The 276,896-nt window shown below is 44.2% G+C and overlaps 15 protein-coding genes, 1 long non-coding RNA gene and 4 other non-coding genes across 38 annotated transcripts; 12 read left to right on the top strand and 8 right to left on the bottom strand.

Moving 5' to 3' along the window:
* Nucleotides 1–6,924: 6,924 nt before the first annotated feature.
* LOC136753683 (butyrophilin subfamily 1 member A1) lies at nt 6,925–33,138 on the top strand. 3 transcript variants are annotated; one of them, XM_066709989.1, is made up of 10 exons: nt 6,925–6,997; nt 7,907–8,016; nt 18,784–18,864; nt 26,592–26,673; nt 27,224–27,562; nt 28,728–29,012; nt 29,366–29,479; nt 29,742–29,768; nt 30,793–30,819; nt 30,913–33,138. In XM_066709989.1, exons 4-10 carry the CDS (start codon nt 26,604–26,606, stop codon nt 31,416–31,418), a joined length of 1,368 nt encoding a protein of 455 aa, XP_066566086.1. In that variant the 5' UTR covers nt 6,925–6,997; nt 7,907–8,016; nt 18,784–18,864; nt 26,592–26,603; the 3' UTR covers nt 31,419–33,138. The 3 variants fall into 3 exon arrangements, with proteins under 3 accessions (XP_066566086.1, XP_066566088.1, XP_066566087.1); XM_066709991.1 differs by lacking the exons at nt 6,925–6,997; nt 7,907–8,016 and adding an exon at nt 18,624–18,710; XM_066709990.1 differs by lacking the exons at nt 6,925–6,997; nt 7,907–8,016 and having other exon boundaries at nt 18,638–18,864.
* A 1,538-nt stretch (nt 33,139–34,676) lies between these two features.
* Nucleotides 34,677–46,217, top strand: LOC136753684 (uncharacterized). Of its 4 annotated transcripts, none has more exons than XR_010817457.1 (4): nt 34,677–35,841; nt 36,118–36,527; nt 40,445–43,052; nt 43,435–46,217. It is a non-coding gene; the product is annotated as an uncharacterized LOC136753684 (long non-coding RNA). The 4 variants fall into 4 exon arrangements; XR_010817458.1 differs by having other exon boundaries at nt 36,118–40,896; nt 41,311–43,052; XR_010817459.1 differs by having other exon boundaries at nt 36,118–41,421; nt 41,798–43,052.
* A 751-nt stretch (nt 46,218–46,968) lies between these two features.
* Nucleotides 46,969–53,530, top strand: LOC136753682 (butyrophilin subfamily 1 member A1). 2 transcript variants are annotated; one of them, XM_066709987.1, is made up of 8 exons: nt 46,969–47,273; nt 48,293–48,416; nt 49,309–49,647; nt 50,238–50,522; nt 51,451–51,558; nt 51,923–51,949; nt 52,215–52,241; nt 52,358–53,530. In XM_066709987.1, the coding sequence occupies exons 2-8, from the start codon at nt 48,347–48,349 to the stop codon at nt 52,864–52,866; spliced, it is 1,365 nt and encodes a 454-aa protein (XP_066566084.1). In that variant the 5' UTR covers nt 46,969–47,273; nt 48,293–48,346; the 3' UTR covers nt 52,867–53,530. The 2 variants fall into 2 exon arrangements, with proteins under 2 accessions (XP_066566084.1, XP_066566085.1); XM_066709988.1 differs by lacking the exon at nt 48,293–48,416 and having other exon boundaries at nt 46,970–47,273.
* Nucleotides 53,531–54,032: 502 nt separating this feature from the next.
* ndufb11 (NADH:ubiquinone oxidoreductase subunit B11) lies at nt 54,033–56,193 on the top strand. The gene is made up of 3 exons (XM_066709986.1): nt 54,033–54,428; nt 55,591–55,721; nt 55,959–56,193. The coding sequence occupies exons 1-3, from the start codon at nt 54,243–54,245 to the stop codon at nt 56,089–56,091; spliced, it is 450 nt and encodes a 149-aa protein (XP_066566083.1). The 5' UTR covers nt 54,033–54,242; the 3' UTR covers nt 56,092–56,193.
* A 2,907-nt stretch (nt 56,194–59,100) lies between these two features.
* On the top strand, nt 59,101–68,226 carry rhoac (ras homolog gene family, member Ac). Its single transcript, XM_066709985.1, has 5 exons — nt 59,101–59,198; nt 63,561–63,716; nt 63,910–64,030; nt 64,414–64,544; nt 64,806–68,226. Exons 2-5 carry the CDS (start codon nt 63,561–63,563, stop codon nt 64,977–64,979), a joined length of 582 nt encoding a protein of 193 aa, XP_066566082.1. The 5' UTR covers nt 59,101–59,198; the 3' UTR covers nt 64,980–68,226.
* Nucleotides 68,227–70,922: 2,696 nt separating this feature from the next.
* rbm10 (RNA binding motif protein 10) lies at nt 70,923–87,477 on the top strand. Of its 6 annotated transcripts, none has more exons than XM_066709979.1 (23): nt 70,923–71,040; nt 71,861–71,960; nt 72,497–73,082; nt 73,462–73,656; nt 73,941–74,010; nt 75,932–76,005; nt 80,444–80,530; nt 80,762–80,822; nt 81,135–81,293; nt 81,382–81,542; nt 81,778–81,875; nt 82,185–82,272; nt 82,391–82,565; nt 82,781–82,902; nt 83,197–83,314; nt 83,505–83,596; nt 83,782–83,961; nt 84,600–84,749; nt 85,113–85,175; nt 85,456–85,644; nt 85,810–85,875; nt 85,979–86,067; nt 86,631–87,477. In XM_066709979.1, the coding sequence occupies exons 2-23, from the start codon at nt 71,944–71,946 to the stop codon at nt 86,719–86,721; spliced, it is 2,931 nt and encodes a 976-aa protein (XP_066566076.1). In that variant the 5' UTR covers nt 70,923–71,040; nt 71,861–71,943; the 3' UTR covers nt 86,722–87,477. The 6 variants fall into 6 exon arrangements, with proteins under 6 accessions (XP_066566076.1, XP_066566074.1, XP_066566072.1 ...); XM_066709977.1 differs by having other exon boundaries at nt 81,132–81,293; nt 85,453–85,644; XM_066709975.1 differs by having other exon boundaries at nt 72,431–73,082; nt 85,453–85,644.
* On the bottom strand, nt 87,463–92,093 carry tpk2 (thiamin pyrophosphokinase 2). Of its 3 annotated transcripts, none has more exons than XM_066709984.1 (8): nt 91,970–92,093; nt 90,898–91,136; nt 90,278–90,341; nt 89,432–89,562; nt 88,811–88,929; nt 88,467–88,599; nt 88,079–88,175; nt 87,463–87,889 (listed from the first exon to the last, which is right to left on the bottom strand). In XM_066709984.1, exons 2-8 carry the CDS (start codon nt 91,105–91,107, stop codon nt 87,843–87,845), a joined length of 801 nt encoding a protein of 266 aa, XP_066566081.1. In that variant the 5' UTR covers nt 91,108–91,136; nt 91,970–92,093; the 3' UTR covers nt 87,463–87,842. The 3 variants fall into 3 exon arrangements, with proteins under 3 accessions (XP_066566081.1, XP_066566079.1, XP_066566080.1); XM_066709982.1 differs by lacking the exon at nt 91,970–92,093 and adding an exon at nt 91,688–91,899; XM_066709983.1 differs by lacking the exon at nt 91,970–92,093 and adding an exon at nt 91,439–91,641.
* A 779-nt stretch (nt 92,094–92,872) lies between these two features.
* LOC136753678 (properdin-like) lies at nt 92,873–97,974 on the top strand. Its single transcript, XM_066709981.1, has 9 exons — nt 92,873–93,461; nt 94,125–94,272; nt 94,585–94,745; nt 95,044–95,214; nt 95,414–95,611; nt 95,780–95,953; nt 96,235–96,423; nt 96,856–96,970; nt 97,180–97,974. The coding sequence occupies exons 1-9, from the start codon at nt 93,413–93,415 to the stop codon at nt 97,310–97,312; spliced, it is 1,338 nt and encodes a 445-aa protein (XP_066566078.1). The 5' UTR covers nt 92,873–93,412; the 3' UTR covers nt 97,313–97,974.
* Nucleotides 97,975–97,996: 22 nt separating this feature from the next.
* Nucleotides 97,997–111,330, bottom strand: arhgef3l (Rho guanine nucleotide exchange factor (GEF) 3, like). The gene is made up of 13 exons (XM_066709980.1): nt 111,026–111,330; nt 109,656–109,713; nt 109,113–109,178; nt 104,352–104,399; nt 103,870–103,977; nt 103,446–103,610; nt 103,167–103,229; nt 102,538–102,634; nt 101,974–102,050; nt 100,906–101,163; nt 100,459–100,629; nt 99,930–100,119; nt 97,997–99,544 (listed from the first exon to the last, which is right to left on the bottom strand). Exons 1-13 carry the CDS (start codon nt 111,067–111,069, stop codon nt 99,288–99,290), a joined length of 1,602 nt encoding a protein of 533 aa, XP_066566077.1. The 5' UTR covers nt 111,070–111,330; the 3' UTR covers nt 97,997–99,287.
* Nucleotides 111,331–114,622: 3,292 nt separating this feature from the next.
* On the bottom strand, nt 114,623–135,205 carry uba1 (ubiquitin-like modifier activating enzyme 1). Of its 3 annotated transcripts, none has more exons than XM_066709972.1 (26): nt 135,005–135,205; nt 126,523–126,639; nt 126,009–126,067; nt 125,482–125,650; nt 125,023–125,157; nt 124,807–124,913; nt 124,431–124,521; nt 123,994–124,126; nt 123,491–123,588; nt 123,217–123,363; nt 122,901–123,077; nt 122,634–122,741; nt 122,407–122,487; nt 121,144–121,299; nt 120,808–120,973; nt 120,528–120,724; nt 120,323–120,387; nt 119,974–120,169; nt 119,492–119,566; nt 119,141–119,342; nt 118,797–118,885; nt 118,439–118,531; nt 118,136–118,327; nt 117,812–117,913; nt 116,294–116,394; nt 114,623–116,181 (listed from the first exon to the last, which is right to left on the bottom strand). In XM_066709972.1, the coding sequence occupies exons 2-26, from the start codon at nt 126,637–126,639 to the stop codon at nt 116,046–116,048; spliced, it is 3,192 nt and encodes a 1,063-aa protein (XP_066566069.1). In that variant the 5' UTR covers nt 135,005–135,205; the 3' UTR covers nt 114,623–116,045. The 3 variants fall into 3 exon arrangements, with proteins under 3 accessions (XP_066566069.1, XP_066566068.1, XP_066566070.1); XM_066709971.1 differs by lacking the exon at nt 135,005–135,205 and adding an exon at nt 130,418–130,624; XM_066709973.1 differs by lacking the exon at nt 135,005–135,205 and adding an exon at nt 130,418–130,623 and having other exon boundaries at nt 119,153–119,342.
* Nucleotides 135,206–136,739: 1,534 nt separating this feature from the next.
* On the bottom strand, nt 136,740–189,320 carry camkvl (CaM kinase-like vesicle-associated, like). Of its 2 annotated transcripts, none has more exons than XM_066709969.1 (11): nt 188,938–189,320; nt 152,798–152,903; nt 150,472–150,603; nt 149,306–149,380; nt 148,575–148,713; nt 146,903–147,023; nt 146,236–146,311; nt 145,919–146,055; nt 145,152–145,230; nt 144,592–144,679; nt 136,740–138,432 (listed from the first exon to the last, which is right to left on the bottom strand). In XM_066709969.1, exons 2-11 carry the CDS (start codon nt 152,890–152,892, stop codon nt 137,167–137,169), a joined length of 2,208 nt encoding a protein of 735 aa, XP_066566066.1. In that variant the 5' UTR covers nt 152,893–152,903; nt 188,938–189,320; the 3' UTR covers nt 136,740–137,166. The 2 variants fall into 2 exon arrangements, with proteins under 2 accessions (XP_066566066.1, XP_066566067.1); XM_066709970.1 differs by lacking the exon at nt 188,938–189,320 and adding an exon at nt 181,561–183,885.
* A 35,360-nt stretch (nt 189,321–224,680) lies between these two features.
* On the top strand, nt 224,681–224,753 carry trnav-aac (transfer RNA valine (anticodon AAC)). The gene has a single exon. It is a non-coding gene; the product is annotated as a tRNA-Val (tRNA).
* Nucleotides 224,754–225,417: 664 nt separating this feature from the next.
* trnav-cac (transfer RNA valine (anticodon CAC)) lies at nt 225,418–225,490 on the top strand. Its single transcript has one exon. It is a non-coding gene; the product is annotated as a tRNA-Val (tRNA).
* An 874-nt stretch (nt 225,491–226,364) lies between these two features.
* trnav-aac (transfer RNA valine (anticodon AAC)) lies at nt 226,365–226,437 on the bottom strand. The gene has a single exon. It is a non-coding gene; the product is annotated as a tRNA-Val (tRNA).
* A 339-nt stretch (nt 226,438–226,776) lies between these two features.
* On the top strand, nt 226,777–226,849 carry trnaf-gaa (transfer RNA phenylalanine (anticodon GAA)). Its single transcript has one exon. It is a non-coding gene; the product is annotated as a tRNA-Phe (tRNA).
* A 125-nt stretch (nt 226,850–226,974) lies between these two features.
* On the bottom strand, nt 226,975–237,513 carry tbc1d25 (TBC1 domain family, member 25). Of its 2 annotated transcripts, XR_010817451.1 has the most exons (8): nt 237,313–237,513; nt 235,276–235,385; nt 234,298–234,452; nt 233,424–233,548; nt 232,734–232,922; nt 232,236–232,511; nt 227,417–231,725; nt 226,975–227,250 (listed from the first exon to the last, which is right to left on the bottom strand). XR_010817451.1 is itself a non-coding variant. In XM_066709968.1 (7 exons), exons 1-7 carry the CDS (start codon nt 237,355–237,357, stop codon nt 229,950–229,952), a joined length of 2,676 nt encoding a protein of 891 aa, XP_066566065.1. In that variant the 5' UTR covers nt 237,358–237,513; the 3' UTR covers nt 226,975–229,949. The 2 variants fall into 2 exon arrangements, 1 of the variants encoding a protein (XP_066566065.1); XM_066709968.1 differs by having other exon boundaries at nt 226,975–231,725.
* A 1,274-nt stretch (nt 237,514–238,787) lies between these two features.
* fkbpl (FKBP prolyl isomerase like) lies at nt 238,788–242,854 on the bottom strand. Of its 2 annotated transcripts, none has more exons than XM_066709967.1 (3): nt 242,777–242,854; nt 241,734–242,149; nt 238,788–240,316 (listed from the first exon to the last, which is right to left on the bottom strand). In XM_066709967.1, exons 2-3 carry the CDS (start codon nt 242,127–242,129, stop codon nt 239,513–239,515), a joined length of 1,200 nt encoding a protein of 399 aa, XP_066566064.1. In that variant the 5' UTR covers nt 242,130–242,149; nt 242,777–242,854; the 3' UTR covers nt 238,788–239,512. The 2 variants fall into 2 exon arrangements, with proteins under 2 accessions (XP_066566064.1, XP_066566063.1); XM_066709966.1 differs by having other exon boundaries at nt 241,734–242,186; nt 242,777–242,848.
* A 3,461-nt stretch (nt 242,855–246,315) lies between these two features.
* ebp (EBP cholestenol delta-isomerase) lies at nt 246,316–249,862 on the bottom strand. The gene is made up of 5 exons (XM_066709965.1): nt 249,602–249,862; nt 248,608–248,909; nt 248,069–248,105; nt 247,421–247,551; nt 246,316–246,855 (listed from the first exon to the last, which is right to left on the bottom strand). The coding sequence occupies exons 2-5, from the start codon at nt 248,897–248,899 to the stop codon at nt 246,629–246,631; spliced, it is 687 nt and encodes a 228-aa protein (XP_066566062.1). The 5' UTR covers nt 248,900–248,909; nt 249,602–249,862; the 3' UTR covers nt 246,316–246,628.
* Nucleotides 249,863–255,979: 6,117 nt separating this feature from the next.
* LOC136753979 (NXPE family member 2-like) lies at nt 255,980–258,708 on the top strand. The gene is made up of 4 exons (XM_066710358.1): nt 255,980–256,600; nt 256,765–256,826; nt 258,156–258,374; nt 258,677–258,708. The coding sequence occupies exons 1-4, from the start codon at nt 255,993–255,995 to the stop codon at nt 258,706–258,708; spliced, it is 921 nt and encodes a 306-aa protein (XP_066566455.1). The 5' UTR covers nt 255,980–255,992.
* Nucleotides 258,707–259,368, top strand: LOC136754163 (NXPE family member 1-like). The gene has a single exon (XM_066710493.1). The coding sequence runs from the start codon at nt 258,719–258,721 to the stop codon at nt 259,295–259,297; it is 579 nt and encodes a 192-aa protein (XP_066566590.1). The 5' UTR covers nt 258,707–258,718; the 3' UTR covers nt 259,298–259,368.
* The last annotated feature ends 17,528 nt before the right edge of the window (nt 259,369–276,896 follow it).

Here is a 276,896-nt window from a genome sequence, read left to right as displayed (position 1 = left end):
ACTTTCCATTTCTTTCAAAGGCAGTGTTTCCATCTCTAAGCTCCAATTCCACCTCATAAGCAAAGGTGAGCACAGGAAAAGTACCTGGTGGCCATCTACTAAGTCACTCTGGAGAGGACACATCTGACAGCAACTCTGTGTTTGTAGTTGAAATAGAACTGGTTTCTACTTCTGCCATGAAATGTTTCAGTGTAGCTTTCTGTGGCAACTCATCAATGTCCAATAGGGAGATAAGTTCTCCATCAAAATCAGGGTCTTCATACTGCAAGCTGAAGGCTGCATCCCACTTGGGCTTGTCCTTCAATATGCTTTTCAGGGCATCAACAGATTCAAGGTGGGTGTTGAGTGTAATCTTCCATATATTGTCAGCTTCGACAATAACACAAAGTTTCAGGGCTTGCGAAGATATGGGTGCCATAATTCTGTGGAAGGATAAACAGTTTCAACAGTTTGCATGCTCAATATCAAAACATGAGGCAATAGTAGTTACAAAAACCAAACCAAAATAATTGTACAACTATGCTCATTTGTAAAAGACTGTCAGCTAAAAGTACAAGAGCAAATCTGTCACTTTAGAAACAACTGATCTAGGCACAAGTTTCACCTTATGGGGGGGCAGACAGGTGGACAGACACCTTGTGTAGGTGACAACTAACAGGAACACGGATGTTCAACAAACCATGACTCAAAGTGACAACAGAGAAAGCAAACATTGTAATTCACAAGCTAGATGAGTTTAGGAAGACAGACATTCACTGCAACAGATACAAACATTCCTGTAGCATAGTGAGTGCCATCAACAGTGACTTTAGATGTACTGTAGATTGTGTTATTAGTTGTCTGTCCTTCATGTACACTTTTGCTAGTTGAAACCAGTACTGAGGTGACAATAAATGTTTGTGTATGTGGTGTGAAATATGCTGGTGCACTAAGATGATATGTTCCTGACCCTGACCTAGGGCTGGCCGGTATACCATAAAAAAACGATATACCGGTATTAATTTACGGACCGGTTTGGACTTTTACTATACCTTCATATTGGTATTTTAAAGTTTTGAATAATTTACTATTTACAGTGTCATTGAGTCATAGCATTCAGCTACCAGTAAACTGGATCGTGTTCGTGTATCCCACAACTTACTGCGCGGCTGCTTGAGACGCATCTGATCAAAAAACGCCGATAGTGTTCGTGAAACGCAAAAATCGACAGATCTGCGCAGATCTTCACAGCTCCACCAATGGGATAGGTTGGATCCTGCAGATCTGCGCAGAACTTCGCTACAAGAACGCGACCACTTTCTTCACAAACCCTGCAGAAACTGATGTAATTAGATTATATATTATTTTTATATTTTAGTTATTTTAAAAAATAGTATTCCCAATCATTTAAGTAGCAACTTAATTATTGTGCATCATAGATTTACATTCAATTTTTAATAAGAATGTATGTAATTATTTAATAAAGCATTGACAACTGTCAATCTAGAATTCCATATAATTGGTTTTGACAGTGCTGTTCACAGCTTCATTGTGTAATGAAAGTTGACATTCGCCCTAACAAGGGGCCGTAGTAGTTTTCATTCGTTAACACGTCCCTCTTGATTTCTGCATAATCTTTTGTCTGACAGCCACAGCTCGCCTCCCACAGCAGATTCTCAGAGCTGCGCTTCTCTGTGCGATTCTGCGCAGATTTCTGTGGTTGGGTCTTAGTGACGTCACGCAGAAACTGCAGTAACGCGCATCTCTGAGTCTCTGCGCAGATCTGCGCTTCTCGAACTCGACCCTTGTTCTGGAATGAATGCGCCTCAGCCAGATATCGAAAATAAATTCCGTGTGTATTGCGTGTTGACATAAACAAACAAACGTGATCAATGCACAATGAATGAAGACGAGATGGGGGAGAGGAGTGCCGCTGAAACTTCACAGCAAAGTGACCCTAGTGAAACTGTCTCGATTAAAGGTGCGTTGTCGATAGTGTGGACATTATTTGGTTTCCAGACAACTGACACAGAACAGGAAACGTAATTCAATGTCAGTTGTGTCCTATTATTTTTGCTTTATGAACAGTATAAAATGGCCATTCAAAAATACCGTCATCCCATCAAAAAAATTGAAAAATACCGCAATATTGTATTTTGGCCATATCGCCCGCCCTACCCAGACTTGCACCATTTTAGCTTGCATAGTGTTGTATCGTGATAGATGAGTTTTGAGTCCACCGAATGAATGAATGAATGAATGAATGAATGAATGAATGAATGAAATGTACAAACACAATCTTATTAGCTAGATGAACACCAGCATCCTTCCGTCAAATCAACGTGGATTACGTATGTGACGTCAGACGTTAATAAACTCAAACTAAAAAGATTTGTGTCAGCAAATCAAATACCAGAAGCTCTCTTTACGTAAAATCCCACACACGGTTCATCTAAATTAAAAACACAATTGCTTCAAAATCAAAACCGAGTTGCAAGTTAAGGGAACCCAAAACGTTTGTTTCAGTACTACTATTTTATACATTTTGAGCTTCCAGTACTTCATTTATTCAGTTTAGGTTTACAGTGGAGAGAAGCGCTTGGGATAACCCCCGGTGGACAAAGTGGTGTATTACACCAGACACGATGTACATTATACATCATTTAAATGGTTATTTAATTTGTAATTTATTATAAGCAGGGGTGGAGTGGAGTCTTTTCCAATCCCATGTTTCCAAATTCTATATATTTTGAATTATTAATACATGTTTTTTAAATATTTCCTTGGTCGTTTATTTCTGCAATACTATGATGTGAATAGGTAATACAGACCGCTTATTAACAACAACTAACATACAAACAGCATCTACGCAATGAAACTCACAATATCACAATATCTGAGAGATTGTGTCACATTGTGTCGGAAACTGATCATCTCCCTCCACAATCTCTTCTCGGTAATGATTGGATTATTCCATATCGAGTCATGGCCAATCATTTCTTGATAGTTTCAAACAAAAAGACACATTAATGTGAAGTGATAATTACAAATAAATACATACAAATAACTTGCAGGTCCAAAATATGAAGGAGTCGTGGGAAACGTGCTCACAGGGCCATAGGTCCAATATCTCTGCTGCGATATTTCATAAACGGCATTAACAAGAAAATAAAACATCAGTAACATACAAATACAACGGCAGCTTTTATTATGGCGGAACCGCCACTAAGGCCGGCAGTGAGGAGAGAAACTGCAGCTGATCTCACAGTCTGGAGTCACAGTACGCAAAGAAAAGAAGAAACTTCACACATCCCTCCATGTGCAGATAAGCCGGTGTGTCACCTGTTTCTACTTTGTCAGTTTTAAAAAGTCTGCAAATACAGATTATTCAATTATTTTTCATAACAAAGCGCTCTATAATATTTTCTACATAGCTGATAAAATGGTGTGAAATAAAAGAGGGCAGTACTGTATGTTCTTTAACTACGCTGACTGACAGTGACGTGACCCCCCCACCCCTCCCAATGCCTTTTTTATCAACCACCTACACCTCTGATTATCAGTCATTTTTCTGGAAATTATCTGGGAATTTAGTTTGCTATTGTAGTTTAATTTGTGCCATTTCACTTTTTGTTTTCTCTGTTGACGTGGGATCCCATAGTTTCAATGGGAAGGAGGATTCCAGTGCTTAAATTGTATAAAATAAGTGGATAATAAGTTAGTTGCATCAAACACAAATAATTGTATTGAGTTACAATAATACTGAGGAAATATATCCCGAAACAACTGCAAGACGTTTGTTAAAAATGTATTAATAACATTTATATATTTATTACTTAATATTATTATAATGCATTATTCCACATCCACTGTTCTGTTCAGTTCTGCTTTTTTCTTTTGCTGTAATGATTGTAATTCCTGTTCAGGTTCAACTTATTTTAACAGTCCATGGGTTGAGGATATTTTGAATATGGGCTCTTGTTCAGTTTTGACATCTGACAGCACTTCGAAACATTACTTTGATGAAAGGTGCTATATTCAATTAAGAATGATTTACTGATTGATTGCTTGATCGATGTTTTGCAGCACCAGAAAGGTTCCCAGTTTTAAATGGGCCTGATTAACTTTTAACACTGGGCTTTATCTCATTGTATTAAGTATTTTTAGACTTATTATATTGCACTCGTGTATTTGATCGTTCAATCATTTCATAGGTTTATGTGAGGGTTTAATTAAATTATAAGCAAACAGCATAAGAACTAAAAAACTTTGGTGGGGGGTCCAATCATTAATTTATTAATATATTCTAAGTGTTCTTCATATATTTCAACAGGTAAAGTGCCATGGTAGGATATCCCCCAGCAGCAGGGCTCCTTGTTGAGGTTATAAGTAAGCACACAATGGAGAAGGGGTGTGTGAACGGGGTTTCAGGGGAAGATTAATTAAGCTAAGGTTACCTCTTCTTTGAGTCTAACTAAACATTATAGTCACGGGTGTCTCTCTAAACAAAAAAAGAGCAAACAGAGATAAACACACAGCAGCCAAGCCACATCTCGTTGCCTAAATCCTACTACTATTCATAAATGTACTACTCTGTTGCCAAATGCTAGCTTTATCAAAAAATGATCTGTAGATGAATTAAATTATTTAAACAATACACTTAGCACTGCTTTAGATACAGTAGCTCCATTAAGGACACGACAAATTAAACCAACGCAACACTCACCACGGTTTAACGAACACACTCGCTCACTTAAAACAGAATGCCATAGATACAAACGTAACATGATTTATGACTATGCCACCCTCTGTTTAACGAGGGAGGGAACTCGTGCCAACAACCACACCCGAGACCAGAGGGCTAAACTACGAAGCGAGTTTAACCTACTCAGATTTAACTCAGGGTTATCAAGGAAAGTCAGGGTTGACAAACTCTGATTGCCTAAACAGGGTGTTTGAGAAGCAGCCAGAGCAGCAGTTTGCAGCTCAAGAGTGAGAGGACAGTGTAGCAGCTTTGGTCTGAAATCTCCTACAGGAGCCATACATACAGAGGGACAAGGCTACCCGGACATATTACTCTTCACAGAGACAGAAATAATTGCCTTCAAAGTGTCAGTTTCTTTACTACAATTATTACACAAAGGCTTCCCCTCCTACTTCAAAAGCCTTCGGTGCTAACATGACCATTCATTGTTTTTACACAAAACCATGGTGTTATATCACTTAACGTTCTATGTATATCATGTTTTATCATCATGCCCTGTTATGGTTCTTTGTTAGGTGTACATGTGCTAGAAGAATACCTGTGCCAGTCATATATCTCTCTGTGGATAAACCAGTATAAACATGTTTACCTTGACATGTTTTAAATAAAGATTTCAACTTGTTTACATTGTTTTAAAACAAAATTGTCATCTGAAGATTTCATAACTGAATAACTGTTTTGTTTGAGTAGGGTGAAATACTGTACACCCCAAACTGCAATACAGACTAAGATTACAAGAGAGCATAGTAAGTGTAGCATGGTAAAATAATAAAGTACAAAACACTCATTTCATTTAGACAGACAGACAGTAAGATATACATATATTTAAAGGTAATCCATATATACACAATTTAGATGAATAGTTCATGTTTAAGAATGAGATTGTTTAAATGATCAGGACTGAACATTTCTAAGCAGATATAATCCGTAGAAAAGAAGTGAAATGCTCATGCAATACCACAACATCAAAGTGTGTTTATTTTTTTTACTTAATGTACATGTATCAATATAGAGTGAGAAAGTATAGGACTGTTTTAAATAATTTAAAAAAACACTCTGAGTACTGGGTTCGTAGGCCGGCTATATAAACGAGATCTCTGTGGCTCTGTCGTTGGGGTGTTATGGCCATGCCTGGTTGTAGGGCCTTATCTAGAACATAGCCATCGCTTGCTACTGATAACTGCATTCAGGGCTCTGCTGTTTCCCACCCAATCTGATAAGTATGTGCTGTCCTTCTCCAGGACACTAATCCAGAGAGGAAACTAAGAATAACAATAAAAGAAGGAATATGTAATCAGACCGGGTTTCATGGCTTTGTGTGCCATATTCAGTTTACTTATTTTAATAGCACAAATGAGTTGTTTCTATACAGTTCCCTTTAAGAGACCAATATTGACACATTTCTTTCTTTTTATTATTATCACTTTTAAGCCTTCACCAGTCTCATAAGAAAACACATTTCTGTGTAAATATTTCTGTTATGTGCACATTTTAGATCTTCAATATATTGAAATTGGCAACTGAAAATGGTCAAAACTGTGGACTTTTATTGAATGTTAAATTTGACAGGGTCCTCTCTTAAGTACCTGCTGTCTGGGGGTGTTGCTGCTTTGGGTGTGTCCAGTGCCATTTCAGATAAGAGAGGCTCTGCAGGACAAGCAGGACAGAGACCCGTCTCACAGACACTCTGCCTGCCTGCATCTCCCTTTCCCCTCTCCGCCGCTCACAGCTGAACGATACTCTGAATCTTACACAGAGCGCTCAGCTTCTGACGCTGATGGCAACACGGGGCCGGCTCCGAGCCTGAGGAAGACCATGAGGTAATTCAAACTGATTTAATTTCTATACTGTGAAATGTCAGATTGAAAGTGGTTTCTGTTCTTAATGTTTGTATTGTTTATGTATTTCTGTACAGTTTTGTGTTGACGAGTCCTACATCAACATGAATGTGAATTTCAATGTGAAATGCACATGTCATGCTCTGTAATGCAAGGGAGCAATGAGGGGCTGTAGAGACACTCATAAGAGACGCAGATTTAACACTTTTTTATGAATTACTCATGTGTTCTATTTTAATAGAATATGAAATGTAGTAGAAAGTTATATCAGATCAGACCACTGGACAGAAATACCCCACCAAGACTGAGTTTTCATGTTTCTGCCCTTGTGTTACAAGTCACCTACAAACTGTTGACAGAGTGGATGAGGGTCGACAGCAGAGGTTCCCCATCCTGCGGTTGTGACAAAGTCAGGGTGAGTTTTGTTTAATATGTTTTAAAATTATTAATATTATTATTATTAAATTATTATATTGTTATTTTATATATATTATTTTGTAAGTAAAAATATGATTTCTTAATATGTTTTTGCATTATTATTACTATTATTATATAGTATTTGTTATTTATATATATGAATTTGTAATTAAAAATATGATACAATTATGTCAGATTAAATCAAAAGTATAAACCACATTAATGTACATAGTAATACAACATGATACATGTGATATAAAAAACATGTCTTAGTATTTTAGGGGTTGGAGGCTAATTTGACCATGTTAAAATGGGGTAAGGTTTTGAAGCCCTGGCCTACAGAGTCATTTTAAACCCCAGCGCACAGCATTGTCTAAGCCCTGCTACTCGCTCTCAATGCAGTTGTTAGCTCTGTATTAGACAAGTGTCTAACAGTTGCATGAATAGATTAATAATACCCCTGTACTACTGGTAAACCTTTAAGTTTACAAGTGTTGGAATATGTTGAGGGTGAGCCTATTTGTTTCTGTGTCTGTGAAATAAGCCATTTTACAAAACATAGAGTTTGTAGTGATTTTTCAGAGTTTCAGGGTTTAGTAGAATGCAGTTTTGGGTCATATAAATATGACATTGTGCTTATTTCTGTCTGCTGTGTGTGTTTCCTGAAGACTGATTGCATTTTCACTATGTAGTTTGCAGATTACTTAGTTATATAAATAATTTTACAAAACTTAAAATTTGCAGTAAAATACCATTTGTGCTTATTATATCCTTGCAATGTGGTCCCTATTTTTGTGTTTTGTATGTGTTTCATGCTTGCAGTTGTCACCATGTATTTTTAGGTTTGAAAAATAAGGTATTTCCAAAGGAATAGGAACTTAAGTGTTTCTCACTTTATTTCCAATAGATACCTGATGTACTTTGTTGCCAGAATCGGGTATAACTTTGACAAAGAAGCCAACAGTGAAAGACTTATATATATATGGAATATGCTGGAAATGACATTACTCCGTACAGGTTAGTGTTTCTTTCTGTCCAATGTTGGTGTTGTGAACCAGAAATTAATGATTACAAGTATCTGTACAACATTTTTTGGAGTATCTTTTTCTACTTCTATGTTCCATGTTGTAAAATACTTGTTTGTCACAATAAAAGTCACCATTGTGACTATACATTTGAGCACAGACAAATGATATTATATATACATATATTATATATTATTTTATACATATGAGTACTCACAAATAGTGCTTCACTGTGTCTCTCTAAGAAAAGTGGTGTACATGTCTTTAGTGTCTATTGATAAATAAAACATAACAAGATATATATATATGTGTGTGTAATGAAATGAAATGCAGTATATTCTTAAATATGATGTTAAGGCTACATTTGAGCATTCACTAATGTAACAAATATAATAAGTACAGGACTGGTCAAAATGTACAGATATAATTCTATACATTTCACTGTTGTTCTCTAAGAAAAGTGCTGTATTGTCTTATAGTGTCTATTGATAAATATAAACTAAAGAGATATAGGTATGTGTGTTTATCTGTGTTTGCTTAAATATATATGTAATGACATGCAATATACACTCACCTAAAGGATTATTAGGAACACCATACTAATACTGTGTTTGACCCCCTTTCGCCTTCAGAACTGCCTTAATTCTACGTGGCATTGATTCAACAAGGCGGTGAAAGCATTCTTTAGAAATGTTGGCCCATATTGATAGGATAGCATCTTGCAGTTGATGGAGATTTGTGGGATGCACATCCAGGGCACGAAGCTCCCGTTCCACCACATCCCAAAGATGCTCTATTGGGTTGAGATCTGGTGACTGTGGGGGCCAGTTTAGTACAGTGAACTCATTGTCATGTTCAAGAAACCAATTTGAAATGATTCGACCTTTGTGACATGGTGCATTATCCTGCTGGAAGTAGCCATCAGAGGATGGGTACATGGTGGTCATAAAGGGATGGACATGGTCAGAAACAATGCTCAGGTAGGCCGTGGCATTTAAACAATGCCCAATTGGCACTAAGGGGCCTAAAGTGTGCCAAGAAAACATCCCCCACACCATTACACCACCACCACCAGCCTGCACAGTGGTAACAAGGCATGATGGATCCATGTTCTCATTCTGTTTACGCCAAATTCTGACTCTGTACCATCTGAATGTCTCAACAGAAATCGAGACTCATCAGACCAGGCAACATTTTTCCAGTCTTCAACTGTCCAATTTTGGTGAGCTTGTGCAAATTGTAGCCTCTTTTTCCTATTTGTAGTGGAGATGAGTGGTACCCGGTGGGGTCTTCTGCTGTTGTAGCCCATCCGCCTCAAGGTTGTACGTGTTGTGGCTTCACAAATGCTTTGCTGCATACCTCGGTTGTAACGAGTGGTTATTTCAGTCAAAGTTGCTCTTCTATCAGCTTGAATCAGTCGGCCCATTCTCCTCTGACCTCTAGCATCAACAAGGCATTTTCGCCCACAGGACTGCCGCATACTGGATGTTTTTCCCTTTTCACACCATTCTTTGTAAACCCTAGAAATGGTTGTGCGTGAAAATCCCAGTAACTGAGCAGACTGAGAAATACTCAGACCGGCACGTCTGGCACCAACAACCATGCCACGCTCAAAATTGCTTAAATCACCTTTCTTTCCCATTCAGACATTCAGTTTGGAGTTCAGGAGATTGTCTTGTCCAGGACCACACCCCTAAATGCATTGAAGCAACTGCCATGTGATTGGTTGGTTAGATAACTGCATTAATGAGAAATTGAACAGGTGTTCCTAATAATCATTTAGGTGAGTGTATGTAAGTCTAAACATTTCTTTATTGATTTTTTCTTACCTTTTTATTTTGCCAACACAGTATCATCCTAAGCCTAATCATAAAACATATAAACTAAAAACACAAGGACATATGTCCATGTGGGTTCAAATCCCACTCTGGGTAAATATTAATTTTTCTTTTTTAATTTACTAAAACAGTATCATAAAACACTATAACCTTAAATATATATAAAACATTTATTTTTCTTATTTTTTAATTTACTAAAACAGTATAATCAAACATTATCATCTAAAATAAAATATATATGTGTATTTACAACTTTTATTTTTCTCAAATGTATACAATATAAACTAATATATATATATATATACAGTGAGGGAAAAAAGTATTTGATCCCCTGCTGATTTTGTACGTTTGCCCACTGACAAATAAATTATCGTCTATAATTTTAATGGTAGGTGTATTTTAACAGTAAGAGACAGAATAAAAACAAAAAAATCCTGAAAAACGCATTTCAAAAAAGTTATGAATTGATTTGCATGTTAATGAGGGAAATAAGTATTTGATCCCCTATCAACCAGCAACATTTCTGGCTCCCAGGTGTCTTTTATACAGGTAACGAGCTGAGATTAAGAGCACTCTCTTAAAGGGACTCTCCTAATCTCAGCTCGTTACCTGTATAAAAGACACCTGTCCACAAAAGCAATCAATCAATCAGATTCCAAACTCTCCACCATGGCCAAGACCAAAGAGCTGTCCAAGGATGTCAGGGACAAGATTGTAGACCTACACAAGGTTGAAATGGGCTACAAGACCATCGCCAAGCAGCTTGGTGAGAAGGTGACAACAGTTGGTGCGATTATTCGCAAATGGAAGAAACACAAAATAACTGTCAGTCTCCCTCGGTCTGGGGCTCCATGCAAGATCTCACCTCTTGGAGTTTCAATGATCATGAGAACGGTGAGGAATCAGCCCAGAACTACATGGGAGGATCTTGTTAATGATCTCAAGGCAGCTGGGACCATAGTCACCAAGAAAACAATTGGTAACACACTACGCCGTGAAGGACTGAAATCCTGCAGCGCCCGCAAGGTCCCCCTGCTCAAGACAGCACATGTACAGGCCCGTCTGAAGTTTGTCAATGAACATCTGAATGATTCAGAGGAGAACTGGGTGAAAGTGTTGTGGTCAGATGAGACCAAAATCGAGCTCTTTGGCATCAACTCAACTCACCGTGTTTGGAGGAGGAGGAATGACCCCAAGAACACCATCCCCACCGCCAAACATGGAGGTGGAAACATTATGCTTTGGAGGTGTTTTCTGCTAAGGGGACAGGACAACTGCACCGCATCAAAGGGACGTCAAATCTTTGGGAGAACCTCCTTCCCTCAGCCAGGGCATCGAAAATGGGTCGTGGATACGTATTCCAGCATGACAATGACCCAAAACACACAGCCAAGGCAACAAAGGAGTGGCTCAAGAAGAAGCACATTAAGGTCCTGGAGTGGCCTAGCCAGTCTCCAGACCTTAATCCCATAGAAAATCTGTGGAGGGGGCTGAAGGTTCGAGTTGCCAAACGTCAGCCTCGCAACCTTCATGACTTGGAGAGGATCTGCAAAAAGGAGTGGGACAAAATCCCTCCTGAGATGTGTGCAAACCTGGTGGCCAACTACAAGAAATGTCTGACCTCTGTGATTGCCAACAAGGGTTTTGCCACCAAGTACTAAGTCGAAGGGGTCAAATACTTATTTCCCTCATTAATATGCATATCAATTTATCTCTCACTGTTAAAATACACCTACCATTAAAATTATAGACTGATCATTTCTTTGTCAGTAGGGCAAACGTACAAAATCAGCAGGGGATCAAATACTTTTTTCCCCTCACTGTATATATATATATATATATATATATATATATATATATATATATATATATATATATACAGTGGCAAGAAACAGTATGTGAACCCTTTGGAATTACCTGGATTTCTGCATAAATTGGTCATAAAATGTGATCACAACAATAGACAAACACAGTCTGCTTAAACTAATACCACACAAACAATTATGTTTTCATGTTTTTATTGAACACACCGTGTAAACATTCACAGTGCAAGGTGGAATAAGTATGTGAACCCTTAGGCTAATGACTTCTCCAAAAGCTAATTGGAGTCAGGAGTCAGCTAACCTGGAGTCCAATCAATGAGACGAGATAAAAAACACTCACAAATTTTGAATTTGCTATTCTCAAGAAGCATTGCCTGATGTGAACCATGCCTTGAACAAAAGAGCTCTCAGAAGACCTAAGATTAAGAATTGTTGACTTGCATAAAGCTGGAAAGGGTTACAAAAGTATCTCTAAAAGCCTTGATGTTCATCAGTCCATGGTATGACAAATGCCCACTCCCCCCCAGAACAGGGAGGTAGTTATAGTAGGAGACTCAATTCTTAGAGGTGTGTTCTAGTGACAAGGAGACCCACATGGTATCTTGCCTGCCTGGTGCTCAGGTTGCAGATCTCCCTAAATTAGGAACCAGGGGGGCAGGGAGCTCTGACAATGTGAGATGTTCCACTAAGGAAAGAAAACCAAGGGAAACGGCTAGTAGGAAAGTCCTGAAATGTTTGTACCTCAATGCCAGGAGTATAAGGAACAAGATGTTAGACTTGGAAGCCACAGTGCTAGCATGTGACTATGATGTTGTAGGAGTGACAGAAACATGGCTTACAGAAAATGATGGGGATGAATACAAGTTGGAAGGATACACACAGTTTAGGAGAGACAGGCAAAATGGAAGAGGGGGTGGGGTAGAATTATATGTGAAAAATGACATTGAGGTAGAAAAACTTGTATTAGATCCCAGTAATGGAACAGAATCTTTGTGGGTGAAACTTTTGAACAAGAGATCTGGAGGATTAGCGGTAGGAGTGTGTTACAGACCACCAAACTCAGATATTCAGAAAGATGCTGCATTGTACAGTGTAATCAGGACTGCATGTAGCAAGGATGTGCTGTTATAATGGGGGATTTCAATTTCCCAAACTTAGACTGGGAAAGCCCAGTGGGGACTACAGAAGCAGAAATCGAAATGGTTGAGATGGTAAATGACTGCTTTCTAACTCAATTTGTCAGGGAACCAACCAGAGAGAGCGTATGTATTGACTTGATCTTTTCAAATGACCAAGATAGAGTCAGGGGGACAGTAGTTAGAGAACCAATGGCAAATTGTGATCACAATATGGTTAGCTTTGAGGCATTCTTTAAAAAAACAAGGTCCAAGTCTAAAACAATGGTCTACAATTTTAGAAAAGCAAGCCTTGAAGGTATGAGACGGCACTTAGAAGAGGTAGACTGGAGCACATTGGATACAGTCAGTTGAAAATGGATGGGTATATTTTAAGAATATACTACTTGAGGCTCAGGAGCAATTTGTACTAAAACTTAGCAAATTGAGGACCAAAAAACACTGGCCAAAATGCTTTAATAGAGGTATGCAAAAAAATATAAAGAGAAAGAAAATGTTGTATAGCGCATATAAAAGGGATGGTGACGAAACAAAATACATAGAATATGTTGAGCTGCAAAGAGATCTTAAGAAAGGGATCAGGAAAGCAAAGAGCGAAATAGAAAGAAACATAGCTCTTGGAGCTAAAACCAATGCAAAGAGCTTTTCTCAATATTACAACAGCAAGCGGTCAATAAAGGAGGAAGTGAAACAGATAAAGGGCAAAAATTGAGGTATCTTGGAAAACGAACAAGATGTGGCAAATGTTCTAAATGAGTATTTCACAGAGGTTTTTTTCAAAAGAAAAAACAGATAACATGCCACAGGTTGACTATCAGTCCAGTCAAACCCTAAGAGAGATCAGGATAAATGAGGAGGAGGTACTAAAGGGACTAGCAGAATTAAAAACAAACAAATCACCTGGGCCAGATGGGATATTTCCAACAGTACTTAAAGAAATGAGGGAAATTATTTATAGGCCGCTAACTGAAATATTCCAAATGACACTTAGAACAGGGGATGAGCCAACTGACTGGAAGACGGCAAATGTCATACCAATCCACAAGACAGGGGACAAAACTGAGCCAGGAAATTACAGACCAATCAGTCTCACCTGCATCACCTGTAAAATGTTGGAAAAAATGATTAGACAGAAAATAGAGGAGCCTCTTAATGAAAACCATATTCTTGGAGATAGTCAACATAGGTTTAGTTGAGGCAGATCATGTCTTACTAATTTATTAGAATTTTTTGAACATGCAACTGCAGCTGTAGATCATGTGAAAGCATATGATATGACATACTTAGATTTCCAAAAAGCTTTTGATAAGGTTCCACACCAAAGACTGATCCTCAAATTGGAAGCTGTAGGCATTCAGGGTAATGTAAGTAGATGGATTATGAACTGGTTGATGTCTAGGAAGCAGAGGGTGTCGATTAGAGGAGTTGCTTCTAACTGGAGTGAGGTTGTTAGTGGAGTTCCACAGGGATCAGTACTAGGGCCTGTGCTTTTTCTAATCTATATTAATGATCTGGACTCTGGGATAGTTAGCAAACTTGTCAAATTTGCAGATGATACAAAATAGGTGGCTCAGCAGATACAATCTTGGCAGCACAGGCTATTCAAAGGGACTTAGATAATATTCAGTTGTGGGCCGACACCTGGCAAATGAAATTCAATGTGGACAAGTGCAAGGTAATACATGCAGGTAACAAAAATGTCCACTATAATTACACTATGGGAGGAATAGATCTAAATGAAGTAATGCATGAGAAAGACCTAGGAGTCTATGTGGACCCCTCACTTTCTCCATCCAAACAATGTGGGGAAGCAATAAAAAAGGCAAACACAATGCTAGGGTATATTGTCAAAAGTGTAGAATTGAGAACAAGGGCAGTGATGTTCAGACTATACAATGCGCTAGTTAGAGCTCATCTGGATACTGTGTGCAGTTCTGGGCTCCACACTTCAAGAAGGATATCACTGCTCTAGGGGCAGTTCAGAGGAGAGCAACCAGACTTATTCCAGGTCTGAAGGGAAAGTCCTACTCGGAGAGACTGAGGAACTGAACCTTTTCACCCTGGAACAGAGGAGACTACGTGGGGACTTGATCCAAGTCTTCAAAATCATGAAAGGCATCGACCACATCAAACCAGAGGAGCTTTTCCAGATCAGCAGGGACACATGGACCCGGGGACATAAATGGAAATTGGGCTTCAAGGCATTCAAAATGGAAAACAGGAGACACTTCTTTACACAGAGAGTAGTCACAATCTGGAATAAACTACCCAGCGATGTGGTAGAAGCTGAAAATTTGGGAACATTTAAAAATAGACTGGATAGGATCCTTGGATCACTTAGATATTAATGGACACCAAACAAGCACGATGGGTCGAGTGGCCTCCTCTCGTTTGTAAACTTTCTTATGTTCTTATGTTCTTAATTCCAGGGGGGGCTGAGCTGCGCTTTGTTATGTTCGGGGGTGGGGGGGGTGCTGAAGCCCTTGAGCTCCTGCGTAGTCGGCACCTATGGGTCCAAAGTGTCTTCACAAAACCAGGAAAAAAAAACACCTTTCAAAATACAAATCTGCAGGTTGCTTCTCCTATCTCTCTCCAAAAAAAAATCTAAAACTCCTCTAAAATGGTGTATCTGGGGAAGAAAACGTATTACATTGGCTGCAGGCGCTGTCTTATCCCCTCAACCCCCCCCCCCCCGGGTCATTCACACCTGTAATCATAGAGTTCTCTCTTAATTAAGGGAGACTGATGCCAGGGCTGGTGAATATCCCTCCCACGGTGTGTGCTGGGTCTGGTCTCTTATTTGGCTTGTAAAAGGCCTGTGTGTATTTGTGATGCGCTCATCACAAACGGTGTTTTAATCACCCTGAATGTAAATAATTTTATGAGGAAGATCTGCAAGAGGCATAGCGAGACAGAAAATGTAACTGTTTGTTGTTTATTTATTTGTTTATATCTGTCGAAGTCAGGGGCCATCTTTAATCGATGCATAGTGGGGTTTTTTTCAGTATAATTATGATGGTTAGGGCAGCTAGCTTTAGAGTTACCCTTAGAAATAAGAATATTAGCTTAGTATTACAAACAGTAACTAATGGAGAAATAACAAATTATACATAACAATAAGTGTATAAATATATATATATATATATATATATATATATATATATATATATATATATATATACAATAATCCATACCCCAGCCGCACTGTACAAAACTTCAAGCTGCCCCTTTAAAACAGCTGAATATGCCTGTTTCTGTGCTGGGTGGTAAAAAGTTTGATAAACGTGTCTATGTCAAGTGCCTTGGCTCTTCCAGCCTCAATGCTGAGACACCCGGGTGTTCTTTTAAAGGCATAGGGAGGAAGCATTACCCAAATAACTTTAGACTGAGGGCTGGATTAAATTAAAACGTTGACCTACCCGCTAATAGCAAACTACTAAGCTGTACATCATAGCGGTTACATTTCTATTTAGAAGAAAGTGGCATCTAATTAAAAATGAAGTCGCAACTGAGTACAAATCTGTAGTTTTCTATTAGCGGGTGGGTGAAAGTTTTCATTTAATCCCAGCCTAAGGGCTTTCCTTTGTTTTAAATATGTATCAAGATATATGGTGATTTATAACAAATATGGAATTTTGGGAACTTCATTTTAATAACGTGATTCAAAGTGTTTGTTTGTATGTTTATTTCTTGCCAGAACATGCATTTGTGTTTGTTTTATATTTTGAATACCCCCTTTTGATCTGAGTAATGGTGAACCCAGCACCAGCTCTATAAAGCTGGGTCTGAATAGAGGAGGGTAGTCTAGTTTTATGTCTGTCCCTGAGACAGTGGCTGCCTCTAGCTGGAATGGTTTGTTTTTATGTCTGCTGAAATCTCTACCTAAGGTTTAAAACCTGACGAGGAGAAAGATACATAAGGACACATTATATATTTGGATATTGATAGAAACTGCATCTTTTTGACAAATCTATTTTTTCGATTGCATTGGCTGTGTTCACCAACCTGTGTGGAGTGCTGCACTGTTTATAATCACAGACTTTCAGCACACTTTATCTACTGATCTCCTCAACTGCTTGTATTCCATCCACCTTGAGCCTGAATCACACAAACCTTTCTTCACCTCATTTGCCTTTCTTTCTGTAACTTCAGAAGTTTTTAGCAGACAGAGAACTATGTTTCCATAACATTTTAAGTTCCCTGTCTTGCCACTGTCAGGGGATGAGGTAGACATAGTTAAACTGATAACAAACCTGCCTGTTGTTTCTGAGAGTCGTCCACAAGGTCACAGAAGTGGTGATTCTATGTTCAGGCTTGAGGTCTTAACCTGTAAAGTAACCTCTCAGAGCTGCATTTGGATTAAGGCCTAAATGCTTTATTAAACACATTGTTCATAAAAACCTATTTGATATTAAATTGTACTTCTGCACTTTTGTAATGCTTGTGTTAACGAAGCCACCCTGGATAAGAACATCTTCCAATAAATACATCATATTAATGAGCACACATGGCATAATGTACTTTAAAATGATTAATATGGGGATTACCACAATTATAGTGTAGAAAAAAATACACAAAAGAAAGAACAGAGTGAAATTAGGTGATTGAAATATCTACCGACACTAGGGAAACACACGACCCTGGATCGGTAACTATCGATATGCTGCTGACACCAGCCTGGTGGCTGAAACACTCCCAGCATGCATCAGTCCCAATAATACAAATAATTCAAAACAAGAAACAAGAGACTTCATACCCTCTCTATCTACAGTACATAGAGATGGGCTTTACTCCATTCTTTATTTTCTGTAGCACAGTGTTTATGTCACGGATGACAGTGGCACAAAATCCCCCTAATCGACCGACTGCGCCACCACACGTCTGTTGTTGAGCATGGGGCCCCTCGCTGTCACCCTTAGGCCTACATCTCATCGCTCTGGGGCAGGCTCTTTGATCTCAGACACGCACAGAAGATGGACCTGAGGAATAAAAACAAATGGCATTTATTAAATACAAACAAGTACACAGAGCAAAAAATCAATGTAAATCTGCATCCTCCTGGAGAAGGACTTCCTTCACTCATTCCTGCACAATGTCTCCCACATTTACAAATATTACAACACTTTAAAGAAACTTACATAATTGCTCTATTTACATGCATGTCCATTTTGAAAAATTAAAATATTTGCCATTTGAGAAGTATTTCATTAAATCCAAAATATGGGCTTTGCAAACTACACATTTAAAATTGAATTCTGATTCACAAAATAGATGTTTGGTTTGAATCTAAATGTCAAATTTGCTAACTTGCAAATGAGTCCTGCCCATCTGGTGTGGGTTCGCCAGCAGTGGGTGTGTGGTATTTGTGGTATTCAGCCACCTGCCTTCAAACCCAGCTCCATCAAGTGAGATGAAGAACAGATGCACATCACCAGCGATGGACTGATAGACACAACGTGCAGGGGGTAGACAAAGTAACAAATCCAAGAGGAAAAAACAAAACATACCAGAAAGAAATTACAAGGATTGGAAAATGTTTTTAATCTTTAACTACACAGGCTACAATTATTCTTACAAATGACTTTTCTGTACTCACAATGTATGATAATTTGACAATTGTCCTACCTTGTCTTTTATTTAATGAGAATTGTTTGGAATGTATAGCTGCTTCTGGAATGTCTTTATTAATATTATGGGCTGTAGGCCTGGAGCCACTTTAGCTGATAACCCTGGCTGAGAACATTTTCATATTTACTAACCCTCCCCCCCCACAGCCGCACAGCTCCACACCTCCACACACCCACAGCATGTGAAACTGTCCGGGAGCGGAGGTGAAAGCATTGTCTTGTAGTGTAGTGGATGTAAAATTATGAATTATAAAAAAATACGGTAATATTATATTTTACATCTGGCAAGGGTGTCTCCATTAGACTGTCATTATATTCATGATATTTTTTTCCAGGGAGTCATTGTTCAGAGTCGCTTCCAGAGGCTTTACACTCCAGAACTTCAACTTCACAATCGGAGAAGGACAGAGGCAGCTGTAAGTGCATGTATTTGTTTGTGTTTGAGGATCTTAACGATGGAGGACTTAGCATGCCACAATTAAAAAGAAATACACAGAAAATAATAAATAAATAAATAAATGTCCATGTATGTTTGTATTTATTTCAATATTTATTTATTTTCTCTGTGTATTTATTTTTAAATTTGGCATGGATAGCCCTCCATTCTTATTTTAGGGGGTCAGGAGGAGCTGATTAACGTTTTTAATACAGTGACTTTTATTTTCAAGTTGATACATGAGCTGGAGCCTAGTGATGATCCATGTTTAAGATATATATTTGTAGTTTAGGATTAGCGTATTAAATATCTTTCTGATTCTTTCCAACCTGGGCATGTTTTTTTTTTTGAGCTGATTGCGTAGCTTGAGGAGAAAGAAGAACATTTTAAAAGTGTTTTTAATTTTGTGATCTGCCACTCCAGTCCCCGTGCAGTGCGCTGTTTAATTGAATAATTGAATAATCCCGTATTTGAGGCCCCTGTGTCGCCAGTTACGGGGGGCGCTCCCGGGACAGAGAGGACGAGAGAGCGGCAAAGGGAGAGGCTTTGGCTTTAGAGTCCCCGCTGCTGATGCTCTCCTCTCCTCTCCTCTCCTCTCCTCTGCACTGGTTGCTTGGGCTTTTTGTATTTTAAAACATTTTAAACCGTGTATTTGAATTGATTTTAAATAACAAAGATCCGTTTATTTTAAATTCAATCATGTAGTTTGAAAACCGTATGGCTGCTCTCTGCCACAGCGCCGCTACATTCAGCAGCATAAAAACCTGCTGTAAGTCATATATCATTTGACAACCTATTGTGTGGTTGAAACTTGTTGATTCTCCTTTTTATGTTTATCATGCAGTTTCGGAAAGCAGTCATATCGGATAAACTCAAATAATTTCGGATATGCTTCCTGAAAACAAACACGTATAGTTCCCTTATAAATTGACTTGATTTTATTTTTATTATTATATTTGTAATAGATTACTATTCTATATTATTGAGAAAATGACGAATAAAATACATTTATTCAGCTACAACCTACAATAAATTCTGCTGGTCCTGGTTAGATGAAGTTGAAGTTCAATTATCAAACAGTGGAGACAAGGCATTGCAATTAAATTGGTGACAGTAGACCTATAAAACAAAATCAACAGCCCCGTTTAAACAGTTGCGAGTGGTGTACCGACTGGCAGGTTACTGATCGGTTACCCTGAAGTCTATGTCTGTGGTTTCACTTATTATATTTGGTCATTATTGTGTATGATTTTAAAGATGTATGTTTAGGTCTATGCTTAGATCTAATGTTAAACTTATTAATGGGATCAAAATGTGGTCCAACATTCGCTACAATTTGATTCGCTTAAGCCCTGTTTATATATTGTATGTACACTGCAAATTTGCAAGTGTACATTTAACTCTGAAAATTTACACTTTACACTGAATGAGTGTACATCAGTTTATTCAAGACTTTTCCAATAATAAGTGTTTAAATCAACTTTATGGCAGTGCCCAAATACTTCCAATGTAGAGTTAAAATGAACTCTGCAGTGTCGTCATTCTGACTCCTTCCAATGGATTTAACACTATGGGGTATTTAACACCTACAGTGTTAACTTTACTCTAATATTTAACTCTTCTCAGTGTGAAAACATTTTCATTGTTTTACTCCATTAAAGTGTTTAAAACCTGGATTCCTCTACTTTTATCAATCAAACAATGTCCTTTTCAGTAACAAAATACCCAGATCCAGTCAGTCTCACATACTGATCATGAATATACAGGTAATGCTTATAATCACAACCACAAGCAGATACATAGATTTAGGTTGGGGGTTGACTCAAAGACATGAGTTCCCACTTGGGGTAGAACAAGTGGACAACACACATATACATATATTAGTGGGTGAAGACACATTTTACCCTCCTTGACAATAATTAACATTTATATAATTATAAAGAATAAATAAAACAATAAAACAACAATTATTCAGGAAACACAATGTATTGTGGGCATGGTATGTTCTTTGGTTTTACACCAGTACAGTGTTAAATCAAGAGTCTTTATTTTGACACCAAGTATTAACAGTATTGATGGTTTTACTCGTAGTGTGTCAATATAACCCAATTAGTGTTGAAACAACACTGCTTTAACACTATATTAATAACACTGGGATTTCAACACTACAGATTTTGCTGTGTATTAATATGAAACAAATATTTAATGTACCGGTCAAATGCACATATTTAGATTGTTGTTGATGTCTGGTTTGTTTGTTCTGTAAAAAATATATACTACTTTTAATGTAGGCCTACTACTACTACTACTCTCCAATGCCCACTTTCCTCTTTTGAGGCTTTGTCATTTCCTCTGTCATTTGTAATACATTTTAAACTGGCTCTTGAAATCAGTGTCATGTGTGGATGTGATGTGTTTTATTCTTGTAATTATGGTAGTTTTAGGGTGATGATATTTGACATTGTTCATGGTATATTTTGTCATAGTAATGACAGATGCACCCTTCAAATCTGCAGAAGGTCTCTCAGGTGCCTTGCTGCTGCACCACAATGCCCCCCGACCACCCCGACCTATATATGAGCCACCTATATGTCTGTTGTTTTTCATAACATGTTTGCTATGTAATCATTTCTTAATATGAGCTGATTTCAAGAAAAAAAATCCACAACAACAATAATTTTTCTTCCCTTCTGGAATGTTCTTGTAATCCTAAACAAGTCTTGAATCCATTGTCTGCTTTTTTAGACATTTCTATAGAAGGTGTGCAACAATTAAGTTTTATTATTTTACATAACTACCTTGAATTCTGTCAGTCTTTCAAGGTTTTAATATTTTGCTTTGTATGTTATTGTAGATGCATAGACTTAGAGCCTGAATCTTGTAAAACAAGAAATGCATCAAACTGCTAGCTATGAACTTAACTTCGTGAAACATGAGAGCAATGATAAATAATTTTCCAATTATTATACATAATTTAAATGTAAATTGATGTCATGTTTTTGTGATGAGTTAATATTTGCTATTTGGACAGAGAAAATTAAGTCAACCAAATGAATATTGTAGAATTAATATTACAGAATATCATCTAGTAAGGGTATAAATAATCACACAGCACATCACTACTCATAATAAACCAATAGGAAACAAACATTGTGCTGGTTTTAACACGGGGAGTGTGTTGGAACATTAGGAGAAATAGACACCATGTTCTGTCCTAGAATATTTAGCAGGCCATACAAAAAGCTACATGAAATTACAGTATCATTAATGTATATTTTGTGTGGAAATTTCAACACATTATTGAAGTGTTGGAATGTTGAATAGCTGAGTGTTTGAATAGTTCTGAGGGAGTAGACACAGCATAGCTTACTGGCACATAAACCATAACCTCCTTCCATGCATTTATTATGATTATTAGTAATTATTAGTAATTGTAATAGTTAACTCTTATTTATATTTTACCTTTTTTCATGTTAGTGCAGGACTGTCAGGTAAACTACCAACTAGGGGGGTTGTTTTGCTAGGCCTCAACTGGAAACAAAACTTCAGTTTAACTGCTTCTTTGTTTGGTCATCAATCATTAACATGAACTGCACTGTACCGGGGGGTTTCTATGGAAAGTTAATGAGATATAGAGTCGGCACTGAGGAGGGTGTGTAATCTAACACAAACAGAGAGTGGTGCAAAAAGGCGCAAGTTGTACTTTTGTTTTCATGGTGCATAGAAATAGACCGAGGCACAATCACCAACTGGAGAAAACATCAAGATCTACCAAAGTGAAAGAAGGAAAATATCAATTTTGTTTAGTCCCTACAGAAACAGGGCACTTAAATACATCATTGTAATGAGCATTGATAGTTCTTTCCTGTCTGAAACATTCTCATTCATACACTGAACACAAATATAAACACATCAAAGATTTTACTGAGTTACAATTCATGTAAGGAAATCAGTCAATTGAAATATATTCATTAGACCCTAATCTATGTATTTCAAGTCCCAAGTGTTGAGGGACGTGCGATTGGCCTGCTGACTGCAGGAATGTCCACCAGAGCTGCAGTCGGGTCAAAACCCTGGTGAGGACAACGAGCCGCAGATGAGCTTCCCTGCAGTGTTTCTGAAAGTTTGTGCAGAAATACTTTGGTTTTGCAAACCTACAGTTTCATGAGCTGTCCAGATGGCTGGTTTCAGATGATCCTGCAGGTGAAGAAGCCAGATGTGGGGGTCCTGGGCTATCCTGGTTATACATGGTCTCCAGTTATGAGGCAGTTGGACATACTTCCAAATTCTCTTAAATGACTTGGTAGAGAAATTAACATTACATTCTCTGGCAAACAGCTCTGGTGCACATTACTGCAGTCCGCATGGCACTTGCACACTCCGTTAAAATTGGGAAATCTGTGGCATTGTGTTGTGTGACTGTAGCGTTATGATGGGTTATTTTGATAAGAGCATTTTAGCTCTGAGCTGAAGCACTGATCCAAAGGAGACCTCTCCCCCCAAAGTTATCAGATTTCCTTAAAGCGTGGGACTGGTTTGCATCAAAGTGACAGTCTGGGAGGATGGCACCGAGAATAGGCCAAATAGTTTGGAATCCTGCTGTGAGATGTCTGGAGAAAGGGGCCTGTAGGTAATAAAAGCTCTTTGAAATGGACGAGAGCCGAAATCCCAACACAGAGCTACGAACCCGGGCCAACCGGCATTTCCAAAAGATGGCATGGATTGACATCAGTCATAAATCAAGCCCCCCTCCAATAGGACACTGGGGGCTGAAACTGAAATCCAATCTCACAAACTCAAGAACCAATCACCTATTGATCTGACAGGCGTATAAAGAACAGCGCACGCTCTCTCTCTCTCTCTCTCACCTGAACCAGAAACTCGCTGCCACAGCTCAACCTGTAACTCTGTTGCCAGAACCAGAATCAGAAACCAACCAAGTCTTTGCCGGCAACAGAAGAGTTAAACTGGGAGAAGGAGATTGAGCCGTACGAAGAATTCTTTTAAAGGACTTTATTAAATAAAGAACTTTACAGACTGCGCTGCCCGCCTGTGCCCACCTGATCAGTGGAGTTTTACAGCTGGACAATTGACTAAGTCGACTGAACACGAAAGTGTCAGTCATTTAAATAGCTATTTGAGTCTTAAGAAACTTGACCCTTGGAACGAACAGGGCCCTGCTTTCCTCAAAGACTTTGTCTTCAAGTAACTACGGTGGAACCCTGCTTACAAAGAAGATTTTGTGCACAACCTTGGAGCCTTCAAACCAGTGGAAAATCTGTTGGGAAAAGACTCTACATTCGCGAAACCCCAACTTCCAGGTGCATCGACTGAGTGGAAGTTCTTAGACAAAGCCGAACCGGACTGCCTTTGTTCCAAACCAAACGGACCTCGTGCCGTGTGCTGCTATCTGAGCCCGAAGCCAGAGAGGCCTCTCTGCGACGAAGTTCAGATAAGTTTAACAGTTTGGAGTTTGTGATTCATGACATTTGAGAAATCAATTAGAAATGTTAATCTGTGATTCAGAACTCTAGAATGTGTAATATCATTTAGTTTTCTTAAATATAAATGTGTGTTGCATTAAACTGTTTTGTTGTTAATTTTAGAAATAAAATCTGTCAACACCGAGAAATATCTTCTCATTCCTGTTTAACTGTTTAGTCTGAAATTGACACAAGTTAATAGACGTTAGATTATTGGTGGCCCTGCCTATCCTTAATCATTGAATAATAATCAGTTAAGGGAAATTGTGGTAACAAGTAATGATAGGATCTTTCTCGGCACCTAAACGTGAATGAGACTGATATATACACTCACCTAAAGGATTATTAGGAACACCATACTAATACTGTGTTTGACCCCCTTTCGCCTTCAGAACTGTCTTAATTCTTCGTGGCATTGATTCAACAAGGTGCTGAAAGCATTCTTTAGAAATGTTGGCCCATATTGATAGGAGAGCATCTTGCAGTTGATGGAGATTTGTGGGATGCACATCCAGGGCACGAAGCTCCCGTTCCACCACATCCCAAAGATGCTCTATTGGGTTGAGATCTGGTGACTGTGGGGGCCAGTTTAGTACAGTGAACTCATTGTCATGTTCAAGAAACCAATTTGAAATGATTCGACCTTTGTGACATGGTGCATTATCCTGCTGGAAGTAGCCATCAGAGGATGGGTACATGGTGGTCATAAAGGGATGGACATGGTCAGAAACAATGCTCAGGTAGGCCGTGGCATTTAAACGATGCCCAATTGGCACTAAGGGGCCTAAAGTGTGCCAAGAAAACATCCCCCACACCATTACACCACCACCACCAGCCTGCACAGTGGTAACAAGGCATGATGGATCCATGTTCTCATTCTGTTTACGCCAAATTCTGACTCTACCATCTGAATGTCTCAACAGAAATCGAGACTCATCAGACCAGGCAACATTTTTCCAGTCTTCAACTGTCCAATTTTGGTGAGCTTGTGCAAATTGTAGCCTCTTTTTCCTATTTGTAGTGGAGATGAGTGGTACCCGGTGGGGTCTTCTGCTGTTGTAGCCCATCCGCCTTAAGGTTGTACGTGTTGTGGCTTCACAAATGCTTTGCTGCATACCTCGGTTGTAACGAGTGGTTATTTCAGTCAAAGTTGCTCTTCTATCAGCTTGAATCAGTCGGCCCATTCTCCTCTGACCTCTAGCATCAACAAGGCATTTTCGCCCACAGGACTGCCGCATACTGGATGTTTTTCCCTTTTCACACCATTCTTTGTAAACCCTAGAAATAGTTGTGCGTGAAAATCCCAGTAACTGAGCAGATTGTGAAATACTCAGACCGGCCCGTCTGGCACCAACAACCATGCCACGCTCAAAATTGCTGAAATCACCTTTCTTTCCCATTCAGACATTCAGTTTGGAGTTCAGGAGATTGTCTTGACCAGGACCACACCCCTAAATGCATTGAAGCAACTGCCATGTGATTGGTTGGTTAGATAATTGCATTAATGAGAAATTGAACAGGTGTTCCTAATAATCCTTTAGGTGAGTGTATATAACGAGAAGTTACCTGACATAAATACTAACCTGCGTAGTTATTTAATGTCTGACTAACAATACTAATGAGAGACTCACCTTCGTCTTACTAACCGGTATTGTAGTCAATGTGTTTATAACCTTTTTTGTTTAACGATTTGTGTGTTATCATATGTGATCCCATGGTCTTTGATTTGGTCACGGAAGTGATTTGTCTTTGATTTGTTGATCTAGAGTTGAATTTTAATTAGTTTTTCCCTGTTGTATAATTAGTGTAGTGCTACATTTAGTCTTTGTTTTTGAATAAATTTGACAATTTATATCTTTGGAATTGGTGTCTGCGTCCAATTATTACAGAAATTGAGTTCTACAAGATTCCAGGATTCGTGATAAGGTGATACTATAAATTCACTTCTTTAATTGAAATTTATAAGTGTACCTTACGCTACATGACAAAACTGCACATTATAGAGTGACCTTTCGTTTACCCCAGCACCTGTAATGATCATGTTTAATCAGCTTCTTGATCTACCACACCTGTCAGGGGGATGGATTATCTTGGCAAAGGAGAAATGTTCACTAACAGTGATGTAAACACATTTGTGCACAACATTTGAGAGAAAGAAGCTTCATTTCAGCTCATGAAACATGGGACCAACACTTGACATGATGCATTTATATTTTTGTTCAAGGGAACAGAAGGGATGCTGTGCAGCCGGGAAAAGGACTACGCTGTGCTTGTGTCTCTGATGCAGCTGTGGGTGGTGATGGCAGGTAAGTGGAAAAACCTAGAGAGAAGTTTTAGATCAGCTCACCTTCTCTTCTCTCATCTTTGAAGAAGACTAATCAAGATCATAGGCATCCTAAAGCTATGACTCTCTATTCAGGAGGGGTGGGCTTCTTGTAAAACTCTGATAACAGTGGGAGCTGTGACTGGCATCATGTTTAATCTTTCCAATCTTTTCTCCCTTTTGTAATCCCTTTTTTGGTCTGTCTGGCCACATTAAATTGCTGATGCTGTTTATAAAGATCCTTGTGCAAGGGTCTCAAACACAAGCAGGAAATGGTGGGGTGTGGCTGAGCAACCTGATACTGGACCCCAGTTCAGAGCTGTAACAGCAGGACAATAGGGGCCTGGAGGCCTAAGGCCAACTACATTAATCATGGGCAATTCTGAGAAACTATAGTATTAAACACAGATGCTTTTCCCTTAAGTAAGTACAGCAAGCAACACAAGTTACAGAGAACTCCACTTCAGACTCTTGTCTCAGAGGATGTATTCTATGAGCAGTCACCTCCTGTCTGACGTCTCTCCTCCCTCCAGAATCTTTCACAGTGTCAGTTCCCGTCGCTCCCCTGGTGGCTCGGCTGGGAGATGACCTCACGGTGCCCTGTCACATCTCCCCTGAGGTCAGCGCTGTGGCCATGGAGGTGCGCTGGAGCCGAGATGGGCACACACATCCTGTGCTTCTGTACAGACATCAGCAGGAAACTCAGGGCCAGGATTTTGTAGGCCGGCTGGCACTGAGCAGAGCAGGACTGGAGAAGGGCAACGTGTCTCTGGTGATCCGGGAGTTTCGATTGAGGGATGAAGGACGGTACATCTGCTTTGTGGATTCCGGCTTGCAGTATCACAGAGCAGCGGTGGAAGTGAAAGTCTCCAGTGAGTTCCCTTGTGGTGTGCAATTGTAATGGCCAATAAAAACAATTCACTAAAATGCAAATACAAATAATAAACAAAACACTGAAACACAAATACAGATAATTCGCAATACACTGGAACTCAAATTAAAATAATGCACTAAAACGCTATAATAATAAACAATGAACAGTAATTATCAGCTAAAACTCAACCTCTATCAAAACCTGTGCCATCAGCGGCTTGCTCTGTGCAATGTATTGAAATGTTCAATACAACAAGCTTGGAAGACAGCGCTACAGATGCACTACAGGGCTCTGCTCAGCATTGTGGCGGATCTGGCTGCCGCAAACGCTACTTCATTGCCTTGTATTCAGCACTGTTTTCTGAACGTATCACAGCACTGTATATTTTTTTCTAAAAACAACATAAACTACAACTAAACAAGTATAACTAACATTAAAAATAACAATAATAATATATAACTATTTATATACTTGTAAAAGGTTAATTGGATTGTCACAATATACATGAGACTTCTAGATGCACACAGGTAGGCTACATTGGCTCTAAATGACATGTGATTGTATAAACATGTTGCATGATCGCCCTCCCTGCTTTCAATACACATTGTATAGTACGAGCACTGACTTTGAGAGCGAATGCTGAAATGCTGGACTGAGAAGTCGTTAACATAATAAGAAACTTGACTTACGCAGAAATGGCATGGTACTGTGTGAGGGTTTTCATTTGAGGTTTCATGGTGTACAAGTGGTTAAGAACCCAGTGTGACATATATGGGTCAATGGATGCCAACTCAACCAGGAATGGGGCATTTTGGTGTCTAACAGATTCTACAAGAAAGATTCAGCTGGGGGTTTTCAGATGTGCTGAGTTCAGAAATGCTAATCGTACTGTTTCCCTTTGACCTGAAACCTAGCAAAGGGCAGCCTAAATCCATAAAGAGACCTTAACCTGAGATCAATTTAGACACTACCATCATGTTTAGCACCTCATTCAATTTGTAAGGAATAGGGCTTTTGAGAGAGAAAGCAGCTGGAGGGGTAAGTGACCAGCTGTTTTGGAACTTCAGTCCAAGCCTTTACTCTTTAGGAGATGCAGGTCCTAAACTATTACATTTCCTGTTTAATATCCTATCCATGATAAATAACACTCTTTCTGTCCCCAGTGACTGGCAGTGCCCCCCTGGTCTCTCTGGATGGGCACCAGAATGGAGGCATCGCCTTGTCCTGCAACTCTCAGGGCTGGTACCCCCAACCAGAGGTCCAGTGGATAGACCAAGCAGGCAGCCCTTTCACAGTCTCCAGCAGATCCCAGTTCACTCAAACCCCAAACGGGCTGTACTCTGTCAGAAGTCAAATTCTGCTGTCTGGGCAAGAGCAGGGAGCAGTGTCCTGTGTTGTGAGACACGGGCGAGACGGGACACAGGTCCAGTCCAGAGTCTACATCAGCGGTCAGTAATCAGAGCTTAGAGCTTTCTCAATAAATATTACTGAACGACCAAGTTAGCTTGTGAGTTAAAGGGATGATAGGTCAATACAGAGAGACTATAAGATTGTTGTGTTGTTCATTGCTCGGTGGATCTTCTATGTTCTGTTCTTCTCTCTCTCAAAATATCTGTGTAGATAGTAATACTGACCAGGTCAACATGAGCATTTCATAAAAAACAAAAAAACAATAGTAGGAAAAAAAAGTGATATGGATTGTAGGAACCTTATAGGTAAAACAGGCCAGATCTGTTTGGGTGTTTTTTGTTTACACAAAATGCAATTCTTGTAATGATGATGATTATTATTACTTTTGCAGAGGGATTCTTCAAGTCAGTCCAACCCTGGATAATTTATACAGTTTCTATAGTTTTTATTGTGTTAAATGTCAGTTTTGTAATCACTATGATATATCTCTACAAGAAGAAAAAAGGTGAATTCTTATATAAATGTTATATTGTTTTGTTATTGTTTTGTGCATGTGTGTCTGTGTATGGGGGTGGGGGGGGGTGGACTCGTACGTTCATGAAACCACAAATTAATTTATGGACTATGTTATATCCTTGTGAATGATTAAAAATTGAGCCTTGTGTCAGAATCTGAGACTTCAAAATCACAATCTGTACATTTTCCAAGATATGTATTTAGAGGATACCATGTTTATATTTATCTATATTTTTCCTCTTTTTTTCCAGACAGAAGAAAGCTACGTAAATTATATAGTAAGTTTTCTATTGATATTCAATCAAATCTGTCATTAAACAGAAGGAGCTGTTATCTATTATGTCACAAAAATTATTATCAGGGAAAACATTATTTTCTTTCTTGCATTTAAGTGATGTTGCATGTTTATTATGTCAAGTTCTGGAGGTATAAGTTTAATCTTTGTCGGTAGCACTTTAGCAAGGAAGAGACAGATTTGTTTGTTACATCTGTGCTCCACACTTCCCCTGTTCACCACCAGAGGTCATCATCACCTGAATTTGAACCCTGTCTCTCACATTCAGCACCAGGAGAATCATCCAATTAACATTCCTCAGCACCATGTGCACTTGCACAGTCAACCCTCTATTCCCATTGGACCAGCACTACACATCCCTGTCCCCTGCTTCCCTCTGCTCTGCATATAAACCCCCTGTTACTGTAATTCAGTGTTCAGTCTTATTTGCTTACAGCATCATTTCTAAGTGTTAGTCAGTTCCTACAAGTGCCTGCTTCCTCTTGGCCCTCTGGATTGTCCTCTGACTTCTTGTTTGCCCAATCGACCGACCCTTTGGCTGCTATCCCAACTACACCTATTGCCTTTCATCCATTGCTTTGATTTCCGGCTCTTTGACCTGGATTGTTACTTACCTGCTTCTTCCAGCACTTGGGTTTTCCACTTCCCTGGCTGTTTATGAAGATAGTCATTGTAGTTTGGTTATTTATCATTAAAATTAGAGCTCCAGGATTCCATTCAACAAACAACCTCTACACACTTCAAACATCACTCAAAATCTATATGTGTGTGTGTATATATATATATATATATATATATATACACTCTCACAGATCCCACGGGCCACTAATGTGCCAATAATAACAAAATATAACAAAACATTTTAAGTAATCACTTTACTTCAGAGACATAGAAAAACATACTATATATTATGTATAACTAGGGGATATCCTTTGGCAGAGTTCCTAAATACTGCAGGATGTAGAGAACAGGATCAAGTCCTAATCTGGTCTAATTTCTTTCCACAGACACGGACAGAACTGATATTTACAAAGGTATGTTGGAAGAAGTTATTAATTTACAAGAGCCCTTCTTTGTAAACTATTGTAATTATTGTTGTATTCTTTATTTGTATTGATTTTAAGCAGATATTACAATGGATCCAGAAACCAGCCACCCAAAACTGAAAGTCTCTGAAGATGGTAAATCTGTACGGTTCGACAAGCAGCTCCAAGGTGTCCCAGACAACCCAAAGAGATACAAATACTGGCCGGGTGTTCTGGGATGTGAGGCATTCTCCAGTGGGAAGCATTACTGGGAGGTGAAGGTTGATGGTTTGGACCACTGGGATCTCGGGGTGGCCAAGGAGTCGGTGTCCAGAGAGCAGGTCGGTGACATTCAGCCCAGTGACGGCTACTGGAGCATCTGGTTTGTCTACAATGAGTACCGAGCTCTGGACAAGAAGAGGACAATAATAAAACCCAAACAGACAGTTCAGACAGTGGGCATCTATTTAGATTATGATAGAGGAAGACTTTCTTTCTATGATGTAGAAGAGCAGCTTCACCTGTACACTTTCCACAGCAAGTTCACTGAGAAACTGTATCCTGTCTTCAACCCGTGGGAAAGCACCAACCCACTGGTTTTGATATAACATGACCAGAAGCCCTTAGCACTACCAGCTTTGTGTGTGCAATGAAGGTGTGATGTACTGTACTCAAGGAGATTGTAAAAAGGTTTATGCAATGTCTCACATGCTGTTAATATCTAACACCTCATTGCTGGGGGGTTTTCGCCACATTTGGTTTTATTACAAAAAATAAATGTCTAGTATTGCTGTCTCAGCCTTTAAATTGGAATAAGTCCAGACCCACTTAATTGTTGGAATTTATCTCTCAATAAGGAAAGGGAAATAAAAGAGAATGGGGAAATTAGCCTATGGCTCTGGGTTCTCTTACTGTCTCCGCAAGTCTGAGTTTTGTGGAAGAGATAAACAACACACAGTGCAAAGACAGGTACAGGGCATGGATTTAAGGCAGTGGTGGGCAACCTAAATTATTCACAGGGTGCAAGTCTGGTTGTCAAATAAATACAAAATAAGCAGTTATATAAATATAATAGTATACTACAGACATGCTGAGTTACTACTTTATTTTTTTTTGGGGGGTGGTCGTGGGCCGAAAATGGATGCACAGGCTACAGGTTGCCCACCACTGATTTAAGGTCACACAGAGCACTAATATTGTTTGAGAACTCTTGGGCACCAAAGCAGTTCTAGGGAGCAAAGAGAGAAACTGTAGAATCTAAATATCCAGAGTAAGGACTGACAGTGTCTGCTGTAAGTGGAATTTCACCAAGAACCCTGGGTTCTTACAGACAGTACATTGGCAATTGCATAAATACCTGTCCATCAACAAGCTTCAATATATAAAACAGCAGTAGCATCTCCAAGGCCGACATCTGTCCTGGATACAGAATTACTTCTTAACCTGATGACAAACTCAAACGCAGAAGTATGTGATCATTGTTTTTGTTAAAATCTGCCTTGTCTGCATGTTCCTTATATGGAGTTGTTGTTACTAAAGTATGTGTATAAATGTATGTCAAATGATGATTTGAATAAGACATAGTGACATATCGGGGGACTGTACCCTGTACCCCCATGCTTTAATCAGTAAAATCTAATTAAAAAATAATCATCTTTAATTGTTTACAAACATTTAAACAAGTTTAATTGATATATTACTCTGAACACTTGATATCACAATTAGTACCACTTTCATGAAAGCACACATTTTATTAAATGTAGTGCTCCAATCGATCCACATAATAAAATGTGGTAATAAAATTCTAAATCTATGACAGTGGTTCCCAACCCTGGTTCTAGGGACCCACTGTCCTTGATGTGTTTTAGTCCAACTGCACTCTCAGTTAATTAATTAAAACCTTAATTTAACAAGATTTTTTGCTTAATTCAACTTATAATTATAAGAATAAGTGCCTTTGTGACAGAGTGGCCAGTCTATTGCACTGCAGAATCTCCAATGATTAGAAAGACAGTTATAGTTTAATGTAAAGAAGAAGAGAATGAACCTTGTTTGAGTTACTGTGTGAGTTTATAAAAGGTTTTGTTAAGAGTTATAGTTGATTATGTTAAATTTAAATAGATAATATAACAATTAATTCAAATAATTAATTTGAATGGGTTTCATTCATTTGTAGGGTTGTGCATCTTCCTGATGATACGTGTGCAGCTCCTATAGTCTCCATTATACACTCACTTGGGAGGGTATTGGTCAGAAACGGACTGGCAATCGGGAAGTGCGGGATTGGTGAACCGATTTCGTCATTCGTTTGAATAGCGCGAACGTGTGATGTCATGAATACCTGCCTGGTGGTGGAGCGGTTGGGGGAGGTGGTGTACAGGGTTCGCCTCCACCAGGACCGCCTCGCTCCCTTTCGTGACTGGGTACGCCCCAGCTTCCTGGACTCTCCACCTGTTGCCCCTTGCCCCACACCCGTCCCCCTTGACTCGCCATCTGCTGCCACTTGCCCCTCATCTGTTGCCCCTTCTTCCTCACCTATTGTGCAGATCATGAAGTCCTTCCTGTCCTCTCTGAGGCTCGGCTGTGGGGAGGGAGGGCTCGTCTGTTCTCCCAGCAGGTTCAGGTAAACGTCTGTGGGAATAATGTAATCTCTGTGTCCTGGAATAAATAAATGTTAGGTTTTCTCATCTAAATATACATTACAGTGCTGAAAATCAAACAGGAATGAATACAACGGCCATGATGCCCTCTGGTGGCCAGAGGTTCCCATTACAGCAGACAGGTTAACGGTTAGGGGTTTGTCAGGGTAAAACATTAGTATCAGAGAAGCGCTTGGGATAACCCCCGGTGGACAGAGTGGTGTACTGCACCACACACCATGTACATGACATACATTGTTTAAATGGTTATTTATTTGTAATTTATTATAAGAAGGGTTGGAGTGGAGTCGGAGCGTCTTTTTCAACCCCATGTTTCCCAATTCTATATATTTTCAATTATTAATACATGTTTTTTAAATATTTCCTTGGTCGTTTATTTCTGCAATACTATGATGTGAATAGGTAATACAGACCGCTTATTAACAACAACTAACATACAAACAGCATCTACGCAATGAAACTCACAATCTCACAATATCTGAGAGATTGTGTCACATTGTGTCGGAAACCGATCATCTCCCTCCACAATCCACAATCGAGTCTTATGACTGGATTATTCCTTATCTAGTCATGGCCAATCTTGAAGAAAAGAAAAAAGACACATTAATGTGAAGTGATAATTACCGCAAAATAAATACATACAAATAACTTGCAGGTCCAAAATGTTGTGGGAAACAAGCTCAACAGGGCCATAGCGCCAATATGTCTGCTGTGATATTTTACAAACCCCATTTACACTGAACAATTGCCGGCATATTATTGCCGGCAAGGTCTGTGTGAGTGGGTCATTGTTAGCAAATAGTTGCCGGCAAGGGTTCTAGTAAAATTGCCGCAATTTGCCGGCAACGTGTTTGTGTGAATGTAGTCGGAATTTGATTGCCAGCAAATTCAGCGTCAAGGCCTTGCGTGTCAACGCAATGCATCAGATATCTGCCCTAACCAGTCAGAATAGGGTGCATTTGTGCGGCCACCTTTAAGCCACCTTTGAACAAGAATGGACCATGAGGAGAAACGCACCGGGTTGTTAGAAATAGTGGAGGTTGAAACTAATATAGTCACAGCAATTGTGTTATTGATGAACCAACAGGTTGGCATTTGTAAGGTTAAATATTTTCACACGTCAGAAGGTATGTACTAATAAATCATACAAAATATATTCTCTCTATACAAGCAAACGTGTTACCCCCCCCCCCCACCACTGTATTCGTTTCAATTGAAATCTGTCTGGTTGCTCTGAAACAATGCATCAGACAGCGCTGCTGTTCACCGTCTTGTGTGCAAATGTGAGAAATCTGTCCCCTATCTGGCTTTCAGAACTACTAAAAATGCAAGACTACGCCACCTAGTTTTAATTGAGCAATAGGACTCAAACCTCCAGTACTAAGAAAAAATAAATAAAAAGGGAAATCACAGGTTCTTTTACCTGGGGTCCACAGCATAAGTCTGCAACACAGAATCAAGTGGGGACACTATTTTATTCAGTACATACTTGGTTTAAAACAATTTAAAAACTATCCAAAAAATAAAAAGCCAAGGCAATCCAAAAGTTAAAATCCACAACACTGTACAAAAGGAATACGGTCTCTGCAGCAGAAATAAAAACTCCAAGAAGACGGTCCAGTCCACTGCTAGAGCGAGGTCTGTAGAGGTGGCTTGTATCCAGATATCAATGCGGTCTCCAATCTGACCAGCAAAGCGATTCATTTTCATAATCCTATGACAACCGTCTGAATAGTGACGCATCCAGCTGTCTATTAAACTCACTGTGTGCAGTTATATGCTATCTGCTATATTTGTGAATATTACAATCAGCGCTGCGCTGCCGAATGGTGACTGTTTTACCTATAAAAATATAGCTCGTCATCGAAAATATAGTTCCGACAAACGGAGCCAGAATGAGCTGCCTAGCGAAAGTACGCGTGCGCAGTGAACACGCCCAACAATCTGTTGGTAATAATTATGTACATTTAAAATGAGTTTGACCGTGTTATGTCATAATGACCAATTTGCTATTTACGCATAGATGACAGGATGAGCTACATAGCGTTTGAAAGCTTCTAATACAGTAATAGTGCTGAAAAACAGAGGGAAGCCCATTCTGACAGGTCCCTTCTGTCCGACAGGATGAGCTGCCTCGGATTTCAAGTGTTAAAATACAGTAATAGTGCTGAAAAACAGCTGGTAGCGCATTCAGACGGTGCTTTATGTCTGACAGGACGAGTCTGGGCAGCTCATTCCAGCCAGCAGCGCATTGTTTTCATCCTGAACACCGGCAGTGAGGAGAGAAACTGCAGCTGATCTCACAGTCTGGAGTCACAGTACGCAAAGAAAAGAAGAAACTTCACACATCCCTCCATGTGCAGATAAGCCGGTGTGTCACCTGTTTCTACTTTGTCAGTTTTAAAAAGTCTGCAAATATAGATTATTCAATTATTTTTCATAACAAAGCGCTCTATAATATTTTCTACATAAGTGATACAATGGTGTGAAGTGAAAGAGGGCTGTATAATAATACTGTATATTATTTTTATTTGTATTTCTTGGCAGACGCCCTAATCCAGGGTGACTTACAACATAAGTGTAAAACAAAAACATAAAACATAGCAATTCAAAATATAATACATTTTACAACTTCCAATTTACACAGGCAAGTACAGTAAGTGACTTCCTACATCCTGGACGGTGAAAGCTAAGTGCTGTCAAGATGTCGGGTCACAGTCAAGGGCTACGGGGAAGGGAGCAAGAGGAGAACAATCAAGAACGCAAGAAGCATAATAAAACTGAAGTGCTATCTAACGGGGATTCAAAGGACTGATATTACACGTGCTGTGGGAAGAGATGCGTCTTGATAAGCGCCGGAAGGAGGTCCAGGACTCTGTGGTTTTGACTTCGGTGGGCTTAGGGTCCAGGGATGAGAAGGAGCGGCTCTGGAGGAGGGAGAGTGGAGAGGAGGCACAGTTAGTCTTCTGGCGCTGGAGGAGCGCAGTGGTCTGGAGGGGATGTATGGAGAGATGAGGGTCTGAAGGTGCATCTCGGTGCCGTGTGGTCCAGACAGCGGTAGGTGAGGGTCAGTGTCTTGAACTGAATGCGTGCCGCTATCGGGAGCCAGTGGAGTAGCGTGTGAATCATGTGTGTGTGAGACACCAGACGAGCCGCAGAGTCCTGATGCGCTGGAGCGGCGGGTAGTGGATGCAGGCAGGCCGGCCAGGAGGGAGTTGCAGTAGTCGAATAATACTAAGGGGGTGCTTTATATCTTGAACAATTTATAGAAAGTTTGTTAAAACTGTGTTAATAGCATTGAGATAAATATATGTACTATGTACTATATGTAGAGTCACTATAATGGATTATTCCACGTTCACTGTTCAAGTCTGGATACATATCAGTGCAATTCCTTAGAGAACACATAGATCTGAGATCACACTGACAATATGTAGCATAGAGAGCTTTAATTCTCACTATCTGGGGTCACAGTGACTCATTAAGTTCTCAGTCACTGGTGTGCAGTTTACATTAACTTAACCTTCACTGGGACTGTTACATAGAATTGACATATTGGCCAGGAATGCATAATTTCTGTGGAAATTGCCATTGAAACTGATCCTTTCCTGTTCAGGTTCAACTTGCTTTAATAGCCGACGGGTTGATGATATTTTTCATACGGCAGTGGTCAGACGAAATATTGATTTGATGTAGATTTTTCTTCTATTCATTCACTTTGCATTTTGTTAATTGATTAATATAGTATATTAACGTCTATTTTTGAATGCTTTACTTGAATACTATACTTTACAGCATTTGTTCACACCTGCCTAAAACTTTTGCACATTACTGTACATACATATATTTAAATTAGCAGAGGGGGCAGGGGTGGATAAGATTAAGAGAAATTGGGAGATCTATCTAATACTAGAGTTTTTACGAGTTTTTCGAGGCACAAAACATGTCAAATAACAAAATAATAGTATTACACTAACAATTCCTACAATTTAGAGCCCATATACAACTGTTTTATGTAATTGTGATTTACCTAATCCTTGAATATTACACAAAATCAGGGACGTGCAGAGGGGGAGGTGGGGTGATGCGAGCCACGGCCCCTTTTCATTCCCCTGCCCTTTTTTCCATGAAGTGTCCTATTTGTCCCGATCACCCCTCCCTCGTTCCATGCCGTGATCCGGACCACACTTCGCCAGCAAGGGTTTGTCGCCCTGGTTTATGGAATATGTAAAGTACCTTGAATTTTTGTGTTTTACAGTGCTGACTCGATTGGAATTTGGTGCTAGAGTATCTGTGGAGTTGGGGCATTGCATCCATCGGCCTGATCCCTGCTGTGTGCCCATTTGTCAGTGAGAGGTTATCATCAAAGTGTTAACTTGTGCTATGACTACGACAGGCTTCTGAATTCTCGCTAAGGGCCTGAGCCTTTCAGTGTTGCAGTAAGGTCACTGCACTGTGGTGTGGACGAACAGGGTATGAGTCTCACTGTGGCAAAAACTCCAGTACACAGCTATTCTTTGTCTGTATTTTCTTAATAAAAAATCAGCAAATGTTGAATAGTGGAATGTCTTGGATTATAATCCATAGTTCTAAAATGAATACCTCAAGTGGACGATGTTGATTTATTATTATAATTATTACATAACTTAACATTTCTGTGGAGTAAAATGAAAGAAAGATTGTAGAAAGAGAAGCAGCACCCGATTTACTAGAAAAAAACAGATCTCAGATGAAAAGGAATAAAAAGGAACAGGTTTTTGGTGTAGGAAGGGAAATGCCAAGTGAGAGTTCAAGTGAGTTAGTCCCATGTGGGGGATACTGCTGTACACTTGATTAACGTACACTGTATGTAGGTTGCTCCAGTAAAAACCCAACTGTATAAGAGGGTAATTGTATGTAGAAAATAATGTGATGTCTTTAGCTTTAACTTCTCGTTAAAACTGAAAGTGCAACTCCTATTAAACTGAAGGTGTTTCAGCCTGGAAAGGCATTGAGGGTGTGCCTTTGGTTCTTGTCAACAGACTGCATTCATTTTCACGGTACAGCATTTATAATAATAGCCTGCAGTTCAACATGCTCTTATGCACTTTATAAAGAATTTAACCAAGCTAAATAAGAATAAGGTATTCAGATGAAGGTAATAACTTTCTTCTAGTTACTTTTATGTGGTTTAGAGCACATTAAAACATATTTAGTTACATTTAACATTTAATAATATAACTAAAGGGTTGGAGTTCGGCTGTCGCTTGGCCTTCAGTTGAGCCAGTAAGCTACGAATGCAATACAAGTGAAGTCTTTCCTTTCAGCATTGAAATCCATGATCACAGTTCAGAATTAGGATCCTGAATGTCATTAAGATGTTAGTCTAATCAATTACTATTTTGTAACGAAATTATGATTTTGATATTTCAGTTCACAGTTGAAAGACTTTTGAAAACCCAAATTTATAGAATCGAACCAAGATGAGTATAAGCAGGGATACATTTGGATATGGGAATGGTCTTGAGGTTACCTTTAGGTTGTTTTGAGAGCAATTTTTCCAATTTCTTAAAATTGAGTGTTAAAATTAGAGTGGCATTTTGTTCCGGTTGGGGTAGATTTGGTGAACTTAGGTTTTCGTTACAGTTGTGGTTGTGTTTGTACTGACTTTACTTTATTGGATGTACATTTGTTTAGACCTAGCTTGACATTTTGGTGTTGTCAGGGGTTGGGATTTAGGCTGTTGTGCAAGACTAAAATGACATAGATAGACTATTGATATTGCATCAAGTCTCAAAATTCAGAACAACAGTTTGGAACTGGAATCATCTCTTCACTGTATGTAGTCAGTTTAATTTCTTCAGACAAATTTGAATTAATTTTCAATACATTGGCAATACATTAGCTTGAGCTCCCCATCTCGAGTTTACAGCTGTTCAACGTTGATTTACAGCTGTACTTTTCAGTCTTTTCCAAGGTTGTCTTCACTCTCCATGATTTCAGTGAAAAGCTTGCTTCCACTGTCCAAGTCTTCGTCTAGCTGTTTCACTGTCTGTATTTTCCCCATTTTGCACATCCTTGCAAAATATTTTTCTTTTTACAGTTCAAGCATTCTTTTCCCATTTCCCATTTCTCACATTTTCATCACTACACCTTCTGTATCTGATCTGTTTTTTCCCCTTTATAACTCTTTCTAAGATCCTGGATTTGGGGTCCAGTTGAGGACTTAGGTTCTTTACTTCAGTATTTGAGTCTTACTTCTTATTTTTGTAAGCTCAGCTACTTTGCAAGTGTCTACTGCCTCTCTGAAATCGCTCTTTTAAAACTGCATCACTTATAATGCATGGAATTAGATCTCTATTTAAAGATTCAGGTAGATTTCACAAGTTTTACTTTTATTTTCCAGTTCTGTCACATATTGGTCTCTTGTCTGGCCTTGCTGCTGTATGCATGTGAAGAAGACACATGGGTTTTCTTGTAGGTATTATTCTTTCAGGGTGTGCAGTATTCCTCCAACTACTGCAGATAAATGTCCTGGGCGGTGCTACCCAACACATGAAACAGGTGTTCTGCTTCTCCATCTCGATGGTGGGCTCAGTTTTTCCTTCTTTTTTTTAGTTAAAAACTTTTAGATTTTCTCTTAAACACCGTGTAATATTTAGAATTTGCAGTAACACCATAACCATATGTAGCACACAAGAACCACTGACCTGTTTCTCTAATCTCATCTCATGTTCTCAAGCCTACATCAAATACTGACAGTAGATATGTATGTACTGTCTTCCCAAAAACAAAACAAAAACACGGCTCACCACGTTACCAAGCTTAATGTCAAAGTTGGAGCTCTAACATTTCTCAAGCTGACATTCTCAAAATTATGTTAAACAATATGAATGCATAATTGACATGCCCATTCTGAGTAACAACAACCACTTACTCATGCTGTGTTGAACACTGAGAGGTCTATGTGTCAGACAGCAGGGTTTGTCTTCCAGGAGTGATGCTGTAATGCCCGGTGTGGGGACCATGCTGAGATTGAGTGTTGCTGGGATTGTGACTCTGCTGCAGGTGTGCAGGGTGACAGCAGGTGAGAAGCCAACACTGAGAGGAGGAGGATGGCATTCAGAGTAGGCAACTTACATACCTTTCAAATATCTAACTGTGACTGGCAGTGCCCCCCTGGTCTCTCTGGATGGGCACCAGAGTGGAGGCATCGCTCTGTCCTGTGAGTCTGTGGGCTGGTACCCCCAGCCAGAGGTCCAGTGGAAAACCAAACCCGGAACCACTTTGTCAGCTGCCCCCAGGTCCCACATCACCCGAACCCCAGACGGGCTGTACTCTGTCAGGAGTGACCTTCTGCTGCCGGGGCGGGCGGTGGGAGCAGTGTCCTGTGTTGTGACACACGGGGGAGACAGGACACAGGTCCAGTCCAGGGTCTACAACAGCGGTCAGTAATTAGAGCTATACATGTAAAGCCTTCTCACTTCCTCAGGATAGGAAGTCTGTATAGGTTAATTGATAGTTGTGCTGCATTTACCTAAAATCCATGAGTTCGGAGTCCTCTTCCTTGGGAGCTGTCTCTTTTCAGGTTCTCTTTCCAGCCCAAATATTTTTACAATCATAAGGTCTGTAATTATACAAGCTGGTCCTGCATATCATAATACAATAAAAATAAAAACACACCCAGCATGTAATAAGGTGTTAAAAAATATGTTGCCACTGTTGTAACTCCATAGAATGGATAATTGTTTTCTTTGAGCCTTATATTATTTTTTCTTAGTCTGTAACTACTGAACCTTAATAAGAAAATTGTACTTTTATTTTTACTTAAAGTTTTAATGGATGTTGTTTTATTTTTCAGATGTTTTTTTCATTCCAGGTCAACCCTGGCAGATTTCTGCTATATTCCTCATTATTGTCTTAGGAATTCCCCTCATAATCAGTCTTGTTTACATCTATAGATTTAAAAAAGGTAAAAGATGACAAGATATGTACAAACTTTCTTTTTTGTCGTGTGATTAACTAATGAGAATGGCTATTTTAGTTTGTGTATGTACATTTTTTGTTGAAGAAAACTAAATTGAAAAAAAAAAAATTGTCCTCTGTGATATTTTTTTAAGTGCATGACCCCAAATACAGAAGTCGTATATAAACAGTATATATATATATATATATATATATATATATATATATATATATATATATATATATATATATATATATATATAATTTCTACAGACGTGTTATGTTATGGACTTATTTGAAAGTTTCAGGGTTCTGCCTATGTAATGAAATGAAATTGGCCAAACTGCTCAATTTTTATATCTTCTGTGTTTTGTGTGTTTTAGTGAAGTTGAATCAAAATGACATACTAGGTAAGTTATTTTTCTCCTTTTTTTTCCAGTACATTATGATGACCCAAAATGTCCATGTTAATTTCTTGTCATGTGAAAAACAATATGAAAGTAGTTATTTTACCAGTGGGGGACCACAGTGCTGGGTGTGTTAAATAGGTGGTGTCTAGGAAAACAGACATACATGGTGGGAAAATGGTGCAAAGAAGTTAATTTATTATGTATAGTGGTGGTGGTGGGGGGGTGGTAATAAATACCAAATGAGAACAAATCCAAACCATAGCTCCTTCTTGAAGTAAACATTTTACAGGTCCTTCTCTACACATAAAACATATTAAACAGACAAACACCAAAAGCCAAAGTTAATTATTGACTTTGTGTTTCTTTTCTTTGGAGTTTCTTAGCACTTCTCCTCAGTGGTGCACACAAACATAAAAACAAACACACCATATATATATATATATATATATATAAAAAATATATAAATAGTCAAACAATGAAAAGCGGTAATATTATTGCACAACCCTGTAATTTATAATGTTTAATCTCCTTATTACTTAGTTCAATTCTTTGATAGCGCTTGGAAAAAAACTGTTCAGGAATCTGGAGGTGCGTATCTTAAGAGACCGATAGCGCCTTCCAGATGGCAACAGAGTAAAGAGGTGGTTGCCGGGGTGGAAAGAGTCCTTTTTTATGTTTCTGGCCCGACATAAACCTCTGGTTTTGTTAATGTTCTTAAGTGAAGGCAACTGTGAGCCGGTGATTTTCTGTGCTGAATTGATGACTCCCTGCAGAGCTTTTCTTCAACACTTTATTTATACACTTATTTACAGTGCAACCAGCATACCACACCAGGATGCCGTAAGTTAGTATGCTTTCGAGAGAGCAGTTGTAAAATTTCACAAGCAGCTGCTGGGACAGATTGATTTTCCTCAGGAATGTCCTCAGGAAGTACAGCCGCTGTTGTGGCTTCTTCACCAAGGATGTTGTGTTTACAGTCCATGTGAGGTTCCAGGAGATATGTGTAACAAGAACTGTAAAGGTGGTCACCCTCTCCACCATTTCTCCCCCAAAATACAGTTTTCTGAAATTAATAATGAGCTCCTTTGTCTTGGAGGTGTTTAGTGCCAGATTGTTATTGATGCACCATTTAAAAAATTATTAAGTGATTTGAAATTATTCTACATGTATTTGAACATGTATTTCTTTGTTTCTTCTACAGAGATAAAGGAAGTTCTGAAGTATAAAGGTAAGTTACAAGACAACATCATAGGGGTTACTGACTGCTTGAAACAGTAAATGAAACTTTGACTAAGGCTTGGCCATGAGGTAGAGAAATTACTGGTTTTAAATCTTATATCCATCTGTAAGTTGAGTTCCTCAAGGGACTGCACACAACTGACAGGGTTGGATGTGCTCAAGAGCAGTTAGTGTTTCTTAGGCTGAACACTACAGTGGAGTCATATCAGTGTGAGCCACATTAGTGCCCCTGTAATGATGTAGCTCTGCAGAGGAGATGTAGAAGAGTCGCCCTGAGCTCTCTGACACTTTATTTACTGCATCTGGATTGATTTAAAAAAATGGCATCAGTTTTCAAATAAATGTTTTGTATTTTGTTTTCTCTTTGGAAGAAAACATAACATTGGATCCTGAAACAAGCCACCCATCATTGAGAATATCTCAAGACTGAAAACGGGTGTCTTGTGATAGAGATCAAAAAGGCATCCAGGACAATGACAGAAGATACAAACACTAGCCTGGTGTGCTGGGAGAGCAGGGATTCTCCAGTGGGAAGCATTACTGGGAGGTGATGGTTGATGGTCTGGACCACTGGGATCTCGGGGTGGCCCGCGAGTCTGTAGACAAATATTTCAGGGGAAACATCAAGAACTATCTTGGCTACTGGACCATCTGGTTTAATGGCAATGAGTACTTGGCTCTGGATAGAAACAGTGTGCTTATTGAGACTAAACGAAGGGTCCACAGTGGGTGTCTATCTAGACTACAATGGAGGGAAGGTCTCTTATTATGACGTGAAAAATATGCTTCACTTGTACACTTTCCACAGTGAATTCAAAGAGAAACTGTGTCCAGTATTCAACCCATGGGACAATGATAAGGAACTGGTAATACTCTGAGGATACCCAAGATCTATCAGGTGACTACAGATATTGATCAGCATCTATATAATAAATTTGACTCATACAGGGCCTGTGTGAAAAGTCTGTAGCAGACAGAGACACTCAGTTCCCATAAAATCTAAAGTTCTTTGCCTTGCCACTGTCAGGGGATGAGGTAGACATGGTTAAACTGTCCACAAGGTCACAGAAGTGGTGACGTGGAATTGTGCCAAATGGGCCGGACAGAGGGCCATCACATTCGTACTCATTATCTATATTGTTGATCGTTCAATAGCCAATATAATCTGTAAGATTTGCATATTAATCAGCATTTCATGAATAGTAATTTATTCTTCCAATTTATCAAATATATGGGCTTTTTCTTTGTTCAGTCTCGAGTCTTATCCTGCAAATGACTGCACCTCTCAGAGCTGCATTTGGATCAAAGGCTCAATGGTTTATTAAACACATTGTTCATAAAAACCTTTTTCATTGTTGTTTTGAAATAGGATATGTTTGTATTACTTGTATTTTATATTTGCAATATAACAGTGTGTTGTAATGGCTTTTTGTGTTGCTGCTGTGAATGTCATATTTCTGAAATCTTGCTGTTCCTTTGTATTATGTTGAGAACAGAGACAGGTAAAGTTTTTCTCTGTACAGTTAGATAAATCTGTTAATCCTGAGGACATTCCTGTCCTCTCTGATGCTCTGCTGTGGGCATGGAGGGCTCGTCTGTTTCTCCCAGTAGGTTATGGAAATTGTTGTTATACATGTAATCTCCATGTCCTGGAATCAATGAATGTCACGATTCCTCATATCTGAATATACATTACATGACTGATAACTGAAAAGTGACCAATATTGTAAAAATCTATTTCGTTAGTTTCCCAGATGAAAGTGATTGAGGCAGACTGAGACATTTCAGCAGAGAGGAAATATTCACAGCTCTACTCTCAATCTCCTCTATGTTAATAGTTATATTGACTTTGATAGGAAGAAATGTACTCCCTCAATAGATAGGCAGGCAAGAACTCTCAGGGCCCAATTTAATCAGATTAATCAAAAATATCAAATTTACAAAGAAGAGTATACTATTATATAGAAGACTACTCCCTTTGGTTGCCAGGCAACTACATGACTCCGGTTGGCCCGCTGGCATCTGTTTGGGCAAGGATTGTTGATGACCTGATGCTGAAACCACTGCCTTGTGTCTGTGATGTTAAAGGACTGATGTATGCTTCTGTGGATTTATTGTTAGAAAGAAAGTGATAAAAGCTGCTCATAAACTAAAGTATTTATCTGCATCTTTGCCATCGGTTATTTCCAAGACCTGTACTGTACCTCACCGATGAGGGTTTCCTATGCAAAGTAAATTAGTGTACACTGAGGAGAGCATTTAAAACGGCCTTGGGGCCAGTGTGGAGCGCCGTTCGTGTCAGGGCCGGGGGGCGGACAGACGAGAGGCCGCCCTTCTCCTGAGATGCACCGCATGTTCGTGGGGAACCTGGTGCTAAATCATTCGCAGACGACCTGGTTCTGGGTCAGGGTGTTGTACGTAGCAGAGCAGCCACCCTCGCTGCAATCTATTGAATCTCAGCCTAAAAAAAGTTGGGGAAGCAATAAAAAAAGGCAAACAGGATGTTAGGGTATATTGTCAAAAGTGTAGAATTGAGCACAAGGGCAGTGATGTTCAGACTGTACAATGCACTAGTTAGAGCTCATCTGGATACTGTGGACAGTTCTGGGCTCCACACTTCAAGAAAGATATCGCTGCTCTAGAGGCAGTTCAGAGGAGAGCAACCAGACTTATTCCAGGTCTGAAGGGAATGTCCTACTGAGAGACTGAGGAACTGAACCTTCTCACCCTGGAACAGAGGAGACTACGTGGGGACTTGATCCAAGTCTTCAAAATCATGAAAGGCATCGACCACATCAAACCAGAGGAGCTTTTCCAGATCAGCAGGGACACACGGACCTGGGGACACAAATGCAAATTGGGTGTGATGACAACGGATTTGTTCACTCCCGAAATTAATTTATAAATTCCACTTCTTATGTTCTTATGTTCTTAATTGCAACAAAATTAGTACGGTACTATCTCGGGATCATCCCCAGTTAGTACGCTGAGTTCGTTGCAATTGATTCAGAGGATTTTATTTTAACATTAATTCTTACTAATTACTTTTGTATTTACTAATACTTAATCACCATTATATTCAGTGCAAAGTAAAAAAGATGTAATGTATGCCTTGAAGTGAAGCTAAAACATAAATAAAGCAATCTGTAATAAAGCTGATGCGTTTTCATTATTATGGAGGGTTGGCAATGTCGTTAATAACATGTGGATACTTGCATTGCAGAAACCTTTTCAGACGAGTGTCTTTGGACGGGCTGTGTAACAACCCGACTCGCCCGAGGAGCACCAGCAGCATTGATACACCTGACTAACAATCCCGAAACTACCGAGCAGCCGTGTGCCGAACTCGGCTTTACTTTATTATTACCCATTTTCATTCTTTCATTGCAGTAGTTTTGGGGTTCAAAACTGTTCATCCAGAATTGACGGTGTATTAATGTATTCCCTCTCCGAGCCCACTGTGTAGGATCACTGTTGAAATATTTGTGATTTTGTTTATTTATTCGTTATTTTGTTAGTCACTCTATATTTGGTTTGCACACTTTTATTATCCATTAGTATAATTTATAACTGTGGTTAACATCACTTTATCTGGTAGCACGATCCCTATTGCTCTGTACTGGAAGGGGAGCTGGAATACCACAGCCTTCTCTTACGTGTATTCAAATATTATTGCAAACTGGGAAATTAAAATGCAAACCCACAGTGTAACTCAGTCTGTAGGGGTCCTAGGCATGTTTTCTCCGTTAAGACGGGGGACGTTGGCGTTGTTGCCCCTCGGGGCCCCAGGCAGCTGAGCCTCCGACTCCAGGCGCGGCTGTCAGTCACGAAAGCTTCAGAGACTCGCTTACACTGGGAGTGACGTTTACTTTCATGTACATACATGAGCTGCTTATATGTAACGCAACTCGAGAGAGAACAGCACGTCCTCTGTACATGTAGGTGTGTCGGTTTGAACGCGTTGAAATTTGCGACTGAAACTGGCGCTGATCTCGTTGATTGTGTGTTTTATGTGTATTGTGTAGTGATTTTTTAATTTTTTTATTTTTACTTTCGGGTAGCAGTCACATTGGATTAACTCAAATACAGCAAATAATCTCGAAAAAGCATGCACGTATAGTGCTCTTGTAAATTGACATTATTATCATTATTAGTGTAGGCTACTATAAATAGTACTATTTCATATTGAAATCAACATTCTTCAACAACGGTGAGTCATTATTTGACTGTTATCATACTTTTACTATCTGTAAACTGTGTAATTTATCTTTACACGTGTTATAAACGGTTTGTAACTTTTAAACTTCTACCTTGATCACATCACAGAGACCCTTTGTGTACAGATATTTAATGTGCATACATAACAGAAGCGAAAACCTTAATGAAAGGCCATTTTGAAAAGGTGTTTTGAGTCTAGACTTACGGAGTCTCTGACACTTTGGGATTGTGTGGCACTGAGGGCTGTGTGGCACCGACCCTCTCCAAGAATAGCTTTAGCCACTCTCTGCATACCTCTCGCCATTTCGCAAGTGGCAAATGATCTGACAACATTTGCTTATAATGAATTAATTTATTTATTACACGAATTATATATAAGGATAATTACTAAAAACTTTTTCGTTTCCTACACTAGTTCATTATTTCTCTCTCACTGGCTTGCATTGGAACCCATCCTCTTGTATTCCTATGGAGATATGATTTTACAAATCTTATTATTTTTTAAATTAAACTTATAATGGTATTTATTTTCTTCAATCGCTGGTGCATTGGCATCTGTTTGGGCAGGGATTGTTGATGACCTGATGCTGAAACCACTGCCTTGTGTCTGTGATGTTAAAGGACTGATGTATGCTTCTGTGGATTTATTGTTAGAAAGAAAGTGATAAAAGCTGCTCATAAACTAAAGTATTTATCTGCATCTTTGCCATCAGTTATTTCCAAGACCTGTACTGTACCTCACCGATGAGGGTTTCCTATGCAAAGTAAATTAGTGTACACTGAGGAGAGCATTTAAAACAAATAGAAAATAATGCAATACAGGCACATGTGGGACTTCATTTTTCATGGTATATAGAAATGGACTGAAGCACAACTGAAGAAAACATCGAAATCTACCATGAGGAAGGAAAATATCACATTTTTTTAAAATAGGAAAATCTGTATAGAAACAAACAGGGCACTTAAATACATAATTGTAAAGAACACTGATAGTTCTTTCCTGTCTGAAAGACTCCAGAAGTGATTCTTTGCAATTGATACAATTGATAGAAGGCAACAGAAGGGATGCCGTGCAGCCGGGAGCAGGACTGCACTGTGCTTGTGGCTCTGATGCAGCTGTGGGTGGTGATGGCAGGTACGTGGAAAAACCTGGAGAGAAGTTTTAAACCAGCTCTGTAGAGCAGTCACCTTCTCTCTTCTTTAAACAAGACTAATCAAGATCATAGTCCTCCTAAAGCTCTATGACTCTTCATGAGGTGTAGGCTTATTGGTATACTCTGAGAACTGTGACTGGGATCATGTTGATTTATTTTTCCTTTTGTAAAACCTTCTTTGCTCTGTCTTCTTTATCCACATTAAAACTATTGCTGTTTATAAAGATAACAAACAAACAATCAATTAAAAAGCACAAAATTCACTATAAGGATTAATCTCATACATGGTCTTATAAGTCAGACCTCCCACCTCCTCTGTTACCAACATACAGACCCTTTAGTAGCTGAGGATGTGTCCAACTCCTCCCCAGCTAAACCACTAGTCAAGAAGACCCAGGTATATAGTGTTGCATAAGTATTCATACATACAGAGAACTACTTGTTGGAGTATTCATCTTATGAGCACATCATCAAATAACTTTGTAAACTCCTTATCAAATAACCTTATAAAATAACCTAGAGCAGCACATACAAAATACCAAGACAGGTTTAACATCTCCCGCCACCAGAATGCACTCTTCCCAACACATGCTCTTTGGGAACTGCAAGTGTGCTGCCACAATATAGTACAGGAAACTTGTGAAGCTGCTTGTATCAGGGGTTTCCTGGCGAAGTAAGTTTCTATATGTTAAAGCATGAAGCTTTATTTTAATTAATGAACGGTGGAATTTAAACATTAAACCATTGTTCTTTTGTATGCAAGTTTCATATAAGGGGTGCACTCCTTCATTATATCTGAGAGGATCTGTACTATGAGTAGTCACCAGTGGATGGTAAATTCCACTTCCTGTCTGACGTCTCTCCTCCCTCCAGAATCTTTCACAGTGTCAGTTCCCGTCGCTCCCCTGGTGGCTCGGCTGGGAGATGACCTCACGGTGCCCTGTCACATCTCCCCTGAGGACAGCGCTGTGGCCATGGAGGTGCGCTGGAGCCGAGAGGGGCACACACATCCTGTGCTTCTGTACAGACATCAGCAGGAAACTCAGGGCCAGGATTTTGTAGGCCGGCTGGCACTGAGCAGAGCAGGACTGGAGAAGGGCAACGTGTCTCTGGTGATCCGGGAGTTTAGATTGAGGGATGAAGGGCGGTACATCTGCTTTGTGGATTCCGGCTTGCAGTATCACAGAGCAGCGGTGGAAGTGAAAGTCTCCAGTGAGTTCCCTTGTGGTGTGCAATTGTAACGGCCATTCCCCTGCTGTGAATCAACCCAATACATCGTGTTTTATAGCACATTGGAGGATGTCAGGATTTACTAGGGCAGTCAAAGGGTGTAATATAGGGTGTGCAAATGAGCAGTAATTACAATGTATAATATTACCCAATTTTAACCAGTGTGACATATATGGGTCAACGGATGCCAACTCAACCAGGAATGGGGCATTTTGGTGCCTAACGGATTCTGCAAGTCAGCTGGGGGTTTTAGACATGCTGAGTTCAGAAATGCTGATCGTTCTGTTCCCCTTTGACCTGAGACCTAGCAAAGGGCAGCCTAAATCCATAAAGAGATCTTAACCAAAAGAATCACTCTGAGATCAATTCAGATGCTACCTTCATGTGTAGCACCTCATTCGACTTGTAAGGAATAGGGCTTATGAGAAGAATACCAGCAGCTCCTGGAGGGATGACCAGCTGTTTTGGAACTTCAGTCCAAGCCTTTACTCTTTAGGAGATGCAGGTCCTAAACTGTTACATTTCTTGTTTAATATCCTATCCATGATAAATAACACTCTTTCTGTCCCCAGTGACTGGCAGTGCCCCCCTGGTCTCTCTAGATGGGCACCAGAGTGGAGGCATCGCCTTGTCCTGCGACTCTCAGGGCTGGTACCCCAAACCAGAGGTCCAGTGGATAGACCAAGCAGGCAGCCCTTTCACAGTCTCCAGCAGATCCCAGTTCACTCAAACCCCAAACGGGCTGTACTCTGTCAGAAGTCAAATTCTGCTGTCTGGGCAAGAGCAGGGAGCAGTGTCCTGTGTTGTGAGACACGGGCGAGATGGGACACAGGTCCAGTCCAGAGTCTACATCAGCGGTCAGTAATCAGAGCTCGAGTTTAGAGCTTTCTCAATAAATATGACCAAGTTAGCTTGTGAGTTAAAGGGATGATAGGTCAATACAGAGAGACCATAAGATTGTTGTGTTGTTCATTGCTCAGTGGATCGTCTATGTTCTATTCTTTAATCTCTCACTGTTCTATTTGGTCTGTGCCATGATGTCTTAAAACATTTGTAAAAATGGCCGTCTGTGTTGATTGTAATATTGATCAGGTTAACACAGTGTTTCCCAAACTGTGGGACACGCCCCCTTGGGGGGGCAAGACCCTCTATGGCATATACCATATCCAGTAATGGCCAATCAGAAGGATCATAGCGCACCATCTGTGGGCCCCTTGTATCAGACACATAGCAGTTTATGTGAAGTGATAATTACAATTAAATAAATACAAACAAATAACTTGCAGTTTCAAAATGTCAGAGATCTCAATTTTGGAAACGCTTTAACATCAGAATAAAACGGCAATATCAAAATGATAAAATCAATGACTTTGCGTAATTCCACATTAACTGAGGCAGACAGTGAAAAGACGACACTGCAGTCAGAGATAAAAAATCTGTAGTTCAGAGGTAGGGGAAGAAAAGAAACAATGTTACACTGCCCTTGATTGTGCAGATGGTAATCTGGGGTGTGTAACATTGTTTCTTTTCTTCCCCTACCTCTTTTGTTTCTACACAGGGAGCTGTGACTCAAATGTACAGAGCCAGCCAAAACGTTTGGGAAATGCTGAGTTAACATGAGCACTTCAGAAAAGACAAAACACTAAAAGTGAAATTGATTGTAGGAAGCTTACAGTTTTTTTTTTTTTTTTACGATTATGTTAATAAAAAATGCATTTATTTTAATTATTATTATTATTATTATTATTATTATTATTATTATTATTATTATTATTATTATTACAGAGGGATTCTTCAAGCCAGCCCAACCCTGGATCATCTCTACTGTGTGTTTTGTTCTGTTCAGTGTAGTTTGTCTAATCTTTATCATATATGTCTTCAAGATGAGAGAAGGTGATTTCTTATATAAATACATGTTTGTTTTTTATTGATTTTGTGTGTCTGTGTATGGGGGGATTGTTTTATGTTAATGAAAAAACAAATTAATTAATGGATTATGTTATATCCTTGTGAAAGTATCACACATTTCTCTCCTATACCATTGAGTGCTATACATTGAGCTCTTGTGTCAGTATCTGAAAGACTTTGAAGTCACAATATGTTAATTTTCTAAAATATGTATATACAGCATATCATGTTTATATTTCTTATTTTTCATTTTTGGCATGGTTTTGAGAATTACAATATAACAGCTATACCTGTTATTTACCATGTGGAAAGCAACTGATTTAAATTTATTTTTCTCTTTTTTTTTCAGGCAGACGAAAGCTACATCAATTATATTGTAAGTTTTCTATTGATTATTCAAACGATCAAATCTGTTATATTAAACGGAAGGAGCTGTTGTCTATTATATCACAAAAAGAATATGATCATTATTTTTGACTTGCATTTAAATGATGTTGCTTGTTTGTTATGTCAAGTTCTCGCATAGATCCTGCAAGCCACTAATTTGCCAACAATAACATAAAACATGCTAAATAATCACTTTATTACTTCAGAGACATGGTAAAACACAAGTCTTAATCTGGTCTCATTTCGTTCCACAGACACGGACAAAAGTGATATTTACAAAGGTATGTTGAAGGATGTTATTAATTTACAAGAGCCCGTCATTGTAAACTAGTTAGTGTCAAGATCAGTGCATATTACCAGGTAATTTATTTTATTATTTATTTGTCTTTTTTTAAAGCCAACATTACAATGGATCCTGAAACCAGCCACTCAAAACTGAAAGTCTCTGAAGATGGAAAATGTGTGCAATTCAACAAGGACCAAAAAGGTGTCCCAGACAACCCAAAGAGATACAAATACTGGCCGGGTGTTCTGGGATGTGAGGCATTCTCCAGTGGGAAGCATTACTGGGAGGTGAAGGTTGATGGTTTGGACCACTGGGATCTCGGGGTGGCCAAGGAGTCGGTGTCCAGAGAGCAGTTCGGTGACATTCAGCCCAGTGACGGCTACTGGAGCATCTGGTTTGTCTACAATGAGTACCGAGCTCTGGACAAGAAGAGGACAATAATAAAACCCAAACAGACAGTTCAGACAGTGGGCATCTATTTAGATTATGATAGAGGAAGACTTTCTTTCTATGATGTAGAAGAGCAGCTTCACCTGTACACTTTCCACAACAAGTTCACTGAGAAACTGTATCCTGTCTTCAACCCGTGGGAAAGCACCAACCCACTGGTTTTGATATAACATGACCAGAAGCCCTTAGCACTACCAGCTTTGTGTGTGCAATGAAGGTGTGATATTGGAATAAAGTCCAGACCCACTCCATTGATGGAATCTGTCTCTCAGTAAGGAAAGAGGTAAAGAGGAATACAAGGGAATGGGAAATAAGCCTTTGAGTAGTGCATCCCACTGGCTCTGTGTTCAGAAAGGAAGAAGAGTTTTGCAGAAGAGACAAACCACACACAGTGCATAGACAGGTACAGGGCATGGATTTATGGTCACATGAGCAATAATATTGTATGAAAACTGCAAACTGTAGAATCAAAATCCAAACTTATAAGTTTAATCATGCCTTGTCTGCATGTTCTTTTTATGGAGTTGTTCTTAATAAACTGTGTATAATTGTATGTCAAACGATGCTCTGAATCAGAGTGAGGGATGGGGGACGGCCCCGTGTGCACGCTGGTGCTCTGAAGGCCTTCATAATAAATAACCCGTTCATTCCTGCCTCCGGACATTTGTGGACGAAAACAGTTCAACAATTTAAAAAATAATATTATATAATAAATACTTTTTTCACAATATGGTGTATATCTTATTATAAAATAATCTTTCAAAGTGTTATTACTCTGAAGACTTGCTATATCAAAATTTGAAAAAGTGAAAAATAAACTACTACAAACTGTTACTATTAGGTTTCCTCTTCAATGAGTTTGTGTGTGTGTATTTATGCATTTATGCATTACTAATCTGTATCTTTAAATTCCAATATTGGACCATTGTTCCACTTAATACAATTTGGTAATAAAATTCTAAGTCAGTAACAGTGGTTCCCAACCCTGGTCCTGGGGACCCAGTGTCCTGCTGGTTTTTGATCCAACTGCACTGTCAATGAATTACTTAAAACCTGATTGAACTTATCATTTCCTTGTTGCACTTATACAATGTTTTAACTTACCAAAGGTTGGACACTACGGGTGCTTTATATACTTTCATATTTAAATTGACATGCCCAATGATTTAAAATGATTCATAAGCTCTGGTAGGCCAATTATCAGTCCAGTTAGAGGATTGAGACTCAGTCGGACCTGGTCCCGGGACAGGTTGTGCAGCCGCTCAATAGAGACGCTGTCCCGTGTTTCCTCTAGAGGGCAGCAGCCGGTTCTGAAACATTGGGAACGGAGTGGAAAGACGGGACTCATTTCAGCGGCCATGTGTGCTGTAATTGTGATTTACCATCTTTTCTAGGTCAGTACAGAGCACCGTGCTGACCCTACCGCCCCATCGCCAGCTTTTCACAAAACTGCAATCGACCATTTCATACCCGCTTTATTGACCTCCGACAGTAAAGCGCAGCGCCGGTTTCCGTATCCGGGTCGGAGGCTGTGTGTGCGGGAGACATGGCCGCTCGGTTGATGCGGGTTTGGCCCGCTTGGGCTCGGGCTCGGCTCGCCCAGCTGTCCGCGGCTCGGCTGGTGTCGCAGAGCCGCTCTCCCGGCGCGGCGGGGTCGGCTACGGTGTCGGACCTGCAGCCGGCCGGACACGGGGACCGCCACGGACACGCAGAGGTCAGCCCGTACGAGAAGGTGAGTCTGCGGAGCCGCCGTGTCCCGGTGCGAGAGGTGGCTTTACACACCGCGGCGACCACTGCCCATCAGCAGCGTAACCCAGACAGACAGCGCGTAGGGCCGGGGCAAACAGTGCGTGTGTCAAAATCTACAATAATCCGTTTGTTTTAAGTCACACTTTCAAGGACGTGAGTTTCTATGTAGAAGTATAATAGGACTCCGGTTTTACTTCGTGTAGTGACCCTGAAAATGGACTGAATCCTTACATTCACGATCAGTTTAATGCCTATTATTTGATTTGGGAGAATAATAATAATAATAATTAAACGCATGACTGTCATGCTGATTGCTCTTCAGTGTGCTGGTGTGTTTCCCCCTGTTCTCATGACCCTGTATCCATACTGTTTTACAGATTTCTATATTGCACGGTGTATTATTACGCTTGAGATTAAGCTTCTCAAACCACTGCTAGATCAAGGCCTTCCAAAGACACCTCCAATCCATCCATCCATGCATCTGTCTAGTTCAGGGGTCTCAAACGCAGTCCCCGGAGGGCCCTGTGTATGATGCTGGTTTTCATCCCAACAGACTCCTCAATTACAAAATTGGTCTAATTGTTCAATTAGCTAGATACATTTAAACACCTATCCAGGCCCCGGGATGTTTTATAAGCAACTATCTTGAATCAACTCACCATCAACTGAAAAATTGGACAAATTAAATAATTGAGGACTCGGTTGCAACGAAAACCAGCATACGCACAGCCCTCCATGAATTGAGTTTGAGACCACTGATCTAGATAGAGAGAGGGATCATATAGTAGGTTTCTGGAGCACTGGAGATGAGTCACGTAATTGTCTGGGCTATGAGAATACAAAGCCTGGTGGTTTGCTTTTTACTGGATTGTGTAAGAGCAGGCAAACCCACCATTGCAAGGAGCAATGTGTCTCTTAAGAAGGGAAGCTGTCTGTGTGCCACATGTGCCCATACAGGTCAGAGCACCTGGGGTTTCAGTTCTTAATTGGTTCATTCACCTAATTCTTAGGTCTAATTCAGATAATGATGTAAAGAAAGCTATATACCTATATATGTAGCCCTCCAGCACAGTGGATGTGAAGAACACAGATGTACAATAACACTCAGACACACTATAACGGTCTCTCTCTCCCTCTCTGGACAGAACCGAGATTACCATGGCTTCCACGAGGACCCTCACGTTGACGAGTGGAATATGAAGACAGTGTTCTTCTTTGGCATCTCTGTGGCTATTGTGCTCGGGGGCACCTTTATTCACTACCTCCCTGACCATGGGTAAGTTGTTTACCAGTAGTGGGTCAACTGCGATGATTTGACACTTGGTGTGAGACCTATGGGACACGTTCTTGAAAGACTCCTGATCCCTGACAGACTGGACACCTGATTCCCTGTGGATCTGATTTTTAAAACACTGTTGTGAAGAATCCCACACCCTATCCGAGAGAACCCTGTGTGTATACAGCTCCAGTCTGAATCCCTCTCTCTCTCTCTCTCTCTCTCTCTCTCTCTCAGGATGAGGCAGTGGGCTCGGCAGGAGGCAGAGCGGGTGATCAAGCAAAGAGAGGCACAAGGGCTCCCCCTCATAGAGGAGAACTACTATGACCCCAGCAAGATCGTACTGCCCCCTGTGAGCAGGGAGGAGTGACTGCAGCTCTGGAGTGTCACAGCTGTTGCAATGGACAATGCACGCCAAGAGAATCTGTTTATTTCTTTGATTAGATGCCCTTAATAAAAAACACATCCTCTATCAACTACCCTGCTTTCCATTTCTTTACGTCGAGGACTGTCACCTGCTGAATTCAGAAAGGGTGTTCTTGCTGTGCCCGATTAGCTGATGCCTAAACCCTACTGGCAGTGCGTTGTATGTTCGGTCATGAGCGCTGGTCTCCTCTGGTGCGATAGCTGCTGCCACCCAGATTCACCTCTTCCCATTGCACACCCTGGTCCTAATTTAAGTCCTCTTTAATGTGTGCTCAGAGATTATTTGGATTGAGGATAAATAAAAAAATATTAATGATAAAATAACAATGTGTGGTTCTCTTGATGTCTATGCTAGTGTGCGTTTGGAAAGTCTCCTATACAGAATAATGTTAGATGAAATGTGGAGGTGCCGGGGTGGGGGGTTATAAACTTAAGCAATTGCTAGGGATTTATGGTTCAAAAGAAAATACTTCTGACGCTTGATTGTTTTTTCGTGAATGCACAATGTGTTTTACAACTGAAGTGGGACGGGGGTACATGGCTCTGTGTCAGATTCTCTCTGAATCGTCAGCACCTGAACAACGGAGACACATCCTTGAAAGTAATGCACTTAAGACCGGCACCTTGGGCTCCATAATGTTGTTGTTTATATTTCGATCCTTCAATTGATAATATGATGTATGATAATATGATAATAGTAAGAGTGCACAGGAGTAACAGCTCAGGAGAAAAAGCTGTTGTATTACAGGTACAGTCTGAAGAGATGTGTCTTGAGTGATCGCCCGCAGGAGGTCAGGGACTCTGCTGTTTTGACTTCAGTGGGAAGGTAAATTGTAATTTGGAATTTGTAAAATGTATTATTTTGAATTGCTATGTTTTAGTTAAATTGAATTTGTAATGATTGATGCCTTGTACTTACTGTATTTTTGCACTTATGTTGTCGCCCTGGATAAGGGTGTCTGCCAAGAAATAAAATAAAAAATAATAATAAGGTCGTTCCACCACTTAGGGGCCAACGATGAATAGGAGTGGCTCTGGAGGAAGGGGAGTGGAGAGGAGGCAGCGTTAGTCTTCTGGTGCAGGAAGACCAGAGAGGTCTGGAGGGGATGTAAGCAAGGATGATAGTTGTAGCAGTGGCAGGTGAGATACAAAGTCTTCAACTGGATACGAGCTGAGATCGGGAGCCAGTGAAGGGTGTGGAGCAGTGGAGTAGCGTGTGAGAATCGAGGCAGAGAGAACACCAGATAGGCAAACGAGTTCTGGGTGAGCTGCAGTGGGTGTGTAGTAGTTGCAGGCAGGCAGGCTGGCCAGGAGGCAGTTGCAGTAGTCCAGGTGAGAGAGAACCAGGGTCTGGACGAGCAGTTTGATTTGAGCAGTCCGTGAGGAAGGGACAGATTCTGTGTATGTTGCTCAGGAAGAATAAGCAGGTGTGTGTCAGAGAAGTGTCGGAGATTCATAGCACAGGAAGGGGGGGGAATGGGGTAGACTCCATGGAAATGAGATGATCAGTAGAAGGTGAAGAGGAGGAGGGAAAGAACAGATCAGATTTAGAAAGCTTGAGAAGGTGTGCAGCCAGGAGGGGGTAGCAGACAGACAGGAAGAGATGTGAGAGGGGATAAAGAGATCAGAGGAAGGAAAAGACAGGAAGATCTCAGCATCATCTGCATAGAAGTGGTGGGAGGACCCATGGGATGCGATGAGGGGCCCAGGACGGAGCCCTTGGGTTTACTATTCAATAATATGGATGCATTTGGTTGTCCCTATGACTTTCTTGTCCCCTACAACATTTTATATGTGCAAATAGGATTATTTGGGCCTTTTATGATTGTATTTTGGTTGAATAGGATTTATGATCGTCTATGACATTATTTCGTCCTGTATTACACTTTAAAGTTCCTGTATGATATTTATGGTCACATATGACACATCTTGCTTCTCCTTTTTGTCGGTCTTTTCCTTATTGTGGTCGTATTTGCATAGCAAAGAACAATAATGTAAAAACAAAAAGGATCAGTAGGTAAATATTATTATGTTCGAACAATCACTCCCTCATCTCATTCGTTTCCATCTACATATCGTACCATACAACCTATTTATGTACGAACAGTTCCGTATTTAAAACAAGACACAAAAAAACGAGGAAAATACAGGTCTTAATAAAGCACGATCAATTATAGTTCTTAATTAATTATATATATATATATATATATATATATTTTTTTTTTTTTTTAAGCTGTAGGTAAACTATGACAAATGTGTGATAAAAAGATGCATCCTTTTTTACATAATGCATATTTCATTAAAGAATACACATACCAATCCCTTTTTCTTAACTTTATTTTGTGTATTACCACTTTGAAGGATCTCTTATGATCTTTAGAACACGCTAGTCTTTCATCTTTCACGTTTTATTGAATAGATCATGCAGCAAACCGGCATTCAGATCCTGGCGGACCAGTAATTAGCAAACGATCGGGCACATCTATTACGTCACGTCTAGGACATTAGCTGGCACTGCAGTGCACCTGTGCTGGAAACACGAGAGAGCTGTACTGATGCATCACATAATAAGGATGAGCATGTTAGTATTAGTGTTTGTTATCAAAGGGAATGCTGTGCTCCTCCAATCTCTGTAACACTTTCAAATATCTTTTAGCAAGGGAAACACCCTCGCCCCTCAATCCGAGCACTGATACAGTTTAACCTCAAACCTGGGTTGCATGACTTTCCGTGCGGTTACTGTGGCTGTTGCCCGTCTTCCCCGTCTCCGATTGGGCGAAACGGCTGCCCATCACAACCACGCCCGTCTCCGATTGGACCCCTCGCTTGGAAAGACGTCACACTTCTCCCTGTCACGAACAAGAGGAAGGTGACCTGCCGGCCGTGCCAGCGAACCTCCGTGCGTCACTCACGCCATCCGGGCGTCCCTATTGGCCGCAGCCGCGCCAGGGGGCGGGGAGTATCGGCGTGGCAGCAACGAAGGGGCGGGGCCTCGGAGTCGGACAGGAAAAGAAAAAGGAAAAAGGAGAGACGGAGGCAGACAAACAAACGGTAAAGTGTCTTTATTTTCAGCTCTTCACACGCCGGGGACATTAACGCCGCCGACCGGGGCGCCTCGGGCTGCCGCCACACAGACACCCTCCATTAATAATCATTAAAGCGACAAAGAGCGGCCGCTTGAGGGTGGATCCGCCAGCGAGAGACCCGACAGCAGCGCGACTCGCTCCGCGGCCGGGGGGAGACGCGGAAAAGTTGGCGGCGCCTCCATACACGCCCGGGCGCCGGCATCTCCCCAGTAAAGACGCGTGTGTGTCGGTGTCAGTGCCGCTGCCTCACCGTCACACAACCGTGCGAAACAGGCGATGATAACACCGGGCGGCCGGGCGGGGTGTTCGTGCGTCTCTGACTGCGCTGGGGCGGATTTGGGGGAGTTTGGTTCACCTGTTGTGCCCGTCTCTCTCCCTCTCCCTCCTCGCAGGAGAACCGTAATCCTCCGGGCAGTGACGCTCATAACACACGCACACAAAGTTAAGGAGGGTCCCGCTTTTTCATACGTGGCGTATGACACTGCACTGAAACCCAGTGCGGCCTCGGCGCTGCGGGGCGCTGCGTGTTTGTGCGGGCGGTGCGGGGTTTGCGTGCTCGGCGGTTTGGGCGCGGCGGGGCGGCGCATGGGCCCGCTCTGGCTCGGCGGCTGGCGCGGCTCGGGGCGGGAGGGCGGCCGCACGGAGAAGCCCCTCTGGAGATCCGATCAGGGCAGACGTGCGGGGGGTGAGAGCTCCCGGCGCTGCGCTTCAGTCGGGGATATTCGGGAGTTTGTTGTTTTTTCAAAGCGCGGAAGGATCCACCTTCCGGTCAGGCCTCACTTCCGCGTCGCTACTTCCGGGTGGCAGCTGAGGAGCGGCGGCTGTTTGTTGTTCCCACAGTCGGCCCGCTGGGAGTTTTCACCTTTTTATCTTATTTTAACAGCATCCATGCTTTCTTAGTTAGCGGCTTCAATGTCAAGTAGTTCACCCTGAGCAAGTTCAAATTCTCCACCGGGGCTGGGGAAATTCATCACATTGCATAGTAAATCACATTGGGGGTCGTTAAAGGGCTTGTCTTGTCTCTAATGCAGCCCTTCTCTCATTGTGCTAGCAGTGGCACATATCTAAACGTGTGACGTTTCATAAGGAAACCTCAAGGCTGACCATTGGGTTGTTTTTAATGTCATTATGCATGAAAGTCTGCACAGGTGATGGGGTGACACGTATGGTTATACTAGTCCACGATTTCATCTCTTGAAGAACAACACATTAAAAGTTTATTATTATTATTCCCAATGGTGGCTGTATGTCTCTTAACCTTTCCCATTTAAAATGAAATTGTGTGGTTGGCCATTACAGGAAATTCTCTTTTGTCTTTTGGCCATTTGCAGTGTTGTAGTGGTTCCCTTTCAAAGGCATCAGTTGGGATTGCCTTTGAAGTGGACTAGAGGAAAAACAAACTAAACAAAATGAGGAAGAAAAAAAACAACAACAATGGGCGCACACAAAAACATTTGAAGCCAATGACGAAGTTACACGAGTTACAAATGAACAGTGAAACTTCAGGTTGGCCACGATGGCAATTTTGACGGTGTATATTCAGTCACGTGGGTTGTGATCTGCCCATGGGTGCATTCACACTGAAGCATAACTCAGGCCCCTCTCAGAGTGCTCTGTTAGGAAACTGTCTGATGCCTTTTGCCTGTAATTGGGTTTCCCAGCTGAACTCCATCAGACGAGTGTGATTTCTGTAGTTTTGCTATTGTTCGTTTGGCTACATTTTTACTGGCTAAATTGATGTTACCTGGTTTACATTGCATGTTAATGATGTCAGACAATGAAAGCCATCTTGGAGAAGGGCGTCTGCTGAGTTACATAATCATCATCTTGAATTTGGTCTCCTACATCTATTGTTGTTTCAGTATTTCCTCTCCTCTCATGTGTTATGTCTGTGATTCTCTGGCATCATTTCTGCTTAGCTTATTTGCAGTGATGCTGGCTGAAGATTAGAGCAGCAAGAACACACATACACACAATATTCCAAAGAATGTCTGGAAGCCAAGAGAGCGGAAATAAGTGGGGAAGTGTGTCTGTACATTGCCTTGGGACTGATCTAAGAACAGCATCAGTCTCGTTTTGCCCAAGTTGTTGTTTTTGTTAAAGAGGGAAAACAAACAAGGGGATTGACAACAATGTAGAAATAACGTGATAACATTTTACAAATAATATAAATACACACAAAAAAAAGAGCGAAAAAAGTAAATCTTGTCACAGCTATGTCTCCCAAGTTTTTTTAAGACCTTGGTGCTGTTATTCCCCCTGCAATGATCCCTGATTTGTGAATAATTATGTTGACTGTAATCTGCATTGAACAATTGACCCACTGACAGGAAATGACAAAACACCCACGACTACATGGACTTGTTGTCCGCTTGGAGGCTTGAGTTGTAATCTAAAGTGGCTTTAACGCTGTGGGTCACTTGCTTGTGGTTTTGTAGAAGTGTAATGTGTACGGCGGGGCCAGGCCGGTCATTTGGAAACGCACGTTTCATGTGCAGATTGGTAATCATTTCAATTTAGATGGGCACACAAATGGCAGATGAGAGCATCAACAAACTAAAAATCTACAGCTTATATTTCAGAATGCACTGTTCTTTGTTATTGAGGAGAAAAAAACAGCACTAAATAATCATGCTAGAAAGCATTGCCAGCGTCATATTGAATTTGAGAGTAAATGAGATGTGACTGAAGTCTGTCCTGATAAGTTGATTCAGCTAATTGATATTTCAGCATGCAACACCAGTTTTGAACTCCTTGACTCTTTTAGCATTTGTTTGCTTTTGCTTTTTGAGCTGCTTGAAAGCTCAGATCCTGCTGGTTAAGCGAATGGTGTCTCATGTGTGAGTAGCCTTTATTCATAAGGGGTCCATCCAGTTCCTCTGCTACTAAGTACTTGAGGGTTATTTACAAGGGAAGGCCGCCACAACTGTGGGTAGGCTTCGTATTCTTTGCCTATCCCTGATCATAAAAGATGATGATGATGGATATTCATAGCATTAAGTCATTTAGAAGCCTTGCCTTTATCCAACTTGACAGTTTTAACATGAAATGGTAAAGGGAAGTATTAAGTACTTCTCAACTGCCTGATTTCGCTTGTATTTCCTTCTGCTAGATTTGCTGTTCCCATGTATTTCAACAGCACCTTGCTTAACGTGTAGGCAGTGCACGTGAAGAATAGAAGTGACAGAATTAAGAATAGGCCTTGATGTTAAGAACAGAATTCACACATGCTGATGTGTGGTTTACCTTGTTGCTTAATTTTGCCTTCCCTCTTGATGCATGTGATGATTTTATTTTATTTTTAATCACCCTCGTGATTGCAGGCAAACATCTGGCTAAATGGCTGGCTTTAGGCAGCAGCAGTACCAGAATTTGGAGTTTCATGCAGTGGTTTCTGATCATCATCTAGTGGCCTCTTTTCATCAAGTCCTCATACTTCATATATATAGGCCTTGACATTGTAAAAAATGAATTGAATTGAAATGATATCTGGAGAGCCATTACAGCAGATCCTTCGCATAAGCAGTCAAGAGGGAACAGTCAGTGCAAGTAAAACTGACAATTGAGTGAGAGTGTTTGTTCGGGTTTGCATATAGTGATGCTAATTTTTCACACAAATCCACCCTCATGCAGTTCTTCTTATCGGCTTCATTACATATCATGTGTGGCAATGTCGGTTGGGCAATAATCAGCTGTGTACATTTATTAACATTTTTTATAATCTTGTTTGTTGTTATTTTTACCCTCTAAGAAAAATGAATGTTTGATTTGCAACAGACATACAGATGCATTTTACACAGTGATACCAAAATATGTTGAAGGAGGCGAGAAGATGGAGAAAAACAAAACATAGCAAATGTAAACTGGATTCGATTGGGATGCTATTGGGTAAACAAGACTGCATTGGTCACAGAGTTAGTGGGTGTGATTGGTTAATGCAGAGAGAAGTATGCGTAAGGATTCAGAAAGATGGTGCTACAGCCAGCATATCTGCAGTCCTACCAAGTCCAGGTGATGTGTGTGTGTGTGTGTGTGTTATTTCTGCTCTGGACTCTGTGCAAATGGATTCCCATCTCCCACAATATGTTGGGAGTCACTCCGACAGAACAGGAACCAAATCAGTGTGAGGCAATCAAGGACAGAACTTTGGGAATAAGGGAGTGAAAGTCCCCCCGTCCCCTTTTTATTTTCTTACAGTAATTATTGGAATTATTAATAATTTCTTAGCAGACATCATCCGTTTATGACATGTAACTAGTGTGACTTCAGTCTGCAAGGGTGCAAGACCAGGCCCATCTCTAAGGTGCCTGTTTGTCTGTTCTCTCAGATGGCTGCGATACGTAAGAAGCTGGTGATCGTGGGCGATGGAGCCTGTGGAAAGACCTGTCTGCTCATTGTCTTCAGCAAGGACCAGTTCCCCGAGGTCTATGTGCCCACTGTCTTCGAGAACTACGTGGCTGACATCGAGGTGGACGGCAAGCAGGTAAGCCCTGCACCTCTCCCGGGCGCCACTGTCGTCTGTGATCTTGACCACCAGACCACGGCAACTGGTGGACCCTCTTAATGGGGGGAGAGCGGAGGAGGCAGTTTTATTTCCAAATGAGGGGACTGAGAAGGGAGGCTTTAATGATGTATTTGTTTTAATTGTATTTAACTGGTGCCGCTCCTCCTGACAGGTTGAACTGGCCCTGTGGGACACAGCTGGACAAGAAGACTATGACCGGCTGCGGCCCCTGTCCTACCCCGACACTGATGTCATCCTCATGTGCTTCTCCATCGACAGCCCCGACAGTCTGGGTGAGCAGCCTTATTGGTTAAGAGATGCGGGTAAATGAGACGTGGCACACGGTGGCTGCAGGTTCTCAATGCCCACAAGGACAACGGAGTGGTCGATGTCTATACCTCCGCTCAGATAGGTCATGTGGTCTTGACTCCGGCTGCTGTTTTTGTTCTTTCTGTGCTTGAAAGATTGGGATTTTGCAAAACAGGTGTCTTGTACAGCAAGACAACAAGTGTATTTGTTCGACCTGGTCTGGACCTTTAAGAAGCTTATTACAAAGCGGTCGAGTTGGCTCATTTTATACTCTAATGTTATTTGATTTAAATTGTGTAACGTACTCTGGAGGGTGTCCCTGCTTGTGTGTCTGCCTGACTCTCCTGCTGTGCTGCCCCTCTGACAGAAAACATCCCTGAGAAGTGGACTCCCGAGGTGAAGCACTTCTGCCCCAATGTGCCCATCATCCTGGTGGGCAACAAGAAGGACCTTCGCAATGACGACCACACACGCCGTGAGCTGGCCAAGATGAAACAGGTACACACACACACAGCCAATACACAGAGGGAGAGGGGGAAGAGGCCAAGATGAAACAGATACACACACTGCTAATGCACAGGGGGGAAGGGGAAGGCGATTTCTAGCCAAGATGAAACTGGTACACACACACGCTGCCAATACACACAAATAGAGCAAGAGAGTAACTACAAAGCAATTCCGCCTTGATCTCTGCACTGCGACTCTTGTTGTGTCTCTGACATCATAGCCCCCTCACCCTCCTCCTCTCCCTTGTTCCAGGAGCCCGTGAAGCCAGAGGAAGGTAGAGACATGGCAAACCGCATCAACGCCTTTGGATACCTGGAGTGCTCGGCCAAGACGAAGGACGGGGTGCGGGAGGTGTTCGAGATGGCCACCAGGGCGGCGCTGCAGGCCAAGAAACGAGGAAAGAAGAACGCCTGCCTCTTGTTATAGAGGAGCGCGCGAGAGAGAGAAAGCGAAAAAGAAAAAAAGAGAGAGAGAAAACCAGGCCAAGGAAAATGTACCAACAAGTTCCCCACCCCCCGACTCCATCCCGCTCCCTCTCCCAGAAACCCCTTCTCACGCCAAAACAACGGGAATCCCTCTCCTGAGAACCGCCTGCCTCACACCGACTCTGACCCTCGCCCCCCGCTCGCCCCCCCATGCCCCTTTAATTGACATTGACCTACAGGCAGGCAGGAAACGGGAGGAGGAGCGGCTTGGTCTTCTGCAGGGGTGGGGGGTCTTCCTCTATTGAACGCTTGCTGCGAAAACATCTCAATCTGCAGTATTGCGTTGTAAGCAAGGAAAAGAAGAAAAAAAAAAAAAAAGGTCAGACAGCTGGAATTCTTGTGGTGGGTGGGTGGGTGGGGGGCATCACATTTTCTTTTCTTCTCCTTATTGTCACTTTTATTTTTATCCTTCTCTTGTCAGCAGAATCCTGGGCTGGTTTTTCCAAGTTTGTTTGTGTTTTTCACCACAGAAAACACCAACAGACAATCTAACATGAGACATATAGACATGCAATCCAAACGACAGGGCTAATGTCATGAAACTTTCACCTGCCCTTCCTGATGAAGGAGGAGGTGGAAAAAACCTTGTGTGCAATTTGGTCCAATCGGCTGTATGTGCTTAGTCTTTCAAAACGAAAGAAGTTTTATGAATCGGGGACTCAGACGCTCCCTTCACTGCACACAGGAACATGGTTTGGTCTTCCTGTCTTTCTGTGCTGTGTTTGTTCCAGAGGTGGTTGTAAGTTGGACTGCAGGTACATTTTAGGATCTCCACTGAACGTTTTCACATGGGTCCTCAGGGGATCTCTTCAGATTGGAGGTCCGAAGTGTTGGACAGGTTGGCGGACAGACCAGGGCTCAGCTCTGTAGTCCACTCTCGTTTGGGTCGTGTCTCTTGGCGGCCAATGTTTATTCTCAAAGTGACGTGTCCTGCCAGTCTGCCTTAATGCACAGAGCTGAGGCGGGTTTTTCCGTGGTCAAGCCCAGATCGGATATTGCTCCCCCACCTTTAGCTTTTAAACGGGTATTTTGGTTCATCTGTCACAATTGCGAGGCTGCAAACAAGAGGAGGCTGTCTACTCCATCTTCATCTAGTTTTTTTGTGCGTGTAGCTTGTCCATCCCATTTTGTTGAAAGGAACCCAGGGAGTCCCATGAGTTATATGGAGTTTTGCAAATTGTGCACGGGGTGTGTGTGGTTGAGACTGGGGATATACGGTCCTCACCACCTACCTAAAGACCCTCTTACCTACCTGTTGCTTGCCCTCCCACCTGGGCAGTGCCCTCAGGTCCCGGCTGCCCCCTACCTCCTCCTCAATACACAGTGCCAATTTTGTCCTCCCTGGTATTAAAAAAACCTGCCTGTTCTTTCTATGTTTTATTTGATGATAAAAGGACTCTTTGTGAACATTCCTGACCGCCCCCCCTTTCCTTCATCGCCGGTGAGACGATGCGACGAGTCGATCTGTCCAGCACTCGCACTGCATACACTAGGGCCCGGGAGAGAGTCCACTCTCCTGTTCCCTTTCTTGCCCTCTTGCAGCTTAGCCCCCCCATGTCCACTGGAGCAAGGGGAACCCATCCCGGCGTGTTAGCATTTTAGGAACGGAGGCGTTGGAGTGGAAACGTATTTGGCATGTTTGGATCCCGGACACGGATCGACTGGTTTAATATTTCGAGTCCTGTAACTGTAGAACAGACCATCTGCTGATCAGCGTGGGTGGTGTTGGCGGTGGCAGGGAGGTTAAGACTTGAGGTCTTGAGTTCGTAATTAAAGCTGCTGCGCGAGAGTGCGCTGCATTGGAGTTAGCCCTGGTAATTCTGGGGTATTTACAGCAGGAGAGAGGGCCACGGGGTGTGATCCACTGCCCCAGCAGTGAAACAAATTGGGTTATTTGATGTGAACAGATCTGGTCCTGACATCATTGTGTGCAGTCCACGCTTTTGGTGCTACTAAGCATGACCGTTATCAGGCCCAAGTCAGAGCTGGCGTGATGCTAACAGTGACTTTGGTCTCCATTACTGAGTCTTCATGACTGAAACAACGTGGCACAACTTGAATCAGAATTCAGTTCTGCATCCTCCTCTGTCTCTGATTTTATAGGAAGCTAATTAATACTAGGGAATCTGTGGACATGTTCATTGACTGAAGTCACACGTTGCAAAATTTTGTGGGATAAGGGGATTTTTCCTATTGTCCTTTTAAATATATATATATATATATATAATTTAGCTCCTTCTCTTGGGGGTGGATATCTAGTTGCTCTTGGTTTTCTAGTTTGTTTTGCTCAGCCTACTTTCCACTAAGACCTTTTAAAGTTAGGCTGACAAAAAAAAAAAAAGTAATAAAGTACTGAGAAATTGATTAGAGGAATAAACACCACAAGATTTGTCCAGACCAGTAGGTTTGCATTTATAAAGGTTAAGCACATGGTCTTTTCCAGCAATTTCGAACAGGTTATAAACCATGTCAGAATTTTCCGAAGGGGGATTTAAAACCACATTAATACCGAAATATACAAAGATCCTGTGTCTTGCTTGATGCAGTTCACGTTAAGGGAAAGTAAGGCGATCAAAACACAGTGCAGAAACCAGAAGCATCCTGATGGTATAGTACAGAAACTTTCACTGTGCTTCTTTGGGAATGTGTCTTGAATTGTTACCGAATTTATATAAAGGTTTGAAGTAGGTTGATGGTTATTTTTTAAAATATTTTAAGTCCTGGTCATTTTCCCTGTACGTATGTTGGCCCAGGGTTAGTGAAAGGGGTCAGTGTTGCCCTCACTGCCATCTCGCTCCCTGCACCTCTGTAACGTACCAAACAACCTGCGCCTCCCTCCTTTTTTCTTTTCTTTTTTCTCCTGCTCTTGTACTGTATTTAACCCTGTGTGGAATTCTACTGGCTTGTACTGTATCAGTAATACCCTCTTGCAATTCTAGAATCTTACCTTAAAAAAAAAAACAAGAAAATGTAAAAAAAAAAAAAAAAAAAACCATCTAAAAAATAAATAAATATAATATTAAAACAAGATAACGTCTTTTTAAAATAGTCATGTGAGAGAGAGAGAGAGAGAGAGAGGACAAAAAGAATCTGCAGCAAAATAACTACCTTTTGTACAAATGCATCTTGGAATTTCCTTAGTCTGCTTTTAAAAGTACTTTAAATAAAAATAAATTGTTTTTAGGGTACACTGGTTGTGTCATACTGTTTTTTTATGTGGACTGGGGTCGGGGGAGGCCAGCTGAACAACTGAAATGCAGCGATACTGGACCTGACACCTTCTGCTCTGTGGTGTAGGTCATATCTTGGGCTCTAACACAGGGCTCTAATCACAACCAGTGCTGTGTGGACATCCCTTCATAAACTGGAACACCACCATGTGACATCCTTAGCCAGTGGATCTTCAACTCTGGGTCATGGATTGCAAATGGCATCTTTTGGCTTTCCTTCCAACTAAGTTGATACTGAATTACTGGAGGATTTTCAACTCTTCAATCTCCCTACATTTTATCTATCTCTGGCTACATGTTGTAAATAAGCAGGCATCAATCTCGGCTTGTTTACAGGGACATTGCGCAGAATGACTAAAGTGAATGACTAAAGCCACAGCTCTCAAGTTTTCAAAAACTCAATGTGTGAGATTTATCCCTTGAAAAAACGACAGAAACCGGTCAGCCTGAGCCAAATGCTAGATCCTGAAACAAAACAAAAATAGCCCACACTGATGAAAAATAGATGATTATAATAGGAAAAAATACCCTCATGTATTTACTGGTGTTATAGGCACTAGCTCATGCATCTCCCACGCCACTGCAGCAACATCACCGAATCAACAAACAGAGGCTTCAGAATCGATACATTTACAAAAAAAAAAGGCCAGTATTGGCGATAAATTATTTTTCACCGCGGTGAGGGGGTGTACTGTTTACCCCAAAATCATATACAAACTGATCACAATGAGGATGCAAGATTACTTGCTTTCCCTTAAGAGTAAGTAACTGATTTATTGCCACGTAGGACAGACTGGAAGTTAGGCTACCTGTAGATAAGGATGACAGCTGCAGTTATTGTGGCTTCTGTTCCGTCTCCAGCTTGATCTCCCTTATTCAGTTTACATATCAATTTCATTCAGTATTCATAAGAACATAAGAAAGTTTACAAATGAGAGGAGGCCATTCGACCCATCGTGCTTGTTTGGTGTCCATTAATATCTAAGTGATCCAAGGATTCTATCCAGTCTATTCTTAAATGTTCCCAAACTTTCAGCTTCTACCACATCGCTGGGTAGTTTATTCCAGATTTTGACTACTCTCTGTGTAAAGAAGTGTCTCCTGTTTCCGTTATTCATGTTATTTTTCTTTTCAGAGCTCAAATAAGAGCTGTTTTTGTATGTCCTCAGGTTTTTTATAAAAAAATGGTGTAAATATATGTATGTCTCCATCGTCATCATCAGCCTATATCAATGCACTGCTGGATGAAGGCCTCCCCAAGATGTGTGCACTTGCTTCAATCTATAGCTTCCTTTTCCCACGTCACATCTGCAAAGTTTATTATTTCATCTTCCCATCTTTCATGTGGTCGTCCTCTAGGTCTTTTGATCTCCCAACATCCATTCGATAGCTTCCTTTCTCCATAATTTTCACTATTTCAATGATATCTCACATTACTCCATTTATCTCTTCCTGTTATTCCAAGCATACATGTTTCTATGTGAGTTAGGGCTATTAAAGGGAAGCTGAGAAACATGTCTGCTGGATTGGGATCTTTATTGATGCCAATCAACCCCTAAGCATAAAAGGTAATATCTGTTGTTTAACTGCTATTATTGTATATTAATGTGCGTGTATACAAACTACTGGTCAAGAGTTAAATGACTTTTTTTTTTCCAGTTTTAATTGAAATGTACGCAGTTTCATGTCTCAATGTACTCTGAAATTAAAGCATAGAACAAATGGAGATAAAAAATAAATCATGGACTCGTTTTGTTTAATACAATGCAACCCCCTCTGGTAGCCAAATCCGTGTGCCTCTCTTTAATCCCATGTTTGTACACTTCACTGTTGTGCTTGGTGTCCCACGAAAGCCGAGACTCTCAGCTTTCTAACGATGAACGCTTAAGAGGGTGCAGTAACACATTATAACTCTGAAATGTACATTATTTTTCAGTTTTTGGTAACGTACATTTTATTTACCTCTGGCAGTTTACCGCTTACCTTTGTACCATTTCAGGTTATTGCTTTCATTTCAATTAAAACTGGAAAATGTGGGTGTTCTAAAACTTTTGACCCGTAGTGTATAATATATTTTATGAATAAAGACCTAGAAAAGGTGTTTGATATGTTTAGATAAATGCTAAAAATGCAAGTGCTCAGAATTTAAGATGGAGCAAAATAAAGTACACTTACACCCTTTGACCCCTGGGTTTGAGTGTGACCTACAGGAACAATTGTTCATCGCACTAGAAAACACATACTAGTAAGGATTTCATGCTAATTTTGCTTCGCTGTCAAGAAAGACGATATCGCGATTATCACGATGACTTCCGCTCTTCCACCTTCCTATCGCAAAGTCGCCGACACTTAGGGCGACCAATCAGCAGATCGGAACCTGGCGCAGAGCCAATCACCGTACAGGAAGAGGACCAATCAGCAGATCGGAACCTGGCGCAGAGCCAATCACCGTACAGGAAGAGGAGGATCCTCCGCCCGACCTTCTCGCCACACGCTTATTAAAGGGGATGATTTGCGCCAATAGGCAGACAGGGGAGGTGGCTCACGGGGGTGATTGATGTAAATGCTGCCCAATCGCCTGTTAAAAGAGACCGAGTCCAAAACATTTCTCCCAATCAGCTAACGGAGTGCAACGAACAAGCTCCGCCCCGGTAGTTAGCCATTTTGTCTCGGATCCCAAACGAGACGGTTGAGTTGTATTTAATTTTTTCAAAGATGTTTTGTTGACATTGTTAGTGTGTTATTTTAACCCTTCTCCTGCACAGCTCGTCGGTAGGTGATTTTCTCTTGCACGTTTACACCAGTTTTAGGTTAACCCGTTCAAAATAAATTAAAATGTCTGTATAAACAACAGTGTTGATAATACATGGGGGGAAATCCAAATATGCCATCGTAATCGTGCCGATCTATAAGCAGATCATGCGTTAACTGGCTGTTATAATGTACACAGCCCAGTCACGACGTCCTACTCGGTGTTTTTATCGGCAGAAGCTTTAGGAGTGTCCGCTAAGTGGGACGTGATGTATAATATATGCATGCCCATATCTATCGCACGTCTATACGTTTCGTATGCAGTGACCAGAATTGGTAAATATTGTTATAATCATCGATCGATATGTACGACTTCAGCCCGTGGTTCTGGTAACGATCCAGTACACAGTCGTATTTCGGGACAGTGACATTATTGCCGGACTGATAGTGACCGCATTGCACACTGTAGCGCCAATGAGTCTCTGAAGTGACGCCTGGTGTGGGAAGGGCGACTTCACTTAATATTGAATGTTGTACATTGAAATTGAGGATACAGTTCAATAAGGCTTTCAAATGGATCAGGAAAAAACTAACATACAATGCTGTAGCGTTGTTTATTTACCAGTTTTACTGCTTTCTATATTACCTTTCATGTCATTGTAATTCTGTAATTGAACACGGTGGCAATGGGACTCCAGACTCAGAGGAACTGCTCTTATTGTTACTGTAATCTTGTTTTTTTTAAGTTGTAATGTAGTCAGACTAATGGCCAACACTGAACTGTTCTGAGACCCTTAGTGAAGATGCAGTTTCTCTGCTTGACTTCCCTTGTCTCCCTCAGGGTGAGTGAGTTCTTGTGAATGGTGCCCCTTGACTAGTGCCCCCCTCACCCAGCTGCCAGACGTACACGGTCGGGGAGAAGTCATGGAGTATGAGAGACGGTACGTACCATACAGCACATCGCACATTGTCCAAAAAGCAAGGGGGGCCACTGGCCAGTTGTTATAATTCCCTAATGCATTGATGGTTTATGTTAGTTTAGTTGGGAGTTGCCAGATTTCAAGCTCTATTGGTTTTTATTCCTCTTGGGCCTGAGCATCCTCCATTTGGCAGCAGGTGTGGTGTAAGGAAAAAACAAACTGATTTTCATGCTTTATTTCCTGATACTCAATGAATGAATGAATTATATCTTTGTCTGTATTGTTTAATTCGCAAAGAATGTTCGTGCTGCCCTACAGACATCATAAACTTATAAATCATTGTAATAATCTCGCAATCTGAGTTTGTCTGAATGGTGTGAACTGTGATTCCCATGGTGAAGGTGTGGACACCGACAACTTTGGCTTCGCAGTAGCTTTTGATGGATCAAATGAGATGTTAAAGAATTTGCTGATGTTTTTTACTTGGATAGTGGTAAGCGAGAGCAGATAATGCAGTTCCAGATGGAGTTGACCCCCAGGTGTGGTGGTGTCCGCAGGGGTGGTCGTGGAGACCGGATGGGCCGCTATGGCAGCGACCTCCAGGACCACGACTATAGGGATATGGACTACCGAGGCTACGGCCGGGAGGAAGTGGGCAGCGCCGTGTTCGAGGAGCCCGAGAGGGACGATCGGCCGTTCCGCAGGGGCGAGGAGCGAGGCCGTGACTATCCCCCGCCCCCAGCCTCTGCCGGTGCCGCGGCCGCCGCCCCCCATCCCTTCCCCCGGGACGAGCGTGGCTTCCGCCGGGGCCCTGACGAGCGGCCCAAAGACTTCCCTCGCTTCCGCCGCGAGGACAGAGCCCGCGACTATGAGCCTTTCGACCGGGAGGACAGGGGTCGCGACTACGAGCCGTTCGACAGAGACTACGAGCCGTTTGACCGGGAGGAGCGGCTGAGGGGCTACGAGGATCGCAGGAGGGACTTCCGATCCTATCCCAGAGCGGATGAACCCGCTGACTACATTGACTCTGAGCGGGGGCTGGGTGACCTGGAGGAGGACAGCTATAGCGCCCCCTCTGCCCAGGAGGACTACGACGCGGATGGTGGAGATGACCAGGAGTTCAGGCCATCCATCAAGCGACAGGTAACGGATGTGATTGGTCGGTATCAGCCAGTCATTAAGCGAACTGTGATCTCCTCTCTGGGACACAGCTCAGTTAGGATACTCCCCTAATCATCTGTCCAGCGGTGGCTTGTAAACATCCTTTCTGTTTCTCTGGTTTTAAGACGATTTTAAATCTGTTTCTTTCAGCACAAATCATACAGTCATTTAATATAAATGCATATTGTTAGAAATAAGCCTTAGGGCTTCCTTATTAGTTTTGAAGCAGAAGCAAAATCTGAACCAATGGTGGCATCTGCCATCGCTGTCCCCTGATGTACAGTAACTCCTCCAGATTGGGTTGGTCATGGTCTGTGTGTGTGTGTGTGTGTGTGTGTGCACTACCCTCCGTCCTGGGCAGGAGTTCCCGGAGCTTGGCATCACGGGCACGCCTGGGCTCCGGGGATCAGAGGGGTTTCGAGACCCCCAGGAAGACTCCGGCTTCCCCTCTGACCCCGACTTCCGGGACCAGGACTACAGGGCGGAGCCGGGCGAGCAGAAGGCCAGTAACATCATCATGCTGAGGATGCTGCCGCCCAATGCCACGGTCAATGAGGTAGGTGACCCCCCCGCTCTTCTGTCTGTTTATTCACTTTGAGCATCTTATCTCCTCACTCTGCATAACGACAGCCCAGTCTAGCTTGTCTACTGATGCTTCCCATTAAAGCATGCTTCGTGTATCCTGCCATCAGGGGGTCTCGGCAGTCCCACACAGGTGGGTGAGTGGACAATTCGGATGTATTCTGGGGCCCAAGAACAACGTAAACTTGCCGAGCTTGGCCAGATCCACCACTAAGCCCCCCACCTGCCTAACCCCACTTTCTCCTGCTGTCGCTTCAGATCCGCACCCAGCTGCAGGAGCAGGGCATCCAGCCCAGGGAGGTCCGCCTCATGAGGAACAAGTCGTCAGGTGAGTGCACTGTCCCTGCGGCCTGTCCTTCTCCCTCCCCCGCCCCCCCACCCCCTCTGTCTCCCATTGCGAGGCTGGGCTGCCTCTGTCTGAACTCTGAAGCTCACAGGATCTCCCCTGCCCTCCCCAATACAAGAAAACAAATAGTCTTAATCTGTAGGCCAGAGCCACATGCCCTTCAGGCGGAGAACTCGCTCTCCCTCAGCTGCACAGAGCACCATTGTAAGTATGCCCAGTCCTGCTAATTACAGTAGTTGAGGCGTGGTCTCCAGGGCATAGTTTGCAGCCTTTTTTGGGGGGTTTGGAGGGGGGTGGGGGTGGGTTAACAGCTGAAACATAGCCAGCGGTGATGTGTTTTTGTTTTCTTTCTTTTGAGGGGGGGTAATGGAATGTTTTTCCATTATGGGTCATGCAGAGGAGGGGACTAAAAGAAAAAAATGAAAAAAAATGGCTAATTTCTTCTTTAAACCGCTGGGTATAGATGACCTGGTTTGTGTCTTAGAGACCCTATCTGGCTGCCGGTGATCTGTTCGTGAGGCCGAACATCCCTCCAGTCTAGTGAGAAACAATGCTGGCCTCCTCTCGTCTCATGTCCGGTGCTCCCATCAGGTGCACAGTCCCTGGGGGCAGCTGTGTACAATCACTCGAGCCCCTTTCCGCTAAGACGAACACTAGGCTGGTCTAACACTTAACTGAAGTCGAGATGCCAGTCACATTAAAGACTTGAAGGTGAGAGGTTTATACCAGCCTGTCTGTCTGTCTCCAGCCAGACACATTGATCACTGGTCAGTCTTAGAGGAAGGAAGGAAGGAATTTTTGCTGGAAGCTCAGTATAGGGGATTGCATCTCTTTTGGCCTTTCTGGGCAGTTAAGTCACAAGTATCACGCTACACGGTGAATAAAAGACCCGTTACAACGCAGGCCGATACCTGGGGCAGCAGTTCAGAGTAAATGTAAAGAGATTAAATGATTAAATTTAAAGGGCTGCACTGCCCGGCCTGTTGCAAACTTGTCCTGCCAATGCAAGACAGACCAGGTGGTGTGAAGAATGAAATTGGTCCCAATCTGATTAAGGGCCGGGTGGTGTTAGTCCCTTCCTTCTGTGCCAAGGCCACCCGCAGAAGCTGACTCCCCCCCGCCCCCCCCCCCCCCCACCAGCGCTGGGAGCGGCCAGCGTTCGGAGGGATGGTGGTAGAAATGGCTAGGGACAACCGGTGTGGGGGCACCTGCCTCCAGTCTTTCTTAAGTGTGTGTGTGTGTCTGTAGGCATGTGCGTGTTTGTCCGGGTCTGTGTGTGTGTGTGTGTGTGCGTGTGTGTGTGTGTGCGTGTGTCCAGTTTAATGGCTCCATACAGCCAGAATAAGGAGATCAGTAATTAAACAATCAGTCAAGGTATCTAAACAATCCTTGTTTTTTGTATTGAAGTCCCAGGATACAAGCAGCCCTTCAATGAGAGATACTTACTGCACTTTGTATTGCTCTTATTTTGTAAGTCGCCCTGGACAAGGGCGTCTGCTAAGAAATAAATAATAATAATAATAATACTGCTTCCACTTAAAGCAGGAGCGCTCAGCACTGGGCAGAGTGTCTCACAGTCCAGCAGGGTTTAACCAAGAACTCGGATGCAGTAAGCCCAGAAAGCAAACGGGTTCTCTTTCAAATAAGCAGGCCCAAAGTTTTGATAGAGATTTAGTTTGTCAAGCATATGTAATGTCTGCGTAAATGAGCGTGTTTGTTACTGAGTGTGTGTGTGTGCGCGTTACTGTGTGTGTGCGTGTGTGTGTGTGGGTGCGTGCGTGCGTGCGTGCGTGCGTGCGTGCGTGCGTGCGTGCCTGAGTGTGTGGGCACGCGTGCAGGGCAGGGCTGGGTTGGCTCTGACACTAACACACTGCGTATCTGTATCTGAATGCTGTATCTCCAGGTCAGAGCCGAGGATTCGCCTTCGTCGAGTTTAATCACTTGCAGGACGCTGCGCGATGGATGGAGACCAATCAGGTCGCTTCTCGCTGCTCACTACAAGTACCCCTCCTGCTCACGCTGAGCGCAGACAAATATAACAGAGACTAGGGGGTGCTGCCAGGCAGGGCAATGCCTGGGCCACACACGCAAACACGCACACAAGCACGCGCATTGTGCATTGTCTTAATGGGACGAAATGTTCTGTAATTGAGCACAGCGCTATGCAGTCCTTCACCGCTTTCCACTATTCAATGCACCAATTTTTACTCACTGTAAACAGAGGCCAGAATGCTGTTGGAAAGTTGCACTCGGCTTCAGCTAAAAAAAACTGAAAACAACACTTTAAATCTTCTCTAAGCTTTCTTTGCCTGAGAAAGATCTGCCTGAGATTGGAGCACAAGATAAACAAAATGGCCGACTGTTCTACATGACAGCTGAGGCACTTTGTAGTGTAGCTGCACTGTGCTTTCTCCAATTCTCCAACTGTAAGTGTTACCAATGCAGAAAAAGTCTTATTGGAGATATTGTACAAGTACTGTATGACTATAATAACAAAAACTATATTCACATTTGTACCGAGTTAATTTTAAAAATGTGTGCTGGCTTACTGGTTGCCAACACTGACAGAAGATGCTGTATCTAGAGTTCTGTTTGCATCAGCACACACAACACCCCCACACCACCTCTCCCTCTACAACACGGACCTGCACTACAGCACGGACACACTCTGTCACTCTGTGTGGATCAGGCATTGTCCTTCTCAAAGAAAGCGGATTGGCGCACCCGTCTCTAGAAAAGCTCATGTTACTGTAATAAATGCAGACAAACAAAAACCAATTAAAAAAAACTAAAAAAAACAAAAAAAACTACAATTTGATTATTTCCATTTTGATCACTGATCATTGTTACCATTACTGCTGTTTTGATGATGTTGAGAGAGGAGAAAAAAGAAAAAAAAAAAAAGACATGTACCCATTGTGAATGCCACTGGGCTGAATGTTTTTCAGGAGAACAGACTCCCCCCCACCCACCCCCTGTTCATGCTGTTTTTGTATTTTTTATTGTCGATGGGACGTCATCTGGGTTTGCAGGGCTTGTCTAAGTATAGACTCCCCACACCCCCCGCCCCACATTGCAATTTTCCCGAGAAGGTGGGGGGTGGGGGGGTGGGGGGCTGGCGGTCGATGCCATGTCGGAGTTTGGGAATGGGCCGAGTCGCCATTGCCCTGCGCTGTTCTTTGGTCCAGTAGACCGCAGTGTGAGAAGGATGGTCATCTCAGCCACTACAGCATCTTTCAAAACTTAGGCCCGTCCGCATCTGTGGGCTCCTCCACCTGTGATCTGTGCGTCTGTCAGACCCATCAATCACCCTCGAGCTGCATGGTCCGTTTACCTGGCCGGATGCCTGGGGTGTTTATTGTTTGACTGATCTACCTGCCTCTGGAGGTGTGATTTATAGTGGCGGATTTTAAGCTTTGTCTTTACCGGGTCCTTTTTGATTTATTAGTATTGATTTTAAACTACAGTTGAAATGGGATGTTGTTGCACTTGCTTTGATGTACACTATTACAGATTCTCTTAAGATTGCTGATTGATCAGGAAATGGAGACTAGTCAGTTTTCCCTGTAGCATTGATTTGTACAGGATCGGGCACAAGAACTGGGCACCGGTGAAGTTCCTTTGTTCTTCATATGCATTATTTCCGAGCAAAGTGATTGGTTTAATTGCGGAGCCAGTGGTGATTGAACTACGCCTCGCCTTTTAATGGGGTTTTGTCCCAAACCAACTCCAACTCCCCTTTAAAAGAAAGAGGGGAACAAATAAAGGCAGGTAGAGCAATCAAAAATAAATGGCAGCTTAGCACTGAATGTTTAAATTGCAGCGATTCGTTTCCAAGAATAATATTTGGGCTTGGGTTTGGAGTAGTACAGAGGCTCAGCTGCGGCAAGCCCCTTAAGGAGGTTTGAGCCTCTGTGTGATGAAGCTGCAACAGCTCTGGAACTGGCGATCCATTGATACCTCTTTATTTCGTGAAATGTAAACATCCGAATGTATAAATGGGCTGAGTTATGACTTCATCCCACTGAATGGGAGACACTGATGAAACAGCCTGGCAGTTCACAGGCTTTCTCTGTTCTCCAGTTGTAAGCCACCCGAGCCAGGGCTAGGTCATCTTAGATGCCTTACTTTAGATAATCAAATTGTCCTCCGCCTCTGCAGACTGTCTTGTTTGAGCCGGGTGTCATCTCTTAATTGAATTCTGTATTTAATTAAAGTTTGCAAAGGCTTTTTGTTGGCAGCAAGGCTATAGATTTTGACTGTAGCAGTTCTGAGTCAGTCTCTGCTTAGCACAGGGTTTTTCTGTTGCCAGTTGAAGGTTGGCTTTAGTTTGGCAGCCCAGCATGTACAAAAATGCAACCACCTACACCGAGCAGAGACGGGAGCTGGCAAAGGCCATGGGGTTTCAGCCTTGGGTAGCACACCTGAGACACCCCGGGCATCATTGTGAAGTTGCATGCGGTCCGTGTAGTTCATGTCAAGTGGTCTGAAGTAGTTTACTGTATGTGTGCCTCGATTAGCACTGCCTTGCTGCCCGGACTGTGGATCAAAACTCATCTCAGAGCATCCAGTGCTACTGTCTGTGCTGTGGGGGGGTCACTATCACAATGCAGTCTCTGAAAAAGGGGGGATACTTGGTACGCCGGATCTCACTGCAAAATTCCCACCTGGCACCGTTCCTCTTCCATCTCCCCCCATTGCTGATAGCCTCCCGCACTGTCGACTGTAACTGGTCTTGGTTGATTCCTCAAGACTGGATCCAATTCGTACTCGGACCCGACCACCGAATGAGGGCGGAGGGGGGATAGAAGTCGCAGGTTTCTGTTTATGGGAATGTAAGTTGGTGTCAGTTAAGGCCTTGATTTCGTTCTAGCGTTCTCAGCTTGTTTTGTTTCGGTGGCGATTCTCCCAAAAGCACAATTCTGCCCGTATTTGAACTGATGATGTAGATGTTTTGGGGGCTAGGGCAGCCGTTGAGTCTTTATTGTTGACTTCAGGTCCAAGGATCCTCGGGTTCCCTGCTATATCTGGGGGAAAATGTAGGGACATCCGGAAACTTGGAAACGGTATAGATCAACAAAAGCAACAGGAAGTGGTGTTTTTCTTCTTTTCTTTTTTTTTTACGCATGCTTCAAAGAATTCAGCTTCCATAGACAAATACAGCCAGTCCACTAATCGGTGTGTTACCACTGTGAGGGGAGACAGTCAGGAATAGGAGGCCAGAGGTCCAGGGACTATGCAGCAAGTGGGGATTTTGTGGGGGGCCTTGTCAAGTATCCCTGTTAAGTTTTGAAAGGGGGTCCGTGGCTGGGGATGGGGTGGGGCTCTGATTGGTAGAGAAGTTGTCTTATTCCTCTGATCTAGCATTGGACCAGTGCTTAATAGTGTTTGGTTAGTTGAAGACTGCTTGTGTATGGAGCCCAGTTCGTTAGCCTTTTTACATTTATGAAATGTAACTGACGGGATCCCAGAGAGGATGTTACCCAGCTTCTCCTGGGCTGCGAAAGGGCCCACAGAGTAATCGCGGTGTAGCCTTTTCCCTTCGAGCTTCTCAAGAGTGTCAAGGGTTTCATTGCTACTTTTAGCCTTGTTAAGGTGGGGAACATACTCCAAAAAATCCTTAAATGTAGTTGGTTTGTATCATCTGTGTTTATTTATTTATTACATGTATGGTTGATTATTTGGGCTATTCAGCGCAACAGTGAACAGCCGGCCTTAGTGAGGGAAGTGTTCCTACTATATCCACTGCAGTCTCCGAGGCTTTGGTTTGGGCGTCTGTGGGAAGGATCAGCCGGTGGCTGGTTTCAGTGGTAGGGTTGGCCTCGGGGAGGACTAGGAGTATATGGGGTCCACAACAGTGTAAATGCCAAGCACGGGTACTCCCTAGGCTTGTTGTTGAGGGCCCTCAGTATGGCATCGGAGCCCAGGTGCTCTCTGTGGAATGAAAAAAAGGCACACGGCTACGGGGGCAGTTCCTTTCCACCTGATTTAGATATTCGCAAGTGGAATAAATGGGGAAGGGGGAGTGTGGTGGTGGTGGTGGTGGTGGTGGTGGTTGTAGTTTTGAGATTTGAAAGCTGGGGGGGTGGGTGGTGTTGGGAGTTGGGGATGGGGTGGGTGGGGGTGGCGTGGGGGGCTTAGTCTTCTCCAGATTTTCCCCTAGAAGGGGGGGGTTGAGGTCCCGGGTTGCAGATCAAAGCAAAATCTCATGTTTTCCAAAGGCAAACAGGCCGTTGTGCTTCCCGTCCCTTAAGCTGAAGGTTACATCTCTCTCTCTCTCTCTACCCCTCTTGCTCTTGATCTCTCACTTTCTCTTTCTCTTTCTCTATCTCTCTCTCTCTTTGTTTGTGAGTGAGCCCCGGCTGGCTTACCCTTACCCCTGTCCTGATTGCCTCTCTGTGTTTGACTATTGCAGAGGGTGCTGACAATCCTGGGTCAGAGAGTCTCTATGCACTACAGCGACCCCAAGCCCCGGGCTAACGAAGACTGGCTCTGCAACAAGGTAAAGCTCGGCCCGGCACAGCCTGGTCTCTTCGCGCATGTAAAACTCTCAAACTTGAACTCGCCTCTCGGCCACTGCAGTAAAGTAGTCAGTTGAGCACGTAGACATGGACGTTTGTTGGAATTCTGCTCCGGTTCTCCCCAGCTCAGCTAAAGCTAATCCACAGCCGAAGATGTGGGCTGCGATGCCCAACTCCACCTGACTGTGCCTTTTACCCCTTTCCCTCCACAGTGTGGTGTGCAGAACTTCAAGCGGAGAGAGAAGTGTTTCAAGTGTGGCGTTCCCAAAGCAGGTACACCCGGAGACGGGAGTGGCTGTGTCCGAAACTGTAACTGTGACCAGATTCGGCTTAAATGGGTAGCAAAAAAGATGACGTAGCTGGCCGGGCAGCTGGCAGACTCGCGTCTTTCCACTGCTGTGCGCTGAAATTAAAGCGGTTGTAATGATCTAATAATTCAGAGACGAGCGTGAAAAGCAACATGAAGCATCAAGGCTGGTTGTTCTGTCCGTACCTTATTAGAAATATCAAGATTCGTTGTGTAAGAGCCAAGGCAAAAGACAACCCTCCTTTCAGGCTTCTAATGATCCTTGTGTTTGTCAGCAGAAGCCGAGCTGAAACTGCCCCTCATCCGCAAAGAGCTGCCCCTGGGGCACCTGAAGGAGTCAGTCCAGGGCTTACTGCCCCTGCCCACCCTGTACGCCCCCGCCGCCCCGGTCCTTCCAATTGGAGTGCCCGCTCAGACCGGGGAGGTAGCCAATGACAGTGAGTATCTCAACCTGCTTCCCTCTGCACCAATCATGCGCAGTGTCTAGAAAACCCCCCCGAAAACCTTCCTCTGCTTTCTGTGCAGCTCTGATCCTGCGCAACCTGGGCCCCCACACCTCCCTGGAGTCCATCCTAGCGGCCCTGGCCCCCTTCGCCACCCTCTCGCCCTCCAACGTGCGCCTCATCAAGGACAAGCAGACGCAGCTCAACCGGGGCTTCGCCTTCCTGCAGCTGGCTACCATCGTGGTGAGACCATGGTGTCGAACACTTGTGTTGATTACAGGAGGTTAACACATACACACGCACACAGACACTGAGTAAGACGTAGCCTCTGTGTGTGTGTGTGTGTATTGACTGCATTGTACTGTCCTGGTGAGCATGTGGACTTGTCGCAGTGTGTGCTGAGTGCTAGGCTGTGTGTATTGACTGTGCAGGAGTCTACACCCCCACTGACCGTACAGGTGCCTGTTGTCTCTCTCAGGAAGCGTCCCAACTGCTCCAGATCCTCCAGGCCCTCCAGCCGCCCCTCAACATCGATGGGAAGAGCATTGCTGTGGAGTTCGCCAAGGGCTCCAAACGGTACTGTCTGCCCCTCCAGGGATTTCCCACTGTCATCATGGGCCTCACACTTATATAGGACAGCTTATGACCAGCAGCACGTCCCACTGTACCTGTGAGGTCCTCAAATGGCAGGCTGGGGTTGCCAAGAGACGGGGGCATCTCTCAATCATTAGTTACCAAATTCCCAGCTCCAGTCCTCAAAGGCCACCAGGTTTTCATTGAGAGCTTAGTTCCTTCTTCCTGTGATTTGCTCAGTTTGACATTAACCCCACCATATTGCTGGAATTAGTGTAACACTCCCTCCCTCTGTCTCTCTCCCTCTCCCAGTGATGTGTTTCTCACAGACGGCAGCCGGGTCAGCGCAGCCACTGTGGCCAGTACAGCCATCGCAGCCGCCCAGTGGGCTGTCACTCAGGTACGCACAGCACTGACCTGTCCTCTAGGGGGTGGGCGAGATGCTTTCAAACCAATTACCCAGTATAACCCTGTACTCTTCCCGTTGTGACTGGGGCTCTGTGCTCTTTCCATTACAGACGGCCCAGAGTGCGGTGGCTGTCTCCCAGACCGCCGATTACAGCCTCTACCAGCAGGGGGTGCTGTACGGGGACGCCCAGGATTACCCCCAGGGCTACGATGCCCAGAGCAACACTCCGGGGGCCACCGCTACCTCGGGGCCGGGGCTGATGGGGGCTTACGTGGCCGCCCCAGGTTTGTACAGCAGCTTTGATTTCACATGCAGAAGAGATCGTGGTCTCTCAATGGTGTTCAAACCCAGGTTTTCACCTTGCCATCTTAAGGATAATGATGTCTAATAATTAAATAAATAAATGTGTTTATACAGAGGGAAGGGAAGCCGAGTGCAATAAAGGAATGAAAGGTAGTGAATTAAAGTGAACTTGGATTCTCCCTCCCTCCCTGTGCAGCTACAGTAATCTCTTCAGAGCCCGATGTCCCTGGAGTGGATCCGGTGCCGCTCCCTCAGCCCACCACCGCCTCTCAGACGCAGCAGGTGACCACGGCGGCCAGCAGCACCCAGTCTGCGCAGGTACCCACTCACAACCGCTGTGTCTGTAACCCAGTGTTTTGTCTCCCGGGTAGTACAAACTGTATACTGGTTGCTAAAATCGTGGGTTTGTGAGGAGAGGGGGAGAGGGAGAGAGAGGGAGAGAGAGGGAGAGAGAGAGAGAGAGAGAGAGAGAGAGAGAGAGAGAGAGAGAGAGAGGGAGAGGGAGAGGGAGAGGGAGAGGGAGAGGGAGAGGGAGGGAGAGGGAGAGGGAGAGGGAGAGAGAGAGAGAGATCCCTTCCTTCCTCCCAGCATTAAAGCCCCCGTCTTCCCCAGGCGGTGCACTACTCCCAGACCCCCAGCACTAACAAGACCGAGATCATTGGCAAACCGCAGCCGGCCTCGGTGAACCAGCCCGCCACCCCCGGCACGGCCCTGGAGCACCAGCAGTACCGTGAGTGACCCGCTTAACCGCTGTGTCACGTGACTGTGTTGGGCACCTTCACAGATGCGGACGAAGTGTTTTGCATTCTTGCAACTCCCTGTTCTCTGTTCTTGGAACATAGCAAAACAAACAACAACATTCATTAAAGTCAAGGTGCTTGGATGCATTTAAGTTGTGTTTTTCTCTCTCTACACTCCAGCTGTTCCAGATGTATCCACATACCAGTATGACGAGAGCTCCGGCTATTACTACGACCCCCTGACTGGGCTCTACTACGACCCCAACTCGCAGGTACAACACCGTCCTTCTGTCCTGTGTAGCTGCCATTGTGCTGTGTGTATCATTCTCCTCTTCTCACTCTGGGATATCCTGCTGGATTACAGTCGGTTACAGTCCTCACTGTTGTGATTCATAGTCCAAAGACTGCACTGGTCCTACAGCAGACCCGTTTACCGAGCTCACTCTTGTGCCTGCAGTATTACTTCAACTCACACACCCAGCAGTACATGTACTGGGATGGGGAGCGACGCACCTATGTCCCTGCCGCCCAGCAGGGCTCCGACGGCCAGGCCGGTGCCAACTCTGCGCCCACGGGGACGGCCCCCGGCGCGAGCAAGGAGAAGAAGGACAAGCCCAAGACCAAGACGGCCCAGCAGGTAGGCCATGCCCCGTCCATATTGACACCGGGACCGGCTCGTTGAGTCCGAAGAGCAACCAAGCTTGTGCTCGTGAGACTGTCGGTTAAAACAGAGATGGAAGTACGGTTCTGAGATGTGAGGTCACTGTAGGGTTAATCAGGCTGGTCCTTCCAGTAACTGTAACCCCCTTCCAATCCCCCTTCCCCATCTCCAGGGAACAGAAACAGATGGGCTTCAGTCTGAGTCTGGGTTTTCCGAGTGCTGGTCGGAAGTAGATTCAGCCACGATTAGGGTTGTTGTCCTGGGGAGGAAACGCTGGGTTTGTCGCTTGGTCACGCAATAAATTCATTTTGCCTGAGGTTTCCCTTTTTTGTTTTGTTTTTAAATATTATTATTATTTTATTTTTATTTTTTTTCTTGGCAGATGCCCTTATACAGGGCGACTTACAACATAAGTGCAATACAAATAATTGTACAAAATAATTTTTTAAGGGATTTCAACATTTCAACGTTTAGAAAATGGATCCAGGAGGGTTGGGAGCTGCCGGCAATGCATTTAGGTTTGATGGAATTTTTCGAGTTGTTAAGGTCATTTAAAAAAAAAAAAAAAAAAAAAAAGAAACAAGCATGATGTCTCCCTCCGTCTCTCCTGTCAGATCGCCAAGGATATGGAGCGCTGGGCCAAGAGCCTGAACAAGCAGAAGGAGAACTTCCGCTCCACGCTGACCCCCCTGAGCTCCTCCCGCGAGGACGAGAGGAGGGAGTCGGCCAGCGCGGACGCTGGATACGCCATCCTGGAGAAGAAGGTACCGCTGAGGGGGAGAGCTGCAGGGCAGGGGAAATCCATGGCAGCGTGGGGTTGTGGTCCAGGGTCCAGAGACTGATGGCTGGTGCTTAGAGGAGAGAGGGAGAGGGAAAGGAGGGAGGGAAAGACTGAAAGAACACTTCCCACTTCTTTTGAAATGGTCAGGAACACTCGAATCCATAAGCGATGAAAACTTTGAACACTCGAGGGTGTCTGTCAGGGGAGTAGAAAGCCTATGGATGAGGGGCAAGAGCTAAATGAGTGTGTGAAGTGAAGCATGGAGAGTGGGTGGTGAGAGCTGGAACCGCAGACCTGACCTGGACATGTCGTCTTGCTGTATTTTACCCCATGTCCTTCCTTCCAGGGGGCGCTGTCCGAAAGACCGCAGACGCTGATGGACCAGCTGAAGCGCAGCGAGGAGAGAGGGGTGAGTTCTCGGCCGTCTTGGTGGACTCTCCGCTCTGAGCCCTGGCAATCTTTCACCAGTGTCTCCAAGGGCACCGAGCTTGAGAGTCGTGCTTTGAGTGAAGGCCCGACCTTTGTTCCTGTGGGTTTTATAGGTATAAATAGTATAGAAAGTGCTCTTGGTGCTTAAAAAAGCGGTGGACGAATGTGTTATTTTGACAGCTGTAATCACCCTGGGTAGTGTGTGTGGTTCAGCTTGCTCCTCGGGGTGTTAACTGCCCTGGGCGTCTCCCCCACAGAAGAGCAGTCCCCCGCAGGGCCTGGTAGCGGCCTACAGCGGCGAGAGCGACAGCGAAGAGGAGGGGGACAAGGCGACCGACCGCGAGGAGAAGCTGGTGGACTGGACCAAGTTGGCCTGCCTGCTGTGTAGGAGACAGTTCCCCAGTAAGGAGGCCCTGATCCGCCACCAGCAGCTGTCCGAGCTGCACAAGGTGAGTCTGGACACGGTGCTCGGAGTCCTTCCTGTATGGCTCAGCATCTTCGTTTTTACCATCACCTTGTAGAAAGAGATTAAAGAAACTATATTCCCCACACACACGCACAGCCAATACAAGCTACAGCTGCAGTAACTCACAGACTGACTTTTCCTCTTGCAGCAAAATCTGGAACAGAGGAAGTTTCGAATGGCGGAGCAGGAAGGCGGGGACAGAGTGGAGGGGGAGGTCAGCGTCTCGACTTGTTTTTCTATTTGGAAACTGATTTTCTTCCGTGGATCCAGTGATCTCCGAGGTCAGGTTCTAATGTGTTTCCTTGTTTATTCTACAGCTGAGGTACAGAGATCGAGCAGCAGAAAGGAGGGAGAAGGTCAGCCTCCCAGAACAGTCTGATGCCAAGAAGAGAAAGTACAGCGCCATGTAAGTTCCTCCAGGTCTCCGTTCCACACTGGGAACATGGACCCAGTTCACTGCACGTTCACAGGGACACAGTGTCCACTAGCTTATGCACCTGGTAGAATAAATCAAAATCCTCAATTCACACAGAGATGGCAATTTATTAACATCGAGTCATAACCCTTGTTCTGAACGGTGAACACGCTGGGTGGTGCAGAAAGGAGAGACTTCTCACTGTAGTGGTACCTCACCTGCTGCATTGAAGGTCCAGCCAGGCCCACACAACCCGCACACACAACCCACTTATGGCAGGAGAACAACCTTAACGAAAGTCCTGGGGTGTCTGGCTGCATCAACATGTATCCCTCGTGATTTCTGGATTGAATGGTGCACAAGATGCTAAGTAGGTGTGACATTCTCATAATTGATGTATTTATTCATTAGCAGATGCGTTTATCTTCTGAAACCATCAGATAATAGTCAAATAGATATCCGTGACACAAGTCCTAGCAAGCGCTGGCCTGCCTGTCTGTGCACCGTTCCTGTCGTGGTCCGATTCCCACACGTGCTCTCCCTCTCTCCCGCAGCGACGGGGTGTCAGGGACCAGCCTGGGTGCCCGCATGCTGCAGGGCGGAGTGAAGAGGGGCTTGCTGACGCGCAACATCCAGGTGGAGTGATGGGGGAGGGACGGGAGAGGGAGAACAGGAGGAGGAAGACTGAGGATTGCCACCAAACACGGGACCAGGATTTGGGTTTCCCTACTCTCGTGACTCTTGATTATTTTGTTTGTTGTATGTTTATTTTGTTTTATTAATAATAATATCATGTGTTGTACAGAACTGACCCTCAAAAGCCACCGATGGAGAACCTGGTTTTTGTTGTGTGACAGTTGAGCGAATCCACAAACCCCCCCTTCCCAAGTATGGGTCAGCACAGACTGGACTACTCCCCTCATCCCCACCCCCCCACCCCCCCACACAGACATTTGGCACCTGTGGTCTCGGCCACACGGACACCCCTGTGCAAGGTGCCACCGGGGACACTGACACTCCGGAGAGGATGAATCTGCCCTGCTGCTCGACTCGGGCTGGAGCTACACGGGCCGGTCAGGCCTGTTTTGTGGAGGATGAGGTCCCGCCCACGACCCACAGTAAAGGTGCTGGAGTGCTCTGTGATCTCGCCCGCTATGGTTGCTCTTCAGTCTTCAAGCACAGCGCTCTCCGTGCTCATGTGTTGTACAAACTCTGTGGTTGATCAGAAGTCGAGGAGGAGGGTCCTCTCTGAAGTCACGAGTGTGGCCTCTTTGTGCCGAGGAACAACGTGGTGGCATCGCAATAACTGTGCCCAACTGTGTGTGTGGTTTGTGAGCCTGGCTAATAACATTTGTAAGGAAATGTATTTGCCTGGAGTATCAAATAAACAATCTCACAGCTTTTTATTTTTATTTTTTTATGTACCCGTTATCGCAGTGAGGGGGCAAGGGGAATCGTATCCTCTTGGTACTGTCTGGCCAAAGGAGGCTGAGCCCCAGATGGGTGTTGTGCAGTTCAGAACCCATTGTACAGAAGCCGGTCCTTGTCCTCAGTGTGGAGAAAGTATTCATCTGCGCTTCCTAAAACACAGACCCACACCGTGAAGCACAGGGGCGCAGGTGTGTGGAGCACCAGGAGTGTCCCTTTTAGAATTGAAAGGGAGGTGTGTGGAAGCTCCATTTTTCCTGGAGCACCGAGAAGCAGCCGTGTCTGAGGTGGGGCTGGTGGCAGAGGCCAGGCGTGCCGAGTGGGGGCTTCTGTAAGGGTTACAGCGACCGGTGCAGTCCAGCCACAAACTGCTGGTAGTGTGGCTCTGAAACAGATAGGGGGGGGGGGGGGGGTTGTCAATAGGATGCTTCCCACTGCCGTACGATGTTATCAGCCAGCACTATACTTTGTAATTCCTGATGCATAAGGCGCCACACACTCACACTCACTCCATTCTGTAACATCACACATAGTCTGTTCAGTGTCCCACTGCCCCCACCCACCCCACACTCACCAGTGTCAGGATCCAGGTAGGAGTGTCGTATCAAGAAGTCCAACACGACCAGAGCGCAGTTGGGTTTGAACTCTGCTGTGACCAGTGCTTCTTTCACCTGCAGACAGGGGGTGACAGTGGTCAGAAAACTGAACCGAACAGCTTGACAAGGTCCGGCAAGGTCTGCTGCTGCTCCTCTATCCCCCTCCGTAATGCAACGCCCAACATAAAATATATATAATTATTCAGGGTAAAGAATTGTGCTTAATAAAGGCATGCTTTTAAGTGAGGGCGAGGGCTGAAGATGGGCTGTGTATGTAAATACTAATACTAGATCACTGGTTTGATTTCAGGGCTGTACAGATGTGTATATATTAACTTTAAGTTTGGTAACAGCGGTTGTGGTGACCTTGTCCATTGGCCAGAGGTAGAACTCCAGCACCTCCCCATCTCCAATCTGGGGTGTAAACCCCTGTGGCACCTCCAGGTCAAACACAAACTGGCACTCTGGGAAAACACCCTCGTCATCCTCGTAGGTGTAGCTGAGGAGACAAAGGGGTGGACCACTCACTCACTCTTGCTCGTACGAAAGCAAAGGCACACAGTTCTCCCTCCATTGACCACAAGGAACCGCTGTGTTTTGATGCCGTGGTGAACAGAAGGCACGCTCTCCTAATGAAGGTAAGCTTTGTTTCCTCCTGCATCGTTTGTTTTGCTCCCCCGAGTTGTATGGAAGGGCTGCGGGCGACTCACCTGACAGTGCTGACGGGATGCGCACACTTCGCGATGCATTCTGGGATGCAGGCCTCCTCGGCACACTCCTTCACCAGGGTCTGGGTGATGCTGGTCTGAGCAGCCAGCCCCCCCGCCACCTGGAGACACACGGGACAACCCAGTCAGCTACCCTTCCTACCCCCCCCACATCTCTTCTGTGACCTTAGTTAAGACCTGCCTCTTCCTTGAAGTCAGGGAGTGTTTCTGACACTCTGCCAATTAGGGCAAAAGCTATGATGAAATCACCTGCCAGCTTCGTGAACGTACTCAAATATTCAACGGCTTTAAGCTGTGTTAGATCTAGAAGCCTATTGACTTCACTGTGTTGAGATGCTTTGGGCAACACCTGTAAACTTAAGAAAGGAAAAACTCTTCAATATGCAGCTGACTACAGGGTCCCACCTACACACTAGGTACGATCTTGCCTCCCTTGCAAGTTACAATATCCTCAGAAACATGATTTTACACGGGATCTCTTAAGTGTGTCTAGTTGTTTTTGAGCGTCTACGGTCATATTTTTGTCTCCAGGTCAGCATTGTTGCTCTGATGGTCTGAACCATTCTGTCTATTCAAATGTATAACCCCTGAAATTGCCAGTACCATGTTGTCCAGCAGTCCAGGATACGTTGGCTTGCCGAGGGCCCTGCGCGCCACCCACATGCTCACACCCCCATCGGGCTGCCGGGTGAAGCCGTTGATGTGAACTCCATAGCGCTTCACCCCAAACAAGCCTGCGGGGAGACGGGGAGAGAGAGAGAGAGAACAGATCGGCAAGGCCGGCGCAGACGCTACACGTGAGTAAAGCTGTGTATTGGTGCGACTAGAGGAGGAACAATTCCTGCTGTGCACTTTTAACTCCTCTATGGCACAATTTCACTCGCAAACTATTTATTTTCCTTTTTTGTCACTAAATAACCTGTAGGGCACATCTGAAATGTTTTGCAGCTTGACATCCTCGTCTCGCATGTCTTTTTTTCTTTTCAATGTCTGGAGTTGTTTTGACCTGCTGTGACCTCTTCTAGTGCTGAACAAAATGACTATTAAATCATCCGGATGTTACTCTGATTGATGTGATAGATATTTAAGATTGAAGGACCTGACAGAGAGAGAGGATGCTTACATCCTGAAAATTATCTGTGAAGGATTCCTCTCCTCTCTCACCAGGTCAATCATTTGTCTTCATTTTTTTAGAGACACACACACACACACACACACAGCCGATGGATCCATACAAACCCTTGTTTCTGTGCGTCGTGAACTTTATTCATATTTCCTCGCCCCTCTAAGAGCCACAGAATCATTATTGTGCTCTGTGCTACTCTTTCACTGGCCAGGAAGACTAGTTTGACAACATACAGTGAAGGATCACTGCAGATGGACGGGTGTGGGGCGGCAGATAAATGAGAATAAATAAGAGGAGAATTAGACCCCAATCCAAACACTTACAGGTGGCCGATCTCTCCATACACAGCATGGGGGGGTCACAGAACTGGGGCATCACTTCATATTTCTGTGGGATAGAAAATAATGTCAGGAAAAAAATAAAATAAACAACAGGTCCAGTTTCTGTGGCTTCTAAAGAAATAAGACCATTGCCCAGCCTTACTAACTGTAAGATTAAAGCATTGGTCTTGTAGGCTGTGGGACTGAAGGTGTAGAGCAGTTAAATATAAAATGTAAAATGCTTGACTGTGCTGGGACACTGGTTTAATACAGTATCGGTTGGCTGGATTAGTGAGTCGTCATGGGAGAGTTTTGGCAGGTGACATGTTTGGGGGGGTGAAATAACTTTTAAAAGGCCATGGGGTGTTTGTGAATGCTCCCTTGTGTGTCCTAACTGTACCACTATATATTCATATAACAGGACTGTGTAGCAGTACTTGTCCATTTGGAACAGTGTGGAGCCATAACCACTGGCAGGGGGGTTGATCTGAATGACTTTTGATGCCGATTTATAAACAGGCCCGGGGAGTTCAGTGTATTTAATGGTTCCAGAACATTTTTGGCGGTGGGTGGGTGTCAGTCAGACGCTTCATGGATACGGGGTGGGGCATTGTGGCTCTCACCTCGTCCCTCCAGCCTCTGAGACACCGGAACGTGTTCTCCTCCCGCAGGCAGTGCAGCACCGTGTCCACTGCGGCAGAGCGCTGCGTGTAGGATTCGAGGCCGGGGCTGAGCTCCACAGTGCCCCTCTGCAACTGGAACACCTCTGGGAACCTGCCCAGCTCAGTCACCACCCGCGGGGGCACCCAGCCCACCTGATGCCCCGACACCATGAACGGGCAGCACTTAGCCTGACTGGAGCCTGGAGAGAGAGAGAGGGAGAAATAGCACAGTTGTAGTGGAAACCTCATCAAAACATGCATAATAAGAAAGCATATTTATATATCAACATATTGATAACTAAAAAATAAATGGTACAGGCACATAGTCTAGTTCGTTTAACGTTAGCAGTTTGTGTCCCTGACTTGTGCGCAATTGGCCACTGCTGTCTGATCCACTTTTACTCCACTAAGATGGCTGTCTTTCTGAGCTGCAGTATTGAATGTGCAATAGCTGTATAGTTCCTCAGTAGTAACTCCACTGGTAGTAGTAGGCTACACTAACCTACAGACATGCATTTGATTGCAGTACTAAACAATCAATGTAGGGTGCACTGCAATACAATTCAGCAACGAGAGCACAATCGCTTATTGGCATCTGAAACGCAAACACGTTTTCTGTCTGGTTTTAAAATCCTGCAGGAGCAGACTGCACCGTGCACCAGTCCACTGTCCTCGGGTTACTGTGTGCAGGACGTGACGTCAGCAGCTCTGCGGCGTGAACGCAAGGACGAGAGGAAGCGCTGCGTCTCACCGGGCCGGTGGAAGTTATTCAGTCCCCGCAGAAGCCGGAGAGCTTTATCCGACCAGGACACGGCACTGGCGGCCATGTCGACTGCAGAAAGGCCCTCCTCGCTCATTTAATTTTGAAGTAAATTAACAATCAGATACATATAAGTACAACCATTGTTTTCTGTAGAGAGAGAGAGTTTTGCACCCGGATTAAAACTACTTGTTCCGCGCATGCTCAATAGCTGCACTAGCGCTCCCTTAAAGCGGTAGCAACACATTAAACAAGTTGGGATGTTTTACTTGCCTGGCGGCAGCTGCGCGTCGACCACACGTTCATTAAACCCGCAGATCTGAAAAGCGCTGCTTTGTGGGGTGCATTACACACTGAAAGTGCTTCAAACACATTAGTTTCATGTCGGGACGCCTTAAAGTGAGTCAACGTTTTGATTGACATGCGAGGAAGGCCTCTTATTCAATCACTCCCGATCAAAGTGCCCGCCCTTCCGAGCAGCAGCACCAATCAAAACCATCTTATACATCCGGATGGTTTTCAGAGGTGGCTACGACGATGTAGCAAGTAGTTTGTTTTTATAGCTGAAAGCGATGTAAATTTAGTTTTTGAATCTTAGCCACGTTTATTTATAAGCAGTTGTTTTTTGGCAATACGTTTAGCCCTTAGAATATTTCACAAGAACCAAACATTCCCAGAACCCATGTGTCTGTCTTACTCTGGGATTTCTCTCTGGAGACACACTGCCTCACATCAGCCTGCCAAAAACAAAATAATGAAGTGTGTGAGAGTCATCTGGAATCATAATCATATACACACAGACACACACTCCCCCCTCCGTCTCTCACACTTTCCCTCTCTCTCTCTCTCTCTCTCTGATAAAAGCCAGATGTCAACCTGAGAAACTGGAGTGTTTAAAAACAATATTCAAAACATATGCCTGGGAAAAGAGTTCAAAGAGTCAGAATGGTTCCTGGCCTGTAAGGAGTTGTGTGACTCGCTGTAGCAGCCTGTGTACAAATATCCCTGAGTTGAGTTTCAAAGAGGAAGTGGATTCCAGTCATCTGCTCAAAACAGATAAGCAAAACAAATAAACAGACCGCAAACCACCAATTCACAGTAACTCCGCTATCAACTAAAGACCAGACCAGTTGAAATTGATAATATTGTGTAGTGGCAGTTGTTCCTTGGATTCCTTTAAGAAACAGCTGGAAGGGATTTAGTCCTCAATTAATGAAAAGATAACGAATGGATGTCATAAGGTCTCATCCTTGACCTCAGACTTTGACAGCGGCGTTCCAGGGGACACTGCTCTGTGGATAGGAGACCTCTGACTGTGTGCTGCCTTCACTCCAGCTGACAGGCTGTCTATCGTTTCCAAAGTACTTTAAGAGATGAGGAGCTGGGGAACTTTTTACCCCAATGTGAGGGCAGCCTTTCTCGGAAGAAATGAGGGGGTGTGGAATTTCCAAGGTTTTGTTTTCCCTGGAATTACCCAAATTGTAAATGTCTGTCAAGATTGAGGAGTTGAGGGTGGAGTCATATATATCCAGTTAACAAGGAGAAGAGTGTTAGTCTCCCTCCTTGAAACTCAGAGAGAGAGAGTGAGAGGGAGTTTTGCAACAGATGCTTTTCTTCACCAGCAATCGCTGAGAGCAAGCACTCAAGCAGCGAGTTGGAGACCGACACACACAGAGAGAGAAGATTATTGCCTGGGAGTTTGCAGACCGCTGAGCCATGCTTTTCTTGGCAGTGTGGAGTATCCTACTAGCGGCTCAACAATCATGTATGTAGCCAAGGGTTGGAGAAATCTGAAGGGTTCCCTTTTCACTCTCGTTGCTCTGATCTGTTTCTGTGCATTGCATCTTACACGTTTGTCCAGCCGGTGCATTACTGGACTCTTGTGATCGTTCCTGTGTGATAGCTTGACTTCAGCTTTTCTTGGAGCCCCTTCCTAATTCTCTGGTCCATTAGCCCCTCGTGCTAACCTTGTATGTTATTTGTGTGTTTTAAGTTTTATTTATTTATATGTTTATCTATTTGCTTGATTTATTTTTAAATAGTGAATCTCCTTCCAAATGTAATAGTGGAAGTTACATATTCTCAAGTGGCTTAAAGGGGAAAATATTGCCTTTGCTGCAGCTTTATGCAAAATAATGTATTCTGTGGATTCTGTTTTTTTGTGTTTATCTGATTCTTGTTTATGTCTGCGTATTCCCCCCCAGCTTATTCAGGTTCTGTGGCATGCTCTCTAGAAATACAATCCATCTGCCTTAATACAATTATTACAAAGTATTATGATTTATATTTATTGTATGCATATTCATTTCAGTTAAACCGTTTTCACTGCAAATTCAATCAATTCAATTCAGTCTACCTTGATTTAGTCAATCCACATTATTCTGATCATTATTGTCGGTGCTCAGTGGTGCTCTGGTCCGTGTTGCAGGGGCGCAGATCGTGACTTGTTACAGCAGCTTTGACAAGCGCACGGGCGAGTGCTCGGGCCTCCTGGGCGACGGTGTGGATCAGGACGACTGCTGCCTCAACCAGGCCTACGGCTTCATCAATGACAGCGGTGCATGCCAGTCTTGTGGGTGAGATCCCATCCGTCTCTTATCCTGCTTCTGAACGGTTCGGTTACGACAGGGCCTGTGTTGGTCGGGGTGAGCAGGGGAACGGAAACTCTAGTCTAGACTAGACAAAAGCATGCCATGCCATGATGTCCTATCAGGGGCTCCTCATTGAGCACACGACCCCACTCCCGTGATGCCCGTCCCCAGCACTGGGACAGCGTTCGAGCCGCCCAGGCCATGCTGTGCAGGTGACCCAAGGTCTGTGGAAGAGGTTAAGAGCTGGAGTAAGAGTGGGGTTGTGGGCTGACTCTTGTATCCCTCTCTTTCCCACAGTCCGGCCACCTGGAGCGAGTGGAGCAGCTGGGGTGCCTGCACCGTCACCTGTCTGGAGGGGGTGAAGCAGCGGCGGCGGCGCTGCGATGGTGTCGGCGAGTGTCCCGGCAACAGCGCGGTGTTGGAGACGAAGTCCTGCTCGGACCAAGACTGCTGCCCAGGTACCCCGCCCCGGTACTGCTGTGCGGATACAGGTGCCACTCGGAAGGGGAGTGGGGGGTGATTCAGTCACTCTTCGTATTCGGTCTTGGGCCATTTGGTTATGGCAAATACAGAGAATAATAATATGACTGCTGGGAACAGAGCTTCTTCAAAGTAGAATAAAATAAATTAATGGCTGTGAAAGCATCTGGATGCAATTTGAAGTCATCTTAATTTTACATTTAAGTTATAATCAAATGCATGTTCTCTCTCTCTGGATGTGGACCCTTCTGAACTGTCTTGTCTCTTCCTTGTCAGGGTCGGGCGGGTGGACGGATTGGGGGTCCTGGCAGCCGTGCTCGGTGACGTGCAAGTCTGGGACGAAAGTGAGACGCAGGAGTTGCACAGCGCCGCCTCCTTCCTGTGGGGGGAGCTGCTATGGCACAGACACTGAGACTGCTTCATGCGACACTTTTCAGGAATGTCCAAGTATGTCAGTTTAAAATTTAAAACGTCAGCAGGATCCTAAAATGCATCTTCTTGTTTAGATCAGAGTATTAACTTCTCATATCTTGATTATCCCGCTCTTGGCCTTTTAAGGGGATTGTACAATTATTTTGATCTCACCCCCACCCTCTCTCTTTCTCTCTATCTATCTGTCTCTCACCCCTCCCTCTCTGTCCCACAGTCCATGGCGGCTGGTCGGCCTGGGGTGCGTGGGGCAAGTGCTCCGGCAGCTGTATCTGGGAGCAGCCCCGGTTCGTCCCCACCCGCACTCGCATTCGAACCTGCACCAACCCCGCCCCCTCCTTGAGCCCCCCTGGCCGCCCCTGTGGGGGTCAGACGGAGGAGCAAGAAGACTGCTCCAGTCTGCCCTTCTGCCCCGGTGAGTGCCAGGCCCGATTACCACACCTCACCCTAACCTCTGTATCCTTTCCTTTCCCCGGTGCATCTCTTGCTGTGCGGAGGCGGTGCGTGCGAGTGTTGATCGGGGCATCCTACAGCCTGCGCCTCTCTTGACCCTCTCCCTCTCTCTGTCTCCCTCCCTCTGCAGTGGATGGTGGCTGGAGCCAGTGGAGCCCGTCCGGCTCGTGTTCGGTAACCTGCGGACTGGGGCTCCGGCAAATGACCCGGCAGTGCAACAGCCCGGCGCCCAAACACAATGGCCGACCTTGTGTAGGCAGCACCACGAGCAATGCCCTGTGCAACACTGCCACGCACTGTCCAGGTAAGCAGCTGCAGCCCTGTGCTGATGAACGACCAATTTTCCCAGATGGCCACCGTGCACCAAGCCCGGGCCCGTCTCAAGAGCCTATTGTGTGCCAAAGAGAGCAACATTTCAGCAAAAAAAGTATCTTTCTGTCTGCCTGTCTCTTGTATTCATATGTCTTCCTATCTCTGTCAACAGGGATCTTGGATATTGTTAACATCACCTGGCCTTTTGCCTCTCCCTCCCTCCCACTCCCTTCCTCTCCCTGTCTCTCCCCCGCTCTCACTTTCCTCTCCCAGCGGATGGCCAGTGGAGCGAGTGGACAGAGTGGACCCTGTGCTCGCGCGCAGGAAGGAAAATCGATTGCAAGCGTACCGGTGGCACACAAAGACGCACACGGGTGTGCAAGGGGCAAGCTTTTGGTGGGAATCCATGCCCCGAAGATTATTCTGAGTCTCGCGCCTGCTACTACCTGAAAGACTGCATTAGTGAGTACTGCACTGCTTTCTCCCGATGAGTTTCTTTTGTGGAGTGTTGTTTTTTTAGTTTTTGTGTGTATATATATATATACACACACACACACAAAAACTAAAAAAAAAAAACTAATATACTTTATATATATATATATATATATATGTGTGTGTGTGTGTGTGTGTGTGTGTAAACTATGTAAAGTCAGAACTAAATCTTATGCTTGTTGGATGTGTAGATCTCAGCTGAAAGACACCAAATCATTTTCCTTGGGGATGGAAAGGGTGAAATGAAAAAGGTGGACTAATGAAACTACACATGGAAATGTTCGTTGGTGTCGACCTGTGGCATATAGACACATAAGGACCTGTGAAGTGTCTTACTATGTCTTCTTTGTCACTGCACGCCTGCGATGGTCACGGGTACACGTGTGTTGTCTGTGTTTTCAGTGAAGGGCAAAGAGTGGTCCGAGTGGAGTGATTGGGGGTTGTGTGAGCCCAGCTGTGGACCGGACTCTCAGAAAGCCCGATCTAGAAACTGTAAACCGGACCTCACAGAGTACAGGTAAGTTTGGGGGGGGGGTCAGTGTGGAGAATTGTTGCTCATACATCCCTCTCTCTCTTTTATTTTTATATCATTATCATTATATTTGCAATTATTATAATGCAAAATTTTACGTCATGTTTTTCTGTTTTTCTTCTGCCGCTTTGCCATTAAGTGGCCTTTTAAAGCCGAGCCCCAGTCTCACTGCCTCTTCCTCTCTCTCTATACAGTACGGAAGTGGGGATACATGACGCTGAGGCGTTTTTCTGGGGCACCCCTCGCGTGAACTGTCCGGAGTTGGAGGGCCAGAGACGAAAGCTGGAGCAGAAGGAGCCCTGTTTAAACGTCCCAGAATGCACCTAGCCCGAGAGCCTAGAGCCTGCCTCACTCGACCCCTCCACAGCTTTCACGTGCCACCATTTCTATTGTCACCAGCATTGCCGCCATTAAGTAGAAGAAACCCTTTCACCAGTCTCTTCAAAAAGATAACATCTGCTAATAAATAAGTAATAATAATAATGGCAACATCATATTACTTCCCTGCACAAGTTGCTGTCGTCCCCTCTTTTATTCGAAGGAAACAAGTGGCGCAGATGCCTTGAGTTGACCCATACATTCGAGGCGATTGAGGATTTTGGAGAGATGTTAAAACCTGTGGGAATGTGGCTCTCGAAGAACTTTAAAAACCCACTGCACTGATATTGAAAGCTAATCTAATCTAATCTGTGTACTGTGTTATGATGTAAAATTTTGGCTTTTCACTTCTCTGATAACTTATGTCAACCTAATCCATAAACAAATAATGATGTTTTTAAAAATCCTGTGCTTTGTTAAGAGAGTGCAGTAGTGCATATATAGTGTCTTTAAGCATGCGTTGTACTGTCACGCGCGTGCACAAATTAATCATCTTCACATCTCTTTTGACACTCAATCGTTTCAAATTTGGAAAGAGGGAACAGTTCTTATACAATTAATGTAATTGTGATACATCGTTGTGAAATGATTAAAAAAATATTTTAAATGTTTACCTGAAGTAATCAACTTGCACAATGTACTCAATTTTCATTTAATAAAGATTAGGGGGCAACTTTAAAAGTCAGTGCTGTTTGTCAGGGATTGTGGGTCTGTATGGTACCACAACTGCAGGGGATTTTGTTCCAGCCCAGCTCTGAGCTTTAAATGGTTGATTGAAAAAGTACATTCGTTGAATTCTCCAACAAGTTATGTGGTGACTGTGTCTTGAGTCAACACTGTTTTAAGCTCACTGTATTGACCTACATTAAAACGAACAAGTACAAACCTGAAATAAGTAAGTTGTGAAAAATAAGGAAAAACAGTTTTTTACCCCCATGGAAACTATTTTCACCCCCCAGGTTGTATTCCCTTTTGTATTACATTCATTTTTCAAAATTCTTTTCTTAAGAGGTGCATAATCTTTTTACTGATATCAACTATATAATTTTTGTTTACAATAATTTTATTTATAAGTAGTACAAAGGGATATCCGGCAATATAATAAGCCACGACTGGCTTGTTAATTCTAAAAAGTTTGAACCAGTTCATTCCTGGGGAGGGTCAAAGTTTGCTTGGCGAAACTTGTGATGGTGCACCCCCAAATAATCGTAGGGCCAACGCCCCACAGGGGTTAACCACAGTGACAATATCACACCACTGTTTGTCTAGGACTTGATGTGTGTATGACACACTTGTAAAAACCCTTCTGCAACAAAGGGAGCATGTACTGAGGCAAATACCCCCCCCATGCCCTCCTGTGGTGCCGCTACTGTTCAGACGCTTGCTGTATCTCTCGGGTCACAGGTGTGTGTCTGTGTCTGGGTCTGGGTCTGAGTGCCAGCATATTCCTTGCCCCCTCCCTCAGACATGAATCCCTCCCTGGGGTAAATTGCCGATAGTGAGCGTTATTCTCATTGCAGCACACTAGCGACCAGCCACCCTTCTTTTCTCTGCCAAGAAAAACAAATCCCAACCAAAACATTCAAGCGCTACAGGACGACACCAACAACAGGAAGAAAGAAAGAAAGAAAGAAAGGAATAAAGACAGTAGGTTTGAGAAAGTTTGCAGCCCGTCAGCTTATCAGTCTTGTACCGCATACATTCAACGAGGTTAGGAAATCCTCCAGTTCTGTCCGGTTGTGCTGAAGATTTTGGTCCTGGGATTTGGGTTCATCTTCAAGATCACCATCTGTGTATCCATATGTGCCCTCCTTCCACAGGCAGGAGTCACATCCAGAGCCTTTGCTTTGTGCTCCTGTGGCGAAACTCCCAGTCTGGGCAAGCGATCCCAGTGCCTTGGGGCCCCGGGGCCCCGGGGCCTCCTTTATGTGTTACTCATCTCCACGTCCATGCCCCCCTTGTCGTCGCAGTCCAGGCTGAGGTCGGCGATGTCCTCCAGAGAGCTGTTGGGAGATTGGCTGAGCAGAGACGGGTGGGAGGAGTCTTGCTGGTCCCGGTAAGACACGATGGCTTGGCGAATGCAGGTCACCCACTGCTGCTTGTTAAAGGAGTCGTTGGCCTGGAGACTGTGGGCCTGGCCCTTCAGTCGGCCCTTGGAACTGACCCGGAAGAAGTTCTTAGCTAAGGGAAGAAAAAAGGAGAAGAAATCAGCTTAAGTGATCTTAAAAAAAGGGTCGCCCTCAGTTACACTGAGCGTGATCAGAACTAGAACTCAGGTTTTTGCAAAAACGTCACAGTCTATGAAAAGAGTTGAAGCTGGGTCATAATGTTGTTGTTGTTCATTTGGTTCAATTCCAGTTTCACTTGAATTCAGTCCAGTCGATTCCATTTCTGATTGCGTAACTCTGGTGTTATTTCAATTCAGTTCCACAATTAAACCGGAACTGAGTTGAAGTTTTAAAAGAACAGACATGAGAATCTTGATGGTTTTCTTGATCTGATCGTTTGGTAATTGCATTATGAGGATCCACGAGCGCTGCCGTGCGTCCCCGGCTCTCAGACGTACCTTTCTCGTTGCCGGAGGTGAAGGCCCCCCTGAAGGAGCCGCCCATCCCCACCTCGCCGTCGGGCAGGTCCTCCAGGACCAGGTCGCCGATGGGGATGGGTTGCCTGTACACCTGGAATTGAAGGCTGTCGTTGTGGCTGACCGGCCGTGTCACCACCAGCACCAACTCAAACAAGAACACGTGCAGCTTCTGAACAGAGGGACAGAGAGAGAGTGGAGGGGGAGGGAGAGTAGAGAGGTTAAGTATAAGTTATACGTTTTTGCATTCTGTGTCTTGGTCTCCTACATGTTCTCTTCTTCCATTTCATACTGTATTATCTATGGGGAATTTGGGAACCCCGCTCCCTCCAAGGGTGGCTGGTCAATTCAGTTTCTATTTGTCTGCAGTTCCAGCTAGTAAACGTGTCACACCCTCAGCAGTGTAGTTTGTACAATACACTTGCTATACTGCAGCTGAAGACCCCACCCAAGTTTTGGCAACCGCAGTGCCACAGTGCCACAGCCGGGCCTCCCTCCCGACCGCTCTGACCTGGCCCTTGTTGTTCTTGAGGTCTCCGTGGCAGTAGAGGTAGCGGGAGAGCTGGATCTCGGCCACCCTCTGGCTGTCCTCCAGGTAGTAGAGCCCGCAGCGGTAGAACTGGCACTCGGCCTCGCCCGTCTTGCCGTTCACCTGAGACACGACGCGCTGGATCAGCTCCAGCTGCCGCAGAGAGGGAGGGTTAGTGTCACGAGGAGTGAAGGTCCAGGGCTCGTACACACGCTTGTGGCTACAAAAGTTACTGGCTGTGTAAAATGATTATGATGTTGATGATGATGATGATGATGATGAAGTCTAAATAATGCCTGGATCATGTCTTCTGCAGTCAGCGTAAACTCCATTGCTAATAGTTTGAGAGAGTGTGCAGCAAAGTGTGTGTGTATGTGTGGGAACATGCGTTGCGTATCTGTGTGTGTGAGATGACAGGCGGTCACTCACGGCCTCCTGCAGGGGCTCGTGGTCAGGGTGGTCGGCTGCTGTGTTCTTCAGGATCTCCTTCAGCAGCAGGGGGTACTTGACCAACCGACTCCGGGGCAGGTCCAGGAAGTTCCAGAGGTCCAAGCGGCGGCTGAAGGACGACTCCTGGCACAGCCGCAGGAACTCGTCCACCCGCCGCTCCTGCTTCTTCAGATCCAGCAGGGCCTTGGCCGCCACCTGGTTACAGCAGTATGTGATGTAGGCCTCCAGGCAGGGGAACTGCGGGCCGAGAGAGCGAGCGAGAGATCCAGTGAAGCAGCAGCAGCAGCAGGAGGGGGCCCAGGAGATCAGACGCTAAGGTGCATGTTTGCAATTTAATTTTAAAAAGTCCTGTTCAGAATCTTACAGGTAAGTTTGTGTTCCAAACCATTTTTCAGGTACAGGTATTGGAATTGGGTTGTTATTCACATGATCTACAGGCACTCTCAAGATCTCTCTTCCTCGAGACTATTCCCCGCTCTGCTCATAGACATCTCTGCTCCTCCCCCCGGCCGGGATCAGCTCGACCTCTGCCCAGCTGAGCCCTTCAAAGAGGGAGAACAGGTGGGTTTGATTTGGATTTCACAGACAAGGGGGTCTGGCCTTGAAACGCAGAGGGCTGATGCAATCTTAGGCCAAGCATTTCCGAATGAGTCCAAGTCTATGGTGAGAAGGGAGCAGGACAGGATGGTCGGCACTGTAGTCCGTGATACTAACATCAGAAAATGATCACACTGTATCAGATATCTGACAGGCTAAAAGATACAGGAAACAATAGCGATCTATAGTGGGCATAAACTACTAAAGGTGTTGGGGGGTGTAGATATTTCAGGATATCCTGTCACCATACAGAGCATCACATTGTGAAATAGGTCACAATACTTCAGTAAAGGAGATTTTTCTTTATTCTTTGCAGCGCTGAATGTAATTTCAGCCTGGAAATGAAAAACTTTGACAGACTTAAGTTTCCCTGCAGGTATGAACCCAACCAGAGGAGCAGTAAGAGAGTCTACAAACATCAACAAAAATAACAAGGGAAAACACTCTTACCCAATCCAACAGAGTTGGACCCACTTCCTCCACATAGTTCTTTGTCCCACGCAGGTTCTGTAACTTGAGCTGCAGTTCTGGAAACAACGAGAAACCCTGGGACTTGGTTACTGAGCCAGACTGCTACAGACTGGAGACAGTTGCTCTTCCCTACCCCAGGGTCACAATGACACCACCCTAAATCGCCCCCAATAAGTTGCTCGATGCCCTAAATAAGTGATAATTCAAGAAGAAGATAAATACTTCCAATAAAGTTTTAATTTTATTATTTTTAACTTATTTAAGTTTTGAAATGCATCGGTCAGCAAATTGTACTATCCCTCCACCGCAATGTAACAGTGCAGAACAGAAATGCTCTTGAATAGATGAGCTTCTCTCTCTGTTCCACTACTTAAAACAGTAAAACAGTGGCTGCCGGGCAGTTTGATGGCGCAGATTATTTTAAGCAGCATTAAATGCAGATTTTTTTAATGCTGATTCTGCTTGCTTGTACATTGATGAAAAACATTCATGGATTTATTTTGGGCTACAGGCAAGGGCTCTTCGAGGTGTGCTCTCTCTCACCTTCGTGTAGGGGGATGAGGGAGTCCAGCGTCCCGAAGATCTGTCCCAGCTCGCTCTCTGTCATGATGTCCAGCTTTAGCATGGGCTCATAGTAGGCCTGCAGGGTGACGGGAACACACAGGGAAGATACAGCGCCATTCAGGACAGGCATCAGCGAGGCTTTTCTTGTATTGGAAGAAGTTTCACCATGCAAGCCAAGCAGCATCACACCCCAATGCCAGACAGTCGCCCTCACAATATATCTTTCCTACAGTTGGCAATTTGATGTTCTTGCCTGGTTCTGCCACTGGTTCTGCCCTATTGAAATCTGACATTGCTTGTAGTCTTCGGTGCTTAGGGGAAATGAGGAATGGATCCAACCCGACAGGAGATGAAAGGGGAATACCCTGCCCTTGGACCACCTAGACCAACTTAACGCAGAGAGTATTATCACCGGGTCTAACCCTTTATCAAAAGCAGCTCGGTTCAAGTCTGCAGAGCTGGTACCGTGTGTATGGCCCACATAGGTCGGTCTCATGGGCTCTTTGCGTACGTAAACAGCTGCAAACAAAGTGCTTTTTTAGAAGCAGAATTGGCAAAGTTTTTAAGTTTGTTGTTTTGCAGCTGAAGGCAAATACATATGGACACACCTTTTTGGCCAAGTTGAGGTCTTCAATGAGCTGCCTCTCTCCTTGTGCCAGTTCGTATATTACCTAAGAGAGGACAAGAGAACATGGGAATTACAGTGGACACAGGGCAGTGCTCGGATTTGTGCCCATTTCTCAGTCGGTGGCCTGAGCAGAACATCTCCTCACAGTCTCACAAGTGTGGTTTCTTTGGCCACTTAAATGAAATACAAAGACTGAAGCAGCTCGGTGAAATGCATGCAATTGTAAACCAGCACTCCAGAGATTGCCAGAAGAAAGTACCTCCTGCCGTTTGATCTCCTTGGCACTGAGCTCCTCGCCGATGCTCTCCACCGTGTCACTCCACAGCTGGCTGTTCCTCCGCTTAGGGAGGGAAGAGTTCTTGGGCCGATGTCTGGTCAGGGCCGGGGGCATCGACCGCGCCTCTGTCTTAAAGCTGATTGACCTCTGATGGGTGACAGGTCATGTGAGGTGTTAGTTTCTTTTGTTTATAGTTTTCCTGGGGTTCACATGATCCGCTCTGTAGTGGCTCAGCTCTGGAGAATTGTTTGTGCCGGGCAATAAACAAGGCTGAATTCTAAGAGTAAGCGATCCCAAGCTTTTGAGGGACTCTCGGTCACTTATCTGAACCCTGCTCTTATTACATGAACATCGATTGAATGACTTAGTGTTCGATTGATTGATGGTTTCCGGGGGCAGCCCTTACCTGGATTGACTGTCCGATGCGCTTGAGAGAGGTGCCCTTTACCGGACCCATAAAGCCGGCCAGACCCGCACCTTTAGACACGGGTTTGACCCTCTTGGTGCTGGGTTCCTGCAGGGAGGAAACAGCAGAACATCACTGGCGGTCTGTGCCACTCGCTCACACTAATCTGGTTTGAGAGAGTACGTTGGAATTATGTAGTTTTGAATGAATCTATGTGGCCCCAGATTTGTGAGTCAGTGTTTGTTGAATGAAATGAAGACAAAGCTATTAATTTAATAAAGTTAAAGCTGGCAATACTGCAATGTGTTACTGTAGAAATGTCACGGCTTCATGTCTTTAAAATGCTAGTGTTACATTTGTTCAGTTATTTATTTTGTTAACGAGGAATTTATGTTCCATCACTGGGATCCTAAGGTTCTACAAGGAGAAAACGGACAGATAGACAGGGTGAAGGACAATCAGACAGGTACAGATCTGCTAACCTCTCCATCTTTGAGGGCCCCTGTGTTGACATTGGCTTCTTCCTCATCCTGGAACAGAAGAGATCAGTTGCAAAATCAGTGCGTGGGCAGTCAGCTGCTTATCGTGTGTGTTCATTTGCACAGTCTGGCCCCTCAAGACGTGGTTTGCCCCGTCCCCCTGCCACCCACCAGTCTCTCACAGGCATGAGCACAGTCTAGTAGTATCATTAGTGTGGTGCCCGGAACTGAGCGTGGCATTCTGAAATTCTGTTTTGCTTAATAGTCCACAAAGTCGTTGTCTCGAAAAGAGCTTGTGTCCTTTTGACCCGTGCATGTGGTGACACACCTCTCCTCCTGTCCCAGTTGTTCGTCGATGATCATCTTTGTAGGGCAGAAATTTCTTTCACATCTATTTATATCAATGGAAGTGGGTTTGAGTGTTGCTCGAAACAGAAAGTGAAAGCATATTCATTATTCTTCATATGTTGGATAATTTAGACCATTGAAAAAACTGCACAGCCTTCGACCACATTACTCTACAGTCCTGAACCACCTGACTTGGTGTATCACGCCCTATTGGTCACAATTATTTTCTTTAGATATTGTTAAGATCTAAAGCACTGCACTGTGCATTTGGTTTTACTAGTGATATGTATATCGAGAGAGAGAGAATGCATGGTGACCAAAACGGAATGCAGTGTTCTAAACCTGGTCACACAGCATCAGCACAACATCTCTTCATCAGCTGTGTGAACCGGTACAAATGTGTCAAGAACACCCTGTCCCAGCTGAGGTTACTGCCTGTTATGGCTCACATCCTGCGCTGCAGGTTCACGGCTCATTGCGGGCGGTTGCTGCTGCTGCTGCTGCTGCTCTTGTGCAAGCCGACCAGTGCTGGAAGTGGGGGAGGAGGGGGAGTGAGCACTAGTCGTGTCTCTGTTGCTAATTATTAAAATGCTGTTTGGAAATAATGTAAAAAGGAGAAACAGCAGGACTATTTGGTTTAGCAACCAGCTGTGAGGGGCCGCGTTTCTATCCAGCTGACGTCTGTGGTAGAATTGATGCCATTAGAGGTCAAGGTGTTGTACTGTGGGTTTAAAGGAGAAGAAGCGGTCAGTGTCTCACACATGCTAATGAGGAGTAAAACAAAGTCCCAAGACATTTAAACATGGGTGACATTCAACGCACTGCAAGCAAACTGTGTGTGTCTACACGAGTCCAGCTTGACTTGGTGTATCGCAGCTCTGTCGCTGGCATTCAAGGGTTTTCTTGAATTGATCGCACTTCTGGTGGCTCGTGCATCTGTGTTAGCTCCAGAGCGGTTAGAACCGGGGAGCACGAGACGCAAGCGTGGTTCAGAATGGTTCCTTCGGCTCACTGTACAGACATTTCTTTAAGGGACCCAGAGAGATAGCTGGTTGGGTGGTTTAAACAAAATGACGTCCTATTTTCAGTCCCAAACACTCCTCTTCATCTCACCGCTGTCCTTGTTGATATTTTGTTACGCATCCTGAATTAAGAATTCAATCTCCTGACATATTATCATATTTTTTAAGAAAAGTCCCAAATTAAAAAATAAAAATGGACATCTAGGTATCTGTGGTTGTGTACACGTTGTGAAGGCTTATTATTAATTTTAATTGGAGCACCATTGTTTAAACAAGCCTGGGACACTTTTCAGATTTACAATCCAGAAATAGACAGACCAGCCTTGTGACTGTGTGTGACTGAGGAAGTGAGAGAGAGAGATTTTGTGTGTGTGTGTGTGTGTGTGTGTGTGTGTGTGTGTTTTCTATTCTTGGGGCGTTGGGCATTCAGCTTTATTCAGCTTTAACTGCAGCTGTCAGCAGTTTGAAAGTGGGTTACGAAAAGAAAAGTTATATCGCAGATTCTAAATTTGAAACTTTTCGTACATTTGCACGGGTGATGCGTTAATCAAAGGCAGAGATGTGTGACCCATTTCCCCGGCTCAGTTAAATATAGCAGTGTTAAAATAGCAACACGCCTAGGCATTGGCATCGTGTGTATTTTGGGCCCTGCTGAGACGGGAATAGTTTTCAATGGGGGCATATAATTTGGTAAAAGCATCTTGTGAAGCAACTCTAAATGACTCCTCCAGGGGATGGCTGGGGAGGCTGTGTGGGGAATTGTGTTAGCTGCGTTCCCTGATCCCTCAGGTCAACAACAAAAAAAAAAGAGACAGGGATATTGTAGATGGTGGCACATAAGCAGATATAACAAGCAAACACGAATGTAAATGCACGTTCTGGTATATAATTAGTGATTTAGAGATCAGCGGCCAAGTCCAGGCAATGCCACTTTCAACTCCTGCAACACGTAACAATTACCCGACGTGATGCCGTCCTTTTCAATGGGTTTGAGATCCGTGGATTAGTATTAGGGCATCCACTGTATTAAATCTCATGGTAACTGAATGACTACGGAGCTGGGAACGTGGGGATGAGCTGCAGGCACTGATGTGACAATGTCTCTTGGGTGTCATCATGCCCAACTTCAGGCAGGGACTGTAGATTTTAACAAAACGCTGACTTGACCTAACTTAGCTCTCTAACTGGAAGGAAATCTCAGGGGGAGAAAAAACTAAAAACTGAAATGCTTTAGCTTCCGGACATGGTGGTTGGTGTGTGTGTGTGTGGGGGATGGGTTATGTGTCCCCCTGAGACTGAACCAGCTTAAGTCTTGCCCTCTCCAATTCCTGCTGGTGTCTTGTCCCTTTGGGGAGACGTGTTCAGTGGGTGCCACAGCAGTAGCAGGAAAGTGTATATTGTCAGCAATCATCCCCAAACGGAGAGATCCAGGATGTGTGTCCTCAGTCACGTCTCTCTGTGAGTGCGTTTGTGTCGCTGCTGTTTTGGTCGACTTCCTGTCTCTCTCTGGGTGTCAGGTAGGCTTCCTGTGTCACCCCCGCTCCCTTCGCACCATATTTGGCAATTGTTGAACCGTGCAGCTGGGGGTTGGCTGGTGAAGCAGCGCAGTGTGGTCGAGACGGCTTCCTGCAAGACCTGAGCGCTCAGCAGGGCAGAATTTTCAAGAGTCAGTGAAAGAGAGAGAGAGAAGAGAGAGGGAGAAAGAGAGACAGAGAAACAGAGAGAGAGAATGTCGTTTCATCTGTCACCCTAAGCAGCAGAGCATCATATTCGTCCTGCAAACTCTCTCCTGTCATGTTGCTCAGAACTGGAGTTGGGGAAGCTTGCTTGGAAGAGGCGTCTCCAATCCCTCGATCCCAAATAGCTCCAGTCAGGCGGGTTTAATAGGCCTCCTTTAAAGCATCAGTTTACAAGTCTTCCTGCACTTCTGGTCAGTGAGAAGTTTTGAAAGAATTCAGCGATTTCAAACACACATCCAAACACCCTGTGGTCACTCGAGTACCAGAGTCCGTCTGTACTGAATGACTGGCTTGCTAATTGATCTAGACTAGCACATATTTGCCACATCATTAGAAAACGACAATTTTGCCATAAATAATTACCATCGGTTACAATTTTGGAACATGAGGGGGAAGTAGATCGGTGTTGCTCAGTCTCAGGTTGCAGCTTTTTTTGGCCGATCATCGTGATTTCCAGGTAACAGGAAATAGCCTGGCAGCCTCCTGTTGATTGATTCTGTGTTTTGCTTTTGCTGGGATATATTATCCTGGGTGTAATTTGAGAGAGAGTACAGTGGGGTTGATGCCTATTTCCCGAGTGCGCTTCCTCTGACCCCATCGGGAGGGGAAACAATCTGGCCTATTATATATTTGGCAGGGAATGGTAGATTAAATCTTTAAAAAATACAAATGAAATTGATTGGATACATATTCATCCTTAAAGAGTTGTGTACACTTTCCATGTGATGCGATTAATCTTTCTACAGTTTTGCAAGTCAACAGACACATCTTCCCTGGGCTAGAAAAAGTTTTTCAGATCTCCTTCTGCTGTAGACATCTCTCTCTCTGGGTCTTCCTGTGGGCACTTCTGTTATTTGTTGTCCTTACAGTTGGTGCTGGAAGATGTTATCTGCAGCATTCCCAGCACCGGGCGCTATCGTTTGGTAAGCCACTGTACGTCCCCTCGGCTCAACCAGTTCCGGCACCTTTATTTTGCTCCATGATTGGCATGTCCCCAGCTTTCTGATTGGTCAGTAGGCTGAACCTGTTATCTGTAGGGACTAGAGAGCACACATGAGCAGGCGTACCAGAGCATGTTTTGAAACTGTCCTCACAGGAGAGAAAGTAAAACAATGAATAAATAATCAGCGGCTCCACAAGAAACCAGCGCAGTCCTGCCCTCGGTGTTCAGTGTTGCTCATGATACCAGGGTCTTCGTTGTGTACAGAATATTTTACATGAAGGATCTTTTGCGATTATAGTTCTTTATAGTTCTTTAACTCATCAATATAGTTTGCTCTTGCAGTCAGTCAGTCTGTAGAGTATTTCCTGTAGCCTAGTTGCAATGTTCTTACGCCCACCCCCACTAACCTCGAACATGAGCCAGTGTTCTCCCCCATCCTCCTAGTGTTTGCATTGCCTTACAAATGCAACCATTTGCATATAAACAGCAGTTTTTTTTTTAATATTCTCAAACATTGAAGCAGTTGTATTTCACTTTTTATGCTAGTGGAATACGTGGGTTTGATAGTTTCATTGAAAGAAATATGTTTTGAGATTGGAGGCAGTATTATGATCCACATTAGAGGCCAAAGTCCTGAATGAGACACCTGGCCTCATTAGTTACTACAGATGGGGAAAACCTCCGTGACTTTTTTTTTTAAGCTCAATGTCACCTTGTCCTCAGTGGCTCCGCTGACCATCTGGGTCTCGTTCACCGTCCCCTGCTGCTTCCGCTTCTTCTACAGGGATACAAAATGGCACCTTTAACTGACAAACCAGCCGTCCTTTACAAACAGGTCTGTGGTAGTTGAATTCAATATACTCCGTTCAATTAATTTTAATTCAGTTTGGACGTCCTCATTAAAACATAACTACACCTATAGGAAACGTCCAGTTTTCCCACAATCCTGAGCGCTTTCAATATCAGCCTTCTCTGTGCGCTTCAAAGCTGTGCTTTGCTAGGGGTTTGGGAATGATCCTTTGTGTGCTTGGTGTTGGGCCCGCACACGTACAAGTTCTTTATAGCACGGCAGGGCTCTGTGCATGTACGCTATCTTGGAAAGCACACAGACTTCTGCCAAGTGGGGTGCAGACGTTGTGTCGCACCTGTCTCTTACAGAAGCAGTATTTGTATGTTGGATTGCAGATTGTTTGGTGATGTTTGTCTCATTAATGACGTTTGGATTTGTTTTGAATTGCCGCTGTGGTGGTCTTACCCCAGAGATGTCAGAGATGGTTCCACAGGTGTACAGACGATCCCTTTGAACTGGAGACCTGGAAGAGGCAGTCATGTGATCAGGCAGTGCAACCCCACAACCCAGACCAGCAGAGCGTACAGTAGATTACCCCACAGTGCAATCAAATACAGTGCAAATAAACCGTATCCTGAAAATGCCCCAGTGTCCTGAGTCCTGTATGTGGACTGTCCCAGGCTGCCTCGGGACTTATCTCTGGTATTTCTCTGTAAGCCGGCCTTAGACCTTCTCACGCATGCCCAACGCTACTCATTGATTGGTTAGAACAACACAGAACTGTTAAACCACAGATAGGAACGCAGCAAAGAGTGCTTTTTACTCTGTAGATCAAAAGAGTGCGGGGGAGACATGGTACCATCTTTCCTGTATCATATATATATATATATATATATATATATATATATATATATATATTGACTGTCATTTGTAATACACATTGGTGATTATTGTGCCAGTTGCCTAGGGGAAGCTGAACTAATATACATACTATATAAACCTTAAAGGGAATGTTTAGAATACAAACAATACATCTAAATCAATCGAATCAAAGGCTTTTTTCTTAATGACTTCCTGCCTTTTTTCTTTCTCAGAAAGAGCAGTTATTTTGTATAAATGTTATATAGGAGTCCAGCATGACCTATACATCACATACAGAGGCCTCTTAAATTGAGATTCAATGTATTTTTTGCCAAATCTGTTAAATTTGTGGGACATATATGTCTCATCGGCTTGGTAAAGGGTGAATGAAACAAAAACTCTTCCAGACAGACAAGGCTTCAGCACGCTCCCCTGCCCTGGAGTGCTGGAGGCATCACTGACCTCTTCAAAACCCATCTGTGGTTTTGTAGCCATCCGAAATTAGTAACAGGAATGGCACTGGTGGCTACAGCCCAGCATACGCCATGGTGAATTGACTCAGGCCCCCGATGAGAAAACTGAACTGTGCCTTTGGTCTAAATGGTGAAAGATGAGCAACAATAACAAATGCAGTGTCTACAATGAGACCTAGTCCTTGCAAAACAATTACACACAAAGCAAGCAGCAATATTACAAAACCAGGAACTCAATGAATTCAATCAGATTTAGATTCTTATTTTAATGAATTTAGTTTTTTGGTACCTAGAATACATCGCACAGGCCTGCAGGACCCATGAGTAATGAGCAACCAGCCACTCTGACTCCAGGCCCCACACTGGTTAAACCAACAGGACCCACCATGTCAACTCCTTGCTCTTGCACTGGGAAGGAAATTGACCAGATGTGTCTTTCATCCTGGTCCAGCCGCGGCCTCAGGGAAAACTGCCTCAAAAAGGGATGTGAAATCGACTTACCAGGAAGACGCCGTCTCCGTCTCGCTCTGCTCTCTCTCCATCATCACCGCATCCTGAGCATCACTGTGTGCTATGGCCACCAGCCTCCTAGAGCCCTCAGTCCTATCCAGCCCCGACCCCCCGCCCTGCCTCTTTCCTCGACCTGGTCCAGATGAGAAGCACCCTTTTTCCTTCCCTCCTAATCCTCCCTCCCGTTCTTCTCACCTCTTTCTTTCCGAAATCGTAGTGAAAGAGGGAGAGAGAGAGAAGCAAATCCAGACACAGCTCTCCTCTACTCTACACCTTTCGTAACACCCCTTCCCCTCTCTCTCGCTCGCTCTCTCTCTCTCTCTCTCTCTCTCTAAATTACACGTTCCAACCACATCCTCTACAGCAAGTGCAGACCTTCGGCTTCTGAGATGAGCGCCGTGCGTTTCCTGTTATTCATTCAGCCCAAAGCGGAAGACGGGGAAAAAAAATAGACATTTGAACCGATAGCATCCATTATCTTGTTTCTGTTCTTATCGGAAATTAATCTAATCTTTAGCTGATTTGGCCGTATGAGGAGTAATTGCTCAATCACACTGATTTTGATTTTGGGGCTCCTTGGAGGTGTCCACTCAAGAGTGTAGGCAGTATTGGGCCCCTGCTCTCCTGAAATCAATGTTTCCTCTCTGTAATATGATTGGGATTGGCCAAGGGGAGCTTGACTGTAGCAGGGATTGGTGTGGCCTTAAAACTCAGCCATCGCTTCCACCTCTTGCCCAGTGTCAGTCTGGCTGAACTGCTGCCATGTTCTCAGTCCCCCCCGCAGGGCTCTATGTGCTGTGAGGCGGGGGGTGTGAACAGAGGGAATACGGCCTCACAGTGCATGCTTAATGGGACTTGTGTGTTGTCATCGTCTCTCCTGGCCACATTTCCAATAATGGAAAGACTTGTGCTTGGTTTCCGTTTCCCCGTGATGGCAGGAAGAAATCTCTTTTGAACCAAACTGCCACCTACTGGAGGAATTGCACAGTGCAGTGGGCAGGTGCCATTTTTTAGACCTTATATATTTAGACCTAAATTGTGCTGTTAAGACATTTAGAAGATAACTTTAGAATGTGTTGTATGTGTCTCATCTTGTTTATTTAGCCTTCACTAAATTACTTTTGTTTATGTTTCAACAAGTGTATTTATTTATTGCCTTTCATATTGAATTGTCTGTTTTATGGTATTTTTGTATTTTATTCTATTTACTAAATTACGTTTTTAGATTTGGTATAGAATTTAATTTGATGTAACCTTTGTACTTGTGTAGCTCGTTAAACTCGGATGTATATTTGCCCTTTGTCTACATCTGTGTTTTATTTTGTTTTGTTTGAGGGGTGGATCTGTGATGATTCTTGCTATTCGTGTTTCATTGAGCAGGTCTTCAAAGCTGGGTTAGAGGATGTGTGGGTGGCTCACTGTGTGCTTTGCTGGTTTTGTTGCTTGAAGGTCCTGGGTTCAAAGCCTGCTCTTGAAACTGATTCTTAAAAGTGTTTTTCACCCTATTGTGTTACTCCCTCGGGGTGCAGTGTGAGGTTCATAGAGCAGACCCCCAGAGCTGCCTTGGTAAAGTCAATGGCTCACTGTGTGGAGTGGGACATTTGTAGTGAGTGGGATCTGTGTTCAAGTCCATGCTGGGTAGTGATCTTCTGATTTTGTATTGTTGCTTGTTTGAACTGCTTGAGGGGATGTTCAAATAGTGGATCTTTAGAGCTGTATTAGTAGTCTCCCTGGTGGCTCACAGCATAGTGGATTAGTTTTCAGTAGAGGAGGGCCAGGGTTGAAATCTGGATATGTGAGTAGATCAGGAGGGTGTGGAAGAGAAAGGGTATGGGGTGTTAAATAATAATAGGTAACATTATTTTTCTATAGGTAACATTCACAAATTTAAAACACTTAGCTTAGCTTATCTGGCTGCCCATCCCATGGTTTGAACCCAGGCACTGTTGACTTTGGGGCTGGTGGGCCTTGTGGTAAGCCACAGGGGGGGGTCCCCCTCTTAGAAGCTGCAAGATCTACTACATGATCTTAAAGTGATACTACAGGGAGTTAAAACAAAGGACATTGAGACACAAACTACCCAGCCTGGCTCTGAGCCCCAGTCCTAGTGTCTCCAAAGACCCCACGCTACACACCCAGCCACTGCAGACTCTTCCCTGAGCTGCCTGGGGTTCTGCTCTATGAACCTCACATGACACTTAAAGGCAAAACACAAGGCTGAGCTAAAAACAGATATTTCATCAGGTCTTGAACCCAGGACCTTCTAGTAAAGAATCCAACACATGCCACAGTGAGCCACTTAGGGACCCCACCTGCCTCTCAGATACCTACTCCATAAACCTCATGCTACTCCCCCAGGTAGTGAAACAGCAACACAAATACAAGCACCAAAAATTTTAGGGCCTTAGGTTTTGAATTCACAGGTTTTGTACCCAGGTTCTACTAGCTTGATGATCTGCTGACGAAGCAGAGCTTATGAAACTCACACTGGCCCCTCAGGCAGTAAAACACAATACCAGTAGTGCATGACCAAGAAAGTTTAAGGAGCTCATTCTCTCTGGGAATAAAACCCAACCCCTGCAAACTGCACTGAGCTCAAAATGCTCAAAGGTCTGGTACATGGATCTCACACTACAAAACACAAACAAAACAAGAGGTGTGTAGTCAGGCTTGTGCAGTTTCAAGGCCAGCTATGGCAAGCCATGTGGGACTGGCTGCTGAACATACAGACCTCATCTCACCGCCAGGCTTCAAACACAGGCCATCACCACTGTGAGAGAGAGCAGCACCACACAACAAGCCACAAAGGACTTCCCACGCCCCTCCCCCACAACAACAATACTGTATTGAAGGATTGATCTGCTCAGCCAGATCACATACATGTGTATGTAAGCATTTCCCAGATCAATTCAAACCCATAATTGCAAATGTATTCCTAAATAAGTTCTAGAAACACCAGACATAGACCAAGACAGACACAAACTCACTTTAACAATGCATTTATTTTTATTTAGATTAAAGTTATACATATTTCTGGCCACCAGAAGGTATCCTGGGTGTTTTGTGACCAGGTCTTTGATTCTAATGATTCGTTGACAAAACACTGGCAGCTTTGAGTGAAATCTCAACTCTCCATCCCTTCCACAGCCTGCTGTAAGTAACATTACTGGTGACCAGTGGGTGTAATGGTCATGTATGAATTGTAATCCTTCAACATTTGGCCCCCCTCTTCTCATTGTGGAAATCTAGGGAATTTGAGTGTTTGCTTGTGACCTCTCAGTGAAGAGATCAGCATCATCTATACCGTGTAAAAGGCTAAATATGGTGTCAAGTTACTCTAACTTAAGTGTTTTGGACTCTGAGCTCTCAATTTAAAGAAACTAAAGGTAAGGGATTAAATCAAATTTTATAAAAATGTTAGAAGGCTGGTGGTAATGGGAGCGGCTGTCTGAATGTTTGAGACCTGGAGGTTGAGCATCGTGCTCCGACTGACGAGCTGTAATTCCAACCACGGCTCATCACAGATGAAGGGAAGTCGTGTTTGGACACAACATGCATCGCAGCAGTAAGAAAACACAAAAGCCCACGTGTCTTTTACAGCTTTATTCACTGTCACACTAAGTGCTCCTATTACAGAATACTCTCGTCTTAGTATTAATTTGTTTTACTGTAACGTATCTGGAGTTTAACAAAGTAGAAAGAATAAGAGGTCAAGTCTACAAGGTGTGCCAGAGTTCTGACCAAAAAATAAAATACAAAATAAACAAAAAACCCTTTATCGTGCGAGCCCCTGTCCCTTCACCAAAAACAACCAATCACAGGAAAGGAATATTCACAAACCAAACCGCAGCTCCAATCAGGTTGGGGTTGGGGAGGGGCTTGCGGACAGGTGAGCTTGCTCCGCAGTTTAAAACTCCCCAGTTACCAATCACACTTTAGTGAAGCTCTGCGTTAATAAATTAAAGTGTAATTTGTTCGAGGATGTGGGAACTGGTTCTTTAATAAAATCTTGGGAGGGAATCAGACTGCAGCTTTGCTTTGCTGAAGGAAAAAAAAATTATATGAAAGCCGACATCTAAGCAAAGATACAAATTAAGCTTTTTAGGGAAATAAAAACACCCCTAGGACAATCGTTTGATTTTCAGAAAACTGCCTGCATCGATTCTTGCAGATTCCCAAGTAGTGCAACTAGAGTACGAAGCATTTGGTGAATGTGAAAGCGTGGGGCTGCAATGGGTCTGATCAGAGCGAGCTGCTGTGTGGGGCGGGGCAGGGTGGGGATGTCCCGGAAGGCACAGAGCTGAAGAGCGGGGGCAGCGGGGAAGTCGGCCTCCACAGCCGTGAACGAGGACTTCCCGAAGACCTGAGCGTCCGAGACGAGTCGGACAGGGAGGTTTTCGCAGGAGGTAGAAAGTGAAGGCATGCAGAATTAGTCACATTCCCCTCCTCCCTGAACCGGTGAATCCAAGAGAAACGGTAGGGAACCGTAGAGCGAAGCAGCAGAGAGAACTATGGGTAGACGGGCTGCAGCGCTGAGACCAGACAAACAAGACCAAAAGGGCATTAGGGTGTGGTAGCAGTGTTGGGAGGGGGGGGGGGTTTAATTGCCTAAGACGGAAGCATCTCTGGATTGTGAAGACGGGCGCCTGCGTCAGGTGTGGCCCCAGCTCGTCCCCGGCCCAGGCAGTGCATCAGCCCGGCCCCGGGAGCGCAGGTCGTAGTCTAGGACTCTGCTGGCATGCTACTCTTTTCCTACGAGTCCTGCTGCAGATGTGGCTCCACACGGATATATAGAGAAAAACCTGTGTTTGAGCACCCCCCACCCCACATCAGAAAAAGGTCCTGTGGCTCGCCCACCCCACCTCCTGTCTCGAGTGATTGGTGTCATTCCGCCTCCCGTGTCGCTGTGAATGGTGTTTTTTTTTTTGTTTGTTTTTTTTTTTACCCCACCCCCCCAGTGACTATCTCGGCCCCGTCCCCTCCCCAGCCTCAACCCCTCCCGGGGATACCATCAGCGGATGGTGTAGCGGACATAGGGCACTTCCACGTCCTCGTCCGTGTCGTCGTTGCAGCACAGCTCGAACACCAGCGCCTTCACGTGCTTCCCCAGCTTCTTCTTGGACACCTTGGTTACGATCTCCGTCATCCTGCCACACAAGAGAGACAGTGAGGAGACCGAGACGGAGGGGCGAGCAGCCTGGACAGGCTCTGTAAACCCCCAACACTGTGACCGCAGGACAGAGGAGAGGAAATACTCACGGGAGGTCCAGACGCTCCTTGAGCTTGGCCTGGGGCATGAAGAAGGAGTAGAGCATGGAGACGCCCTGGGACAGCATGGTGATCTCCAGCTTGTGTTCGTTCTGCAGGGAGACGAGACAAGGGACAGACAGGTCTTACTGTGAGGGAGACGCCAACTTCTGGCACCTAACGAGGCCCGTTTACTTTGTGCTCGACAAACGCAGCCGAGAGACTCTACTCTCTTCCCACAGGAGACCAATCCAGAAGCATAAACAACTAACCCTCGGAGGACTAGCGGCTGAAAATCGTCCCGCCCAGGGGTGTAGCTAGAAGACTAGGGAGCTGATTTTCGGCCCAAAATTCCACCCCCATTTTAGCATTAAAATGTTGCTATGCAGATATGTCCAATAAACAAATCGTTTTAACCAATAGCAGAGATGTTCATTGAGGGAGTGAACCACTCAAAAAGCTTTTAAAACAGAGGTTTTGTATGGGTTAAAATAAATACCTGTCTCTTAGAGAAGACGGGAAAAGATGGCGGCGCGCTGAAAATGCATACGAGATGAGAGCGCTTTTAAAGGAGTCAAATGGGGATGTTTTGAACATTTTACTACTTCTGAGACCGGTAAAACTAAATTAAACTTTTTAGTATTGTAAACTTTAATTTGGCACATTGATTAGTATTGTTATGACAGCAATTTGGGAGAATGCTAGGCGGTGACGGTGCAGATTAAACGTTTCTAGTTTATTTCCGCTGGTCAACCTATATGTCAGAATCACGTTTGACAAATAACATAACTGATAAATTGACAAAAAAGAAAGCTGGCAAGATTAATAAATAAGTAGTAATAGTCCCAGATGTATTTCCACACGGCAACCCTGTCCAGACGATTTATCCGCAAAGGAGAAAGATCACATCTGCCCCGAGCCGAACACACACATTTATCTTTTATTTATCTTTATTTATTTATTTATATTTTTATTTATATTTTTTATTTATTTATCTTATTTTAAGTATTTGTAAACATCTGGATTTTTTGCATTTTAAAAAACATTCATATGAATGATTTTTTAAGTGTTTATAACCCAGGTTAATTCTGAAAACAGGGTTGTTTTGAAAATAAAAATGGTGTCTGTATAAAAGTTCTTTGCTAATGCACATTCCTGTATTCATTAAAAAAAAAACGAATCATAGAAGAATGAAAAACGTCAGTCTTGTTTCTTGTGATATATAGGTTTCATATTATGCTTATATGTATTTATGTAAAATTAAGCGCTGTGATTTTTGATGCGTAGAGCACCCCCTATGGGCCTAGTGCTCTGAGGGTTAATACAGATCAATCACCACTAACAAAAATAAACCCTCCTGAGACCTGAGTGATCTGAGGCAAAGCAGTTCAAGACTAGAGCTCGTAAGGTCTGTGAAACCCAGCAGCATAAATTGATATTTCAATTCTTAGAGAGTCTGCTATTCAGTGCAGGTGAGGATGGTGGGGGGCAGGTTTGGGGGAATGTCTCCACACTGTCCAGAGTCCATACCTTGAAGTAGTCCAAGAACTGTTTGAGAGTCATCTCCTCTCCGCTGGACTGCAGCCCCTTGACCTCGAAGCGGTCCCATAGCGTCCACTCTTTCTCGTAGTACTGCGGAGGAACAACACTTAATTAGAGCTGGCCTTCACCGCTCCCCTGTAGATCCACATGAACCCAGTGTCAATGCTGTGCTGCGTTAGACCGCACAACTTGTGAATGGGGGGGGGGGGGGGTGGTGGATCTAGCCTGGGGAAGGATGGGCACAGCAGAACTTCTATGCGGGACCCTGGCCACGGCCGCTCTTGCTCACTGCGTCACCCTGCTAGCGCTGACCTTGTGCTTGGGTGCGGCGATGGGCTCGGAGAAGGCGAAGAAGGGCAGCGCCAGGTTCATGAAGCCGTTCTTGAAGGACTCCAGCTTCGTGTGGCCCTGAACGATCTTGAACAGCTCCAGACACACCAGGCCCACCACCGCCGCCGTGGTGGTGGCGATGGCCGGGATGATCTTTCCTGCGATCAGCTTGCTCTGCAGGGAGAAGGGGTTGATTTAGTCTTCCTCCGATGCACAGAAGTGTCGTCGTTTACCCCTCTGAACAGCAGCGTCTACATCGGCACAGTAAACACGACACTGCTTTACCTTGTGCCGGTCCGCGGGGGGAATGTCATAGTTCTCTGCTCTCAGGTTGGAAGCGGCTACGATGAAGTCCATGTGGAAATTGCTGTCGTCGTCCTGCGAACACAAGATTAATAAATAAAACCTCTGAGGACTGTGGAGTCCAACCACCACCTACCCGGAAACATCAAACCCACAGAAAACCACCACCCCCCCAAGTCTGCACTGATTCCACTCGCACTGCCATCTCAGATCACTGGAAGTGATGGGAAGTCTTAAATGTGGTCCTGCAGGCTGTGAGGATCACACTAAGGGCACAGTGACCCGGCTGGGGGAGCCTGTACCTAAACCCGTCACTCCCCGGCGTTTCGCAATGACGTACCTTCTCAAACTCGATGGCGCACAGTTTAAACCTGGACAGGTTGTCCGAGCTGGGCAGCAGGGTCTTCAGCTCCTCCAGTCTGGAGTCGTCTGAGAGATAAACGCCAGCAGGAGAAAAAACAACAAAGATATAAACATTCAAAAATAACAGATCAGGTAAACATATGCAGTTTATCCCTGGGATCTCTAGATCAGTCCCGATCCTGGACGTCCCGAGTCGCAGGGGAACTGCGACCAATTACTGCAGACCTGTGTGTCAAGACTGGACCCCCTCCCCGATTAAGACACCCCTTTCTCCACAAAGCTTTTACTGGATGTTGAGGGAATGGGTCGGGTGGCACTCACAGGCTCTCTCACCTACGGAGGAGTTGGCGCTCTGGAGTTCCTGGTCGGACACGTGGATCTTCACACCGGATTTGGGAGTGAACACTGGCACCTTGACTGACTCCAGGATGCGGACCACGCCCGCCCGGTCTGTGGAGCCCTCCAGGCCGTAAGTCTGGGCGTAGAGATTGGCGGCCGCCACCACGTAGTCCATGTGCAGCTCCTGCCAGAGACGTGGGGGAATTATGAATACAGTCAGTCACTAAGAGTTAAAGACAAAGAACTAAAAAAAAAAGGGAGAGAGGGAAAGAGCCAGCGAGATGGAAAGAATGTGGAGCAGCTCAAGGGCAGAGCAGGCAGGGAGGAACTCACATTGTTGGTGTCAAACTCTAAGGCGTGAGGGCACCTCTTGGGACCTGACCAGAATGGTGCTCCAGAGCTGGTGAGCTGAGAGAGAGCGCACAGGAGGGTGAGAAGGAGGGCTTGGAAATTAAGTTAATTTAGGACTCACATTTTGCAATGTAACAGATAATGAACAAACCTACATTAACAACTAGCAGCATAAGAAACCAAAAAAAAACTGGCCGGATATACAAGACAAGTTTTACTCCAGGTTAACATTTCAAACGTTTCCTCCAATGACGTGAAGCCGGCTGTGGGTTTTTAATAATTCAATACCCCTCAACCACTCACTCGCCTTCTCTTATTGATCTAACATCTCTCCTTTACTTTCTCTCTCGATTAGTCTCTTCTTTCATTACGTCTTCACTTTTTCATTTTTATTGTAGGTGACTTTCTAGCAAAGCCCTTATCCAGTTTGTAACAACCCCCCCCTCCCCACCAGCGAGGCACACCTGCTCAGGGGGGAAGTTGTGTAGCAGCTGGCGGATGTTGTTGCTGTACTGGCACTGCCAGTGGTTGCGTGCCCAGGCCACGCAGTCCTCCCAGCTCTTGGGGCAGTCGGTCACCAGGCTCTTGTACACGGCCTCCAGCACCTCCAGCGGCTGCGCCCCGGGCAGCTTCAGGGTGCGCTCCATGAATTTGGGGTCTCTGTGTCGGAGAACAAGACGTCACCAGTTAGAGGAGGGATTATGGGATTTCGGTATCCACATCCCCCTCCCCCCAGTCCTTCATAATTGTTCCTCCCACTTGGACTTGTGGTCTCAGTCTCGAGTCAGGGTATGGAAGGGCAGGGAGACTCACGTGAGGTACTGCATGCCGTTCTCCGCAGGCTGCTTGAAGAGACCCTCGAACTCGTCACGAGCCCACTGGGAAACAGAGCGGGAGGCAAATCAGAGCACTGGACAGAGAACAGTTTCATGCCAAGGCCAGCATCTCTAATCTTGGCAGCAAACAGCCACTGTTTTTACGGCCAAGCTCAAGTCTTCTGGAGTAAAAAAAACCTCACCTGCAGTGTGTGCTCGATGGCGTTGGGGAAGTTCTTCAGGGTGCAGATGGGGATGGACTTCTCTGGGGGGTCCTGGCTGGAGCTGTAGGACTCTGTGAGGAAGGGGATGACCACCTGGACGTTGCCCTTGGTGCCCAGCGTGCCCGACTCCAGCAGGGGCTTCCTGTAGTACACACAGCGCCGGTCCATGTACATGCCTGCAGGGACACAGCGCGTTAAAACATCTGTTGTTAATATCAAGCCATAAAGAACATGATCCCTCCGTCTCTGTGGGACTCACGTGCGTCCACGTTGTCCAGGGCGTTGGCCACCCCGTGCAGCCCCTCGAAGAAGTCGTCGTCGTAGATCCTCTCGGTGTCCGGCCCCACGCGGTTCTGGTGGCCCGTGATCCGCACTGCCGGGTTCATCTGTTTCACCGCCGCCGCTGCCGTCTCAGACTTCATTTTCTGTGCCCAACGAACAGCAATTGATCAGTAAGTGAAGCCCCCTCTCAGTCCCTTTACTATCACCCTTCACGTCGGTTTGTTAAGTGTGAATAAAACCCCACTCTGCTGTGTTTTGGCATGCAGTACGGCTCTGTGCCTGCAGTCTGCAGTGCCAGTGTAAAGAGTCTCACCGTGACGTCACAGGGCCGGAAGAGGAACTGTCTGTTGAGATTGGACTTCTCGATGGTGTCCATGTCCGTCACGATGATCTCCCCACCCTCAGCGCTCGCCAGGCCAATCATGGCGAAGTTCTTCAGCAGCTCGCAGCCAATCGCACCGGCTCCCACCTGCGCAGAGAGGAGAAATCACCACCTAGACACCTTCTCAGCGACAGTGATCGACCTAGTATCTGTTCCTCAACAGCAGGAAGGTAGAAAAGGAAGTACTTCACAGTGAAAAGCTTCTCTACCAGAGTGGAAATGGAACGATGTGGCTTTCCTGAGCTGGATTTCACTCTACTTAACTAGGCCTGTGGAGGGGAGGTTTTAACCAGACCTGGAGAGTCTAGCTTCGGGGCCGGTTGCATAAACATAGACTAAGTCTTTGTCTTAGTATGGTAAGTCCTAGTAACAACAGACACTCAGTTAAGACCATTGGATAGAACAGTCTTTCCTTAGGCTGGTCTGTCTTAGTCAACCACACACTGCATTCTGGGAATTTAAAGACCCCTGACAAAAAAACCCAAAAAAAAACAGCGATGAACTGAAAAACTATGCTAGTTACTGAAATATAAATGTTGCAAAATGTATAAATTGGGCGCCATTTTCAGAAACTTTCATTAACTCATTCAAACAAAGTGTGGGATAAAATGAAGAAAAGTTAAGTCAAACTGGTGTGTGTGTGGTCTGTAAAAGACGGGAGAAATTATTAAATATGCTATTAAAGAGGAAACGTCTAAGTACTAAATGCAGCACAGAGTTTAGTATTATGTATTCCTTTGCCAGGTGTCCTTATCCAGGGCGACTTAAGATACAATAGCAAAACAAAAGTGCTAAATACAGCACACAATTACTAAAATCAGTCATAATACAAATTAAAGTTTCAAAATGACAGAAGTGCAGGTATAATATAGAGTTGGTTACTGAAGTGTGTGGGGAGGAGTCCCCGTTTGTGGGGATCGCAGTGTGCGGGGACAGCGGGTGGGACTCAGCAGGGGCTCCGGCTGCCTTTCAGCAGCAGTGACTGTCTGTAGACTGAGGCCAGCAGTTTCAATGGAAAGATAGACTTAAGTTCCAAGTTAGCCTGGTGGTGAGGAGGCTACCTTTTCAGGCTTAATCAGTCTTAATTTCTATGCAACTGACTAACTTGCATAGACTAGTCTGTCAAATTAAGACCAGTCTAATAGTTTTATGCAACCGGCCCCAGATCTGTAGAGGAAAAATGCTTCTGTTTACCAGAAAGTATCTCTGCTTGCCCAGCAGCTCCTGCATCTTGGACCCAAAGACTGCGATCTGTCCGTCATACCGGCAGTTCCTCTGAGGAAGAGAAGGAAAGATGAGGAATTAGGATGCCTTGTCGGATAACATCACATTTGAACCCTCATGATTTGTCCCCCCCCAAGGTGGCATTAAGAGGACTTCAATCTTTAACAAGACCAGAAGAACCAGAGAACAACACTCACAGGCGCACACTCCTCCTCGGTCAGCGTGACTCCCTCGTCCTCCGACAGACACTCCAGCGCGTCGTAGTACAGCCACTGCATGATGGGCATGAACTTCCCTGTGCAGGCCTGCGGGGAGAGGGACAGTCAGGAAACAGGCCGTCTCTCCACCGAGTGTGACCCGTGCCCACCCCACCCAAAGCAAGCTGCCTCACTCTGGAACCATAAACTATAGACATGGCAACCCATTAACCCAGACAGGCTCCCTGCTCCGACTCCTAAACTGACCTTCATGACCTCCTGCGCGGCAACGCCCCCAATTAAGGCATTGACGGGTGCCAGGTCCCCCGCTGACAGGAAGGACAGCTTCTTCAGAAGCCCCTCGTCTAGCTGCTCCAGCTTGGCCGAGCCCGAGAGCCCGTCATTCACGGTGCGCGTCAGGGCCAGCACCTCGTCCGCATCTGCCTGCAGACCGCAGAGGAGAGAGGGAGCTAGGGATGAGTGATGCTCTGTGGGACACAGGCAGGCAAGACCCTCGGCAATCTAAGCCCCACGACAGCAGGGGGACGGCATCAGCCCTGCAGCAGTGCATCCCCACAGTTACCTGGCTCCAGGGCTTGGGCAGCCGGCTGTGTTTCTTCTCGAAGTTGTGCAATGCCTGGAAGCCCACATGCAACTGACCCGGGCGATCGAACTTGGCGAAGTCCGTCACCAGGAATTCAGGATCAGCCATGGACCCCGACAGGTTTTTCTAGAACAGATGTGAGACACGGACATGAGAGTAAGGCCGATAGACATGAATCAGACAAGACACTGACACACACAGAGCAAGCAGACTAGACCAAAGAAACAAAAAGTGGGGGAACTGGGACACTCACAAAGCTGATCCTCTTGGGCATCTTGACCTGGGAGACTATTCCGCCTCTGACGTAGTCTGTGAAGGAGCTGGTGTCGCAGATACTGAAGGTGTAGGGACCTGCCCAAAACAAGAGACTCTTAAAACAGTCACTTCAGCGTGTGGCCATAAAGCACAGCAAGGCATCCAGGAAAGTACTGGGTTTGCAGAGACCAAAACTGGACAAGAGTGTGAATAGAGAAAGCTCATCTATTAAACCTGCTTATTAACACCAACTTTTTCATTTTTCAACTTTTTCAAGCCAGGTAAGAACTGGGTTTTGCAGAGCAATGATTGTTTCCCGATTTCAGACCCATTTCTTAAAAGCACATTAGGAAAAACAGCTATCCTGGATTGAGCTTTTTAAGCTTTTCCCTTTCCAGGTGTGAAGAGTCTTCTGATTCACTGTGGCACAGGGGGGCAGCTGGCAGTTGAACGTAACCATTTCTGCCCTCAGTGGTGTCGGTGTCAGCCATGCGATCTTACCCAGCACTTTGATCTCCAGGGGCTGACAGCCGTTGAGCTCCGTCATGCCCTGCACCTCTGTGAAGGTGACGTAGTCTCCGCTCTCGAACCCGTGCCGCGCTTCGTCCAGGCATGTCACCACCCCCGCGCTGTCCTGCAGAGCGCCAGCGAGAGAGAGAGAGAGAGAGAGCTGCGTTAACAGAGCAATAAAAGCCTGGCACCAACCCCAAAATTTCTTGTCTCCCTTCTTGTACACTCGACTTCTTGTCCATTTTCTGCGCATAGCGAATGAAACGCACTAATCCTGATGTGCAACGATGCTCTGTTCATCAATGCAAATATCATCAAGAATGGCTTGGTTTCGGAAGAGTTGAGACCGGTGGATCAGGCACAGATACACCCCCCCCGCCCCCTTCCGTGTGCTTTCTGTGCATCAGCACCAGCATGACAGGACTGACCTTGGTAATCATGGAGATCATGGCACTGAGTGGCTGCTCCCCATTGCTGTCGAACACCAGCATCTCCTCCCCAAAGTCACAGAACAGCTGGCTGAAGGACAGAAAGCAGGAGATGCAAGAGATTGAGCTTCTTCAAAGCAGAGATCAGCTCACGTTTTTCTTCAATTCTTCCAAAACACCACAGAAGTAAAACATGGAAACTTAGGTGTGAATGAGCTTGGACAGCCCCCTAGGGAGGTGAGTGGCGGCAGCAGTAGGCTGGCTGAGAAGGGCTGTTGAAGCCCTGCCCCAGGGTGGATGGAGCCAATGAGCTCTTTGCATGAGACTCGTTTTGCATGAAGTTGCGAGTCAGTGGGAGTGGAGGGGCACCACTCACCCGAAGAGGCCGCGCGTCTCTGCGATGATCAGTTTGATGCCCTTGCTGTGACACAGATCCCCGATCCTCAGCTGCTCCTCCAGGCTGGAGTTGGTCAGCACCACCACCTACAGCACAGACACGGCACAGGTCAGTCCACAGACTTGGACAAGCCAGTGTGGCCTATAGCTGCCGTGAGAGCCAAGAAAAGTCAACGGGCACTGCGCTTCCTCTGACCTGGAACTGAGCGAGGTAGTCCTCAGAGAGCACTCCGGTGTAGGCGGCCACGGGGACGTAGCTGTTGAGCTCGGCCAGGCGGGGCTGGGTCGTCTCGGCGCGGTTCTTGCCAAGGTCCTCCTCACGCAGGTAGAACTGGAGTCGGGGAAAGAGAGAGACAGAGGTGAGGACTCACTCCATGCACAGGGTTAAAACAAGTGAGGAGACAGCCAAGAAACAGGCCTTGTTATATTTTAGAAATTTATTCTTGATTAACTCTATCGGGAGTCTCGATGGGGTGACGGCCTTCAGTGAGGTCCTGTTTAAGGCAGGCTCCATTATGAGGGCAAATCATTCTTCCCAAGCGTAGGCCATCTCTCGTAAGGTTTTTATTGCTTTTAATTATTCACGGGACATCTTTTAAGAGGCACAATGTCACAGTTTCCAGCTCACACACGACACAGCGTCACATAGGCTGACCTGCGAGGAGAGATCCCTCCACTCGGCGTTGCCAGAGTCGTGCACAGTGACGCTCTTCACCCCCCCGAGGATGACATTCTTGGCGATCTCCACACCCAGCCCCCGCATGCCCGAGATCAGCACATTGGAGCACTGCATGCGTTTCATTGCCTCATGACCCAGCACGTACCTGCGGAGGAGAAACAAGATCAACCAGGCGATCAGAGATGCAAGCTTTTACTGTACATGGGTTTGGCGACAGGAAGACATATGCATTTTATAGACTGAAAATGATTGTATTTAAATGACTCCCTTTTCAAGTCATTCCCACCCCAATTAAACCAAAAACCCATGGCAAACAAGCTTTAGAAGCCACCAGTCGATCTCTGTGCTCAGACAGGGCAGTGCAGGGGACAGAAACTGCCTCCTGGGAAACCCAAGAGGGTTGGCTGAGTCCTGGAACCATCAAGCACTAGCCACCAAAACTGTTTTTCTCTCGAGCGTTTGTGTGTGACAGACTGGGACTATGAAGAGGAAGAGGGACTTACAGCTGCCTGGAGTACAGCCCTTCATCAATCTCGGCCTCATTGCCATTCTTAGCCATGCCCTGCGGAAAAAAAAAAAGAGAAAGATGGTTAAAATCCAACAGCCCAAAAAAATCCCACCAAATCTGCCATTATCTTGGAATACATCAATTCAACAGCGTATCTACGATTGGCAGTTTATGCCAGTTTAGTTTACCCGATTTAACACAGCTGTATAGTGTCAAACTGCCAGACTACTTCACACATGAGTGATTCTGTATTCCAGCTGTACTAAACAGGCACAGGACTACAACGAACAGTAAGGAGAGGAACAGTTTCACAAAGGCACTCTACAGAGGGAGGCTGGTCTCCTGGGATCTGCAGTTTGCCATCTGCCCCCTGCAGTCTCCGTGAAGGTGGTGTGAGCAGAACAAGTGGACGAGGCTGAGCCGTTTGCTTTGGCACTGTAGACAGTGGGTTAAAGTCCGTATGGTCTGCAGTATGGCGAAGGTATCGGCGTGTCACCGTGTGCACTCACGTTGGCGGGAGTGTGGGACAGTTCAGTTCTCACGGAGTTGGCGGAGGAGCAGTGGGATCCCGTGTTCGTCTCTGATCCTGACACGCGACGCTTCTTGGACAGCGGCGAGCTGGACATCTGTCCCCCACACAGAGACAGAAGGGAGGGAGAGAGCATGAGAGGGGGGGAAGAAAGAGGGAGAGAACATTAAATAAAATCAAAACAAACAAATCACACTGCATGGCAGGTATTAAAACTGTACTAATCTCGCACACTTCATTACAAGTATCAAGATCTCCCAGAGACAGACAGACGGGTATGTTTGAATGTTGAAGATTAAAAACGTATCTGACAGATCCAGGCTGTGGTGCAGAAGACCGTTCTAGAAGAGTGCACGTTTGCGTCAGATTTCAACAACTTGAATACTGCAAATCTGCAAATGCCTGGATTTACAACGCTCAATCCTTCCGTTAGACGTTGCATGACAGCGTGTGTGTACTGCCCGATAGTGAACAAGAGGTGGGAGGAGTGGATTTCAGTGTTACTATTAAATTCGTTCTGCTAATTGTGTCCAATTCTAGAGGGATTACAGTAGGTTCTGGCTCTGCTTACTTAATCAATGCTGACTTGACAAATTCACTAAGGAGATTTTACTGACGCAAATGAATGAATTCGTATATCACATTAGACAAGAAAGCCTCAGTTTGTAGGTTCAGAACCATTGATGTAAACAGGATCGTAAGGCTAAGAGCAACCTAGAACACAGACCCAAAAACGTATCCCTCGGTTGTGTGCAAGAACTGTAGATTTCAACAAGGCAACAATACATTGCTCTTCTGTGGATCAAGTGCATTGCATGTGAATTTGTATTTGCTCACTCTCTCCATCTTCCGTTTCTCTCCCTCAGCTGGGGGTTCACATACAAACTGTTTTAAACTACAACTGAGCTGCATCACAAAGAGGTTGATGCAGATGCACAGGAAGGTTAAAGATGGACAATGTAAGGACACTGGAGTGCATTAATAGTGCAGATGGAAAGGGAGAGGAGAGAGAAGCGCTCAGACGCCCAATCCTACAGTAAACAAATGAGACCAAAGCCCAGCAGACACAAACTTCACATTATTTCATGGTACAACCTGATGGAATTTGTGAAAAGCAGCTTTTAAAACCAAATGAGTGGATTTAACAATGCAGGATGGATTGGGACCTGCCTCTCGTGCATCTGAAATACAGTGGATTAGTGTTGACAGTCTGGGTACACACATCTCTGAAGAGGCGATGCCAGAGATGCACCACACCCCGCTGTGATTTACATCCCTGACTGAACAGCCAATTGATTCCACTCCTGGTTCCTGGGGATTCAGGTTTGGTAGGCACCGTCTTAAGGATATTAAGCAACTGAGGATACTGATTCAGATGTTGCCAAGAGCTCGACTGGAACCAAAACAAAACCATATACAACTCCAGGACCAGGGCTGTAGTACCCTACATTCAGTCATTACCGCAGGTCTTGCAAATCAATGTACCGTTCAATCATTACCAGTACAAATATACTGAATGACTAGCCTTTTAAAGCCAATAATCCTTTAACAAATGCAAAAGCCATTATAATTGTATTGTAATATAAGCAAGTGATCAATAAAATCAGCTTGTTTCACAAGCTGTATGTAATTAATACCTTCAGCCTGTCACAGTATTAACACTTGAGTTTATGCACCATCCTTATTATTATTACCCCCACATGAGGTGCTCTACTAAGTTATTAAATACAATTAAAAAAAAATAATAATACACATGCTGGGAATATGACAAACTATTTCCCTGTTGGCCTTGAAGTGGCCAATCCAGTCATAAACACTGAGAAACATCATCCCCTTTTCCTGAGCTGGGTGAATGGAGACTCTCCCAGCCATCTCTGGCACTCTCCAGCCCAGGTCCCAGAGAGGGCAGGGAGCTTGTGGTTCAGTCTGGTCAAACCCTCCCTATTACTTAGCTGAACCATGTTATTGGCTTAGCCCAGATTACCATCTTGAGGAGCTGTAGCCACTGATGCCAGACGCATGGGAAATCCACAGGCCTGGGCCTTCTCAGGCAATAGGTCAACAGTGTCCAGGGGTGACGTGCTGCGAGACAATCAGCTCTGACTACACTACAATAATGATCATATTAGCGATAATGTGGCGATAATCACAATAGTAATCAGGAATGACTTGCATTAAAAGCTATTTTGATGGTAATGGTCTAAACGTTCTCAAAACAGACCTACACCCGGGCAGGCTTTGGTCCCAACCACCTCCTTGATGAATGTAACCAAATTAACCTCACACTCGTGCTGCAATGGGATGGGAAGGGTAGGGCTGGCATTTAAACATCCCCGAGATAAATTGAAACCGCAAGCAGCACACTGCAGTCTAACGCAATGTTAAGTGACTGTCCATGTGGAAGGGCATTTGCACGAGATCCTGCCACTGGGGGCCGGCTGTATGGAGAAGTGCACAGCCCACAAGCCTCCTGCGAGGACAAAAACGATCCCACAGACGGCTTTAATAACACTTTCCGCAGCATCTGCACTCTTCCGCAGAGATATACAGGGATGGTCTGCAGTGGAGTGTGTCACCTGGAAAACCCATTCAGCCATTAAGTATAGCATAATCTTTAAATACATATAAACTAAAATAAACTTGGCAATGGCTGAAAAACAGACTGATGGAGAGAACTAGTCTGAGGCAACCTATTGAGAATCCACTACAAATGTCAACAAAAGGAGTGCTGGAGAGCCAAACCTCTTTCTGTATCTGGTGACCTAAATAACTATTATACTAATGACTAATCTAAAAGAAGGCTGCCGGGAGTTGTTTAGGTCACGGTTATACATTGTGTTGTGTGTGGGGGGGTAAAAAGTGCTGAATCATTAATTTAAAGGCATTGATTGAGGTATTTTCTGAATTGTTAAATATTATTAATACTACTAGTATTTTATACAAAAAAAAAAAAAACTAAAAGGTGTTGGAGGAATAGACCATATAAAAGTCTTTAAATAGTCTACAATAAAGCAGAAACCAGATTGACTATTTTTGTGTAATACAAACGAGGCTCCAGTACAGTACCGACACAGATTCACATCAATAGTCCTTTATCACAGAATAAGTTTTAACGGCCGGAAAAATCAGATAAGACACTATTATGACGTTGGCGTATGGCATAAACTGCACTATGGTCAATTAAACAACGAGACATATGGCGCTGTCCATCTCAGATCCAGGATTTAAATACCCCCTCCGCCGACACCATGGCCGGAGTATGAATGGGAGCAGGCCGCAAAACACAAGCCCGTACATTGCGTGAACACGGGCTGGTTTCCCATCACATCTCTCCCACCCGTGGACAAAGACACGGATAAAACACGGGCTACGGCCCGGGAGCGGCAGCAAACGGCACTTCACAACGGGAAATGTCACCTGAATGACGGGAAGACACGACAATGAAAAGGAAAAGGTCTCTGGTCGCAGGGTGCCCCACCAGCCCCGGGTTTGTCAAATCGAAACCTGGACTCTGGCTTCCTTGTTGCCGTGTCTGCAGACAACGGGGAGGCCTTTCCGCAGACGGTCACCATTACAGCCGGGCTGAACACACGGGCTGCTGTATAAACCGTCAAATAACATCATCCGCCTCCCATCCCAGCCGACTCGCCCTTTTGCGACCGATCTCAGCCCGGCGGCGGAAAAGCCCGATTCATTCCCCCGCAGCCGCGCCGGGCCTACCTGCGATCCTCGCCGCGTCGGAGGGGTAGGTAAAGCCGCGGCTCTGGGTGAAATCCACCCGCACTCCCACAGGGAAACCCCGTCCCGGCTCGCCTGTCTCTCCGCCCAGGGATGGACCTTTCCCCCCGACACACACACACCGGTCTCGCCCTTACCAATAATCCTTCTCTGACCCCTCGATGCGCCTGCAAACCGCTCCTGTGATTGTAGGCAACGGGGTGAATCTTCTGCGAGTGGAAAGAGGGGAAAACAACAGCACGAAGCCGACGGAGCGAGCGAGTCCTGCGGCTGCGAGTTAGTGTCGAGTCACTCTCTCTCCGGCTCGCTGCTGCTGCTGCTGCTGTTTTTTTTTTACTGCAACCGGGAACAAAACCAAGATGGCAGCTCGGGGGGCAGGGGCCAGGCCACTGCATTATTCATGAGGACCCGGAGCGCGTGCATGCTAATCACAGAGCGCTCATTGGCCCGTAGTTATGCAAATAGGTCAACCCCCGCCCCCTTAAATAGATGATTCATGACGCTCGGCACGCCTTCCGCCTTTCCGGTTTGGCAGCTCATGAATATGTAATTCCGTCAGGCTAGCGGCAGAGCGGAGGCCCTGGCGTGCACAACCACACACTGCACCGCTGCCCAAGATGAACGCGCAAGCCCTTCAGTATCTGCCTGAACTTTATTATACCCAATTCACTATTTTTTTTCCCCAGCTGCACGAAATACACTACTTTATACATTATTTGAATAATATATTGCGTTTGCTACTGCATGTTTTGTTTTTTCCATGCACCGTATACGTTAAGCCAAATTTTTTCTGGCAACTTTCACATAGGCTCATTAGTAGGTTATATATTAATACTACTATTAAATGTACAATTCTCCTATTACCGCTGGCCACACAACTTTTCACAACACTATACCTCCATAACCACTGGATTAGTGGGGTCCCTGTACACCTACCCACAGCACAACACAGAGTCAGAAAGCTGGAACGGGTTCAAAGCAAAGCAGTTCAAGGTGAAAACTGTAATTAACTCCCGTGGAGGTGATGCTCAAAGAAGTGGAACAGCTTTGCTACACTGGAAATGGCACAGCTGGGGTGAGTGCATTGTCACCTATGAAAACAGGACCACAGCAGTGAAATAGAGGGCGGATTTATACAGCATCACACCACACCCGAGACACGTCTCCATAGTGTGGGCTGTCCCAATACTTTCGGTAATATGATTACAGTACATACATGGATGCATGCTGACTGAAATAACACCCTCACTAGCGTATATACAGGCCAGTCAAATGGGCTCAGATGTTTAATACTAAAAGTAAGTTTTATTAAAGTGGTTTAATTAATTTAAAAAAATATTTCTTCTTCAATGTGATGCATTTCACATGATTAACAGAGAGGAGAGCCAAGACACTGGGTGTGGCGATAGTCAACAAAAGTTGTTTATCAGAGGTCTGAGCATGCACACTACAAGTCATTTGGATTAATACAACAGAATCACATGAATGCACACTACATTGATTATAGCATTAGGGCTGGATGGAGCTTAATCTGAGCTAATGGCCGCTTGGTACTACAGAGCCTAGAGAAGTCCGCTGTAAAGATGGACGACTATCCGTAAGAATGTGAGCAGGTAAGAGAATATTCTCTGCCCTCTTCTCCCAGCGCAGTAACCGTGTAAGTCGTACAGTGGTGGAAAAATCACCATATTCACTGGCAGGCATAGTACCCTTAACAACAGACAACTCTTTAGACGGCTGCATCTCATTGGATAACTCCACTCCAAGGTTCAAAGGTTACTACCCACAAAGCTCTACAGCACATGCAGATCTCACCAAAAAACCTAGAGCTTCAGACTGAAAATTTACATTTCAGCATCACAACTATTAAAAGGTAGCATCGGGGACTCAAATTCAAACGGTCACTTCTGCTCCGGCCCACAAGCCCCCAGCCCCATCCCACTCTTCCTCCATAAAAACGGACTGATTGATTGTTATTCCAGGTCATCCATATTGTGAGTGACTTTGATCTGCTCTAGCAGTACCGTACTATACAGCAGATCTAAGACCTAAAATATTTTCAACTTTTCAGATCTATGACTCTAACCAGCAGTAAGTAAAGCCTGATCAATACCCATAACTCAAAGCAGGCAAACACCTCATTAAGATGCTCACTATTGATAACACCAGCTACTGTTAAAGAAGCACTTGTTTTGTTTCTATTCCCTGAATATGTAAATCATTTCAAATATTGTTACTTTGTGTTTTGAATATTTTAAATTACTAACCTACATTCAGTTAAACTGCAAAACAACTGTGTCCCAGGTCTGCTAGTCCCCTTAAAACGAACCCTTTGAGGCTACCGAGTTGCTCAAGCAGTAAAAACATTGCGATCAATAGATCATCCTCACCAGTCGGATGCATTTCTGTGAATCCCTTTCGATTTCCAGACACCTGTCCGTCTGTGCTGTTATCAGCAAGGGCCACACTAGTCCCCTCTGCAGTGTTAGAGCCCTGCAGATTGTGCAACGGACTGGATGTGTGTAAAGCGGCAGAATTTAGTGCAAAGGCTGCCCCGTGCCAAGCATTTAGCCCCATTGAGAGCGGGTGCTTTATACTGCACTTTCCCCAACTGTTCAGAGTGTGCATCTGAAAAGCAGAAACTGGGCCGAGATGTACCATGAGGTCATGTCCAGCACTGTATTATTCAAGTTACTCAATTAATACATTTAACAAATAATGATACCAACACCAGATATAAAGTAAACAAAGGAGGTGAATTCATTCTGAAAACATTCAGCATGAAAAGCTTTTCCTCTTTACTACCAAACTGACTAATGGTTTCTGCCACACCCTTAAACTTAAGGATTAAATGAAGGTCTAGTGAACTACACCTTTCACACAATAAGAAAGCAATATTAAGACAGAGTCCTCAATGTCCTTGTTCACGGTATGCTTACACAGTGTGATTGCTGTATCAAGGTCTGGCACTCCAACATCATTTTTTTTTTTAAGTGTTATAAAGTGCCAGGCATCCAAGTCTCATCTGGCGGTTTCTGGAGTCTCTGAGGTGCCACTCTCAGCAGTTTAACCCTGACCGTATCGTGTGCACAGAGAGAGACGCAACTGGGGGAGGCGTGTGCGCTGCCTGGCAAGAGTAGAGGCAACACAGACTCCTCGCACAGACCACTAGAAGTAACTGAATGACGCCACTTCAGGCACTTGAACGTCTGTAATCATGTAACATGGAGCTGACATGCGACAAAGCAAACAATTGACACACAATCCCAATGCGAATATGGACACAGTAGGGCTAGTGTTATTTTGGGTGGGGAGTGAAACCGTACTCAGCAGACCTGGAAGGAGGGAAATGGTTAAATGCCACTTGCATTGTTTTATGCACCTGGCATCCAAACTGCAGGGGAGATTTGGGAGGCCTCAACAGAGTAAAGACGCATAATAACCAATTCACAGTTAAGAAATAAGCGGAGCAGCCTCGTTAAAGCAAACCGGAAACCTTAGATGTTCCTGGTTAAAGCTTTGACTGTGAACCAGCGGTTGTCAAATCCCATCCACACTGGAGAGCATCCCAGCCAGAACCACAACACCAATCCCCCTTTTCACCTCCGATCTGATGAACACCACCCTGGCGTCCAGCTATTCCCAGTCTGTGGACCGAGCTCAAAGGCACTACTAGAGCAGCGCTGCATGCTGGTCCCTAGAGGGGGACGCTGAACTTTCTCAGAGTGGCACTTTGGGCAGCACTACATTACATTAGTGGGTTGGGGGAGAGGGACTAGGGATCTGGTCCAGGAGTCGGAGATGAGGAAGAGAGGCTTGGGCTGGTGGCTTCAGTAGACTGGGAGACGGTTAGGAAGAGGGGTAGTGTGGGACAGCGGTTGGACTTGGGGGGCAGGTGGGAAAGCACAGTGGGGTGTTGATTAGAGCCAATGTAGACCCCCACCCCCACACCAACACAGTCACAATCTTGACGTTTCTACGATTCAGTTGGTAGTTCGAGAGCTTTCAGTCAAGGGGGGCAGCATTAGTCAAGCTGCCGGTCTGGGGGCTGTTCTAGAAACGGCATCATCTGAACCCGACCGACGCGCTGCACCGACCCGCAGCGTCTGACACGGCGTGGCGTAGCGAGAAAAGCCCCGACAAAACGCATCCACGCAGCCAGCGCGGCCACGGCGCGACCCGGCCCCGGTCTAGGGTCAGGGGGCAAATCGGCGGGCGAGGAAAACCGGGCCACCGAATAACAAAACCAGGCCCCGACCGGCCGCCTTTTTCTCCGGCTGAGCTGTGGCAGAGGCCCCGGGGGTTCGTTTCCCCGGGAGAGATAACGGTTTCTCGCCTCCCCTCCCCCCCTGGACCCCCCAGAGCCGGACAATGCGCCTCGGCACCGGGACCGGACCGGCCACAGTGCAGCCCACGGAACTTGAGCAGCAACTTAAACAGATTCATCTTCTATTGTCCGCGGCGGCTCCGGAGGGGAAAGCGGTGCGTCTGCGCCTCAGCCCGAGTGCCCAAACACAGCCACCGAGAGCCGGAGGTCTCTCTCCCCGCAGGACTTGCTTGTCCCTCTCCCTGCCCGCCCCATCCCCCCTCTCTCCCCCAGACCTGCCGGCTCTGCCTGGCGCGCACACTTCAGCATTGTCTTCCGTCCGCAGCGCCTTATTGGCACCCCGTGATGTCTGTCTGTCTTATTATGATTTTAAATCCGGAGTAGGAGCCGCACTTACCACATCCGATCTTGCTCAGGCCTGTTCCTCGGTATTAAAAACGGAAACGCACAACAGAAACACAGCCCCGGGGAGACAGAGTGTGCGGCAGCAGGAGCAGCAGCGTCGGGAGAGAGGAGGCTTCTCAGACGGGGGAGAAACAGACAGTCTTGCCGGCTCCCAACACCGCTTCCAGCAGCACGGAATGAGAATAAAGCAACATGTGCGGAGAGAAGGGGGCTTAGAGGGAGGGCCGCACCACCGCCCGAAATGGGGGGGACCCTAAAATTGCATGTATATGTTAGTGACGCAGAACAATTGCTTGTTATACGAATGACACTTAAATAATAAAATAAGTATAGAGCTATTGTGGTCTATGATTGTTGTCCTCGAAAAGTCACACAAGTGACCACGATACCGTTCAATTCCATGCATGACCCCCCTCTCCCGGTCACGGATGAAGGTTTCCCGACAGCTTGCCCTTTCGCACTGGCTGCTGGGAGATGTAGTCGTGCGCCGCTGCTCCCCGGGGAAGTGGGATGGGGCTCGGAGCGGCTACAGCCGGGTGAATTTAAAACGTTTAAACGTGTGCTGGTGCTTCTAGAATGATCTCGTAACTGTAACGGCCACCTTCCAGCGTCTGCATTCAATATCAACCGTTAGATTCCACGACATACACCTGAGGCCAAAGTCTTTATATAAAACAAAATAATAAAATGCATGTAAGTATGTCTGCCAGTAAATTGGGGTTCACACTGGAGACCACCTGATTAATGTTATTATGGCTACCATACTCAGAGACTTCACTGTAAACTGTTAATGACTTTGGGTAATTTTGTATGGCCTGTTGTATGTTTGTTGTTGTTGTTACATTTTGCTGATGCCTTCATCCAGTTATCTCCCTTTTACATTTTCAATTGTAGCATAAGCTTACACCAAACCATCAAGGTTAACACAGCACCCACATGTTATGAGCAGTGACTGATTCAGTCAACATAAATAAACTGCACATGCTACAGTGCGGAGAAATATTTTGCAAGATTCATCAACTACAGCCATTTAGGTGCAGCATAACAATGTAATAGTAATAATACCAGTATGATAAAATAGCAGGTTTAGGGGGTATAAATGATTTGTGAAATGCATATAACCTTATATTGAAAATTAGCATTAGCATTAGCAAATTGTGATTATAAATGTCAGCAGTGCTACATTCATGCAGGAATAATTGTGAGCCAAAGGCACAAGAGTTTGGGATTAGAATCCAATTCCTCATCATGAATACAATTATTATAATGGTACCCAATAGTGCTCAGTGTGAGACTAGAAACATAGGACTTTGGACCGTGCCGTGATAGGAAGCATTAGCCTTATTGTGCAGGTGTGGAGCTTTGTCCCAGTGTCTGAGTAGTCGTACACAGACAGTGTTGTATTGAATCCTGCAGAAGGGATTTTGTGATCAGTGAAACCTCTCCAGTCCAAAAGCAAAAAGGACTATTGAGTGCATACACACACACACACACACACACACACACACAATTCTCTGTCAGAGACCCTCACCGAGTGCTTCCCTTCATCAGTGACGTCTCGCTGTAAGTCCAGTGATCTCTGTCAGTCTCTCCCACTGTGGCACCCAGCGTCCAGTCTGTTGATCGGCATCAGCTTAATCATTTATGGGGTTTAAAGCGATCTGAACTAGGCACAGACACGGACATGAACATGCACACACACAGGAAAATGACAGTTTTTTCTTGTTTTTGCTGAGAGTTTTATTGAAAGAATTGCTGACAGAATGCAAAAATCGTCAGAGCACTGGTGCGCCATCATAGTCCGAGAAAGGAGAAGGAAGAAGAAAAAGGAAACACTGGGCTTTAGTTTGCATGGCAGTAGGGTTCGAGTGGTTCGGGGGCTGGAGAAAAACAAGGACGGAAGAAGGAAAGAACAGGAAAAAGAAAATCAGAAAGAAAGACAGAATAGAAAGAAAGAGTCTCCAGAGAGGACGGGGTGCAAAAAGAAAGAACACCATCAGAAGGGCGAAAGGCAAAAATAAGGAGAAAGATTAAAGACAGAAAGAGGAAAAAAAATAGTTAATAAATCCGTATATCAATATATTAATATAATTCCTGCATATTAGAATATTTCCTCTTAATTGTTATATCCAAAATACATCCTTGTGTGCTCATTCATAGGCCTCTTCCCGACACGCCCCCTCGTGGTGATTGGCTGGACCGGACCCCACCTTCCTGCTCCTCCCTCTCCCCGTCGTCTTCCTGTCCCGGGCCAGGCGGGGTGGGCGGCGGGGCACTGGGCGGCTGGATGGTGAGGTGGGGGAGGGTGGGCCGGGGGGTGGTCTGGGTCCCCCGGGCTGGGGAGGGGTGGGAGCGCAGGCAGTCGGGCCTGTCGCTGATCTGCTCCAGTAGGGACGGCATGTCACCTTCGATCTTCTCCAGCACAGCAGCCATCTGCTTCTCGATCTGCTCGATCACGCTGTCCATCTGCCAGTCGCCACGGCCCAAGGTGCTGGTGGCAGGGGAGCAGGAGGAGGAAGCGGATGCCCCAAAAAGACAGGAAGCTTCGCTCTGTTCCTGAATGGTCACTGTCTTCTTCCGCCCCGTGCCCGGCGAACCCCTCGCCGCGCCGAGCTCCTCCATCCCCTTCCTGGGTGTTCCCGGTTCAGGACTCCTGCCCCCCGCCGCCTGGCTCGTTTTCCAACCCGGGCTCGCCTCCGCGGACCCTCCTCCGCCTCTCCTTCCCTCCGCACACACCGGCACTCTCTTCTCAGCCACAGTTTCCGGCACCTGGGTTTGGCACCAGCTTTTCTCCGCTTTGGCTCTCTTGTCGTCTGCCGCCCCCCTGTTCGTGGCCTCTCCCGCCGTCTTCTTTTCCGGATCTCCTGTTTTATCCACAGAGTGAGACAGCACGGCCGCCATCTTGCGCCTGCTGGGCGTCTCTGTGGAGGCCCCCACTTTCTTGTCTCCGGGGCTGGCAGTCTGCTCCAGAATGATCACCTTAGTCCCTCGGTCGGGGATCTTCTTGGTCTCCGTCACAGGAGACAGGGAGGGCTTCTCGGGCTGAAGTCTGGGCTTCTCCGGCCCCAGATTGGCTGCCATTTTCCAGGGGCTCTTTCCACCACCTCCTTTCTCCAGATCCTCTCCCAGTTTCCCTGAAGGGAGCCCGGTCTGCTCCAGCTGGGGGTCTGGGGTGGATGTAGGGGAGATGCCCACAGACAGGCTGCTGGGAATAGTGGCTGTTCCTCGCTCTTTTTTCCCGCCCTCCCGTTGTGCGTCCTCTTCCTCGGGCCTGTTTTCAACAGTGACCTCATGGGAGACACTCATGGATGTCCGGGGGGTGACGGGCAAGCGGCCACCTCCCTCACCCCCCCCCACCCCCACCCCGCCGGCTTCGGGGGCTCGGAGGCGTTGCATGAAGGTGGTGACGCGGATGGCTTTCTGCAAGGAGACACAGCGAGAGACAGAGTGAGAGAGATAGAGGGGGGATCAAAATGCAGCTTGTGTAACCTAATGAAATACAGCTGAAGTCTTAATAGTTGTTGTCTCGGGGGAGTTTTGTTCTGTGCAGTTTCCACTCGGGTAATCATAAAAGGTTTAGCTCTCAGAAAGAAAAAGAAACACAGGCAATGTGAATGTAAATAATTCTGAAAGTAAAAAATAAAATCTTGCCGTCTGCTGATTGCAACGTAACTGGCAGGAGTGGCAAATCCTCATTACGGTGACTAGGTTGGTGGGGACAGGAATGGATCTGGGCTCTCCTTATATATTTTACAACAGAGTTCAGCTGGATTTTATTATGAGCTTAAGTGACCACCACTGCAAGTACCAAGTTTGCTATATTGTTTTCTCACAGGAGTAATCTCCGTGGTCGTCCTACAGACTGGACGCCTGCCCTGCGAGGCTCCTGAGAGTGTCTGTGTGGAGATGGGTGGGTTATAGATAAGGTGACATTGCAGTGATGTTCGGTACTGGTCAGCTCTACCATTGATACCTGCTTGCTGTACTGGACTGATACACTGTCAGGCTGTGCCAGATCACAGATCCACGCAAGATTTCGGGTTTGGGTAGAATGTGGTGGATATCCGCTGCGGGGATTCTCAGAAACTGGGGAGCTTTACAGTGTATTAACCCACTACTGCCTAAAAAGAGCCCCTGAGAGTAATACAGGTGCATAGTGCTAGTGCCTTCCTATGTTGTAGTCAGTACTTTAAAATGTGATCTCTTATTTTTCTAAATGATGTTAAGCAACAATGCATTAGACCATGGACTTACATGGACAGAGACAGGAATGCTCCAAAGAAACCACTTGCAGTATCCAGTGCTTTTATACGATGGGGGGGGGGATTGGGATTATGGGTTCAGATGCCCATTTGGGGATATAGGCAGATTGCACATATAAAAACACCCACACAGAAAGACAGACAGACAGGGGTACTGTGACCACACTGGGACTGACGCACACGGAGGACAGCTCTCATCATCACACTTACAGCCACCCAAATCAAGGTTAGAGGCCAAGGATATTGGGGAGACTGACTTTTCACAAATGGTTTCTAAGTAGCTCCCTCTAAACTGGTATAAGAATGTGCTGTGCTGCTTGAGGGTCCCGCCACACATCCCCACAACGCCACGCCCTCACTGTCTCCTCAGACCGCTGCCCAAGAGGAGTCGCTGCAAAGAGGCACGTCATCGTGACCGCTCGCAGTCGGACAGACAGGTAGACACAGGCAGAGACCTCGGCTGCTCAGTTCCCTTGTATTCCAGTGCAAGTCTTTAGTCAAACTCGGCCTCTAGTGTTTAACCGTGCTCCAGCCACAGCATAGCTATGGGCCAGATAAGTAACTGGTCATCTACTGATGGCACTCATGAGAGACTCTGGAGACTCAGTTCCATTGTTGTGGTCTCTCCTTGGGTTGTAGAGTCCAGCATAGGCTACTCTCTACTCTCTCTTTCCTAACCTGGATTTGGTTAGCCTGGAACTGTGCTGTCCTGTCATAGATCTCTTTTATCCCTTCCTCCAATCACCATCATCTTCCTCACAGACGGGCTAAAACACAAACACTAGGTCCTGGATGTGTCCTGATGTAAATCCCTGTGCCTTCTGCACCTGAAATGCCACTGTCCCTATCTAAGGCAGATTACATTGGGTTTTTATTAACTTAACATGAGCCCCAATGTGGCAGTGGTCAAATATTTAATGTGGCGGCTGACAATGGTCCAGCTCCCACAGGTCTAAAGCCGAGGTGTAGTGCATAAGGGCTGTCTGCTGAGCACACTGGGCTGGACGGCAGCAATAGCTCGTGGGATGGAGTAGTCGTGGTTGCCTGCCCCCGTGCTGGGCAATCACGTTTGACGTCCTCCCCTGGCAGCAAACAGACCTAGTCTTAGCGTACATAATGGATGTGATGTATCACATCGGTCTTCAAGGAGAAATCCAGCCCCCCAGCTTCAACACCGGTAAAGGGGAGCGTTTTCCCAAACTCGGAACTGGGAGTGTGTCTGACAGGGGGTCACTATTAGGGTATTTTCTTTCAGCGTCCATGAATGAGGATCCTGTCTCTTTCCCTCTCTTCTTCTGTGTGGGCCGAGACTTTGTCTGTGATGTCCAGCACTTGCAAAGGGCTCCCAGTGTCTCTCCTGCCCATGTTGGTGTTGGCCTCTCTCTTTCTATCTGTATGTCTCTCTTGTAGGTCTGCTCCCACACAATTATGCCCAGTGGGTGATGTTATGGATGCAGTCTCCTAAACCTGAGCTTCATACAGTCAGTTGTGCAGTAGTGCTATTTTAATTAGTCATTTTCATGTTATAATTAGTGTAATATGAGCTTACTATTCAAGAAATGTGTGGTCAATACATGGAAAAATATAGACTGATGTTCTATCTTGCTTTCTTTCTCCCCCCCCCCTCTCTCTCTCTCTCTCTCCCTCTCCTCCTAGGGTATGTCCGAGTTTTGGAAAGCGCTCCAGGGCTCTCTCTGTCTTTGAAGACCAAAAGGAAGAGATACTGATACACAATGCAGACCCATTATGTATCCCAAGTATATTTCCCTTCACAGACATATGGAGAACCACTTAGGTGTGTTGTAGAGTGGGGGGTATAGCAGGCCACTTTTCTGGGTGGGGGGAAGGAGGGTGGGGGGTGGGGGCTTGGTTTCTTACTGACACTTTTTCATCAGCCCTGGAGAGGGATAAGAATCCGTGGCTTCTAACCCCAGGCTGTCAGACTCATGGGGCCACAGAGACTGTACTCCGGGTCCAACTGTCCAACTCACTGCTTCGCTGGACTGCAACATGGCTTGCGCTCCCTGGGTTTCGTACAACGGATGTGTTTGGAGATGCAGGGAGCTCACAGGTCCAATGTCTCTCATTCACACTTAGAGCTGTAATCAAGAACCGGAAACACCATCTGTGTGCGCTGCTCAGTGATGTCAGGTATATTAATACTGAAAGTAGAATTGAGGCATTTTGGCCGTTTTGTTGTGATGCACCTGTCTGAGCCAGTGTACAAGCTTAGTGCAGTTGTGTAGTAACTTGTGTATCTCTTGTAACTTGTAAAAGCCCCATGGCACAGATGTCTCTGGTGTTAAATGGTGTTAAATATGGGCTGACAGTGGATGCAGTGCTATAAGTGACACATTTCAAAGGGTGAGGCTGACTAACGACGGGAGTGTGCCCTAGATCAGTCCTGGACATTTCTGTGACTACTTCCTGTAGTAATAGGGACTGCATTTCTAGCTGTTGCCATGCGGCCTGCTCTTTGTATGCGCTTCAAGCAGTGTGATTATTGGAAAATTATGTAACTCAAAGCGGCACTTAACACATGTGGACACAAGAGGAAACAAAATAAAATTGTGTCATTGTGTATTCATATCACTGTCGTTAGTCCATATTTTCAAATATAACTATGGTGGAAGTAGGTGCGGCTCGAAGCACAGCAGACTGCTTCCCCTCAGAGTTTGAGACATACTCAGAGAACTATGGCAAGACCACCTGGACAAAAATGGTAAGGACTTGTCTATACAAAATTGCATCCAATAGCAAAATGCCAGGCCTAAATCCCACTGGACACTCTCTCCATGTATTTTCCTGTCGCACAGTGGCCTCTGGACATGAGTTCCTCCAGTTCTGAAACTGGGGTTTGTGGCGATGTCAGACGGGTGAAATGTTCTGTGATTTTCCCCACTTCCCTGTTCCTGCTGAGAAAAACGTGTGCAAAACTGCTGTGTGTGGGTTGTGTTGGACTGGGGTTGGATTGGGGGTGGGCGGGGTTGAACAGGGGACAAAAAGTAGCCTGCTACAGCCCACACTTCACTACTGTAAGGCACAATACCTTCAGCTCCTGGATTTCAAGGCAGTGAGGAAGAAAACATTGGTTAATAACCAGGCAGTTGACCTCTCTTAAACAGACACTATAACAGTGGAGGTGGGATTTGGCCCTGGTTGTGGAGAGCTACGGCGCCCTGTGGGGTTCCTTCCATGCAGGCTTGTAAATGACATAATTGTCTCAATCAATCAATCAATCAATCAATCAATCAATATTAACCCAATCTTTTGTCTCTCAGTACAGACAAACTTAATGGACTGGAAGGGGGCTCTCCTCAACCAGGGATGTGGATCACTGCTCTTTAACTCAGACAACTGCTTGTGTTGTGTTGTGTGTGTGTGTGTTGGGCGGTGTGACCAGTCTGCCTGTCTGTCTTCACCTGCCCCTACTTCAGTGTATCAGAGAGGAACTGATTGTGACTGAATTCAGTACTGAAAAAAACATGGATCAGTAGTGCTGTGGTCTTGTTACGACTCTCCTGAACATACAGGCCTTAAAAATAGACCCGTTCTTTAATCTTCTATGTGAAAATCTGGTCACCTTTACATATGTAAAATGCTACTGTATAAACATAGCCATAGTTTCAGAAGTTTTGATGACACTAATTTGGTTTATAGTACCAAGGAAGAAGAAACAGGGCAGGCATGTTAGTATTACACATCATCTTCAAACATTTTCAAACCAAAATCAACTAATGCAAAAGGCACACATATTAAGGACAGTGGGCTTTTGGTTTGCGACTGTCTCCCAGTTCATTAAAAACTTTCCCTGAGTTAAGACAGAGACCGTGTACGGGCAGGAAGACTGATCACAGCTGAAACTGAAACCCCAGTTGCTCTCCTGTTAAAGTAGGCCTGCTCCTTCTGAAGGTTTCATTTTTGGAGATGCAGTGAATGAGTGTACAATGCCGGCTATTGAAGCAAACGTGTCTCAGATCTTACTAATTTCAAATGCTTCAGCATCCAACCTGAATGTTTAGCAGTTATCCAGCAGTTAGCAGTTATTAGCAGTTAGCATGGATAATAATAATAATACACTATTGAGAAGAATCCTGCAGATCAATTGTCAAAAAGTACAAGGACACAACTCTGAGAATCTGCTGTGGCTGGGTGAGAGGCCTGGACCAACTCAAAACTTCACCCTATCTACAAATCACAAGTGGCAAACTTGTACCCACATTTATTGCTAGAAGCCACTTTTTACGACATAAAAATCAAACTATGACTGAGTACATGTGTGTAATTTGCAATGTGCAGGTAAGTTAGTTTGGTTTTGGTCTAGGCCAGTGGTGTATTTTCATAATTTTAAACAGTTTGACAAATCTGATACACTCAAACCTTTTGGTAAGAATTAGGTCTAGGTTAAAGTGAATTTGAAAACCTCTCAAGCTACCTGCCTCGCCTGATTGGATTCAGAAAAAAAACAAATGCTGTTCTAGTTTTAGGTTTCATTGAAGAGGGTTAAAAGAAAAGGACAGCTGACTAATTGAAAGTGATCACACCGAATGCATCTGCCCACACTGCTCAACAGAATTAAGCAATCGAGAGATGAATCAATGAACTTGGGATGAACTTATGTGCTGTGGGTCGCTCCAGTGCATCTAATGCAACGAGCGGCGGGAAAGGAGCAAGCCTGCCAGAGAGACACCAGAGCGGGCAGTCAGACAGTACTGACACAAACCTGGTGAGGGAAGAGACCCTTAACTTTCTGACCTGTGATGTCCTTTGTACCCTGTTTTTTACTGTCAAGGTGGAAGCAGACAATTCCTTATACATCTCCCTTTACTTTCTTTCTTTCACTCTCATTCTTTCTCTCCATCCTGTCAGTTTCTTTCAGCGTTAAAGTCCTCCTAAAGTGCTCCTGCTGCTGTCCCTTCGCTACACCTCCTGCTGTTTGTGTGTTTGTTATTGCTTTGCTCCTGTTTTCGCTGCTAGTTCCTGTAATATTCTGTGCTCCTGCAGACAACGGTTATATTCAGCTACTGCTACTAACACTTCTGCTCAGTAAAAGACATGCAGCCACTACTACTGCAACTGAAACTAATAATAATAATAACAGCACTTCTGCTATCGCTTGAGCTGGATCAGTGAACAACCAGAGAACCGAGATCGATTAAAATGGTCTCCTATGATTGCTATATTATCCCCCTTATGCAAGTGAATCTTGGTTAATGTAGTATAGGTTACTTTTCCAGCTTTAACATGGTCCTACTGTGGGCTCTGTAGCCACTGTGAAAAGAGCCCAGACTGGGCACAGGGGACCGTCCAGGCGTACCCTCCATTTTGCCTTGGCAAAGTTCTTCTCGAACTGGGCGCACACGCCATCTTTCAGGTTCTTCTCGGACGCCCCATTGCCTGCGATCCTGCACGCCACAGGGAGACACGGAGAGAAGGATCAGGACATCGCCTCATGCTTTCAGTTGCCTCCAATGCAGCTAAATCTGTCTAAACCTGTATCTGGTGTTCTCCCTCCCCAGCTCTTTATCCCCCTCTGTATCTCTCCCTTTTCCTCCCTCACACCATCTCTTACTCCTTACATCCTGTATCCCTCTTTATTGTGGTCTCTCTCTGCCCTCCCTCTTCCTGTTCCTCCCTCTCCCTCTCTCCCTATCCCTTTCTTTTCCGCTTTCTATCCTCTTCATCTCCATCTCCCTCTCTCTCCCTTCCTTTCCCTCTTTCCCTCCCTCTCTTCTCCCTCCCCTTCTCCCTATCAATTTTCTCCTTCTTTCTACTGCCCCCGTGCTCCTCTCTCTCTCCATCTCCCTATCCCTCCCCCCCCCTCTCTGTCTCTCTCTCTCTCTCTCTCTCTCTCTCTCTCTGAGACAGCATCCTCACCACTCGTGCCAGAGGGCATCTTGGGCCGTGATTCTCAGCATGGGATCCACTTCCATCAGCCGGCACACCAGCTCTTTGGCTGAACAAAACATGGAGCGAGAGAGAGAGAGAGAGAGAGAGGGAGAGAGGGAGAGGGTGAGAGAGAAACTCAGCCAGTCAGTAGGTGATTAGTCACAGACTGTTTCATTTGATTGTCAATCAGTTTATCTCAGTAGCAAAGAGAGTTCAGTTTGGGTGAGGGCAACAATGTCTTTGAACAATGTCTTCCCCACTTTCAAACTGCTTCTCCTCACTCCACAAAATGCTGCCCCAGCCATTTCTGTTATACATGCAGGCTGAGACCAGACCAAAACTTTGCCCCATCAGCAAATTGCAAATTACAAACTTGTGCCCAAGCACAGGTTTAATTGATTGTCAGGAGCCACTCTCTACTGCTTATACATTAAACAGCTGTTGGGTTCATGTTTGTCATTTTGCAATCTGGTTTGGTTTGTCTTTAATTAAACACTTTCAGGTAATGCAGTTGACATAATAACTGCCCCTCGTAATTGGGGGGTGTTTTCTCCTCTCCCATAAATGTGAAACTGTTTCCATTTTTAACTGGACAGGTTACGGGGACTTTTGGAGAATAGTGACGTGAACTGCACTTTCATTAAGACAAGTGGGGGGAAAAAAATAAATAAAAATAAAACTAGCACAGATAAAATGCAGTACCTCATCGCTATCTCCCTAACTCCCCAGCGCCCCCCGCTGCCCACTTACAGTACCTGCAGGAGAGATGTCGTCCCAGTACGGGGAGTCGAACTCGAACTCCCCCGAGACGATCCGGCAGAAGATGATGCGGTTGTGGAGGTCTGTGTTCTCCTCCTCCGTCTCATCGTAAAAGGGGGGATTCCCTGACAGCCTGAAAGAGAGAGAGAGAAAGAGAGAGAGAGAGAGAGGGAGAGAGAGAGAGGTGTGAGGGCTGGTGAAGAATCACAAAAGCCGGTGCGTTTCCCAGGTGGAGCTGCTCTTCAGTGCTGTCGTTGCTCTGGGATGGAATATGAAGGTGCCCCGTCCCTTCCCCTGTCCCTCTGGCACTCACAGGATGTAGGTGATGACCCCCACTGCCCAGCAGTCCACTGGGCGGCCGTATCGATGGCGGGCTACCACTTCTGGAGCTGAGAGAGAGAGGGAGGGAGAGAGAGAGAGAGAGAGACAATGGAACAGAGATCAGAACATTTGAGTGTCTTGTGCTTTTAACTGCCTGTATCTGTATTCTTGGTAACTAGGCCTGTTTTGACTCCTCTCGCCAACCTGCACTGATGTAACTGTTGCCCTTTTTCCTGCGATTACTTTAACTACGGCTGGAGAACCAAACAATATATTTCACTTGTTCTTTGTTACACTTGACCCCCACTAGGCCTGAACCTGTGCATTTAGATTTCTTGTTCTTACAATAGGACAGTGGATCACAAACTCAGGGTGATTTCTGTTTATTTGATATCCTGTATTTTTCTTATTTTTATAATCACAGAATAAAACAGATTAATGCCAGGTCCTTTCCTTGTGGGTTGGGTTTCGGTTTTGTTTTGGTTCTGCTGGCTGCTGAACCAGATTGGACTGCGATTCTGTGCAGTACATAAATACTGTACCTGTGTGATTTAAATGGCTTTCCAAACAGATATAATGCAGTATAATCTGTGTAAATTGCTTTGGATAAAGTTGTCAGCTAAACCTAATAATAATAATAAGAAGAAGAAGAATCATACCTAGGTATTCGGGAGTTCCGCAGGGCTCAGTGATCGACCCGTTCTCGAAACGCGACAGGTAGAAATCTCGCAACACCACTTTGTTGTGGTTGTTCTGGTTGTAATACATCAAGTTCTCCAACTGGGGGCGCCCAAGGCACACACAAAGAGACAGAGGAGTCCAACAAAACAAAACAACAACAAAAGAAGAAGAAGCTAAAACTGACGTCAGCGCAGGCCTTCACTTCCAACCGCAGATGCTTGTATTGTTATGACATACGCAGTAACCCTGCAATATCAGTAATTTAGCTTCACATTGCAATAAAGAGGTGCTTTATATAGGAACAGTCCCCACAATATAACACTCAACTTTTTCCAAACAATACATTTTTCCAGCTCTAGGTGTGAAATATCTTAATATTTTTTTCTTCCTTTTATTGCTAATGGCTTTATTTTGGATAATTGTATAGAGCTATCCATGTATCGGTTTAGTGCATAGTGTAGCTTCAGTAATAAGCAACCTGCCCAATTGCATACTGGCTTTCACACTGGAGTGTAAGAGCTGCAAAATTCTAATAATAATCAATAATAAATAAATAATAATATTAAAACTACAGTCACCCTCTTGTTATAGTTCTGGATCGTATTCTGAAAGAGCAATCTAAAGTTTAATAAATGAGAAATGCAATTATCTATTTGATTCATTAATATTTGTGTCAATTTCCAACAGACCCCAAAACATAAAACTGTCCTCAGAGTCTGCTTTGCGGTTGCTAAAGAAGTCCTCTCCTGTGTCTGTGGCAGCCTGTGTGCACGCCCTGTCACCCACACTTAGGCCCACCGCCGCGCTACCCTGCATGTCAGCGGATTCACCCCGTGTTTAGACACTGTTGTCGTACTGCTCTTTGATGTCTTGCTCCGCAGCTTTATTCATTGTGATCCAGTATGACTGGCATCGTATCCTTCGCAAACAGACTTGTGTGCTGGAATTATAGTGCTGTTTATAGATTCCAGAATGCACTGTGCTGTGCTCGTAACCCAGCAAGTCAGCTTGGATAAAGACTTTGGACCAAACTAATTTATCATAATCTGGGGTGATTTCAGATTGTTTTCACAAAAGCAAACCGACACACCCAAAGAGCTCAGTCTAGACAACATAAATACAAATCAGTTATTAATGGACACCAAACGAGCAAGATGGGTCGAATGGCCTCCCCTCGTTTGTAAACTTTCTATTGTTCTTATGTTCTAAATATTCAGTTCAATGTTTACGGAATGTGCCTTAAAGCAACTGGCAATTATTTCAAAGTGACTTAAAGGGTTCATTCAAAGTTGATTAAAATAATAATAATATTAATAATAAATGGAATCTACATTTGGAATCTCGTGTAACATTCCTAAGTTACAGAAATTCTATATGATGCCATCCAAACACAGTTCTCAGGCGATCAAGTGTAAAGCAACCTGTCCTGATAAAAATGTATCTCTGTCTGAGTGTGTGTGAGAGTGAGTGATTGTGTGTGTGATTTGGAGACAGAGCGCGGTGTGATTGAGATTGAGAGGGTGATTGAGAGTGAATGTGAGCGAGAGCGAATGACAGTGGGAGTGTGGGAGTGACTGAGTGAGTACGAGAGGAATTGTGAGAGTGATTGAGTGCAAGAGAGGGGGTGAGAGTGGCCGAGTCTGAGCAAACCTTGAGGTTTCTGTGCACGATGTTGAGGGAATGCAGGTAGGCCACGGCCTCCAGGACTTGTCTAATGACATTGGCAGCGTCTCGCTCTGTGTAGTTGCCCTGGTCCAGAATCCAGTCGAACACGTCCCCTCCGGTCGCTCTGAAACACATGAAGGTAGGTGGGCATGTATAGGTGTATTACTGAATCCTGCATAAAAGACATAAGATCAGTTGATGATTCTTTTTGGAAAGAGGAAAATACAACACAAAAAGCCTGCTGTTACATTATTAAGAAACTATCTATCCATCTATCTATCTATTTATCTGTGGGATTACCCCCAAGGACAGAAAACACAGAAAATGAAAGAAAATAAATGCAGTGACAGATATTACAATGGTATTAGCAGTAATAGTGGCAATAGTAGAAGAACTCATGATGTTCCTTTGGCAGTAATAGCACCCGAGGCCACAGTAAAATAGGAAAATAGTAGTATCAATAGTAAATAGTGGTCATAGCAAGAGCTGCAGTACAAATATTAGTACTAACAGCAGAAATAATAGCAGCAGTGATATTACTCAGAGTGCTAGTAGTGAGGGTATATATATATATATATATATATATAGAGAGAGAGAGAGAGAGAGAGAGAGAGAGAGAGAAAGAATAGAGAGAAGAGAAAGGGAGAGGGGGCAAGAGAGAGAGCGAGAGAGAGAGAAGAGAAGGAAGAGAGAAGAGAAAGAGAGAGTGTACTCACAGCTCCTGGATGATGTAGTACTCTTTCCGGGTCTCAAAGGTGTCAATGAGCTGCAGGATATTGGGGTGGTTGACCCTGAAACAGAGACACAAGACACACGAAACATATGCAGACACACAAACACAAACACAACACAAGATCCATGTTAATACCATGAGGCAGCTTCCACCTCACCTCCCTTGTGCCCCTCCAGCGTGCCTCTGCCAGAGCCAACTATCAGCCAACCAAGGTCGAGGCAGATCGAAGGTCTGGGGTCTGGACACTGTGACCCTATATCTCTAGTTAACCCTGATTCTATATCTCATCAGACTTAAATCAGGGGTCAGATTTAACAAAACACATGTGTAGTTTTAGGGGCTTTCAAGTGTTTTGCTTCGGCAACTGGTAGCTACTTGGCACAGTACAGCAGTTGGCCCTAATCCTGGTTCTAGAGATGATCAGTCTAGTGAAGTTTATAGCTCACCATGGCATCATCAGTTTGCAAAGGCAGAGGGCATTAAGTTAATTTTTGATCATTTGATCAGGTAGTTCGATTATGGGAACCGTGTGGCTTGTTTTAAAATGCTGTCATTTTAAAATGCTGTAAGTCAATAGAAGGTCAATGGGCCTTCTTTTAATTTCAATCCAGCTTTCTGGTCTTTGAGGATGTGCCTCAAATGTGCCCACTTAATCCACTACATCTAGGAATAGACCAGCCGTGCATTGGACATGTGGCTGCATGTTTATAGAGTGACCCACAAACCCATTCGATCGGGGAGCTCTCCACCCTTTGGCCAGTTCCCCCGGGTACATTGACCATAGAACTACTTGCACTTAGAACATGGTTTTACTCTCCCTGTACCCTTGTTTTACAGAGGTCTGTTATGGTTTTAACCTTTCCTTTACTACACTTAAACAGTATAAACAGTATTTACTACACTTTCCTTACACTTTACACTTTTCCACAATCTACCATAAACTACAGGCCTGAGAACGATTAATGAGGGTATATCAGGGTATTCCCAGGGTCCAGTCTAGTGAAGCCCAGTGAAAATACGTTGGGTACCAGGGTACAACCATAGTTATCCATGTTAAGAGAGCACAGATCTACCCTATGGTCAATTTACCCGGGGGAACTTGCCTAGGGGCAGGAGCAGGGCTGTGCAGTGCGGTATGGAAGTCTTTACATTTTCAGGATCATGATCTCGTTCTTGGCCGCCTTCCTCACTTTCCTGCCATCTTTCTTGAGGAACTTCTTGCAGATGAACACCTTGTCCGTCTGACGTTCCTTGGCCAGGCACAGCTCGCAGAACTCCTTCCTGTCCGAGGGCAAGAACACCACAGCTGTGACACATGAAGGGACTCTGCAGATCTCCTCCAGTCCTTGGGGGTGGGGGGGCTGCAGTTGTCCTCTGGATTTCTGCCACCACCGTCTCAATGACTTCAGTATTCTAGCTGCCCCCAAACCCCAGCTCCCTAGTTAATGAACTAGCCTGGATAAGCTGATGAAAAAGGGATAGGTTTCATTTCCCTCTAGATGCCAACAGTGTTATTATAGTGCACCATGGGTCAACACACAAACACACAAAACACACAAACACAAGCCAAACGTGTTGCATACAATGTTATCCATGTCTAGTTGATACAATAACTAGACCAGTGTAGTCAGAGAGCGTGGTCTGGTTGCAATGAAAGCCAGAAGACACTGCAAATCCTCCAGGAACTGAGGTGACACTTATAAAAGACACCGCTAGGCAGCGCTGTGCACATGTTCTCCAGAGTGCTCTCCAATACAAGAAACCCACAAACAACAGCTGACATCTTTTAACTGTCAGCACTTTTTTAAATGTAATGAATTAAGTCGCTGTTTTATGTTGCTGACAATTAAATTAAACGTTAAAGGTTTGTTTGTTGAAAAGAAACACTGAATTATAAATTACAGTGTCCTTTATGTCTGGTATTCAATCTCATTCTGACAAACTATCAAGAGAGAGGTACTAGACTGTGTTATTTTAAGAATATATACATGCCTGAGATTGATTTATTATCGATCTATTTATCTATCTATCTATCTATATATAGTTTTTAAAAATGATGAACAGGATTCATTCTTATAGACCAGTACTGTGGTGTATGTGAGGACAGAAACACAGACGCAGTGTTCGGGGCTCTGAGGAGGATGCCGAGCCACTCTAATGTCTCTCTTCCTTTCTTCTGCTGTTTGTGCTTTTGAGAAATTGCACCCAACCGAAGGGTAATTCATGTAAACGTGTTCAATCCCCCCACGCTGCTCAGATGACCGGGCTGTGCTGTGTTTGGTATTTGTTCTGCCAGCCCTGATGGGATTCTTACTGTGTTCTCCTCCTGTTGGCAGCAGAATCGATGGCTCCCTTCATTGCATTATGTAATCTGGGCTAAAGAGACGCAGATCTTCTGCTTTTTTAACCTGAACATATATGGTCCTCTGTGTTATCACATTTATTATTATAATTATTATGATCATTATTATTATTATAGGGCAATAGAGGGCACAAAGATAGCCTCAAAATGACAAGCGCTGGTTTACATTTTTAAATAGTTTTTTGTTTCGTTTCTTATTAAAGACAAGACAAGAAAAGTAATTAAAATGATATTAAGAGGCCTAAATGAACCCTTTACCATCACCCACACTAGGAGGGAGCTACAGTGTTCAGATCAACTCTGTGTCACTTAGCAGTAACAGTGATCACTAATGAGAAATCAATCCAGATGCCAGCAATGTAGATGCCGAGAAGCACCAGCCCTCATATTAAGTAGAAGTGGGGCTTTATTGGTTTTCTTTTTGCTGTTGATCCACCGGCTTTAATACCGGTTTGCCCTTGAGGCTATTTAAACACATCGCTCAGTCGAACAGATGATAAAGCTACACTCTGCAGTCCTATCCACTTATTTTCCACTCCTTGGTTCACATCTTTCCCCGGATGCGATTCAGTTGCAAACAAATTCACTGCGCCTGCTCGATACAAAGAGGTCCCTGTGACTGCCTTGATCATCTGTTTAAATATTCTCTCTCTCTCTCTCTCTCTCTCTCTCTCTCTCTCTCTTGCCTCCCCGTTTCTTTGAACTCCATTCCTGGCGTTTCACACATGAGAATCTGTAGTCAGAACTGAATCTGTTTAACGCCTCTCGAAGTGTTAGATCCTTGGCTGGAGATACAGCACAGCAATCCTGACCTGGTTGTGACTTGGTTGAGATAGTGGCGATATCTTAAATGCTGATTTGTTGTCAGGTTTTGAAACATATTGTTCTATTTTTTGTCAGCTTATAGTTCCCTGTGTAATCTGTAATAACAGGCAGCCAACACTGTGTTGCTTTTCGTTTTTTAAAACTGCTCATAGACTCCTGTGCCAAACTATTTCAGTATATTTTGTAATTTCCCTGTTCACAAGGATCTGTGTCAAGGAGTCCCGATGCGCTGGCCTGTGTGGACATGTCAATGAGGCTGTGCTTGCGATTGGTCAGGTGTGTACTCACGCCCTCAGGATCTGGCCAATCTCATACTTGTCGGTGATCTCTGATAGGCTGTTGTAGTTTCGCCCATCTCGGATGGCCAGGCACCCAAATGGCATGGCGCATTTACCTGCGGAGAGGACAGATGGACAGACGGACAGATACACATGGAGAGGGACAGACGGACACAGAGACACAGGCCCACAGAGAAAGAGAGATAGGGAGAGAGATTAGCGTGACCCTTTCAAACCGCACACTAGGTCAGCAGGTTTGCTACAAAGTGATTTTCCCCCGTCTCACAGTACATCCAGATCCGGCGAACGTCTCTTTCTATGGAGCTCTGGAGCATCTGCGTGCTTTATCAATATGCAAGCATATTCATCTCAACAGGTGTGGGGTGAGCGAGACACGAGGCCCCGGCACAACAGCCCTCTCATACCACGACGAGAGAAGAAAAGAAGAAAGGAAGAAAAGACAAGAGGGTGAGAAGTAGGGAGACGGAGCAGGAGGGAGAGTGACGGGGTTGAGAGTGAGGGGGTGGAAGGAGAAGAGGCGGAGAGGGGGAGGAGGGGGAGTGAAGAAGAGAGAGCTCATAAAAAGAGAGAGAGAGAGAGAGACAGAGAGAGAGAGAGAATGGGGCTTAACTGCATTATCCTAACATCATAATTTCTGGTAGATTAGGTCTACGCTCCAGTCATTAAGTATGCCTTACTCTCTCGCTTTTCCCGTTCACTTCTAAGCACCGAAGTACGCATTAAACGGCACTGATAAGGAAACTGGGACATGAATGACAAACGATGTGCCCCCGCCTGCCCCCCACAATAAAAGCTTCTAGGATTTCAAAACATTCATTATCACCTATTTAAAACAAAGTCTGATTTCCCTGTTCGATTTCTGTGCCTAACTAAACTCCAATAAGTGAATTACCACCAGGCCCAGTTAGAGAGTGACCCAGCCGCCGCAGGATGCGGATACTGATAAGGCAATGACAGGACTGGGCAGCAGCCAGCGTGGAGTAATGGATCTGTGCCAAGGCTGAGGGGGGGTGGTGTCTTATCCATTTCTGTTTCCTGATCCTGCTGCCTTTTAACAGATTTTGTGCCAGTTTCAGACTCTTTTTTTGATACCCTTTTTAATTAGAACGGATGAGAGAGCCGCTAATCCTAATTGTGTTCAATTGCTCTCGCTCCCGAGGTTTAAGGGGAATTTGCACCCACGATGTTGACACGGCGCCTCTGACTTTGTGTGGGTCAGAAGTCATGCGCACCCCCTCTTTCTCAGTTCAGTCCAATGAGCGTAAACCCCCACAGCCTTGCCAATAAAAATTAGGGAAATCTCACTGGACACCTTTTCATGTGAGTTTAAGCCATGCAAAGTCATTATTTTTGCACCCTGACTTGCTTTAATTGTTACTGTATCTGCACTGTTGGTAATAGCATCTGTTATGACTCCACTATACTTGGTAGTGATGCAGGCCTACCTATTCCCAAATCAGCACGTACATGAATTACCCCTAAACAGAGTCATGCGCTGTATTCTGTTCCTGTTGTTGATTTATTTCACACTTATTTGTCTGCGAGTGAGAACATGCAGGGTCTTGCTCTCTTGCAAGATCTTTATTCTTCTTCCTTTCCAGTAAACTCTAACTCCTCCCACAGTTCTGGCCCTGCACATGCCAAACATCTTACAGCCACTCAACATGACATCTAGTACATTTCTTTAAACGCATATGATCAATACTGATTGGTTTATAAACAAATATTTATAGCCAATCAGAAGTCAATCAAGCATCTCTTAGCCAATCATCAGTGATGATTTACAGCAGTTCCAGCAGATGCCTTTATATTTAAATATGATTAAATAGCAAATACAACCTGATCTCTAAAATAAGCTGATCTCTGAATAAACGAATTTGCATCACTGTCCTAAAGCCACACATATTATTATTATTATTATAAGCAAGATCATTGTCCAGCAAACTCTTTTTGTCACATGATTATTAATTATTCACGTGATTATAATAATAAAATAATAATAATAATAATACATTATCACAGAACAGAATTGTTTCAATGGAAATGTGTGAATATGTTCATCAATTCTGTAAGTACCTGCTGTGGCTGCCCCCTCAGTAAAAGACTTCTGCTTCCACTACTAATCAAAATGGTATAGATTTGAAAAAAATAATTTCACAAGTGTGGAATGAATTCTCTAACCATCTGACATGTAATCTCCTTTCTTTATATAATCCAAATCCCCTCCCCTCCCCCCCTGCTCCCTGGCCCCACCACCACCACCAGTATAATCCCAATCATTACATAATTTGGTATGCTTGAAAAATAGAAGAAGAAGGTCTGCAGAGAAAAAAAAATTGAGTGAGATGAGAGACAGAGGAGAGGTTGAGGTAAAATATAGGTAAGGTCAGTGTGAGAAAAAAGGCCACATGTCTCAGTCTGTTTTTATCTTTCCATTTCTCTTTCTCTGCCAGTTTTCTAAGCATTTAGAAAACTCTCCGGCAGCGGGATTTGGACACCAAATTGATCTGAGACGCATATCTCACCGCCTGACATTTCCAACCTGGATTTATACTGCAGAATCAGATCTCTTCGCATCATCTCTGTTGGCCTCTTTCAACCACCCAAGTTGCTTTTTCATTTAGTTTTCTGAGTTTCTTGTCTTTGCAACATTTGGACTAGTCTCAACAGTCATCATTCGCTTGGTCTGTATCGCCAATTTGCACCAACGCATTCATTCCATGCGATCGCCTGAATCGGAGGTGACGTCAGCTCAATCGCCTGATGGTCGTATTGGTATCGGTTTGAAACCAAGCCTTGCACAGGCGCCCGAACTACAAATTCAGGATACAGTAGAGAACTATTACAATCATCGCCAAGACAGCAGAACTACAGTATCAGATTAAATCACTAGCAGTGCAGTGCAGTGTGCTTGAACAGCCCCCATGTGAAAAGGTTTACCATATGCAACGCTCCCTGCAGGGTTTACATTTCTACTCTCTTGGCTGTAGTATAGTTGCCGAAGCTATACTGAGTAGTGAGGGAGCAGTGCGGTAACACCTGCCCCTTTTCAGCGGATTGATTTTTTCTCTCAGTACAAACAAACACACAGACAAAAGATGGTCTTGCTGTTTGCTTGTGTTAAGAGTCAGCAGCCTTCTCCTTTCTCAGTCTCTCATACACCAACGCTCAGAGCCATTGCTCCCATCCATTCAGGCACTCCAGCTGGGGCAATTATACAGACCCCTGGTGCGTCGCCCCTGCTGTTGCGATTGACTCCGATTGCCACAAGAATCTCTGGCCGATGAATTATACATAGGACAGAAACCCGCCCTGGAAGATGAGAGAAGCTCAGCGCCACAGAGGGAGGCGCCGTTCTCTCCAGACAGCTTCACCTTTCCACCTCTCTCCACAAATTATTAAAAAATAAACTAAGCACACGAGTAGGCCTAATCGATGCCCTCTAAAACAGAAAAGCTTTTGCCTTTTTAATTGACATCTTTCAGCCCCCCACAACCGAGCAATGATCTCACTATACACTACACTCAAAGATGCAGGAGGGTTACATGCCCAACCAAGTTCAGGGGGTGTGATGTCACGGTCACAGGCTCCTATTTCACACTACAAGACTTTACACTGTGGTAATGTATAAAAAGCAAGCTACTAGTTCCAAACTCAGCATATTAGATGAAGCCCTGTATCTGTGCATTACTAGCTGTTCCTCACATCATACATTCCCCCCACAATTCCTGACTGCTTCAGATACTGTCCCCAAAGCTGAGCTGAAAGTCTCTCAGCCTTCTTGTTTGATTCAGCGACAAGTCGCGGGGAAAGCTTTGGACAGCGTCTGCCGGAATTCAAGCGTAAAACAAAATTAAAAAATTAAAATTAAAAAAAGAAGGAAGACAAAAATACAATGGTTATTTCTCTGAAGCATTCAATTAAAAAATAAATGTGACCGAGCTGTCAGTCAATCATTCTGTCAGTCTTCTTGTTTTCTCTCTCTCTCAGTGTTTCAGAGTGAATCCTCAAAGGACTTTAAATAGATACAAACATTTTCCGGAACACAACATAACAATATAAAAATTCACAAAAGGAACGAGACATGAACACAAGGTTAATTGAACAAAGCTACCCTTGTCGAATGCACTAAAATCAGCAAGAGAAGTCTGAGATGCAGCTAAGATAGACATCCACAAATCATCCAAATGGCACACTTACAAATAACAATAATGTATTTTTTTTGTACATACTTCTCAACTCCAAGACTAAAGTCTACAGCCTCCCCAGCCTAGAAAGAAACAGTGTTGATGATAAAGTGGAGCTAAACAATAAACATCTATTAAGATATATGAATCACAGCAAGACAATGGCTGAGTGTGTGCGCGAGTGTCCGTCTTGCCGAATGCGGTGCTTTAACTGACAATTTTAAATGGGTACGGCTGAATCACAACTGTGCTGATACACAGGCACGTTTTCTCTATTTCTGTCCAGATGGGCCGGATGTATATTTTAAGGAACCGTGTTGCTATCCAAGACCCACTGTTGCCATGCTGCGGGCTCTTAGAACGCACTCCAAGTGGCACACAGACACAAAAACATTCTCATCATTTATTGGTATCATTATGTTTTTAATTCCACGTTTTCAAATATAATTAACGTGGATGTCAGCACTGAGTAAAGCACCTCAGATTTACTGAGAGCAGTACGGCAAGCCCACCTGAACAAAAAGGATAAGGACGGGTCTATACCACACGGCTGTGGTAGCTGAACATGACGTGAAAATGTTAAACCCAAGCAGTTTCAGATGGGGTGGGGGGGATTGGGGGTGTGGGGGTGGTGGGGTGTAGATTACTTCCAGGCGTATTTACATATATATAAAAAGAAAAGTTTAATTTCAACTCCCATTCAAATCAACAAGTCTACTCAATCCATGCCCTGCTGGGATCAATTCACACAAGTGATTGGGAAGCAAAAATATTCAAAATTGGATGTTTTGTGGCTAATGAGGAAAATTCCTCCTGGAGAGCGCTCGTGTGTTCGATTACACAAGTCTGTCCTCTAGAGATGGGCAAACGGCCCAGATTATATGGCCATGTTTTGGCACTAAGCTGAATGTGTGAAAGGGCCCGATCGATAGCTAATGGTCAGGCAATATTGACCACTTTTTAATGGTGTGGGAACTGTGACAAGTGTCTCCTTCTTCCTCTCTGTGGCCGAGTCAAGATCGTTAACGCTGACAGGTTGACTGTCTCCATCTCTGTCCTCCCTCCTCCCTCCTTTCTCTGTGATCTCTGATCCTTCTCAGACTGTCTGTCTGTCTGTCTCTTGCTTTTCTTTTCTGGACACCATCGCCCCTACAATCAGTCAGTAACTGACAACTCCAAAGTGGAACAGAAAAGGGGACAGTGCGAGGGGCGATAGTGCAGAAGAAACAAGAGCATCCGGCTCAGGCCGGCATGGTGTACAGGACAGAAAATGGCACTCAGTGTCTCTTTGGCCACTTTCCAGGCAGGCAGAGAGACAGTGGCACACCGATCCATCCCTAGAGATGCAGAGAAAGGTTACATCTGACGACACCAGCAGGAGGGGAAACAAATTTTGTTTTTTTGTGTTGCTTTTTAATGAGATGAGGATAAAATAAAATACAGGAACTGCAAGCCGTCTGACAGGAGATCCCAATGTCCCAGGAAGTGTATTAGGAGCTGGCTGTCTGCCCACATTGGATTTATGTACAGTACAACCACACAGCCAGTACATTACGAACTGCCTGTCTCAGCTTTAGTATTTATAGGTATGCTTCTCTGTTTGCCTGTTTTATTAGGAACAGAACTGGCTGTGGATGCAGCCCTAGTCCTGCAGAGCCCCCTGTCTGACAGATTTAATGTGTGTCTTCGATCAGGGGCTAGATATCCCATCACTAATGACTTAATGGGCGCATTTACAAGCAAAACTGGTGATTTTCTGGACAGCAGCGTACTGCCACACTACGCAGCATCAGAGGGATGTTCTTACAGCTGTAGCCCGTATGTGTACTACTCTAACTACCCGCCATGCCAAGATTTATACCTATCAGGTTTCTTTTGCTTGAACACACTGCGAAAATTGGGAGGAATTCAGGCAAATGGTGCAGTATTCCCCTGGGCACCTATCGAACGGTTGGTATAGCATAGTCAAACCATGTTAAAAGTGCAAAAACCCTACAGTGAATTTACCAAGGTCAACTTGCAGAAGGGAATAGTTAAATTTCTCCCAAACAGATCATTATGAGAGGGGGAAGAAACATGTCAGGTTCTTAATTTAGAGTCTTGCTTTGTTTTGTTTTTTTTGTTTTTTTTTTAGTCTAGGCTGGTTTTGTCACCCGGTAATATATTTCTCAGGGAGACAGGGCTGCAGAGAGGTTTTGACAAGGAACAGCCCAGGCTGTCTTGGCCTGTATTTATGACTTAGGCTGTGGGGACCGAGAGAGTGAGAGCAGGAAGGGGGCGTTTCGGGGAGGGGGGGCTCGTTTGATGGTTGATGTCCTATTCATCACCGAGGCTCCAGCTTTGCTCCTCCAGTGAGCTTCGGCTAAAGCATTGCATTCCCCACAGAGGCTAGCAGAGCGCGATCGCTCACAAGTCAAGCCTGTACTGCAATCAATTAGTGCAGCATTTCTGCTACTGTTGGGGACCCAGACATAGAAACCGCTACCAACTCTGAAGATAGCTTATTTAATTGGCAGCAAAGTGTGACACAGACACCTGAGATAGACAGGAACCGCTACCAAAGTTACTCTGTGTTTCTGAGAAAGGTCACATCCACCTTCTGAAAGTCCTGCCCGGTGGGGATAGAGAACCTGTGGGTGCTCAACAACGTCTGAGATCAGCCTTAGAGTCTAAGACAGTGCGGCACCTCCATTTAGAAATAAATCAATTTGGTGACTATCCATGAAGTCCGAGGGGGTTTCTGGGCGTGGTCAGATTGTCGTACAGTATCTGATTGGTAAAAGTTGATGTCTGACTAGATGTGCTGTGTGTATGAGAGTGTGTGTGTGTGCATATGCGTGTGTGTATGCTGCGCATGTGTGATGAAATCAACGAATAAACATGGCTGAAGAAGTTGCAGTCTGAGTGAATACCTTACACCTGCTTCCATAACCTTAGGTTCTACCGCAATCCTCGCTTCCCCGTTGATCTTGAATTCTATCTCCGTTAAAGACTGAATTTGAGTTATTCGTGCCGTCATTAACCCAGTCTGTGTCGCCCAATTTATTCCAGCCTCTCTGCTTTGATGTTTTTGTCCAGGGCAGCAATGTTCCCGTGTCACTCAACGGCAAAAAAAAAAAAACGTTTTTCCAATTGGGGTCCTACGAGGCTATGGTATAATTGGAACATTATTTCGATTCTGCACAATCAAAGCCTTTTTGATATCGTCCCCATGCTGTCTAGCTGAAGTAATGCTTTGTGCAGGTCCAGACACTCATTTGCCATTTGTAACACTGATACTCCTGCTACCTGTATGTAGCACATTGCCACCGTCTCCATTGAAATTTGTTAACCGGATGTCAGCTGAGCCCTAAGCGGTTGAAGTCTTTCTCTATTTTCCCTTGCTCTTGCCTTTTCTCCAATTGTTACAGGAGTCTATAGGAGTGAAAAAATACAAGGCCATCCACCATTAAAGTGGCCCTGCTTGTGTATAATGATTTTCGTCAGCAGCAGGAGTCTTTTGAAAGGAGGAGTGGGGGAAGAAAGGCTCATTTCCTCAAGGGGGGTAAAGGGCTGATAAATTAATTATCTGTGTAAAACGGCAAACCAAATCCCGGGCGGCATGCTACGCCAAAACAAGAGAATGCAAATGTGGGTTCTGACATTGCAAAAGAGTGTGAACAGGCCTGCAGGGGGGAAGAGAGGAGAACTGATTTCTCTCTCTTCTTTTTTCATTAGGATTCTGGGAACGAGAGAAGAGAGGGGGAAAATAAGGCAGACGTTAGTGTTTAAAAAATAAAAATCTGTTCTCTACCAGTTAAAAACTGGAAAGCTCCTCAAACAGGTTTATAGATATGCAAACGGTCATCAAGAGGAGGAATGAAACCGTGGCCCTGGTTGTCTCTGTTTGCTCACCTAACCTGCCCCCGTCACCGCCATTGCATTTTAACAAGCGCGCTTCCACCGATCCGATTGTGACTCAGAAGTGTAGGAGTCTCTCCAGGCATTTGCTTGAGACACAACTAGCCACATACAGAGATAATTGTGTTTGTATGGATCACATACACACACACACTCCCCCCTACATACTACTGAAGGAATGCACAATTAGAGAAGAAGGCTTGTGCATGGCTGTGTTCGTTAGTATTGTATGGATTTAACAGAGGGTTCAACCCTGGTACAATTGGTGGGACAATTCCCGATGCGCTCGCCAGGGGGCAGACCTCACACAACCCTGCAGAGACCTGTGATAATATGATAACACGCCCTGGTTAATAGGTTGTGCTTTCACGCTGGTTTCTCCTGGCCTTTTTCAAAGCGAAGATCTGATTCACTCTTCACTTTGTTCTCCTGTGCTCCTGCCCATGCCTGCCCTGTGCTGCTCAGCATCACGGATCAGAGGGAGAGCTGGGGCTTCAGATGCCATTCCTGTACCAGAGTTGGGCTCAATTCCACCTTTTCAGTTCCAATTCCCCTTTTCAGACCCATTCCAATTCCAGTTTGCCTTTGCAATTGACATCGGCTCTTCAGGAATTGGAACTGAATTGAGGGAAAAAAAATGCACCATGCTCATGAAGTGTGACCCGTTTACTGTCCAGTCTAAGAGGTGGGAAAATGTGTACCAAGGCAGATTTAAAAAGATGGACCTCGAGACGTAGGGCAGGCAGTATTGTCTAGGCACAGATCCCCACATGAAAGCAAGCACATTCCAGATATTGCTTTTAAGCAGGCACACTCAGCAGCATGTGAGTGAGAACCGACAAAAGAGCAAGGTATTCTTTTTTGTGTTTTGTTTGTTTTTATCATGGGCGTTAATATTGCCCGGCAGATTAATTGAGAACACAAAGGGAAGAGAAAGCAAAGAAAACACAGGCGGATATTAAACTCCTTCACTACTTTTTCAAGGCTACAACTTGTTTATATGAGCACATACAGTGAAGATAGCTATTGAGAATGAGCCCTTAGCACCGTAAATCTCCACAGCCCTGTCACTAATCCAATAATACAGTAACAAAGGGCCCTATATATTCCTCTGCTGCACTTTTTGATGTAGCTCTGCTGGAAACATGACAGCGAGACTCAGTTCGGTATAGTCTGTGCAGAATATGCTGGTGTTTAACCACAGCGCAGGATCTCCACGGTGCCGTGTTCTCCTCTCATCTGCTCGACTGTCTAGTGAAATGAAGAATTTGGGGTTTTATTATTACTCACAATAAAGGCGTAAATCATACGAGCTGACCCATACGCTCCACACTTTTTCCTGCTGGCATTGAGGCTATTTCCTGATAGATGTAGCCAAAACGTTCAGCCGTGCACTGTCAGTGAGTGACAGGAAGTTGTGACTCAAATGTTCCACCCAAATCCATCACTAGAGCCGTAGAAGTGTTCAAATATATTGTAGCGATCTGGGACGGTGCACTTGGAGGGACTGCCATGTTTGTTAGGGAGTGTGGTTAGTGAAGTATATGATATGCATATGATATAATGCTATTTTAAAAGTAATTTTAAGTACATAGTATATAATAAAATCAGGAAAAGGCAGTAGAAAGCAGATATTAAAAACAATATTTACATGTTAAATTGTAGTAATCAGTAGTTTTAATGATATTTGAAATTAAGCATGTTGTCAAAGAGTGAGACATGAGTTGGGGGAACCGGTCACATGGGGCAAACTGATATATAGGAGGTGCCCCGGTCCCCGCATGGCAGAAGTAATTAAGAAATAGCATAGATACTTTGGTCAGCTCTGCTAAAGATTTGGTTGTGAATAAATTGTTACATTTTACTCAAATCGCCTCTACTATTATTTGTTTCTAGCAAAAAACCTAAAATGCTACAATATATAGGCATATATGTATGTGTGTGTGTGTTTATCTTTACAGTCTTTTATGCATGCTCTTAGTTTTATGGGTTTATAGCCTGGTATATATTGCAGACTATGGAGTGTCTAGATGATTGGATGTAATGAGCTTTGGGATATAAAGGAAATGTTTGAAATGATTTTGTGCAATCAATGCGCCTTTAGAGGAGCTGCTCCTTGCCCCCAGCACACACGTGGGTATCATCTTTATTTCTCCTGCACTGGAGAAAAATGGTAAAGGTGAGCGTAGGTGATTAACAGTTCCCCATTCCAATTTATAAAACCAATGGTCGCCCCAATCAATCAATCAATCAATCAACCAATAAATATATATTCATTCATATATTGACGTGATTGCCTTTTTTTACACTCAAAAAGAGACAGCTGCACACTATTGCAGCAAACTGGGAAAATCTAAATAAACACACCAATACATAAATAATGATTTACTGACTGATGAAACGCCAACAATGGGCCAACCGCGCTGGCTTATCTGGGTCATCCCCTTGAGAAGTTGTTGCCGCAGTTATTAGACTTTCAAATGAGCGCAGCAGCTTCTGGAGCAGGTCTCATTAAAACGCTACCTTAGGCGCTCACTATGCATTGTTCTGCACAAGCCGCACTCTGCCAGCAAGGTGATAATGTACAGTCAATGTTTGCCAAATAGTCCCGATTTGATAAGTGGAGGCAGAACCACCCCTTGGAAAGGCGAGCCCTCTGTCCAGCCATCCTGATGTCTGTGTGTGTGTGAGGGGGGGGGGGTGGTTGACCACTTCCACTTTTTCCAGTTCCACACACACAGCGCATTCGGATTTCTCCTTCATTTAAAACAATAAGACCCTTCTGATTCATCAATGGGATTGATTGGTGTATTTGTTCTACGTCCAATTTGCGTGATTTCCTCTCAATCGATATCAACCCCATCCGGGCCCTCCAGTCACTATCTGTAATTGGCTTAGTCTGTTAGTTATTCCCCCACTATTTCTGTAGCCCATTCTGCCCTGCTGGTTTTTGTTCCAACTGAGCTCTCAGTTGCTTAATTGAACCCTTAAATGAGCTAATAGTTCAATTAAAGGTTCAATTCAATAATTTAGCACTCAGTTGCAATGAAAACCAGCAGGGCAGGGGGGCTCCAGGACATGGGAGCCACTGAATTGTTTAATGAAATCACGGATACCTCACAGTGACCAAGAGAGGTGAAATCTTACCCAGACAACAAACTCAGTGCTGACACAGAAGCACTTGGATTAATTAACAGTAACCAATCGGTTGGGCTAAAATAGTAATTAGCCTATTGAAATGTACACCTGGAAGGAGTTTGATACAGAGCTATCCATCTGTTAGAGCAGCGATCCAGTCAATCAGCTTTCTGTTTTTTGTATTTATTCATTCTTTTTTCCCACTGGAGTGGTAACAGGATCATTCACAGTGTCAAATGTGTGTGGAATCTCTTTGAAGGATGTTTATTTTTAACCATGGCAGAAATAAATGTGGACAGTTGTCCTCTCCTGTTCCTCCCAAACTCACTATAGGACTGCTCCTGAGATGGCTTGGGATGGCCCATACATTTGAGATTTGCATTTACCCACAAAGGTGTGTGTCCCTGATAGCCTTCTCTCCACCTCACCCCCTCTCCTCAGCTTTGAAAAGCTCATGGAGGGGCTATATATTTTTATTTCATTTTCTTGCAGTTGGTTAGGAAGATATATTATCTGAACCCAACCCCCCAGGGTAGGGCAGGCTCAGGAATCCTTCAAAGATACTGTTCTAGGAGGTTTAAAGATCAATAATCAAATTGCGCCCAGTTGCCAGAGAGAGTGGGGAATTTATGAAGTAAGAATTAACACTCGCTGAGCAGGAAACCTTGGCTTAATATACACGCTGGGCTCCAATGAATGGGAGGCAATAACCACACGCCATTACTTCTATAACACCAAAGACATAAAACGCTCCTTGACATTTCATTTGGTTTTTCTTTTTTGTAAAGATTCCCATTTGTGCTGTTCATTAAAAAATATAGCACCCTGCTTTAAATGCCCCCCTCCAGTATCTGAAGACACTTAGTGTGCACATGACAGGATTGTGCATAATGTATTGCATAATGTATAATATATATGTAATATTTCATGGAAGGTTAGTCGATGCAGTAGTAGTATTTAGCTTAGGAATAGTATGCATCAGTACAATACACTTTACCATGTTTTTACTAATGTACACCACTCTTTACTATATTAAAAAAAGAGAATAGTATTATCACATGCAGACAAACACATCACCGTAAAGTTCCCTCACACTTCACCATTATCCTCGATGTAACCAGCATTATTTTACATATGTGATTCATAAGCACCTCATCAACATCAACACCATGAAAAAGACAAAAAACGCTTTTACTTCAGCTGTGAAGCTCATGGTGAAATCAATAGCTGGCTGCCAGTCATTATCTGGACAAATCAGTGTCCAGGGTTTATTGGAGGGCAGCAGCCGGGCTTTGATAGAGGTGTGAGGGACTCTGTAATGAACTTCCATGGGCGTCCCTTGGTCTGAAGTGCGGAGGGTCCAATCGGATACAGAGGTAGGTTGGTCGTTACAGGACAATCTCAAAGCTGTCAGTTTTCCAGAAGCTCCAAACCTCAAAACCTTCTCTACCACTTACACATAACTTTATGTTTCATTTGCTGAAGGGACCTTCTCCCACAGCCGTGCTTTCACATTTGCACCTCGCTGGATAGACACACCATGAATATCTTGCGTGTGTGTTTGTGTTTTTACCATAATGTACAACTGTGTCAAACTCAAAGCTTACAGGAGGACGTTATGTAAGACATACCAAAAAGTATATATATGTATTTATAGAGATATGGAGATATGGGCTATATTTGTAGGTGGTAGAGAACTGAAACGTGAAATGTGTAGGGGTATTTTCAGCACAACCGTTTTAAGCAGAGATTGCGAGTTCGCTTGATGTGCTGACTGCGCTACATTTGTTCTCGCCCCGGGCAAATCTCAGCACAATGCGGGGGGTCTCCCTGTATTGTGTGCACACATGGAAACCTCTGCCGAAGCCTCGTTTTAACAGGTCTGCTAGACCTCTACACATCATCCAGCTATAGTATACGTCTACCTACTGATCCTTTTACTCGCCAGGGCAACGCCACAGTCCCCAGGTACCAGGGAGACGGGACAGACTTCAAAAGATGCCCTGAAAGACTTCAGTGTGCCAAGGAAGGCATTAACCCTGATGAACATGAGTACTTAATTACTGAATAGCTCAACCTACATATTAGAACATACATACATTTATTATTAATCATCACAATAATAATAATAATAATAATAATAATAATAATAATAATAATAATAATATCAGGAGATAAACTGCACACACTAAGTAAATTAGACAAGTATACGCAATGATAGACATATGCTACCCACCTATATTTATATTGACAGACAATAGTAGCCTACTCGATTTTTGCCTTTCAGTTTAAATTTTGGCTATTTGAAAATCCCGTCCTGTCACAGTGTCCCAATGATGACGGAACCGTACAGCCACCCTATGATTGGTATATTGCATGACTTGTTCCAGATCTCTTCCTCTGTGGCGCATGATGCCACATCCGGTGCGATGGCTGACCTGCCTGCCCTCTATCACTCTCGCTCTCTGGCAGCGCTCGCCGCCGTCTACAGGAGCCGCTGACTGGAATGAATTAAGGCCGAAGATAAAATTAGATAAATTCCTTTAAGAGAGAGCTTGCAGTCGCGGGCCCTAACTGATATTTGCTGCCCATACTGAGCTTGAGGTATGTTTTATGACTGATTGTATTGCCTCCCCTGCAGTGACCTCGCTCTCACGCACACGCACACACACGCCAAGGTCCATCCGCATTTTCTCTTTAAGTAGCCTGTATTCAGTATGCTGTTAACAGGAGATATCTTGTACGTTGTGAAGTGGTCAAGCCCGTAATGGTTCCACTAAAAAAAAACAAAAAAAAAACACAGGGTCCTATCCTGCAGAGATCTCCAAGCTTTGATCGTAAGCCAAAGTGTCAAAGCTAACACTTTCTCAGTTGGGAAGAGCCATACTGGGGTGCTCATATAACGATCACATTTTGGAATCACAGTAAATCAGCAATGAAATAGAGGAGAAGTCTACACAACCGGCACACCCCTTTGTAATAACCTCCATCTGAGCCGATCTGTAGCAGGAAACATCTTCGGATTGTCGGAAAGCATTCCTCCCCACACACTCACACGGACACACACTCACACTGAAGTTGGCAGTGCAAAGAACGGATCATTCCATCAGAGGGGTGGGGGGGAAGTTGAGAGTAATAATAACATTATTCAAGAGGTTTCTCTGGTCCCACCATTAACAGCTTTGTCTTCTGACAATCCAGATTTCAGGCTCATCATGCAATCATTTTTATTTATGAGCACACTTGACAGCCAGGAACACGGCAGCCAGGAGCCAGGAAGAAGAGCAAAGATGCAGAGGAAAACCGGATTCAAATCTCAGAAAATAATTATGTAACAAATCGCGCGTGAAAATTTCACTGAATGCATGGGGATGCAAAAAAAAGCAATGGTTTGGGATTTGTGGCAGGTTCACAACAGGACAAGCATGGGCCACTACGTCTCTTGGAGGAGTTAATAGTCTGGTGATCTGCTTGGGCAGGAAGATAAATTCTAGCTCTCCATGAAAGGGATTATTTAAAATCGGAGTTTCCAAATAAATAAATAAATACAATTCTTCAGCAGGAGAGGCTGCGAAAGCAATACCCGCTAATAATGGGAATTGATGGCAGCAGTTGTGTGTCTGTGCGCGAACCCTCGGGGACCTCATTAAGTTGGTGTCAGAGAGGCGCGCACACAATTAGAGAGATAGAGCACAAGAGAGAGAGGCACATTTACTTATTTCCGAGTGTGTGCGTATGTATGTCCGTGTGTGTGTGTGTGTGCGCGTAAACCGTCAGCATTCACAAAACGCTGCTAGAGGACTTAAATTACATAATTCCTCGAAACCTATAGGCTACGTAAGTGGTGAGGGGCTTGTTGATTTGCAGATAAAAACCCTGCACATTTATTATGTTATTCTCATTCAGCTGAAGTGTGCATCTGCAAAAGCAGACATAACCACCTGAAGACGAAAGTCGGACACTGAGGTTAAAGAACTAAAATCTTCCTCATGACACCCCCGTTTTAGTCTGATGAGCAAAACTGCGCTATGTACAGTATTCCACATGATATCCCAGTATCCCCTAGACGTAATCAGCCGGTGGTCTGCAGTGCTATACATAAGCATCCAGATTGTCCACTTGGGGTCTCCAGTAAGTCTACATGCAAACAACACCGAAACTAAGAGGTTGAAGTTTGGGAGGGTGTCAGGTCAGGCAGTCCAAAAGTAATCCACTCCCCATATTTTAATTTAACTAATCCATGCTATTTCCTCTGCAGGCTCAAACATTCTCAACAATTCTGAAAAGATAGGATTGTTGAGGAGGAGTAGAATAGAATTGCAGAATAGTGTTGATTTCAATGAAGAATGTCAATATATACTATACACACACAGAGAGATTATATATGTTTAAAAACAAAGACACATTAAACAGCATTCTTGATTGACCTGTCCAAGCAGATGGCCGGGGGGGGGGGGGATATCACTCTCCTACATGAAAGCTGGCATAGCACCTCACGCAAGTTACGCAACACTGAAATCTGATTGGGCCACAGCATACATGTTTTGTATCGCAAACAACTGGGCTTGAACCAGCTTGATACGATAGCGGTGCCATTCCTGCAAAATCCCAGCCCAGCAGGCCTGATGGTTCTGGAGAAGAAGTTGCTGGAAGTTGCATCAGTTAACTGAAGTCCAGACCTATTTTTTTAGGAAGAAAGGGGAGGCTATCTTGTCTTAAAGTGAAATTGAGATAAATGTTGAAACTGCAGCACATATCTAAGCAGGCCTTTAGGACATGATCTCGCTGGAAGTGCACTAATCCTGTAAGCTAAAGGGCTCATAATGCTATTGGCAATGTATATATCCAGCAGGGGTTTAAAATCCTAATGCTGTGAGCTTGAATCCTGGCCATGTGATGCTCTGAAAAGGAACACACACAAAGCATTAAGAGACCCACAATGGCTTTCATTGCTCAGATTTTCTTTTTCTCTGAAATGTGATAAACAAATTCCCCTTATTAAAACGGCTCAGAACGCATCTCTCTCTGCCCTTAATTGCCGCGGGCTATATGAGTCGCAGGGGGCAGTTCCTTGCCATACGGGCTCGGCAGAAGTGAACAAATTGCTCGTTATTATCAGCAAGAATGCGCTGACTGCCCTTGTTACAGGATCCTCCCCGCAGATGAAGTTGACGAAAAGGCAGAAGACGTTTTTTAACTGAGCAGAAAGTGCAGTAGATTCTACGCTGTGGTTGGGTTTGCAGTGCACTGAGGGACTCTAATGAAAATGGCTTTGAAATGTATTACAAAAGTGCTGGGTAGACCAAAGAGGGGACTGGGCTGGGCTGTATGAATGACATACCCTGGATCTGAACCAAAGAAATCCTTCCTCCCGTTACGGAAGGGAGATTTCCTTCCGTATGAGCCTGGACACAAAGTCCCATTTTTTATGATTTCTTCCCCCCAGTGTACCTTTAGTCAATCCAAGCAAGAAGGATCAATGCATCAGGATTATGCCGTGGCCATAGTTGGTCCCCAGACATACTTTAAAAGGCAAGAGACTCTTAGGTGGTCTGTTTAAAAGACACAAACAGGCTGACTATTGATCAGCAAAGCAAGAGGCTTTTTTCTCCCCTGTTCCCCAGGTAGTTTAGATTTGCCCACTCAGGCAGAGATCTGCCATCACCAAAGCCCTGGCAGGCTGCTTCTGCTCAAAGGCAAGGGAACCGGTTTGTCAGAGGAACACCAAAGGACCGTTAGTATCATCCCCCTGGGGAGCCTCCCGCTTGGCTCAACAAGAGGTGGCAGAGTCGGCTTCACCTTCAACAGACGCCCAGAGTAGGCTGCGTTACAACAAGTGCGTCTCGCAAGAAAAATAACAAAAAGAGAAAAAAGTAAAAAGATATATCAGCCAAGAAAGCAGCCAGTGGAGTCCCCATCTTCACAGCCAGCAGAACGACAACAGCTACAGCAGAAGACCGGTCCCCTGACGCTGGGGGTCTCTACACTCAACTACATTCAGAGAGGGGTGGCATCAACGTATTGAGGTCAAACACCACGAGCCACGTTACATATATATCTCATTACGCTGTGAGTGTTATAGCGGATAGAGTAACCAGAGGAAATTGTGAAACTAGTGCAAAATATGTCCTGATTCTGGGTTATTTTCAAAAGTCCTTATATCCTGATAACAGTACTTGTAAGCTATCTTGGATAAAAGTCTTTACTAATTCAATGAATGGATGAATGAAGGAGGAGGAAAAGAAGAAGAAGAAGAAAGGAAGAAAGCAACAGATCCAAGCTGTCAAGACTTCTCAGTGAGGGTCTTTCTGATCTGCTAACACAGACACACAGCCATGAGGGTTAAAAAAACTGACTAGGAAAGGTGACAAATTGAGTTTGTTTTCACATCTGGTGAGGCTAAACCACTTCTTCTCATTCTGCAGCGCAGTAACACCAGGTACACTTTTAAAGGCAGCCAAATGGTGCAGGGCACACAGACAAGCAGGCATTCTAGGATGAACATGTGAAGGATTGCTCAGGTAAACGCTCCTTTCTGTTGCTCCCAGCCCCCTTGGCTGCATCAGAGCAGGTGCTGATGGGAGACTCGGCAGTGCCTACCTGCCCTGGCTGTACTCCGGCTTGGTAAAAGAACAGTAAAGAAAAAACTAAACAAAAATAGAAACCTAGCAGAGTGTGAAGGCCTAGTAGTGTTCACAGACTCCCAGTTCTGCTCCATTTAACCGGCCACCCCCTCAGGGTGGAGCACTGGGCTAATCGTTGCCTCCACTCAACCATGTCTTCTGCCTGACTTCCAATTTCCAGAAATGCACACACTGCCTGAGCTCTGTTGCCCCTCCCCCCACTCAGTTACCCCGAATCTGAATCTGAAGTGGGTTTTTGTAGGTGAAAGAGTTCGAAAGCTTTGCTCATCGCAGGCCTCGTGGGTCCGAAGGTCACACGGAGTGACCGATCTCCGAAGACTGGGAGTGTGTGAGTTATTGATCTATGCAGGAGAGTGCAGTCTCTTGTCCTGTGCTCTCAAAAGGAAAGGATGTATTTACCCAAACGCCTGTGAAACACATCACCTTTCAAAGTGGGCACACAGGCTGGAATGGAATTCACATCTTAGTTAAATAATCAGGAAGTGCTTTATATGTTAGCAAAAGAATGTTAAAATCGATCATAAAAGCCTGCTGGAAGCCAGTGCAGAGAAGCCAGCACAGGAGTTATGTGGGCCTGCCTCTTTGTTTCTGTTCAAGCCCTAGCAGCTGCATCCGCACAAGGTGTAGGGGTGACAAAGCATGATTTGTGATCCCGGAAAACAGTAGTAATAGTTAAATCTAGATTAAATAAAAGCATGTACCACTTTCTCAGCATCAGACAAGGAGAGAAATTATCTAATTTTAGCAAAGCTGCTCAGAAGATAAAAGGACACTTTGGTAACATGTCTAATATGAGATTCGAAGCTTAAATCAGAATCCAAAATTACCCCAATATTTCTCACCATGGATTTCACATTAGAGGTCCGGTTTCCCAATCTATTTCTGTTGATTCAATCTGTCTCTGAGAGCCTATTAATAATACTTCCGTCTTATTGTGGTTTAATTGCAGGAGATTTGGAGCCATGCCATTTTGAATATGAGCACGATACTCGTGTAGAACAGGAGAAGTGCTAATATCAGCTGTACATGTATCCACTGATGAACATGCAGTCGTGTGGATATTTTCACTGCTGAGAGTCAATGAAACCTGAGATGTGAATAAGCACACGTGGCCAAGAATTACGTTTTGGCGCACCCCCACCCCCCCAGCAACAACATTATTTAAACGGGGATCTATAATACCTAGCATTGCTCTCCAGGGCATGGGACCGCCACCCCTGCTCTCATTTTAATGTGTGAGTTTACTTCAAATCAGGCGACAACCATTAACCACCCAGCAGCTGCGCTTGCCTCAGATACGTGCGGCTGCAGCTCACACTGTCACACCTGGCAGAGCGGAGACTGCCGTGCGAATTCAATCCCCATCACCGGCAGCTTCTCTTCTGCTAATTTAGGGCTGCAGCAGCCTCAGTTCTAATTGGGAGAGTCCCTGGACACACTTGTGTTTAATTTGTTTATTTGTTCTGTAATTGTTTATTTTGATTATTTGTTTGTTTATATTCAATCTGTAAAGCGTGCTGTGGCTACCCTGTGAAGGGCGCTATACTAAATAAAACATGATTGCCTTTCACTCTTGATTCAATGCTTTCCCTTCCTTCTCTTCTTCTGGGCACATTGTTTTTCTTTCTTTTGCTCACTTTACCTCAAACACCTCTTGTAGTTTTTCTCTCTCTTTTATCCTTTTGCTTTGAGGTTACCGATTTCAGAAGTGCAAAGTAACCTGTGTTCGTCAGTCTGTGCCCCTGCACGTCTGCTGATAAAGGCTAAATGGTAAAAAGGACTCGGCGTGCTGCAATGTCTGTACCACTTAAGCCTCCGATGCCCATTACAGACGGAAATCTCTGGCTGTGCCCTGAATTTGAACTGGCAACCTCCCGACGCAAGGAGGCCCACCTCCTGTTCTCTGAGCAGATGCTGTTACTGGATCGATCAATTATTCAGCCCTATAAGAACAGAGTAGAGGCCCTCAGTATATAGAAAGAGAAATGACCATAGTTCTTCTGTGGTTCTCTTTACCTTCAGCTACACCAGATCATGAAGAAACCATGGTATACGAAAGCAATCCTGCCTGAGAAACACATATTGTCAACTTATATTCTATAAGTTTGCATACATAGGTTTGTTTTTAATTGATCTTTAATCAAAATATAATTCTCCATATTGAGTTATTTGCATTTTAGCGATTTGTTTAACAAGGTTTTGACAACTAACACCAGATTCTACAGATCTGTGCTGCCACAGTGCTCTGTGGTTTAGGGTTAGGTTTATTTATATATAATATCCTAACATAGTGCGTTTGAGTTGTGATGCTTTTAACAACAGGCAAAACAGTTAAAAGGGGGACAACGCATGGATCAATTAAAAGTATTTATCAAGAAACACACTAGTTAAAGGCTCTTGGCAGAAATGACATTTGATGTAATTTTGTCCAGCTTATTGGGACTGTAGTATCTTTTGTTGCGTAGTCCACACTTATTTGAAGTTGGATTAATAAAGTGAGCTCTTATTGCAATGTTGCCGCAACGTTATTTAGTTGTGACGGGGGACGGGGTTAACTGCAGGGGCGCCTCATCTTTGCGCTGGGGCTGAAACGTGACCACCTTCGAGAACAAGCTGTTAATAACAGTCAATTAGTGTACTATGATGCTGTCAGAGGAGAGTTACAGACATACACAGGGGGGGCGACCTATGATGGTAACAGCTGCGGAGTCAGTTACTGGTCTACCGTGTCATACTGAAGGACACCCGTTTCGCAAGGAGGAGGTGATCCAATCAGTGCAAACAAATGGAAACAGCGATGACAGAGCTCCCTGTCTGGCCACAATAAAGTGCCCCCCACCCCACCCCCCCACCCCCCCCCCCACACACACACACACACCCTTCACTGCATTGTCACTCTTCATTCCCTGGTCCCCCCTCCACAGTGTTAATCAGCGCCTGTTAGGGGAGGTGAAAAGTCCCTCTGCTGGGAATGAATGAAGTCAGGAGTCACATATGTTCCTGTAAAAATAAGCAATTCGAGACACGAGTCTTTTTGCCCCCCCAGTGAGGTTTGTGCATTGGGATGCCCTGTGAGCAGAGCAGCTGATTAAAGAGCACTCACTACTGCCAAGGCCTCCTGCTTGTCTGGGGCTCATGAAGACTTTTACTTGTTGGATTTGCCTTGTCAATGAATCATACTCCTTTATTGTACTAATGTGTTTTTTATTTTATAGAAGTGTTACTTGTTCCATTTGGAAAAAAGCAGTTTTTTGATACTTGTATTATTAATCAGAGACACACTGTGCAGCACTGAGGTGATGTTGAAGTTGGGTTTTATCAGCGCAAGAGTAGGAGATGGAGGAGACAGGGTGGGGGATGGGGGTGGATGTGAGCCGTGCTGACAGCCCCCGGCCGGCACGGGGCTGGAGGTCTGTGCGACCGACATTCTCCCACCAAGGTGGCGGCTCCGCGTCTCACACACTCTCACTTGCGCTCATTTAGCTTCCGATTACGACACGCACTCACACTCGTTGAATCATACACCTTGAGAGACCGCTGATACCTTATCTCTCACGTTCAGAGTCTCTGAGGATAAAAGTGTCCATGACACTCAAGGCTGCAGAGGTTTAATGTGTCACGCAATAAAATAAAAACATGTGGGAATGTATGAGCTGATCCCTAACTCGCCAATTGAAAGCGGTCTCTGATAAAAAAGCAAGTGCTACAAGTTGTACACATCCGACACCATCTACCAGATCATTGAATTCCCATTAGGATTTGTTGTAACTTGCGAATTGAATGGGCACTTGGAACGTGGAAACGGCAGTGAGAACTGGGGCGGAAGAGGACACGGACACACACAGACACACACACACAAGGAAACGCAAATACGAGTGGAAGGTAACAAGGCATTGCATCGACACAAGCTGTTATTTAATTTGCCAAAGAGGCCTCTGCGAATTTGGCAGCCAATGCAGATGTAGACGCGGCAGAGGAAGGCTGAGGGATTGGAAAGGGGTAAGCCGGAGTGATATGCAGTCTGTGTGTGTGTGTGTGAATGAGAATGTCTGTGTGATTGCAAGTGTGTATGAGAGAGCATGTGAGAATGAGTGTCAGCATCCGTGTGTTTGTATGTGAGAGAGTGAGCAGAGATCTGAAGTAGGTCAGCGTTGGTCCTCAGAGACTCAGATTGCAGATACGCGTCACAGTGCAGGAATTACAGCTGCTGTCGACCCAAATCTCTCCCATCTGACCTCCACTCACACACTCCCTGTCACACACACTCCCTGATGCCAGGCCAGATGTTCCCTGTCCTGTGCGTTTTTACTACGCCTGCCTCCCGGGTCTGTCTCTCTGTCGCCTTTTCCTTTCAGTTTGCTTGTCTCCCTCTCATGCTCGCTCTTATTTCTATTCCCGCCCTTCTCTCACTCTCTCTCCTCTCAGTTCACCTCTCTCTCTCCTCTCTCTGAATCATTATTGCTCCATGGTCCCCTCTCTGTCTTTTTCTTTCATTCTTTATTGTTCTGTCCATCTCTCTCTCAAATTATGGACTGTCCTTTGCATACATTTCTCTCCTCCCAACATGTCACTGTTCCTCTCTCTCTCTCTGTCTCTCTCTCACAGGATCACCACCTTCTCCTTATTTTAATATCTATCACTCTCTTTGCTGGTCACTCTCCGTCTTGGCTTCTCTCCGTCCCTCACCCCACTCACCCCATCCCTCCCTCTCGCCTTTCTCAGATGATGCTGCCCCTCCTTCTATCACTGTCTCTCTCTCTCTCATTCCCTCCTCCTTTCTCTATTTAAAGCTACTTCTCTTCTTCCCTCCCCCTTTCATTCTCTCATTATGTTCACAATCAATTCCCCAAATTGCTGTGGAAGCAAGTTGAGACAGGAACATGGCACGTTACATAATTCACAATCGGAAAGAATATTTCTCTCCTTCTCGCTGACTGGCTCCTTCCGTCAATCTTTCCTCAATCTCTCCCTTTCATTCGTTTGATCTTGTCTCTACATCACACTCACGGCCTCTTCTCTTTCCTCGGCCTCCATCTGAAATGTCTCTCCCTTCTCTCAGTTTCTTTCCCCTTGCCCTCCTTTCCTTCCCTCCCCCGAGTGTCGGAGATCTCATTTTTCCATCCTTCTCCATCTCCCTATTTTCATCCTTATATCTCTCTCTCTCTCTCTCTCTCTCTCACTATCTCTCCTTCTTTCAACCACTTGGGATCTCTCCTCTTCTGAACTCCGCTTAACCCCACCTCCCCCCCACAATCCCTCTCTCCCTCGCTCTCTTGCTTTCTCTGCACACCACGCAATGCATCTCCTCTGTAATGGCCGGACAAGTTGACTGTCGCAACCGGGGGGGGAAGAAAAGAAGGGATTAACTGGCTGTAATTAAATCAATCACTGAATTAAAGAGACCATTTCTTGTAGAAAACGAGCAATATCGTGTCAGTTCTCAGGGCCGCCCATTAAAGCTGTGCACGCATTTAATGAGAATCGACGCCTTTACGCTGACCTCCATTTGTTGGACGCAGGGGAGGACAATTATACACTACGCTTCAAAGTCATTCCTTAAGGTTATGCAGTTTGGGGCCTGTGACTACTCCCAGACATGGTGAGAGAGCTTTAAAACACTGTCTTATCAAACTGACAACTCAGAATTAGGAGTAGAAACCTCTATAGGGGGACAAAAACGAGAGAAAGGTACAGTACAGGTGGTATGGCCAAGTGGGAACAGGCTGGACAAGGCTGTAGCAACAGGGTCCCAACCTGGCACAGATGGTCAGAGATCAAGTTCAGCACGGCACCTTTCGCCGACAGGAATATCGGTGCCTCATTAGGGAGCCGAGCAAAAGGGAAATGCAGATCACCGGTCATCCATTCCGGGCGCCAATCAAGCTCAGTGCACATCTGCTCAACATTTCTGATTTGATCGGTGGGGGGATTAATTGCATGTTAGGATTTATCGACAGTGCGGTATAGTATTATTCGGACTTAAATCAAAACGATGCAGGATAATTTTGACAAAATTAATACTAAAAAATACATACGTTTTTGACGTGATTCCTTCCTTTTGTTGTCAGACAGGGTTAATTAAGCAAAAGAATTCTGCTTAATACATACTTTTCACTTCCAGGAAAAGTTTAAAACCCATCTTGTCTCACAGTGCCGCCGTGACTATATGTATCCCGTATTTAAACTTGAAAGTGTCGCGTCAGATTTGTGTGATTTGTAACCCTAATGCATTGTGTCTGGGCTGCCTTTTACTGGCTCTTACACAAGTACACAGGAGACGAGAGCTGTCACATGACACCAGGTGTACCAGAGAGCACACACACAGCAGGCGAAGAAACCAGCTGCGAGCCAGATAAAAAATAAATAAAAGGAGAAATGCACAATAATGAAAGAAATGCTCAGTGTCAATCACTGCACAACAGGGGAGAGCCAAAAGACCCAGGAGAGTGCGATCTGTCAGTAAAGCAATCCCAGAGTTCCTCACACTGTGAACATTTGAAACGCACTCTCTCTCTCTCCCCCCTTCTTGCCTCCCACTCTCCTGTCTTCAGTTCCCTCTGCCCCCCCCCATCTGTCACATCTCCATTAACTCAGTTTTGTCCCCCCCCACCCCAACCCCAACATTACTATACCAGTCGGTGAATAAACATCAATTTAAAAATCAGTTTCATACTGAATAAACACACATACACACACTTATTACTACGAGCCAGACTTGGGGGGAAAGTACACAACATCTCATCTACTTATAAGACACCTGAGAAGTGGATCTCGTCCTCTTTGAATCCCAAACTGCAGTCACTGCAAAGTGTGGGATGAAACTTTCAATGCGTTTGCAGAACATCAGCCCAAGTCTAACCCATGTATAAGCGTGGATTCGTGAGCGAGTAGAGGGAGGAAAGGTGAGAGAGAAAGCGAGACAGTGGGAGAGAAATGAGAGAAGGGAGTACGAGAGAGAGAGGGAGAGAATTGATCCATAGACATCTTAACACAATGTGAACTGAAAAGCATTTCCGCTGTCTGAATGGATCTCCGATCTCTAAGCTGAGCCAATCCAGTGACCGGGGCCAGTAGCCGGGGGTGAAAAACAAACTCCAGTTGGAGCTCTCTGAGGCAGCAAGGAAATCTCTGGCTACACGGCTGTCTGAAGTACTAATCAAATTAATCAAATCGATATTCGAACCTCAGTTACTATGCTTGGGGAGGGCGGTAGGGGTTGGGGCGGGTGGAGTTCTCTCACTATTGTCACATAATAGTCACATAATTTAGATACCAAGTACTCCTGGTCCAGAAACCCAGCCTGCACTCATGCCCCCCCCACATACTAAACATTGATTTTCACAATCACCATCTGCTGTTAGGGAATAGTGCCTCTTTACTGTGTAAATAATTCTCTCATGTGTGAACACTATTAAATGAGTGTAACCCTCATAAGAGACAAGACAAAGCCCACAAGACCCACCAACACTCCTCCATTAGGGTTTGTTGTAACTGTTGTTACGGTTGCAGAGTTATCTGAAGCTGTGGCAATTAAAGAATGATAGAAATAACTTGTCATCTCAGACAGCGATGATCTGTTAGTTATTGATTCAGTGGCGAGACAGAGCTGGAGTCAGAGTGTTTAATGAAACCAAAGAAAAAATGAAAGAGAGAGAGACGGAAAGAGAGAGAGAGAGGGGGAGAGGAGAGAGAGAGAGAGCAAGGGAGAGACAGAAGGGGTGTGTGTGAGAGAGAGGGAGACAGGGAGAGAAAGGACAGTGACAGAGAGATAAGGGGCCAGGACCAGAAACGACAGGAGAGATAGGGACAGCTGGAAAAGACAAGGGAAGTGAGAGAAGGTGGAGAGGAAGAGGGAGAGTGGAGGAGAGAGACAAGAGAGAGATCGACCAGAAGAGAGAGAGAGCGTGATTCTAAAAGTTTCACAGCGCGCCGAACTTCTGAATTGCTTTCCTAAGAGAGGTGCATAATTGATGGCTCCTACTTCTCCCTGCCAAAATTACAGACTCCCTTCAAGCAGGAGTTATTATCGAGTGTGTTTCTCCCGTTATCTCATTTCTTGCTTGTCGCAAATCACATTATATGGCTTCGGCAGGACTGTCTTGTTGCTGTTCCCACATGGTTCATTACCGGTGCCTGTTTGGCTGGGGGGATGGGTGGACATTTGCGCTTTCTGAACAAATCTATTACACCCTTGTGCTTTATTCATTTCTTACATTTAGAGTTACATTTTCAAAACATTTCGTGCTGCTTATCTTGTCGACACTGTCCGATTGCTGTTCTGCATGCTGGCTCACTGCTGGTACTACTTGTCGGCAAGCAGAGAGACTTTTTCATATAAAGAGAGCACAGGTTGGCAGCAAATGAACCATGTACAAGGACTCTCGACACAACGAGGCTTAAACAAACACTGACGAACCTCACATCTCTGGACAACTGACCCCTGGTGATCTGACACACACAGACTGAGAACTTGTGATTGTTACCTAAGAGCTGCATTGCCAGTGAAACGGTGTGCCAGTTACCCATCCCTAATACAATTGCCACCTAGGGCTACAGTTCCAGGATTTCAGGACAGGACATCCTCTCTAAAAGTCAAGGTGTACAAAGAGGTTTAAAAACTTCTACCTCGATACCGGCACTGTAATATCAGGAGGCACTGCTCAGCTGGTCTGTGAAGAGAGCGGCAGAAAAACAGGGATCTGAGCTACAGCCGTCCACAGTGGGAAGAGCCCATGTAAATCAGGGTAATATTTTATTAATTAGCAGAAGATGAAAAGCAATTTGGAGAATATGGGTCCGTGCAAAAAAAAAGGCAATAAATAAAATGAAAACATATCTGAGATGCGTTTTATTTTATTGGAATTGCAAGACTCCCAGACTGTGCTGTGAAAATATACTGTAAGGAACCACAGCAATTCGCCAAAGGTCTGATTAAATCACACGTTCGGGACTTTAAAAACAGGTTCTGTCTCAATGTGTCCTGTCATTAAGGTGACACTCCCCCGCCTCGACTTGCTGCTTATTCATCTGTGAAGCTGCTGCCTTACTTACGATCACTGCGACATTTCTCCCTCGGTAAGACGTGTGTTTTTATTTTTGAAATTTTGCCTAGGAAATTGTCTGCTCCTGAATCATCCTGTTTCGGCAAGTAATGTAAAGTAGTTTGAACTGAGTACTGTGGCTGTTTGTATCATCAGGATCCTGTACACTACTCTATACTCGACTCATGTTCATGAACTTGGTTATGAACTGTCCGTACTGTATTACTCTCCTGCCCCTTCACAAGAGCGCAACTCACACCCAGAGCACTCTGAGAGGGGCTCCACACAGAAGGACATCTCTGGGCTGGACCAAATGAAAACTTTGATTTGACTTTTTCTTGTATGTGATGAAAACACCCTGCTGCCACTATGCCTATTCAACACCACACCACAAACTGTGCCAACGATGTCACAACATCTGCGCTCTTCCAAACCTCTCAGATAAATGGATCATCTTAATGTCTACCAGACATGTCTACCTGCTACTCAGTGGCTTCTGAAAAGACTGAAGCATTCCTACCGTAGTTATACACCGGGATTAGAAGGGGTATGTAGAATTCGCAGAGGTCTAATCCCTACCCCCTCCTTCATCATACAACACAATTACTTCTATTGTGCCCTAATAGGCTCCCCTCTATTGCTCCCAATTATTTAGGGACTCATTCCTGCGCTTTGTTCCTCATTCCTGTCACAGCTTCTGTACCGTTGGTAATTTTGCCTGCTCTGACCACACTGCACACCGTATTATTAAGCCTGTCACTCTGTATTGTGTACTTGACGTTGGTTTATTTTAAGTAGGACTTATTCACGTATTGTACTTCAGCTCACTTACTGTAATAAGTGTTGTTTTGTGGAAAGTATTGGTCGTATGAGCATCTGCTAATAGATAAATAAATACATACATACATGATAATAATAATAGCGCCCTGTTTAAAGCCGTTATCTGGATGCCAACAATCAGAGCCAATTTTGTAGCGGCTCCAGAAGGAAACAAGAACAACTAGATCAAGAAGGAGAAGATCAATCTCACATTGTGCTTTGATCTGCGGGCCGGTAATTCATTCTGCCTGACACTGATTTTTTTTTTCCCAGGTCGCAACTTTTATTACCCCTGCTCTCTCTCTCGCTATTCAAAATATCATCACGCTGCCCTTTCTTTCTTCGCCCCCCATCCCCCCCAGCGATCCTTCGCCCGCCCTATAAATAAAGCTCCTGCTTATTAATAGCCGGGCCTCTGTGGGATGTGAAGAGGGAGAGAGCGGGGAAGGAGGGAGGCTGCAGCCGAGCCTAGGGCTGCGATCGTGATGCGGCCGCACAGGAGACGATCTGAGGGGAGCTGGATAGAGGTGGGATACTGAGGGAGGTGTGTGTGTGTGTGTGTGTGTGTGTAACACTAGATTTATTATTTGAGATTACGGTTTATTTCTTACCTAGGGCGACTTACAGTTGTCACAACACACGCATTTCACAAAACACCTCACAAAAGAGCAGAGTCTGTTATATAACACCATCCTAATTCAAAGTAATTTGAACTCCAGCCTGGTATGAAACACAGACGCAGATCAGACGTAGTGTTCGCAGAAATCTGGTCATAGTTACATCAGCGTGTGCTGCAGTGGATAAGCATGCATAATTACTACAAAATAATTAATTAGGGCAATGAATTAATTAATCACGGTAATTTAGAGAGCAAGAATAAATACACAGGAAATAAGAGCAATTGTAGGGAGCAACACGGACGGGAACAGGCAAGGGCATCAAATCCGTGTCGCCCAGCAGGGCGGTGGAGCGGGGGCGACGGGAGTGACGCAATACAACACCAAGCTTAGAGGCCGAGCTTACGGTGATGAAGACGTGGTGAGGGCTGTGCGCACTTGGTCCCCTCCCCTCCCCCGGTTCTGGAGGACTCCCTGTGTCTGCTGGCTGGTTTTCACTCCGACCCCCAGCTGCTGCCACCTGCTCACCTGACCCCTCTCCACCTGTTTAAAACACTGAATACAACTCCCAAGATTGAGATGAGAGAACCGTTAGCTCAGCTCAGAACCAATCATTCATTACCAAGGATGAGAAGCATTGTTGTTCAGACAGGGCATAATGGTAGACAGTTGAACTAGTGCACAGTAGGCAGTTCAGAGGAGAGCAACCAGACTTATTCCAGGTCTGAAGGGAATGTCCTATTGAGAGACTGAGGGACTGAACCTTTTTACCCTGGAACAGAGGAGATTACGTGGGGACTTGACTCAAGTCTTCAAAATCATGAAAGGCACCGACCACATCAAACCAGAGGAGCTTTTCCAGATCAGCAGGGACACACGCACCCGGGGACACAAATGGAAATTGGGCTTCAAGGCATTCAAGACGGAAAACAGGAGACACTTCTTCACACAGAGAGGCGTCACAATCTGAACAAACTCCCCAGCGATGTGGCTGAAGAGACAATTTGGGAACATTCAAAAACAGACTGGATAGGATCCTTGGATCACTTAGTTATTAATGGACACCAAACGAGTCGAATGGCCTCCTCTGGTTTGTAAACCTTCTTATGTTCTTATGTTGACCTTACCCAACATGCACCACAATCGAATGCAGCCAACAGAATGCAAGAGGGCACCCACTACCCATGAGAGACGTGTCACAGTGACTGTGCCAAACGAGAGGGCCGTGGGGGGAGGTAAAGAGACTGGGACTGGTGCCACTTTGTAATTCTGACATGATTGAAACTGAACACAGTTATTATCACTGTAATTGGAAAAAACTGTAACATGAGTTTTAGCTGAACCCAGGCCTGATGGTGGCGCTAAGGGCAGGGAGGTCCTGGCAACAGAGACACATTGAGACCTTCCTCCCACTGTGCTGTGCCTCCTCTTCAGATGAAAGAGAGGGGGAGGGAGAGGGTGAGCTCCCTATTTGTGTGCTTCAACTGGGCTGTGGTCAGACTTACATATAGATACACAGATTGACAGTTGTTTGTGAATACTATCAATCTATGTATCTATCTGACTATCTAATTTTTTATTGGTTGAGCTGCATCTTGTTGATGGATAGACAGATAGACAGACAGATAGATTGACTCCAGGAGTGACCAAAATGGGTCAACAGCTTAGAGAGCAGATCGGGCCCAGGTGCACTGTGGAGATGCCGGGCTTGGACTAGGATTGGGATTGGCTGAGTTTAAAGATGGGGAATGAAAAAGAAAATCCTATTGGTAGTTTGTATTCCAGGGGGAGAGGCAGTGGCAGTGGTCTTGGGGCGGGGGGAGTTAGACTGCCTGTTTGGATCAAAGGAGTGGGGTGTCACATGTGTGTATCATTAATGGAGGGTGAGGAAGTCAGGTGAAAGTTTGTGTAAGCAGGATCCCATCAAATATGTATGACACTCAAGCAATTTGTTAGACAACACTCTGAAATAGACACGCACTCCACGGTTACTACCACTACTGCTGCTACTACGGTACTATAATCGCTAATAATGTCACTGCTGACACGGCTGCTGTTACTCTATAGCAGCTACTACTGCTTCTACACTATCTTAGATATTACAACACTCACTATACCCACTACTGCTACTACTACTTTTGCTTCTACTATATTACTAAAGCTATTACACTATACTAAATATGTATTCTACTGCTACTACATTATACCAGTTACTACTGATAGACTAGACTCTATATTACTACACTATAGCAGCTACTGCTTCTGCTGCTACTTCACAATCCTAGATACTGCTACACTTACTATACCAGCTACTAGTACTACTATTGTCACTGCTACTGTATTACTACAACTATTACATTTTTCCAACTACTGCTGCTACACTATACTATATACTACTGCTTCTGCTACTACACTTTCCTGGCTACTACTACTACTGCTGCTGCTGCTGCTCTAATACTATACCGGCTGCTGCTACTATTGCAGGTGCTGTTGCTACACATTCTGCTTTCAGTTCCAGCCCTTCCCTCTTCACTATGTGTCATTATTTCAGTGTAACTTCAGTGTAATTATTCCGCCCGCGATCAAACCGGCGGACTCCTGATCAATGCCACAGATTAGGACGGGACAGTAATTGCTCATTGGGGTTTTAAATATGCTTTATTTTTATTAGCGGGATGGGGATAGACACTGACTTTTAATGCAGCGGTAAGTGCAGCCAAGGCACAATAAATAATACTAGCAAATACTTAACAACATACAAACACATTTAATGTGTTTGTATGTTGTTAAGTATTTGCTAGTATTATTTATTGTGTAGTAGCAGTCTCTGTTCTTCTCGCTACTTGGCGTAAATCAAGTGCCCGTGCTCAGTTTACTCCAGGTACCGTGGAGGTTTTTAAAATCCCTCTCCAACTCAAAGTGTTCTGGTCGCAATGACGTTACAGGGACACACGGCCTACATTCTTCACAAACCCGCACTACGTTTATATATATATATATATATATATATATATATATATATATATATATATATATATATATATATATTTTACTGCCAATAAAATCTCCTTCTCTCATCCTCTCTCCATCGCATATTCCAAAGGTAGGCGAGTGCGTTCACTTAGGGTAGGGGGTGAGAGATGAGGGTCCAGATCTAGAGGGGGGTCTATAAATCCACAGAAAATGGGTAAGGGGGGGAAAACAACCACTGGCTCCGAATAAAGTGGCCAACAGTCAGGCAGCGTGCTCATCATTAAATTAACACTAGCTGGCATCAGAAGCTGCGCTGAAGCGACGCCAAGTTAATTACTGCCGAGCGGCGAAGACATCAGTGCATTTCCGGCACACAGCAGGCTCATAAATATACATACGTTTCAGATCTCTGCAAATGTAGCACATATCCACAGCGTGTGTGTGTGTGAGTGAGAGTATCTTCTCTCTCTTTCTATCTATATATATAGTAGGTTCCAATAGGAATAAAGGCTATCTATATAAATGTGTGTGTGTACTTCAGAAGTCTCTTGCAAGGTTGCCTCCTTCCGGTGCTGCTCCCCTGGGGTGTTGCGTAACTAGGGGCAGTGGTGTAGCTATAATAGAGAGCTAGCACGACACCTCCTATTGAAGAGCCACTGACTGTGACTCAACGGCCCTGTAGCCAAAGCATTGCTCACTCCCTCCTGTGCATCGTCACTTCTTCAGATACCTCACATGCAGGCTGCAGTCAGGGCTGGAGAAGAGGGGATGCAGGTGAAGCTGAATGTGGTTATTTTACTACTACTACTACTACTACTACTACTACTACAACTATTACTATTATAGGTATTAAGATAGAAGTAGTAATAGTCATGTTATAATTGGACACCCTGGGGTGAGATGTCATCAGAATTGCGTCTGCTCGTGAGCCGTCAAACGAACATGCAACAGAAAAATGCAAAAAGGATGATGGAAAAAGAAAGCGACAGAGAAAGAAGACAGGGGGACTTTGAGTGAGACGTTGAGTGAGAGAGGAGAGTAACAAAAAAATACAATGACAAATACAGCATCGGGAAGGTGTTTGGAAAATTCATCTGAAAGGGTTCGAGTTGCGTTGTTTATTTTCTCGTTCTTTGGCAGCAGCTCTTCAGCTCCCTACGGAACGTCAACTATCAAACGATCAAAGCATTTTAATCTTACTTTGGGGAGCATTAACAGTAACGACACCGAAAGTACCACCAGGCTTCCAGTCTGAGGATGTTGTTTTAATATGCAGTTTCTCCCCGAACAAACGCTCAACTGGAAGATGTGTCACACATACAAATCTGAAACAGGGACACAGGACCCTCTGTGAGGAGGTAGTGAGTAGATAACAGGTGGACATTATGCCAGGGACATTTAGACCTGGATACAGGGAGAGGACAAAGGCTCATGGGTGTCCTGATCTAACTGCCTTCACTATATGTGTGTCCTAGAAGGGGTGCCACAGTGTCTTCTGGGTTTGTGTCCCAACAGGAGCTCTCACTTATTCGGTTAATTTAATTATTTTCTCAGTCCAGACAAAAAAAGTGATTGCTCAAGATATCGGACCAACACAACGTTTTGGAGTCTAGAGAGAGAAGTGTTTCATACATCCAGTTAGACACTCAATTAGAACGATTAAGGAGCTCAGAGCTGGGCTGGATACTGCGGCCCTCCTGGACTACAGTAGGACACTTTTGCTCAGGTATAAACTCAGCACAGCCAAGAGGAAGGGGTCGCAGGTGGAAGTGGAAGGAATTACTCTTACTATTGCCCCCCCCCAGGAAAAAAAAAGTCACACTAGACCTCAACCTAGGCGAGAGAGGGAGGTGGACTGAGCTCTCCTTGTTTAAGCTCCCTGCTCTGTGCAGTTCATGAAGACAGTACTTCTCAGCCCTTTCCAGGAATTATCTATGCATCTTCTGTTTCTTATTTTTGTGTGCAAGCTTAGGTCTCATTTTCAAATCCTCTACCTGAGCGATCTCCAGTCATTCCACAGCCGACACTTATTGACAATGTAAACAAAAAGCTCCAAATTGGCTGTTATGGTTTAACTGGCTTTCCAATTAAGCAATTAAGAGCTCAGCAGGGCTCTTACCTACCTACATCACTGCCCCAGATATGCTGCAAACTGGAGGTGGCTTGCCTTCCCTTCCCTCCCACTGAGACGGGCCTGTTTCAGTGCAGTAGAGCAATCAGCCAAGCAGAACAGTCCTCCACTAATGTACCAACACAGACTCCTCCTAATTTAACAGATGCTCAGCCTGTCTGTACACACAGGTAAGAACGTTGCATTCTTAAGCATGGCTGTACATCTTCCTGGATTTCTCTTTCACCCCTCTCAACACACACACACACACGCACCTCCCCTCTCTCTCCATCACTTTCTCCATCTCTCTATGACAACAACAACAGATCCCTATTAAAGTGGCCATTCCACTTTCCAGTAACTTAAACTTACAGCTGGGCATCCCTGATATTAAATGGCAGGGAATTACACTTCCTAAACAAAAGGCAACTAGTTCTGACAGTTTGCTCTGCCATCCAGGGATATGGTGAACTAGGCAGGCTGGAAACAGGCTATAGAGAGGTGTTGGCTGCCATTGCCCGCATTAAGTATTTAACAGAAAGACAGTTTGAGCTAGCCCTAGAGCACCTTATTAATATAATAAATATAAGCTCTTTGCTGTACTTCCCGGCAGTATCGCAGGCTAATGCAGCAGGAGCAGGGTCGGTCTCGGTACTGTAGTAGTAGTGTTAAAAGCAGAAGCAGTAGCAGTAATAGAAATTGGTTTGGCAGCAGCCACAGCAATAACAGCCCTTGTATGACTTCCCTGCATTATTTCCTAACAAACTGTGTGATAACGGTACACATTTTATTTTTTCTGATTACAGTTATGACTATGGTGCTTGAACATTCCTCCATAAACTGAACACCTTCCCAAAGAAACTTCATTTACACACCTCCTGTCACGCAGAGGTCATTTGAGTCCATTTGGAGGCTCACCAGAGTAGACTTACCTACCCCTGCTGCACAGGACTGGTGGGACTCGGATAATTTACCCCAATTCACACGGAGTCGTGGTACTTGTGTAAAAGCTAAAACAGAAGCTTGAATGTATTTATATAGCAACAGCACAGATGCAACAGCAAACCCATATCAGAAATATAAATGTAATCTTTTAGCCTACATTTCGTTTCTGTCGACGTTCTGCCGACACTGTTCCAAATAAGTATATCTGCATTAAATCAACTAATTAATAAACTGTAGTTATATAATACTTATAGTGTAACTTGCATAGTATTATTATTATTATTATTATTATTATTATCATTATTATTATTATTATATACGTTTGTCCTCGTTCAAAACTTTAAACTTTAAAACTAATTAAGAATGAATTCCATGGTATGATTTCCTTAAGAGTAACCTGCGTATTTGGCCTGACATTAGAAAGAGCCTAAAAAGATTAACACACTCCCGGGCTATGTTGTTTATTTGTTTTTAAAATGCATTTGTCGCTGTGTGTGTTTATTTTCACTGGAGCTCGTCTGCACGTACAATTATATTTATGTATTTATTTATTTTCCAGGGAGCTGGATACATCATCGCTCTTCACGCATCAGTATTAAGCGATGAGCTTCAGAAGAGAAGTCACACTTACAGTGCACCCCCTCCTGCTACTGCAGTTCTGCAATTGGAAACCACATAGATATTATACAAATCCCAATTATTATAACAGAAATAAGAGAAACAGGACCCAGAAAAATGTAACATCACGAATAACACATACAAATTAAAACGGGGTCAAGACTGCAAGAGACTGCATTTCTCTGAACAGGACGCGCAATTAGGAGTTTGCTGCACGTCTTGGTTGTTTGAGTTCAAATAATGGAAGTGACAAGAGTTTCAGACGCCTGTTTTGTTCCACCTATTCGCGACAGACATCCTGCATAGTGGGAGAAAGACAGACAGACAGATGATAGCTAGATAGATGGATAGACAGACAGACAGACAGACACTTGTATGTACTGTACCGCAGCTGTACGGAGCTCACACGTCTGTGCTGTAATACTCGCTCAGTCATAGATCAGACCGCAGATACACAGAGAAGCATATTGTAAATCCAGGGCTGAACCCCTGATGTCTACTGGTGTCGAGCGTGCTCTATATATACATAGATTATTTTCCTACCAAAACAATATAATATAACCCTTTTAAGATTAAGACCAAGCTACGCAGTTTTATCGCATAAAATAATGCTGCTGAACAATCCGCACTGTACATATACACATCAGCAGATAGATGCATACAGAGATAGACAGACAGACAGACAGACAGACAGATCGATCATTTTACGGCTCTGTATTGACACAACAAATGTCGAACAAACTGATCAACTGCAAAGATATACAATTCGTCTGCCTCGGCGAACAGCTGTCAAAAGCCAACTTCTTTTCACGGCAACGTAACAATGATTAATATCAAAGTCATGAATAGATAAATAAATAAATTCAAGCAACAATTACGCTCTCCCTTGACAAGCAGGCATCCGAATCAAATTCAGCTGCGATCTATGGCGTCAAATGATCATGATGATTGTTTGTATGATTTAAACCGAATACGCCACACAAATAAATACACCGCGGCAACAACTTACTTTGAAGTCTGCTGGCTCTTCGGACTTTGTGCAAAGCGCCTTTCTGGGGCACGCCGAGTCCAAAATAACCTAAAAAACCTAAAGCACCAGCCGTGGGAAATAAGGAGGAAGCGTCGTGGGTCACCCACCTGGATCTCCCGATTTCGGCCAGGTGAGCAGAGGCGGGGGGCGCTGGCGGATATCCAGTCGTGGCGACTCTCCTATCTGTTCCAGGCGATGCTGGAGCGCAACTACATCGCAGCGCCCACAGCCTGAGATACACACGATCTCTCTCTCTCTCTGTAACCGTTACACTCCCCTCCCTTCTTTTTCCTCTCTCTCTCTCTCTCTCTCTCTCTCTCCGAGAAGGAATTAATCTCTGAGCTTTCACTTAAATTATACCCACTCGCTCAAATCTCCCTCTCTCTCTCATGTGAAGTGCTCCACAGACACGCTACCACATACCTCCAGCACCCGTCAGTTATTCGCGCTTTTCTGCCCCCATCCGATCATTCTTCTGCCCCCCGTTCTCTCTCCAAGTCTACCTGGCCCTATTTTTATTTTATTTTTTCAAGACCAAACCAAAAGAGCGGCTGTACAGAGTCACTGGTGGGTTCCTGTTAGCGCACACGGCGCCGAGTCTCTCCCGCAGCTCCGGGTTATGAATGTATTGATATAGCGTTGGCGTGGTTTACAATGCGCTGGGCTTCGGTATAATTGCAGGCTGGCTAATATATTTCTGAACAAAACCCACACGCACGCATTGTGCTGTCCGCAGGCGAGCGCTTCTTGAAACCCTAAGAAACCCAAGATCCACTCCTTGCCGAACCAGTGGATAACAAGTGTTGAGGTAACAGAACCCATAGAGGTGGGATTATTATTATTATAGTATTTTACACATTGTAACGTATGTTGGAACATTGTTGGGTCAACACCACAGACCCTCAGATCTCCACCGCTGCTTAAGCGACCCAAACCCAACCAAGCCAGCGCCAACCTAGCACTGGCCTGCGTGTCAGTCGAGTTCACTTCAGGCAAAGGCAGCAGTTTGTCAATCGCCCCTCCTGGGCTGGTTTAAGAAGCCTGCCTGGCTTTCCCCCCGCAATATCGTTTGATAGCCGCTCAGTTCCCAGACGCTGCGTTATTTGGAGAGGATATAGTGCCATTAGCCTGCGAGCGCATGGCGTGCTGCACCGACCGCAGCCACTGTAGAGCTGCAGGGCAATCTGCTGTAACTGCCCCCCGCGAAACAGCTCAACACGAGCTTCCGATACAGAGAGAAACAGTCTTTCCCCAGAAAGTACTATATAAGGCGTGATCAAATTAGCAGGATGCTTATCCGTGGGGTGCAACGGTGGAGCACTGTAATAAGTATATTGTGCAACAGCAGAACGAGCTACTCATCATTGGACCTACAGTACAGAGGACCTAAATAATAGCACGGGAGGCCGTAAAAGTCATAAACACGCATTCACTACTAAACTGCATTACATTACAGGAAGAAATCGAAATTCGATCCAAGGTACACACAATCTCGGTTGGTGATAACGGAGCTCACCTCGGAGCTTAGAATAAACAGTAATGACTTGCTTAATACATGTTCACACCTTACAGTTAAAAGTGGGACATTCATTATTTCCTCATGCAGCAGCAACATGCAGTGCTTAAAAGGTATTACAGGGACCTTTCAGTCTCACAGTCTGTTACTACTAACAGTGCTGTGTATCAAATCAACTAGTCTGGGAATCTAAATGTTTCCTTTCACAGATGGGTACAATCTCAAACTAAGCACCCACCTATTGTAGGAGCTGGTCAAGACTATCCCAGATGTGTTCTATAGGGTCTCTCTCTCCAGCAAGATTCATTATGTATATAGGGGCTTAATAAGCAAAGATTGGTTAGGTTTTTATTTTATATATATATTTTAGATGAATGTATCAAATAGACAGCAGAGATTATAAACTGCTCTCAATCTCATCTGTATTAAAAGATCTCCAGTTGTCCTTGATCTCAGCCCAGTGCACAATGCACGATGCACAATGCCACTGAAGAGTGATGATTGGAGATGGATTACATGTGATTATATGGTAGTGCACATGTACCTTCATAACATGGACGGACACACATGCACACTGAAATATTTGTGTCCCATGGCTTACTATACCTCGTGCTTTAACATGCTTCCTCTTTCCTATCCTTTACTGGTGTTTAATCACAGTTTACTAGAGGAGACGCATCACTGACGGTTTAAACATTCTTGTGGCAGTGGCAGCGAGAGATAACCACCAGTAACCACAACTATGCCACTCCCCGCTTACTTTAAAGTGAGGAGGGAGGGACTCACTAAACCCCTCTTTCTCCCCACACAGGTTTGGCAGACAACCCCAGATACACACAGCATGAACACCAGTAACAGTTGTAAAACAGTTTATTACACACGGTCACCAATCCAAGAGGGATGGGGCACGAAGTCCACACCCTCCATGTAGTTACTGGTTTCAACCCCCTTTAGAACTACCTTTAATACCCAGGCAATCTGACACAAATAAAAAAAAAAGAGGAAAAGGAAAACTGTAGGTCCACCCGACCTCTAATCTAAAACTAATAAAACCTTAATTAAAACCCGCGCTTGAGTCAACAAAAAGTCCTTGGGTTCCACTGTCTGTGTCCAAGGGTCCAGAGTCCCTCCCAGACGCGTGGAGCTGGTCCCTGCTGCGATGTGTCCAAAGTGGTGGCACCACAACCCTCAAGAAAATGGAGAGGAACAGATGCTCAGAGGGACTGGGTAAGTAGAACTGCACACTGCCAGTTGAACTTATAATGTACATCTCCAAGCCTCTGAGGATGCAGACTGGCTGTGGAGCAAGGAGGTGATTAGTTGAAGGGTGTTTGGCTGATTGCTCAGGAGGATATTGTCCAATGAGGAGAGGTGTGCTGGAATGTGCGAATACCAGTGTGGAATGTGCACAGTGAATACGAACGTGCTCAATAAAAGTAGAAGAAAGTAACATACAAAAAATATAAAGTTACAATCATACTGAAAACAACTAATAAGTGAAGCAAGCTAATAAACCAAACCAATCAATTAAATAATCAATATAAAAGGAAACCCACACAACTCTCATATTACACACACCCACATTGCCCCGCACCCCCTGCAACACTCCCCCCCTACTGAAACGATGGTTGTCTTGACCAACCATCCACACGGCTAGATATCTCCCTAATCCATATAGCATGCTGGTCTTACCCCGTGACTGGTTTTCTGTGACCGGCGGAGAGGTTTGGCCCCTTCCACAGGGGGTGCTATTTCCTACCCCTCTCCCTGGCCATCCACTAGCCCCAGTGCCAGGGGTTGCGCCACCCTGGGAAACACCCTCATGGGAACTGGGTACCATGCCCACTCGCTGGTTGGAGTCGGAGGCCCTCTGGGCGCCTCCACTGCTGGAGCCCGGGGAGCCCAGGGAACTGGAGCATGACATGTTAGAAGATGCCTGCGGTGCATGGTGCATTCTTGCCCTTCCCTCCCCTTGGGTCTTACCCGATAAGCGGGACTCCCTTCCCCTAAGGGGCCCACCACCACATAGGGATCGGGGACCCAGTGAGGAGCCTGTTTTCCCTGGGCCCGCCTCCTAAATTTCCTCACCCACACCTGTTCACCTGGCAACAAGGGGGCCTCTCTAGCCTGGGAGGACTGCCATGACTTGCTGCACTGCGGGCTTTAGCCACTGCCACCTTATAGGCCTCCCGCAGGCATTGGTTGTGACTGGCCACCCACCCTTCCACGGACTGTGGCAAAGCCCCTGTGGACACTTCCATGGGAAGCCGGGCTTGCCTACCGAACATCACAAAAAAGGGTGAGTAGCCAGTGCTCTCATGCCTCACATTATTATACGTATGCAATAGTTCAGGGAGCCGCTCAGCCCAGTGTGGCCGGTCATCTTCGCTAAGGGCATTTAAAGACAAAGCAAGTTTTGATTCATTTGATCACACACACCATTACCCTGGTTGTCCTATTCTTTCTAATCCCATACATGTTACTAAAGTCTGCCATTAGCTGGGATTCAAAACTGGGCCCCCAATCACTATGGGGACGTTCGGGGCACCCAAAGGTCTGTATAACCATCTCCCACAAGACCCGCACGGTGGTTACTGCTGTCTGATCCCGCACCGGCATCGCCCACGCATAGCGTGTAAACAAATCAACCATGACCAGGATATAGGGGTGATAATCCCCTCGCCTTCCCAGAGACAGGTGGTCGATGGCAATAACCTCTAGCGGGCAGGAAGTGACAATTGGTACTAAGAGGCCATTCACCTCCGGCCTCGCTTTTGCTCAGGAACACCGGGCACACTCGGCCATCCTGCTCTTGGAGTCCTCCCCCATCCCATACCAGAAGTAGCTCCTCCACAACACTGACAGGGTCCGAGAGCTACTTACCTGACCAGCTGCCTCGTGGTACTTAGCCCAGAGCTCTTTTCCATGCTGCCACGGGACCACGAACTATATACCCCCTTCCCTGTTCCTCTAGGTCATCCCACTCTTGGAGGATGCGCCGTGTCTCCAGGGGCAGGGCCTTCCTTGCCGTCTCACAAGGGGGTCGCCATGCTGCCAACGTCTTGCGCAATTGGTTAATGACTAGGTCCTCCTGTTGCCATATCTGCCAGGGAAAACCCTCTCCTGGCTCCACCTCCTCAGGCTTCTCCGTCCTGGCTGGTGCCATAGCCTGCACCCCACGTTCTTCACTGGGGACCACCTCCCCGGGCAACCTGGACAGAATGTCAGCATTCTGATTTTCATGACCCGAGTCGCGCCGTGCTCAGGTGCACTGGGGGTATTATCAGTATAGACAATACATTGGGCCCCCCACAGAAAGTCCTTAAAATGTTCCGTCATAGCCCACTTCAATGCCAGCAGTTCTAATTTGAAGGAGCTATAATTCTGGTCATTTCTTTGAAGGTGGTGAAGGCTGCGGCTGGCATACACAATTACGCACTCCTTCCCCCTTGGACCTGGGACAATACAGCCCCCAAACCATCCAGGCTGGCATCGGTATAGAGCAGAAAGGGCTTCTAAAAGTCTGCATAAGCCAGAATGGGGGCACTTACCAGCTGACCCATAAGGTCCTCAAAGGCCCATTGGCAGTTAGGTGTCCAGTGTACAGGGACATTCTCTCATCTGCTGAGCTGTGATGAGAAGATGGTGTAGAGGGGCGGTGACCTTAGCGAAGGCTGGGATGAACCTTCGGTAATAGCCCATGAACACAAGAAAAGACCTAACCCGTTTCACAGTGGCCGACACGTCCAATCCCTCACGGCCACTACCTTCTCGGGGTCGGGGGCCACCCCATCCTGGCTTACTCGATGCCCCAAATAGCCAACATCTTTACACACAAGTAGGCATTTCTTTGGCTTTCTTTTCAATCTGAACTTGGTGAGGGTACGTAAGACCTCCTCCAGATGGTGCAGGTGTGCCTGGAAAGATGAGGAATAAACAATAATAATAATATCATCCAACAAACAGGCAACACACAGCCCGAACAGTCCTAAGGGGGTGGTAAATGCAGTTTTCTCGCGGTCCCGCAGATCCACTTCGACATGCCTGTAACCACTGGCCAGGTCCAAAGTGGAGTACCACTCAGCGCCAGTCAAGGTGGTCAGTGATTCTTCGATACGGGGGAGGGGGTAGGCATCTTTAGGAGTGACAGAGTTCAAATGCAGATAGTCCACACAGAACCCTCTTCACCAGGATGACCGGTGCGGCCCATGGACTACTGCTCCCCTGGATCACCCCCTGTTTCAGGAGCATCCTCAGTTCTTGATAGAGGAGGGAACTGGACAATAGCGCTTCCGCACGGGTGTAGTCGTGCCCATAGGGATGATGTGATAGACCACGTCAGTGTGACCAAAGTCCTGCTTGTGTCCTGCGAACGCGTGTCGCCACCTACACAACAGGGCCTCCAGCTGTTTCTTCTGGTCCGGCTCCACCCACTTTCCAGCTCTGCCAGCTGTGCCTGTGCCTATGACCCATGCAGACCTCGATAACTCTGGGCTGGCAATAGTACAGTGATACCTCCTGTTCGGTCTGTATGTCCTCATCTTTAACCCGCGTCACCATAGCAATGGGTCGTCTCTGTGGGACCTCTATCGGGTAAAGATGAAGATTAATCAGCTTTACCGGGACTTTACCCTGCCTGACCCGGCCCACTGCTCGAGCCACCTGCCAATCAGTCTGTTGTTCCTTGGGCTCAATCAGGACACAGTGGTCACACTGCGGCAGAAACTCCGTCACTTGCATCCACAACACCATCTCACTTTGTGGGGGAATTAAGACTGGCGGCTGTCGGCCAGACAAACCTTTCTCTACAATCCAGTCGACCTTGTGCTCCAGCCTCCTGCAGACAGCAAAGGCCTATAAATCCTCACTTCACTTATTTTGAAATCTTAAAGGGCATAGCCGATGTAGGGCAACTGCAACCCATTTGCTGCTCTGAGTTTTAACCATGGGATCTCCTCCTTCCCCGCTATGGTATGGGTGCCCAAATGTTTACAAAACAGGGATTCACTAAATAATGTGACCTGTGAACCTATATCTAGGACGCAGGGGATTTTAACACCCTCCACGAGCACCTCAGTGCCAGGACATTCGCCCACTAAATCGGGCTTCGTTGCTACCGTGGCAACCTCCACTCTGCCCCCTCCCATGAGCCCTACTGTGGTTGGGGGTAGGAGTTTAAAGCCAGCTCCCCATCAGGCTTCTGTGGGCAGAACCTCTGCACATGTCCCCCTCGACCACACACGCATTTGACCCCTCGGCTAATAGCGCCCAGCCATAACCCGACCTCTGGGTGGCTCCGGCTTCTGAGAGCTAAACTCACGGGGGGCGCCGGAGGGCCACTGCAGCTCCTCCTGAAGGACCTGTCCCAACTCCAGCACCTGCTATCATATCTTCTCTCGTAATTCTTGGCGGAATATAGATTTCCAGGCTGTCGGATTCGTTGGGAGGCTTCTTCACGGGGGCGGCTGAGGTAACTGCTTGCCAGCCTTCTGCCTCCAGGGCCTTGGCTTCCTTAAGAACTGCAGAGAAAGTTAAGGTAGGTACCTGTCTCTGGAGTTTAGGTTTCATAGTCACCATCGCCAGGCTAGAGATTAACTGATGAAGGGTCTTGTCACGAGCTGATCCATTAGGCTCTTCCCAGTGTCACCTAGACTAAAGTTCACGAAGCCGGAGAGTGAAGGCCCCAAGAAACTCCCCCTTTCCCTGTCTCAGACTAAAGAATTGTGCCCGTAATCCAGCTCCAGACAGTTTATTGGTACAGTGTGTCTTTCAGTTTACCTGAAATAAAGAAGTGAACGGTGACAATGGAACTAGAGAAGACTTTACAGAAATAGTGACAGACGCTTAACCTTACCGCAATACAAAAACATGTCAGTTTCTCCAGTTATGTGGAGCAAGATGACAAGTATGCGCCCTACACAGCCCTAGAAATGCCCAGGGAAGTTAATCGTGATGTGTGTGGCTTCCCCTACAAGGTTTCAGCTCGTTTGGTCTTTGTTTCGTGAAACCGTCATGTTATATGTGGAGAGTAAAGTGCTCCATCTCAAGAGCGCACAGGCTTTAATTATTGCAGAACTGCTGATATAATTAAGACACGGGAGCAGTTTGATCAATGGCAATTAGGGCAGGTGGAGCGAAAACGCTTTAATTGCATATGTAAAGAAAAAGGCAGCTCAAGTACAAAAAAAAAAAAAACAGTTCAGATTGGTTTAAACAGCAGCGTCTTTGATCATTTCGTATTTTTTTTCTCCCTACTCTCAGAAGATGATCACAAAATGCAATGACAGTAAGTGGTCACAATGTTCACAAGCCGCAAGCCAGTCAGTCCGGATCAGCGCTGGGTGCTCTTGATTGAAACGGGGGGGTGAAAGCGATCTCTGTGATCTGAAGGCTGGTCCTGCAGTGCTGACTGAGCTGCAGACAGATGGCGACTTTAATTAACAACGCTAACTACAACCTCACAGGGAGGGGGCCGACTGACACACAACATCTTACAGAGTCACCCCCCATGTCTCATTAGCGCAGACCCTGACACTGACACTGACACGGGACAAAAACTGAGACCAGGGGCCAGATTAAATCAAAACTTTGACCCACCTAAGAGAAAACTACAGAACTGTACTCAGTTGCGGCTTCATTTTTAGTAATATTTCTTCTAATCATAAATGTAACCGCTATGATTTGTAGTTTTCTATTTGCGGGTGGGTCAAAGTTTTGATTTAATTTGGCCCCAGGACTGGGACTTGGACTTTGACTGGGACAGCACAGACAGCTGACAGGGGAACAGAGAGACATGCAAATGGACTGATTGAGAGAGGGAGAGAGAGATATGGAATGGACTGTTTGATAGAGACAGACTAAAATAGCAAAGGAAATATATTGGAAAGACTTGCAGTGAAGCTGCCATTGAGCTACACACTAGAAAGACTAATCTAGTTAGCCTTGGAACTAGGAAAAAAGAGAGAGAGAGAATGTGAATGGAAGGATTTCAAGTTACAGAGACAGATATAATATATGACCATTTTAGAGAAAAAGCAGAGAAGAGAATTTCAGCAGGACATTAACTGGATGTATAATTTCACCATTTTCAAAGCAATACTTTGTTCAGTGATATAATTTTACAGTTCATCGGATATTATTATATTGTCTTCCAGGACTAATCAGAACAGAATGTTCTGCCTTTATGGAACAAACCTTTTTATTTTTTTAATAAGTGGTAGATGATCTATGATCCTTATATTTTTCATATACCTAAATCGGCTCCTTTTTGGTATATTTAAAGTCCCTGGGATATATTTAGAGTAGAGTAGCAGTTATGGCTCTGGACTCCTGAGCGGAGGGTCAAGGGTTTCATCCCAGGTGGGGGACACTGCTGTTGTACCCTTGAGCAAGATACTTCACCTAGATTGTTCCAGTAAAAACCCAGCTGTTTGAATCGGTTATAATAATGTGATATATTGTAACAATTTTAAGCTGCCCTGGACTGCTTTCAGCTATAATGGTGCTTTTGGAAGAAATCAACAAATACAGGGGAACAAATAGTATTAAAAAAAACAGTCCACAGGAATTTGTGAAGCTTTCTCATCACCTCTGATCAAGATCCGGTTCCTGAAATGTTTTTCCACCCTGTCGACTTCCTCACAAAGGTGGACAGCTGATCAGCCATCTCTGTCATAAACTAAAGGCGTTCAGACCAGAGATCGGAGACTCTTGCTCCTATCCCCCCTACAGAAGGCCCTGACAGGTTCCCCTGGCAGCAGCGGCAGAATCAGGCTGCAGTTCTTAGGTCACAAACCCCCCCACCCCCATTTGTTTTGTCTAAACCAGCCGTTGTAACTCAGATCAGCACTTCACGTTCCCTCCAATTTGACGGCCGTTTTCCATTCCGCTGCATATTGTGTGTGGGTCACCCCGTGTCAACACAAATAAGCGTGTTAGCCGTGTAAGCGCACCGTCTCCGGCTTGACAGGAGCTCTCGCTAAATGCCAAGTGCGACATTATGGATCCAGAATCGGAGGGAAAAGAAAACAAAATACCAAAGCACTACAGGGAGAGAGAGAGAGAGAGAGAGAGAGAGAGAGAGAGATGGGGAGGGCACAGTAATGGCAATGTTTCGGCAATACTTGTGTTGCAGTGCCAATAAAGCACACTTAAGCCACACTGGAAGGGGATGGAATCGAGAGCAAGGGAGACTGGAGTGTTGGATTATTTGAGAGAGAAAGAGGAGGGGAAGGAGGTGGGGGTTTACAGAGAGAAGAAGCCAAATCACGTCCAACGTCTTCCAGGCTCTGATCCCAGACCCCTGTAGCACAAAGCTAAACAGGGCCCTTAGTGGGACAATGGGCCCAGTACTGCAGAAAAACGGCACAACATCTGAGCTTCCCAGACTTGTGGTTCTGATCCACACAATCTGAGAAAATAATGAATCCTACAGGGCAGAGAGAAAGAGATAAATACACTGAGAAAAAATGGAATGTCATACAAAAGTAGAAAAGAAATGCAACAATTTCTCTGAGGAGGTTGCATCCTGGCAAGTAAATATATAGATGCCTTTTAGCTAGGCAGCTCCTATGATTAAGCAGCACAGAGCACAGAGCCCAGGGAAGCTGCCATGGAGCTACACACTGCAAAGACAAGTTAGCCTTGGACCTGCCTGTGCTGTGTGTGTGCATTGTGTGCATGTGTGTGTTTGAATGGCTTGTGGAGAATGGGAGAGTCATCTGGCACCCAGTCTAACACACTCCCTTTCTAATCAGCACTGTGGTTTTGATTTTTGCTTCCACTCGCGTCCCTGGCTCTATTATCACTGAGCCCCCGCGCTCCAAGTCTTTTGAATGGCTCCTTAGCTTTCTGGAGAAAAAATTAAATAAAGAAATAGAGACAAAATAAATAATAAAATAAAATACACCAAGACCTTGAAAGCACAATGCATCGGCAAGCGCCAGCCAGAACATGCGCCGAACACACACACATACAATCCTACCGCTAATGATTAAAGAAAACACACACACACACGGACACACACACAGACCATCAAGAGCCTATCTGTCTATGTATTCATCGAGCCAGAGATCACTGTGTTACAGCTTTATCTGCTTTTGTTAATGTCCTATCCCTCTCTACTCATTTTCTCAGCTCTAATCACTACCCAGCTGACACGCAACATTGTCACAATATTCCAGAGTGTTGCTGTAAGGCTGTGGCAGACAACATTGCTTCGCCATTTATACAACATTGGGTGTTACATGTTTTGTTTTGTAGGTGTTCTTGTCTTTATACATCTGCAATAAACACCTGTCTATAAAATGTGATATATCGGTACCATTTTCTACATCGCATCAAATTCATTTACGCAATTTTGCCTTGTCCAGATGGCATTTAACAACACTGCCACCACTTCATAGTAACATCCTTGAATGATTCTGGATGTGTAGCAGAGTAATTTTATTGCCATTCTTTCACTGCAGGGCACCGCAACATACACACATTTGGGAGACTATAAATGTACACGGTTCAAACGGAATTTCATCCAGGCAGAATGTGGTCCCAGTGCAGTGACAGTGGCTATCCCATAATGCCTCCCTCCCAGCCTCCCAGACTCTCATTCTTATCCACTTGCACCCACTGCCAAATCAATAACAGGTTAGATCTGCAATATATCCCGAGGCTGCGGGCCTCCCCCCCCAACCCTTTCGTTGCACTTACACCGGGCTCACAATTGAAATATTACAGCAGACTTTGAATGCAGAACTTTGTTCGATAGTGTTTGAAGCGCCCTAATAAAGAATCTTGGAAAATAATAGGAAGAAAGTCTGTGCTGTAACTTAATCCCTCAGACCTTTAATCTTCAGTTTGGGCTCTGATGTCATGGCGCTTTGCCTTTCTTAGTTTTTACTTGCTAGAGTGAAGCCTTCTGGCAGTCTTACAGATCCAAGCCACTACCTCACACTCCCTCTCTCTCTGTCTCTCAGCTCAGTCACTGTCAGAGTCCTTCAGCCCTGACCACATCCCAAATATTGTCTGTCCCCGTCTCCCACTCCCAATCACCAGCCCATGCCACTTCCCTCGCTCCTGCTTCCAAGTCTACTCTGTACTGACGGCGTTTGAGCCATTGTTCCTCGATGTCACGCTTTCTGTTTTTAGAGCGTGCTCATTGTATGCTGTCTGCCAGTCTGAGGTTTGGAGAACCATTCAGATGTGGTTTTACTGCACGGAGATTCTTGCCGTGTCGTTTTACGATTATTCTCCGAAAAAGGGACAGATGTGGACTGACCCAGATGCAACCTTTCCCTTTCAGCGAACATTAAAGATCACAGCTTACGGTGCCGAACTGAGAGACCATTTATTATGTAAGATACAGCTCAACTCACCGTTTCTGTAGCAAGCTTAACATTACCTAACAGCTAGACTGTTACACAAGAGCCAGCCAGACTATTAAATGAAAAGCTGCAGTTAAACACTGCTACAACTACAATAACACCATTTAATACACTAAATCATTAGGGGGGGAGTAAAAAAATTTGGGCAGCAGGTGCAATCTGACAAACAGCTGTTCACCATGTTCTTAATAGGGTCTTGTTAAACCTTGCCCCTGACCTTTGTGACTTCTGTAATCCTTTTGCCAGAGGGCTGGAAGATTATTGCACGGTTTCTCCCCCTGTGCAATTTCCAGACTCTGTTCCAGTTTCTCCCAGGCATGTTCTATGCGACTGTGTACTGGATAAGTTCAGCAAGAAACAGCGCACGGCTTTTTCTTAAGTAAGTGTAGTGACTTCAATGCATTAAGGAGGTTCGGTGGAGCACCCTTAAAATTCAGAGAGCTTTAAGAGTAAGTTTAAGTTTAAGCAGCTGGCCACAGGACTTCGATCCATACAGTGCCAATTTCCATCTACCACCATGTCCGACTGTTGCGCTGTTGGCAGATGGGCTACAAAACTCCATCAGTGCTGCAAACAAACGTCCAAATCCAGCCCGACAGTGATAGCGCCTCTCACACAAGCCAACCTCACATGTCCTCTAGTGGAATGCATTAGTGTCCGCAGGGGACCCTTCCTGATACTAATGTTGTGTACAGGAGCGTATCTAGCCATACTCCTACTCACTGCTAGACTGTTGCAAGACTCAGCAGCTAAATTACTTTCCCCTAATCATCTCCTTTGATTTTTTCCAAATGGAAAATGGAAATGGAAAATAAAATATTTGTATGTATTTATGTATGTGAATTTCTCTACTTATTGATTTAATCACATCCCAACGTCTTCTCTTATTCGATCTCATCCTTTAACCATTTACAGTTGCTATCACAAATGAAAACATCTGGAATAAAATCCTCCTGTGGCACATCACAATGAAATAAGTTCTGGGGGTTCTCCCTTTGTGCCTCTCTCTCCCTCCCTTCATCTGTGTAAATGATGAAGCATCCGATCAAACCTGGGCCTCCTTCCACACAGACTGTGTGACACTGAAACCCGGTTCTCGCCAAGCTTTCACCTGCAGAAGCAGTGATGCAGCTAGACACGTCTCATTTTGCTCTCCCTTGGCCTGGAGCCATAAATAATTGAAGAAAAACAAGCTGCCGATTTTGCGTTCAGGGTCACGGCTGCTTGTGTTGCATAAGCACGTAAGCTCCAAAAATTAAGCTGGAAAAGGGGTCAAGTTTGAACACATGTAAATATGAAATAGCTCTTTGACTTGCGTGTGTGGATTTGAACTGGACGCTGGTTACATGTTTGGGCCTGGAGGGCAGAGGAAGAGGTGGGGAACCTCTTCTCCTCAAACAGCAACCCCTTGTGGTCAGGAGCGGTGCATAAAGGATCAGAGTGTAGTTCTGTGCTGCAGCTGGTACTCAACACCCTTAATGCTTGACTTTAAATAGCTGGACCTTCTCCGATAGGATGAGGATTTAAACACTTCCCCGATCGCTGGGAGGAATTGACATGGAAATTGAGCATGGATCCCTGGCTAAATTGATGTCAGTGCTTTCTGTAATTCAAGGAGTGAATGCGGTGCCATGTCACCAGGGCTGGCACGTAGCCTTGGCATTGTGGGAACGCAGAGGGACTCCAACACAGTCCAAGGCAAGAACAAGCCAGTTTGGCCGAGCTCCGAGTGAAGCTGTCAGGATTCCTTGCGTTGATCAGAGTGTGCGAACAGCTGATCGGTAGCGGTTATGTGATCAGCGAGTCTGTGCCGCCATTCAGAGAAGATGAAAGGCGGATATAAAAGGTGGGGGTGTTGGGGGGGGGTATCTGCAGGAACATGAAGAATACAAAATTGGAGATGCACTGTATTTAATTATTTTAGCTATTCCATTGTAACGTTGCCCATTTTCCAACCTACAAAATGTTCTTTCCAGTACAGCTCTACTTCGCACTGCCTACTACATAAGACCAAATTGTTTACCTTATTTAACATGCTTTCTATTCACGGGTGCATACCCTATCGCTGTTATATTTTTTTACTTTATTAATCTCCACAGTATAATTTACTGATTGGATTGTGTTTTATATGTTTACCTAATTCTGGAATTTATAATTTTGTGCTACAGTATTTTTTATTCCTCAGCACTATATATATATATTTTTTTTAACAAAGAGCACTGATAAATAATTTTATAAACACAAAGGGTAGCGTTTGGTGTCTTTGATTTGTAAATGAGAATATCAGGCCGATTATTTAAGAGAGAAACAAAAGCTAAGAAATGAAACCCATTTCACCATCACCACATCGCTCTCAGTTGGAAAGGAGGGATTTTAAACAGAGGGTCTACTCAATTCTTAAAACATACTGGGAAATAAACATGAGAAAGGCAAGTCAGTCACAGTGGAATACCCTGGCTCTTTCAAAAGCAATGCCTCGGACAGGTGATCGCCTTGTACAGCATCTACCAGCATATGTATGTATGTATTTATGTATACGTCTTGGATATACTCTGAGTCAGGGGGCCCAGGGGAATTCCTGGATTACTGACAGCCTACTCTTTATGCCTTCCTGGGCTTGGATTCCTGGCTTTTGGGCTGAGCTCGGCAGGCGATAATTAACGGCGAGCGTCAGTTCCTGCGCTGGCTTGCCAAACGCCACCTTAATAATCACATTGCATATAAAAGGGGGCTGCCACACTGTCAGTACACAACCCCCGACCTCTCACCAACTCCCCAGCACCCATTACATCAGCCTCCTCAGATCTGCAAGGTCACACTGACATTGCCTCTGTTATTTACAGTTCTGTTGTGGGGCGTCTATTTTTCCTTTTTCTGCGGCTATTTTTAATTTGTCTCTCCTCTCTTCCCCTCACCGTGTTCCCTGGGAGTGAAGAAGACAAAGAAACAAATCCAATCCAATCCAAGGGCCGTGTCTGGTGCTTCTCCAGATCCTCCTTTCAGACTTCAGTTATTTGTTGCTGTGTTTCTTTCCCCTTTGCTTTGCCTTCTCTTCCTCTTACCCAAAAAATGTTACTTCTGTAGTCTGATGTTGTCCTTGTAAACATTTTTCATTTGGTTTTGCTGGGAACACAGAGTGTGACACTGCCCTGTGCTCTACCTTTCAACTTTAGCCCTGCATAACTGTAAACCCACCACCTGCTGTTAAACATACTGCAGCACTCTAAAGTCAACCCACCTTCCCTCTATATTGAGGGCTAAAGGATAGCCACTGACTTCCACTTACATAGTACCTGGGATAATTAGCAAACTTGTCAAATTTGCAGATGATTCTAAAATAGGTGGCTCAGCAGATACAATCTCGGCAGCACAGGCTATTCAAAGGGACTTAGATAATATTCAGTTGTGGGCCGACACCTGGCATGTGAAATTCAATGTGGACAAGTGCAAGGTATTACATGCAGGTAACAGAAATGTGCACTATAATTACACTATGGGAGGAATAGAACTGGAAGAATTGGAAGTAAAGCATTAGAAAGACCTAAAAGTTTAAGTGGACTCATCACTTTCCCCATCCAAACAATGTGGGGAAGCAATTAAAAAGGCAAACAGGATGTTAGGGTATATTGTCAAAAGTGTAGAATTGAGAACAAGGGCAGTGATGTTCAGACTGTACAATGCACTAGTTAGAGATCATCTGGATACTGTGGACTGTTCTGGGCTCCACACTTCAAGAAAGATATTGCTGCTCTAGAGGCAGTTCAGAGGAGAGCAACCAGACTTATTCCAGGTCTGAAGGGAATGTCCTACTGAGAGACTGAGGACCTGAACCTTTTCACCCTGGAACAGACGAGACTACGTGGGGACTTGATTCAAGTCTTCAACATCATGAAAGGCATTGACCACATCAAACCAGAGGAGCTTTTCCAGATCAGCAGGGACACACGCACCCGGGGACACAAATGGAAATTGGCCTTGAAGGCATTCAAGACAGAAAACAGGAGACACTTCTTCACACAGAGAGGCGTCACAATCTGAACAAACTCCACAGCGATGTGGCTGAGACAATTTGGGAACATTCAAAAACAGACTGGATAAGATCCTTGGATCACTTAGTTATTAATGGACACCAAATGAGCACGATGGGGCGAATGACCTCCTCTCATTTGTAAACTTTATTATGTTCTTCTTATGTTCATACCTTGCATTATGACCCTGGGCAGCAGAATGCAATGCCATTTCTCGCCCCACAACAGGCTCCAATGGGAGTGAACACCATTTGTCCTGTTTGATTTCTTAGTCGTTTATTGCTCCCTCAACTCCATCCAGCTTTCTGCTGTGAATCAACATGCCTAAAGTATATGTCCCAGGCACCCACAACTCTGAGTGTAAAGACCCAGAGTTTCATCCTGGTTGCTATTCAAAGAAAAAATAAGATAACCTGCACTGTAAAACCAAAAGTACTGGGACAAGTCTGCGCCCACTGTTAATGAAAACAATTCGGCCTCTTCCTTTGATTTATTCCCAGTCTACTTGCCTTTGAAGCTATAATCAAGCATCATTAAGTAATCTACACAGCTGAACAATTTTACAGCATAGTATTAGCAAGAGCGGATTCACACTTTTATGTTCGATTCATACAAAAAAATCACAGTACTTGTATGGAGATTGCCTTGTGTTGAACTGCTAAAGAGACACCAAATTAATTACTGCAGGATCGTGTAGAAGTTAGGTGACTTTGAGTGGCTTTGATTATGCCAGCCGCAATTACCTTGGTAACACCTGAATCAGAGATCTGTTTGTTTGTTTTTACTGTGTATCATTATTACTCAAAAGGCTGTACAAAAGCAACTCAACCCCACACTTACCTATAAATTAAGAATTTCATTTAACTTAAACAACAGAAATATCATCTAAAGGCCATTATTTAAAATATAATTAAAAATAATGCATCTTAGCTTCTTCTTACAAGATTCCTCTAGTGTGTTGTATTTGTGACTAAAGCTCATATCTGCTGTTTTATCTTTATTAAAGTGTTCATTTGATTGTTATTTGATTGTAAGGATCCCCCCAATTGATTACAAATGTGCGTTGTGGAGGGCAATGTTCAGCCATTTATAAATGTAAACATTTACATTGCCCATCATTCTTGAGGCTATTGAAACTACCTATACCTGATCATACCTGAGATCATCACAGAACATACTTCTGGTCTCCAGCAGATGAAGCCATTCTAATTATCTCAATTATAATTATTAAATATGAAGAACATTTTAACAAAAAATCTAAGCTGTTATTGTGTCTGTGCTAGAGGGAAGATATGGTTTCCACATATTCCAAAATTACTTTATGAAATAATTTATAAATGGGGTAAAATTGCCTTCTAAAATGTGCATTTTTGAAAAACAATTTGATTATATTCGATCATCTGGGGCATTGTAACTAGTAAGCAAAGAGGTTTAATTTTGTTGATTGCTCTGTGTGGACACTTAAAGCTCATGAGTTTAGCACCAGCACTATTTCTAGAGCACAAATCATTCCCAGATAAGTATACCTTAATGGTTTAGTACCCCCATCATGTATTAAATTAGGCTTCACTCGCAAAATCTGTGCAACATGCGCTGCCCTCTCCCCTTCCATTATTTATTAATTAAATGGTTTAATTATTTACCCAGTGTCCCAAGACTTGGATCTGGAGAGATGGTTTCTGTGCTGGGTCAAACCAGGCACTGGATCGTCTGCAGCTGCACAAGCACAATGCACAGCCCTACAGCTAAAACCTCTACTGTGCAGCAGTAATTCCTGATAGTCGATATGAATGCTGTGATTAAAACAGAGGTGCCCTGCAGGGGGAGGTCTCTGTCTGAAGTGTTTTCTTTTCTCTTCATTTACTTGCAGGTTTTTGCCGGAGAAACAAATTTAATAATAGAGAAAACTATTTCAGCAAAAACAGAGCCTGAACAAAATAAATCAAGTTCCCTCCCAGGTGAAGGAGAGGGAGAGAGGGGCAGCATTTGTTACTGCACCGGGTTCTGATCTAAGGATCAAACAAGCTGTTTTCAAGCAGCTTAATTTTCTATTTCAAGCTAGGGATTCATCCATTAATCAGAATAGCTTGTAGCATCATCTTCACAAATAACTACTGTAAAACGATGGTACTATATCCCAGTAAAACCATATTAACACTGCAAAAATCCAATGGAAAATATACCCATTGTAACCTTGCATAAGGCTTTGGCTGACAATATACGCAGTTTACTACTGGAAAAGCAGTGTGCTCAATCTCAACGCCCTCCACCAAAGGAAGGCATGATATATGCATCCTGCACAGCAGCTTCTCTTGGGCTGGACTCTCTCCGATGGGATCCAATGGACAATTACTGTGTTGCTCTGAATAGAAACAGATAGGAGCCCCAGCTTCTTCTGCCAATAAGACTGGCCCAGCCATAGCCAGACATGTGCCTTGTAGATGACTGGGGGGATCCAATCAAGGGAGATAAATGGGGCTAATAACTAGCTAATTCTCTACAGACGGCTCTTAACCTCGTCCAGTGGCACTTGAGAACAAACACCAACCCCCCCCTGCCCTTAGACTCCAAGAAATTGGCTCGTCTGCCTACATCGACCTGAATCTCTGCTCCAGCCCTGAGGACAGTTTCACTATGCTATTTTTTATTATCAATCTCCCTAACTTTGAATTACTTTAGTTTTGTTTAGTTTTGTGGTGTAGGCAAGGAGGGTGGGGATGTACTACAGTAGGGTGGCAGTTTTTTCCTCTGCAATTGAGGTAAATCTTCCTAAACACATGGACACATCACATGACATACTGTCACAGTTAAGTCTATGTGTACCTCTACAACTGTTAAATTCCAATTAATTAAACATGGCTAATGGTGAGCATTGCATATTATAAATCACAGGTACAATTTACTACTTTTAATATACCGGTTTCTATTTATATGTATTTACTGCTGTGGTTACAGTAGTTACAGTAGTCTCCTGCCATTGCAGTGATGAATCTCTTTCATTAGGGTTTGTCTTACTATAGTCCTTCCAGTGTATGTTGCTCATGCTGTCATTTGCCCATAGTTGCAATAAGACTTAAAGGGAACACAATTTTGAAGCATCTCAACAAGGTTAACTACTGCAAATCATACTGGAACAAGAAAGCACAAACATTTTCCTGCAGAAATATACTGTGTTAATGCAGTCTGTATACATCCACAGACATCTCTGTGCTTTACTCCAAAAGGGTCCTCCTCAACACCAAACTCTTCACCCATCTTCCAACCAAGTTCTTTACCAGTTTAATCAGCACTTGTAATTTTAATGTGGCTCATCTGTATTTAGGCAGAACGGTTTGGTTGTATCCAGAAGACTATAGCAGAGTATAGCTGCCACCTCCTCATGCACATCAACAACAAAACCACACAGAAGAGTGACTTCACAGATCATCACAGTTGTGTATACTCCTACCTGTTCCTACTGCATTTTAAGGCCAGCTTTGGACAGGAGTTCTCAGGGAGATGGATCACAAGTGGCTGATTGATGCCAGGGTGGGGTGGGTTGAAGTCAGCTGGGTGACCCTCAGCTGTGCACATTTGGCTTCTCAAGGTACCTGCAGCTTCAGCTTGTAAGTGGCCTCCAGCAATGCTGTGATGGGTGAGATTGCAGTTTGGAATATTAGAAGCTGGCCTTGACTAGCTATAGTATGTACAGTATGTTCCACTTGAAGGAGCATAGAGGTGTGGTGGTGAGCTGCGTGGATAAAAAAAAAATCTGCTTTTTATCTGCAACCCCAGTGTTGCAAATAAATAAATCCGGCAATGCATGTACTTTACTCACCTCAGAACTAGCTGCATCGAGAACTGCATGTCCCCTTTTCTGGACAGCTTAGCACTTCCTAACAAGATGGAAGGGTTTTATTGTGATCATGAACAGTGCGGTTCAATGCTTGGCTGACACCCGTCGATCGCGCTCTCGTCTCTTGACAGGAAGCAAAATCAGCTTCCACAGCTTAATCTTCAGCAATACGCGTTTCCCCAGGAAGAGCGTACAGCACGAGTGTTCGTCAGTCTCAGCCACGGGAAAAGGCCTTAGTCACCAAGCGTCGGATTGGAAGCCACAAAACATTTTCCATAATCCAATAAAGTTATTGCGTTTCCTCTGCGATCTCTCAGACAACGGATCTATATTTTCTTTTATATAATCTAATCTTTGGACTGTAGAGGCCAACACAGCATCTGTCGACCAGCAAAGCTCCGCGAAGCCACTGTACAGAAAAATACTTGCCATCTTATTGTACTATCCAAGCTGTGTATAAAACTGTGCGTAAGTGAGCCTCTTTATGACAAAGTCAGCCCCTCTCCTGTTTGTGTGATGAGGTCAGCCCTCTCCCCTGGTACGTTTTCAAAATCTTTCACTCACACAGTTTGAGGAGGAAGACTAGACTAGAGCACAAAACACAGTAATCACACAAGACTTGTGAATACCTTATTGCTTTTAGATCTTTGTGGATTAGGTTTTGTGTTTTTTTGCAACCTTTTGGGCACTTTCTAATTGGGACGTTCTGGTACACAGAAAGAAAATAAAAAATTGTCAAAATGTTGCTATGCTGCAGTCTGTAAAAATCTTACATAAAGAAGACTTGTGAAGGTTTTTTTTTTCCCATTCTGCTAGTCCACCACCTAGCTGCTGCTGACTGCTGTATGACTCAACTTGCAATTGCTTCTATAGATACCAGCCTGGGGGCAAACAATGCAAACATACTCACACACACTCCTTACGCCCCACTGCGAGCCGATCTGAAACAGGAGGGGCACTGACCAAGCCACTCTCGTCAGTAAATATCTGAAGTGGTTTGACACGCTTGATCTACATCTTGAGTAGGTGAGATCCTGGCAGTTCAGGGCGTGCTGTGCAGCAGAGTCACCATAAACAAGGCCCTAGTACTCCATTAGCCTTTTAAGAGCACCGCAGTCACCTAATCAGACTCAAACAGTGAGGATTAATGGCAGCAGTTAACGGGTTTTCCAATTACTAAATTACTGTAATTAGTTACCGGGACAATGACCTGCTCATTCACATACTGGGGAGATCAGCTGTCTTAGCCAAGGTGGAAGGAATGAAACCAGACCGAAAAGCCACTAACATATCGAAAGAAAAGCAAAGAAAGAAATCTGGCCAACATGAGAGGTATGAAGAAATGGCAAACGTGAACTGCCTTTCAAACTGGCATTTAAATGATCCTTGTGTGCCCGGCTAATTTCCCTGCACAGCGATATAGCCAATGTAAGCTCATCATATATTCTGATTCTGCAGTATTGTCTGTTTGGGGTTGTTCACAGCTGCCAATAAGGTAAAGTTATCCTGTATATACAAATGTAAATAAAATGGATGGCGCAATGAACCTTCTGGTCACATTCTGTAACTTAATTTACCTGTTCACTCAGTGGGATCGGTGGGATCAGTAGTGACCAGCTGATCAGTGTTACCCATTTGCTGTGCATAGTAGTTAATTACCAATAATCATCTCCACCAAGGTACAATCTTTTCAGAGTTCCGGTGACTTGGCAGCCACATAGTCACGCTCCATAAAGCTATGAAGTTTTGAAATCAATTGTAAAGGGTCCGCCTCTTGTCTGGGGAACCAATCACACGGTGCCTGAGGGTAGTTTATTCCACCCCCTCCCCCTGCCCCTCTACTCACCCCATTAACCCTTCGACTCGCTACACAGAGAAGAAACTTGTTGTCAGGCCCAAAAGCACCTTTCCCGACCTCTCCTTTCATTGCTAGTCCTATGGGGATGGTTTGCGATTCCCACTCAAATCCCCTCTTAATCTGTTCTATTCCAGGCTCAAACGGATTTAGTTTGCCTCCTGCATACCTGAATCACATCTTCCTGGCTGTCAGAGAGGCCTTCAGTTCCTTTGACCTGCCTGTGTGTGATACAGCCCCTGCTAGCGTGTCCAGTTGCATCAAGCTCAGAACATTTCCAAAAAGTGGATGTGAAATAGAAACTGGTGTTATTGGAAGTGAACCGAGACGCTCCCGAGAACGGGCTGCTGCGGGGGAACAGAGAGCATCTACACTTGGCACAAGGTTGTGTGCCTTCTCCCCATCCTGGAATGTGTTCAGAGAGCATTAAAACCATTTGATCTTTTCATTGATTTGATCAATCAATGGACCTGCTGCCTGCGAGTATGAAACTGTGGATTAATTTAGAAACATTTCCACGGAAAAGCAGCAAAGCATGAATATATTAGGTAGCAATGATTTAGACAATTGGGTCATTAGCTTTGCATGTCTCCTAGATGTTACTTTGGGACACCTGCGACAGTTTAGCCGGAGATAGAAATGTGTGAATGGTCGAGGGAAGGAAGGGGAGAGACAGAGAGAGAAAGAGAATAGTGAGAACAAAGCCTTTTATGGTTGGAAAAGAGAGAGAGCGAGAGTAAGACAGACAGAAGGATAAGAAGAAGGAAGTGAGCATTGTGGAGAAGGAGAGAGAGAATGAAGTTCTGATGTTGGAGAAAGAGATCACAATGCTAGACAGAGAGAAAACTGCCAACTCCTCCTCCCCCTCTCTCTCTTAAAACAGCATTACTGACCAGATGAGCCATAAATTGAAGGGCCGGCCTCTTGTATTTGAAGCCGTAAAATGAAAATATATAATTAAATACCAAATAAATCAAGAGGGAAAGGAAAACAAATAAATCTAAAAGCCATCGATGAAAAGAGAGAGAGCGGGAGAGAGGTTGGTGTGAGTGTGTGTGAGTGGGAGAGGTGGCCTTGGATTCACCAGCTCTTCACTCTCCCAAACAATGATGAATTGAAGAGAGAGAGAGAGAGAGAGAGAGAGAGAGAGAGAGAGAGAGAGAGAGAAGGCTAGGTTTTAGGGAGACGTGCCAGTTGTGAAGCGCCCTCGTCAGAGAGCAGCTGTCTTTGAAAGGAGTGGCAAGTTTGCGTGACCCCCGGTGGAGCAGTAGAGGAATCAACTGAATCTGATGATCCAAGAGGTAAGAGAGACAAGCAGCGTTTAAAAATAAATAAATAAATAAATAACTGGATTGAATACAACACTTCACCCCATTTAACCATCTGAAAATCCCAAAATGCAGTGCTTGATTTGTCAAGATACAGCTCGCAAAATGCCACTGCAGGCTAACAAAAAGCCAACAGCAAGTAGAGATTTAAGAAAGTATTTGAATAGTTTTTTTTCAGGGGAGGGGGCACTGCTTTTTCTGGCTTTTCATTCAATTCAGTCATGGAGCAATCTCTCTTAAAGCTTATTGGGCACCTGTGAGCTGTTCTGTGTGCTCAGTGACAGCTGACCTAGTCCTGCTCTAGCTCTGTTTCTGCTCTGGACCCACAGACATCAGCTGGGACAATCCTCCAGTGTCCGATTCGCTGTGGCTTTTCCTTCAGAAATTGGGGCACTCTGGCCTGGCAATGTGGCAAAGGAGCAACCAGAATCTGATTAGGCACATTATGTTTGGGAGGCTGTGTGCTTCATCTCATCCCAAAAAATAAGAATTTGGAGATCCCAAAATGGAAAATTCCAGATGACTTTGAGAATGCATATTTTGGAGGTTGCATGCTTTCTTTTAAGTTCGTTTACACTGCCTTTTCTGATCCGGGTCAAATGCATCAGTAGCATTTGATCCTGCTCAGAAATGGCAGTGTAAACACTCAGCGATCGGATCTGTACCATCTCCCTGAGAGGTCAGTTTGATCCGATCGCTGAGTGTTTACACTGCCATTTCTGAGCAGGATCAAATGCTACTGATGCATTTGACCCGGATCAGAAAAGGCAGTGTAAACGAACTTAAAAGAAAGCATGCAACCTCCAAAATTCGACCGGTGGCATGTGTTTTGAAGGCAGGCAACAGACAAACATCTTTCGCATCAATTGAGCAGATAAGAGACCCTTCCATACTTCCCGTATTATACAATAAAAAAAAAACACTAAATGGCTTGTTATTTAATGTAGAATGTGTAGCAATATACAATTTTATGCTTTTATTTGTGTAATTACCATGCTGACATGTTACATGTAGCCAGAACATGCTTAAATGATTACTCATCTGACCCACGCTTGGCTAATGGGAATGACGGTTTTGATTCAGACTTTAAAAAGCGATATGACAGCTCCCACTCTTGTGCTGAGCTCGGCTCATCACATTCAGCAGTGACATGAAATCGCTCCTCAGTGTTGTGCCCACAGTGAACTAATTGATATACACTGTGTCATTAACAGGATGCTTCTGATTTAATCAACAGCCATTAGTTGTTTAGCAAGCAATAATAAGCGTTGCAGTGCCGAGACAGAGATCAGCTTCCACACACGGCCCTGTGCGTCTCAGCCTGCCTGCCTCTTAAGCAAAAAGCAAACGCCGGGCCTCCAGAGGATTCTAATGAGGCTTTTCAGCAGAGGAAATGCATCTCAGAACTGCCCCATTAGCTATGGCAAGACGGCTACAGTGTGCAGAAAGCTATTAATACTGAGGAGGATGATAGTAATAATGCAAAGAAAGAGGAAAAGAAGCCGGAAAGATGAGTGAAGGAACTCGGCTCCTGCAGGGGTCCCAAAGCGCTCCGCCTGGCTCCACTGTGTGTGTGTGTGTGCGTGCGTGTCTGTGTGCGTGGGAGTGAGGCTTGATCGATGGAGAGATGGATGGATTTCTGGGTAGATACTACCTTGTCCCTTTTTTTTTATAACATATACTTTTCCCTCCAAATTGTGTTACTAACAAATCTGCATTAACCATCATCAAACCCAGAACTCACCCAACAAGTTAAGTTCCAAAATAACTGGCCACGTGCGCAACTTTGATGTCTCAGGTATAGCAAGCACTATGCCAAAAAATATAATATTGCCCCTCATGGAGGGGGCAGAATGCTATACCAAGCTCAGAGAGGGTTGAAGTCATAATAACGACCTCACACACTGTGAGCGTCTACCTTTAATACAAAAATAACTGTATGTGAACAGGGGACATGCAAATCAAGCAGAAGCAGGTATGTGAGTAATCAGTTAAATTAACTAATTAAGGGCTCAGGATCTAAAGGGAAGACCCTTAGGACTGGATTGGAAGCCCATGTATATCAGGCAAATGAGTCAAGGGAAACAACAGAAAAAAACGGGCAGCAAGCACACAACAGTGGGATGCTGGTATGTAAAAAGCTACATAATTGCGATACGGGCATCACTGACTGATGTGAGAAGCAGTTTTGTTTGGCAGCGCTGTTTCAAAGTGCTCAAGGGATCAGAGAGAGGGAGAGGGTGAGCGCGCGAGAGAGAACGAAAGAAAATAAAAAGCAAACCTCACCTACAACACCTACATCCTGCAGCTACTTCAGTATCCGTTGACTAATCCATTGCATTAGCAGCGTTTTAGTCAATTGACTGCTGCTTTTGTTAATGGGCCCGCGTGGAGTGGAATTTTAATTAGTTTACCGACCAACTGCCCACTGCCAGCCCACCTCTCTTGGCTTGTGGTCTTTTGCAGGGAATGTATATTAACAGGATTATTGGGGCCTGGTTTATTCCGCTTGCAATTAAGAGCCCAAAATTACAGACCTCCCAGGCACACTAGTGCAAAAGCTCTAGTCAAAAACAGAGAGGGAGAGGGAGAGGCAGAGGGAGAAAGAGAGGAGGAGGGAATGAGAATGGGCATTGATTTCATTGTGAGATTTACCTTCATTAGGAGGATTGGTAATTTGTATAAAAGCACAGACTCCGGTAATGAACCAAAACTGCAGAACTTGTGGTTTCAGATTTTAATGTAAAGGTTTCTCTTTGAAGTTGTCATTCTTGAACAGGGTGAATGGACAAGGCTGATATTGACACCTTGCTGTTGTGTTGTGTTGATAGGCTTAGTTTTCAGAGATGTATACTGTTTTCTTTAGCATTTTTCAACACTGAATCACGTTAAATGCTGCAACACAACAGTTATAAAATTGCAGACTCTTCAATCACTGCATTTAAATTATTACAACAGTAATAAATACAGACATGCATACACACACTCATACAGGGAAGCTATATATATATATATATATATATATATATATATATATACACACGTTTATAAATTCCCAGTTATACCTGCATGCAGTTTTATACAACTAGAGAAGTGTTGAATAAGAAGAGCTGACAGCTGTCTGTGCCCCTACTGTAACCTGCCTGTGTTATGCACTGTCAGATGGAGCTTGTTAAGCACATAATCATAGAAAAAAACTAGAAAATGAAATGCACCAATTTACTTACTAAAAAAGGAAGACAAATAAAACACTCAAGGCATAAAAAGAATAGAAAAATAGGATGGGGGGTTAAACAAATGAAGTGAAGAAAAAGAAAGAACAGAAAAATAAAAACCCAAATAACCCAGTGTTACTGGGTATATGTCCTATGTCACACTTTTCACCAAAACAAAACAAAACAATTATACTCATTTTCCACTGGCATATCCGATCCGATCCGACCCGCCCCGGAACCAGGCATGGTACCCACTGCCAATTCTGCCAAGCAGACCGTGAATTGTCGTGCCAGGGGGCGGAGTTAACTGAGCTCGTCATCATGTAGCGTCAGTTTTCAGCGCGCAACGAGAAGAAGCAACAGCTCGTAGTCGGCGCGTCTTTGGTTTTCACTTCCATTTAGCAAAAAAATTAAACAATTAAAAAAATGAGAACAACCACACTCTCGAGATCATCCATTGTTAGCATCTGAAAGCCCCGCCCACTTTTAGCGTCACGCACGCTACTCCGGACGTCCACCGCGTGTGACGTCATTAGTGCAGTGGAAAAACACCCGACCCGCAGCAGGCCAGCTCGGCTAGGTTCGGGGTCCGGTCTCATGTGCCAGGGGTAAACGGACATTATAAAACACTTAAAAAATAACATTACATAAAAAAACACCTTTGAAATTATTAAAAATGCACTAATGAATATAAACATTGGCAGACCGTAATACATAGACGTATATCATAAAAATAAAAAACACTCATCGTAACAATACAAACCCCTTTAAGTACCTTAACACCTTTAGCCTTTGAACCATCCTGTGTACATTTAGAACCAACCCCTCATTCTGTACACTACAAACCACACGGTCAATACATCACGGAGGAAGATAAAATCATTTGTAATGCATGAGTGAGACTGAAACAAGGAGAGAATGAGAGAGCAGAAGAAAGGAGAGAGAGATGGCTCAGCTCTGGTGAGTGGGGAGGAGGAGGAGGTGGTGGAGGTTCCTGATGCTTGAGGTGTATTGTGCAAAGCAGCCTTGAATTGGTGTGGACTCAATATGGGCATCGGGAAATACTGCCAGTCACAATGATCATTCATTAGGGGGAGATGTCAGCGCTGGGCCCTCCTGATTCCCTGCCGACTGACAGCCTGATTGACTGACCCCTGGTGGCACCGTTACCGAGGCAGCATTGCAGGGCCAAAGACCGTCCCCGCGCTCAATCTCCCACACCGCACACAGCACTGAGGAATAAGTAACCCGTCTCAATTCACTGGTGCATGTGTTGTATTGTATTGCATTAACCTTTGTTGCTCAATAGCCCAGGGTATTCATCTACGCTTCATTGGCGAGGGAGGGAGGTGTGTGGGGGGTGGGGATTGCTTCTGGGTTTACAGATGCTACTATTACTAGTACTAGTGCTTAAGAGGATAGTTTGTCTCCAAGGTGTTGTATTTAAGCCGGATGAGAGAGAGAGGGGAGGTGGAAGGGGGAGACAGGAGAGTGGAGAAAGAGAATGGGGGGAATAGAGGAGGGAGGGAGGGGGAGAGAGAGAGAGATAGAGAGAGAGAGAAGTCAAAGGGGGAAAGAAAAAGGAAAAGAAGGCAGGAAAGGACAGGGAGAGAGGAAGAGAGAGAAATGGAAAAGGGAACAAATGATAGAGGAGGAGTCAGAAAAAAGGGGGAAAGGGGAAGAGGGAGCTGGAAGAGGGATAGAAAGTGGGAGAAACTTAGAGCCATGAAAGGAGAATGGGGATTCTTCTGGAAGACACTGGTAAATCTTTCACAGAGCTAATGTAAGACTCTCTGCAGGCACGTTGATTATGTAAAAGCAGGAGTTAGCCTGTGGTTTGTGCTGTGAACATGTTTATGATTATGGCCCTCCATGTTCCAGCAGGTGAGAGAAAGATGGAGTGTTTTATCATCAGAGAGAAAGATGGAAAGTGAGATTAGCCCAAGGAGTTGCAGTGTTTTTAGGAAACAGAGAAAGAGAGAATCCTAACCCATGAACCAATTTAAATTATGATGATACAATCCCAATATTTAGGTACTCCTTCAACTTCTGCATTTCACACACAATCCATTTTACAAAGAGAGAGACAGAGAGAACAAAGCAGCTGATTGTGCGAGAGAATCCTGGAAGACAGAGGAATACAGGAAGAGACGAGAATGGAAAGAATCAGGGCTGGGGATGGAAAATTTACAGTGAGGGGGAAAAATACTATGGGCAAGAAAGGGGAGAACGGTTCATTTTACAGTTAGAGAGAGAGAGAGAAAGTGAGATGAGAATGAAACTGTAGTGTTGGAGGGAGGGAGAGAGAGAGGAGAGAGAATGGAAAGTTGGAGTGCCTGAGAGTGAGAGAGATTGCAATATAGTGCTTTAGAGAGGGAGAGAGGGAGAGAAAGAAAGAGAGGTGTTTTGACTCTGCCCTCAGAGTGTCTTGAAAGTGGAGCGTTTTAGTGTGAACTGACACTGTTCCTGAGCTGCAAGTTGTACGACATAGATGAAGGTGAGATAAAAAGCCATTTAGCTGTCAGCCAGCTCTAGAGAAGAGCTTTAGCTGGCTGTGAAAATTAACAAGACCAAAAAAAAAGAAAAGAAAGAAAAGCAGTGCTAATTGGACTTCCGTGCAGTTTTGCTGGAAAACAGTCACACCAAGCATGCATCGACCTTGACCTTGACGCTGTATTACAACCTGCCTTCATGAGCAGTGATAGGCTTCTTCATATTGTGAGTATGTGAGGTGGCTTCTCTCTACTTATAGTTTGTGCATCTACATGTCGATAAGTTTGTGTTTGGCAGCAGTTGGGATGTGGATTTGTTCATGCATGGTACAACAATGAGAAATCCACAAGAAACCCTCCAAAGTACTACAGTATTTTTCAGAAGGAGCATCTGTGCAGCTGTCTTTAGATCCACACCGAACAATCAGCCAGGCAGCATGGCCCCAAACTGTTCCCTAAACCACTGCTTTTAAAAACCCTGCATCAACGTTTCCACCTGAATCCAGGGTTTCATTTCTAAACAAAAATATGTACCGGATCTTTTCTAAAACCTTTTCTGGCATGCTGTAGTTTGAGGCTTGAACAAAGCACTGGTGCTGTTCTCCTTCCATGTGGACGGGCTGCCGAGATGATTGGGTTGGACTAAAGCAAAGATGGTCCGCGCTATTGATCAGTGTGACAGGTTCCTGGGCATCCTGAGAGGGGCAATGCTAATGAGATTATGTTTGACTGCACAGGGTTTCGAGCTATGAGTCTGTATACCATCTTTCCAAAGACATCTGTCCAGTGTTCACTTTGTATAAGCACGTAAACAAAACATCCCAACACATATATTTCTCTCTCTGTCTTGCTGTCTCTCTCTCTCTCTGACTCTCTCCTGCAGCAGTCTGAAGTCTGAAAAATGAGAGTGAACGATATCATTACGTTTCAAAACTCTCTGTAGCTATTCTACTTAAAGACCAATGGCCTATGAGTAATTTGTTCTTGGCTGCTTTACCGAAACAAAGGAGTGGTTAAGGGGTTTGAAGCATTTAAATCAATAACTAACCTACCTTGAGATTTGTTCATCTCCCCTTTTGTCTCATTTAAAATTAACCAGAAAAATAAAATAGAAAATCCACGGGTATGAAAATGACCTCAAGCTGCTCTGTGATGTCGCCGCTCGAATGCTGCAGATGGGGTTAAAGCTCCATTAAGGATGGCGTTTATGAGCGTGCCTGGGGAGCCCTGGCCTTCGAAATTAAAGTTACCTGCCGGCGGCTGTAATATTGTGGTTGTAACTAAACTGTGAACAAATTATTATAACTGCACAGATGAGCTCCATGACAAATTATATTAATATTATGAAATGAAATAGCAATCACCTCAGCCCACCTCCTTGAGAGGATTGCGTTGGACTCATTAGGTTCCTTTTTCTTTATTAGCTGGGACTTTAGTAGCTTATGCGTCTTTTAATGATGGTATTTGACCCGGTCCACAACAGCATGTACACAATAGTGTGACTGAGACCTACGTGGCACATACAAAGCAGTGTGAAGAACCTAAAAATCAAACAAGCAGTACAGTAATCTGGAGCCACGCAGTTCTGAGTTCACCCCGACCCACTTCACAGCCAAGGACTCCCATCTTCGCCAAATAAATAAATATATAACAAGCTAAATTAGAAACATTGTTTTCCACCCAGATACACAATGTAAACATTTCTTTTTGATATTTGTATCTGTTGTTGATATTAAATGTAATGCTCTAGGCGGACCTTGAACCGATTTTTATGATTTTGTTCTCGCGTTTACTCAGGAAGCCAATATTATAATGCTTTGTTATTAACGCCAGCTGATTGCCTATCTAGAGGGAAATGCTGCCTGCCTCTCTTAAATGTATGCAAGCTATTTGTTTATTTACATAACGCTTGCGAAGATATATGTTATATTTTAAAGACCGTTGCTTGCATAACAGCAATGCTTCAAAAGTTTGGACTCTAATCATTCCTTTAGGGGGGTTGCGGTTTATTTGATTTCATTTTGCTTTATTTCTCCTTTTAACGGTCTCTCACACGAGCACTATGATTGTTAGTATTATTACCCTGTGAACAGAAGTTTTTGAGGCCCTGCCAAATTGCACTGGCAGTTTAACGTAGGCGGAAGCCAGCGCATTATTTCTCTCTCTCTCTCTCTCTCTCTGTATCTCTTGTTCGCTTGATGTTTTTCAACAAGACCGTGGAGATTCACTGGGGCTTATGTAATATTTATCAATGGCGTGCGTGTGCGGTGTGTCTCTGTGTGTCTGTGTGTGTGTGTGTGTGTAAGTCAGAGAGCGAGATTGAGAGCGAGGTTAGCATGAACAGACCTGTAGTGAAGCCTGATTCGAATTAGCTGTTCACTTCGGTATTAGACTCCAGCGGATACGCTCATCTGAACTAAAAGTGGAGACAGTGCCCATGTGTGATACAGACCAAAGACACAGCCCAGGCAGTGAACTGGTGAACTCATCATAATATTTGTTTGTTTTTGGGGTGGGTGGGTTGAAAAATTCAGTGCAGCTCCTCCACTACCGAGGGTTTCCAGGGTTAAGGCATTAGGGGCGCAGAGACACCAGTATGCCTTTTCATCAGTCTGACTCACTATCTTCGGAGCAGCAAAAGCACAACAGGAGAAATAAATCAAATATCTAAGCAGGCAGAACGCCAGCAGTACAGGCAAAATGCTTCTTTCCCTTTCTATATGTATACCTCCCTATCAATCCCTCTGCCTGCCTGTCTGTCTGTCAGTCTGTCCAAGGAATAGATCCAGTACAGGACCTGGAAACTGTGTGTATAAATATAGCTTCGCAAGACGTGAGAGAAGTCACATTACACGATATTTGACGTGTTGAAGTGGGGCCCAACAGATTCCATTTGACATTTCTGACTCATAATGTGAGAAGAATGTGCGTCTCTCTTTATGCGAGTATTACAAATAGGATTACAGATCCATGCAGCCATGCAATTAGTAAAAATAGTGAAACACTGGCATCTTTTGTGCAGCAGCCTGATTAGTTGAAACGAGATAGTAACCATTGTGCACAGAACTGTATATTATAACACTCTGAGACACGCAGGTACGGCAGATTTCTAAATTTAGAAATAACAATTGACCGTTTAAATGCATTGATAATCTCATATATATTACATCTACATTTCATTGTGTTTGTGGATCAGTTGGGACATTCCCTCCTGAGCACATGGCAATCTGGCTTCAGGTCTACAGACAGAAGTGCGATCGCTGTCGAGGGAGACTGCTGCGTCGGAGCATCAGATAACCGCTGCGCTGTGAAGAAACGGACGATGCTGAATAACTCTAATTACAAAGGAAGCAGAGACGATAGGAATAAACAATGAGAATCTGGCCGGCCCAATTATATAAGCAGCCCTGGAAATCTTCTCTATTAAGACACGCAAAACAGACTCAGGGTTGACTGTGTTCACGCATATTGCAGATTTTTGGAGCCATAAAGTAACGCGCTACATCCAAAAGTTCCATCAAAGGTCCAGCTTCGGTTCTGTGGTGTTTGCAGTCCGAAAAGGTGAGGCGATTTAATTGACCATAAAAAGAAACTGATTTCTCTGGATTGACACCTGCGTTACAGCGTTTAAATCCGAGTAATTGTTTTAGTGTTGTGGAGAGCTAAAGACAAATGAGTGAAGCACGTGGATGTCAGCAGTTTTTAGCAATAATTGAAAGGCAAAAACATCTTTTTGGTTCAGGGGAGATACTGTACAGCCATATTATATTGTGGCGCCTTCTGCGTTCCAGAGTTAGTGGTTAGTGGAACTTTCATTTCAAAAGTGAAGGTGGGACATGCAATGAAATTGTTCTCCGTATTTCAAACAGTATCGGGGGCATATTGCCACATTTCAGAATTGTCCCCCCAATCCCCAAGTAAATGATTCCTATGGTTAGGGCTGAGATACACCACAGGTGGAGCAAAGTGTGGATGCGACATATCGGCGTGCCAGAGCCTAGGTGTTCCTCATGCACAGGGGAATCTCATCCTTCACTGAACGGCGGCTAAATGCAGGGAACAGCTCGACAGCAGCGCTCCCAGATCTGGTGTATAAATAAATGAGATTGACCTGAATTTTACAGGTGCAGCACAAAGAAAACTCACACTCTCGCTCTCTCTCTCTCTCATCCACAGACACACACACTTTTTTTAGCTTCTTAAAAAAAAAAGCATTGAGATCCACATATAGGGGTTTTATCTACTGGCTTACATAACCGCGGTCTCATTCATCTTTCCTGGGACACATAACTATGTAAAACGGGGAATTAATCCATCACTGTGTCCTTACAGTAATAGGCCAGACTGTCCTAGTTAGTGGGCTTCTTTTGTCGAACTCTCTCTCTCCCTCTGTATACGTCTGCAAAGGAAAATTTCAAATGTCACCCTCCCACAGTCTTTAAATTGCAGCAGCAGCTCCAATAATCACACAAGGAGAATCTCATAAGCAAGGGGAAGTCAATCTATCTCTCTCTCTCTCTCACCCAGGATGGTCCAGCAACTGTCTTGAGCTTCCACACTAATTCACAGCTGTTCCTGGTAATAAAAGGTAAGGTAACTAAAGCCTGGATCCACATCCACCCACAACTCCTTGTCTGAAGACCCCAATCTTCTTTCCACTTCCAGCTGCATCCCCTTCCTCTTGGCTGTGCTGAATATAAACCAGAGCAGAAGTGTTCGACTCCTGTCCTGTAGGCCCCAGCCCAGCTCTGAGCTCCTACATTGGTCTAAGTGAGTGACTAACTAGATTAATTGAACACTTCTCTCTCCAGACTCCAAAGGGTTTCGTTGGTCAAATATCTTGAGTAATTTGACACATTTCAGGTTGTCAGCTGAAATAAATGAAATGTAAAAATCTTACGTATGCCCACCTGAGAAAATCATTACATGAATTGAGTAACTGAGAGCTCCTGTTGGAAAAAAAAACAGGAAGCCGTTCAGGACTGGACTTTGACACCATGGCGGAAGAGGCCCTACAGGATTTCAAACATCTCAATCAAAGACTTGTATTAAAGGACAAAGAGATTTAACTTGGATTATACAGCATGCGTCTTGATTGATTGTTTTTATATCCACCAAGCTCTTAATTGAAAACTCAATTGAACTCAAAATATAATCACTTTCTTTAACTGTTAAGCTTACAACAGACTTTTACTTACAAGATCCTTATAACTTATAACAAATTTTTAAATGTGTGGAGGGTCAGAGTGCCTGGTTCCCATCAGGGCCAGGGACCAATCTCCATCCAGTCTTGACTGCTAATAGTGAATGACATAGGAAGCATGTGTAGAGCTTTCGCTGGGTTTATTCCTGCTCCCCAGCTTTGGCATTCAAATACTGACAAAACCAGTGAATGAGAAACAGGTCTGACTTCAGAGCACATGAGGAAACATCAGCAGACTGTCTCTCAACAGGCCGAACAGAAGCAGTTCTGTTAGGAATCAATTCACCCTATTTGCATAATTATGAATTCTGGATTGGTTTTATGTTTCAAGTTTCTAAATATTATTATTATTGTGCAGGTAACGACTACATCATAGTTAAGTTAGCAAACTTAATGATAAGCCCAGCCTAGTCAGATACCTTAAGGATCGGGTCTTGTTTAATCACTCAGCACAGCTTTAACATACAGGTAGAGAAGACAGAGAGCTGGTTGGCCTAACTGTGAGAAACATGTAAGCTATAGCATAAGAGTGCTGCTTTATACGCAGGATCCCACAGTCCAATTAAATATAGTTCAGTGTATTTATAGCTCTGTTTGAGATGTATCCTGGGAACAGCAACGCAGAGAAAAGGCAATAATGATTTCACCAGCAGCCAGACAGCACTGAGATCAAAAAAGTTGCGGGTACAAGATCACACCAGACTCTCTCTCTCTCTCTCTCTCTCTCTCTCTCTCTCTCTCTCTAGTCCTCCCCTTCACTATGCATCTTTCTCTTTCTCTTCCTCTCCCTCACCTTTTCTCTCCCTCTCTCAGCAGTGGGATAGGAAACATCATTCTCCCTCTGTGATTACTGGCCCCAGAAGGACAACATGGGCAATTACTCCAGCTGGAAGTCTTCCCCTTGTCTCGCTGTCTTTTTTCCTTCAGCACAGTGTAATAATACTGCCTCATGCATCTCACCCCCAATGTAATGCTATGTTTGCCATAATATACTATTTTAAACAGTGCACAGTTCGCACCAGCCAATTGCGCTTTGTCTTCACGTCGCATGATTAAGTTTATGAATATTATTGCAGCCCGACTATCTTAGGCATTCACGCGTTTAAGTGCAATGCAGCTCAACGAGCCGTAAAAAGCACATGCACGGAGCATATACACAGATATACGAAGGTCAATACCTGAAGCAAGGAAGGCAAGTTCAGTTACAGGAAATATAGAAAATAGCTCAGGGATTACTATGCAATATGAGTGAATTGCATGCATGTAGGAGCTCTATGGCAGAAAGACACGCATTCAAATGCTTGTGCAGCGCAAAGCCAGCGCTGGTGCGGAGAGCCGACAGTGTAATCTGTACCCAGCACCGACACGGCCTGCTATTATCGTTGTATCATTGTTTTACAACAATCGTGCATTTCACACACATATTCATAAATTCATCACATACTAATGAAAAATACTATAATGGAGTCCCGTCACATCCCGTCAGTATAAAGCGCATAATGATGTTCTGCTGTGTGTAAATTGGCCTAATTCTCAAAAACAACAATAGTGTGCAATTACGCTACATACAGAAAAATAAATACACCCTGTAGCACTGATAGGATAAGCAGTACCTGTAGACATGTGTAAGGTATACTTTTCGCTTTGCTCTGGCCTGGTGGATGGATGGGCCAAACATCACAATGAGATCTGAGTTCATAGGTTATCTGCCAAATAAATCAAATACAATAAATTACTATTATTATTACTGCTGATAAAATCCAGAACATTCTGTGTGTCATTCGAATATTCATTCTCTATGAAAACAGCGGAAGCCGCACGAAACCCGTAACTGTGCAAATTACAGTCAAAGCAATAATAAGGGTCTCGAAGAGTTTTGTCGATCCGTTGACGACACCAAGTGGCTGAGACCTGCTACTGCAATTCTATTGTATTTTGCGCTTCGCTGTGAAACCGGGACACAAGTGTAGTCCGTGTGTGACGCAATGTGTGCGTGCGGGTTTCCGTAGTGTAGTGGTCATCACGTTCGCCTAACACGCGAAAGGTCCCCGGTTCGAGACCGGGCGGAAACATATTATTGCATGAAACGCAATTGATTTTTATTAAATGGCATTTGATTTTGTAAAATACTGTAAAATAATTCTGAACCAAACTATAACCTGTTGATAATTATGTTTATATGACATGCAATTGACTTCATAGAACTGAATGTGACTTTTCGTGCAGGTGTCATAGGCACCATTAGGTTGTTTAAGGGTTTTTTCAAATGTTCAGTTTAACAGGTTATTCTTCAAGTCCTAATAATACATAAATGTTTACACACCTATGTTTTGTGTTGTACAATTTGAATGTACATAGCATTATTAAAAAGCATGCACACGGATAGTGATCCATACTATGGGGCAGATGCATGCCAAAATTAAAAAGAAATACAGAGAAAATAATAAATAAATACATGTTCAAATAAATAAATGAATAAATGCATGTCGGCATCTGCGTCCCGCCCACTATCTGATTGACAGACCGGCTTTTGTCACATTGTAAAATAAATAATGAGTACGCTTCCAAATAAATGAATAAATACATAAATACCTTTATTTATGTATTTATTTCTACATTTATTTATTTATTTCAACATGTATTAATTATTATTTTCACTCTGTATTTAGTATTAAGTTTGGCTTAGATAGTCCACCATATATAGTAGGATCAAGAACAACGCGTTTGACCGTATGGGTTTCCGTAGTGTAGTGGTTATCACGTTCGCCTCACACGCGAAAGGTCCCCGGTTCGAAACCGGGCGGAAACATCTTTGTTAGTTTTTACATTAATTTACTGTGTATTGCTTTGCTGTTTCACCGACGTGTCATTTTGGCGGCGGACATTATCTGCATTTTTCACCATCCAGTCCTACTTCACTACCTTAAGAAATGGAAAATGGAAAACTCCAAATTTACAAAAATATACATATTCCAGGGAAGAGAGTGGTGTTACAAAAGTATGGAGGATAATCCATGCCAAAATAAAAAAAATTATACAGAGGGAAAATAATAAATAAATAAATGATGAAATAAATGTTGAAATAAATAAATACATGAAAAAATTATTAAATGTCGAAATAAATAAATAAATTAATGGACATTTATTGATTTCTGAATTTATTTCAACATTTATTTATTGATTTATTTAAATCCAGTACCTGTGCAGTGTGTATCTGTAGGAATAAAAAACAATACATGTTTTGACTCTCTCGTTCTTTCAAACTGCACTGGATTAGCCAATAAGCGCACTGGATCCCGCCCACTAGCTGTGATTGACAGAGGGGTTTTATCACATAGAAAAAAGAAACAGAAATACAGGAGCGCGAAGCGAGAAATTAAACTAACAAAGCGGCTAACGGCAAATAAATAAATGAATAAATAAATGTTGAAATAAATAATTGAAAACATAAATAAATCAATAAATGTATAAATAAATCAATAAATGTTGAAATAAATGTCGAAATAAATGTTGAAATGAATACAGATATGTCCGTTTATTTATTTATTTATTCATGTATTTCAACATTCATTTATTTTATTTTGGCAGGTTATCCTCCATATAAAAGTCTTAACAGCACAATGTTCCTCGTTCTCCGGTTTTGCTTGGTTACCACAAGGCTATTCGCTTCCAACAGTAAAAGGTGTTTCCGCCCGGTCTCGAACCGGGGACCTTTCGCGTGTTAGGCGAACGTGATGACCACTACACTACGGAAACCCGCACGCACACAGGTTTCATACATGGCACACAAAGCGGCGCGATTGCCACTTACATGCATTTACTTATAAACCTTTAGCGTATTTCCTTTGACTGCTCCTTTAGAAACTGTTGCACAATGTACACCACGTTGAAGCCAGCATGTTACTTTCGGTGACACGCACTATTGAAAACACTTGTAATATTTCAGGTTTTTATGCAATTTGCTCAGGTACGTGTGAAGAGCAACCTTTGCAATGGTATGTATTCCAGGTCCGCAGTTCACAACTACACCTGAAATTTAAAATGCGAATGTCTTGTGAAGATGGATGGACAGAAAGAGCTGCTCATCACACCTAAGCCGAAATAGCTCAGTTGGGAGAGCGTTAGACTGAAGATCTAAAGGTCCCTGGTTCGATCCCGGGTTTCGGCATTTTGCCAAAGAGCCCTAGCTCTCATTTCAAGCTTTCATTATAAACCTCCTACACTAGATTCCCTTCCTAAAGGGTGGCTGTAAGTGAACAACAAAATAGATCATATTTCAAATAAAACAGTCCATCAAATAAAGTGTGTTTATTGTACAAATGCACATTTTCACTTCGGTCGCGTCCAAGTAAAGCAACACAAGTCTAGCGTGTTTAACTGTTGTTGTATTCTAGATGCACGTCATACAAAAAAAAACATGACATGACGCAAGGGTTAACTTCAGTCCGAGTTCCAAACAAGTTCTTATGACTGGAAACAAGTTCTTCCTTTTGACTGGAAACATGGAACCGCAGCTTCAACACTTCCAAACGCAGTTCAGAGGGGTTAACCCAGAGGGAATTTGGTGCACTTAAAAAAAAGAAAGAAAAAGAAAGTCTCTTGACCAAATCATTGCACTTAGGCTCCTTGCATCCTACTTGAAAATACACGTCCTTTACAATACTTGCCAGTTAAAATCCATTTTGGGAAGTTGTCCCTGCAAATTGCTTGTAATAAAATTAATAAATAAACACACCTTCACAATAAGTAGGAACCGATGCTAGTGTTAGGAGTGGTGGCAGATGTCCAATGTTCGGGCACAATGTGGTCATTTATCCCTCTTACTCCTGTCCTTATTAGAGATTGTTCAAACAAGAGAGATGTCATCCACAGAGCGCACACTGCATTCAAGTGCGTTGGAAAGTCACAGGGACATTAGTGACAAATGAAAAAGAGCTTTTAGTTGTAAAATGATGGGTAAATACTGCCTGGTCAGAACAGATTTCATAGGAGCAGCTTATGTGTTTGTTTTTTTCTCTCCCTCTGCTTTGAACTTGGATGCCCACCATTCTCCGTTTAAGCCTCTGAGGTGATTTTGTCGTAGCTTATTATAGTAGAGAAATCTGTAAACAATAATAATAATAATAATAATAATAATAATAATAATAATAATAATAATAATAAAAGTGCACTTAAAAAGACTACTGTAAATGGATTGCCAGGTACAAATGAGGCACAGAAATGAAAAAAAGTTCTGCTCAAATGTGGATGAGAGGAAGTGACGTGGGGATGTATATTAGTGTTACTCAAATATGTAAATATCTTCCTTTACATAGCATGCTTTATTTTGTACTGCTAAATAGATTCCCCACTTACCACCTGCAAACGACTTTGGAAAACTACTTGTATTTGCTGAAATATTCAGCTGGACTGCTGAGAGAATCACACAGACGGAATGAGACACGGACAAGTGAAAGGGGCGACGCAAACTGAAGATGCTGTAAACCACTCATCTAAAGAATGTGGAAAACACTCAAACTGTAAGGCAGAGGAACAATATACAAAAACACGCTCGCGCCAACCATGCAGCTCAGGATTCACAACCACCGATTATAAATCAGCAGATTTGAATTCCAGCTGCAGCTCCATTTTGGTTGCGATCCCAGTAACAGTTGAACAGGACAGGGAAGATGTTGGCCATGATGTGACCATTTCACTCCCTCCTCCCCTCCAATCCTCCCTCCTGCAAAAGACCGGGTAGCACAGTCATACACAGGTGGGCATTGCCATTAATTTATTGCTAGAGGGCTGTACTTGTTGTTGCTTGAGAGGCACCGTCATGGTCATGGTTGAGTTTAGAAGGCCACTATCAGGTCCACTGGAGTCAACCTGGCCTCAGAAGAGAGGGTTAGACTTGTTTCAGAGTGGTTTTATAACTGTCAAGTCCTGTTCTGGCAATTTACACCATGATCTCCAAGCTCTCTGAGAAGCAGGATCAGAACCACTAGTGGGAATGCGGTGGTTGAATACTTACCACTAACAGCAGGACAGACTTACTTTACAAAACAAGGATCTAGTGTAGGGGCCTGATGATGATGTACGTTCAGTGTGTTCTATTAAGAAATAGCTTACAGAGATAACCATAACCTTGGACCAAACACGATGAGCACAGTCTGCAAGCTGATGATGATGATGAATGATGATCTATAAAATTGAGCTGGTTGGTACTTTCTGTGCACCTGCATCCCAATAACACTTTGAGGAGCACCACTGACTATGTGAAATGTTTCTCTTAGGTGTGATCACACTGTGGTCCAGTGCTCCTTATCATACCCAGGGTACTTCACAACGCATGGGGGGGGGGGGATGGACTCACAGTCAGTTGTAAGCGTTTGGATGGAGGTGTTAGAGTCCCTGCTGACTTTCTCATGCAGCTCAGGGTGAGTGATTGTCTTGATGGGATGGCCATGGAAACAAATTTACACCATTCATTATTCAAGACCACGGTCATGGTGCGTTCAAATTGTCTTCAGCACGTTAGCACTGCATAACATATTCTTTAGTCACACATTAAATATCTGTGTGGCTACAGTCTTGAAGTTCAGGGGGCGTGGAGTCCAGGTGCCCTTCTGTGAGCCGAACCGTCATTGTAGAAGAGGGCAACTGGAGACCCCCCCATTAGTGTTTCAGACGTTAAAGATTACACACGGGTCTATGTATGAAAGAGTGCACCGTGGAGCAGAGGAACCAGGTCACTTTTAATATCCGCACAGGGTCTTTGGTCGATCAACAGAAAGACAGCCTTGCCTGGATTGGGCCCCAACAACGTGGTTCGTGTTCTGGACAAGGCATCCAATTGAAGACACTTCAAATAAAAGGTGGGACAATGTTTGATTGGCCAGGTGGTTTTCCAGTTGAGGGAAAAGGTCAGAAATCAAGAGGAAGTTAGTGAGATTTATATTTTGGAGGGGTGGGGGGTTGATCACAGCTGTAGGAATGGGAGGTGGGAAAGGGAAACTGGCAAGTTGAGTTCAACTCCAGCTTGTCTAACTTCAGGTCATGGTCAACTGAAAGCTACCAAGACTTAAGGGCAGTGTCACACAGTTCCAGTCCTTAAGGGGTCTGGAGTTCAGTCCCCCTGAAACTCCTTTAAAGGGACCAGTTTCAGATACCTAAAGCAGGTTATGGTGTCACCCATGGAACTGAAAATCATGGGACGGTGGCCCATAAGGACTGGGGCTGAGACAGTAGGGATGTGAGGTTAGTAGGGAAGGAACTGGGGGCGGGGGTCAGGAGGCAGAAGAGGAGGAGGAAGAGGTGGAGGAGGGAGAGGCAATAGCAGCCAGATTGTAGGTGGAGTTAGGAGGAGGCGGCGGTGGTTGGGGCTGGGGGGTGTGGGCGGCCGGGGAGTCGGAGCTGGCCTCATCTCCCTCCTCCGAGTCCCAAACCTCGCTCTGGAGGTAGTCCGCGAAGAGGGCCTTGGCTCGCTGCAACACCCGGTTCAAGTTGTGCTTCCGGACAAGTCGGTCGAAGTGCATGGCCAGCTCGTTGTAATCCAGGTTGTTCTTGACGATGTGGTCACGGTGCTCCAGGAGGATGGACAGGCATAGGAAGAGCATGAAAGGGTTGCCTTTGCCGAACTCCTGGGGAGGGGGCAGCGAGGGTGTGGGGGCTGGCTTGTCCTCTTTGTCCGGCCCCGGTGTGCTGGGGGTGGCTGCTCTGGGGGATCTGGTCCCGGTGCAAGGGGAGGAGAGCAGGGATTTTCCTGTGGGGGTGGACGGGGAGCCTGCCCGCCCATTGGACAACACAGGGGAAGATACCAGCGATCTTGTGGTAGCTGGAGATGCCACTCTGCTGTTGCCGAGGGAAGGGGAGGAGATAGCAGGCTTGCTGGGGGTTGCGGTGGGCGTGGCCGGGGAGTTAACTCTCCCGTTGGTCAGAGAAGAAGAAGGGCTGGGCCTCCCTGTGGGTGTAGCCGGAGCCGGAGAAGCTCTCCCATTGGTGAGGGAAGGGGAGGAAAGGGCTGCCTTGCCTGTGGGCGTGGACGGGGAGGCTGCTCTCCCATTTGCTAGTGATGGGGAGGGGCAGGGGGAAGGGGAAGCGGTGTTCCTCCAATTAGTCAAGCAGGGAAGGAAAGGGGAGGCCGGAGAAGCTGTTTGCCCATTGGGTGATCTCCTCCCGGTGCTGGCTGGAGTCGAGGGCTTATCATCGGACTTGATCAGAGGCTCCCTCTCCCCGGGGTCCTCCTCACTGTCCTCTGTGGGCTGCCGGGAGGGGACTGGGGGGCGGGTGGTCGGGAGAGCGCGCAGAGGGGAAAGGTTAGGGCAACGCTCTTCATCCATGTCGAAACTGTCTCCGTGACGGGCGCTGTAGTACTTGAACTCACCAAAGCTGGACTGCTTGCCCAAGTGAGGGACTGAGCTGCCCTTCCCTCGGGCCTGTGCCGCGTCCCCATCTTGAAGAGGCCCCGACACAGACATCACCCCTGCCCTTTCAGTCTCCCTTTCCCCTTCTCCTTCCCCTTCTCCTTCTCCCCTGGGCCCCGCCTCTCCCATCGCCACCTGCCTCCCTCCATCCCCTTCCTGCCGCCCCCCTGAAGGCTCCACCAGCTCCTCCCGGGAGGGTCGCAGCATATACCTCCGCCTCTGCCTCTCCTTGCGCCTCCTTTCCAGTTCCGAGGCCGCCTCATCCTCCTCCAGTGGCGGGCCCAGCAGCTCCACCTCGGTCTCCGGAGGATCGGGGGGCAGGGAGCTCCAGGTGACCTCCAACATCCTCAGGGCGTCCTCAAATGCGAACTCCCGCTTGAGCTCCAGCAGCAGCCAGCGGTAACAGAAGAAGAGGTCGTCCGCGCCCCGCGATACCAGGTAGGCGTAGAACTCGGGGTCGGAGTAGCGCAGGAGCAGCTTGAGGTGCTGGAACTTGACGGACATGAGGCGGCCGTCAGGACGGAAGTTACCCTCCAGGCGCTTCATGATGCCGCAGAAGCAGATGAAGGCATGGGCCTCGTTGTCCATCACCGCCAAGATGGGCGAGGCAATGTCACTCATGCCCTGGCAGTAGGACACCTGGGGGGAGGGGTGGGGAATGAGGAGGGGAATGGGAGAGAGAAGGAAGAGGAAGGCTGAGCGGAAAGGAGTAGCTCAGATTACTGTTGCAAGGGTTACATTTCTAAACTGGTTTAGAAAATCACCCTTGCAAAACACACATTTTTGGAAATCATATTCAATCATTTGGGGAGGGGGGGTAGGCACTGCCATGTCAGCCGGTAAAGGTATCACACATTGGAACGATATTGGGTTTAATTTAAGGCACCCGTTCAAATAGACAGAGGAAGACTACATGCAAGAGTCTTGAAAAAAAAAACACAAACTACATATTTTAATGCTTTCAGGTTCCCGGTGGAAACAGCAAAGCAAGGCATTGCAGGGAGTTTTAACACAGCTCCCACTGTCAAAAGCATCACAGTAGGAAATACCCATCATACGCCAATAGAAAAATCAAGAAAATCAGATCGCAAACAAAAATAATAATAACACAAAAAACAAAATCCTTTGCCGTCTGGACAGAAATAGTACCTGCGGGTGGGTGATGGCATAGGTGGTGAGCAGGTCAGTGAGGGCGGTGAGATGGGGGCTGTCCTCTGAGCCAGCGTAGTAAGGGTGGGCCCGGTCTGTCCTCAGCACGTCCTTCAGCACGTTGCCCCTGATGAACTCCAGGTCCTCCGGGCTGGTCCTAGAGCTCCACTCTCCCTTCAGCCGGTCGTACTCCCGGGTCTTCCTCTTCATGTAGTCCATGCGTTCTTGGCCCGTCAGGCCGTCTGGATAGACATTGAGCAGGTACCGCCACACCACCTAGCAGGGCAGGGAAGAACACGACAAGATCCTGTGAGGGACGGATTTATCCTGGTTAACTGAAGCCTTGTCTGTGTGTGGTCATCATTCAGCACATAGGAAAAGAAGGGTTAAGGCATTGCAGAGAGGACCTGACTCAACAAAAGGTTCAGAGGAGTCCGCTCACCCACAGGATGGCCCATGACATGAGAGTGTGTGTGTGTGCGTGTCTGCGAGTCTCACCTTGCGCAGTGAGGGCTCCACGCCACCGTGGTAGATGCGCAGTCTCAGCTCCTCCGGCCGGGTCAGCTGGCCCAGGTGGCTGAGGTAGCTGTGGAACTCAGAGTCGCTCAGTGGCGGCTTGAAGGGCTTCACGTCCTCCCCGTAGGACCAGCTCAGGGCCTGCTGCACCCGGGAGAGAGTCTTCCCCACCTGCACACACACAGTTAAATTTGTTAAGTGGGGCCAAATGGGGACTATGATCCTCCTCCAGCCAAGTGGGGACCAGAGCTTCTAACCATCAGATAAAAATATGCACAGATCAATTGTTTTAAAGAAGACAACGCATAAAATCTGTTGAAATAAAATACAGCCAAGTGAGCACATGAACCACAGGAATGGAATGGAATGGAATGGAAGACTTCAGCAACTCCACCCTTTCCCCAAATCTTTGACTTGTTGGGAATGCACTCAGAGTCCAGCAAGTGTGAAGAGTGACAGAAAGCTAAGCACAGCCATTCAGGGTCTCCCAACACAGCAGAAAGCATTTGAAGGCTGATACTGTTCACACCCTGCTGGATTGAGGACCCATTTGCACATGTGCCACTCTTACCCATGGCTCCCATCGCAACATGGTTTCCTATACCTTGTGATTAAGGTGCTGATAGTTTCTATTCAGCTGAGGCATTAATCGGAGGTGATAATCCACTCTACCTGGGAGATCAGTGACTGCGTGAAGGGCAGGGCAGCAGCCGCCAGGGACCTCCTCTCACCCGGAAGTAGATCAGAGCTGATGACATCTTTGGGGCTGATGATATCCCAGTCCTCCAGCAGGGGGCCTGAGAGAGCAGAAAAACAGACGGATGCACACAAGGGGAAAATATTGATTTACAAACCGGCATCAGATAGCTCACTACTTTGCTGACTGGCTTGGATTCATACAATTACTACCATTACAACGCAAGGAAGGAAAAGACGATATAGAAGATCTAGAACAGAATTTCTTTCCCAAACAACCGAACCAAGAAGAGGATCTAGGAGATAGAGCTGCAACACACAATATGTCCCACTGATGCCTCACCGATGTAGTCACATCCCCTTGTGTTTTTCTCCATTCAGGTTGCCTTCTCTCTGCCCTCATAAACATCTAAACATCTATGATCAAGGTTTTTTTTTGTTCTACTGCTGTGTGTTGTACTGTACTTTGTTTCAGTGTGCGACTTTGAGATAAAGCTTAGAGACAAATAAAATGATACCACCACTGCTACTACAACTTTTACTTTTCAAAATATAAAAATCACATTTGTACCACTACTAATAATAATAATAATAATATGACCATTCCAGCTCATAAGATATTTTATAACATGTTCCAAAACAATAGCTGAGTGACTCCCTTTATGACAAACTTGCTTTGAAATACAGTGTTTCCAAACATGAAGCATCGTCTCATTCTAAATTTATATTTTCTTCCTTTTTTCCTTCCTGCTGCAGCATGCACACACAATACAAAAAGAGGAGGAGGCAAGAACCAGGCAGAGTGAGACACGAGTGCGGGCTGACAAAGGAACAGGGAGAGGGGTCTCACTGTCTTCCGCTGGCTTGATGTCGATCTTCAGCTGCAGGTAGGGTTTGGCAGCGCTCACGAAGGCAGCGTCCAGGTCCCAGTCTGACATGAGAGAGAGGTACACCTCCACCCCTTGCTTATCCCGGGATAAGTAGCTGATCCCAAAATTCCTCTTCCTAAGTGAGAGAGCGAGAGAGAAAAATCGTGACCTTCTCATAAGTAGCATCTGGGTCTTCCTTCTTGCGCCCCCTAGTGGAGCATCAGAACTGTAGGGTCTCACCACCTCATCTTCATACCCTGCTTATTGCCTCCTACTGCAGAGATGGATTTTGACAGCCATGACTTAAATACTACAGCTGATTGTGATTCCAGTTACCTTGTATTGCATTGTATTTTCTGACTGTAACCCCAAGTCGTCAGAGAAAAAGGCTTCAACCAATGAATACATTAAATCGATTTTTAAAAATCATTATCCTTACCCCAACATGCTCTCCTTTCTCTCTTCCCCCTCACTTCTCTCTATCTTGCACAATTGTATCTCCCTCTCCATCAGTCACTTACACACACCTCCTCACCTCCCCCTTTCCCTGCCTTGCAAAGCCCTCCCATCTCCCGAGCCCCCACTCATCCTCTCCCTCATCCCTGTTCCTCCCCCCATATTCCCGACACTCTTCCCACCAGACCTGGGATCACTTATAAAAACGACCACAATTACACCAGTTTTTAGGCTACAATTACAATGATAGTTATTCTATATTATAATTACAACAACATGAAAGCTAATACACAAAGTCTTATAAAAAGAGTTGTATTGTATGTTGTACTTGTCTGTAAGCAGAATTAACCTGTATGGTGTCATACATTGACCAAATTTGGACATCTTAAGTATGTCAATGCTGTGATTAGGCTGCAACTGTACTTTGATTGAGCAGTTTGATCAATTCCACTATTGTAAGTGACCCCAGGTCTTCTCCTCTACACTCTCCCCGCCACACTGACCCATTCAGCTCAAAGGCTCGGATGAGGATGTGCTGCAAAACCTCCAGGGAGGTGATCTGGGGATCCACAGCGAAAGAGCGGAACTCTGCCGGCAAGACGCCCTCGCATTTCTGACAGAGAGAAGGAGAAGAGATCAGACAGTGTGCCGAGGTTGGGCACACCAATGTCCGGCACCGGAGTGCAGGAGATCAAGGCAAAGACAAGAGGGAGAGAGAGTGAGTGACTGAGAGAGAGGGGAGAGAGAGAGTAAAAGTGAGTGAATGAGTAAGAGTGGGTGAGTGAGTGAGCAAGTGAGAGAGAGATGGGGGTGAAAAGACAAACATAAAAAGGGGTTAAGACACAGAGAGTGGGAGAGAGATCTTCAGGTGTGTTCAGGTCAGTCAAAGCCCACTGTCTGAGTGGGTGAGATAGAGGAAGCAAGGGAGCAGTGCAAGGTGGTGAGAGGAGGATAAAGAGATAGAGAGAGGAAGAAACAGGATGAAATAAGAGCTTGAAATGGCAATGAAGTGGTGTCAAAGTGAGTGTGTGTGACAGAGAGAGTGGGAGGTCAGATTATATCATGAGGTTAAACCAGAAAGGACAGAAAAACATGAGAGAGAGAGAGATTTGGGACAGAATAAATTATTGTGATATTTGTGGAATATGGTAGCAACTGTAACTTGCATCAGAAACACATAATCATTGAACAATGATTTACTCCCCAATCCTAAAACTAAGCTTGAAGAAAACACTTTTCTGTGGTTGGAATTTATGAGGGGCAATAAAACATAACTCTTCACTTAAAGCTAATGCACTGCAGACAAGAAGAGATAAGGGGGAGAATGCACAAGTCAACAGTACTCTCAAAAACAGAGATACTTAAACAGTCTAATGTATCATCAAGTCGTCACACCGTGTTGTTGTTAATGATGATGATAACAATACAGGCGAATTCGCTGTAATAATTCAAGACAAAATACAGCCGAACAGAGCTCGGGATTCGTTAGTCACAACAAACCTAACATAGGAAGCAACCATTGACTGTGTATTTTACTTTCGAAATCGTGTTGCGTGGTCTTCTTAATCGACAAGTTAAATGTTTTGAAGACGTGCAAAGTCGTTAATATGAACGTGCCTGGGGCAAAACCAAAGTCCAGACATTGGGCCATTGTTTTCCTCCTGTCCCACCCAATCTCAAGTGCGCGGCACAGCTGCTGCTGAATAACTGGGCTGTGTCGCCAGCAGTGTCCAAACGTCCAGAAATCAAACCGGCCTGCGAGGACAGAGCGACTGCGCGTCTGCGCGTCTGCGCATCTGCGCATCTGCGCCGTGTTCACTGGACTGCACTTCACAGCGAAGGAAAAAGTTCTCCAAACCCAGACCGCACCATTTGCATTGAAGGGCGTTTTGTTTACCATTAGTTAAACCAAATATTTAAAGCTGTTATCAGATTATTCCGGTTTCTGTTAAGTCTAGTAAAAAAATATTAACATCATATTATTTATGAATAATAATCATAATAATACGTTATTAAATTGTTTTATTACTCACATGAACAACTGCAAGCTGCTCAACGATTCATTTTGTTCCCCCTCTTCTATTAGGGGATAAGGTGGTGCTGCGATAAGCACATGTATGCGCTTTGTTCCCCCCCCCGTCTCTCTCTCTCTCACACACACACACAATATTTGGGTGTTTATTTAATTATTTATTGGGGTTACTGCTACCGAAGCGAATGACAAGATGGCAGCTGTTCAAAATAATTAAAAACAGACCAGAGCGGAAGCATTTCAAGTTATCGGTCGATCCTGACCCACGTCAATGGCAAGAGCGGTTACAATTGTATCAGTGTGTGTGACAGCACAGTGCAGGGGTTATGACAGTGGACACAAACTGGACACAGACACCATGAAGTGCATTCAAATGGCGATCTGACACGCAGGTAAACACAGGGCAGGCATCCTTGCCAAAGTCAGCCATGCATGCAATTCATATTCATAAGTGATTGCGATGGAGAAAACAGGAGCTGATGATAATAATATATAAATAATGTCTCACCTTAACTCTGACGCGCACCACCCCCCTCTCCTCCTCGCTGGCCATCGTGCCCAGGAGGTCCCGACACCCTGCGGATAATAATACTGCCCTCCAATGCTTTCGCTAGCCCCGATTCCTAAAAAATCATCTCCAACGGGCTCCTATTTCATTTTTCCAGACAGCTGTTTTTGTCTGCCTGCTTCCTCGCTGCCAGTCGCTCTTGAGGATGTGACGTCAGAAGCATTACATCATGCAGGAACCGAGAACTTGGAGCCGCTGCGATTAAAGCGGCAAGGCTGGCAGAGCTGGCTGCCACGGTGGGCCCGTCTTAAAGCGGCACGACTGGGACCGTGCAAGTGCTGATGTTAGGTCACAGCAGACACAGTGTTGGGCACATATGGACTGCACAACGCATCAGCGGTTTAAAATCACGCACGGTGGGAACATATTCTGCAGTGTTTGTACACGTATACTTTCGCAGCCACTGCAAAGTGAACGGTATTGATGTTAGATGTTAAATCAACACATTCATGTGTCATATTATATTATGCAAGAGAAAAGACTGGAGTTGATATGATGTGCCTCTGTCCCACACTGAGTTTACCTGAGCGCTAAAGCATACTGTTTTAGCTGGTTTTGCTCCGCCTAAATGGCTATGACCTACTCGTGTTCCCTGCTGAAAGCCCTAGGAATGATAGTAGAGGTTTACAATAGGCTCATATTGTGGCTGTTTTCTGCTTGACAAATGTCACAATTGCCTTTCCTCAGTTTTCTTTGTTCAAACACAGGAAAAAAAAGGGGATTGTAACTTAAAACTGGAGATATTTTAATCACCTGGCTGTAAAAATATCTCAAACCTGGGAAGACATTGCGAACTTGGGGGGGGAGGGGGGGAATACATGCCTTTCAGTCAAACGCAGACGATGCATACAGAGGTGATATTGGGGGGGACTTTGCATCAATCCTGGTTATTGTGTGCTGTCAGGGCCGGCAGTGCTTATAAGGGTGATTGATGACGAGTGTGGAGTTATGAAATACACAAGGACTGAAGAACACAAAACATGTTTCATCTGCAAGACTGTAAATGAAAATCAATACCTAATCCTGGTCACTTTTCACACATATTGAGATCTTTAAACTTACACAACCAGGTAAATAATGACACCAATTCAGTCATTTAGACTAGGGTGGAATTAAGCCATCCACAGGCTCTATCACGGCACTGCAGAACTTGGACTGGCAAACACTGTCATGAAAGAGAGTTCACCACCTTGACTGGCCTCCAGAGATCAGATCCAAGTCATCTGAACAGGCTGTAACTTCAGAGTAGGGTTTAAAAGCAATGACCGTGTGCAATATTGGAGCGAGTTGTCTTCTGGTTTGCACTTGATCCAAGGTCTTCTCACCCACACACAAACACAAAATTTTATCGAGTTACAACAGACTTTCTCCTAAACATTATAATTAAATCATGTAATTATTACAATGACAGAGTATAATCTCCAATATGTATGGGTTTATTGCACTGATAGGTAAATTGCATTGCCATGGTCAACAGTAGTAAGAAACAGACATTTGGATGTCTTTGTATTGTATCATACAGTATAATAGTTCAGAAAACACCTTCTTTATCATTGTAGTTCATTCTGATATAGTGCAGAACATTGTTATACTGAATAGTTTGTTTTCTTGTAATACAATATTTTGCAGGACAGTACAGATTCAGACCGTGGTACCATACTCTACAATGATGTCTCTGACTTTGTATGTTAGTCACGGCCCTTTGGAGGATATCACAATTCAGTGCTGTACCCCATACGAGAGCACAAAGGATATGGAGGTATGGATATCCCTCCCTGAAGCTTCCCTCAGCTGACCCATGTGACTGACCCACTGATTAAAGCCTCTCGGCCCAGTAAATGGTCCATACAACAAACAACTGATTTCCCACTTCATCAGTACAATCTGCCCAAGAGCCATGTGAAATGGAAAGCCTTATCCCTGCCATACATTTTCAGTGTATGTAACCCACACAGTGCCATATTCCAGTGCCTCTAACCCTGGTTCTGGAGAGCCCAAGTCCCATTCACATTCAAGCAAGGCAGCTAAGTATGCTAATCTTGACTTGTCAAAGCAAAAACCTGTTCTGTGCTGTGACAGAGTGCTGGGATGGGATGCAATGGCATGCAGAAACGTGGTTTGGGATCAGAGGCCCCTTGCTCTAAGTGAACATCTTGCTCAGTGCCTGGCCCAGCTGGGAGTTGATCTCCTTCTCTCTGGCCTCGATCTCTCTAAGAGCCCGCAAGGCTGATGGTGAACCGGGCTGTAGCTCCAGAACCCTTCGGAGTCCAGCCCTGGCGCTGCCCATCTCACCCAGTTCGCTGTAGGCGAGTCCCAGGCGGTACCAGGCCTTGGCACTGGCCGGGTCCAGTCCAGTGGCTCGGGAGGCATTCTCTCTGGCTTTGGAGGGCTGCCCCAGCTTGAGTTGGCACAGGGAGAGGTTGCAATGAAGCTCCGACCTCACCCGCTGGTATTCGCCCTCCCTGACTCTCTCCTTCCCTTCTCCCTCTATACTATCCTCTTTTGACTGGGCCACCTCCTCTCCCTCTCCTCGCCCCTCCCTGCCTTGGCCGTTGTCCCAGTTCTCTCCCGGGCCCCCCAGGGTGATCAGCATCCTCAGTGCCCGGCTATAGCAGTCGGCTGCCCCCCACACGTCCCCCGCCCTGAACCTTTCACTCCCCCGCTCCTTGTGACTCCTGACCCAGACCCACTTCTCGTCGGGGGCCATTTCCCAAGACGCCTTGCCGGGGGTGAAGGAGTGGAGCTGTACAATGAAGTGGCAGCACCGGGAGGGGGAGGGGGAGGAGGAGGAGGAGGAGGAGGAAGAGGGCTCCTCTGCTCCTCTGATGGCTTCCAATGTTTCCTGTTTCTCAGCCATCTCTGCTCCACTCTTCCATGTTCTTTGCTCACAGTCTCGACTCTCCTGATGAGCTGTTTTGCCCTCTTCCAGTGCTGTAACCTGCAGCTGTGTTTTAAAAGAGAGAGACAGGAAATCAGCTGATCATGAAAAAAGTGGGAAAACGTTATGATAGCTAAAATCCCTTTTGTTATTTAACTGCACTAAGCACTGTTTTAGAGGCTTTACCTGACAAAAGAAAGAAAGAAAGCTGATTAACCTAATTAAGTTATATTTTTCACGTTTGAAGAAAGAAGCAAACACTTAGTTGATTTTTTTGTTTTGATACATTTCAGGAGATCAACCCCAACAGATGTATATAGAAAGGAAATAGGACCTGTCCATGCAAAGCTGAATGCTGGGAATTTGCGTGTGTTCGATTGGGTTGTCTTCCTCACGAACCTCGGTTAATTAAACAACAATTTAATTCTTCGGATTTTGCTTTTCTGGAAGGGTGTGAATGACACTGACTGAAGTGATTAACACTTAAAACCTGGGGGGGGGGGGGGCGGAAGCTGCCCAACTCTGACAGTGATTCATCAGCACTCCACTCCACAGAAGGAAATTAAATAAATCAATTCAATCTCCTGTATCCCCCATGCTGAGTATTGGTCTTAATCAAGTGCAGAAGAGTTTTTCATTAACACAGTCTTTGTCACTACTTGATTGGATAGGAAAGACCACCTGAAATGTACAACTCAGGAAGCTCAGTGTGTAGGCTGTGTTGAATCATGGGGGGGGGGGGGGAAATAAAAAAATCTGGATTTTTACAATTAAATGTCCCTGGGTGTACTTGATGCGAGACATTGATGTTTTCAGCTTGCTTTTCAAATGACTTGGCTTAACCTCATTCTTGAATGGAGTATAGAAAAGGAGGACTATAAACAATGTAGATTGTTGCAGTTAAAAGCACTCAAGCCAGCAGCTAAGGATAAATAAACAGATTTGCTCAGTTAAGTAAATAACAGACATAAATACTAACTACACTGAATCAATGCAACAGCCTTTCTTAAGTCTAACAAATTTGATAACTTAATGAACTTCAGAAAACTGACTGTGGCCATTGAGGAATGGATTTGAAGGATTGTGATAACAGTTAAAATTACCTTAAGTATTCCAATAACAGACACATACATTTGATAAATTGTTGATTTCTGATCATCTAACCGGTCACCTGCTGCTATTTGGAACCGCAGACGACAGACCTCGGATCTGTGGTTTAACAAAGGTCAACAACGGTCTGACCAATGTGCGGTGCCTCAATATTAAACAGTTGCTGATAATTGTCAGCAGGTGAACACATTCCAGCTAATTCAATCAATCCAGGCTTAACTGGACCAAAATATTGTTTGTTCAAGGAGACGGTGATTCTGAGAGCTACAAACCCTGCAGGATGGCGGTGGCCCCTTGAGGTTGAGATCTGAAGAATAACAGACCAAGAGACAGCCGGCTGGGCACACGTGTTACAGAATGGCACAATGCTCACCTCACAGGTCTCTCCAGCTTTCATCCCTTCCAGGCAACCCTCGATGATGTCACAATGCCCTTCCCCAAGGCACACCTGCACCCACTGGTTGATGGGGACCTGGAGGACTGAGGACCGGCTGCGTGTCTGTCTGCCAAGGAGGGCGCCTTCCTGTGAGGGCACATCCGTCTCTAGGTAAGCTGGTGCCAGAGCCAGGGCAGGTAAGCTGGTGGGCGCATCAGCCTGTGGGTCAGTCTGTATCATCACCGAACACACTGAGCCTAGTTTGGGGGTTTGCTCCCCCGTCCCTTTCTCCAGCGTCCTTCTCCTCACCCCTCGGTACCCCCCCGGGCATAATGACACCCAGGAAGTAACACCACAGCCCCCCTGCATCTTCCACTGGTGCATGGTTTTCATGACATCCCTGGCAACCAATCCTGACAGAGGAGGAGGAGGATGGTTGTTACTGTAGAACTGACAGAACAGAACAACATGAGTAAGAGAGTGAGTTTAATACAGAAACTAACTCTTGTGCTCATTTTTTTTTTAAGTTTCTGACTGAAAGAATGCAACCACACGTTACTACCCGACTGAATATCAGAGTGACATTCATGCACACACACTGACTGACTATGGATACTGCACAGCATTTAAAAACTGAACAGATTGTCATACAATGATTTATTCCACAGTACAGCTCATCCGTACCAACTTCGAACAGACAGCGATTGACTGGATGTTACAGTATATTACAAGAGAAAGTGTGGTTTATCTTGATACACTGACTGTACAGACACAGAGAGAGAGATAAGCAATTAAATAAGCTTAACGAATGTCAAACCAGATCGTATTCAAAGATGTTGGTTTGTTGTCTGTGGCCGAGACGAGCAACACATTTCACTGTTTTGGTTTCTTGAAACCACTTGAACGTTATTTGTTTGACTTACACCACTAACCCTTGATCACAAACGCAACGCATTTGAGACAGTAGGTTTGTACTTGAATGTCACTATTTTCAAACATTTCTATGTAATTCACTGATAAAAGACGCTGCGCTCGCTCACCACCCCCTCCTGCGCGCCGCTCCGTCCCGCGCAGCCAAACGTCATTACGACTTCCGGTCGCCTGTCAGCGTCTTCCGGTGACGTTTTCACTAGCAACGGCAAACCTCGCTCTGGCGGTCCTTAGAAACGGCAGCGGCTGTTGCGCAGACGCAGTGACATCCAGCGGCGCACGGGCAGCGCTCGGACAGGTACAGTAGTGTCGGAACTGCAGTCGCTACTTTGTCAAATTTCCCTTCAAAAATTACAAAACAACCATCGCAAATAGACAGCAAACAACTGTTTTGTTATTTCTGAGGGAATTGAGGGAACGGAAGGCTAAAAACGGCGAACTGAAAAATAACCGGTCCAAAAAATGTATACTTGTCCTACATGCTGTATCTTATGCATTTATTTATTTGTGTGGTTTGACAATACATTTTTGGCACGTCTTTGCTAACTGTCCTACAGCCATGAAACACTAGGTGTTATTCGTGATTATATAAACATATGTATTCAATTTTCTTCAAGTACTGTAACAGGTTTACAGATGTGCTATAATTTGTTTAAATTACTACTATTCCCCTCCTTTCCAAATCTGTTTACCTCTAGCTGTACTTTCCAACCCCAGAGGCCTGTGTGGCATGCAGACTGTATTTTATTAATGCTGGTCACCGTTGTGATGACAAATGAATAGTCATATTTTTGAGAAGAGAACTCAGTTTGCACATGGCATATTGATTGGCAAATTACACGTCTTACAGCTGTGTATCTGCAACTAATAGGGCGTGGTCTAATACACATTTTTTCAAGCAAGAAATCATATATACATAGGCCTACGTTATATACACACACACAGACACACACACATTATAGATAGATATATACACACAGACACATTATATGTAGATATATACACACACACACACATTATATGTAGATATATACACACACAGAGACACATTATAGTTAGATATATAGACACACAGACACACACACACACACATTATAGATAGATATATACACACACATATGTACAGTGAGGGAAAAAAGTATTTGATCCCCTGCTGATTTTGTACGTTTGCCCACTGACAAAGAAATGATCAGTCTATAATTTTAATGGTAGGTGTATTTTAACAGAGAGACAGAAAAACACATTTCAAAAAAGTTATAAGTTGATTTGCATGTTAATGAGGGAAATAAGTATTTGATCCCCTATCAATCAGCAAGATTTCTGGCTCCCAGGTGTCTTTTATACAGCTAATGAGCTGAGATTAGGAGCACTCTCTTAAAGGGAGCGCCCCTAATCCCAGCTCGTTACCTGTATAAAAGACACCTGTCCACAGAAGCAATCAATCAATCAGATTCCAAACTCTCCACCATGGTCAAGACCAAAGAGCTGTCCAAGGATGTCAGGGACAAGATTGTAGACCTACACAAGGTTGAAATGGGCTATAAGACCATCGCCAAGCAGCTTAGTGAGAAGGTGACAACAGTTGGTGCGATTATTCGCAAATGGAAGAAACACAAAATAACTGTCAGTCTCCCTCGGTCTGGGGCTCCATGCAAGATCTCACCTCGTGGAGTTTCAATGATCATGAGAACGGTGAGGAATCAGCCCAGAACTACACAGGAGGATCTTGTTAATGATCTCAAGGCAGCTGGGACCATAGTCACCAAGAAAACAATTGGTAACACACTACGCCGTGAAGGACTGAAATCCTGCAGCGCCCGCAAGGTCCCCCTGCTCAAGAAAGCACATGTACAGGCCCGTCTGAAGTTTGCCAATGAACATCTGAATGATTCAGAGGAGAACTGGGTGAAAGTGTTGTGGTCAGATGAGACCAAAATCGAGCTCTTTAGCATCAACTCAACTCGCCGTGTTTGGAGGAATGACCCCAAGAACACCATCCCTACCGTCAAACATGGAGGTGGAAACATTATGCTTTGGGGGTGTTATTCTGCTAAGGGGACAGGACAACTGCACCGCATCAAAGGGACGATGGATGGGGCCATGTACCGTCAAATCTTGGGTGAGAACCTCCTTCCCTCAGCCAGGGCATTGAAAATGGGTCGTGGATGGGTATTCCAGCATGACTATGACCCAAAACACACAGCCAAGGCAACAATGGAGTGGGTCAAGAAGAAGCACATAAAGGTCCTGGAGTGGCCTAGTCAGTCTCCAGACCTTAATCCCATAGAAAATCTGTGGAGGGAGCTGAAGGTTCGAGTTGCCAAACGTCAGCCTCGAAACCTTAATGACTTGGAGAGGATCTGCAAAGAGGAGTGGGACAAAATCCCTCCTGAGATGTGTGCAAACCTGGTGGCCAACTACAAGAAACGTCTGACCTCTGTGATTGCCAACAAGGGTTTTGCCTCCAAGTACTAAGTCGAAGGGGTCAAATACTTATTTCCCTCATTAACTTGCAAATCAGTGTATAACTTTTTTGAAATGCGTTTTTCTGGATTTTGTTGTTGTTATTCTGTCTCTCACTGTTAAAATACACCTACCATTAAAATTATAGACTGATAATTTCTTTGTCAGTGGACAAATGTACAAAATCAGCAGGGGATCAAATACTTTTTTCCCTCACTGTACATACAGTAGTAATGTCGCTCTAGTGACATCATTGAAAGAGTGAAAATGTTGAAATGGCAATGGGCTGGACACATTGCAAAAATAATAGATCACAGATGGACAAAGGAAGCTATCGAATGGATGTCAAGAGATGAATAAAGACCTAGACAATGACCACATAGAAGAGTGGAAGATGAAATATTAATATCTGCAGCCATGACACAGAAAAGGGAAGCTATAGATCAAAGCAAGTGGAAGCACCGTGGGGAGGCATTCATGCAGCAGTGGATCAATAGATGATGAATACGATTATGTAAAATTATATATTTTTTAATGAGTGGATGATTTTTTTATTTCCAAAACTGTCAAATTATCTTATAGCTTATCAATCAACACAAACAACTGTGACTGGAAAGTACATACACATACATTCAGGGATATTAACACCAGGAATGTGTTGTTCAAACCATGTTATTGCACTTAATGTAGTTCTTTGTTGTGGGATGCAATTTTTGATTCTCTAAAATTCCTTCTCAAAATGTGACCTAGAAAGTAACGGTTCCAGCGGCAACACAACCAAAGTGTGAGGTTACATGATGTTACACATGAAAGACAACATAAGAGCCCACATTAGCAATGATCTTACCCAACACATAATCAAGCAGTCTATAAAACAGGAAGTGGCCCTTTTTAACAGCTTTTGTTATTACCAGTCTTTCAGGTAATACATCTGTAATCAGCAGGCATGGAGCAATCCATTTGTCTCGCTCAGCGGTCTCTTTTCATAGGTATTAATCGTGCCTGTTTTATAAAACATTAATAATATATTGAGAGCTGCTTGTGTTAAACCACATGCGAGAAGTCAAATAAAAAGAAAACTGCATTAAGTGCTTTGTTCAGAACAAGAAAAGTGCCTTTTTAAAATGCAAAGTGGCTGCCATGTTTCTGTGCATCAAGCTATGGAATGAAACAAACAGAGCCCGACTACAGCAAGAGATAATTTCAATTATAAAACAAAAAGCATTGGGTCAGAGAAATACAAACAAAGCCATAGAGGAAATCCCTTTTAAAAAGTCTCTTCAAGTACAGTAATTGTTTTTCTGCTGCAATGGTTAACTAGCTTGATCAGAAAAACAGAAAAGTCATCAGAGCAAGAATCAAGGAGAACATGTAAGGAGGTTCCTTTAAGGGTCCCAAGCCAAGATGGGCATCCTGGTAACCTCTCAGACTGGCATTTCAGGGATCTAGTGCCAAAGAGGGGGGGCAGGTCTAGTCACTCTGTCCCCTGCTGATCCCATCTACTCCCCCTTGGATCTCCCCCGAGGGCCCCTTGCCCTGTCCGAGAGGGCCTGGGCCGTGCTCAGGTGTCTCCAGGCATCCAGAATGAGTAGAGAGGGGATGATGATCCACAGAGCGTTCATGAAGACAAAGTAGAACCAGAAGTAGAGCGGGTGGCCCATCTCACTGTGAGAGAAGCCGTCGCGGTACTCCGTGTAGAAGTACAGCACGTCCCCGTACAGCTGGCCTGAGGACAGAGATGGAGAAAGAGGTGGGTCAGATCCCCAGCTCAGACCTGCAGGGGCTCATTTCCTAGCATCCTGTTGCATTGTTACACCTGTGAGATTCTAGAAGCAATACTTGCTTGAAAAGCCAAGACAGGCTCACGTTAACCTGTCCGACACACAGGCAGACAGACAAGAGCACGTTAGTCAATCCTAGCTTCACATACCCAAGAATATTGTTGTGGATGGGTGCTTTGCACTAAATACATCTGACAGTCAGTCAATAACACACTTTTAAACAAGAGAGACAGTTAACATAATAGTCACTGGCCGAACCAGAAAACCTGACTACATGTGGTCACCTGAACTGAAGGTGGGACACAAATTCAAATTCAGGAGTACAATAGTGCTCTTGAACCCAGGATCCTAGAGAACCCCCAACCTTTCAGGCTTTTAAAAAAAGTCTGCGATCAGACGATGAAGAGTGTGCCGATTCAAAATGAATGACAATAATTAGTTCCACTGAATAAAGGACTAGGGACTAGACCCCTGCAGTACAGAAAGTGGGAGGGACTCTCCCAGTCTTACCCAGAGAGACAACAAGCTGGAGGACAAAGCGGTAGGGCTTGTTGTAGAGGAAAGCCAGGACCGTCCACACACTGAGAGGACCCCAGGCCCAGGCGGTGATGGTCTCCATACACACTGTGAAGTTGTCCGCTCTGCAGGCAGAGGGGGAGGACATGAGGTGCACTGGGGTTCATTGCTTGGTGTAAAAAATTCTGCTTGGTGTAAAACATTTAATGCACCACTGCACTGTAAACCTGCACATATACACACACGTCTCCCTTTTTAACTCTCCAAAGTCCAGGAGCCATGACAGACCAGGCAGTGGGATCTACTGTTATGAACAGAGAAGGTACATCATGACACAAAGGGAGCACTATCCAATCCAGGAAAGACAACACAACAAGGTAATTAGATCCTTATGTTCTCCTCAGTCACAGATTCCAGTTTCATGTTTACAATGTAGGATTTAAGGCAAAGGAAAAGGGTAAAATCCCAAGTGTTAAATTTGATACTAATTCAGCAGTTGGGACAACAGAGATTATATACATAAACAAACTTGAAGAAACTTCAGAAATTACTTTTTCATGACCCACCAAGCTAATGTGTCCATAAGACATACAGGAAAAAAGTGTGTGTAAATATATGCACACAAAACAAAACATAACTTACATGACATATCTGCTGTCTCCTTTTGAATATTCTTTCCCTGTACAAACAATAAAATAAACATGCTTCAACTACAATCAGGGCATCAGCTTTTTGCATTCAATTTAGGTCATTAATTCACAGAGGTGGTAGTCTATCCACCCTTATTGAAATGATACTTGTGTCTGTCTGTTTCCCCCAGCTGTGTGGAACTGCAGGGACCAGGCATTTCACCCACCTAACTAACATGCATCTGGCCCAGGCTGAGTGAACATGTCTGACAGGTCGGCAGTACCAGAAAGACCAATGTATTTATGGTGGGCTGCCAGTCACATTAGCCAAGCATTCACAACTTTGTTTAAAGCAGGGGGCTCCAGCTCTGGTCCCAAGGAAGAATATAATCAGTTTTCTTATTCGAACTGCCCTTCTTGAGCATTGAATGACCCATTGACCCATGTTCCCACTTATTTAAAAGTGTGAAGTAAAAGCACTTGTAAATCCTACTGCACTACAGCTCTCAAGGGAGAGGAGATTGCATTATCAGTAGATATGAATATACCCACAGAGCTGGGAGAGGAAGGACTGGTCAGAGGGGATGACGTGGTAATACAGGCTAAACCAGCCCTCAATCACCCAGTGGATGAAGCCGCACACTGCAAACCAGCACAGTGCCAGTCTCCGCCCGCTGCCCAGACAGCTGCTCCGGCCCGTCCACAGCCAGGTGCCCGCCAGCAGAATCCCCGACACGGAGAACAGAAATGCGAGAATCTCCGGCATTGAGCGGTCATTAGCCCGGTAGCCTGGGATGGATAGCTCCCGTGGCCAGTAAGGGTGTGCTGGTGCCTCCTTCTCCATGATCCAAGAGCTGAGGGAGATTGGGAGACACTTTTAATTAAAGAAGGTAGAAAACACACACATGCGCACACACACACGCAGTCTCTCTATCTCTCTCTCACACACACACCACTATGAAGTTTTTCATTTCTACACATGTGTTCTGTCAGTATCATACAAACTCCAGTTCACTGATGTTTATCTACATGTACTAGGGAAAAGGGCTAATGCTGGAGCTATACAACTCAGGAACTTTGGTCATATGGTCAATTTAACGTATTCACCTTGAAGCTTGCAGTTTATAGGTTCATATACCATTACTGGATATGGACCTATACATTGATGTAACTTTATTTCCCTATTTTATAGACTGTTTATGTACAAAGTTAAAAGTTAAATTTGCTACAGCAATAGCACCACAATGATACTCTTACAAATGGTTTAAATATTATTATAATTAACAACAGAAACATGATCTACTAACATGCAAGCTTCAACATAATAACATTGATAACTAGATGAGCCAAGTCGTTTCATATCAGTTTTTTTTAACCTTCCAACAAGCTGACAAGTTGACAATCTGTAAATGGAAATAAGAGAAGAGCTTCCCTTATTGCAAAAGGCTGTATCTTTCTCCTTAGGCTTCAATACATAGGTCTGTCGCATTTTTAAAAAGCATTAAAGGTATTCAGGTGTGATGTATAAAACCTATAGTTTTCTTACCTTGTGGGAAATGTGGTATTCTTTCAAACTGCAGCTTTCTTTGCTTAAGACATGCGATTATAATGTAATTTGCTTCCTTTTCAAAATAGTTGGCTAAACGTGCACGTATTTAGCTAATATAAGTGATCCCAACATGTACAGAACAGTTGTTAGATTTAATTCATGTAACATTTGTGTTGCACGACTCTCGTTTCAATGCGTCCAGCGCTTCTGTCAAAAGTCTCCCTCAGCAGAACACGGGGTCCTGCCTCTTACCCACACGCCGCACAACTGTCCAATCAAACAGCAGTGTGGACAGGACGGACACGCCTCTGCACCAGTCATATCCGCCACAGCGTTGAGTTACACCTCAGTCGACCAATCAGTGTAGTTGCAGTGGTGACATGTCCTTCCCCCCTGTAAGCCGAAAAAGGGGCCGGACTTTAAATCATATCGGCCAATTAAAACGCAGAGGCCAGGAGCTGCGGTTCACGCGAGGCCCGTCCGATCTCCGGATTGGCTGAGCGGCTCGGAACACACCTGCGCCCTGCAGCTGTGGGCACGGATTGGCTGCAATGTGGTGACGTCGTATTTTCAGAGGAAGGCGCAATTCAGTTGCGCAATGCAGCACTGCACTTACGTGCCTGGAACTTTATTTTACTATTTTATATACTTTACTAGTTACTGTCAAATCGGTCAGCGTTAAATCGTTTTGTTTTGTTTGTTTGTTGTTGGACTTCTATTTAAATAATCAAATATAACAACATTATTTAAGAGTATATTTTTAATTGTAAATTGACAGGGGTATTTTATTGTAAATACATTAAAATACATCTCTGCAGGGTTTCCCTTAAATAAACAATTATCTAGAAATACCCAACTGAGCCTGCAAGGGTAAAATAGCCTACATATGTGTTTATGAAAATGTAACCTATTTTATTAATTCAAATAATATTGCATACAATATGCTCAAATGGTATGATGCACTATTACATCTGTTGATATTTTACAGATCATGTGAAGACCAGGTTCCCTCACGCCACCGAAGACAGCATGACGGGATGCAAGGACATTAAACAAAAACAACAACAAAATTACATTTCACATTTTGGATTATGCTTAAAATGTGTTGATGTATATGTTCCGGTAATTTTGCAACAGTATTAATGAAATTATTAATTTCATATTGTTTGGTCTGTGATCATTTAAATTTACAAAAAACATGTTATCTGGTAAAGATGTGCATATGTGTACTGTCTATTAATCTACAATAGCAGGTTAAATATCCGCTTTTATTTGTGCATAATAACTGTGCAAAATATGAATCTTCAAATGTGAACACGAGAAAAGTTCCCCGTGTCTGGTTAAAAACAGGAAATGTGCGTCTCGACACTGAGATCAGAGGAAATATATTGTCTGTTTGGGAGTCGATGTTGCAATTTCTAAAAAATGTTTGTAAACTTTCTTCTCTTCGGGATTTGCTAATATTCGTCATAGTATTCTTAAAAAAAAACCCGCTATTTTATTTATGAAACACCTGAAATTGTTTGTTCATGGCCAAAAACATTGATGGAAATTATGATAACTTTGAGCTGCTTCATTGAGGAGTTTGTCAAAACACATTTCCAAATATTATCGCTAACTGTCGGGAGTGGCGGATCTGAAACGTGGAAAACTTCAACCTTCATCTCCTTCTTCAAACTGCTTTTGCAATGCAATAACCTTGACTGTAGCTGCTTCTGATATGGTAATTCCGTCATCTGAGCCAACTGCACTTGTACTTGACCTACGTCTTAACTGCATGTTGTACTTCATTTTATTTCACACGAATCGGTATTCATCTTGAATATTGCAGTTGTTTTCAATGTTTCCACTTATCGTAATATGCTTTTGGCACGTGTAAGTCGCGCTGGGTATGTCCATAAAAACATTTTTTTGCCTTGGTTTTGCATAATCTGTGTGCAATGTTGTGTAGCCCAGATACCGCATTACAACAAACGTGTTTAGTGCGGTGTTACAATTGATCACACAACCGAAATATATGATTTTATTTACCTCGGTGGGACGAAGTCCAAACCAATCTGATTGCAGTTTGAAATTTTTACCTCCAGAAGAGGCAGAAGAGGGCAACGCAAATAAAGCATCCCAAAGTCCGTTATCTTAGCGCAGGCGGTGCTTGTTAGAAAGTCAAAGTTTTAGATTTGTCCAGAGGTCACTTTTTTGTGATTTGAACCAGATGCAGATATGGTATGTAGGATATTTTTAAAACAGTGCTTACGTTTGATTGGGTAAGATCGACGGTATGCACTTTAAAACTTTAAAAATAATATGTATGCGTTTTGTCTTTATGCATCCATTTATTACATATAATTGTGTGACTCAGAACCGCACGTTTTGTGTTCCTGGGACTGGTTAAAACCCTGAACGCCGTGACATTGGAAAGATTTACAAAGCCGTCCAAAAAGGAAAAATGCATTTCAGATGGGCTTTCAGAAACTTGTGTTTTTATTGAAAATATTGTATTACATAGTGTAACATTAATACTTAACTTTAATACTACTAATAACAACAACAACAACAATAATTAATACACATTTCCTAGAATTTGTTAAACTGAACAGAATTTGTTAAAGTAATAGTGGCATTAAGATACAATAGTGCTAGAATGGTTTCATGATGGGGATTTATTTCTGGAACTGGGAATAGACCCCCAAACTGGGGACCCACATGCCACAATGTCGTATTTGTAAGTGCATTGTGAGCGTTCCAAGGCTGATTTTCTTTATTTTAGAAGAATGTCCCCAAAATAATGTTACGTCCTATTGATAGTATTAAGGGTCCCCTTTAAACTTACAGTAATGTTATGCTGGGGCAGTGTTTGTGGAATAGGTTTGTGGAACTGTTTGTGGAACTGAGAATAGGCACCCAAAGTGGTTTACCCCATGTCACAATTTAGTGTCTTATATTGAAAAGTTAGCGTTCAGAGGGTGGTTTTCAAATATTTAAAAGAAAGTCCCCAAAACCAGTCCTGCTCCCTTTCGTAGTAGAAAGGGTCCCCTTCTAAAGTACGGTAGTTTTGTGAAACTGGGAATAGACACCCAAACATGTGTCCCCCATGCCTAAACGTAGTGTCTTACATTGGAATGTGAGTGTTCCGAGGCTGGCTTTATATTAATTAAAAGAAAGTCCCCAGAACCATTTTAGGTCCTTCGGATAGTAGAAAGGATCCCCTTTAAACCTAGACTAGTGTCATACTGGGGAGCTATTTGTGGGACTGGGAATAGAGAGCCAAACTAGTGTCCCCAATGCTACAAGTTTGTGTCTTAGATTGCATTAGGGGTCCTCTGCCTCTACTTGTACAAGGTAGTTTCAAGTAACATACCCCTGAAAGTATGCAGAAGACCCCCCTGGCCACAAATTAGATGAGGAGAAGGTTCTTGTGAAGCAGAAAAGACTGTGAAGAGCTGTATTGAACTGAAATGTAGGTATACAAGGAACTTATTGATGTTTAAATTACTAAAAAGTATGCCTCGGAAAGCTAATAAGCCATATTAACACAAATAGAAATAGAAAGCAACCCTTGGAACACAGACAACCCAAGCCAATAGATAATTAACACTTCACTCTTTTCACACATTTCCTAGATCTCCATTAATTCATGAGCACGTATGCCACACATTTTATCTTTACATTTGGCACGGCGGACAGCTCACCTCTCCTTCAGCTTTGCCATATATTGTTTTAGCTCTGCCTAACCCACATTTAGAAGTTTATTTAGCCATGTTTGCTCGATTAAATGCATGTTAATGTTTTATTTTATTTTGTTTTCTTTGCAACTTACACAACACAGCTGTGTGTTCATATTCACTGAACACATTGTTATATTCGGCAATACTCCACCCATATAGCATGTAAAATGAAAAAGGTAAACAACTATTTTGTGTCTTCTCAGGTTTTTGAATGATGAAAATAACATCAACAACATTATTATTAGTGGTAGTAGTTGGATAATACAAAGTTGACAAGGGACTAGCTTCAGCCCTCTATTATAGATTTATAGAAGTTATAAAATGGAATTAACTAAATCAGTGGTTCTCAAACCTGTCCTGGAGGACCCCCTACCCTGCTGTTTTTTGTACTACCCAAGCTCTCAATTACTTAATTGAACCCTTAATAGAACCAAAAAAAAAAAAAATCCTAAATCAGTATGTACATTCAGTTCCTCAATTTTAACAGTATGGGTTTTAAGTTAAGTATAGGACTGTATAAATAGATTATTAAGGAACCACATTTTTATCAGTTACACAATTTGAATGTAATCAACGTGCTTCACGTAAGGGTTCAATTAAGTAATTGAGAGCTCGGTTGGAACAAAAACCAGCAGGGTAGGGGCTCCTCCATGTCAGGTTTGAGAACCACTGCACTAAATCAACTTAAAATTAAGCCATAGCAGATAACTTAACCTCCCTCAGTGGTGTGAAAGCACAGTCAGGCACTTCATTCCCACTCAAGCGGTCCATATCACTCACTCCACCTGAATGCCACAACCCACACAGGACTTTTCACTGCTTATACAACAGGCCATATCATTTGCTTTTAATTGTGCAAGCTAACGGGCTTTACCAGACTGTAGAATTAATGCTGCCACGGTGCTTAGCCAGTTTTCCTCTTGTGATCGCAAGTGTAAGCAGCAGACCTATTGTGACAGTTTAATTTGTCTTTCTGCAGGTTATGCTTGCACAACTGGGACCGACCTGCAGTTATTGTCCTTTTCCTGGCCTGATTCCTTACTGCGTCTTTAGAGTCAAACTTTCACTTTACAAAAAAAAAACAGTGATCATTTTATTTGTGCTCCTTTTATTTTGCATTGTACTACAGTCATGGGTTCAGGTAAGATTGCGCATTTTAACAGACCTTAGATTTGAAGGTATATTGCAAATCCTTAACTTCATATTCCACAATGGATGCTGCTTCAGGGATGGGGTGGTAATGTGCCAACACTAGTAAATGTGCCAGTGAAATGGGCTGCAATCAGATAGCGAAGCACTGAGTTGGGCTGGGGAGAAGGAGGCAGAAAGGGGTGTATGATTAAAAAACCACACAAACTGGTCAGCGTATCTATACAGCACTACAAATTCAGTCACTCCTACAGGTTTTCACAACAACAACAAAGTGAAATAACAACAACAAAAACAAGAAACAAGACAATATGTCCCCTGATCCTGTTAATTAACAGGAATAAGAGCTTTAGCTGGATAGGTAATGTTTTATAGCTTGGTTCCATAAACAGAAACTCCTATTCAGAGTCCAACACCACCCTTTTAACTTTCAGTTGTTTAGGGGTTTGATAATAATTCTCTCTTTATGTCTCTCCATGGTCTTTGCAGTGGTATGTCAAATCTCCTCGGCCACACCTCCAACCTCAAAAACAGGTGACTGCTCTTTCTTCCCATCTACTGTGCTTTATTAGTATTATTACATTACCACAATTTAAAAACTTAAGCCATCTATTTATTCTTTATAACAAATGAATTTGGAACCACAATTGGTTCAGACCTATCATTTTACAATGAGGACCAGGGCAGCTCTCACTGGCAACACTACACAGCCCAAAGGTACCCGACTACAGGGGTTGGTGTCGGGTGTGGAGCAGAGTGAACCCTGTCCCAATTTAAAACCACCCAACTCTAACAGCAGAGTGTTTCAGTACTTCAGCAGTTGGGTGTTACTGTTAAGAAACAAACTCTCGTAAGATGACTTTTGCTAGAATATGTATTCAGGGAGTGTGGGATCATCTCTGAAGGAAAACCCCAGAAGAATGGCTCAAAGAAGACACAGCCATTCACATGGACTAGAATTGTGGATTCCTAATTAGCTCATATTCAGTTCAAGTAAATACTGACCAAATACTTTATTGACATGATGTAAACCACAGATGGTATAATATGCCCCCTGTAAAAGAGGGGACTTGGTAACATGTAGATGAGGACCGGGCCACATTAGGTGAACCAGTTTTTGAAGTGAAATAAATGGCTGCCTGATGAAATGTCCAGAAACTGGCATAAACTAAATGTCATTACAGCATTTGAACACAAGAGGGTGACATATAACAAGCTAATGCAGGAGTGTTAGACTTTTGTTCCAGCACAGCACTTGGATCCTTAATTGGTCTAATTAAACAATTACCTGGATGAATTTAACACTTCTCTTCAGACTCTGAAATGTTCTGTGCTTTAAATGTTTTGAGTCATCAACAGATTGAAAAGGTATCGGCTATAAAAAATAAAACAAGCCCACTTGAGTAAATAATGACATTAAGTGATTGGGATCTCTTGTTGGAACAACCCCCCCAGGACTGGAGTCTGACACCCCACTCTTTTTCTTCCCCCAGAAAATGACAGTAGAAAGCATAATGGCCACACTAAGCAGACACATCCCTGTGTTCCACAACGTTACCTCTGTCAGCCTCACCTCCAGCGCCAAGAGGAGCATAGCCAGTCTGCTGAGCCCCAGAGCGCAGTACTGTGTGGGGGAGCAGCTGAGCGTTCAAGTGGACATGAGGAACCACATGGGGGAGCTGAAGAGCTATGGTGGAGACTTCATCCTGGCCCGAATCCACTCTCCTAATGTGATGGCCGCTGCCTCTGGATCAGTTGAAGATCTCCGCAATGGCTCCTACCACGTCAACTTCACCTTGTTCTGGCCTGGCACGGTGGAGGCGTCCCTGCTTCTGGTGCACCCCAGCGAGGCCGTGTTTTCCCTGTGGAGAGCCAGGCAGCAGGGCTACGACAAGATCAGTTACACAGGGACCTTCGTCAATGGCAGCCGCCAGGAGAAATCACTGTGCAACTTTCGCCTGAGTTCAAACAAAACGCTGTGCAAATACACTGACGAGAGGGGCGAAGAATACTATACCTGCCTCAAACCCCCCTCCCTGGCCTGTGAATCTCTCACTAATTTCACCTCCAGTTACACACAAGGTTCATTCTTCAGTGACATCGAAAACCAGCTGCTGAAAAGGTAATGTGGTGGACGATAAGAGCTCCCAACTACCGAATAATAATACTAATACTAATAAAACTAATCTTTATAATCCCAAACCATTCTGGGATTTTGCCCAATAGCCTGAATTACAAATGATAAGGATTTAAATTGTTCTAAAATATCTTTCTTTCCTTTTGAAGAGATAACATTGGTGTACTCATCCAGAATGATTTTCAGGCCATAGAGGTTTTGGAGTGTGATGGTAAGAACTATTGCCTGGTGACTGTTGTCCATTCATGTTTCTGCTAATTGACAGTTTACAGTTGGGTCATTCTCCCAAAACATGTACCACTAGTGTTACACGAGAGTAAACACTGAACATGTCATGTCTATTATATTCTTGTGTCTTTAATAATATTAAATGCCTTGATTATTAAATAACCAGCCACATTTTGTGCTAGTACACACATCTTCGATAAGTGACATCTGGCTTAAGCTAAAGAGATAATTAAAGTATATAAGCAAATATTATCTTGTGTTGTTGTTGTCTGATATGTTTATTTTAACATAACAATATCTGCAAACATCTGTGGGTGTTTATGAGAGTCTGAATGGGTGGATGTCACAATTTAAAAAAGATGCATGCTCCGGCCACGTTTGGGTATGTGTTTCATTCTCTGGCACACCCAACATAACATTTTGCTACCTGTTTTGGGTTGTTTATCATTACTTTCTAATGTTTTGCTGCTGTAGACTTGAAACAGTGAATTTGTTAACTAAATATGTTACTTAAGATCTGTGGTAGCATTCGTGTAGCGCAGATTTCTGCAGTTCTGCACAAAAATCGCTCATTCCACTACTGACACATAGTAAATCTAAATTTAGCATCTGTCATTTTCCCGCCAACAGTAGGTTATTTATAAATGTAGAATAAATGCTCTTTAGGATGCAGAGTGCAAGAAAATACGTCCCTTTCAGGAACCGATTGAACATGATCTTGGGACACCGCACTCTCAGAAACACATTACTTTTAATTATTAAACATTACTATTCTCATGATTGTGATGACTACAAAACATGACAAAATTACGTCTAACAAATTCAACTTTTTGTGATCAAATTATTAATTACCTGAAAATGGTTAGGATTTCACTGTTGAAAAAATAATTATTCATTTTGTATGCATGCTAACAATGTTAATATGTGTATTAATGTTTTGTTTCTTGGAACTATTGCCAAATTTGTGATCACCCTCAGGAAATGGTAAATGATTTGGGAGAATGACCCAGTTATCAATTTGCTTGACTGCCTGACTCTCAATCCAAACCTTAATTCAATCCACTAGATGCAATAACTAAGACCAATCCGATATTCTAAGTGAATTCAGTTTGATACACAGAGAAAGCTATGCAATTGTAATGCGGCTCATTAGGTAAAAATGAAACCGCTGTTGGGATACATGGAAAACTTAAACAGGCTACATGCTTGAAGAACAGCAGAGAGCTCTGAGGGAAACATAACAAGAGGATCTACCTACCAGGCACTTGACCTTGCTCTTTGACACAAGCACACTTCCCCTCTTCTTTTCTAGGTGCAACCCATAATCGTTCTAGGTTGTGTGAACCAGGACATATCTCGCCTCTCCCCAGCGGGTACTTCCTCGCAAAAAAGTGGTTCTCCTCCTCCTGCCACACGGGCAGCTTCCTGAGTGCAGACTCCATCAGCCGCTGTCTGCAGGGCAAAACACTGTACCTCAGAGGAGACTCTACTGTGCGCCAGTGGATAGAACATTTAGAGAGAACACTGAAAGGTAAGGACTTGTACACAGGGAATTTTGCATAGCTTCATAGCTGGGGAAAGGGCTTTTCATACCATTTCAAGCCACTGGGAATTACAGACTTTGGAATTTAAGGCTCACATAGTCTACTGGTTTGTTATTACTGACTTGAATTGATTACCTGCTTATGGAGCCTGGATGACAGGAGTTTGACACTGGCATTCAGATATTAGTCGAAAGCTTTGAAAGTGCATTTTGCTATCCCAACACAAAACTTTGCCTCAGCTGCCTCCTTTTGTGGGTGACAGTTATTGCTTCTCTTCATTTCTGTCCAGAGACTGGACACTTTCATCCTGAAAAGGGTTGAGGACTCAGAGATGCACTCAAATGCAGCTTTCTCTCTTGGTGTCTTCTCAGATATGAAGTACACAGACAAAGCTGTAAACAATGCTCCCATGCTGGCTGTCGATTCTCAGAGGAACATCAGCGTGGATTGGAAGAAGCATGCCCAACCATGGATCACCTACATGACTCAGAACTTATCGCATGGCCCATACATCTCCCACGAGCTGGACAGGATAGGGGGGGGGCAGAATGTGGCTGTGGTTATTGGGATAGGGCAGCACCTGAGGGCTTTCCCTCTGGAGCTCTTCATCAACAGGCTCCTCAGTATCCGCAGGGCCATCCAGAGACTGGTGGCTCGCAGCCCACAGACCACAGTCTTCATCAAGCTGGAGAATACCAGGGAACTGACATCGGTGATGGTGTGCTTCAGTGACTGGCACGGCCACCTGCAGAACCTGGCACAGAGAGAGGTGTTCGGGGACTTGAGGGTGGGCATAGTGGATGCCTGGGACATGGCCGTGGCCGCCAACACCTTTGTTATCCACCCTTCTTCAGCCATTATTGCCCATCAAGTGGACGTGCTACTGTCCCACCTCTGTCCTGCCCAATAGAGACCTGGTTTACTGTCCTGGGAGGGACTCTAGAAGACATGTTCTCATTGACGTCAATGAAAGTCATTACAAATAAAGCAAGGACTAAGTAATTGAAATGAATTTGTGCCACTTTTGTTACTGTGTTTTGTAGTGGATTTTTTTCCCTGCTATCCAAAGATTCTCAAAATTCAAGTTGATTATCAGCTCCAGATATTTTAATCAATGCATGGACGAGAAGAATGGCCTATCACTCCTGGCAGAACTACTTAGTGGAGCCTGGGAGTGACTAATCTATCACACATCATGTAGGGTTAAATCAACGAGGAGCTTGGATTCAGTACTGGCTTTTCTGAAGCAGACATCAACTCCCTATCATACCTGGAGATCACATACCCCAACGTTTCTCAACTGGGGGGGCTGCAGCCCACAAGGGGGCCTCAGTGAGCTGCCAGGGGGGCCACGAGAAGTAGCTGAATATGAATGAAAAAACACAAAAGTTATTGGCCAAATAAAAATGTAATGTCGTGAATGATACTTTCATTTTATAAACATTACACATTATATTATATAGAAATACAATTATAATTAATCAAATACTGATGATAGCTGAGCTCAGATGCCAGGAAACGATCAGGGCATAGCAGGTGTGGCTAAAAAACTGAAAATATCAGTAAAATGTTGAAAATATGAGGACAGTTATCTTAAAGCCCTGCACGGGCCTCAAATCTAGGCCCCAGCCCGGCCCTTGTCCGACAGCCGATCACAACCTCGGCCCGAGAACGAATGGAGCCCGTGTTTATTTTTTATTTTTTATTACACAGCCTATACTACTGTTGCAGCCATTAAAATAGCTCAGTTTTGTTTTTAATGTCAAAGTAGTTATATTTATTTTCATTTCTTTATTAAGTTAATTTAGAAAAATGTTCGGGGCATTTTTTGTTTGTTAAAGTTTTTGTTTTTTAAAGTGACGACCAAGCCGATGGCCGACAGTGAGTTGATCATGTTTGATCAATTTAGCCTCTCAAATCAACACTTGACTTGCCTACAATAAAATCCATAGATATAAAACACTTCAAGCATATCACACAATGTTAGTTTAAATGTTTATCACCACCACAGTAAAAAGGCATTTTTGACAAGCTGACCAGGCTGCTCTGCTGCTCGCAACGGCGTGCGGAAAAACGAACGAACACGCAGGTTATCTGACCTCAAAAATCAAGGCTTCACCACAGAACATGGCCATTCTTATGTCCAATATTGTCCAACTGTTAGTTAATGAAAATAAAGTCCAATCAAACTTAAAACAAGACAGCCTCCTAGTCTTAACATGGCTAGAGGCAGAAGAACAGTCTCTTACAGAGCATCGTGGAGAACAAGCCCAGCGTCCACAGCGGAGCTTTCAGTCCAGTCCGTTTCTTCTCTAACTCTTCCAGCTGTGCTGACGACACGCTGCTGCTGCTGCCGCTGGCGGGGACACTAACACCGTGCGAGCCGGTCTGCGCTGGCGCGGTAGCAGCGCTCCGTGGGAAACCTGTGTGCGTGTGTGTGCGTGAGCAGACTCTCATGCGTGTCAGTGTGATAGACGTTTTATAACCTTTCTATTTTTGTTTTACCATCATCAACTTCTCATAGTTTATTTTAATTAATGAATGTCTAAAATATAAAAAGGAGGAGGAGCCTAAAACAGGCCCGATGCCCGACCGTGTGTGAACTATGACTGACTGTCCTCTGATTGGCTCTTAGTCAAATTCAAAATGACCCCCACTTCTAGATTACTTTAGCATAAGAAACCCAAGTCATGGTGGTGGCAAAATGCTATTGGTTGGAAGGAAACCTTATAAAAGGGAAAACAAAGAGAATTTGAGTTCTCTTAACTTCTTCATCCTGCAACGAGAGACAAGACTGAGCTGGAGAGGAGAGACAGAGAGAGACACACCGCTTCCTGCCTGACCAGACTGGCCTATAAGCTGTACTGTGAGGAGAAAGAAGAAAATGGGTATTATCTGTTTCTTACTGTAATCCAGCAGAAGCTTAATATTATTTATTTTCAGTAATATAATTGAATGATATTAGTTTCCTATTTTTGTCAAAATAAATGATTATTGCACATCTGTGACTTGACCGCATCTTCCCTCTAAAAATAATCTTAAAAGAGAAACCAATTGACTATGAGTTTTCAGTTCAACTATTTATTTAGATTGACTGAAAAACCAAGCATCTCAATATACTCTTATAGGCCTTTAGGAGGTTCTGAAAGAGATCTCATGGCGGGGGGTGATGTAGCCAATATAGCAGGAACCTGACCAATCATCAGGGAGCCAAGGATAGGCATGATTTCCACAGATCAGATATGTACCTTCAAGTGTGGCAATTCCTGCATTTGAAACCCCCCATCCCAACATATCCCACGAGCTATTGCAGGAGCTTTTTCCTACAAACAGATTTCCTTAACCATACTGACAGGCTAGTCCAGGGACAGAGTCTGCCAAAAGGCAGCCTCTGGGAGGTATTATATGGGTGTAAATAGGGCATTTGTTCAGTCAACTTTGAGGCAGATGCATTAACAGTATTGCAAATACTCATATCTATTCTATAATGTTTCCATATAGCACAGTTATCTTCTGCAGTCAAGGGAACTGGGATCATAGGAATGCCTCCCTCAGTGTTATGGGGAACATGTGAACACACCCAGCACCTTGACAGATTCAAGTCTTTCGTAAACCGATAAGACAGTTGGAGGCAGGTGTTTCCGCTGGGCAGGTGGCTGTCTCATCGCTGTTGAATCCTCCGTTGTATTTTATCAGTGTACATGTTAATGTCTGTGGTGTTAATATGCGAAAGGGGAGAGGTTACTAGCACGTCACCCGGTATTTGTGGACCCGTGCGTCCTGTTGCTCCTTTTGGGCCACTGCTTTGGCCCTGTGCTGTTAGCTGCAGAGTGATGCCAATGTCAGCTTCTTCTGGACTGGTTTCCCCAATCAGTGATGATCTCGTCCCCTTGAAGTTGAAGGCGCCCTCTTCCCAGCTCACTATGGTGCATACGATGGTCCCACAAGCGATAAGGAAGAGGATCCAAGCACAGGCAGAGCATCCTTCTGGTCTCCCCCCGGGTTGTGCTGATCGCTTCGATGGGCAAGTTTGCAGTGGGAGGAGTGGATCCATGTCGTCTTTCCTTGGCACTTCACAGCGGTGTGGGTGGTCAGTAGCACTTGGTAGGGCCGTGTCCACCTGGGCTGTAGGGAGGAATTTCTATGGTGTACTTTGATATAGACGTAGTCATCTGGCTGAAAGGGGTGACAATCCTGCTGGGCTGGTTCAGTCTGGGCAGCTTTCACCTGTGAATGGACAGCTTCGAATGCACGTGTTAGTCCCATACGGAAAGACAACATAGCATCATCCATCAAGTGGATGTCCATTTCCCTTACAGACAATGGAGGAGTGACGGAAAGTCTCATAAGTCATCCCATAATAATCTCACACGAAGGAAGACCAGTTTTTTTTCAATTTGCTGACGATTTCATTGTCATTAGGGCTATAGGTAGGGCAACTGGACGTTTGAGTCCTGTTTGTTTGCATATTTTAGCCAGCTTATTCTTTAATATCCCATTTTGTCTCTCCACTGCTCCAGCTGACTGAGAGTGATGGGCAGTGAAATTGTTATTTACCTCTCAGGACTTTGCATAGTTCCTGCACTATTGTCCCAGTAAAGTGAGCGTTCCTATCGCTGGAAATTTCCCTGGAATGCGAAATCTACATAGAACACCCCTTAACAGTATTTTTGCTACTGTTATTACTTCAGCCTTCCTACGGGATACGTTTCAACCCATTTAGAAAACCTATACAAGTATATATTCATATCCACAACATTTAAGCTTTTGAACACTATCTATTTGCATATGAACTTTTGCAGCATTATGAGTTTGACAAATGTGGCAAGTTCTACAATATTGCTAAGCTGTTACTATAAAACCTGGGGCAAACCAATTTAAAAGACTGATGCACACATCCCCCCTTTGCCCGTGTGGCCAACACCATGCGCCAGATGGGCAAACCAGGGAAAGAGTGCCTGTGAGGCAACCAATGCATTAGCAAATGTTTGAGCTCTCTTATGGAAGGTGCAGTGGCCAGTTGCAATTTCCTGGAGCTTTTACAGTGCATCTCAAATTACATTTCATCCTGCCCCAGGTCATAAAAGTCAAACCCTAGCTTCAACCTACATAACACATACATTTTGTTGCTTCTAAGAAAATACAAAAGTCAGCAAAATGTTATTTTTACAAATTCAGTTTGTAAACTGTATTGTACATATATTTCACTCCAGTATGTGAGTCAATCAATTTAGTTAATATTTGGGAAATAAGCCCTTTCAATTATCTCAATAATGAGATAATTAATTTTTTTAATTAAAAGTGTGCAGTCAATGATTTCCCTAATGAAGAGCCTTGCGTGGGCACTAAGACTGTCCACCTACGCGGCTCATATCGGTCTTCATTGTGTCCCTTCCTCCTATTGAAGTCCAATCTACAACGGTACAGATTCAGAAGAAATGTTTCCAAAGCCAGATTGAACAGATCAATAGTTCATTTCTTACCTATTCAATGTATTTAGGGATCTTATTCCTAGGGATTTAAATATCTTCAATGTGGAACTCATAGCTACCAAATGAGCACATCTTTAATTTCCTGGAGTACCTGGTTATCTATTTATCAATATCTAAGAAACCTTCACTGGATGTTTGCCTCGGATTCCTATTTCTAAATTTGGCTCTAATTCCATTTCTAACATGTTACCTTTTGTCTTTTCTTTCTTTTCTCTAACAAATGTTTTAAGATAGCTAGCTTTGCTTTCTCATTTCTTAAATGTACATTAATCATTCCACATCATAAACACTTTCTAGTTTACTTCTCCCGGCTTTGTATTCCTATTTTGCAAAAACGTTTTTAGGTGCTCAAGTCTGTCTAAATCAAAAGTCCCATCTTCTGGAAACCTTAACTTTCTGTCACCTATTGTCCAGTCAAACCACTTGTGCACATCGTGCACATCGTGCGCATCTTCACTCCATAGTGATCATACATGTACCTGACATGTGTACCTGTGGGTGGCGGGTCACCCGTGTTACTGGAGCCGTTACCACCCATTTTCTATGTAACGTTTTGTACACAACTGCCAAGACATACAAGTACACAAAATAATAACAAAATGACAGGGGAAAAAATTAAAAAAATGTAAAAAAGTAAAAAATAAATAAAAATATAACAAAACAAAACACAAATTAAAATACATCCTATATACGAATAATAACAAACATGTTTTTCAATATGTTTGCATTTACATAACTTGTATATAACTTAATGACGTTTCATCATTTACCATACCATTTATGGTTCTATAAAACACGTGCTTTTATATTATCACCGGCATATCAGATATTGAACAATTAATTAGCGCTCTTTTTTTTTTTCTAATAGTAGGTCAAACCTACGCTGCAGTTTACAGACACACTTTTGTCTGTGGGAACCCGAACAAGAAAACACAGTCCTGTTCCTTCACAAACAAGAAGACACAGTCAAGTCTATGGTAACCCTAAGAAACCTTGTTTCTTTACAAGCAAGAAAACACTTCCTGCCTCAAGTACTTGATGTAAGGCAAGCAACAACGTTTAATTAAAATATAGATCGCGTTACCTGATCGTCGTAGGGCCAGGCGAGCAGACAAGTGAAAGCAAAGCACCGCAGTAGGGAATTTTTCAAAAAGGTTCCCTTACCTTTTTCTATTTTGCCGGTGCGGTTTTGCTGGTCACTGGTCTGTCCACTCCGGTCCTCTCCGTCAGGGTTAGCGATCCCGATCCTCATCGCCATGTAATGTGGAAGAAAAACCATCTTCAATCGGGTTGGAACTTTCGTTGCAATGCCTTTAATACACGCAGCGTGGAGAGGAACCGGGAATCAAGAAGATCCCAAAGTCGCTCTGCTTTCATGTTAAAAGTCAGAGCTTTTTATAGACAGAAAACAAAGATCTGGTTACAATTAATAAGTAATTACTTTTGTTATCTTAAAAGCTTGCTAAGAAGAATATATTATTAAAGGACAGAGTACATGGGTCAATACAAGGATTAAGAAGCTGAGACACTAAAGGAGACACTGAAATCATACTGTTTGACGTGGTCTCCAAGATTCTCATCGTAAATAACAAACAGAAAACAAGCTACCTTCTGGCCTGTCCTTCTGGCTTAACCTTATCTTTCTTAAGTATACAACAGAGTAAAATATATATGAAGGAAAGAATTTCTAACTTTCCTTCCACAGAGCTGAAAATATGCTGTGACACCAGGGAGCACGCTCCTTAGTGTGGTTGGGAATACTAAATGCTCCAGAAGACAGTAAGTCAGGAAACCAGTTTCAGGCCTGTTCCCGAACCTTGCTGCTCTCATTAAGAGCTGCTGCTGTTATGGTGAGGACTGTTGAACATTGATTGGCCAGGTTGAATTTCAAGCCCCCAGGTTGCTGCTGGAGCACTAGTGAAGCACATACAAGCGAGGTCCCCTGCACGGGCTTAGGAATTAAGTGCCATGAGGAGTCTGCAGAAAGGGCAACAGCAGCACATTCATTGATTAATTTGTACATTGTCTAGCAGTAAAGTAAAATATTGCCCACCATGCATTTCTTAAATACAACAAACGGTCATCAGGTTGAAAGTCTTTGTGGATCTGCAAAACCTCTCTTTGATCCTTCAGAATGACTCTGTACGGGCCCCTCCATCTTGGGTCTTTCCAGTATTTCCTTTTCAGGTCCTTGACTAACCTCGAAGTCACCTGGTTTGATCTTGTTGCCTCCTGCATTCTGGAGACCTGGCAGGGTGGCTTTGATTCTGGGGAAGATAACTTTTAGAACATTATTGAGACCTTTACAGTATTTAATAATTTCTTCATCCATCCCTTGGAGAGTCAACCTGCTTTCGGGAAAAGGTGTGTTAGTCATTCTCATTGGTCTTCCTGTGACCACTTCATTAGGGGACAGCCCTGTGGCTGTGTGTGTCCTTCCTCGCATGTACATCAGAGCCAAAGGCAACACTTTCATCTAACTTAATCCTGTTTCTGCATGCAATTTCGCCAATTTTAATTTCATAGTTCCTTTCGCTCTTTCTACATCCCCTCCTGACTGAGGATGGTAGCTGCAGTGGTTTTGGAGATCAATCTGCAGGGCAGTGGACAGAGAGGAGATTACCTGATTAACAAAATGTGTGCCATTGCCTGAAGACAGATGTGTGGGAATACGCCATCTGGGAATTATTTCTCAAATCAATGTTTTTTCCACCGTGTCCTCGGTGCTGCGACTGCAAGGGAAGGCTTCAATCCATTTGGAAAACATGTAAATAATTACTAAGCAAAATTTAATTTCCTTCACAGGAAATTAGTTCAATGAAATCCTTCATCAAATACTCAAAAGGAGCTTCTAGGTTTGGCTGTGAGCCTGTGGCCACAGACACTCCCTTTCCAATGTTATAAGCAGCACAAATCAAACACCGTTTACAGAAATGTTCAGCAAAACTGGTAAATCCTTTTGCATACCAGTATTTGTTTACTAACTCAATCATCCCTCCTCTTGACACATGGTCCTGACCATGAGTCAATTTAGCAAGGAAGGGAAAACAAGACCTGGGAAGTGCCGGCTGAGAGCCCTCTGCCAGTTACAACCCAGGGTCTGTGAGGTTGCAGCATAAGTGCCAGTTTCGCAGTTCTTTGGGGTCCGCTGTGGCCCGTAAGTGAACAACATAATTAGGGGAGAAAACAAACAGGTGTCGGCGATGGCAGGACTGGCATCTGCAAAAGAGGTGAGACAGAAGAGTTAGGCACTGCCTTGGCAGCTTCTTCAGCACGAGCATTACCTAAGGAAACAGTGTCAGAGGAAGAAGTGTGAGCCTGACATTTTATCACTGAAATGCCAGAGGGCAAAAGGATAGCTTCCAAAAGGGAAGAAACGAGTGGGAGTGCTGGATAGTCTTCACAGAAGATGTGATGAAGAGTGTGGCAGAGAGTGCCAAAATCATATGGGGAGTCAGTATACATATTGACAGAGTAACCAGAGGCTAGAATACAGCCACCAGTAAGGGCAAAAAGTTCAGCAGCCTGTGCCTACAAGTGAGAGGGCAAATGCGCGCTTTCAATCAGAGAATGTGAGGTGACGACAGCATGTGCAACAGTGGGGCCTGCATCGGTATGGGAGGCTGAGCCATTAACAAAAAAAATCAAAATCAGGGTTAGGCAGGGGTTCTTCTGATAAATTGATATGAGGGGAGGAGGTTTTGTCAATGATGGTGGAGCAATCGTGAGCTTCACCGGCATCAGCTGTGGGTAGAAGAGTAGCAGGGTTAGTAGCAGTATAGCGGTGAAGAGAAACATGGGACATGGTGAGCAAAATATTCAGATATTGCAAGAGCCTGGCAGGTGTAAGATGCTGTGTTTTTGCTTTATTTATGATAGAGTGTACAGCTTGCGGAACATGTACATGTAACTCGGTCATGGCAACGAGATCAGAGCAGGAATGGCATCAGTGGCTGCAGATCCTGCAGATCAATGGCAGGAGACAAGTCCACGAGTGACAGCATCCAAATATTTAGAATAATACCAAAAAGCATGGTAAGTGTCACCATGGTGTTGGGCAAGAACAGCAGACATGAACCCATGGGATTTAGACACAAAAAGGTGAAAAGGATGGGAGTGGTCAGGTAGGCCTAGGCATGGTGTGGATGCGAGAGCACATTTTAAAGCCAGAAAGGCCTGATCACGTTCTGGGGACCATTCAATGGGGTCAGAGGCAGACAATTTGGTTGCATAGAGGAAATGATGCAGAGGCTGCGTCAGGGCAGCATAGTCCATGAGCCATGTGTGGCTGTACCCGGCCACACCCAAAACAGACATCATCTGCTGTTTAGTCACAGGTTTTGGCATATTCTGGATGGCCTGAATTCTATCTCTAGAGAGGGAGCAACTCTCAGGGGTGAGGTCATGACCAAGGTACCAGACAGAGGATTAACAGAGTTGGGCCTTAGCTTGAGAGACCTTGTGGCCATTCTCAGCCAGAAGAAGGAGGAGGCTGAGTGTATCAGTCTCACATATAGGTTTGATTGGGGAACACAACAAAAGGTCGTCGACATATTGAACCAAAGTAGTGGGAATCTTTTCGGTCCTAGCTCTGGCCTCCTGTACAATTGCGGGCAATATGTCCCTCCATGCCGCAGTTGTAACAGATGCAGATCAAGCTATTGCTCGCTGGAGGGCAAGAACCTCTCCCTCGATGACCTCAGCCTCTGTAGAAGCGTCCGTTCGCACCGGTGTTGGTTCCCCTGACCCCGCTTCCCTGCAGGGGAGAGTTGTAGTACATCAACTGTGCCGCCTGGAGCGGTCTCTCCTTGTGAATCTTCTTGTCATTTTGTTGTCGTTCAGCATGGTCGATGTAAGGCCGGAGTGCAGTGAGAGCGCTGGAGGCCCAGTCGATGCAGTTGTTGGTGACAGTGTGTCCGAGTTCCGGTAGCAACTCAGAGACCACAACATTTCCCAGAAGTTGCTGAAAAGAGTTGTTTGCAGGCTGCAGGCCGGAGTGTGCCTTGAAAATTTCAGTGTATATAATTGGTGGTGGGCTCACCGAGTTTCTAGGTGGTGTTATGAATGGCATTCCAGTCAGTGTGAGCGGGGTAGGCTGCACGCAGCCTTATGCAGAGTGCCCCCGTTATCCAATATCCAAGGTGTCATTCCAACTATGCCACCTCTTTCGATTATGAGAGAAGACCTTGTTATACTCATTCTCTCCCCAGACAGGCTCGACCAAGACACCACCACATGGTAGAGGACACAATACAACAGGGTATGGGAGAAATTATAAAACCAACTTTAATAAAATGGGTGTGTAAAATACTAAAAAATAGGTACTAAACCAGCATATATAGGAAAATATTCATTAAAGCATGAATGTACAGACACTTACTGAGAGATTTATTTTATTAATCCTAATCTTGTAAATCAGACTATGCCACCATCTACAATCCATTCTTTTGGCCACATTTCTCACATAAAACTAATCAATGTTTTTCAAAATTGAATTTGATTGTTTCCACATTAAGATGGAAACTGTCTTAAACATTTCAGTGTTCATCCAGTATCGAGTTCAATGAAGTAAGTAAAGTGAGCAAAAAGCTGATGCTTGTGTAACCTGTACAAAGCTGGAGACAATGCTCCCATGCTGGCTGTCAATGCTCAGAGGAACATCAGCATGGATTGGAAGAGGCATGCCCAACCATGGATCACTTACACTACTCAGAAATGATTGCATAGCGGGGGGTGAACATGGCTGTGGTCATTGAGGTAGGGCAGCACCTGAGGGCTTTCCCTTTGGGGCTCTTTATCAACAGGCTCCTCAGTATCTGCAAGGCCCAACATCTCTTAATCGGTATTGTCAAAATGTAAAGGTACATTTCAAGGTATCTGTTTTCTTTGCAGGTTTTGGTGACATTCAGCCTCTGTAATACACGTTGAGTTTTATCCTGAATTCATTTAAATAAATGTTTTACATTATCTTTAAGTTATCAAAATGTAAAATGTGTGGTAGAGGGTGAAAGCAAATGTATATAGATATTTGCTTGTATGACCAATAATTCGCTATTCACATTCAAGTTCTCCAAATTTAAAAGAGAACAGTCCTCTTTGAGTACTTCTCTTTTTTTGTTCCCTCTTTTAGCCCTAGAGTTGATCTTAGTGTTCCAGTGCAGATACGCAGTCTGATCTTCCTGAGCAGACACCCCTGGACGATGTCAGACGAGGTTGTCTACGCCACTGTCAGATTTGTGTCGTCGGGGGCAACAGCAGCTGGAAAAGATTCTGAAAATGGTGAGATGACTTGGTGCTCATTTTCTAGTTTTCATTGTCAGTGGCATCCTTCTGAAAATCCTGTATCACTGGATTTTTGAAGGCACAGCTTCTGTTGAATGCATAGCCTAAGAGAGTTTATTGGTACTCACTCCTTTAATATTAAACCTGAGCTAAGCTAAAGTTTCATTCAATCAGTTCAATATACATCACTGTCCCCTTTGGAGGAATTCTGTTTACAAGTATTAGCACAAGTTTGTGATAAGATTCCATGAAAATAAATCTGATAGCAAATAAGATATACACATAATCAATGTGATTTCTTATCTGAGGAGTGTAACATTCTAAGCATCTCCCTAGAATGTTATTATGTGGAAAGTAGGCCTACTATATCTCAAAGACTTAAATTCAGTCATAAATTATGTTTAATACAGTGAGGGAAAAAAGTATTTGATCCCCTGCTGATTTTGTACGTTTGCCCACTGACAAAGAAATGATCAGTCTATAATTGTTAAAATACACCTACCATTAAAATTATAGACTATTCATTTCTTTGTCAGTGGGCAAATGTACAAAATCAGCAGGGGATCAAATACTTTTTTCCCTCACTGTAGATAATATTCAGTTGTGGGCGACACCTGGCAGATGAAATTCAATGTGGACAAGTGCAAGGTAATACACGCAGGTAACAAAAATGTCCATTATAATTACACTATGGGAGGAATAGAACTAGATGAAGTAACACCTGAGAAAGACCTAGGAGTCTATGTGGACTCCTCACTTTCTCAATCCAAACAATGTGGGGAAGCAATTAAAAGGCAAACAGAATGTCAAAAGTGTAGAATTGGGAACAAGGACAGTGATGTTCAGACTGTACAATGCGCTAGTTAGAGCTCATCTGGATACTGTGGACAGTTCTGCGCTCCACACTTCAAGAAAGATATCGCTGCTCTAGAGGCAGTTCAGAGGAGAGCAACCAGACTTATTCCAGGTCTGAAGGGAAAGTCCTACTGAGAGACTGAGGACCTGAACCTTTTCACCCTGGAACAGAGGAGACTACAAGACAGAAAACAGGAGACACTTCTTCACACAGAGAGGCATCACAATTTGGAACAAACTCCTCAGCGATGTGGTAGAAGCTGAAATTTTGGTAACATTTAAAAATAAACTGGATCAATTAATTATGACACCAAATGAGCACAATGTTCCTACTTTTGTTTGTAAACTTTCTTATGTTCCTTAAGTTATTATGTTCTAAACCCTGTTTCCTGACTTTCAGTTTCAGTGTTCAGTATTCACTATTCATAACTGAGAAAATAAAATAATTAAATGTGCAATAAAACATACTTAGTCATGTATATATTTGAATGTTGCACATTTTGAAATGTATTCTCTAGGTAGGATGTCCATTTATATATCCTGTTAACATGAAAATTGCGAATCTCAAGGGATTACAGTTGACAGCTTATTCAAGAGCAAATGAGTGGGGGGAATGTATTGATTGTCTAATGTTAGGCCCATAGATTGATGATTTACAAGTGGTTTCATGACTCTGATAAGGGGCTTCGGTAGGAATACATTACCATAATCATACAAAACTATAAAACAAAAAAATAAGTTAAAAGCAATACATATCACAAGTGAAACCAGTCACAAAGCTGCCCTCTTGGTTGCCCTGGAGCAGAGCAACTGTGGGTTTGGTTTGTGTTTCGTTTTAAAAACAAACAGAAAACACGACAAGCGATACAGCCTGATGTGGAAAGGACTTTTGTGTATATTTGTATTCTTTATGCTTTACATGATTGGAGACAGTGTAATAAATACACATTTCTGTTAAGAGATATTAGGAAGAGCTAAACGTGTATAGACAACATTATATTCAGACAATATTACATAAGAAAAAGTTTCCATGTGCAACAATAAAATAAATATTTGCTATTTATTATTATTGTTATTATTGTAATCATCATCAAGATATGTGCTAGTAGATGGCACAACTTTACTCCCTTAACTTATTATTCTTACTACAGATTTGTAACTGCAAACAACACTTTTTGCCGTACTATTTTTAGTTATCAGATGTTGTTAACCAGGGCAAGTTACAGCTGAAACAAAATACACATGTTTCACGATTAATCATCCAGCTACAATATAGCAGGTTCATTTAACTGAAGTGTGCACGTCTCAGTCATGGCATTTATGGACTGACTCATTTACTAAATCAGTCCTTGATGTCTGAGAGGGAAACCCAGATCTGCTTTATTTATTTAATTATTCGTTAATGAATTCAAGTAAATGGGCACACGTTATCTAAATCGTGTTCGCCTTCACACTGTCTCTGCAAATCATTACAGGACGACAGCCTGAAACACAGTCCAGTTGTTCATAAAATATCAATAATCTGATTATTGCCCTTCAGTTTATTTTGAACTAATCACGGCACCGGTCCTGTGAAATCCAAGTGTTTAATGCACTCGGATATTAACTGTAAGAAATAATTGTTTCTGTATGTGGATTTCACTCCATGCTGCTAATAAAACTAATTTTTTCGTTGACACTTGAGATGATTCTTCCAACACAATGTATCTGATCTCTTCCTTGTCTGTCTACAAGTCAAGCTCACAACCCTGCTTCTGAAAGAGAAATATTTCCTCAGTGGTGACGGACACTTACGGACACGTCTGGCAGCAGATAGTTACCGCCCACAAAACACGGACGTGTCCCGACACGTAAGCCAGTGGAAACGGGGCATCATGGGGCTCTTCTTTCATTCCAGCAACAGGGAACAGGTAGACCAATGATTTAGCCAGAGAAACAGGTGACGCCCTGACATAGGTGTAATCACTTCAGGATTTGGCTCAAAGACTTAACCCGTGTGTAAAAGCAATTTGTGAATCAAAATAATCATAAAGAATAAGTGATACACAAGTGAATAAAATTAAGCAAAATATAATTGAATGAACTAATTAATAATTCAAGCCTTATCCTGTATGTGACACTATTTACCTTTCTCATTGTGCTTTTACATTTCGAAGCATCTCCTGTATTTCTTTTTCTTTTTCAATTGAGACAAAACCCCTGCTCTGACAATCGCAGCCAGTGGGCAGGATCCAGAACAAAAACAAATCTAATAAAAGGCACACCTGGTTTCTTGCAATTAAACATAAGAACATAAGAAAGTTTACAAATAAGAGGAGTCCATTCGACCTATCGTGCTCGTTTGGTGTCCATTAATATCTAAGTGATCCAAGGATCCTATACAGTCTATTTTTAAATGTTCCCAAACTGTCAGCTTCTACTACATTGCTGGGGAGTTTGTTCAGATTGTGACGCCTCTCTGTGTGAAGAAGTGTCTCCTGTTTTCTGTCTTGAATGCCTTGAAGCCCAATTTCCAGTTGTGTCCCCAGGTGTGTGTGTCCCTGCTGATCTGGAAAAGCTCCTCTGGTTTGATGTGGCCTCTGAACTGCCTCTAGAGCAGCGATATCTTTCTTGAAGTGTGGAGCCCATAACTGTCCACAGTATCCAGATGAGCTCTAACTAGTGCATTGTACAGTCTGAACATCACTGCCCTTGTTCTCAATTCTACACTTTTGACAATATACCCTAACACTCTGTTTGCATTTTTTATTGCTTCCCCACATTGTTTGGATGGAGAAAGTGAGGAGTCCACGTAGACTCCTAGGTCTTTCTCATGTGTTACTTCATCTAGATCTGTTACCTGCATGTATTACCTTGCACTTGTCCACATTGAATTTAATCTGCCAGTTGTCGGCCCACAACTGAATATTATCCAAGTCCCTCTAGCCTGTGCTGTGGAGATTGTATCTGCTGAGCCACCTATTTTAGTATCATCAGAGTCCAGATCATTAATATATATTAGAAAAAGCACAGGCCCTAGTACTGATCCCTGTGGAACTCCACTAACAACCTCACTCCAGTTAGAAGCAACTTCTCTAATCGACACTCTCTGTTTCCTACACATCAACCAGTTCATAATCATAATCTACCTACATTACCCTAAATGCCTATAGCTTCCAATTTGAGGATCAGTCTTTGGTGTGGAAACTTATCAAAAGCTTTATGGAAATTTAAGTATTCCATTCGGGTCTCCTTGTCACTAGAATACACTGTGTGATCTACACTGCTAAGAATTGAGTCTCCTACTATAACTACCTCCCTCTTCTGGGGGGAGTGGGCACCAAGGTGCTCTGATGCTCAGCTGCCCCCCCATCACCCTATCAGCTTTCACTGTCCAACTCGGTGTCCAGCAGTTGGAACCTGTTGGGCAATTCTAGCTCTTGGGGTTTTTTCTAGGGGTTGTGCATTTTCTGCATTTACGACTTACTGTAACCCAGCAGTTCTCTACACTGTCATGCTCTGAGGTCGCAACTCTCCTAGGTTTTGGCTGCACACCATCTCTCTCATGGGCTGATTGACCAATTCTTCTATATCCCTAATACAGCGCAAATCAACAAGCTGAGCCTCAAGATCACAAACCTTGAGCTCTAGAATTTCAAGCAGTTGGCAATGTTCACAAATGAAACCTTCTTGGATGAGTTAACCCAGGAAGGCAATCATTCAGCAAACCTGACACTGTAGTGGCCACATTATTCTAAATGTTAGTTTTTTTTTTTAAGTCTCTTGGTTCCTGTTGCCTAGTCAACTTTTGTCAGGGAGAAACAGCACAGCTCTTTCTCAACAGCTGTTTTAAGTAGCTTTTGTCTACATCTCCCCAATTCACACCTATCAGGCCACACCTGGCTCCTCCTGCAACAGAATTCCTGCTAGTCCTCGACACAATCTCATTACATTACATTATTTGTTATTTAGCTGACGCTCTTATCCAGGGTGACTTACATTTGTACCCATTTATACAGCTGGGCATTTTACTGGAGCAATCTAAGTGAAGTACCTTGCTCAAGGGTACAACACTTCCCTACCTGGGATTTAAATGCCCAACCTTCCAGTTATGAGTCCAGAGCCTGTTTACTTTCACCAACTCAGCAGCTGAACTGAATTGAACTACAGACAATAATAACTTAAATTAAGGCAAACTTAAAACAAAAAGACAATGCTAAGACTGGTCTGAAACTAGACAAACAACAAGATGGCTGCCTCTCACCTGTACTCTTCTGTCTCTCTCTGTGGCAACTTGTAAATACTTAGGGGTCCTTTGGCACAGTAGTGAATGTGTTGGCAGAAAAGTGCAAATCACAAGAAGATGAATGATGACCTTAGAGGAAGATCATTATTTAAAAAATACAATACATAGATACCTCTCTCAATCTTCAAAGGGCTCTGTGTAAAGATCAAATGAGTATTTGAATACATAAATTAAATTACTCTTAAATCCTGCAGGATTGTTATTTCTTACCATGGTGATGAAAAAACATATCTCATCAGTAGTTCTTAAGTAGCTTAAGTGGTTAAGGAATACATGTCCACTGTCCCTTCAGGACAGCTATCATCTCCCTGTATCTTTCCCAAACTTTCCCATCCATTAACAAAGGGACTACCATTGTCACTCATTCATCCCCCCTGTGTTCTCTCTCTCTACAGGTGTCAAAGCAGCTCCCACTTCAGAGCTCAAAGGGAATGGTAAAGCACCACCTTACAAGTGGTTGACCGTTGTCCTGACCATTCTGGTCGTGTCTGCCATCATGGGCCTAGGAGTTTGTTATAAATATTGTAAGTATTACAGAAGCCACACAGTGAAATGGTGTTCTGATGCGCAAGGGGCAGGAAGGTAAAAATGTAGTGTGTGGGTAGAAATAGTTCATAGGCTTCAGTTGTGAGTTGTTAGCTGTTCTGTGGACATCAGCTCAGTTCAGTTCAGTTAGAAATGAATTCCATATTTCTTTTTGCCAATAGATGCCGAAAAGAGGGGTGATTATGACATCCTGAAATTGAAGTTTGACAATCTTTCTTTGCATATGAATGCTACAGGTAAGACTGATTTATTGTCACCCTGAATCAAACATGTATTGTCTTCCACCTGCATAGACATAATATTTGTTTAGTCTGGTCTATCTATCTTTGTTTTGTCTAGTTATCTAGTTATAACCGACACCCCATATTACCAATATTTACAGCAGTAACTGTAGAGGTCTCCATTGTACTGTCAAAACCAGTTCAGGCTACAGGGTGTGACAGTGGGTTGAGAAAATGCAAGTGTGGAGGTTTGCTGATTAATTTGTTTTGTTTTCATTATCTTTCTCAACAGAGCACCAATACAGTGACCTGGATATGAAGTATAAAAACATTTCTGATGTTTATAACGCTCTGGGTAAGATTCCTGTGGGTGGGTTTGGCCATACAGTGAAAAGGTGTTCAGATGCGCAAGGGGGAGGAAGGAAAAGATTCAATGTGTAGGTAGAAATAATCCATAGTGGAGTGTGGCTTCTCCAGAGTCTGCAGGTTTGAGTTACCTGTTCTGTGGACATCAACACCCTCTGAAAAGATGAAAAGGCAGCAGGCAAACACTATTGGTAATTCCTTGGTTACAGGTAATTTAAATGACAGCATGGTCACTTAATTCAATTTATGGTTAAAAGCCTGTCCCATCTGCAAGTCTTTGAGAATTATAGGACCGGGACTGGGATCCCCATAGAGTTCATAAGTATTGCTTTGCCTCATCCTGCTGTCTTTCCCTAATAAGTTGTGTTTTCTATTCAAACATAATGTGTTGTTTTCCACCTCTGTAGAGCTAATCTTGGTTTAGTCTAGCCTGTCAATCATTGTTTTGTCAAGTTATCAAAC

Source organism: Amia ocellicauda, chromosome 7 (genome assembly GCF_036373705.1).
Source record: "Amia ocellicauda isolate fAmiCal2 chromosome 7, fAmiCal2.hap1, whole genome shotgun sequence".
Lineage (NCBI taxonomy): Eukaryota > Metazoa > Chordata > Actinopteri > Amiiformes > Amiidae > Amia > Amia ocellicauda.
The sequence above is the reverse complement of the archived record's forward strand: the minus strand, read 5'-3'. Positions and strand labels throughout refer to the sequence as shown.

Excerpts from the sequence above, each read along its gene's own strand:
- LOC136753979 (XM_066710358.1), top strand. The coding sequence starts at position 255,993 with ATGGCCACACTAAGCAGACACATCCCTGTGTTCCACAACGTTACCTCT. Across the intron at positions 256,827-258,155 it reads AGAGGTTTTGGAGTGTGATG|GTGCAACCCATAATCGTTCT; the intron begins GTAAGAACTATT and ends CTTCTTTTCTAG. Across the intron at positions 258,375-258,676 it reads TTTAGAGAGAACACTGAAAG|AGACTGGACACTTTCATCCT; the intron begins GTAAGGACTTGT and ends ATTTCTGTCCAG.
- tpk2 (XM_066709982.1), bottom strand. The coding sequence starts at position 91,793 with ATGAGCGAGGAGGGCCTTTCTGCAGTCGACATGGCCGCCAGTGCCGTG. Across the intron at positions 91,137-91,687 it reads GAATAACTTCCACCGGCCCG|GCTCCAGTCAGGCTAAGTGC; the intron begins GTGAGACGCAGC and ends CTCTCTCTCCAG. Across the intron at positions 88,176-88,466 it reads ACCTCTGGCCAATGGACAAG|GTGAAAGAAGCACTGGTCAC; the intron begins GTCACCACAACC and ends CCCTGTCTGCAG.
- ebp (XM_066709965.1), bottom strand. The coding sequence starts at position 248,899 with ATGGAGAAGGAGGCACCAGCACACCCTTACTGGCCACGGGAGCTATCC. Across the intron at positions 248,106-248,607 it reads GTCCTTCCTCTCCCAGCTCT|GGAAAGAATATTCAAAAGGA; the intron begins GTGGGTATATTC and ends TTGTTTGTACAG. Across the intron at positions 246,856-247,420 it reads CCAGCTTGTTGTCTCTCTGG|GCCAGCTGTACGGGGACGTG; the intron begins GTAAGACTGGGA and ends CTCTGTCCTCAG.
- tbc1d25 (XM_066709968.1), bottom strand. The coding sequence starts at position 237,357 with ATGGCCAGCGAGGAGGAGAGGGGGGTGGTGCGCGTCAGAGTTAAG. Across the intron at positions 235,386-237,312 it reads TGGTGCGCGTCAGAGTTAAG|AAATGCGAGGGCGTCTTGCC; the intron begins GTGAGACATTAT and ends TCTCTCTGTCAG. Across the intron at positions 233,549-234,297 it reads CATCAAGCCAGCGGAAGACA|GCCCCCTGCTGGAGGACTGG; the intron begins GTGAGACCCCTC and ends CTGCTCTCTCAG.
- rhoac (XM_066709985.1), top strand. The coding sequence starts at position 63,561 with ATGGCTGCGATACGTAAGAAGCTGGTGATCGTGGGCGATGGAGCCTGT. Across the intron at positions 63,717-63,909 it reads TCGAGGTGGACGGCAAGCAG|GTTGAACTGGCCCTGTGGGA; the intron begins GTAAGCCCTGCA and ends TCCTCCTGACAG. Across the intron at positions 64,545-64,805 it reads AGCTGGCCAAGATGAAACAG|GAGCCCGTGAAGCCAGAGGA; the intron begins GTACACACACAC and ends CCCTTGTTCCAG.
- camkvl (XM_066709969.1), bottom strand. The coding sequence starts at position 152,892 with ATGCCATTTGGGTGCCTGGCCATCCGAGATGGGCGAAACTACAACAGC. Across the intron at positions 148,714-149,305 it reads TACTACATCATCCAGGAGCT|AGCGACCGGAGGGGACGTGT; the intron begins GTGAGTACACTC and ends CATGTGTTTCAG. Across the intron at positions 138,433-144,591 it reads TTGCCAAGGCAAAATGGAGG|AAAGCCATCCGCGTCACCAC; the intron begins GTACGCCTGGAC and ends GTCTCCTTGCAG.
- LOC136753678 (XM_066709981.1), top strand. The coding sequence starts at position 93,413 with ATGCTTTTCTTGGCAGTGTGGAGTATCCTACTAGCGGCTCAACAATCA. Across the intron at positions 95,954-96,234 it reads CACTGCCACGCACTGTCCAG|CGGATGGCCAGTGGAGCGAG; the intron begins GTAAGCAGCTGC and ends TTCCTCTCCCAG. Across the intron at positions 96,971-97,179 it reads CCGGACCTCACAGAGTACAG|TACGGAAGTGGGGATACATG; the intron begins GTAAGTTTGGGG and ends CTCTCTATACAG.
- LOC136753683 (XM_066709989.1), top strand. The coding sequence starts at position 26,604 with ATGCTGTGCAGCCGGGAAAAGGACTACGCTGTGCTTGTGTCTCTGATG. Across the intron at positions 29,480-29,741 it reads TCTCTACAAGAAGAAAAAAG|ACAGAAGAAAGCTACGTAAA; the intron begins GTGAATTCTTAT and ends CTTTTTTTCCAG. Across the intron at positions 30,820-30,912 it reads CAGAACTGATATTTACAAAG|ATATTACAATGGATCCAGAA; the intron begins GTATGTTGGAAG and ends GATTTTAAGCAG.
- LOC136753682 (XM_066709987.1), top strand. The coding sequence starts at position 48,347 with ATGCCGTGCAGCCGGGAGCAGGACTGCACTGTGCTTGTGGCTCTGATG. Across the intron at positions 50,523-51,450 it reads GTCCAGAGTCTACATCAGCG|AGGGATTCTTCAAGCCAGCC; the intron begins GTCAGTAATCAG and ends TTATTATTACAG. Across the intron at positions 51,950-52,214 it reads AAAGCTACATCAATTATATT|ACACGGACAAAAGTGATATT; the intron begins GTAAGTTTTCTA and ends TTCGTTCCACAG.
- uba1 (XM_066709972.1), bottom strand. The coding sequence starts at position 126,639 with ATGTCCAGCTCGCCGCTGTCCAAGAAGCGTCGCGTGTCAGGATCAGAG. Across the intron at positions 121,300-122,406 it reads GCAAGCAGAGATACTTTCTG|GTGGGAGCCGGTGCGATTGG; the intron begins GTAAACAGAAGC and ends CTCTCTGCGCAG. Across the intron at positions 119,567-119,973 it reads ACAACTTCCCCCCTGAGCAG|CTCACCAGCTCTGGAGCACC; the intron begins GTGTGCCTCGCT and ends GCTCTCTCTCAG.
- fkbpl (XM_066709966.1), bottom strand. The coding sequence starts at position 242,821 with ATGACGTTTGGCTGCGCGGGACGGAGCGGCGCGCAGGAGGGGGTG. Across the intron at positions 242,187-242,776 it reads GCGGCGCGCAGGAGGGGGTG|TTCTACAGTAACAACCATCC; the intron begins GTGAGCGAGCGC and ends CTGTTCTGTCAG. Across the intron at positions 240,317-241,733 it reads AAGCTGGAGAGACCTGTGAG|CTGCAGGTTACAGCACTGGA; the intron begins GTGAGCATTGTG and ends TTTAAAACACAG.
- rbm10 (XM_066709974.1), top strand. Across the intron at positions 80,531-80,761 it reads AAGACTGGCTCTGCAACAAG|TGTGGTGTGCAGAACTTCAA; the intron begins GTAAAGCTCGGC and ends TTCCCTCCACAG. Across the intron at positions 81,543-81,777 it reads TGCAGCTGGCTACCATCGTG|GAAGCGTCCCAACTGCTCCA; the intron begins GTGAGACCATGG and ends TGTCTCTCTCAG.
- ndufb11 (XM_066709986.1), top strand. The coding sequence starts at position 54,243 with ATGGCCGCTCGGTTGATGCGGGTTTGGCCCGCTTGGGCTCGGGCTCGG. Across the intron at positions 54,429-55,590 it reads AGGTCAGCCCGTACGAGAAG|AACCGAGATTACCATGGCTT; the intron begins GTGAGTCTGCGG and ends CTCTCTGGACAG. Across the intron at positions 55,722-55,958 it reads CACTACCTCCCTGACCATGG|GATGAGGCAGTGGGCTCGGC; the intron begins GTAAGTTGTTTA and ends TCTCTCTCTCAG.
- LOC136754163 (XM_066710493.1), top strand. The coding sequence starts at position 258,719 with ATGCACTCAAATGCAGCTTTCTCTCTTGGTGTCTTCTCAGATATGAAG.
- arhgef3l (XM_066709980.1), bottom strand. The coding sequence starts at position 111,069 with ATGATGGAGAGAGAGCAGAGCGAGACGGAGACGGCGTCTTCCTG. Across the intron at positions 103,230-103,445 it reads AGGAGATCAAACGGCAGGAG|GTAATATACGAACTGGCACA; the intron begins GTACTTTCTTCT and ends GTCCTCTCTTAG. Across the intron at positions 102,051-102,537 it reads CCTCATCCCCCTACACGAAG|AACTGCAGCTCAAGTTACAG; the intron begins GTGAGAGAGAGC and ends CGTTGTTTCCAG.